General features: G+C 39.2%; 7 protein-coding genes and 1 long non-coding RNA gene across 12 annotated transcripts; 3 read left to right on the top strand and 5 right to left on the bottom strand.

Moving 5' to 3' along the window:
* Positions 1-17,878: 17,878 nt before the first annotated feature.
* On the bottom strand, positions 17,879-32,434 carry ubtd1b (ubiquitin domain containing 1b). 3 transcript variants are annotated; one of them, XM_039657653.2, is made up of 4 exons: positions 32,064-32,434; positions 31,848-31,953; positions 24,779-25,006; positions 17,879-22,691 (listed from the first exon to the last, which is right to left on the bottom strand). In XM_039657653.2, exons 2-4 carry the CDS (start codon positions 31,912-31,914, stop codon positions 22,309-22,311), a joined length of 678 nt encoding a protein of 225 aa, XP_039513587.1. In that variant the 5' UTR covers positions 31,915-31,953; positions 32,064-32,434; the 3' UTR covers positions 17,879-22,308. The 3 variants fall into 3 exon arrangements, with proteins under 3 accessions (XP_039513587.1, XP_039513588.1, XP_039513586.1); XM_039657654.2 differs by having other exon boundaries at positions 31,848-31,965; positions 32,064-32,433; XM_039657652.2 differs by having other exon boundaries at positions 31,848-32,433.
* An 898-nt stretch (positions 32,435-33,332) lies between these two features.
* Positions 33,333-70,695, top strand: mms19 (MMS19 homolog, cytosolic iron-sulfur assembly component). 2 transcript variants are annotated; one of them, XM_039657656.2, is made up of 31 exons: positions 33,333-33,473; positions 35,117-35,165; positions 35,345-35,445; positions 36,056-36,141; positions 36,242-36,316; positions 38,142-38,211; positions 38,315-38,443; positions 38,947-39,008; positions 40,463-40,549; positions 40,694-40,768; positions 41,443-41,520; positions 44,190-44,328; positions 46,328-46,482; positions 49,513-49,591; positions 49,771-49,896; positions 51,059-51,140; positions 51,249-51,346; positions 51,449-51,568; positions 55,127-55,294; positions 55,375-55,459; positions 57,188-57,290; positions 57,475-57,549; positions 58,965-59,091; positions 59,593-59,699; positions 63,998-64,054; positions 64,140-64,326; positions 64,867-64,949; positions 65,029-65,193; positions 65,288-65,347; positions 68,551-68,651; positions 70,228-70,695. In XM_039657656.2, the coding sequence occupies exons 1-31, from the start codon at positions 33,386-33,388 to the stop codon at positions 70,256-70,258; spliced, it is 3,048 nt and encodes a 1,015-aa protein (XP_039513590.2). In that variant the 5' UTR covers positions 33,333-33,385; the 3' UTR covers positions 70,259-70,695. The 2 variants fall into 2 exon arrangements, with proteins under 2 accessions (XP_039513590.2, XP_039513589.2); XM_039657655.2 differs by having other exon boundaries at positions 51,249-51,568.
* Positions 70,696-70,931: 236 nt separating this feature from the next.
* Positions 70,932-83,377, bottom strand: zdhhc16b (zDHHC palmitoyltransferase 16b). Of its 2 annotated transcripts, XM_039657733.2 has the most exons (11): positions 83,221-83,374; positions 80,160-80,282; positions 79,006-79,250; positions 77,252-77,446; positions 76,245-76,333; positions 75,875-75,903; positions 75,611-75,744; positions 73,696-73,781; positions 73,500-73,623; positions 73,316-73,386; positions 70,932-73,221 (listed from the first exon to the last, which is right to left on the bottom strand). In XM_039657733.2, the coding sequence occupies exons 3-11, from the start codon at positions 79,243-79,245 to the stop codon at positions 73,119-73,121; spliced, it is 1,071 nt and encodes a 356-aa protein (XP_039513667.2). In that variant the 5' UTR covers positions 79,246-79,250; positions 80,160-80,282; positions 83,221-83,374; the 3' UTR covers positions 70,932-73,118. The 2 variants fall into 2 exon arrangements, with proteins under 2 accessions (XP_039513667.2, XP_039513664.2); XM_039657730.2 differs by lacking the exon at positions 80,160-80,282 and having other exon boundaries at positions 83,221-83,377.
* A 382-nt stretch (positions 83,378-83,759) lies between these two features.
* On the top strand, positions 83,760-97,184 carry prkar1ab (protein kinase, cAMP-dependent, regulatory, type I, alpha (tissue specific extinguisher 1) b). The gene is made up of 11 exons (XM_039657714.2): positions 83,760-83,903; positions 84,771-84,970; positions 86,875-87,042; positions 87,123-87,214; positions 90,729-90,790; positions 90,882-90,928; positions 91,320-91,478; positions 91,563-91,623; positions 92,967-93,088; positions 93,163-93,244; positions 94,877-97,184. The coding sequence occupies exons 2-11, from the start codon at positions 84,797-84,799 to the stop codon at positions 95,047-95,049; spliced, it is 1,140 nt and encodes a 379-aa protein (XP_039513648.1). The 5' UTR covers positions 83,760-83,903; positions 84,771-84,796; the 3' UTR covers positions 95,050-97,184.
* A 3,418-nt stretch (positions 97,185-100,602) lies between these two features.
* On the bottom strand, positions 100,603-117,157 carry fam20a (FAM20A golgi associated secretory pathway pseudokinase). The gene is made up of 11 exons (XM_039657715.2): positions 116,544-117,157; positions 112,881-113,074; positions 112,728-112,778; positions 110,725-110,803; positions 110,543-110,635; positions 105,928-106,043; positions 104,758-104,938; positions 103,792-103,901; positions 103,538-103,619; positions 102,763-102,822; positions 100,603-100,990 (listed from the first exon to the last, which is right to left on the bottom strand). The coding sequence occupies exons 1-11, from the start codon at positions 116,891-116,893 to the stop codon at positions 100,723-100,725; spliced, it is 1,584 nt and encodes a 527-aa protein (XP_039513649.2). The 5' UTR covers positions 116,894-117,157; the 3' UTR covers positions 100,603-100,722.
* Positions 117,158-121,367: 4,210 nt separating this feature from the next.
* Positions 121,368-148,567, bottom strand: LOC120469011 (cilia- and flagella-associated protein 337). The gene is made up of 18 exons (XM_089121772.1): positions 148,358-148,567; positions 147,092-147,214; positions 146,835-147,009; positions 146,700-146,746; positions 146,441-146,578; positions 146,053-146,241; positions 143,039-143,230; positions 141,113-141,367; positions 140,861-141,025; positions 134,906-135,055; positions 134,468-134,652; positions 133,442-133,614; positions 132,311-132,459; positions 131,979-132,196; positions 127,898-127,992; positions 125,493-125,599; positions 124,582-124,701; positions 121,368-121,699 (listed from the first exon to the last, which is right to left on the bottom strand). Exons 1-18 carry the CDS (start codon positions 148,565-148,567, stop codon positions 121,574-121,576), a joined length of 2,817 nt encoding a protein of 938 aa, XP_088977898.1. The 3' UTR covers positions 121,368-121,573.
* Positions 148,568-152,790: 4,223 nt separating this feature from the next.
* On the top strand, positions 152,791-169,177 carry lrrc45 (leucine rich repeat containing 45). Its single transcript, XM_039657722.2, has 18 exons — positions 152,791-152,915; positions 153,759-154,013; positions 155,674-155,735; positions 155,847-155,917; positions 156,864-157,042; positions 158,205-158,333; positions 160,336-160,448; positions 160,527-160,585; positions 160,674-160,751; positions 160,843-160,978; positions 162,173-162,250; positions 162,327-162,438; positions 162,522-162,592; positions 162,670-162,762; positions 165,051-165,143; positions 165,226-165,399; positions 166,785-166,932; positions 168,488-169,177. Exons 2-18 carry the CDS (start codon positions 153,782-153,784, stop codon positions 168,682-168,684), a joined length of 2,025 nt encoding a protein of 674 aa, XP_039513656.2. The 5' UTR covers positions 152,791-152,915; positions 153,759-153,781; the 3' UTR covers positions 168,685-169,177.
* A 1,623-nt stretch (positions 169,178-170,800) lies between these two features.
* On the bottom strand, positions 170,801-172,222 carry LOC148971029 (uncharacterized). Its single transcript, XR_016147161.1, has 3 exons — positions 171,598-172,222; positions 171,376-171,467; positions 170,801-171,302 (listed from the first exon to the last, which is right to left on the bottom strand). It is a non-coding gene; the product is annotated as an uncharacterized LOC148971029 (long non-coding RNA).
* Between the last annotated feature and the right edge of the window lie 116,136 nt (positions 172,223-288,358).

A 288,358-nucleotide genomic window follows, 5' to 3' on the forward strand; every position in this document is an offset into this window, starting at 1 on the left:
TTGGTAGTTTTATATATTTTTATATATTTTAAATATGAGGAACAAAAAACGTGGTTACGGTATTTATCTGGGAAAATTATTTGGCATAAAGGCAAACTACAATTACAGGTTTTATTTTACAATGCAAAACAATAACACACGTAAAAAAAAAAAAAGCAGAAAAGCATACACTGACGACACCATAAGCTCTTATTAATATTTGGTTGATTCGCTCTTGTTTTTGCATGTGTTCATAATTTCCTTGTATGACAGCCAAAAATTGTCACGTTTCATTTCGTTACTACGCAATATACTACAAAATCTTTAACAAAAAGTTTTAATAGGCCTATTTGAATAAAGAGTGAAAATGTCAAGACATGACTTTTGGCCTCTAGTTTTCAATTACGGTTTAGCTACTTTTGGTTTATTTTGTTTAAGTTATTTTAGCCACTTAAACTAAATAAAATATATATCATATAAGAGTAGATGGTGGCATCAATCTGCTGCACATGAAGGACTGAGGGAAGTCAGCACACTGTAGGAAGAGGGTGAACAATGGGAGGTATTTTCATCTGTGGAATTCTGGGAACACTAGGAATGAGGTGGAGCACATCATATGTGCGGTGTAGGCAGACGGGGTCTCATACGGCACAGGTGGGAGAACAGCCGGATTTAAGGATGAAGAATGAGAGAACAATGACTGTACAGAAAACAGGCACTTACTGACTGAAGAGAGGAAAACAGTACTGCTATTATATATATATATATATATATATATAGAGAGAGAGAGAGAGAGAGAGAGAGATGACATGACTTCGATTTTACGGACTAAATAAATTTTGTGACCATAGAAAACGCTGATGTTGATAAAAAGCCCCATTATACAGGAACAGCTGTCCCCTTTTCACCTCTCATATGCTGAATAAGATAATATGTGTGAAAGTTTTCTGCATGTCTGATAAATTCACACACAATTTTTAAAATCCTATAATAGTGCGTCATAAGTCCAGTGATTTATGAGCTCTCTATGTTACATTGAAGCTTTGCCCTTGATGCAAAACTGGAAACAATTAAAGCCACACTATGCAAGATTTCTGTTTATGTCAAACTGCGACCCCTAGAGCTGCTGTGGAGTACTTGTACTGTTGTAAATAGCATTCACGCAGAGATGTCTCTGCACTAACAGCCTGATCCCCTCCCCCTGTATACCGGTACCTGTTCAGTAGGATGGAAGCTGTAACGAGTGGAAAATAAGGTGTGGCCCCTTTAAGAGGTGCGCCCTGTTGAACACCACATGTATACGGTGCCGGGTTCTTTTTGTTTGAAACATTCAACCCGGAAAAAGTCATATAACCACTGCAATAACTCCGAAGCTATACAGGATTATCATGCATCTGGGTTTCATGGGTGGGATTTGTCAACTTTGTGCATGTCCACTTCCGACGCGGTTCAACAATGGCCGAAACGAAGGCTAGATGTCACTGCTCTGTTCCACTTTGTAAATCTAACCAACAACGCCAACCCTACTTAAGTTTTCATGGATTCCCAACTGAATTGAGTATAAGGAAGAAGTGAATTAAAGCAGTTTCAAACTTTAAAATAAAACAAGGTGCGCGTTTGTTTCAGGTGAAATACTGCATTAGAATGGCTGTATTAGCTCCTTACATGTAATTTAATAGGTAAAAAGTACTGGGCGAGTGATGTTTATTTGCATGCATTCGTAAAGAGAATGGGCGATACATCTTTAATACGCTGTGCGCGCTCCCGCGACCGGCCATCAATTTTCAGCGGACTATCACTTTTCAGCACGACACTGGCACTTTAGTGAATCAGACTAAAACCAGCATATAAATAAACCTAGTGTAGTCCGTCATCAGTTCGCCAGAGTGATCGGTGATTCAACGGAAGTGGCAGTGGGCAAAGATCACTGAATTCGAAGTACATGCGGAAGTGTCAACGTGACAATTCCCTATTCAGTTAAGGTAAAAAAAAACAAAACTGCATAGTGCTGCTTTAAATACTCGTTATAAGGAAAACTGAAGGATAGCACAGCCATTGCAAACAGGAACAAACACAGAGAATCGGAGCTTGTTTCACCATAGACAGTAAAAGAAGCTAAACACACAATAGGAAGCAGTAATTTTTTCCATTTGCCGAATCAGAGGACTGTTGACTGTTACATAACACCGGTTTCAACTAAAAACGTTTTTTTTTTTTAAAAGCGTTTTGGCCATTAATTTACACGACAACAGCGTTTTTTGGGTGCCTGAAAACACACAGGTTTCAAAGTGCAAGTTTTTTTTTTTAAATATAGTATCAGAAAAAGTATGTAAACAACAAAACCGCGAATCTCAGAAGACGATGACGTCGCGCACATGCGCATTACGACGAGTTCGATCATCGCCATAATGGCCTGGCAGCAAATTTTACTTTAGTCGTTTTCACGGATATCCGTGTGAATGGGGATCATTTTTTGACGCGAAACTTCTCCATTGTAAGCATATCGCTACACTTAGATAGACGCGGGGACACACTCCTCTCTCCTCTCCTGTATCTGTGGTCACACACAACAGCCCGAACTGTAAATCCCCCCTGTCTTTGTTTATGCACAGCCTGACCGCGTCCACCGACACTGGGTGATATTTCTGCTCAAAAACCCCGGGCCAGTGGAATGTGCTGATTGTCAGGCTTTTTGGAGCCGTTCTCACATTGCAACCCCATCTGAACTTCCCTCACCGAAGCTTCTCCTGCGCTCCTTATTCCTACTATTTGGATGCCCTTGTCTCCAAGGTAACACACACACACACACACACACAGATGTTTCTCGGTTAGCCAAAGCAATTTGTGAGGACAGACTGAGCGCAGAAGACAAGTATAGGCCTTCGACATGAGTGTGTCTGACCAGACGTTCTGCACTGAACACACACTGTAATCAAGACGTGACATGAACCCTGCAGGAAGAAGCCAACACAGACACATTTGCATAATGTATGGCTGTTTTCTGATCTATAAGTGAAAATATTTAGATACAAGCGAGATACTTTTTCCTGTAAATAATTGCTCAATAAAAGCAACACTGGAAATCTTGGCCCAGAAGGTAAGGCCTTTAACTCATTTCATTTATTTACTGTGTTATTTATCGGCATTACTAATTCTCATGATGCTTTTTTAAAAACACAAAAAAGTGTCTGAGATAAAGAAAAGGACAAACTGGTTTAAGGATAAGTGTGCCAAATACTTAGTAAATCTATGTTTTTGAAAAACATTTGTTTTAAAAAACTGCAAAATGGCATGTGGTGTAACCATCAAATACATCTTAATATTTTCATTAAGGTTTATAAATATATAATTTTAATATAGTTATAACTTATGTTTATTTGTTTAAATGTTTCTTTTAAATATCATAATAATAAAAAATGGCATATTCTCAACTAATCTTGCCTTGCCTTAAGTATTCAATTTCCTGTTTAATTTATTTTTCTGCATGTTTCTCCACGTTGGTTTAATATTTTAAAACTTTTGAAGCCGTTTTTAATGAAAGTTTAAAAAAGTATTAATATTTCAAGTTTTAAATATACAAACATATATATATATATATATATATATATATATATATAATTGTTTATTATTATTATTTTTTTAGAAATATCATAAATCATTTGCAAAGTCTCAGTTGGCTTATCATAAATTGTATATATTAGGGCTGTCAAACGATTAATCGCGATTAATCACAACCAAACTAAAAGTTTGTGTTTGCATAATATATGTGGGTGCACTGTCAATAATTATTTTGTATATACTCACACATGCATGTATATTTAAGAAAAAAATTATTTATATATAATATATATATATATATATATATATATATATATATTTAGCTATATATAATATAAATTATATATAAATCTATATTCTATATATAAAATAATTACACAGTGCACCCACATATATTATGTAAACACAAACTTTTATTTTGGATGCAATTAATTGCGATTAATCATTTGACAGGTCTAGTGTGTGTGTGTGTGTGTATATATATATATATATATATTAGGGCTGTGCAAAAGTTAATTACGATTAATCGCATCCAAAATAAAAGTCTCTGTTTACATAATATATTTGTGTGTGCTGTATATAATTATTTTGTATATATAAATACACACACATGCATGTATATATTTAAGAAAATATGTTATTCATATATAAAATATTTATATTTATATAATATAGATTATGTATTTATAAATATATACAGAATTTAACCGCAAATAATTCTTAAATATATACATGCATGCATAGGTATTTATATATACAAAATAATTATATACAGCACACACAAATATATTATGTAAACACAGACTTTTATTTTGGATGCGATTAATCGCAATTAACTTTTGCACAGCCCTAATATATATATATACTTGCATTTATACTATATTACATGAAATTATTTGTTTTGCCCGTGTCTCCATGTTGGTTGGACCACATGACTTTGATGTAAATAAAAATGATATATAAATATATAACATTACATGTATGTTTCAATATAAATATTTGGACAAAGCTAAGAAATAGTAATTATTTTTAAAAAAATGATAAGAATTAATAATAAAATATTATGCTATACTACTCAATAATGTTTGCTTTTCAAGAATTTCATTCTTTTATGTGCAATTTTTCTTCATTATGATGTCAGAGCAGTTGTATCACCCATGCCTTTTATTTTTTACTTTATTTTTTTTTTATATAAAAATAAAAATATCTACATGAATTTGAATTTAGAAATTAAAATCAAACACATCACAGAAGAGCCATATTGAAGTCATTGATTGTATGTCTGATACAAAGACAAATAAACTGCCTCAGATGCTTGATGAATAATACGGTGAGTGTACTGCTGAAACTGCTAAGCCACGCTGAGTAAAAGGTTTTCATGGGCCGGTGTTAACTGCATGTGCCGGGCCGTCATGCAAACGTGGCAGCATCCTCTGCCCCCTCCTCTCCTCCTCCTCCTCCTCCTCCTCTTTACTGGCAGCGCCAGACCGCCTGGGCCCCGGGGGCGAGATCTGCGGCGGGCCCCGCTCTCGTGTCACTGGGCTTGGAGAGATTACGCTGACTCCTGCTGGTCAGAGGACGCTCCAGATGTCAGCCTCAACACCAGTCTGAGCGCGCTCACGAGGTTTGGGGGTTTGATGAGGAAGAATGTTCGAAACAGCAGAGAAATCTGATCCCAGATCTGCTGTGTGAATGTGCATCTGAAAACTGAGATTGAAGACTGAATGCACTGCAAGAACTGGACGATATTCATTACAGTCATCAGACCTGGACGTCTCTTTCTTTATTAAAACTAAATTAGAAGTTTTTATCTTGATTTTTATAATGAATATTTATTTGTCTATTTATTTATGTCTGGGATTAGAATTATTTTGTGCCTTGGTTGTTTTTTATATTCATATTTGTAAAAAGAATATTACTATAATTTATTATTAACTTTTTTTAAAGGGGTTATTAGGTTTCTATAAAATTGTTAGGCTTTGCAAAAAAAAGTATACTTTACAATTCAGATATTTTTTTATAGCATTTTTACATTTTGGGGCCAATATTGTGTTTTAAATATTTTTAATAATTGTATTTTTTAAATAAATTGCATAATTAATTAATTTATTATTGTTTATGTATTAGTGTTTGGACATTCATTTATCTGCAAGTAAACAATTTTCAAAACTGAAGAAAAAAAAATGAATAGCATGATCAAACTTATTAAGAAACTCAGTGATTGCTTATTATATATATATAATATAATAGAAATATAATATATAATTTATTTATTTATTTATTTATTTATTTATTTATTTTAAAAAAAATGTAAGAATGTAAATGTTGCCAGATGTTGGACTTTAAATCTTCAACTTAAAAATAATGACAACCATAAAACTGTGTGAGGAAATCTTAAATTGCAGCTCCAAAATCTCATTCACAAATTGAAAACGAGCAAGAAAGTTGTGTCTCAATCAGTCTGAAGAACTAATCATGCTTGACATCAGAACTGTAGCACGACGTGTGTTGAGTCGTAAAGCCATTCACGTTCATCATGTAATAGGGCAGCCTGGACATTCTGCTAAACATCTTCTTTTGCATCCCACACAAATCACATGATGTTAGAACAAACAACATGAGGCAAGAAGTAAAACAATGCTGCTAAACAGTATGTCTAAAGTGAAGATATACTGTTCATGTCACACAAGCATGCGTTTTAATGTCAGCAGATTTATTTGAGCGCATGAGAATAGCCATGATGATCTTTAATAAAACTATACCGGAAGAGTCAATCACATTCAGATGCAGAGTTGCTGCATTTCTGAAAAAAATGTTGTGGTTGTCAGTTTAGAGTTTATCTCTAATCATATTATTCCAGTGGAGTGACATGCCTGCACAGACAGGACAGAGAGGATTCTGGGATTACAGTGCTTTAAAACATACAATTACTGGCAGATTTGGCCTCCTGAAGCAGCATGGGGTGCTCACTTAAAATAATTAAAGCCAGGAAGTATTAAGGTAAACATCTCATTGCGTCTACACTGCACTAAGTGTGTCTCAGAGGTGTTCACTGCTCTACGTTATGTGTAAACTAGTTCTGAAGAAAATGAGAAATTGTTATGTAGTTGCTAAGGTGTTCTGGGGTCAGTTGCATAAACCTTGCCTATGTCTTAAAGAGATAGCTCACACAAAAATATTAAGATCACAAATAAAGATGTTTTGAATAATGGTGGTAATCAAATAATTGATGGTAGTACTTCCATAGTAGCAAAAAAATAAATAAAAATACTATAGCCATCAACTGTCGAGAAATTCAATCAGGTTTAGAACAATAAACCCGTAGATGATGACACACTTTTCATTTCTGAGTGAACTATTCCTTTAAGAACTAGTTATGAACAGTCTTAAAGGGATACTCCACCGTTTTTTTTTCATATTGTACTATGTTATTCCCTTAACTAAGACGAGTTGATGCACATCTCTGTCGTCTCAATCGTGCTGGCGCGAGACACTTTGATAGCACTTAAAGGGATACTCCTCTTTTTTTGGAAATATGCTCATTTAACAACTCCCCCAGAGTTAAACTGTTGAGTTTTACCTTTTTTGAATCCATTCAGCTGATCTCCGGTTCTGGCGGTACCACTTTTAGCATAGCTTAGCATACATCATTGAAGTGCACAAGACCATTAGCGTTTCTCCCAAAAAAATTACTAAAGTGTTTCGATATTTTTCCTATTTAAAACTTGACTCTTCTAGTTACTTCGTGCACTAAGACAGACAGAAAATGTAAAGTTGTGATTATCTAGGCTGATATGACTAGGAACTGTTCTCTCATTCCTGCGTAATAATCAGAAAACTTCACTGTCGTACGAGTGCAGGTGTAATATAATGACGCAGCACCTGAAACTAGTGCCCACCTTCCAACGTGACCGGGACTAAGTTTGTGTAGTCAACGCGCCTGCTGCACTCATGGTACGACAGTGAAGTTTCTTGATTATTACGCAGGAATGAGAGTATAGTTCCCTGCATATCAGCCTAGAAAATCACAACATTACATTTTCTGTCTGTCTTAGTCCACGATTTAACTACAGAAGAGTCAAGTTTTAAATAGGAAAAATATCGAAACTTTTTTTGGAGAAATGCTAATGGTCTTGTGCACTTCAATGATGTATGCTAAGGTACGCTAAAAGTGGTACCGCCAGAACCGGAGATCGGCTGAATGAATTCAAAAAAGGTCAAACTCCACAGTTTAACTCTGGGGGAGATGTAAAATGAGCCTATTTTTAAAAAAAGTGGAGTATCCCTTTAACTAGCCCAGTTCATTCAAGGCCAAGCAGAGAAGCAACCAAACACCTCCACGTTTTCCCTATTTAAATACAGTTACTCGAGTAGTGTAACTCGATCTAAGAAGGTGACACAAAATAAAACGTTGCGATTTTCTAAGCGTGTAAAGTCTATAACTATAATGTATGGCGGAATACCACAGCAAGTGCTTGGGAGCACTTCGACTCGGCGCATGTATAGCCTATCTATGGAGTCACGCTACCTGAAAAAACGGTGGAGTATCCCTTTAAAAAAATTGCATAATTTACTTGATTGGGCCCTGATTGGTGGCTATATCTTCTGTAACCCCGCCCCTTTCAGCGCCGCGCTCGTTTCCGGTTTATATTTCCACAGCCTGAAGGTAAGATAAATGAATGACTCGTTTTAAATCTTTCTGTTTTACTGACATTAGTTATGACATCAATTTGATAATTTTCGTTAACTCTGTAATAAATATCGTTACCAGCTAATTAGCTAGTACTCTTCGACATTGATGCCATAGAAATATAGCCTACAGCAAAAACAAAAGTTCAAACACAACTTTCTGTGCACTTGTTTCTCTAGCTTACGGTCTATACACTTTTGGTCGGTGTTTAGTGTCTATGAGGGTGTTCTATATAATTGTTTACTTCAGTAAGTTGATACAGCTGAAAGACAGAGAGATTAGTGTGTGTGTGTGTGTGTATTGGGCTGCAGGGGTTCATATGTTCAGCCTCTGTGCCTGACTGAGACTTCTGTCTGGTTTACAAACCTCACTAATAGCCAGATTAAATGCATCTGATGTACTGGCATGTGTCCCTCCTAAACCTGATCCGACTGGGACGAAACGTGTGTCACAGTCACATAAGACACATTTTGTAATTTTTAAAATGCAAAAATGCTTTCTCCTATAGCTTAAAATGCACAGACAAACTTATGTAAATTTGTTGGTTCATTTCCCATGAAAAGCGTGAGCACTTTCTCTCTCTTTGTTTGTTTAAGACACCGAGAGACAACACTTGCTGGACCAGTAGTGGCAGACAGGAGTGTGTTGAGGAAACCTGTGTGAAATCATTCATTATTTTTGGCAGTGATGGAACTGACATTTTAAAAACAAATTGAGCATGCATAGTATTTAATGTAAAACACTCAATAGCTGGACTGGAAATGATGCAGTAAAAATGTGGTTCACAAGGGATTCTTCTTGTTCTCAGTCATATTTTAATATTTACAACTCAGACATTATTATGGATTATATCACATATATTTATATATTTAAAGTCCCCGTGAAATCAAAATTGAACCTATTTACTTTGTTAGCGCATATTACTAGTCTTGTGGTGAACAATTAATCCGTGCAAGTGAATATATATTAAAAAAAATGTTTTACCTTAGTAATCTTTAATCAAAATCTGAAAAGTTACTTCCGGTCTGGAACGGTTTCTTTTTCTGATGACGTAGGCTTCACAGTTTGGGTGGGGAAACGCTTAACCACTCCCCTCAAAAAGTTAGTTTGCTATGAGCGAGAGATGGAGAGGAGGAGCGCTAGAGTAAAACCCTGCCCTCTGTTCAATATTCCGTTTCACTTGGAAATACGTCACAGCACTGGAGAAAAATCGTTTGCAACTTCCGGTTCACGGGGACTTTAACTTTTATGCTAGATGCGAGTAATCACGATTAATCGCATCTAAAATAAAAGTTTGAAATTATATATAGGCTTAATATACAGTGTGTGGTGTGTGTATATATACATATACATATACAAACTTTGTATGTTAGATGTGATTCGGATTGTATATTTATTGTATATTGTAATATTTCAATATTTATTATGTGTGTGTATATATATATTAGATGCATTTAATCTCTATTAATCGATTTGATATTGATATTTAATCAATATATATTCACATAATGAATATACATTTTTTTATTTTTTGCTTATTTCTTCTTGTTTTTTATGGATTTGCAGTTTAAGATTCAATGTCTGGGTTTGGTAAAACAAAATCTCCATGAACGCATTTTGAAACGGCAAAAATAAATTATAAATGCATGCTAAAAGGTTTTACTGTGACCTTTTATATAACAAAAATCAGTCCCTTGCTGTCTGATCTGAAGTCAGTTGAGTCAGGTGTTGTTCTTAGTAGCATGCAAACCAAGAGTTGCTCCCTTCCTCCTCCACTGACACACACACACACACACACACACCAAGTGCTTTCAAGCGGCTCTCTGAGCTCTGAGCCACTTTTCTCCAGCTATTCTGGATCTTTTTAGAGAGGACGTTGAGTTCGCGGGCGAGACATGCCACGGTTTCATCTCAAATCCCTTTTTCTGTGCTAAATTCAGGAGGCATTTCCCAGTCTCAGAAGAGAATAACACTATGTCATCGCCTGAGATCTGGTGTGCCATGACCTCATTACTGTGTCCAGATGGGAAAACAGGAAAAAACAGTCTGACACTGCAGTTGAACAAAAATATGATCGATTTCAGGGGACGTGCATGAAACCCTGGTCATGTCGGATCCCAGGCTGTAAAGAAATGTTCATTGCCGTTCTTCTAGAAGATTCTCTCTGGAAAAGAAAGCCGTGGAATCGAGGCTGCAAACTTTCACTGCCAGCCTCACAGATGTGCCCATTCCAGCTGTATTCGGCCTGTGTTTGGCTGGTGTTTCAGGCACATGTAGAGCGTTTAGAGAGCGTGGGTGGGAAGATGGTCATAATTTCCAAAGAGGAAACAGAATAGCTCAGTTACAGCAAACCCAGGGAGTTTCAGTCCGGCTGTCGTCCACTCCTCTTCACACCGTACACATTTCTGCATTTGCCAAAGACAAATTCCTGTACTTACTGTATTTATGGGATCAAAAAGAAGTACTGACAACGGAGAAACATTTTCTTTTTTATGGCAACTTAAATCTCAGCTTCCTTCTGGCTCTAAGTGATTTCTCTAAGTGCTCTATGTTAGTTTTCTTCAGGACCCGAGAATTTTATATTAGCATGACAGAAATGTTTAGGCTATGGAAGCTTGTTTCGGCCACAGAATAAAACATTTTTAAATATAATTGCAACTTTTTATCTCACAATTGTTACTTTATTTCTCAGAATTGCAAGATATAAAGTTAGAATTGCGTTATATAAAGCGTAATTGCATGGTGTAAATTCAGAATTGTGAGAAATAAAACTTGCAATTCTGACTTTTTTTCTTGCAATTTTGAGCAATTTTGCAATTTTGAACATATTTTCTCTGAACTGTGAGATATTAACTCACAATTATGAGTCCATAAAATAAAGTCCAATTATAAAGAGAAAAAGACTGAATTATTCCCTCAGAATTGCTATATCACGCACTTTATATCTCCCAATTGCGTGTTATAAAGTAAAAATTTAAAGAGAAAAGAAAGTCAGAATTATGAATTATCTCACTCAATTCTTACTTTATAACTCAATTTTGACTTTATAACTCACAATTCTGACTTTATAACTCACAATTGTGAATTTATATCACTCAATTCTTACTTTATAACTCACAATTGTGACTTTATATCACTCAATTCTGACTATAACTCACAATTGTGAATTTATATCACTCAATTCTGACTTTATAACTCACAATTGTGACTTTATATCACTTAATTCTTACTTTATAACTCACAATTGTGACTTTTTCACTCAATTCTTACTTTATAACTCACAATTGTGACTTTATATCACTCAATTCGTACTTTATAACTCACAATTGTGACTATATCACTTAATTCTTACTTTATAACTCACAATTGTGAATTTATATCACTCAATTCTTACTTTATAACTCACAATTGTGACTTTTTCACTCAATTCGTACTTTATAACTCACAATTGTGACTATATCACTTAATTCTTACTTTATAACTCACAATTGTGAATTTATATCACTCAATTCTTACTTTATGACTCACAGTTATGACTTTATATTACTCAATTCTGACTTTATAACTCACAATTGTGACTTTATATCACTCAATTCTTACTTTATAACTCACAATTGTGACTTTATATCACTCAATTCTGACTATAACTCACAATTGTGAATTTATATCACTCAATTCTGACTTTATAACTCACAATTGTGACTTTATATCACTTAATTCTTACTTTATAACTCACAATTGTGACTTTATATCACTCAATTATGACTTTATGACTCACAGTTGTGACTTTATATCACTCAATTCTGACTTTATAACTCACAATTGTGACTTTATATCACTCAATTCTTACTTTATAACTCACAATTGTGACTTTATATCACTCAATTCTGACTTTATAACTCACAATTGTGACTTTATATCACTCAATTATGACTTTATGACTCACAGTTGTGAATTTATATCACTCAATTCTTACTTTATGACTCACAGTTATGACTTTATATTACTCAATTCTGACTTTATATCTCACAATTGTGACTTTATATCACTCAATTCTTACTTTATAACTCACAATTGTGACTTTATATCACTCAATTCTGACTATAACTCACAATTGTGAATTTATATCACTCAATTCTGACTTTATAACTCACAATTGTGACTTTATATCACTTAATTCTTACTTTATAACTCACAATTGTGACTTTTTCACTCAATTCTTACTTTATAACTCACAATTGTGACTTTATATCACTCAATTCGTACTTTATAACTCACAATTGTGACTATATCACTTAATTCTTACTTTATAACTCACAATTGTGACTTTATATCACTCAATTATGACTTTATGACTCACAGTTGTGACTTTATATCACTCAATTCTGACTTTATAACTCACAATTGTGACTTTATATCACTCAATTCTGACTTTATAACTCACAATTGTGAATTTATATCACTCAATTCTGACTTTATAACTCACAATTGTGACTTTATATCACTTAATTCTTACTTTATAACTCACAATTGTGACTTTTTCACTCAATTCTTACTTTATAACTCACAATTGTGACTTTATATCACTCAATTCGTACTTTATAACTCACAATTGTGACTATATCACTTAATTCTTACTTTATAACTCACAATTGTGACTTTATATCACTCAATTCGTACTTTATAACTCACAATTGTGACTATATCACTTAATTCTTACTTTATAACTCACAATTGTGACTTTATATCACTCAATTATGACTTTATGACTCACAGTTGTGACTTTATATCACTCAATTCTGACTTTATAACTCACAATTGTGACTTTATATCACTCAATTCTTACTTTATAACTCACAATTGTGACTTTATATCACTCAATTCTTACTTTATAACTCACAATTGTGACTTTATATCACTCAATTCTGACTTTATAACTCACAATTGTGAATTTATATCACTCAATTCTGACTTTATAACTCACAATTGTGACTTTATATCACTTAATTCTTACTTTATAACTCACAATTGTGACTTTTTCACTCAATTCTGACTTTATAACTCACAATTGTGAATTTATATCACTCAATTCTGACTTTATAACTCACAATTGTGACTTTATATCACTTAATTCTTACTTTATAACTCACAATTGTGACTTTTTCACTCAATTCTTACTTTATAACTCACAATTGTGACTTTTTCACTCAATTCTTACTTTATAACTCACAATTGTGACTTTATATCACTCAATTCGTACTTTATAACTCACAATTGTGACTATATCACTTAATTCTTACTTTATAACTCACAATTGACTTTATATCACTCAATTCGTACTTTATAACTCACAATTGTGACTATATCACTTAATTCTTACTTTATAACTCACAATTGTGACTTTATATCACTCAATTATGACTTTATGACTCACAGTTGTGACTTTATATCACTCAATTCTGACTTTATAACTCACAATTGTGACTTTTTCACTCAATTCTGACTTTATAACTCACAATTGTGAATTTATATCACTCAATTCTTACTTTATAACTCACAATTGTGACTTTATATCACTCAATTCTGACTTTATAACTCACAATTGTGATTTTATATCACTCAATTTTTACGTTATAGACCATTTCACAAGATGTAAACAACACTGGTCCAGAAGCACTTCCTGTTTCAGTTTTTTAACACTACATAAAAGCTGGGATAAAATACAACCAACAGAACATTTAAAACTGAATCAAAAAGTTAAACAAACATCTTTAAGATGTTTTCTTTACATGTGAAATAAAGAAAACAGTTACAAACTGAAACAGGAAGTGCTTCTGGACCAGTGTTGTTTACATCTTGTGAAATGGTCTATAACTCACAATTGTGACTTTTTCACTCAATTCTGACTTTATTACTCACAATTGCGACTTTATATTACGCAATTCTGAGATAAAAAGATGTAAACTCGCAATTGTGAGATAAAATGTCACAATTAACTTTTCTATGTGTTATTCTGTGGCAGATAAAACGCTTCCATAGTTTACAGCACAATAGGCTACACAGAAAAAAATAACTCATTTCATTTAATACTCTTAGCAGCCAGTAAATCAAGGCACAAAACAAATCCTGTTCCTTGTTGTTTTCATTGCAAGTGAAGTGAACTGAATGCAGCTGGGTTGTAGTTTCTGTTACCTTGAATTACTTTGTTTTTGGTTTCCAAGTGTAGGCCTATGTCATGAAAACCTGTCCACGTACTTCCCTGACCACCTCTCGCAACTGTCTTGATAACGTTGAGTATGTAAAACTTTGAAGTGACTCCCATGAGCCCAGTGACGTAAAAGTCGCATGAATTCTGATTCGCCTGTTCAGACTGAGGTCGCATTGCAAAACATATGATTTGTTTCGAGGCACTTATCCATGTGGTTTGTGCTGTTCACACTGTCCTGACAAAAAAACAAAAAACAAAAAAAACAAACAGATTTGGGCCACATATACCTGCATGCAGTCTGAATCAAAAAGCTGGATTTCCCCATCTTGGCACATATACGACTTCATATAAAACACAAATCTGGTTATTTAGACCTTCTATAGAGGATATAAACGGGAAAGCGTCCCTCTATTGAGCGGGAATCAGAAGAACACACAGCTCCTTGTGAGTTCTCATCAATGGAGGCTTTTTCCCAGGCTTGCACTGCCATGAATGCGTATTTGCTCGTGTGGAGTCTATGAATGTGTCACTGTTACACCTCATCTCCTCTAGCTACTGGCTTTTTGCTTCTGGCGGGGACATTTATCTCATTAGTCATCATTCCCACAATCTAAGGGACTTTTCTTGTGCCGCAGCTTCTCCTGTTGTGTTTTGCTGTCTGCAGATTGTAATCCTCACCTGACCTGAATCATTACAAGGCCTGGTGTTATGTAAAGAACCATGTCATGGTGAAAGGCTTGTTTTCAGTGAGCCAGAGACATTCAGTTTTTATATTCATCGCATAAAGAAACACCCAAATATGTGCAGGGGTCAATGATGCTCAAAGAATATGCATTCACTCTATAAAAAAATACTGTTTCAACCCAATTTTAGGTCAAATATGGACAAACCCATTAAAAAAAATTACCTAATGGCTAGTTTGTCCACATTTGACCCAAAGTTGGGTTGAAACAACCCAACATTTTTTAGAGTGTTCAAAAGTACGTTGGCATAATCTTTATTTCTCAAGGAGAAAAAAGCAGTGAGGAAGTTTTATTCATTTGTAAATTATTATTTGACATCATGGAGAATACGTTTTTGTTTTGTTTTTTTAAATATCAGATAATTTGATAGGTTAGTTCAAACTGCCATACGGTGCAACTCCCTAAACGCAGTAATATTTGTGAATTAATAATAATAAAATAAAATAATTAAAAAACTAGCACTTTACCAAGGAAGCGTATTGCATTCACTTGAAGAAAAAAAAAAACTACTCTGTTTTTCTGAATTAACGAGTTAATTATCTCAGAATTACGAGATAATTTTTCATGGAAAAAAAAAAACGTTTTGCTCTGTTTTTCTGAATTAATGACTTGATTATCTCAAAAATTAGGAGTAACTCATTAATTCATAAAAACAGAGTGACATTTTTTTTTCAAGAAAAATATATCTCATAATTCTGAGATAATTAACTCGTTAATTCAGAAAAAAACAGAGCAAAAACTTTTTTCCATGAAAAATTACCTTGTAATTCTGAGATAATTACCTCATTAATTCAGAAAAACCGAGCAACAACTTTTTTCCATGAAAAATTATCTCGTAATTCTGAGATAATTAGCTCGTTAATTCAGAAAAACAGAGTCGATTTTGTTTCCGCAAGTGAATGCAATACACTTCCGTACTTTACAGTATGTTTCAGATGTTAACATGTAGTGAACTATCAAAGAAAAATTAAATCAAACGTTGTACCTGTGATCAATTAACATTAATTTGGACTAACAGGTCCTTATTGTGAAGTTTTACCAAAAAAAATGAACTTTTCAACGAATTAAATAATGTTTTTATTAGGTTAGGGTTTTACTTGAAAACTTGGCATTTTAAAAAAAAGTTTTATTTATTTATTTTTTTACGTCATGGACATTCATATTTGTCATAGACCCCTATAAATACAGAATCAAACTGATCATATCAAAAAAGATCCCTGAGCCTTTTCTGTTTAAGATACATTTAAGAACAAGAAAGCCTCCACATCTTTTTCTAACCAGATTTCCTAACACTAACAGTCAGTCAGCCAATGTCACATCCTCACATCATCATAATACAAACCATCTGGAAATATCAATAATCTACCTGTTACAAAAGTTCTGGTAAGATCAACAGGAGAGGGGAAGTGCTTTCGATGTCCAGTGGGACAGAAGAAACTGGCCTGCGTGTTTTCTCTGAGTATAGGGTGTGTGATGCCAAAACACGGATCAAATGTAACATTACTTCTAGCCTGCCTCTTTTTAAAATCATAATATATCATTCCACTTTATTAAAGCCGGAACAAAATCAAAACAACACGTGTATGAGGATTTATTGTTGAATACTGCCACCGTGTGGCTGAAACATTTACGGTTCAAAGCCAAAGCGCAGCGTGAACCGAGCGCGTGAACGTTTCCAAAATAGTCTCTGACGTTTCTTACGCAAGATGCAGAAACAAAACAAGAATAAAAGGCGAATAAACGGTTTTTTTCTGGCGGGTGAGAGACTAATATACAGCCAGGAGCCATTTACAACACCACAACTAAACTCACTGAGCGTCAACTATGATTGTTTATTCTAGCTTCAGTCTGAAGTAGGCCTATATGGAAATGTTGGACATTAATTTACTTGTATTAGTCCTTATGTCATACTATTTAATTTAATTAGAATTATTTAACATTTAACCTAAAATCCCCCTGTAGTCAATAATTTTATCCCTTAAAAATCACATTTGATCACCAAAATGACTTTTCCTTGAAAAATAATTCGTCATGCCTCAAAATAGCTTGAATGCGAGTAACTCTACCCTTGCGTTATACGAAGATAAAGTAATCATTCTAGTTTAATAAGATTAGGGACGCCCACATCACAGTTAATAAATAATATATATATATTTTTTTTAAAATTCATACTTAATTTAAGATTGGATATCTTGATATTTGTAAAATATTTTAAAGTTATTAAAGTGTTTTTGAAAGTAGTATAAAAGTTTTTCAAAACGTTTTTCTTACCGAAGTATAATTATTATATTATAGTTAATAAATTCGAGGAGGTCCAGAGATAAGCAACTATAAAGATAAAGTTTTAATAATCGTTCTAATTCTAAGAGAGTAGCAAAGATCACACAAAAATAACGATAATGGTCAGTGGACTCACATTCAGACTTTTTCTTCAGCCGAAGAACAACATTGACAGCCAATCAGATGCTGAACATGTATTGGCAGTGGCACATGAGATGGATTGACATTCTTGAAATTTTACAATGTAAAATATGGCGCTTAAAGACATCATTCCCACCCGCAGACACTTCACCTTTTCTGCCGACTTAAAAATAACAGCAACACTTGCTTTATTACAGTAAAGGTCAGACTAACTCTTCCCAAGCTCACTAAAACTCTTCTGAGAACATGATGAAATGATTAGCAGTTTATGGACAAACATCGGTTTGCTTTCACAGCTGTCGTTTTAATCGACAATTAAAACATCTGAAAAACAGATTACCATGTAAATTATACATAACTTTTGTGAAACAGGCCGTAAGCACATTTAAGTAGAAGCATTTCACACATTGTATCTCTTAATATACAGATATTAATCTATGAAGAAATTCACATGAATTCCTTTTTTAAAGGTTTATGAAAGTTCGTGTATTACATAAGTGGGACACGCACACATGCAAGCATGTTTCAGCCACATACGAGAATACAAATCATAATTATGAGATAGTCACATTAAAATCTCCTAATTATGAGATAATCCGTCAGTTATGAGATACTTCATAATTACGAAGAAAAGTCAAAACTGACAAAGAACATATATGAGATAACGGTTAAATCCATAAAAGTAGTAATTATGAGATAAAAAGCAAAATTATGAAAAAGTTTACATTTTGAGCTACTCACGACAATTTTCTTAATGACGTTGTATCTCCAAATTATGTTCGAATCTCAATTTCGACTGATTTCATATTCATAAAGTTGACTTATGTGGCAGAAACAGGCTCCCATACCCACAGCAAGCTGGAGTAAAGCGTAATGGCTTCTTGAAATCTGCGGTTTAAAAGACAAACGTCCAACACAGTGTGGCGAGAGCGATCCACATGTACAGTATGGCTCATAACGGCTTCCTCAGTCAAATCTGGAAACCTCACGTCATGAGACACGTTATACATCCACTAAAACAGAAAACAAACAATATGAAGAAAACAACTACTGAAACATTGCCTGTATGAATGCAGAATTGTGTCGCCTAGAAAAAAATAACAGCAATGTCCCTCTTAATAAAAATTACCCTTATCATAATCAGAACACAACATACAGACTTAAACCAGTACTGTCGACCATTTTAATTATATTCTTACTTTGCCTATTTCCATTAAATGTTGTGAATATTACTAGCTAAAGTAGAGCAGTTTCCCGAAATGAATGCCAATGAGAGAATAAATATCATTAGCAGCATCAGCACATGTTGTCACAGCATAAGGGTTTCAGATTGTGCTGACGAAGGCCAGGAGGAATGACCTCTTTCCTTCAGAGGTCACACAGCTCAGAGCCTGGGAAAACACTAGGGGTGGAGTACACAACATCACTTTCTTTCTTATCAGAGCGTGTAAATCAACGACGCACAAATTATGAGGTACCGAGTGACTCTTCGTCCTGAATGATGATCGGAGGGTTTTGATACCTCGTTGTTCCCACAGGGTGTGTGTGTGCGTTACGATGCGAAGGACTTCTGGGAATATTCGAGCTTGGTTTACCAAAAAATGAAGTGCGTCATATTTTACTCACCCTTGTGTTCCAAACCTGTGACTAGATATAAGCAACAGATAAAATATATAAACAATGTTTTTTGTTCATTTAATGACAGTCAATGGGGTCCAAAAAACACGGGAACCCACGGACTTTCATTTTATGGAATTTTTTTTTTTTATAAATATAATTTATGATCAAAAGTTAATTATGACAAAGGTTAAATTATGAAAAAAAAGTCAAAATTGAGATGTTACAAGTCAAATAATTGAGTTGTTGTTTCACATGTGATAATTGATATAATCTAATTTATCAGTCAAAATTGAGAATTCTGAAAAAAAGTCAACGTATGACTCAATTTGGACAATTATGAGATAGTAAAAATTATAGCATATTAAGTCAGATTGGAGAGGTCATAATTCAAATAATTTAGAGGTTATGTTTTTCACGTCATAGTTGAGATAAAAAGCGAAGTTATCAGTCAAAATTAAGAGATCTGGCAAAAACGTCAATTTATGACTTAATTTTGACAATTATGAGATAGTAAAAATTATGGAATACAAAGTCAAAATTTAGATGAGTCAAATAATTGAGATATGTTTCACATGTCATAACCGAGATAAAAAGCTAAATTATCAATCCAAATCGAGAATTTTAACAAAAAGTCACATTTGGACAATTATGAGATAGTAAAAAATTATGGCATACTAAGTCAAAATTTAGATGCCATAAATGAAATAATTGAGTTGTTTCATGTCATAATTGAGATAAAAAAGCTAGATTCTTAGTCAAAATTTAAAATTCAGACAAATGTTAACTTGTGACTCAATTTTTACAATTATGAGATAATAAAAATTATAGCATATTAAGTCAAAATTGAGATGCCATACCTCAAAAGCATACTAAGTCAAAATTTTTGTCATAAGTGAAATAATTGAGTTGTTTCATGTTATAATTGGGATAAAAAAGCTAGATTATCAGTCAAAATTTAAAATTTCTGACAGTGACTCAATTTTGACAATTATGAGATAGTAAAAATTAAAGTCAAAATTTAGATAATTCAAATAATTGAGAAATGTCATAACTGATATAAAAAGCTAAATTCTCAATCCAAATCGAGAATTCTGACAAAAATGTCAAATTTGGACAATTATGAGATAAAAAATTATGGCATACTAAGTCAAAATTTAGATGCCATAAGTGACATAATTGAGTTGTTTCATGTCATAATTGAGATAAAGCTAGATTCTCAGTCAAAATTTAGACAAATGTCAACTTGTGTCTCAATTTTTACAATTATGAGATAATAAAAATTATAGCATATTAAGTCAAAATTGAGATGCCATACCTCAAAGGCATACTAAGTCAAAATTTATGTCATAAGTGAAATAATTGAGTTGTTTCATGTTATAATTGAGATATAAAAGCTAGATTTAAAATTTCTGACAGTGACTCAATTTTGACAATTATGAGATAGTAAAAATTCAAGTCAAAATTTAGATAATTCAAATAATTGAGATATGTTTCACATGTCATAACTGATATAAAAAGCTAAATTATCAATCCAAATCGAGAAATCTGACAAAAATGTATGAGATACTAAGTCAAAATTTAGATGTCGTGAGTTGTTTCATGTCGTAATTGAGATAAAAAAGCTAGATTATCAGTCAAAATGTAAAATTCGGACAAATGTCAACTTGTGACTCAATTTGGACAATTATGAGATGAAAATTATAGCATATTAAGTCAAAATTGAGATGCCATACGTCAAACTTTTTGATTGAATTCTCTTCTTTTTGTCATTATGGCTTGTGTGACCAACATTTTCAAAAGATCTTCTTTGTGTCACAGAAGTCAGTCAGGCATACGGGTGTAGAACATAAGAGTGAGTAAATGACAGAATACACACATATACACACCCTTTAAGCTACTGCATATTGTCGATCACCAAAGAAAACGCCACATAGACTTGCATTGCAAGTGATAGTTTACTATACAGTAAAAGCTTAACTAGTAGTTAACCTGGAATATTCCTCGAACGCAAAATGCCGCAATTTGGAGAGGGGAAAAAAAAACGTAACTTAATGTGATTTAACTCAAGCATGAAGGTTATTGTACACCAAAAAACAACAACAACAGAAGACTCATGAGCAGAAGAGAGACATATACCGAACACACCAGTGTTAATGAGGAACAGTTGCCGCTGAGGTAATGAGCTGTTTCTAACCGGTGAGGGGCACGCAGTGTCACATGGGAAATAACCAGGAGCAGAAGACCTTTAGTAAACGTTTTGAAACCTAAATGAATGAGTGTGAGCATTAAGCAGGCTTGAAATCTTAAAGCAATGCTTGATAAAGCGTTAAGAATCAGTAAAAAGCAAGTAAAAAAAGCAAGGTAAAGATTGAAATAGTATATAATATAATCTCTCAAAATAGTAGCAATATTCTCTGATTGCAGCCTGAGCGCTTACAGCATAACATCTCTATAAAAGAGGAAGTCAGACAGCCATTAAAGTGATAGTGTGTCCGATTTTCCCGTTTGCGAGTTCCTCTCCTCTACAGGGCACGGAGACTGTGCAGTGCCAGGAGATGAAGATGTATAGCACGTGTCTTTTTGTGCTCTAGATTTACACAGTGAGCCTTTTGAGCGTCACTGGCCCCTAGCAAACGTGTCCGAAATGTGGATTAGCTATATAATGATATCAGTCTGAAACTGTTTTAAGATTGCATAGAAAGTACTGGGTTGTGCTCAAAGACGTCAGAAAATACAAAGCATGTGTGTGTGTGTGCACTGAAACACGCCTCGTAAGCAAAATAACTCTTCTTTCAAGGCACAACTAGTCTAAGATACTCAAAGTGTGCAAAATGAAGCTCAAGTTCGATTATCTTCTCACTTTCAGAGGATCATGTTGGTACTTTTCAGCATATGCATAGTCTCGCAATTAAATTCAGTTTGGCACTTCTGCTGAAGTTAGCAGAGATGCGATCCGTTCGGTTGGTTTATTTCCAAACAATAATTCATAATCCGTTTATAATAGTTTATTCGTTTCTCCAGACGACTCGACCCACAAAATCAAGTTGCTCGTAAAACGTATTTTACGGTTGGTCGTTAATCTCTTTGTTTCATTGGTTTGGTGTCAGTTGGTTCACGATGACCTGGATAACAAAGTCCTTCTGGATCTTGGTGTCCTGCAGGCGGGTCTTGTCTGTCAGGAGTTTTCCGGAGAAGAACCAGCGCTGGTGGGCCAGGTCAATGTCCTCCTGAGCTTGCAGTTGCTTCTTTAGCTGGCCGATGGAGTCCGTCATGCTGGCGTTCAGGCGCAGGTCTTTGCCGGTGGAGAGCCGAACCTTCAGCTGGAACTCTTTCTTCTGTGCCGTCTGGGGCTCAGGGTTATCCGACAGGTCTTCATCGCTTCTTTCTGATATCAGATTGACAGGCGGGGCCAGGCAATAAACCGGGAGCTGGTAACGGTTTCCGAGTTCATCGTAACACTCGGTCAGGGATCCTAGAGTGATTGAAAGAATATAAACAACCGTCAGTGATGAGGGGTAAAAACGTGCTTCAGATATTTACATTTACATTAGCGGACGCTTACAGCTGAGGACTAACCCAAGCGAGTCAAAAACAATGCAAGAAGTGCTCAAAATACAAAGTTCTGACATTGCTCGAAGTAGCATAAGCCGGATAAGCGAGGGTTTAAAGGAGTAGTTCACTTTTAAAAAAACGTTTGCTGATAATTTACTCACCCCCATGTCATCCAAGATGTCCATCTCTTTCTTTCTTCAGTCGAAAAGAAATTCAGGTTTTTGATGAAAACATTCCATGATTTTTCTCCATACAATAGACTTCAATGGGAACCAAACGGTTCAAGGTCCAAAAGACAGTTTCAGTGCAAACTGTTCTAAGGGGTTAAACGATTGCAGACGATGAATAAGGGTCTTATCAAGCGAAACGATCGCTCATTTAAAAAATAAATTAAAAAGTTTAGGTTTTATAAGCTCAAATTTCCTGAGTCAACTCGTTCATTTCGTTTGTTGAATGAACTAAATGACACGAAAAAAGATTCGTTCATTAAACGAGTTCGAACAGGAGGGTCACGAACACGCATCACAGAACAGAGCAAGGCGACCATTTCAGCTTATAAAACTTAAACTTTGTTTTTTGTTTTTTTAAATGAGTGATTGTTTCGCTTGATAAGACCCTTATTCATCGTCTGGTGTCGTTTAAAGCCCTTTGAACAGTTTGCAGTTTGCACTGAAAGTGTCTTTTGGATCTTGAACCGTTTGGTTCCCATTGAAGTCCATTATATGGAGAAAAATCCTGGAATGTTTTCATCAAAAACCTTAATTTCTTTTCGACTGAATAAATAAAGACATGGACATCTTGGATGACATGGGGGTGAGTAAATTATCGGCAAAAGTTTTTTTTTAAAGTGAACTACTCCTTTAAAGGAAAAGGAAAGATTTTTTTCTTCTACAATGAGAGAAAATGCACGTCATAATTTGCACTTAAACACTTTGTTACTAAATGCTGCTTCATTATGGTGAAAACTTCCCTTATGGGCCAGTAAAGAAAATAAAGGTCAGGGTGTGAAGATAATAAGCTATTTAAATAGATAAATACAGTTATTTAATAGAAACAAATCATTTATTTGATCAAAATATAAATATTAATGAATTTATTCTAAATAGGTGAAACTCGAAAAATTTCAGTATCGTGCAAAAGTTCATGTATTTCAGTTCAAATTAAACGGTGAAAGTAATATATTTCGTATATATAACTATTTATGCATGATTATACTTTTCAGAGGGCCGACAATACTGTGTTTTAACAGAATATTTTTATTGATTTCATGTAATATTCTAATTTTCTGAGATTTTGAAATTGGGGTGTAAGATGCAAGACATGACATCAAAATAAAAAAAATATTATGTAAAAAAAAATGATATAGCTCCACCCCCTGATCCTTAAACCCACCCCTAAACCTACCCAGCTCCACCCCTGATCCCTAAACCTTCCCAGCTCCACCCCCTGATCCCTAAACCCACCCCTAAACCTACCCAGCTCCACCCCCAATCCCTAAATCCACCCCTAAACCTACCCAGCTCCACCCCTGATCCCTAAACCTTCCCAGTTCCACCCCTGATCCCTAAACCTTCCCAGCTCCACCCCCTGATCCCTAAACCCATCAAGCTTCACCCCCTGATCCCTAAACCCACCCCTAAACCTTCCCAGCTCCACCCCCTGATCCTTAAACCCACCCCTAAACCTTCCCAGCTCCACCCCTGATCCCTAAACCTATCCAACTCCACCCCTCAGATCTGGATCCGACTCCACCCCCTGGATCTTGTGTACTGCAATGAGGTGCTACTCACTTTTTTGGCAACTTAAATTTTGGTTATCACACAGTACTACATTTATGATGCTTTATTGTACGGCAATTTTTTGCAGCACCACATCACTGCTTTTTGATTTATGGAAAAGAGCAGCATGAACATTCATCCAAACTTCTCCTATTTCTGTTCCAAAACAGCAAGTTGTCACACACAAAGCTGGTTTCATCACAGCCAATCAGTGTAAAGACTCTCTCACCATGTGGTAACGTGATGTTGGCTCCGTCCACTATAGCCTGAGCCAGCTCGTGATCGCTACACTCCAGGGCCACAGCGGCAGCTTTTAGGGCGTCCCAGATCTCCTTGCGGCCCTCAAACGCCGGAGCCGTGTCCCAGAACTCATCTCTCTTACTGCGCAGCTGCCCCTCCGTCATTGGGTAATCGCTCTTCCACTTCAGCTTGTCTTTCTTCAGGGGCTCGTTGCGACCTGTGAATTAACACTAATGTGAGAGAAGTGTTGGCTATACAACATTTCCTGGAACAATGGCTTAGCAGAATGACAGAGTAGCTTTGATGAGCGAAAAGACGACCACATTACTTTGACCATTGGGCAAGATTTGTACTATTCCAGTGAATTATGTTAAGGTTAGTTTCACATATGAAGGTCGACAAAGACTTTCCGTGTGTATTTTCGATGGCAAACAGAGAACTGAGTGGAATGTAAAAGTAATAGTCTAATAAACAAGAATTGACATGTAGTGTATTTTAATGATTGTAGAGTAATGGAAAATTTAGAAGGAACATTTAGATCAAGAAAGTAAAAAAGAGCATATTTCATCACAAATGACTTCAAAAAATACAAATAAAAAAATGCATACACTAACGTTCAAACATTTGAGGTAGAAATCTTACAGATCCCAAACATTTGAATGATAATATGTATAATTATTATGTATTTCTTTTTATTATAATATTTTTGTATCCATAGGTGATGAAATGTGCCATTTCTACTTTGATTATTAAAGTTAATATTGTGTGTGCATATATATATATATATATATATATATTTATATTTATATATTAGGGCTGTCAAACGATTAATCGCGATTCGGATACAATTAAAACGATTAATCGCATCCAAACTAAAAGTTTGTGTGTTACATAATATATGTGGGTGCACTGTGTATAATTATTTTATGTACATAAATGCACACACATGCATGTATATATTTAAGAAATATTTTCATGTATATACTGTATATAGATTTATATAATTTATATTATATATAAATATTATATATTTAAATAATATATTTTTATTAAATATACATGCATGCATTTTGGATGCGATTAATCACTATTGTTTTCAGCCCTATACATACATACATACATATATATATATATATATATATACACACACACAAGATTTAGATATACATAAATCAAGCATTAATTAATATCAATATAACACACACATGATTGTGGAGTACAGTGACTTTAGTCTCAAAATAAAAGCAGAAGTGAACTATACACACATGACTGAGCAAAGGTTGAGCATTTATGACTGTTTGTGTGCAAATGACGGTTCAATTCAGCCTTCATCTATCCAGTTCACATCTCACAACAACCCTGAGGGCAACAGCCAAACTCTAAACACCCCCGCCATGACCCTGAAGTTATCTGGTCAAACACAGCTCTTGTTTTGAATCAACAATGATATGTTGAGCCCAACACACTGCTGATTAGGACTGATAGTGATATTGCTGGATAGTGGATAAGGAGTGATGTTGTCCAGTGATTTATTTTGCCTTTGTTTTCTTTATTTGTAAGGAAATTTGATAAGGAAAGTTAGCCACATTAAAATTTGTATGTTTGATTTATGTTGGTGCTTTTGATTAAACACGTGTGCTTGGACGTGGCTTTTAATGGTGAGGCTTTTGTTATCCTTTAAGACTTTTGTAATTAAGTCTCTACAAACTATATGAAAATTTAGGTTAAAGGAACACTCCAACTTTTTTGGACTTGAGCTTATTCGCTGTATACCCCAGAGTTAGATAAGTCATACCTTTTTCATCTCCGTGCGTGCTGTATTGCTATCTGATGCACCCACCACTAGCCTAGCTTAGCATAAAGACTGGATTTAAATGGCTACAGCTAGCATAATCCCAATAGCATTTACATTTATTCATTTAGCTGACGCTTTTATCCAAAGCGACTTACAATTATATATGTCAGAGGTCGCACGCCTCTGGAACAACTAGAGGTTAAGTGTCTTGTTCAGGGACACATTGGTGTCTCACAGTGGACTCAAACCCGGGCCTCTCACACCAAAGGCATGTGTCTTATCCACTGCGCTATCACCACCCAATGAGATACAAAATAACCCAAACATTTTCCTATTTGCATGTTGTGATTTGTATAGTCACAGAGTGTACAAATAACAAGGTAATAATGGACAGATATCTTTTAACCGTATAAATATTGGGAACTATAATCTCAAAAAGCGAAGCACTTCTGAGAATATAGTTCCCAATATTTATATGGTTAAAAATATGGCTGTGTCTCATATGATCTTATGATTTGTACACTCTGTGACTATACAAATCAAAACATGCAAATAGGAAAATGTTTGCGCTATTTTGTCACTTTTTAGGATTAGTATGCTAGCTGCAGCCATTTACATCCAGTCTTTGTGCTAAGCTAGGCTAGCAGTGGCCGGTGGGTGCGTCAAACAGCACGCACGGAGATGAAAAAGGTATGTATGAACTTATCTAACTCTGGCGGATACAGTGAATAAGCTCAAGTCCAAAAAAGTCAGAGTGTTCCTTTAAGATTTTTTTGGCCAATATATTGGTTATCGGCTTTCAAATAAAGCATTAACGGTATTGCCAACATTTTAATATCAATGCATCCCGACAAATTTAGCTTTACTTTAAATATTTGATGAAGTCTGAATAGCAAATAGGAAAATGTTTGCGTTATTTTGTCACATTAGGATTAGTATGCTAGCTGTAGCCATTTACATCCAGTCTTTGTGCTAAGCTAGGCTAGTGGTGGGTGCGTCAAACACGCGAGTTACGCACGGAGATGAAAAAGGTATTTGTGGACTTATATTACAAGTAAGCAATGTTTAGAAGATTTAGCTGTAATTTGGACAGGAACAGACAGCCCAGCCGTAACTGCTCTTTTACAGGAAGTCACTGTTACTCAGTACAATTAAGCAATAATGATGCTTGCCTTAGCAAACATCTCTAATAATAAACCTGCTGTAGAAATAAGGAAGTTCAGGTTGATGGTGAGATAGTAGGTGGGTGGACCATGTGTGATTCAGTGCTTTCCCATCGATCCTGCTCTGACCGTGGCCAAGTATCCAAAGGACATCATCAAAACACATTATTTTATAGCATGGCCAGCTTAGGTGTAATTACAAATTAGCAGGACATAAATTGTGTAATTTACAGCAATCCTACACAGGATTCAAGTATTACAGGAAGTCTGGTCCTCTAAACTGATTAACACTGTAAAGCCTGACATATGAAATGAGTCAGAAAATCTAAATTTTGAAACGGTAGTTTATAAAACCTCCAGGCAAAAAGAAAATTGGCTAACACTTTACAATAAGGTTCATTAGTTAATGTATGAACTAACCATGAGCAAGACATTTATTACTGTATTTGTTCATCTTTGTCACAATGTGTGTTCGGGTTTTCATTTTTTCATTAACTAATGTTAACAAGATTTTAATAAAGTAATAGTAAATGTTGAAATTAACATTAACAAAGATTAATAAACGCTATAAAAGTACTGTTCATTATTAGTTCATGCTAACGAATGTAGTTAACTAATGAACCTTATTGTAAAGTGTTCGGAAAATTGTATAGTGATTATTATTATGATGATAAGTGAGAATATGAAGCTCAAACCCAAATTCAGAGACCCAAAGCTGAACAGAAATATGCAAATATTTGTGCAGATGCTGATATTATGGAATAAATGAAATTCTGATTGCTTGTAAAGTAAATCAATGAGAACTTTATAACAGTATAACACACCAATTACATAAAAATACATGTAAAAAAGATCAGTCATCACTCTCAATTATAATATAAAGTAGTAAGATGATATTTAAATGCTTAGTCTTATGATCAAAACTCTGCTATTTTGGAACAGAATGCAAAACAATGATGATTGAGAAATAAACCTTACTCAAAAGCCCCAAAAAAACAATGTATTGATAATCAAGACCAAGTGATTTTTAGAGACAAAATCGAAATTATTCTCGCATGTACTTTATAAAAATAAGCAAAGATTTTAGAGCAAAAAGACACATGAACAACGAGCTGAAGGTGGATGTTTTTTAACCATTATACTAAAAAGCAGTTAAAATAAATATGAAGGTTATTCAGCAATGTTTTGATCATGTTGATAATTTAAAGACCGTACAAATATGATACAGTAGGGTTAAACCAGCCTTTCAAAGTGACATGCAGAGACAAATGGCGGTTTACAATCCAACGATGGTCAAATAAAAGAAACCACTGACAATGTGAGAAACTCTAAATGCTCCCAGAAGGAGAGTGAACTAAAGACGGGCCATCTCTCATTTATTCAACATTTCTTTGGTCACTTGTCAGGATAGTGAAAAATAGTTTGCAAATTGTGAAAACAACTTAAAGGAGTAGATCACTTTAAAAAAAAACTTTTGCTGATATTTTACTCACCCCCATGTCATCCAAGATGTCCACGTCTTTCTTTCTTCAGTCGCAAAAGAAATTAATGTTTTTGATGAAAACCTTCCAGGATTTTTCTCCATATAATGGACTTCAATGGGAACCAAACGGTTCAAAGTCCAAAAGACAGTTTCAGTGCAAAATGCAAACTGTTCAAAGGGCTTTAAACGATTCCAGGCGATGAATAAGGGTCTTATCAAGCGAAACGATCGCTCATTAAAAAAAAAAAAGTTTAAGTTTTATAAGCACAAATGCTCGCCTTGCTCTGTTCTGTGATGCGCGTTCGTGACTCTCCTGTTCGAACTCGTTCATCAAAATGAACAAATCTTTTTTCGAGTCATTTGGTTCATTCAACAAAAACGATTCCCTTTGAACAGTTTGCAGTTTGCACTGAAACTGTCTTTTGGACCTTGAACCGTTTGGTCCCCATTGAAGTCCATTATATGGAGAAAAATCCTGGAATGTTTTCATCAAAAACCTTAAATTCTTTTCGACTGAAGAAAGACAGACGTGGACATCGTGGATGCCATGGGGGCGAGTAAATTATCAGCAAAAGTTTTTTAGTGAACTACTCCTTTAATAATAATTTGTCAGTATTCGCACGATTAGAAGGAAGTCGCTTGTCTCATAGGTTCACACACACTTGTGATCTAGTCAATGACTCACACATCAAAGGAGATAAGGTTGAGCCTTGAGTCAGCAGGACACTGTTTATATAAACCAGCTTATTTCACTTTATGATAATATGCCACAACAGGAGACAATGTGTGTGTGCAATGCAGAATGCGGCTGTCAAAGTTCAGCATCTAATACATGCTCTAGTCAAATGATATGTAAATGCACTTTAGGCCAACAGCTGTAAGGAGCCGCATGAAGTTGCATTCTTCTCCTGTAATTCTCTCGTTACACACACACACACACACCCCCAACGCAAGCTGCGACAGATTCTCTTCCCCTCCCGTCGTTACAGCAGGAACACGAGATGTTCCCGTTTCCACACGCGGCGGCATTATAAAATAATGTGTCTCTTCCTCAGAACTGATTACATTGTTTTATTAGTGCTGGGAAAATATGTTTATGACGTTTTGTTTTGCGGTGAGCATGAACTCCTGTGGGTCACATTAGACCAGACAGACAATAACATGCATCTTTGTTCTCGCAGGAAACGTACAACACACACACACACACCACGTAAAACTCTGATTCTCAAACAAATGACTCTTATGAACTGATTCTTTTCAGTCAAAAACACTCACACTTATACGCATTATGCACATTATAAAGATGTAATATTTGTATTAAGTATTTAAATCTTTAAAATAAGTAATAATAATTTTCAATTATTAGTCTTGAGGACGTCCGCTCTGTTAATAAATAACAATAAGATTCTCAAGTAACTCTTATGAACTGATTCTTTTGAGTGAAATAACACAAACAAATCAGTTTTATATTACGCAAAGTTTGAAAAGTTAAAAACTCTTACAAACAAAAAAACGTATTAAATTTCATATTAAGCAAAATTCAATAATTTTATTAAATCAGTAATAATAATAACAGCTGTTTAATCAGATTCACAAAACAAATAATCAAACTGATTCTTGTCTTTATCTATTATTTTTCCCCTGACTGTTTAGGACTGATGTTTAATTATGAAGCGACACATGCTTGAGAATGCATTGCTGTTATTTAATAAACTTCCCAAACTTTACTCTGGTGCAAAGATGTTCTTGACTGGAGAAAAGCACGTAATGTTTATGTATATATAACGCCCATGTGGAAAAGAAAATCTTATCTCCTGTTCAAAGCAAGAAACCCCCCCACACACACACACAGACACACACAACCTGCTGAAGTACAGATAACCCTACAATACACTGATACTGGTTGTAAGACGTCAGTGTCCTCAAGACTTTCACTGAGAGAAGTCAAACGCATGTCACTGCCGCTGTGACCGTCACTGTTCCTGCGAGGGAAAGAAATTCTTCCTATCCCAAATGATGTTTCACTTCAGCTCATGGCAAACGGAGCCAGCATGCACGGGCATGCCCTGAGACGAGACTCCGCAGCCTGAACGACTGCTGGCTCCAACATGCACACAGGTGGAAAAACACACACACACACACACACACACAACAGAGAGGAGACTGATAATGATCAAAGCTGTCACTCTTTCCAAGGGCCTGAATTGTCACATCTACAAAAAGGGAGTTTCAGAATCATCACAAAACAAACTGACATAAAGAAAAGCTGAAGTACTAGGCATAGTACCAGCAGACACCAGTCAAATGAATCTTATTTGAAAGTTAAACCAATTATAATTGTTGGAGAGACACATGGAAGTGATAGAAACTGTGGTACAGTAATGGCAAGCATATTAGTTTGATACACTGTCTGCAGGCATATCTTGTATGGTTGACATTTACATGTTGGGTATTTACATGATAATAACATGGTACTTTTTGCTGATGGCTCCCCACAATACACCTGATATTTGCATGTTTTCAAACAAGGAAACAAACAGGTTATGACAATCACAGAGTCTAAGCAACAGGTTTGTGTGTGTGTGTGTGTTTAGTCTACAGCAAGAGTGTGTCTCACCTCCACGTTTCCTCTGCGTCCTCGCTCCGCGTGACTCCGCGCGCTCGCGCCCCACGCATCCTCCCATGATCGTCAAACAAACGCAGGCCACATCTCAAGACAGCACCTATACACACTCCTGCTTTATCATCATTTGAATTGCCAAACGTAAACCACTACTAAAACTCAAGATAAACTAGTTATACTATGGGTGGTGTGTCAACAGTACGTACGTACATCAAAGGGAAGTCCATCCAAGCAACGAAAACAAAACAAAACTCCAGACTGAGGGTCTCGCGATGATCTAATAACGGTTATCTGGCACGAGACTTGCGTTTAGTTATTTCTGGCTTTATCCCACGAGCTAACTTACAGCAGCTAGCAGCCAAAACACGAGCTTTTGCCTGAACTCATAAAGTCCGGTCTAAATTGAAACAAAACAAAACAAAAATCAAGCTAGTATTTGAGCTTTATTGACTATTTCGTGCTCGCGGTATGGTATATTAAAACATTTATGCGTCGCAAACCTGCCTGAGTTCTTTATCTCTCGCACCTTTCCTCCTCTCACTGACTGAGTGATGTTTCCTACTAGTTCACGTTACTGGTGCTCATTGCGCAAGCGCTCTGACCACGTGACTCCACCAGAGCCCCTCCTCTAATGGAGCTTTCAATCAAACTCCGCTCAAAAATTACAGACAGTAAAAGAAAATGAAGTCAAAAATGGCATGATTTGAACGCGGTTTAAACGCGTAAAAGAGGCAATTATAATTGCCTCTAGCGAGCACAACTCTCTCAGTTTGACTGGGTGCTGTGCTTGTGTGAGTGCGTGCACTTTTCGGCGTGTTTGTAGCAGAAGGAAAAATAGTTCCATTCTTACGAAACTTTTTTTTTTTTGCTAACACAAATAAATTGAGTCCAAAAAGATATCCATACATAAAATATTAGTTTAAGAAAGTGTCGATGTTTAAAGATCGATAGCCTGCTACGAATGATACAAACAAACCCAGTGTTTGGCATCTCCACCACTTTAGGAAAGCTCTGACTGCACTACAAAAGTCTCACTTCTCCACATCTGTGTTTCAAAATACAGTATTCTCGTGATGTAAGAAAATGTTTCCAATTAATCAGATACTTAAAACTGCTAATCTTCTTTTATAGACACAGAATATCGAACATTTATTTTGCTTTCTCTCTTTGATTGACTTTAAAATAAACATGGCAGAATTTATTTATTTTTTAAATAAAAATAATACGTTATTTTACCTTATTTTCAAAACCTTTTTCTCCGGACAGAAATTATTAACTAAGTTAATCTTTAAAAAAAATATGCAAAAATTAACATAAGATTATATTTTTAATGTTAAAAATGATACTTTTTAACATTAAAAAAATTAAATAAAAGTCCAGAATAAACCTCATATTACCGATACTTTGAAACAATTTGAAACATATTCAAACTCGAAGCAAAAAAAAAAAAAAAGAGAGATTTCCCGGCGGTTGTGCGCATGCGCGGGTGACAGCGAGTTTGAAGCTGCTGGCTGGCTGCTCTTCTCTTCAGGATGGCCGCGGATAACAGTTTGCTCCTGGGTTTAGTGGAAGAATTCGTGTCTGGACAGGTTGATAGCAAGGCTACAGAAACCGCTTCAGGTAGTTCATTCATTGGCCTCTCTCATGTTTGCCACTTAAGCGCTGACCCTTCATTAAAGCTGTTACGTTACGCGAACGCCGCGTGTGTGAGATGCTGTATGAATGCCGTGAGCTAACCGCCACATCCTGTAGCTATCACACACACGCACTGTGGCTGCTGACAGCGACTGAACACAAAGATCAGACCTTTGTTAGATTTCCACAATGTTTTTGCTTAATTATATCCCAAAAACAGCAGTTGCCATGTCGTTGTTTCTCTTTATTCAGGGCTTGTGTGTGTTTGCCTTGCTAGTCTGCTAGCGGAGCCCTTCTGTGTGAACCTGACAGTGGACTCTGTTACTTTACTTCACTGTATTTATGTACATTATTAACTCTAAAACCTACACTTTCATATCTGATACGTGAAATTATAAGGCTTCTAAATTATCATCATGATCAAAACGTCATCTTATTGACAGTTTATACTTTTTTAGCCAGTAAAAGGCCTTTTAGAATAACACCTTTAGCTTGTGTCTTGTTGCTGTGGAAATCTTTAATGATTTTTTCGGTTACACTTTATTTTAAGGTGTCTCTGTTACAGTGTAATATATTTAAGTAACGTTACTGAGTAATATTAATTAACATCATGTAACGTTACTCACTATAGGGTTGGGTTTAGGGTTAGTTGCACGTAAATATGCATCATTTACTATTATAACTGTGGTAAGTATGTAAGAAGGACACTAAAGTAGTGTTTCTGGTTTTTATAACGTAAGAATAACTTTGATATTGTTAGTAATATTTCAAGATGAATATTGAACACTTGCTGGACTTAAGTGTTTATTTGATTATATCCAGACATCGTTTAAAGAAAACTCATGCAAGTATCAAATATGTTTGAGAAACCTTGTTTGTTCATCTCTCAAACATCTTTGCATTGCATTGCATTTTATGTTTTAAAACTTTAGCGCTTTGATCATATAACTAAGTTTTTAAATATCATCTTTGGATATATAGATTGATAACTGATTTTTTATGCATTTTATGCAAGTATTGTGTTCTAAATATCTCATTGATTTAAATTACAAGCTATCAGAAGTTCATCTTACTTGTTGACCATATTATATCAGCATCTGCACCAAATTGCATATTTTGGTGGGCTGTGAAACGATTAATCGCGATTAATCACATCCAAAATAAAAGTTTGCGTTATATATAATTACACAGACATGCATGTATATTTAAGAAAAATGTGTTATTAATATATCAAATAGTTATATTTATGTATAATATTAATTTTGCTTAAATATATTTGAAGTATAATCATGCAAATATTTCTTAAATACATACATGCATGTGTGTGTGTATTTATATATACAAAATAATTATACACACTACACACACATATATTATGTAAACACAAACTTTTATTTTGGATGCGATTAATTACGATTAATCGTTTCACAGCCCTAATATTTTGTGTTTTTAGGACCTCTGAAGAACATTGAGCTGTTTTCCCCTCCATGATCTCACTATATAAGCCATAAAAGCCTGATCTAGCAAATACTATATAAAACGTATTTTTGAAAAATGTTGTTTAAGGATACAATAAACCCTGTTGTTTCATATGTCAGGGTTAAACCTGAGTGCATGTCTCTTTTAAGGTGTCAAGACTGGGCAATTCACAATCCTCCAGCTGGTTGAAGCATTGGGGTAAAGTAAACTTTATACATTTAGAGAAGTGAGTTTTTGGTGTCTTTCTCTAGTATTCAAACTGTAATAAAAGTACAGCTAATATTAGTGCTGATTTAAGGGTTGCATGTCTGTAGATTTTAGACAACAGTGATGATTGTGAAATTGGGCACCTTATTAATTTCATATCCTCCATGCAGGTTGAGTCTGACCAGCTCTCAGCCTCATACGCGTGCCAGAGGAGTTCAGCTCCTGTCTCAAGTCCTGCAGGAATGCTACAGCTGCCTATCTGAGAGGGAGGGTAAGATTTCTGTCCTTCTTAATAGTTGTTTTTATATCTTAAAGTGACAGAAGCCTAATATTCCTGCTGCTCTCTGTGATTTTAATGTTAATCAAACAACAGACTTGCTGCGAATAAGAAAAGCACTGTTTATTTAATTTGCATCTTTGTTGTTCTGTTGTTTATTTGAGCTTTTTTTTTATTCAACTTTTACAAAAGCTTATAAAGACATTTTACAACAGAAATAAGACAAACACATTGGGGAATTACATTGTACAAAGTAAAACATTTAATTCTACAAACTATTTTTTCCAAAATTTGAGATGTTTTTATGCACTTCTTATTTCTAGTAGTTGAATTCAAAGAGTCATGGAATATTTTATCGTCTTTGCAAAAGAAATTAAAAGAGGGTTTTATGGACATTACTTTTGGCTTTATGAATATGCAATTTCCCATGATGAATTATTAACTTTAAAATGTTATCAATTATAAATTTTTCATTTGCATTGTAAAAAGTCTGGTGAATAAAATAATAAATCGCGAGCTTCATTGTGTCAGTAGAGAGGGTTGATCATGGTGGTCTAAATGACCTTTGACCTTTTGACATCTCACTCGCATGTTTTGTTTGCAGTGGAGGTCCTGATAGCTTTCTATGAAAACAGACTGAAGGATCACTATGTGATCACTCCGCATGTTCTCCAGGGACTCAAAGCTTTGGTAAGTCAGAGTTCTTTTGCAATCAAACGAGCATGTTATTAATGATCTGTTGTGGTCACCGTGATATTTCTCATTTTTGGTCGCATTTGGTTCCTTTCAGACGAAATGCTCAGTTCTGCCTCCTGGTTCAGCTGTGTCCATTTTGAGATCCATCTTTCAGGATGTTCATGTTCAGGTGAATATTTTAGTACGAACGAATACACTCCACTCAGAAGATGTCACGACTCGACAGTAAACATGTGCGTGGAGTTGGCCTAGTCAAGTTCCTGATCCTGCTACAAAAATGATATATTTACTAGGGATGGGCAACGATTAATCGCATCCAAAATAAAAGTTTGTGTTTACATAATATATGTTTGTGTAGTGTGTATAATTAATTTGTATATATTAATACCCACACATGCATGTATATATTTAAGAAATATGTGCATGTATATATTTTATATATATTTATTCACAATTAATATTATATATAAATATAAATATTTGATATATTAATAAAACATTTTTCTTAAATATATACATGCATGTGTGGGTATTTATATATACAAATTTATTATACACACCACACACACATAAATTATGTAAACACAAACTTTTATTTTGGATGAGATTAATTGCGATTAATCGTTTCCCATCCCTAATATTTACACTATTGTTCAAAATATTGGGATCAGTAAAAACATTTTTATTAATACTTTTATTCAGCAAGGATGTTTTAAATTGATCACAATGTCACAAAAGATTATTTTGAAAATTTTTCCTCTAACATTCAAATAAAAAAATTAATCATTTTCCACAAAAATATGAAGCAGAAACTGTTTTCAACGTTGTTAATAATCAGAAATGTTTCTTGAGCATCAAATCAGCATATTAGAATGATTTCTGAAGGATCATGTGACTCTAAAGACTGAAAATTCAGCTTTGATCACAGGAATAAATTATATTTAAAAGATATTATTACAGGTATTACTGTATTTTTGATCAAATGAATGCAGCCTTGCAGGTGAGCAAGAGACTATTAAAGTTTTAAATGTATATGTTCTTGGAAACAATGGTAAGCAATACAATAACTGATTGTAATTCTAGAAATTGTATTATCCGTTGTGATGGATTTTTTCCCTGAACCTGACTACTCTACAATAATACTCACTCTAGTTGGCCAAGTCTTATACTTTTACCCTAGCGCGTCTACAGTCGACGGCGGCCGGGTGCTAATAATTCTAACTTACTTGTTCTTGCTGCGCAGCTTAAATGACAGACAGACTTCAGCAAATGTCCTTCAGATGTTTTTTATTTCAGCTGGGAGGTCTCGAGCAATTCTCAGAGAATCACAAGTACACATGTTTTATATGATAATGCCAGACACATTAAAAAAAAGAATCATCATGACTAATTATTTCATTATGACTGTTAATGTCACACTCTATCAATATGATTGGTTACACTGTTTAAAGCAAGCCCCATCCCCTCATCATCCTTTGTTAGTGACATCAGCAAAATATCCTATATCCTCAAAAAAAAAAAAACAGTTCGTAAGGGGTTAACATTTCAGTTAATCACGTCCTAATATAGTAAAAGAACAGAACGTTCAGTTCATCGTCAAAGTTACATTAAGTCAAAAAGTTGATGGTTAGTTCATATTGAAAGTCTGTCTCATGGCTACATCCTAAATAGAAGGAACTAAGATTTATCTTTTTTTATTGTTAGATCTAGATTAGAAAGTTTAGTCACCTTGAGACAAAGAAGTTGAAGTATGATAGGTTTTATCACATGTTAGAAATATAAAATCAGAACTTTATGGTTAGTTAACATAATTAATCTTTGAATGTTAAAATTTCTATAACGTGATGTTACGTCATTTGCATTTCAATCATTGACATCAATGTTGTGAACACTGGCCGATTGACCTCCTTATTCCAGAAGTATCTAGAGTCAGAAATCCATTTTAAATGCAAAGCGACAAACCATGGTTTAGTTTTTCTAACTTGTTTCTACAGTCCTTGATGCTGGCGGAGCGATCATGTGTTTACAACATCCTCATCAGCCTTATGGAGTCCCGAGAGGAAGGTACAGTGTCTCTCTCACCCTTTATATTAATGCCTTTACATTGTTTGTATTTACAAGAGCTGGAAACCATCTGACCAGTCCTCAAATATCTCTTGTTCCACAGAGCTCAAAGGTTTGGGTGCAGACTTTACATTTGGATTTGTGCAGTCAGTAGATGGAGAGCGAGATCCTCGTAACCTCCTGCTAGCGTTCCAGGTGGCCAGGAACATCATTCACAGGGGATACGATCTCGGTTAGTGCAGAACGGAAAATAATAGTTTGTAATACAGTTTACAGTAATTTTATATAATTACTAGGGCTGTGCAAAAATTAATTGCGATTAATCGCATCCAAAATAAAAGTCTGTGTTTACATAATATATTTGTGTGTGCTGTATATAATTATTTTGTATATATAAAAACCTATGCATCCATGTATATATTTAAGAATTATTTGCGCTTAAATTCCATAAATATATATAAATACATAATCTATATTATATAAATATTTTATATATGAATAACACATTTTCTTAAATATATACATGCATGTGTTTGTATTTACTGTATATATACAAAATAATTATATACAGCACACACAAATATATTATGTAAACACAGACTTTTATTTTGGATGCGATTAATCGCAATTAATTTTTGCACAGCCCTAATAATTACATTAATATTAAGATAATATTTGATGTAAAAAATTCTGATATTTATTTGACAAATCACTTTTTTTGTTTTGTTTTTTCAGGTAAATTTGTAGAGGAACTCTTTGAAGTGACGTCCTGTTATTTTCCCATAGACTTTAGCCCTGTAAGTACTTCTATCTAACATGTTTCCTCGTTATAATTTTATTAACTTGTTGGTGAAATATTTTCTGTACTAAAATAGTTTGAAATAATGATACTGTGTGGTTGAAAAGACTGTTTTAAAAAAAAAAAAAAAACCTATACATAACAACGGTTCATTCTGGCTCGGCACCGCCAACGCAGATCTGAATGTTCGCTGTGGTCATTGGCTACTTGTCAAAGGTTTAATACACATATAGCCGAATTACTGTCATTTAGGAATAAGACGTGGGTGTTTGAATCGAGATTACGATCTTTTAACTATAACCGTGCAGTTCTAATACATGCTATCAATTGCACAATCACTGAGACTCGTCATGTCAAACTGAATTTCTATTACTGTTAGGGGGACCGCCATCAAAAAACCAAATGTGGGACGATTATAAGTTTGTGTGGGACATGTTACCAACACTAAAACAAGCCCTGAAACTGTTCTATAATGTCTAAAACGTTTGTATTCTGCCTTTCCGCTGATAAAAATTCTTTGTTCTTTAGTCTAGAAATAACTTTTTTCATATAACTATTTTTCATGTCATTTAAAGTCAACATCACTGACCCAAAGGCAGCATGGGTGTCACTATTTTAGTAACAGCTCTGACCAAGTCCAACTAAAATCCAACAAAATAAACAATGAACAAATCAAATATATACTTATATATTAAGAATATATTCAGAACCTTTCATATTTTTAGGAAGGATGTGAATTAAAACAACCACAGCAGGCAACAGGTTAAACAATTTTGTTTTCTGACAGTGAACACATGGTACGAATCACCGGTCCACATTTTGACTGACCGTATTTACTCCTTTCTTTTCAACCATTGAATAGGATATTAAAAACGGCTGTTGTATTTGTACTTATGATGGAGCGCTGTTAAATATAGGTGAAAAAACTACACTGCAAAAATAATAAATAAAATGCTTTCTTAAAGGGATAGTTCACTTTGAAATGAATGTTTGATACGTTTTAGCTTATCTCAAGGGCATCCAAGACGTAGGTGTCTTTGTTTCCGCAGTATTTTCAATTTTGATATTTTTAGGTCAAAGCGTTCTTGTCTGTCAGTCATATAATGGAGGTCTATGGTCACCACCTCAAAGAGCATGCACAGAGAAGTCCAAATTAAACATGATTTAATGACTCGTAAATGTAAGTACACATTGATGGCCTAAGACACGAAACGAGCGGTTTGTGTGAGAAAACAAACAGTGTTTATAAACATGTAAGCTAAAACGTATCAAAAATTAATTTCAAAGTGAACTATCCCTTTAAACAGGCAAAAGAACACATGCATGTTTTCTTAATGATAATTAAAACCAAATGCGGGACATTTCTTCAATGTGCGACGATCGGGACAAGGGGTGAAAACACAAAGCGGGACGGGTGGTCACCCTAATTACTGTTCCTCTGTCTGTTCTCAGCCACCCAATGATCCTCATGGGATCACACAGGAAGATCTTATACTTTCTCTACGAAATGTTCTTACTGGGACGTCTCGGTTTGCTGAGGTAGGAGCTAAACTCAATAAGCCTTTGTTTGGGATTATACTCAATGGTTGTGTGTATCAGTAGACTGGAAATTATGCAAATAGTTCAATGAATGGAACTTTTGTGTGCGTTTGTTTATTGTGTTTTGTATCCTTTCCTTGACAGTTTCTGTTACCATTGATCATTGAGAAGCTGGACTCGGATGTTCAGAGTGCCAAAGTGGACTCCCTGCAGACACTGGTACAGATTATAATCCTTCACTATTGATTCTGCTTCAGGGTTGAGATTTTACACACAACATAATACCAAAAATCTGCTCATTGTGCAAAATAATTGAATTTTATATTCTAATTTTCAAGAAAGAGGACATGTCTGCCTAGTTTGACTAACTTTCGATTCTCTTTTATTATTTAGATAAGGAATTTGAATCTAGTACATCATTATGCATTATTATATGGTTAGTTTTTGTATTATTTGCATTTTAGCATTATTTTTTTTTTCCTTGATGACATAGCCCAACATTTGAGAACCACTGTTATATAGCTTTCACTTACATTATGCTTTTGACAGATGCTTTCATCCAAAGCAACTTGCATTATATTCAAGCTATACGTTTAATCAGTTCATGCATTGCCTGGAAATCAAACCCATGACTTTGGCATTGCTAACCCAATGCTTTACTGTTGCTCTGGCTGAGAATATCTCCTGAAAACAATAAAAAAAACCGGTTACACTTTATTTTGATAGTCCCAATTAGACATTTTACTAATACTGTTAAGTTATGGGTAGGGCTAGTAGAATAGGTTGACACTTGTACTTGTAAAGTTACTATAGTCAGTAAAATGTCTAAAGTGTTACCTAGAAAATATGTCTTGGTTGCTATAAATAAACTGCACACTATTCTTCTGTTTTAGGCCGCCTGTGGTCTGACATACAGCCATAAAGAGCTGGCAGAGTTCCTCCCGGGCCTTTGGAGCTCGATACGGAGAGAGGTAAGAGCGAGCGGCATAAAATAATGGATGCAGGAACTCACAGGTGCTTTTCTCATATTAGTTTGCTCTGTATAACACACTTCCCACCACTTTATGCCAAGATTTGAAGCTTCAAGTTACTCGTGTTATGCCGAAGCTTCCAGAAAAGTCATTTCAGGTCGACGGCCGGTTTGGACAAAGGCTGCTTTTACATTACATGGTTCAAGTGACCCAGTTACGATTTCTTTATTTTTCCTCCCATGTTGCAGAGATCGAGTATGATCTGTGATATGTTTGATAAGCAGGAAAAAAATCACATGGATTTATTGCTTGAATGTGCAAGTGCCGAATACTGGTGCTTCCACTTAAAAAGTGAGTTATTACTTGCAATACAATACAATTGTTTCGCCACCAGGGGTCGCTAACCTCTTACAATAACAAAGGGGTATATATTTATGACTTATATTCCACATTAAGCTGAATTATGGATCTTGTCAGCAAGCTGATGGATCTTTTATGGATGAGTGAATATATGATGTTTTAAACATGACTAGTGTGAAGCAGTGCGCGATTTGTTAGACGTAAACCAGCGCCACACCCAACTCGAATCCTGCGGATATAAAGGAATAAGGACATTTAATTTTGCTGAATTACTCACACAGGTCAGTTTATAAGAGGAATTAAACTTGAGGTAACGCAGCGCTACTTCACTTGCTCTAACATTACACTATCACACTCTAAACGGCATTTGTGTGTGTTGAATGTTGTTTGTTGGCTGTATGAGACTAAGATAGATTAAAGGATTAGTTCACTTTTGAAAAAACTTTTGCTGATAATTTACTCACCCCCATGTCATCCAAGATGTCCATGTCTTTCTTTCCTCAGACGAAAAGAAATTAAGGTTTTTGATGAAAACATTCCAGGATTTTTCTCCATATAATGGACTTCAATGGGAACCGGATGGTTCAAGGTCCAAAAGACAGTTAATAACAGTTTCAGATGCAGCTTCAAATGTCTTTAAACGACACCAGACGATGAATAAGGGTCTTATCATGCGAAACGATCGGTTATTTCAAAGCTTATTCCAAAAATGTAACTTTTCTAAGGACAAATGCTAGCCTAGCTCTATTCTGTGAAGCGCTTTTGTAACGTCACGTAATACATAATTACGTTCAAAAGGTCCCGGGCGACGTAGCCAGAAGTACAGAATCAAAATCGTCCGACATCGTTGTTTTACCTTTTAATTCCTTTTTTGTAAACGGCGTTTGAGTTAGTTTTCACGTTCAACCTATGCGTTCAACTTGTAAACACTCTGACTCTGTACTTCTGGCTACGTCGCCCGTGACCTTTTGAACGTAATTACGTATTACGTGACGTTGCAAACGCGCCTCACAGAATAGAGCAAGGCTAGCATTTGTCCTTAGAAAAGTTACATTTTTGGAATAAGCTTTGAAATAACCGATCGTTTCGCATGATAAGACCCTTATTCATCGTCTGGTGTCGTTTAAAGACATTTGAAGCTGCATCTGAAACTGTTATTAAATGTCGTTTGGACCCTGAACCATCCGGTTCCCATTGAAGTCCATTATATGGAGAAAAATCCTGGAATGTTTTCATCAAAAACCTAAATTTCTTTTCGACTGAAGAAAGAAAGTCATGGACATCTTGGATGACATGGGGGTGAGTAAATTATCAGCAAAAGTTTTTTCAAAAGTGAACTAATCCTTTAACATTAGAGAATAACATGCAGATCATATTCTAACTTTTCATCATGTTGAACTATATACTGTAACATTGATTATTAGACAGGTGAGCAAATATACATTAAACTAAAGTTTGCAACTTTCGCGTCTCTGTAAAGTCGAAGTTAGTCGCGGACGTGGAGCTCTCGGCATCTGGAAAGATGTTGATCTTCGTTCTAGTCCTCTGTTTGTCTCAAAGTCTGCTTGCCATGGTCCATAATGTTTGAACAAAACAACAGCGTGAGCTTCCTGCTAGGCATAACGGACATAACCGACCCAGTTTTCAACGTCTGTCGTCATGGTTACTGTTGCAGTACGAGGTCAAACCTGGCGGAAACCGGCGGTAACGCGGATATGACGTCATTGACTCCTCACCCCTGCTCACACGCCCCGTTTCCTTGGTTAAAAATCGCAATTTTCTCACGATTTACAAATAGTTGAAAACATTTGGGATATTGTAAGTTATCAACTAAACAAAAAATATAACATTGTCCTGGTGATTTTGGGATATTTTACTGTAAACATCCTGCATATTGTATCTTTAAAGAGTTTAAAAATAGCTGTCACTTATACAAATGTTTTTTTTTTTTCCACTTCAATCAAATTGTGGAAACAAGCACTTAGAGACACTGCATTTCACAGGGATTTTCAAACTAGGGTTTTTGCATGTAAAAAATAATAATTAAATTTGACGTTATTAGTATTTCCTTCAGTAATAGTGTCGACGTGATAGATGGTATTTCCCAGATAATATTTAATATATTTTTCTAATGTATTCCAGATAGAAATAGATACGGTTTCACAGGATAAGTTGGTCTTTATGCATGAAAGCATATTGCTGACTTTCTTAATTTCAGGGAGGGGGTCATTATATCTGGGTGTCCGTGGCATAAACATGAGATCTTTTCCGTGTCGTATGTGATCTGTGAGTTGATGTCCTGTGTGCAGGTGTTCCAGACGGCCAGTGAGAGGGTGGAATCGGCCGGTCTGTCGGCTCTCGGGGCGCTGACGTCCTGTCTGTCCCGTTCTGTGCTCAGTTCAGACTCTGAGGATTCCCTGCAGGTGTTTCTAAACCTCGTCCTCAAAGGTATCTGCAAATGGTGGACTCAAACATGTCTGGATGTTCTCTTAGTAGGGGTGTAACGGTACATGTATTCGTATTGAACCGTTTCGGTTCGAGGCTTCCGGTTCGGTACGCATACAAACCGAACGATTGCTTGGACCATTTTTCCTGCCAGCAAAATTCGTGCTGACGCGGCCAACACAACGTTGCGCAACATCAAATGGCAAGCGTAATGAAAGCAGAACGAAACTGCGCTACTCGTTATGTGCTTCATGGATCGTTTATCAGTTCGGACCAGCAACATCTGTGCAGCGCGAGCCGATCTCGATCAAGCAACACTGTTACTACACAGCGCTAAGAGATCCGGTAAAGAAAACATTTGAATTCGCCACTGAGGTAATAACATCGCTGCGAGATCTAGTGAGATGCATTCACATTTCTCCGTTATTAACCGTAGATCTCTATTAGATCAAACAGCGCTGTCATGGAAACCAAGAGAAACATTGTGCCGTGAATGAACTAGTAATACTTTCGTCCACAGACCAGCAACATTCACCATGGATTTAATATAGTAACACTAACTGGAACCAGTTTGGCTGGAATGGTGAAATGCTTTCAAGTACTTCACACATCTTTTTCCAGCACTTCAAAATTCAAATATTATATAAATAAATATATATATATTTAATATATATAAATATATTAAATACATATATATATTTAAATGTTATTTTTAATGTGATGACCAAAACATTATTTGTTCATCCTTCAAAGTTGACCCCCATTTATAAACCTGAAAGTTTCAAGATCTAGGAAAACTCACTTATTTAAAAATATTTTTTCTTTAAACAAATAGGAAATTTCTCTGGCATTTCTTTCTTTTTGCTGTATCGAAAACGTACCGAACCGTGACTTTAAAACCGAGGTACGTACCGAACCGTGAGTTTTGTGTACCGTTACACCCCTATCTCTTAGTAGCATGTTGGTATAATTAGGGCTGGGTACCGAGTTCGATACTTTTTTCAGGTACCAACCAAATTGCCTTAATCCTATCGAATATCGAAAAATGACTTACCTAAGGGGTTAACTCGTTAAATCAGTACTCAAACAAATACACACACACACACACACAAAAATATATGTTCCTTTATGCACTGGCTAAGGAGCATGAGTCAAACTGAAAAAAATAAAACGAAAGGTTTTCTGAGGTAATGTGTTATGTAATCTTGTTAAAATGGATTTCATAAAATTGGTATCGAAAAAGATATCGCTCAGGAACCGGTATCGGTATTGGTATCGACATTTTTTCAACGATACCCAGCCCTAGGTATAATGCAAGAATAATACATAAAGAGTAAAAATTGCTGATCATGAAAAATTATGAATGAGCACATCTTTGGATGATTTTTAGTTAAAGAGGCCATATTATGCCCTTTTATAAAGTCTTGATTTAGTTTTTAAGCTCTACTAGAATAAGTTTTCATGCATGTGTTCAAAAAACACATTATTTTCCCTATATTTTCGATTGTTGCGGCTCCTCTCTTCCCAGTCTGTCAGTAACGCTCTGTTTAGTTCCTGTCTATCTTCTGAAAAGCACACTGTGCTCTGATTGGTCGGCTGGAGCAGTGTGTTGTGATTGGTCAAGTGCTTTGAGGCTGTTCGGAAATGCCTCGCCCCTTACCATAACCACCATTTTAACACACTACTAACTAACTCAACCAGGCCCCGCCCCTTTATTCTGCATATTAATTATTTAAATGAGGAATATTGTGACGTGTTCGTTCCCGGAACAAAACTCAAGACTACATTGGAGGCGTTTCAGGAGTTCAGAAACACTGACACTGATATAGAGAGTAATTCTCTTTGGGGGGCCTTGTACTTTGAAACATTTTTCATGGTCAAACACCAGCATTACACACTAAAAACAGATGTAAAAAAGCACAATAGGTCAACTTTAATTATCCAGACAAAGTATCCTCTCACTTTTTTACCATCTGACTTTGTGTGTGTCTCATCCTCTCAGACTGTCAGCACCATCTCTGCGAGCCAGACCTGAAGCTGGTGTGGCCCAGTACCAAACTCCTGCAGGCCGCCGCTGGAGCCTCGTACAGAGCGAGTCTGATAGTGTCGGCTGCGGTCATACCGGCCCTCCTGGAGCAGTATAATAACAGGACACAGGTAGTCTTTAAAGCAGTAGTCTCTACACATGGCTTTTTTTTTCTCAAAATGTGCTCCTAGGTTAAGTCCTGCTGCATATATGTTCAGAAATGAGCCAGGCTGTGTCCGAAATCACCCACTACTCACTATAGACCTTATTCAGAGCAGCGCCATGACAGGTATGAAAGTGAGGCTGTGAGGGATAGACTTACCGTGTTTCCAATGGCATCCGCTGTAAAAAGCTGAATAAAGCTCCTAGATTACTTACAATTTTCCACAGCTTATGTTGTCAGGAGTTTTTTTGTCAACTAAAATCTTCTTGGAAAGATTTTTCCAGTGTTTCATGAGCAGAACAATCCGAAAACACATTAAATTACTAGGGGTGGCACGGTTCACAAAACCCACGGTTCGGTTTGTATCACGGTTTTAGGGTCACGGTTTTCGGTTCTGTACGGTTCTTGTTATTTTTTCTTTTAATCTTTAACACTCCAGAAATGTACTTCAACATGTGATATATAGCTTAATTATCCACACTTTAGGATACAGTATTAAAAAAATATATATTATATTCATGCAATCATGCACAAACTGAATTTGACTCTTTGACTTTAAGCACATTTTGGGACTATCTCAGAGGAAAGCTAGGTGAGATTTGGATACAGCAAGAGAGAAGAAATTGACATGCTTTTTGTTTATTTGGCAAAAAAAGGAGAATGTGTATCACTATCTCTACAAGAACTTGTGCATTTTTATCACATAAATCTTATTTACACAAAGAAATTAACTTTCATGTATCAACTGCCAACTTTTGTAGCTCTTACCAAAATTCTATCTTTTAAAAGAAAAAGAGAGGAACTCTTAAAACACTGTCTTTTAAATGTCAATATACATGAAACCTCATTGCCTATAGATAATTAAGCTATAGCAATAGCAAAGGTCATAAACATAAAGTGAAATTGAGATTCAACCTCAACACAAAAACAGTATCAACAATGCTTCTGTTCCCAAAATGTGAGGGTACTTTTTTCCACTTAAAATTAAAGTGCAGGGTTTGGAAACGTATGACTGAAGCTCTTATCTATACATAAAGTGCCACTGTAGTTAAATTAAAATATCATAACATGAAATCCAAAATGTTCCCACACACTATACTTATACCATAGACTTATACGACGCTGGCGCATCCTCCAACTCCCTCATCTCTCCCACTTGCCATTTCTCCGCGTGCCGTGACCTGCAGCGCTCCATACTCCACTTTTACTGGCTTGTTTATTAACTTGAACCGGCGCTGCACAGAGCGATCGGTAATGACATCAAATACCGCGAAAGTGATGAATGCATACGGAGCCGACTCGCGCTAGATTGATGTTATTCACCGATCGCTCTGTGCAGCGCCGGTCCAAGTCGAACAAGTTTATGTCGCGCGAAAAGAAAACACACGTCACATACGGGCACGAGGTTACATTGCGCATGCGTCGAACCGTGAGACGCACACGCGCTCCGAACCGAGACAAGCGAACCGAACGGTTCGGGTGTTTTTTCATGTACCGTGCCACCCCTATAAATTACAGTACAGCCCATAGAAGAGATGCATGTCTATCCCTCACAGCCTCGCTTTCATTCTCATTAAAAATCAAAGATGGCACTACCGTGAATAAGGCGTATATAGTGGACTATATAGTGAGCTCGCCATTTTGTAGTGCTGTCCGAATGTATAGTGATGATTATTATACCCTATATAGTCCACTCAATGTATCCCAGAATGCATTTTGAAAAGAAGTGTACAACCGATGGTCCCTAACCCAAGCCCAACATACCATCATGCATTGTGCTAATCGTAAAAATAAGTTAAACATGTGTGGAGTAGCGCATTATAACAGAAACGGACAGAAATGACTTGTTAGTTTTTAAATTTTGGAGAAATAAGCTCAATATAATGTAATGTATTTTTATTTAAAAAAATCTATTTAGCCCAGAGCCGGCTCGGCACCAGCTGACAGATGATGGCACATTTAAATTAGAGCCAGACCGATATATCGGCCGATATTAAGCATTTTCCAAACTGTCGGAATCGGAAGTTATAATGGCTGATAAATGAATATTTCAAAAATAAAATAAAAATGGACGAAACATGCTTGAACCATGTCATGAGTGTTGGAGTTGTATAGTTTGTCCACCAGAGGGCACTCTACACCACACCTGTTGGCAACACTCGTTGAGTTGGTCACGAGACATACGTTGCTTGAATAACAATTAAAAGATCATCCCCATTAGTTCTCTTAACTCAAATAAGAATGACAAAATTTGTGACTATCATGTCCAGTTTAGGTGCTGTTAAATTAGCCAAGAGTTTAGCTAGCAATAGTTACGTTACGTTGTTACAGTGTAGTTGATTGACTGTCCTTAACTTTCGCCAATGTGACTGAAGTATTTCTTTAATAGCGCGTGACAGTTATAGCAATGAGATGTATCATCTCTCCTTGGCCTGTTAAATTGAAAATGTATTTTTTAAAATTTGCAGTATGACGTTATCCATTGCTAAATTATGGCTCATCATAGACTAGCTAACCACAAAGCTAGCTAATGTCACTATGTGTTGTGACAATAAAAGAAACAAGCTTCTTTTTAAAATGCATTATCATATTATTTTAGTTAAAACTCATAAATAACTACAAATAACCAATGTTAGGGAAATCTGTTAATGTTTTGTTGCACGTTTCTGAAGTAAAAAATAAAATAAAAAAATATCGGCCGATATATCGGATTTTAAAACCAACAAATATTTGTATCAATATCGGCCTTCAAAATCCTTTATCGGTCGGGCTCTAATTTAAATAGTTCGACAGCAATGACGCAATGGCGCCGAGATACGATCGAGTAGTGTCCGAAAGTGGTGTTTCTATTATGCTGGTGAGCTCACTATATAGTGCTCTACTCCCTACCCCCTACATAGGGGAAGTGGTTTGAGTGGAGATTTCGGACACAGCGAGTGTCTTTACACAAGCACACTGCGCTGTAATGCATAATTAATTTGAGCGTATCTTTATACAGTGTGCTCAGCGGCGCACCCTGCTGGAGGTTCTGCAGGGTTTCGTTCAGCCGACCCCGCTCAGCCGGCCTCCAGATGGAGGTGTGTGACCAGATAACATGCTCAACACATTCACCTCCAGACTTATAGTGACCGAGACCGTTAGATCTCATGCATAAGACATTTTACAATTTTATGTGCATGCTTGGTGGAAAGAGTCTCAGCTAAAATGTTTTAAATGTTTAAATGCATTTCTCTCTCTGTCTCCTGCATGTACGCAGTGGAGAGTGTGTTGGTTGCGTTTCAGCAGTCTTTGTGCAGCGTGGTGTTTTCAGCGCTGGTGGAGTCAAGTGCAGGTCTACAGGTTACAGCCACACGTGTGCTTACTGCACTGGGACAGCAGCCCGGTGAGTGGACGCACAACATTTCTGAAAGACATTACTACTTTAATTCAGCAAGGATGCATTGAATTGATCTAAAGTGACAGTAAAGACATTTATAATGTTCCTTTTGAGCTTTCTATTCATCAAAGAATCCTGTAAAAACATATATCATGGTTTCCATTAAAATATGAAGCAGTACAACTGTTTTTTTTAACATTAGTATAATAATCTAAATGTTTTTTGAACATTAAATCATCATATTAGAATAGTTTCTGAAGGATCATGTGACACTGAAGACTGGAGGAATATCCAGGAATAAATTACATTTTAACATATTTTACAATAGAAAATGATTTTCTTTAAAAATCTTGTAGCCCTCAATTTGGTCATGGGGTCTATACAACCCTAATCGACTTTTACTTAATAAAAAAAGGTTCCCTTAATCTCAGTGGAATAAGATTTTGTGACTTTTCATACATTATCTATCTATACACACACACACACACACACACACAAAACTGGGCTTGGTTCGGTTGTTCTGAAGGTATGTAAAAAAAAATGTTTACACTTCCGGTCTTCGGGGTCAATATGACCCCACATCGAAATGAATGGGAAATGTGAAAAAAATTAAATATATTTTCTTCATGTGTCAAAAAAAGAAGGCATAAATCTGAATTTTTTTTCACAAAAATGAAGGCCTAGTACTAGAGCATAAATGCAATGTTTCATAAAAAAATAATATTTCATATGCAAGCTAATGGTGTAGTTGAGGAATTGTGTGGTATATGGATACAAAAGTACTTTATATCTCCAAAAACACTGCAGTACTGAATTAGATGAGAAGTAAACAAGAAAAATGATATATTATTTGTATGATTAAAAATATATATTTTTTGTACAATTACTCAATCAATTGTTGGGGTTTTATAGGCCCGAAGCCCAGAAGTGTAAACAGGAAAAAAAGACCATTTGAAGGTTAAATTGTAGTATTTCACAATATTGTATTTTTTTTTTTATCAGCAGTTTATATTCATTGTATTTAATATGCATTTCATGAATAGAAAAATAACTTGTTTGTATAAGGTTTATTTATTTATTTCGTTTCTGAAGACCGATTAAATGTGGGCGGTCAAAGGATAACATGCTCATGGTGTGTGTTACGTCACTCTTGTGTTGCTCCTCACAGGCTTGTTGGCTCAGACAGATGTTGAGAAAGCTGTTGATCATTTGACCAGACTCATTCTGGAGGAAGAAGACACTCAAGTGAGGTAGTTATCGCTCATGGGAGATCATAGGAGAGGAGGGATGTCATTAATGTGTTTACATCTTTATCTGAATTATTCCTTGAGAGCTTTTCCCACATTTCTGTCTCTCAGTTTGGCTGTAGTGGAGTGTTCAGGCTCTCTGGCTCATCTGCATCCCAAAGCCTTCATCTCCAGGATGATTCCTCGACTCAAGGAAGAGATCTTATCAGGTGAGACCCAGTGTGCACACTCACACACACACACACACACACACACACACAAACACACACAGTGCAGTTTAACAGATAATCTGGGATTACTTTCCTCAACAGAGTCTAACGCAGCTGTCCGTCTGCGGTGTGTGACGGCGGTAGCGTCTGTGTCGTCTCAGCTCAGTGTTGTGGAGGAAAGCACCCCCGTCCTGCTACAGGTGCTGGCTTCAGCACACACAGGTACACATTCATTCTGATAATCTTTTTTGAAAAATTGTCAGGGTCCCGTCTGGTCCTTAAAACAGTTCTATCAAATTTAAGACCATAAAAAGTCTTAAATATCTTAAATTGTATAAGAAAAGTCTTATTTATCATTTCATGAGGTCCTAAATTTGGGAACAGAAAAACAGGAATCACGATGTGACTTAATGTGATTATTAAACTTCAAAAGGCTTAAAGGGGTATTATAATTCCCTTTTCACAAGATGTTAAATAAGTCACTAATGTCCTCCGAGTGTGTGTGTGTGAAGTTTTAGCACAAAATACCCCACAGATATTTTTATATAGCATGTTTAATTGTTCACTTTTTGAGAGTGAGCAAAAACGCACAATTTTTGTGTCTGTCCCTTTAAATGCAAATGAGCTGCAGCTCACAGAGGGCGGAGCTACAACAGCGTGCACTACACAGACAATCACTGGACATTTCAAAAACATTTAGCCTTTTATGTTCAAACCAGGAGTCAGACAAAGATAAAGAGATTTAAGAAGTGATGACATGTAGACAACATTTCTGATTGGTTAGTTGACGAATGTATGTAGCTGATGTGTAGTTATCTTCTAGTCATTGATTAGCATAATCTGTCTTAAAAATCTATAAATCGTGTTGAAATCATAATTGAGCGCTGATTCTACGGGCTCACGGTTTCAGAGCAGTTCGTTATCAAATTTGCTTATGATCTGCTTTTGATGAATTATGACAATATATTAGTGATGGAAGAAATGAAGCTTTTCAAAGCTTTGAATCAATTGCTTTGTAAAATGATTCACTGTTTCGAAACTCCACATGCTGATGACCCCTACTGGTCAGAACAGTGGAAATGAACACACTCATACCAAACATGTGTAAAACATCTTTTACAAACACATGGCAAATGTTTTCTTGAAAGTAAATTTGATCAAATGCAATTAACTGATCATCTCATAAGATTTATTATCAAGTGTCTGTATGATGTGTTATTTTATCCATTTTCAGCGCTCGATTTGTTTGTTCCATGGATCGCTCAGCTAAACAGGCCAATAAGAGACTAATAATAACTACTATTATTAATTTTGATTATACTAATGTCTCATAAAAATGTCATAAAACTGATCAGAGGTCAGGCTGAAAGTCTAAACATATAGACACTTGTTCACGCGAACAGAGCTTATGCTCCGAGAACGGACACTCACTGCAAAACACACACACAAACACAGGTCTGTTAACTTAAGCAATATTTTTAATAAGTTAGTCTAATATTTTTTTCACTAACAAATAACTGACAAAGTAGGGTAGATTTAAATAAAGAAGCGGCGCGCCTCACGCAAGCAGGGGTTATATGCTCCGAGAATGGACACTGCACTAATATAAAATACACACACAGGTCTTTTAACTTAAGCAATATATGAAGAGTTCAGATGCAAAAGCCTCTAAATGCCATTTGAAATTTTCTTCTTAAATGATGATTTTTATCAAACTTGTATATTTAAGTTCAGTAATTTCACTTAAATAACAATTAATAGGTAATTATCATTGCTATTTAAGTGAAATCACTGAACTTAAATATACAAGCTTGATAAAAATGATCATTCTAGAAGAAAATTTCAAATGGCACTTAGAGGCTTTTGCATCTGAACTCTTCATATTTTTAATAAGGTATAGTCTTCTCTCTGAAAAAAGTAGGTTGGATTTAAATAAATAAAAACAAAATTTAAATAAACAAAAAATGAAATTTAAATAAAATAAAACAAAAACGAAATTTAAAGGGAAAAGAAACAAAATTTAAATGAATAAAAACAAAATTTAAATGAATAAAAACGAAATTAAAATAAATAAAAACAAAAAATTAAAATAAAAAAAACGAAATTTTAATGAAACATAAAAACGAAATTGAAAAAAATAATAACGAAATTGTGACGTGACTTCCCAGTAAAATCTCAAAGTCTCGCTGTAGATTAATTTAGATTGATAATAACGGCTAAAAAGGATAATACATTTTGTTTCTATTATTCTATTTTCCACAATGTCAAAGCAACGCAGTTTAACCCAAAATACAAGCGCAGGCATGCACTTCTGTTCTGTCCATACACACTCCGCTGTTCTGCGCTCTAGCCGGAGAATACTCCCATTACAGGAACACTTTTAGTAGTCCAAGAAGAAGCAAATATATTTATTAAATAGCTATAACAAAGTTATATGTTAAGTATTATATTTCACCAGATTTTATTCTGTAAAACATATTCAAGCGCGAATGAGAACCGTTTCGAGTGGGATGCCAGGTGTGCAAAAAAACCAACAACGAATATTCGAATGTCACATTTTCAAATCAAATACCAACCCACCGAATGAATATTCGAATATTCGGGTCCAGCCCAAGATATCAAAGCATTTTGTAAATTTAAAGGGTTAGTTCACCCAAAAATGAAAATTCTGTCAGTATTAACTCACCCTCATGTTGTTCCAACCCCGTAAGACCTTCGTTCATCTTCAGAACACAAATTAAGATATTTAAGATCGCTCCTGCATACTAGTCCATAGGCTTCTTGAGGGAATGACTTGCTGTCCTCAAAGTCATTAAAGACATCGTTAAAATAGTCCAAGTGACTACAGGGGCTCAATCTTAAGTTTATCAAACGACGAGAACACTTTTGTGCGCAAAAAAACAACAAAAATAACGACTTTATTTCAATTATTCGTTTATTTCTCCCTCTGCGCGAGTCAGGTTACTAGTTTAATAGCGTAAGCTTCTGTTATTGTACGTCACACGCATCACACACACATGACCAGCGTCGGCCAATAGTGAGCCTACGTGTGACGTAGCTCTACGCAATCACACTACGTTAACTGACAAACAGGCTCATGGAGAAGGAAGTGAATAGTTGAAATAGTCATTATTTCTGTTTGTTTTTGCGCACAAAAAGTGTTCTCGTCGTTTGATAAACTTAAGATTGAGCCACTGTGGTCACTTGGACTATTTTAACGATGTATTTGATGACTTTTCGATTCCAGCAAGAGTCATTCCCTCAAGAAGCCTATGGACTAGTATGCAGGAGCGATCTTAATATCTTAAATATCTTAATTTGTGTTCTGAAGATGAACGAAGGTCTTACGGGGTTGAAACAACATGAGGGTGAGTAAATACTGACAGAATTTTCATTTTTGGGTGAACTAACCCTTTAAGTGCACTAAGACATATCGCACTTAGTTCGATTGACTGATACTTTGCTAAAGCAACAGTGCAAAACAAAATGTTAGGCATAATTTTTGGCAGAACAGATTAGTGGTAATTACTGGGGCGTACTGTAATAATAAATATTCTAAATCTGATTGTTCCTGTTCTGAATTCTGATTGGTCAATAATACATTTGGCAGTATCTCACAGTTTCTTGTACTTTATGGAATAATTATTTGATTCTGATACAAAGTCACTCCTTAGTTTATAAAGCACTTTATATAATACAGATCGTTTCAAAGCAGCTTTACAGTGAAAAACAGTACCAAATATAGTATACTAATGCAGAAACACGTTGTTCATCTTTCAGGTAGCTGCAGTTTCTCGGTGGAGGAAGTGAGCGCGGTATGCATCAGTTTGCAGCGGATAGCAGCGCACGCACGCGACACTGAGGAGATCGGACGATTCTTTCATAGCAACATCATTCCTCGACTTCTAGGACTGGCCTTACAGGCAGCGCTGCAGAGTAGAGACTCAGGTCAGTGTTTGTCATGATTTTCTGGTGTGTGTTAGTGTGTGTGTGCTATTTGTTGATGTATCTGTGGGTTTGTTCGACAGGTCACAGTAATCCACTCACAGATGAAGCCGTTCTTTCTGCTTTAGTTCCGGTCATCAGCACAGCCTGTGCTGCGTTACAATCAGAGTGAGTCACAATTACATATTATAATATGTGAATTTAACTGAAATTATAAGTTTGAGTTGAGAAATACAAATTAATGCACAGAATGGTCACTAATCTGTGTATGTGTTTTACTTTAGAGCCAAGCAAGTTGACACATGAAACCATTTGTTTATTATATCGCAATCGCAATATTGACCTCAATAATCGCTAGGGCTGGGTATTGAGACAAATTTGACAATTCGTTTTGATTTCGATTCACAGGCTTGCAATTCGATTCGATTTCGATTACGATTCGATTCAATATTAATTATTTTGGATATCAGTTACAATAAATGGCAATTTTTCTCAAGGAAATCAAATCTCTAAACTGATGCTGTAAACTATGGGAGTCTAGTTGTAGCCTATAGGCTTCATTAGCCTAATATGAAGGTAATAATGAACTCTTTTGTAGCTATACAAACACTTAAATTACACTTTTATTTATTTTTATAATAAGATGATTATATGAAATATAAACATTTAAATGGTGGCTGTCATAAAAACTTGCCAGATTTATTCAAATATGCATTAAAAATTGAAGAACATTAAGATTATAAAGCATATGTAATATGGTGTATATATTTAGCAAAACGCTCCTCTCTGGAGTTATTTTTTCTAGCTGACTAACGAGTTTATGTGGGTTTTCTGAGGTAAATATGACGATACATTGATTACAAGCTGTTTAACTGACGTCTTTCCACGGTTAGAAACGCTGATTGAGCGAATCAATGTGACATGATACAGAGTTCGATGAGTTGTACTCTATCTTTTAACACACTTTCAGATGCTCATTCATGTTTATTTGGCGCTGTGACTGGTACTATTAACCCGGAAGAGAGATCAGCGCTGCTGCTTCTCTTGAGCTGCGCCAGAGCGATCTCACGCCACAGCGCCAAAACGCTATTTATGTTTTTGAATTTCTAAAGAAAATGGACGTAATTTGAAAATTGAGACTTTGTTTCATATCAATAGTAACAAAGGACAAAGATTATTGCGATGTTTTGGATGCGCGCAGCCGCGAGACAATGTTTCCATTCATTCAAATGAAACAGGATGACTAATCGATTCTTGAGATTTAAGAATCGATATCAGTTCGTAAAAATGAGAATTGATTAATATCGAGAAATCGATATTTATTACCCAGCCCTAATAATCGCAATATGACATTTTCCCCAAATCGTGCAGTCCTAACATAAAGCCATTATAATAAATGTCACATTTATCTGCCCTTCAATATATAAGGCCTTAATTTTTGGTTCAGACCGGTTCAGATTTTTACTCGCCTTGTCAACTCAAAATGCACAAAAATTTATTGTTTTGGTTGTTTTTGACCCATGTAACCTCGTAAACATCTGATGCACATGATGCGGATCTGACACACATCCCATTTTCTCACAACTCTTCTACATTTGAGACTTCATTTAACTCTTTTAAGAATGTACTTGCGAGAATACTCTACAAAACTGGCATTTTGGCTTAATTTTCGAGCGCAAACCAAAACTAAAAGGGACTTTCCAACACTGATTGCATATTTCAAAGCTGAATAACTGGCTGTAGAAGTGTTTTCAGAGAAACAAGTATGTAACTTAGAATGTTTCCTAAATATCTGCAAACATATTATGGTATTTTTGTGCTTTAATACAGTCAAAAACTTACATACAGAACCTTGAATCAAAATGAAGATGTATTAAAATAGATGTTTTCTTCTAGATCAGCGTCCCGCATGGCGGCCCAGGCTGTTTCTCTGTTCCTGGATGGAGATGTGTCGTTTCTGCCAGAGAATGCCTTCCCTTCCCAAATCCAGTTGCTCCAGGTGTGTGACAGTCAGGGTTACATTTGCCAATCCAGATTAACTGAGCTCGACTTCTGTTCTGGGAGAGTTGTGAATGGTGGTCTAATGTCTCTTGGATCATCAGGATCTCCTCAATGTTCTCCCATAATTTAGCAAGTGTTTGTGGATGATTCTCGGGTTTGTTTGTGTGCTGCTTTTCCCACAGAGCCATGCAGAGTGTCGGGGTCCGTCTCAGTTGGTGTGTCTGCTGATGGCCTGTGTTTGCTCTCTTCCACGCAGCGTAAGTTAAACTCTTATCTCACTCTCTTCACAATATTCATTTAGGACAGGGATTTTCAACAAAGCTTTTTACCGTAGGGATGCGCTATTCTCTTTTCTGATAAAAAAAAAAATCATAATTACTTTTTAAAAGTTTGCTGTTTAGGGCTTCACAATTTGGTCATTTTTGTTTAATGATTGTATAGCAATGACTATTAGATAAATATATACATATAAAATAAAATATATTATTAAAAACAATAATAATAGTAATCATTATTTACATTGTTTTATATTTTGATGGTAACATTTCATTGTAAAATAAAAAATCTAGTGTTTAAAGGAGTAGTTCACTTTTAAAAAAACTTTTGCTTAAAATTTACTCAGCCCCATGTAATCCAAGATGTCCATGTCTTTCATTCTTCAGTCGAAAAGAAATTAAGGTTTTTGATGAAAACATTCCAGGATTTTTCTCCATATAATAGACTTCAATGGGGTCCAAATGGTTCAAGGTCCAAAAGACATTTTCAGTGCAAACTGCAAACTGTTGAAAGGGCTTTAAACGATTCCAGATCATGAATAAGGGTCTTATCTAGCGAAACGATTGTTTAAGATAACAAAGTTTTAGTTTATAAGCTCAAATGGTCGCCTTGCTCTGTTTTGTGTTGCTCGTTTGTGACTCCTGTTCAAACTCGTTCATCAAATGAACGAACCTTTTTTTCGAGTCATTTGATTAATTCAACTAATAAAATGAACAAATTGACTCAAAAAAAGATTTGTTCATTTTGTTGAACGAGTTCGAACAGGAGAGTCACGAACGCGCATCACAGAACAGAGCAAGGCGAGCATTTGTGCTTATAAAACTTAAACTTTATTTATTTATTTATTTTTTTAACGACCGGTCGTTTCACTAGATAAGACCCTTAATCATCATCTGGAATCGTTTAAAGCCCTTTGAACAGTTTGCAATTTGCACTGAACCTGTCTTTAGGACCTTGAACTGTTTGGTTCTCATTGAAGTCCATTATATGGAGGCAAAATCCTGGAATGTTTTCATCAAAAACCTTAATTTCTTTTCGACTGAAGAAAGAAAGACATGGACATCTTGGATGACATGGGGGTGAGTAAATTATCAGCAAAAGTTTTTTTTTTAAAGTGAACTGCTCCTTTAAGGAAAAAATATAATAACAATAAACATTATTTTATTTTACAGTTCAACAATAAAATAGCAACACTAATATTTATGGTTGTTTCTAAATATGACCATTATAATAATAGAAATAATAGTTTTTTATTATTATTATATTTGTATTAAAAAAGACAAACTGTAAAATTGCAATTTGAATATTTCTGGCTGTCTTACAGTGATCGTTTCCCCCAAAACTATAATTCTGTCATCATTTACTCAAAATGTTCATTTCATCAATTCCACAACAGGTGGATATCCCTGAGATCGACAGGCTTCTGGTCCAGTTGGAGGATCTGATCTGTTCGTGTTCACACCAGTTCTGCTACACGTTTGCAGCGAAATGCTTCGCTGGATTGGTCAACAAGAGGCCGGCAGGTACACACAGGATGGTTTTGTCATCTTCTTACATCACGTAGACTGAATTTTGTCCAACATGACCTAGGGCTGTTGCGATTAATTCATTTTCAAAATATGACGAGGCATGCCTCGCTCTCGGATTCACCAGTACAACGGAGGATAAAGAAGAAAGACCACAGTGTTTCATGTTTTAAAATATGAACTTCTGACAGTATGTAGCCAAACAGTTCAGAGACCTCTTACCCATCATCACAAACACAAAGAAAAGCCTGTTGAAGTTGAGAGTTTGTCGCACTGTACTAATTAAAATGTTTCAAATGAATCCCACAGGATTTTGCATGCAAGGTCATGTCTGAGAGAGTCTTTATGTGGGTGGGGGGCTTGAATATATGTATCTCTACCAAAGCTTTGGGAACCACTGCCTCTTTTCTATCAATGTAGATCAGTGGAATAATGAATGGGTTATTTGAGCTTGAGTTGATTTACCTGATCACGCATGTTGTGTGTGTGTGTGTTCAGGTGAAGCTCTTGACGCAGTGCTGGAGAGAGTGTTGAAGAGGATCAGTGTCGAGCTGGAGAACGGTTCCTCTTCCCAGCGAACACAAGCCTTCACACTGCTGCTCTGGGTAATGACCAAATCAAGAGTCTCGTCAGTTTTTTCATTTCTGAACCAACTCTTCCATTGTTCCACTGTTTTGAACATTTTATGCACATAAACGCTGATCAACACGCACAAATATAGTCAAATATAGGTTTCCGCGGAGTCATAAAATGTCTTAAATTTAATAAGAAGAATTTTAGGCCTTAAAAAGTCATAAAAACTAGGGCTGGGTAATAAATATCGATTTCTCAATACTAATCGATTCTCATTTTTACGAACCGATATCGATTCTTAAATCTCAAGAATCAATTAGTCATCCTGTTTCATTTGAATGAATGGGACATTGTATCGCGGCTGAGCGCATCCAAAAAAACGCAATAATCTTTGTCCTTTGTTACTATTGATATGAAACAAAGTCTCAATTTTCAAATTACGTCCATTTTCTTTATAAATTCAAAAGCATCAATAGCGTTTTGGCGCTGTGGCGTGAGATCGCTCTGGCGCAGCTGAAGCAGCGGCGCTGATCTCTCTTCCGGCTTAATAATACCAGTCACAGCGCCAAATAAACATGAATGAGCATCTGAAAGTGTGTTAAAAGATAGAGTACAACTTATCGAAATCTGTATCATGTCACATTGATTCGCTCAATCAGCGTTTCAACCGTGGAAAGACGTCAGTTAAACAGCTTGTAATCAATGTCATCATCATATTTACCTCAGAAAACCCACATAAACTCGTTAGTCAGCTAGAAAAAATAACTCTAGAGAGGAGCGTTTTGCTAAATATATACACCATATTACATATGCATTATAATCTTAATGTTCTTCAATATTTAATGCATATTTGAATAAATCTGGCACGTTTTTATGACAGTCACCATTTAAATGTTTATATTTCATATAATCTTCTTATTAAAAAAATAAATAAAAGTGTAATTTTAGTGTTTGTATAGCTACAAAACAGTTCATTATTACCTTCATATTAGGCTACAACTAGACTCCCATAGTTTACAGCATTAGTTAAGAAATTTGATTTCCTTGAGAAAATTTGCCATTTATTGTAACTGATATCCAAAATAATCAATACTGAATCGAATCGGAATCGAAATCGAATCGAATTGTGAAATTTGTGTCAATACCCAGCCCTAATGAAAACGTTCGGATTTTCCATACTAGGTCATAAATTACATTTAGCCACGTCTTAGATTGAAATGCTCATCCATTCATTATCGCGATATCTTTTTTCTCTATAAAACAATTTCAAGAGAATGTTCGATAATGTTTATGATCTCTATTTAAATCTACTTTGCTTTGCGTCGTAACTTTGCAGATGTTGTTTAGTTGGTGTGTAATGTTGCTGTTTGAGCATAAAGTTCAAAGCACAACCACCTCTTTAAAGGTGCAATACCTAAGATTTAGATGCCGCTAGAGGGCGCTACATTCAAAACAACAACAACGGCTTTGCTTGATGACGCCGTGGAGGAACGCGGAATGATGGGAACTGTTGTTTTCAACTCCACCGTGGATAAATCAATCAGACGGGAATCGAAAATTAGTTGTCATGGATGAGGTAAAGTTCGATTTCTATAAACATTGCGTTTAATGACATGCTTGTTTTTCATTAAACTGAAATAACCGTGCAAGAAAAGTCAGGTTTAAAAGTAAATTAGTTATCACAGATGTTACTGTACGAGTCACTGGACGAAGCTATGGTGGAGAGGGTTTGAAGAGGCAGGTCTCTTGCAAGGAGTTGACGTGGTTGGCCCTCCTTGGTAACTTTATAAAAATAAAAAATCAATTTAATGTCAGTTATCCCAACCTGCAAGAATTCATTTCCGGGAGGTATATTTCGATAACAAGATTGTGGGGGTGGGAGGGAAGGCTAACTTTCGCGTTCGCGAGGCACAAACGCAAAGTCTCTCCCTCTGTACAGTGCACGCGCAGCGCGCTGTATGTTATGCGCGCAGTATGTCTCGCTCTAACATTATATCCCGGGAGATTTGAACTAATTTGCGGGCATCAGGGAAACGCTATCAATATGCGGGAGATCCGGGAGACTTGGGATGTCTGCAATGTACATTTGACACATCTTTTCATGTCGTGTAAGTATTCAACCACAGCTACAGTTTCACAAAATTAACGTTAAGGGGGTCGCACACCGGACGAGAAGCTGCAGCGCCGCGTTGCACCACATAATTATTCGAACACATTATTATCTATAAGTGTACACTAGGGGTGGCACGGTTCACAAAACCGACGGTTCGGTTTGTATCACGGTTTTAGTGTCACGGTTTTCGGTTCTGTACGGTTCTTGTTATTTTTTTTCTTTTAATCTTTAACACTCCAGAAATGTACTTCAGCATGTGATATTTAGCTTAATTATCCACACTTTAGGATACAGTATAAAAAAAATTATATTCATGCAATCATGCACAAACTGAATTTGACTCTTTGACTTTAAGCACATTTTGGGACTATCTCAGAGGAAAGCTAGGTGAGATTTAGATACAGCAAGAGAGAAGACATTGACATGCTTTTCATTTATTTTGAAAAAAAAAGGAGAATGTGTAACACTATCTCTACAAGAACTTGAGCATTTTTATCACACAAATCTTATTTACACAAAGAAATTAACTTGCATTTATCAACTGACAACTTTTGTAGCTCTTACAAAAATTCTATCTTTTAAAAGAAAAAAAGAGGAACTACACTGTCTTTTATGAATAAGTTAATATACATGAATACCTCATTGCCTATAATTAGGCTATAGCAATATAGCAAAGGCCATAAACATAAAGTGAAACAAGTTCAACCTCAACACAAAAAACAGTATAAACAATGCTTCTATTCCCAAAAAGTGAGGGTACCTTTTTTCACTTGAAATTAAAGTGCAGGATTTCGAAACATATGACTGGAGCTCTTATCTAAACATAAAGTGCCACTGTAGCGTTATATTAAAATATCATTACATGAAATCCAAAATGTTCCCACACACCAGACTTATAGGACGCTCGCGCTTCCTCCAACTCCCTCATCTCTCCCACTTGCCATTTCTCCGCGTGCCGTGACCTGCAGCGCTCCATACTCCACTTTTACTGGATTGCTTACTAAGAACCGGCATACAGAGCGATCGGTAATGACATCAAATACCGCGAAAGTGAGTGACGGAGCCGTCGTTCCCGCTCTAGTTTGATGTTATTCACCGGTCGCTCTGTGCAGCGCCGGTCCAAGTTGAACAAGCTTATGTCGTGCGAAAAGAAAACAAACGTGACATACGGACACGAGGCTACATTGCGCATGCGTCGAACCGTGAGACGCACACACGCTCCGAACCGAGACAAGCGAACCGAACGGTTCGGGTGTTTTTTCATGTACCGTGCCACCCCTAGTGTACACATATCGGCGGCGCCATTCGGCGTCTGTCCGCGGCGCCCAGCAACGTTTCAGGACCGTGTTCAAAACCCTGCTGCGCCACAGAGCGCCATTTACATAGTTTTATATAAAATTGTAATTATTTTTGCCTCAAACCGTTGCTAATGGATCCTGACTTTGCCCTATGCTGCAATATCTATGCATTTAGTTTTGCAGTCATTTACAGAAATCAGCTGCTTGAATGACAATTACTGATTATTATTAGATTTTTCACGTGAGATTCTCAATTCATTCTGTGAACGGATGATCTGAGGTAAAGTTTTCAGAATGCAGACTCAGCAACGATTGTATTTAATTGTACAGTACAATAACATAGAACAGACATTATCTTCCTTTTCTGTCATTAAACATAACAATATTGCTGGCCATACACTGATGAGAAAGTGCGCGTCCGGTGTTCGATAACGTTACTGAAGTTGTCCTAAACGTGACGCGGCGCTTCTCGTCCGGTGTGCGACCCCCTTTACAGCCAACAGTTCACATTCCGAGAATAAATGAAAAGAATATATGTGCTCCATTCCATAACAAATGCGCGAAACAAGCTGCCGTTTGATAGGCGCTAACGCACAACTACAACTACCGCATTTGTCCAGGACTACACGTAGTAAGAGCGGAAACCGAGGTAAGCGGATATGACGCGATTGACTCGCGACTCCCAGCTCACCCCTGCTGACACGTGCCGTTTCCTTGGTTAAAATCTCAATTTTCTCGCGATTTAAACATTGTTTGAAACATTTGGAATATTGTGAGTTATCATCTTTACTAAATATATAACACTGGCCTTGTGATTTTGGGATATTTTAATGCAAAAATCTTAGGTATTGCACCTTTAAAGTGCACGTTTGATACACAAGAACCACTGAGTTTTTCAAACACTTCTTCTTTTGTATAGGTGGCCAAAGCTCTCCTGTTACGGTACCATCCGCTATCAACAGCCCTGACTGACAAGGTAGTTTTTTGTTTTTTGTTTTTTGCTTTTTGTTGTTTTCCGAGGTTCAGCGTTCGAGTGGTGTCTCTCTCTCCTCTGCTTTCAGCTCTTTGCTCTGTTGAGCGACCCGGAGTTAGGATCTCAGGCGGCCGATGGCTTCTGCGTCCTCATGAGCGACTCGCCAGACGTGCTCAACCGCGGCTGCCATGCCGACGTGCGCATCATGTACAGACAGCGCTTCTTTGCTGAAAACTCAAGCAAACTTGTTGAAGGCTTCAACTCAGCAGAGCAGGGTACCTCCATTACCACTTCCTGTCTTAACCACCGACGTGTCCAAATCACTCCGTTTGCTTTGTATCTTAAACTTCTGCTCATTTCATTAAACCATTTAATGCTTTTGAAAGAGTTTCTGATGCTCAGCATCAAAAATACAGTAAAAACTGTTATATTGTGCAATCTAAAATAACTGTTTTATGTTTGTAATATATTTTGAAATGTAATTTATTCCTGTTATCAAAGCTGAATTTTGTCTTCAGTGTCACATGATCCTTCAGGAATAATTCTAATATGATGATTTGCTGCTCAAGAAACAATGTTAAGAAGAGCCATTATTAATAATCGAATCAGCATTTTAGGGTGATTTCTGAAGGATCATGTGACGCTAAATACAAAATTCAGCTTTGATCAAAGGAATAAATTACATTTCAACATGCATTACAAATAGAAAACAGTTATTTTAGATTGTAATAATATTAATTGTAATCAAATAAATGCAGCCTTGGTGAGCAGAAGAGACTTCTTTCGTTGTGTAAATGATTTCTCTTTCTCCACAGAGAAGAAGTCTTGTTATCTGAAAGCCCTGTCACACATCGTGAACAACCTTCCCCGAGAGGTGCAGCTCACAGAGCTTCCTGCGGTGAGTTGAGTTGTGACTTTCTGCTGTTTTCCGATGTGTCGAGTGTTACACAGTGTGTGTCCTGTGCGGTTCTCTGCAGCTGCTGCCGCTCCTGCTGGAGGCGCTGTCCTGTCCTGATCGAGAGGTCCAGTTCTCCACCCTGTCCTGCATGCAGCCGGTGCTGCTGGAGCCCCCGGAGGCCCTCAAGAACCAGCTGGAGGCGCTGTTCTCACGCATGCTGGCCCTCACCACCAGCCCTCACATGGTACATCGCCTAACTCTGCACTGGGCAGCAGCATGTGATCCCAGTCCATCTGTTGACAGAGATTGCCTAATTTTGACTATCTTCATTCTGACAGAAAGTGAGAATTGCATCTATCCGCTGCGTTCATGCTCTCTCTCGCCTGCCTGAACATGTGGTAAGAGAAGCTGATTTTAGAGATAATTGATGCTGAGCATTTTATTCAACTTTATTTAAAGGAGCTGTATGTAAGAAATGTATTTCAAATAATCCTAAAATGTCACAAGACATTAAAGAGCCCCTATCACAGCATTTGAAATGTTCCTATTTTTGTTTTAGGAGTTCCCAAAAACAGTTTAACATGCATGCAAGGATAAAAAACACTTTATTTGTCTTATAATATGCATTTATTTTTAACAGATTTGCTCACCGACTCCCAAATGATTCGTACAACGACTCATTTTTCCAAACCACTCCTGTGCGTGACGCTAATCGGCGGTGATTGGTCTGATGATCTGATTTGTTCGCATAACACATAAACATATTGATAAAGCACTGCAGTACTACAAGACGCTCTATTGTTTATGACAACTCCAATAACAGCGACAAACATTTCACATATTTAAAAAAAATTGACATTGGAGACCTAGAAGCTGCGCTGAGCGTAACTTACACACACGCACACACATATTACCTCCTCGCGCCCTGACGCAACAAAACCGTTCAAAACCCATAAAAGCAATAATTATTAATAATACTCACAGGTTGTGATTCGGAGGAGGAAGCTGATCCATATACACTGGGTAAGTAAGTTACTGAGCCCTTCTTCAGGAACAACCGTTTGCAAATCCACATTTGAATTCATTTATGTTTTTGAACTGACGTTATTCGTCAATAAAATGATGAGAACACAAACCCGGTATTAAACGGGCCCCGGTGCTGAATTTTGAAAGACCGCTGTATCGATAAGCTCGGACGTTATCGGTTCTGCTGTCGGTACTGGAGAAATTATTTATCATTCCTATAAAGACGTTATCTTTAACATGTTTATATCGCCAGCCTTTTCTATATATAAACTATATTTTAATTAAACCTTTTGTCTGTGATGCAAATTTGAAATTAGCAGTTCAGCAGAGAGAGAGAGAGAGAGAGAAGAGAGAGAGAGCGATCTCTCACGCAAAGCCACAGCACGCGCAACACGACAGCCCTGCTTAATGAGTGACAATGAGGACAGAACTAAACATTCAACGTGGTTACACTTTAGATGTGGGATATTATTCTAATATATTTTGTATTTCGGCTTCCAAAGATTATAAAAAGAAGCTATTTGAGATAAAACCGTTAAAAAACAAGACGCATGATCTGTCCAGCTTAACTTCCTTTACTTCACAGCACTGCGGAGCGCTGTCAGTTATTCCTAAAACCCAAACGTACCGTCAGCACGATCGGCGATTGTTGCAAAATGCTGTCTTCTATTGTTGCAAGATCAAAAAATGGCTATTAAAAACACAAAAACCTGCGCAAGAGCCTGTTCACAAGGCGATGCGCGCTCCGAAACGGACTGCAACGAGACAAGAAAAGTAGCCTATACTTTGGGCTTCGTGTGTCCTCCTTAACTATCAAATATACATACAAATATCAAAATGACCAGCTCTGAGATTCGTTTAAACACAGTTTATTCACTTAAACACAATTATGTCTTAAATTGATGGTGCTTCAGTTACCGGTTACCGATTAGATTTGCTCTCGGTCTTAAAGGGGCAGCAGTCTAATAGCCGAAACCTGCTGACGATTCAGCCATTAATGCAAATCAAACAACAAAAGGCAGAGAAAATCACTCACAGCTTTTGAATAAGTAACTTTAGATTAAATAAGCATTAATCTATCTATGATAAACTAGTGCTATTTTATATTTGATTACTAAATTAGGTTTCTTTTCAGACAGAAACAATTACTACCTGAAAAGATATGTTAGTAGACCTTGCTGAAATTAAAGCACTTTTGTATATAATTTGTATCTTTGATTGATTTTATTCTTGTGTTTGTACTTGGTTTTTTTTTCTTATGTGTCCTTTTTTATATAAAACAAAAAAGCCTGCACATTGCTGCATAACAAAAATATATTTTTCTTCGTTTTGCTTTTTCTATTTTACATTTCAAAATATAGAGTTTAATTATGTTCTTAATTCTTAAAAAAAAAAAAAAAAAAAACACCAAAAAGAACCGATAAGAATACCGTTAAAGTACCGGATCGATAAGCGGTATCGGTAAGAGTAGTAATACCGATAAAACCTTAACGATACCCATCCCTAGTTATACTGTTGTGGTATCGTTGCAAATATGAAGTCTGACCACCGATTCTTCACATGCTCGTCCCTGGTAAATGAAAACAAAGTGGCTGAACTATATTTGCATTGTAGAACACAGCGTCTTCTCGACATTATGCTATGATGAAGTATTTGAACGTGTAGACTTCAAGTTTACACTTCCGTCTGTGCGCGCAGTAACTAGGTAACCAATATGCATCTACGTCATGACGACGAACCAGCTAATGACTCGTTTCAAAAACAATTCATTTCATAGACTCAGAGTCGACTCTCACTTTTGAAAGACAATAACTTTATATCGGTGCACTTTCAGATATAAATCTTTTCAGGATGTTTTCATTCCCTTAGAGCTATATTCCACACCACATGAACAGTCATTTTCAAAAATCCATGATAGGGGCTCTTTAATTTAAAATACTTAGATCACTGACACTGACAACAGCAGTCCGGCCAGGATATTGCCATTTAAAAAGTGAAGTTGCAGCCCTCGACTGTCATGTTGTGTTTTGGTCTGATGCTCCTCCCTCCACCGATCTACCAATCACGGAGTCAGTAGTGTTGCGGCATTCGGGTTGCCAGCTCTGCTCTAGTTACCACAGCTGCAGATACAAACGTGTGGGATAAACAAAATGTTGGATCCTGCAGCCTATCTGGCAACCTCGAATCAGGGCGGAGGGGGAAGGGATACACCGCTCTACAGTAAATTAAAACTGATTGCAGTACCAGTTTTGGCCACAATCTTACATACAGCTCCTTCAAAAAATATATATTAATCATTAAAATGTATTATTATATTTTGATGGCAAATTTGTTTTTTAATTTGTGATTTCAAGGGCTAAAAAATAAATAAAGTCTGTGTGTATAAATATATATGGATGCCACAATTCTCAATATAATATTGAACCGTTCGGTACGACATCCATGGTTCAATACGCTCTTGTGAATTGCGTTTTTTTTTTAAATAACATGCTCAGATGATTTATGCACAATAAAACACGTTGACTCTGAAGTCACAGATTTGACTGTGTCATTTATAGTTTTGTTGTGTGTTTAGATCCTGCCGTTCCGTGCCAGAGTGCTGAAAGCTCTCGGTGTGTGTCTGGATGACCGAAAGAGGCTGGTGAGGAACGAGGCTGTGGCGGCTCGAGGGCAATGGTGAGGCAGACGCACATTCAAGCCCTGCAGGTTTCACACGCCGCGTTTCCACTGTCGGGCCAAAAGCGAGTGTGCTAGTGCGTGCCAGTCGCGTTTCCACCGTCACCTTCGGGGCTTCCTCTGGGGTTTTTGACCCGCCGAATACCTTGGTTAGAAGCGGGCCAACTGGGGCTTGAGGAGTGGTTACGAATAGAATTTACCCGAGTCAGGAGACCTTCAACATCGCTGCTCATTTCCCATGTTTTAGACCTTATTCAGAGCAGCGCCATGACAGGTATGAAAGTGAGGCCGTGAGGGATAGACTTACCGTGTTTCCAATGGCATCCGCTGTAAAAAGCTGAATAAAGCTCCTAGATTACTTTGTCTTGAGTTTTTTGTCAACTGAAATTTCTTGGAAAGGTATTTTTCCAGTGTTTCATGAGCAGAACAAGCCGAAAACACATTAAATAACAGTACAGCCCATTGAAGAGATGCAAGTCTATCCCTCACAGCCTCGCTTTCATTCTAATTAAAAATCAAAGATGGCGCTGCCGTGAATAAGACGTATTATACCAGACTCCTCCACACACAATTGAACCTACAGGCTAATAGAGGCAACTAGGGCTGGGTATTGAGACAAATTTCACAATTTGATTCGATTTCAATTCACAAGCATTCGATTTCGATTACGATTCGATTCAATATCGGTTATTTTGGATATCAGTTACAATAAATGGCAATTTTTCTCAAGGGAATTAAATCTCTTAACTAATGCTGTAAACTATGGAAGTCTAGTTGTAGCATGAAGTTAATAATGAATTAATCACTTAAATTACACTTTTATTTATTTTTATAATAAGAAGATTATATGAAATATAAACATTTAAATGGTGGCTGTAATAAAAACTTGCCAGATTTATTCAAATATGCATTCAATATTGAAGAACATTAAGATTATAATGCATATGTAATATGGTGTGTATATATTTAGCAAAATGCTCCTCTCTAGAGTTATTTTTTTCTAGCTGACTAACGGACAAATGGACATCATTTGAAAATTGAGACTTTGTTTTATATCAATAGTAACAAAGGACAAAGATTATTGCAATGTTTTGGATGCGCGCAGCCGCGATACAATGTCCCATTCATTCAAATGAAACAGGATGACTAATCGATTCTTGAGACTTAAGAATCGATAACGGTTCGTAAAAATGAGAATCGATTAATATGGAGAAATCGATATTTATTATTTCCCAGCCCTATAGGCAACCGTGGTGGACAGTCAAGGTGGTTGCATTATGGTTGGCTCATAAATGTACAAACGAAGACTCGATCTTAAAGATTTTTTAAGTAAAATCCTACTCATAGCCCTTTTAAGTAAAGACCTAACGTTCGCTTCAGTCATGCTCGCGTCGTTCTATAGATTTACAGATCCAGTTGTTTATAGATTTCATGTTTTGAGCTAGTGCTGCCAGGCTACTGGCCCAACAGTGGAAACACTACTTGATTTTGGGCTGGGTGCTTTATGTCCGAGGCTATTGGGCCTGTTTATTTGCAGTGGCTCGACAGTGTCTAATATTGCTTTCCTCATCCTTAGGTTTTTGTTAGGAAGCCCCGGGGGAAGATAAGCAGATGAATGCGCCTCAGATCACCGCTCACAGCCTTTGATTTTACTTCCTTATCCCCTTTTTTATGATGTGGCATGAGGTTGTCCTACCTGGCCACAACAATGGCTGAACAAACTGTCGGCAGCCGAGAAGTGCTTGAACACGAACCCCAATGGACCTTCAACAGCGGACGCTGAATCAAGATGGCAAGAGTAAATCACACACACACACACACAAGCCTCATCGTGTGCTATTATCATTTCTTCAATCACGTCATGTCCATATTATAGGAATGTTAGACGCAGGATCTTTGAATGTGCAGTTGATACGACTGTCCTGATGTCAGTATTTTTAAACTGATGTTACATTAGCCTCAAGACTGACAAAACTGATGCCAAGAATATAAACAATATTTAAATGTCAAATAACCTGTCAATAAAACTTTTTGTAAATGTGTAGATTGTGAAGCTTTAGCAGTGAATTAGTTATTAATGGGCCGTTTCAAAGGAAGAAGTCAAACGTAATGTGTTTTAAAACTAAAGGTTTAGATTGTGGTAATGTGCTCTGTCGTAATTTCCCAGTTGGACCTGATGTTTTATATCACACCAGTTCATTTGTACAGTAAGTGCTGGACTGGCATTTACATGAACCTGACCTGCGCATTTCAGATATCACACAATCAACAACACCAAAATGTTTTCAGCTTGCTTACATTTATTTCGCATTTCATCCAGAATTCTGAGAACATACTGAAAATATTCAAATGAATATAAAACATGGTAAACTGAAAATACTTAAGATGTAATTTGCGTGCGTTAACTACATTAGTTAACGTCAACTAACAATGGACAAAACTTCTACGAAAAAAACTTCAAAAAAACATTTACGAAAACATTTTTCAAATCAAGTTGTTTCTGTTAACGTTCATGCACTTTAAACTAACATTTAAAAAAATTGTTCATGGTTTAACGTTAACAAAGATTAATAAATAAATACTATGAAAAAAAATATATGTCGACTTATGTATTAACTAATAAATGAGACCTTGTTGTAAAGTGTTACCGAAACCTTTTCGTTTTAGGATTTAGAAGATTTTCAAACAAATTTATGAAATGAAAAAGTATTTTTATAAATAAAAGAGGCAGTAACAATTCTAAGTAACCAATAAAAAAAGGTTTTTAAATTTGACCATGTTATTACTTGCAAACCGGGAACAATGCAAACACCAAAACATCCTGAAATACACACCTAAAGGATTATTAGGAACACCATACTAATACTGTGTTTGACCTTAATTCTACGTGGCATTGATTCAACAAGGTGCTGAAAGCATTCTTTAGAAATGTTGGCCCATATTGATAGGATAGCATCTTGCAGTTGATGGAGATTTGTGGGATGAAGCTCCCGTTCCACCACATCCCAAAGATGCTCTATTGGGTTGAGATCTGGTGACTGTGGCGGCCATTTTAGTACAGTCAACTCATTGTCATGTTCAAGAAATTAGAGCTTTGTGACCTGGTGCATTATCCTGCTGGAAGTAGCCATCAGAGGATGAGGACATGGTGGCCATAAAGGGATGGACATGGTCAGAAACAATGCTCAGGTAGGCCGTGGCATTTAAACGATGCCCAATTGGCACTAAGGGGTCTAAAGTGTGCCAAGAAAACATCCCCCACACCATTACACCACCACCACCAGCCTGACCAGTGGTAACAAGGCATGATGGATCCATGTTCTCATTCTGTTTACGCCAAATTCTGACTCTACCATCTGAAATCGAGACTCATCAGACCAGGCGATATTTTTCCAGTCTTCAACTGTCCAATTTTGGTGAGCTCTTGCAAATTGTCGCCTCTTTTTCCTATTTGTAGTGGAGATGAGTGGTACCCGGTGGGGTCTTCTGCTGTTGTAGCCCATCCGCCTCAAGGTTGTGTGTGTTGTGTCTTTGCTGCATACCTCGGTTGTAACGAGTGGTTATTTCAGTCAAAGTTGCTCTTCTATCAGCTTGAATCAGTCGGCCCATTCTCCTCTGACCTCTCGCATCAACAAGGCATTTTCGTCCACAGGACTGCCGCATACTGGATGTTTTCCCCTTTTCACAGCATTCTTTGTAAACCCTAGAAATGGTTGTGTGTGAAAATCCCAGTAACTGAGCAGATTGTGAAATACTCTTAAATCACCTTTCTTTCCCATTCTGACATTCAGTTTGGAGTTCAGGAGATTGTCTTGACCAGGACCACACCCCTAAATGCATTGAAGCAACTGCCATGTGATTGGTTGATTAGATAATTGCATTAATGAGAAATTGAACAGCTGTTCCTAACAATCCTTTAGGTGAGTGTACATGTCAATTGTATTACGGAAAATATTTTATAATGAGAAACGTAAAGAATAAAACATATTTATGTTACATTTTTTCGCCCAGTAGTCTCAGACTTCTGGAGCCCATCGCAAACTACACACGCATTTCATATGTAAAGGGGTGTTAATTCGAAAACATTTGGAAATTAAAGCAAATGTTTGACTAACTTCAATTCAACAAAATGCACGGACCACTTTGGAAATGTTTAGACATTCAAACACATGGTGAAAAACAGTTTCATAAAGGACACAGCTCAAAGATTCCCGTCATGATCGCCATTTGAATCTTTGAAGTTAAAAAAATATATATATTCCACAGATGTCACCAAAATCCACTTACATTAAGTCTTTGGCACCAAGAACTACTTTGAACTCGGCACAAGGATCTCACGCTGTAGCATAAACACATAAAAAAAATGAAAAGACGACCTAAAGGTCAGCAGTCCTTGATTTCTAAAGGTGAAGGTCAGAGGTGACGCAGAGCCCCTTCAGTCAGAGTCTGAGATATGGACTGATCTGTTCATATGACCACAGTGTTGTTCCTGTATGCAGGACAGTCCCATAACAGGCCATCCTCATGAGGAAGATGAGCGGAGGGCAACAGAACTCGCGTTAGCCAGTCACTGAAAGACAATAAAACACTGATTATTAAATATTCACTGTAAAATTGTTGTATAAATAATAATAATTTAAAAAAAAATATGGTAAACATCTTACCTCCGCTTCTCAATACCAAAAAACCTTCTCCAATTGTTCAGTATTCCATGGTGGTATGGATTACGGAAAATCTGTGAACAGAGTGTCGAGTTCATCTTCAAAAATTAGAATACTACATTTTTATAGATGTAAATTAGTATAGATATTTTTTATGGTGTAAATGCATGTGTGGTGTCGTCCTCACTTTGCCCCTCAGCTTGAGTCGTGTTCTCTCTCGGTTGTTGATGTGTCTCTCCACACTGGTTTCTGCTCTGGTGATTAGCACTGCGTGCCACAGTGTGAGGCTTCCCAGAGCCACCGACACTGAACTGGCGGACAGAGGAGAACACGCTAGAGACGGCAGGAGTTAAAGATGAATGTGTGGAAATAAGCGGTCTCACCTCGTCAACACCCACAGATAAACCAGGCTCTTGTGCAGCATTTTCTCCTCACGGGTGAAGGAAGGAGGCGGCGTCTGATAGGAGGTCTACAAACACAACCATCGTTATGTTCACTGTTATCATCATGCTGTCATTCATAACCTACCTACACTTACTACTGGTCGGTGTGAATACCCTCCCCTTTAGATTAACCCGCCCCCAGGACCGCATCCCCCTTTAACCCGCCTCCCCTTTAGATTTACCCGCACCCAGCTAGGGCTGCACAATTAATCGAATTTGTAATCGCGGTTACAATTATGAATGCCACAATTATGTAATCGTTCAAAAGCACAATTATAAAAAGTCCACTTACATTATTGTGTGTACTTAATGTTTTTTTACAGCTTATTTTAAGGGTTTTTTCCCCATTGTTTTAATTTTAGTTAGTGTAACATAATTATAATTAGCATTAAAACAACACTATCTAACATTGTTAACTTAAAATAATGTTTCCAAAATCGTATCAGTGGTTCATCAAGTAGTAACAGGGTGAAAGGCACTTCTGCCGTCGCCTGACGGGGTCTGTATCACTTTCACTGGCGCTATGTAACTTCGGGGTTCGGGTAGGAACCCGACCACAAAAAGAACTACAAAATTCGACTGCTTTACATCAAGCACTACAATAGTCATTATTTCGTTTTTCTTCGTTTCTGATGTCGCAATACATCATCCTTTCTTGAAATAATGTAACATACTCTACTTTGTCTGTGGACATATTTCATTCTAAAGCCGCTGCTGGATAAACAGCGAGCATGCGTGCGACGGTAGGCTAAATTATTTTATGACAGCGGCAATGTACAATTTCGTTTCCAACCAGTAGGGCGCCCGAAGACGAAAAGTTACTTGGTGTTACTTTAAACCATAGAAAAGCATTGAAAATTTTTCAGGAGTTTTCAGCTGTTTTATTTTGATATAACAATTTGCATGCTGTCACTTCGAACAATGGCATAAAGGTGTTAAACATCATTCAGTGTAAATTGTGATAATCGTAATTAATAATCGCAATTATAATTTCAAGGCAATAATCGACAATTATGATTTTTGTCATAATCGTGCAGCCCTACACCCAGCCCACCTCCCCTTCAGATTAACCCGCCCCCAGGACCGCCTCCCCTTCAGATTAACCCGCCCCCAGGACCACCGTTGCTTCAGATTATCCCGCCCCCAGGACCGCCTCCCCTTCAGATTAACCCGCCCCCAGGACCACCTCTGCTTCAGATTATCCCGCCCCCAGGACCGCCTCCCCTTTAGATTAACCCGCCCACAGGACCACCTTTCCTTCAGGTTAACCCGCCCCCAGGACCGCCTCCCCTTCAGATTAACCCGCCCGCCCCCAGAATCGCCTCCCCTTCAGATTACACCCCCCCCCCAGGACCGCCTCCCCTTCAGGTTAACCCGCCTTTAGAACCGCCTCCCCTTTAGATTAACCCGCTCCCAGGACCGCCTCCCCTTCAGATTAACCCACCCCCCCCAGGACCGCCTCCCCTTCAGATTAACCCGCCCCCCAGGACCGCCTCCCCTTCAGATTAACCCGCCCCCCAGGACCACCTCCCCTTTAGATTAACCGGCACCCAGGACCCCTCCCTTTAGATTAACCCACCCCCCAGGACCGCCTCCCCTTCAGATTAACCCACCACCCCAGGACCACCTCCCCTTTAGATTAACCGGCACCCAGGACCCCTCCCTTTAGATTAACCCGCCTCCAGGACCGCCTCCCCTTTAGATTAACCCGCCCCCCAGGACACCTCTCCTTTAGATTAGCCCCGGCCTAAGGACCGCCTCCCCTTTAGATTAGCCCCGCCCTCAGGACTCCACCCCTTTAGATTAGCCCCGCGCCCCAGGACACCGCCCCTTTAAATTAGAAAGGGTCACTGACCTCGATGGCGTTATAAGCGTCCAGGAACATGTCTTTGGCACTGATGCTGCAGTAGATGCAGCCCATGGTCATGAACATGCAGAAACTGAAGAAGTACCGGTGGTTGAAATGACCCACGCAGTTATTCAACCAGGCTGGAGGAGTGGCCAGTTAAGACGGAAACCACAGCAGGACGTGGTCACAAAATAATGAAAGAACATTTGCTTCTCTTCACATATCGTATGTTCGTATAAATATTATTTAACAGCTGCTTCACAAGGATACGACAGTGGTGGTCCATTTTCAAAATACATCTGTGACGGAGAAAACAAAATAACGCATTATTTTATTTAAAAATTAAACTGCAGCAATTGATCCTTTTGATAAACGATTAATTTTTAAATGAAATATTTAATTCAATTAATCAAAAAAATTCAGTAATTCTTGCAATTAAACATTTAAGTACGGAGTAATGTTAATTAACAACATGTGCTTTCTATAGGGTTAGAAGGAATATGGTTTGGTTTAGGGTTAGTTGGATGTAATTATGCATAATTTACTGGCATTGCTTCAGTTAACACTAGTAACATGTGTAAAAGGACACGCAGCACATCAGATTCACTTGTGTTGCCTTGAGTTTGCTCACTGGTCTTACCGGTTGCAGATACTGCAGTGATGAGTTCTAGCTGGTTTGGGAACTATACATTTTTTACAGATAGTAACAGTTGGTATATCACTCTTTTCCTAAAACAAAAGACACAAGCATGCAACAAACACTTCATGAAATGTTAAATATTGAAAATAAAAAGTACACAATGAATGAAAACTAGAGAAAAAATTCACGGGACTGAACCAGCACAAAAAAAAAAAAAGAAAAAGATATTTTGGCGTAATTTTGTTGTTTCTAATTTTCTGATTGGTGGAGTTTCTTGCAGAATCATGAGTAATGTAGTTGTTCACTGAGGACATGATTATTTTAAAACGAGTTGAAATAATGCAGACTGAAAGCAAATATCATCAGTTAATAACCTCATAGCTTCCTCTGTTGTTAACGGTTTAGAAGTTATTGTTAAAAATCAGAACTAGTTTTACTTCCAGAAGTTAATTCACCTTATTCCTGACGACCTTACTGCGTTTTGAATTATGGGCGGCACTTCCGGTCTAGGGAACTTCCATTCAAAAAGGCAGCTTAAAGTAGTTCACATTTTGATGAACGAGTTTGAACAGGAGAGTCACAAATGCGCATCACAGAACAGAGCAAGGAGAGCATATGAGCTTATAAAACTTAAACTTTGTTATACTGATCGTTTTGCTTGATAAGACCCTTATTCATCGTTTGAAATCATTTAAAGCCCTTTGAACAGTTTGCACTGAAACTGTCTTGGACCTTGAACCGTTTGGACCCCATTGAAGTCTATTATATGGAGAAAAATCCTGGAATGTTTTCATCAAAAACCTTAATTTCTTTTCGACTGAAGAAAGAAAGACATGGACATCTTGGATGACATGGGGGTGAGTAAATTATCAGCAAAAGTTTTTTTTTTAAAGTGAACTACTCCTTTAACGTAAGTTACACCCATAATTCGCGCAAAGCGTCATGGGGCGCAGGAGTAAGGTGGATTGCTTACATAAAATGTGAAATTGTAAAAAATCTGCAGGCACCTGTGGTGGGAAACCCGGACACGTGGTGATGGCTTTATAGTAGTGGAAGACCAGCATGAGGAGGTTCCAGTGGCCGTAACAGAGGTGCCAGAGGATCCAGTGAAGCGGGTACGTGCTGAAGATGATGGGCAGAACACACAGATACACGATAATCACGATGGAGCTGGTCAAGGTGATCACCAGAGACACAAACACCTTCACGGGGGAAACAGAGATGAGGGATTAGAAATGGTCAATTCTAAATGGACAGCTAAACAAAATAATGTGCAATTTACTAGAGGTTCTGACAAAATGTTAAAGTCCCCCTGGCCTGTAGTCAATCATAGCTTGAATGTAATTCGACACCCTTCCCTCATTTAGTATACGTGGTTCTATGAATATGCAAATGAGCCCCGCCTCCACTCACTCACTCAGAGATCCACTGGTTGACGATCACACGTTGATCTGAGCTGACTGTGTTTTTGAGACTGTCTTTGGTTCACTGCAGTTTTATAGGGACAATGTGGAGGAAGTTCTCCTATTTAGCGGTGAAATTGTATTTTGCATTCAAACGAATTGTGCTCTCCAGCGCCTCGTTTTTCCAAATGCGCGTTGCATCTACGGTAGCCGTTAAAGTAGTAGTTCACTTTAAAAAAAGCTTTTGCTGATAATTTACTCACCCCCATGTCATCCAAGATGTCCACGTCTTTCTTTCTTCAGTCGAAAAGAAATGAAGGTTTTTGATGAAAACATTCCAGGATTTTTCTCCATATAATGGACTTCAATGGGGTCCAAACGGTTCCATGTCCAAATGAGAGTTTCAGTGCAAACTGTTCAAAGGGCTTTAAACAATTCCAGACGATGAATGAACAAATCTTTTTTCGAGTCATTTGATTCATTCAATGAACAAAACAACTCGAAAAAAGATTTGTTCATTTTGATGAACGAGTTCGAACAAGAGAGTCACGAACGCGCATCACAGAACAGAGCAAGGCGAGCATTTGAGCTTATAAAACTTAAACTTTATTTATTTTTTAAATGAGTGATCGTTTCACTTGATAAGACCCTTATTCATTGTCTGGTGTCGTTTAAATTTCTTTGAAGCTGCACTGAAATTTGGACCTTGAACCGTTTGGACCCCATTGAAGTCCATTTTATGGAGAAAAATCCTGGAATGTTTTCATCAAAAACCTTAATTTCTTTTCGACTGAAAGAAAGACATGGACATCTTGGATGACATGGGGGTGAGTAAATTATCAGCAAAAGTTTTTTTCAAAGTGAACTACTCCTTTAAGTTTTCTGACGCAGTCAGTGACAAATCCTGAGTCACTTGTCGCCTACTGGTCTAACAAAGTAATTGATTCAATCTTTATTTGAAGTGTCAACTTGCCTACAAAAGCTGATTTGCTCCATTTTAATCGCTACCGTAGTCATCAGTGTTTATATCCGAACAACAAACTTTTATTCCAGTACTCATGTGATAACATGAAGCGGTTTCATACCCATCCATGACAGCTGCTGACAGCTGGACAATAAATGGATTTGGCTTACCCTAAATTTATTCAAGACAAAGGTCTGTTTTCATTAGAAACAGACTAATGAAACCATCTGCGTCTCTACAGTACTCATCAAAGGTTTAATAGACTTAGATCTTGTAACGATTAATCGTGTGGCTCTAGCGTGAACCGTGCACTCGCCTTTATGATGGACGCAATATATTCAGCCCTAAAACTGTGAAGCAAATGAATTGAGAAAATAGATTTAGCTCTGCCTACCACTCCAAACCAGCGGGTCATGTTGTCCACCAGCCAGTAGATGGGCTCAAAGACACAGTCGAGCACCGTGTCTGAATTGGTCAGGACGTTGTAGTACAGGGACTTCATTAGCACCGTCCCATAGTTCCACAGGTCTCGTACTCTGTTGGTCCGCTTCCTGCGTCCTCGTCGAAGGCAGAGCCGGAACCAGCGCAGGAAGAGACGCATGACTCTGGAGAGGTACCACCTCCAGCTACGCATTCCTCCTACAACACACACACACAGAGGGTCAGTGTTTCTCTTCGCACAAACACAGCAATGAAAACAGCAATACACTCTTCATTAAACTCACAAAATCAATAAATAATACAGCCTGTGAAATGAATAAAATTAAAAAAGAAATGATTATTAACAATTATAAATCTATTAATAGCAAAATTAGGCAATATCTTTTTATTTATTATTTATTTATCATATTATTATCCTTATTAAAAATGTGAGAATAAGGTCTCTATCCAAAAGAAAAAAAAATCAAATATTTCAGAGAAGTACATAAAAAACCAAATAAACACACACACTGTATTTAGAAGATATTTGAGAAAAAATGTACGGGTAACTAAAGTTAAAAAATTAACAAATGATTTCAAAATGTAATAAACATTGGATTGTCCAACATACATTCATAAATACCTTTAATTCATTTTTTTTCAATTCTAATAAAATAATATAATAATTTATATAATAATAATTTTATTATAAAATAATATATATATATATAATAATAAAATAATATATATATATGTGTGTGTGTGTGTGTGTGTGTATATATATGTGTGTGTGTGTGTGTGTGTGTATGTATATATATATATATATATATATATATATACATACACACACACACACACACACGTAGACATACATCATATATAAATAGAACGTTCCAAGATATTCTGGAAAAATAAATAAAAATTAATGTAAATAGTTAAATAAATACATTGTTTAAATCAACACACACAAAGAACATATTCAAATATCCGAGATATTAAATAAATAAGCAAATAACTAAAAAATAAATTGTGCAAAAAATAAATATACACATAACAATAATAAAAAAAATAAATAAAAAAAAAAAAGACAAAATCTGTTAGGCACACAGAGTGTATTAAAATCCTTACCCAACTCTTATCGTTTCTGATTTTCTAAGCAAATAAATGCATTCAAATAGGACTCAATAAAAATGGTCCAGCTTGTCTGTACCAAGAGAGAAACTGTGGCATTTCCAAGAGATCTATCCCGAACTGCAACCATAGACACACACACAGAGAAAAGCATTAGTTTGATTACACAAAACGTAGTGAGATCAGAATACCTGGTCAAGGGGTGTATAACTATTGCGCAGGATTATCAACTAATGTCCGAGGCAGAAAAAAACACTAAATATTTGATCAAGTCCTTGGCAGTTCACCTTATGTAACACAACAACAACCAACTTAAGAAAAGTTTCAAGTCTCAAGACCGATGTAACCCAGCACCGCATGCACTTCCTCAGGAGGACAATAATGTCCATCTGATCCGGCCAGCGGCTGATGAAAGTGAGTATTGGTTACGAGATTGAGGCAGTGTTTTTATCCCAGTCCCATGGGGTTTTCTCAAATGAGACGCCCGCTTTTTCCAAATGTCGCAGGTGGAAGGTGAGCTTGTGGTGAGGACAATTACATGCCGTGACGTCATATTGAGGTCACATGGTGTGGACAACCGTAAATAGATCAGAGTGCATCCAGACGAGAAACAGTGGATGGACAATGAAGTTGCTCAGGGGGCAAGGGCAATTTAAATTATTGTTAGCAAATGTATTGTCTGACCATTAGTACATGCTAACCCGATTCGCTTTTTTGCATTAGTCGCATGATCTGCATATTACATATTACGTTTACTGTGTACTTCTTTGTCTTGTAAATTACACGTGTAACTAATGTTTTTTGTACCTCGGCACTTTTTATCTTGGCCAGGTCGCCGTCGTAAACGAGTTCACAGCAGAAATCATTCATTAATGCGCAATATTTGCCACCTTAAATTGATTTCCAGGGGCATATTCACCTATATATGGACATTTTTTTCTAAACGAGTTATGCATCATGTTTTATGTCAAATACTAACATTCAGATTAGATTATACAGTAATTACACTTATTTATACAATAATACTTAATTACACAATAATTATACAGTACCACTGTTGCAGTCAAATTAAATCATTCAATCAAAATCCATCTTTGCAGTGCAGAGGTGACACGGAAGTGGCATTAATATATTTACAGTCCATTTACAATTGCATTTAATAAAGCTATGAGGGTTTTTTTAATCAATATTCAATATTTAAATATGAAATATTTCTAACTTTAACATTTTTTACTTTAAATATGAAACTAAAACCGCCAGTAAGCGGCGACAAGTCACTATCTTAAAGGAGAACTCCGGCACAAAATGAACCTTTGGTCTAATAACACATCGGTATCTAGTCAACCGTTCTCTGAGATTTGTTTTCATGATAATCGAATGTAAAGAGTTTTATCTCTAAAAACTGTTTAGCGTATAACACTAGTAATGGGGGCATTATACCATTAACAAAGCTCAAAATAGCCCCACACTAACACAGTAACATAATGAAGAAGCTTTGAGAACTTTGTAAGTGTACAGACCGTTTAATAAGAAGATACTTTATAAAGACAGTTCACTTCCGACAGTTCATTAATGTCCGAGGTTAATATATATCTAACTGATAATAATAATAATAATAATAATAAATAAATAAAACTAAAATAAACTATTTTGGGTAACACTTTATTTTACTGTCCCTGCTACACATCTAAATACACACTATAGTAATAACAGTAAATTATGCATAAGCAACAACTAACGCTATAAACCAAACAACTGAGTACTTATTTAATTACACTGTAAGAAAGACACCTTAAAAAAGGGTTAAACTTTATTTTACAGTGTCCCTGTTATACTCATGTTACATGTAGTTGGTATATAAATTATGCATAATTACATGCAACTAACCATAAACCTAATCCTACCCCTATAGTAAGTACATGTAGTCAATTACGATCACTCAGTACCTAGTTTATAATTACACCGTAACAAGGACACTATAAATACCCTTTATTTTAAGGTGCAGTGTAATTACTGTATACATTTAAGTACTGAGTGATTGTAATTAACTACATGTACTTATTATAGGGTTAGGAGTTGCATGTAATTATGCATAATTTATAGTTACTACACTATACAAACTACATGTAACATGAGTAATAAGGACACTGTAAAACGAACTGTTACCAAATTAATTAGTTTGATTAGAGTAACCCAAATTTGTTCTGCGGGGAAATAATTTATTTTTGCTTAAAAAAAATAGCATTTAAACATTACATATTTACAATTTGCTCTCTGGCATCCTTCAAATCCTCCCAAAGAGTCTCAGTCACCATTCGCTTTCATTTTAAAAAGATGCAATGAAAATGGATGGTGACTGACGAGGCTGTCAGTCCCTTACAAAACGCATCAGATATCCTTTTTAACCCTTTGAAGTCCGCACCAAGAAAAAAGTGATGGAAAAAGCGTTTGGTTGAGAAGTCAGTTAAAGGGTTAAGAGTTTAACAACACGAAAGCAAACTAAAAAAGACCTGTGGACAGAATGTGTTTGCATTGGAAGCCCCTTTTCCTCTAAAAGTAAGGAGCTTTGCACTGTAATTGGAAAGGCTTATCTCTGTCACCTCTTACAGCAGAGTACACTCACATATCCTGTTAGCACGTTTACTTAACGTTGCTCGTGCACTTTGTGGATTATTTCAGGACATTTTAAGAAATTCAGGACTAAAGTAACCAGCATAGAAACTAAAGAGACCATGCACGTTCGCCATCTGTCCCACACTTGACCTGGTTCCACTGCCATGGTTATGATTGGCACACTGTAACACTGAGACCGGATATATGACCTCAGGTGTTCACTTTCACTTCTGATCAGAGGATACACTTTCCATTACAACAGCAGAACAAAGACAACCCGGGTCAATATAATGGCCGAACAGACTAGTAAAGAAGTATATGAGGGCTGGTGTGTTTGTACTGTCACTGATGTGTATAACGTTACACTGTTCACATGTGAACATCACGTGAAGATGCTCATAATGCACCCCGGCAGGTAAACGAAAAAGATTAAAAAGATACGTACCACCAAATCTGGTTCCGTAAAGGTTTTCCACCGAATTGCTGATAAAATGATTCAGCTCATGTTTGCAACTGAATGAAACACGTTCACACATTCAAAATAATACACTTCTCATCTCAGCATGAACTGAGTACCAATGAAACTTCCGGTGTTAACAGACGTTTTCAGAATAAAAGTCGCGACAGCAGCGCTTTAACGCAGTGTTGTTGTTACGTTAAATCTTTGTCATTTTTCTCCACATAATTGATTTTAAACCGATATTGTATCAAATTCAAGACAGACCAACGAGATTGTTTAGTTATACACCTTATTCACGGCAGCACCATCTTTGATTTTTAATTAGAATGAAAGCGAGGCTGTGAGGGATAGACATGCATCTCTTCAATGGGCTGTACTGTAATTTAATGTGTTATCTTTATAGTTATCGCTCTTGGTATGAATGGGGCCTTTAAGTGTTTTAATTGAGAAGAATTACGACTATGGTACTCAGGTGCTACGTTCCCTTTAAGGTTACCACGGGTTACAGTTTCCTTGTGAGAACGAGGCGCATTGACGTCAATGGCAGGCTTTGATTGGTGTTTTACCATTTCCGGTTGGCAGACGTCCAAGCGCCTGTGAAGAAGAGTTGTTGCGCCGTCTCTGAATAACGGAATAACGCAGAAGCCGAGTCGCGTTATAAAGGCTCGGTAAGAAATAACGATACTCGAAATGTCATGTTTCTGTCGAGTAGATGTAGCGCTAAACGTCTATAACGATCGGCAAATGCTGTAAATGTCATTTGTTTATGATACAGATAAAGATGGCGACCACTCAGCGGCCTTCGGCTAGATCACTCAGGAGCCTGTTATATTTTATTTGTTTTAAGGTTAATTTGTTTTAACATTTAACCTTCTTGTTAAGGTTTCGAGGCCATTTTAGATTACGGAATGTCTGTTTTTGAATTGCGTTTTGTTGTGTATTAAAATGATATTTTCATATGCTGTTGTTCCTGTGAAATGGGTTTATACAGCGTTCATCCTAAATATACTAGCATTCTGATTGATGTTGTCGAAGAGTAAAATAATTTTATGTCTAATAATAATACTAATAAAGCAACATAAAGTTGTTTTTCTGTAAATAATGAATCATAGGAAACGCATGCAGTGAATCAAACTGCACAGGTGTGTTGAAAACAAAGATAATCTCCAGATTATTTCTGACATCAATCTCATAAATGATGCTGTAATCCTGTTCCTGTCCTCTGGGTCAGAATGTATTTTCATCATGTGCAGACTTGCTATTGTTATTAATTCTGGAACATTTACATATCAGAGTTTCTCAATATTGTAGGAAAGAACACATCATAACAAAGTACATCCTACATCATTTGAATAATCCAGAATATCTTTATTCAAACATGACGGATGTTTTTTTTTTGTCGTTTTACTGCAATTATTGGTTTTTAATATTTAATCCAATACAAAATAGATGTCAGACCTTCTGTATTTGTTTTCACGGATCCCTCATATGGTTATTTATTGATTGAATTGACTATATTTCATGTCTCACCGCAGGTCAGAGGTCAGATCCAGCGTTCATCATGGCATCCGGCAGTGCGGGCAGTGAGGAGGAGAAGAGTCTGAGGGAGTGTGAGATATACGTGCAGAAACACAACATCCAGCAGCTGCTGAAGGACTGTATCGTGCAGCTATGCACCTCACGGCCCGACAAACCCATGGCTTTCCTCAGGGAACACTTCGAGAAGCTGGAAAAGGTACACTAGGATCATTCTGACGGAGATCTGGAACCCTTGCTGAACATCACTTTACATTAAGAAAGTTGTGTTTAATAAAACAATTAGTGCGCATGAGCGAGAGTGAGTTCATTTTTATAAACCAGTGGCAAAAGCAATATAATAAATGACATCCATTTTCAATAATAATTGTAATTATTCATCCAGCATATTAGGCCTCATGTTATTTAATAGAGTGCCGAAGTTATGACGTCACTTTGTAGATCAAACCGCAGAAGTGAGTTTAGCATTTTAGCACTTCAGGTTCCCTCGCCCTAACGTCTATTTGAATGGGTTTTTGCTAAATCGCCTGAGATAAGGTCTGTGGTGAACAAAGCCTCTAAATATGTTCACATTTTTGATCTATGACATAAAACACACAGTTATAACCTGCTTGTGTTTTTTTTATTACTTTATATAGGCTTCAAAATGTATACATTTTGGATTAACTTGTAAAGATTATTTTGCTAGACAAAACGTGTAAGGGTCACAACTCTTTGTTAAACACAGATCTTATTTTTTGCGATTTTCCAAAAGTCTATGGGGAAAATGCATAGCTTTTCGATTGAGGGAACCCACGCGCCGCTAGCTTCCAAGTTGTCCTACAAAGTGATGTCATAACTTCGGCACTTTATGTGTACAAATATGCATATGTAAAAAATTAAAATGTTAAAAAAAAATTAAATAACTTTTAATGTAATTAACAATTTGTTAGTATCATTTATATTCTTTTCATAAAGTTTTTAATTAGCACTTGTTTTTATATTTTTGGTTTTCTGTTTATTATTTAGTATTTTTTGTGGGGGGGTTTTGTGTGTGTATACATCAAATTTAATTTTATTTCTGTTTTAATTAATTGTGAATGTTTATTTATTTTCAGTTAGCATTCTAATCTAAACGAAAATTAATAATGTTGCTTTGGAAACTAATTGAAACAAGTTTTACGTTTTTAACTATATTTGATTTTTATTTTATTTCTTTTCTCTCATATTTATTATTTCTATTAACAAAAATAGTTTATATTAATAATAATTATATATACATATATATATATATATATATATATAAATTAAATATTTATATTTATAAAGATTTTTCGTCTGCATCAAATAAAAATGTACCTTGTTTAATTTCTGAATTGCATGTTGTAGATAGGGCTGTCAAACGATTAATTGCGATTAATCGCATCCAAAATAAAAGTTTGTGTTTACATAATATATGTGGGTGCACTGTGTATAATTATTTGATATATATATATATATATATATACACACACACACACACACAAACACAAACAAATCCCGCGTGTCGTGGCGTTGGGGGAAGGAAATATTAGGAAATACATAAAGAAAATATTATAATAATACACAAAAATATTATTTATATGAATGTAAAAAAAATAATATTATTTATATATAAAATATTTCTTAAATATATACAAGCATGTGTGTGTATTTATATATATATATATATATATATATATATATATATATAATAATTATACACAGTGCACCCACATATATTATGTAAACACAAACTTTTATTTTGGATGCGATTAATCATTTGACAGCTTTCGTTATAGATGTTATTGTGAACGATTCATCCATGCGTGTTCTGTTTTTTTTTTTTTAATTTCTGGATTTTCCAGTGAATCTGGACTAGTATGCTGGACTTCTCTTATCATTTAGTTTGGAAAACCCTCTCCTTTCTCACACTAGCCTTAAGTGCAACTTCCATATCCCAAAATCCAACAAGCGATTGGATTGGATGTGTCACAATACAGAAGAACAGATCTAACGCTGCTTTTGTTTCACTGTGACATCAAATCCAACCATAATCCTCTCCTTTTTTCTTCTTTAATGTATCTGCTTGTGCTTCACACACAGGAGGAAGCGAAGCAGCTCCTGAACCAGCAGAAGGCCAGCTCTCGCTCGGACTCTCGTGAAGATGAGGCGTCTCCTCCCATGAACCCCGTGGTGAAGGGTCGCAGGCGGAGAGGAGCCATCAGCGCTGAGGTCTACACCGAGGAGGACGCCGCCTCCTACGTCAGGAAGGTGTGTATGTCTCACAGTCACGCAATGTGTGTGATGTCCGTCAGGTGAAGCAATCATGTGTTTTTTCTGCCTCTGTGAAGGTCATCCCTAAAGACTACAAAACCATGGCCGCTCTCGCCAAGGCCATCGAAAAGAACGTGCTCTTCTCACATCTGGATGACAACGAAAGAAGGTGACTTCATTTATTTATTACTATATTCATTAGGGGTGTAACGATATTCGAACTGAACCGAAATTGTGTACACAATTGTGTACCGAACACGAACAAGGCGTGTCCGCCCATACCGGATCAATGGACCTCATGTCTTATGTGTACAGTACACAACGAATTCAGCTTTGTAGCCTAACCACCATTAACTCCAAATAACAAGCTCCGTGTTTTGTTACTTTCGATAATAAGCAAGGTGTAATCTTTCAAATTCTGTCTAGTCGATCACGAAATTCAAACAATAAGCGGCTCTTTGATGTGGCGTGACAGATCGCTGTAGGCCTACTAGGCTCCTCATTTCAAGCGGCAGCGCAACGCGCGAGTAAACGCGATCATCTCTTCCTCAGTTACATCATAACTCGTGTAATGGCTCAATCAGTGTTTCAGCAGCAGAAAGACGTCAATAAAACAGCATAGCTTGTCACTAGCATTATATTTAGCTCAACAGGAAAGTGATTCGGTGTCCACAACTTTGGTTCCTAATAAATGAACTCTTGCACTAAATAAATGCACTATGTTAGCCTACATATTATATTATATTTTACTTAACCTGTTAATGCTATCTTGATTATTTAATGTATGTTTAAATTATATTTCATGAAAATGACAACTGTGTAAATTATTATATTTCAATAACAACACAAGTTAATGCAAAAACTGCCTTATGTTCAGTTTACATGTTTTCATACAATGTGGTGTGTGTTGATTATAATATCAAAAAAATAAGTAGCATCTGAATTTAGGTTGAAAGTCTAGGCTACAGCCTTTAATGTTATAGTAATGTGCGGCTCCCTCTATAGTTTACAGCAATAGCAGATTATTTTAAATCCTTGTGAAACGTTTAATTGTAATTGAATTAATTTAAAGACAGACAGTTTTTTTTCATTAAACCACTGTTTTAAAAAACAAACAAAAAAAGCAACTTTAGCTTTAGCCAAACCGAGACGTCAAAACCGTGGGAAAACCAAACCGTCAATTTTGTGTATCATTACGCTCCTGATATTCATGCACTGGCTAGTTTTGAGATTTTGGGCTGTTTGACTTTTCATGACTATTTTCAGACTAGTGGAAAAAAAACATGCAACATACACTTTTAAGGGTCTATTTGAATATAGATTATATCGATTTCAATTTATATCTTTAAAGTCTATTTTTCACTTCTTTCACTACACTTAAGCAGCTTTACACCCATATATTCTGAAGGTTCATATATCATTCGCCTGATTTATTACATTTTATTCCTAAAAAACAATTCGTTTTTTTTTTTTAATATTTATGGAGTGATAAAAAGAGATACCCAAAAATAATTTTAAACTTGGCTTAATCCAGAGTTCAGATTTTTGTTCTGGAGTAATTTGCAAATTAGTGCATTGTTAATAAGATAATGCCTCATTTGTATATTTAGATTTGACGTGATATAAAATGTAAAGCTGGGGAAATATGAAGATATCTATTAGTTAAGTGTTTACCCTTCAAACTAGGGATGTCCCGATACCACTTTTTCACTTCCGATACCGATACCGATGCCGCACCTTTGGCTTTTGCCGATACCGATATTAGTCCGATATTTTTTTTTCGTGGTCCGACGTGCCGTATACGGCCCACAGGGTGGTTTATAGGTTTAACTTTGTGAAAGACAAAACAAAACAAACACAAAAGTAAACATAATACATATCTTTGGAAAGCTGAGAAACTCGTGATTCGAACGACGTAAACCATTTTAAGATACAATCAACACAGCGGGCACAATCTGTCTCTTTGTCAGACCACCAACAGCCAAAACAAACCAACACAAACTGGAAGAAACTCACCAATTAGCCATCTGTTAGTCCACATTCCAACAAAAATGGTTTGGTTTCACTGTAAAGCGTCCATACAATCCAATTTGAAGAAGTTTTTAGTCCAAAACAATTGTATATATGAATAAACATCCATGGAATGTAAATAGTAGCATTTCGCGTTAGCCGACAGCGCACAACTTCGACGCACTAATGCTACGTTCACACCGGACGCGAATAGGGCGTCAGGCGCGAATGATTTCAATGTTAAGTCAATGCAAGAAAAATTCCTGCGGCGCGAATGAGGCGTGGAGCGCGGCGCGGAAGACGCGAATACGCCTCATTCGCGCGTCAAGTTGGCGCGAATGGCGCGAATTGAGCGTTGTGCATTCACGCGTTTGACGCGAATTCGCGTCTGCCGCCCGAGTTGAAAAATCTGAACTTTGGCGTGAATTCGCGCCGCGTTAACCAATCAGGAGCCTAGCTGCTTGCTCACGTGGTGAAGTGTCTGGATGCTTCAATAAATTATTTTGTTAATATGACTAAATGCATGGTGGGATTATGCACAACAAAGCAAATGTTTCATCACTTAAAACATTATTTCTATATGGAGACATGTTCATTTTGTATTGAATGTTATTCATTCCATATCTAGAAATAGTATTATGTTGTAAAGACAGACATCCCAAGTCTCCCGGAAGTTCCGGGAGTCTCCCGCATATTGATAGCGTCTCCCTGATGCCCGCAAATTAGTTCAAATCTCCCGGAATCTAGAGCGAGACATACTGCGCGCATAACATACATAGCGCGCTATATATATATATCAACATATGTGCAATAATTCGTGTCTGGACGTGAGAGAGAGAAAAAAAATCACAGGACAGGTTAATAACTTTTGAAGGCTGGCTCTATTTATTATCAAAACAAAAATAAATGACAGCTAGATTAGATGGATGAGGGGCCGGGCGAGGGTGATCCTCGCTCAGATGCGGGACAACAGGTCATCAAACTGGGCGCGTGACAGGCGGAAGTACCGCTGACAGCGGCCGTCATCCAGCGCAGCTCCTGGAGCGAGCAAATGGTGAAACTCGCCAAACGGTTCGGCTCCGAAGGGTCCGGTGGACACAAATATACGGCGACGATGATCCCCACGCCGCTGTTCTGCTATCCAGAGTAAATACAGAGCGGTAACTCTCTTGATGAATGCTCGGTCGACATAAAAACAATGACCGCCAACGGATTTTGATTCTGACGCGCGTCACGCGCGTAAATTTCGCTTCAAACTTTACGCGCGCCAGTTTCGCTCTCTCTTTGAGTGACAGTTTATCTATCCAGTTGCAATAGAGAATGAAATGACGCTATTTTCTGATAGCCAATGAATTTCTGAAAAGACTGAAATGCAGCTTTTGTGGAATCATCCGATTACATTAGAATCCGTGCGCAAAAGCGAGAGTGATTCTCTGCGCGCGTGTGCTTAAACACAACAATCATCACGTGACAGGCTGCGCCGCTAAACTGGATATCGCTCATATTTTTTTCTCCCCTCCGATCTCCGATCTAGCGTTCTGGGCCGGTATCGGCGCGATACCGATGCCGTGGATCGGATCGGGACATCCCTACTTCAAACCTGATGTGTGTCTTGCTTTAAATAAATGTAGATTAATTTATTGAGCGAGTTTCTCTTCTGCTCTCTCCTACAGTGACATATTTGACGCAATGTTTCCAGTCACCTACATTGCCGGAGAGATTGTCATCCAACAAGGTAGAACCTTAAAACACTTATGAAGAGTCATATTAACATTATTTGTACATTTGATTGACCTTCACTTTTTTGTTTCACACTTGTTTCCTAGGTGACGAGGGCGATAACTTCTATGTCATTGACCAGGGGGAAATGGATGTAAGTTACACTTCCACTGTTTAGGATGCATTCATATAATAAACCAGGTTACACTTTACAATAAGGTTTGTTTGTTTGTTGACATTAGTGAACTACAGTAGTTATGAACCAAAAACGAACTGCACATATACAGCAGTTATTCTTTGTTAATTTCAACATTTGCTAATACTTTATTAAAATCTTGTTAACATTATTTAATGCACTGTGAAATAACCGTGCACAACTAACATTAACAAAGATGAACTAATACAGTAACTGATTGCTCATCATGGTTAGTTAATACTTATTGTAACGTGTTAGCATAAACCATGAACGTTTTCAACAATTCCTGATGGAGAATCCAGTCCCACTCCAGCTGGACTCAGAAGGTGTGTGTGTGTGTTCTCCTCAGGTGTATGTGAACAGCGAGTGGGCCACCAACATCGGAGAGGGCGGCAGTTTTGGGGAACTGGCTCTGATCTACGGGACCCCGAGAGCCGCCACCGTCAGAGCCAGGACCAACGCCAAGCTCTGGGGCATCGACAGAGACAGCTACAGGAGAATACTGATGGTGCGTCTCTCCTCAACTCACACACACACTCACACACACTCAAGACGCATTTCATTCTACTAAACATCCTGTGTTTGATTATAGGGAAGCACCTTGAGGAAGAGGAAGATGTACGAGGAGTTCTTGAGCAAAGTATCTATTTTAGGTAATTACACCTATCGATCTATCGATCTATCTATCTACCTATCTATCTATCTATCGATCTATCTATCTATCTATCTATCTATCTATCAATCTATCTATCTATCTATCTATCTATCTATCTATCTATCTATCTATCGATCTATCGATCTATCGATCTATCTGTCTGTCTGTCTGTCTGTCGGTCGGTCGGTCGGTCGGTCGGTCGGTCGGTCGGTCGGTCGGTCGGTCGGTCTGTCTATCTATCTATCTATCTATCTATCTATCTATCATCTGTTGTTTTATCCATCTATCTCGTTTTATCTATCTTTGTCTATCTGTCTTTGTCTATTGTTTTATCTATCTATCTCTTGTTGTATCTATCTTTGTCTATCTATCTTTGTCTATTGTTTTATCTATCTATCTATCTATCTATCTCTTGTTTTATCTATCTTTATGTCTATCTATCTTTGTCTATTGTTTTATCTATCTATCTATCCTTCTATCTGTCTGTCTGTCTGTCTGTCTGTCTATCTATCTATCTATCTATCTATCTATCTATCTATCTATCTATCTATCTATCTATCTATCTATCTATCTATCTATCTATCTATCTTTCATTCATCTGTTTTATTTTACCTGTCAATCAGATCTGCCTGTCTATCCATCCGTCCATCTATCTATCCATCCGTCCATCCATCTATCTATCTATCATCTGTTGTTTTATCCATCTATCTCGTTTTATCTATCTTTGTCTATCTGTCTTTGTCTATTGTTTTATCTATATATATATATCTCTTGTTTTATCTATCTTTGTCTATTGTTTTATCTATCTATCTATCTATCTATCATCTGTTGTTTTATCTATCTATCTCATTTTATCTATCTGTCTTTGTCTATTGTTTTATCTATCTATCTCTTGTTTTATCTATCTTTATGTCTATCTATCTTTGTCTATTGTTTTATCTATATATCTATCTATCTATCTCTTGTTTTATCTATCTTTATGTCTATCTATCTTTGTCTTTTGTTTTTTCTATCTATCTATCTATCTATCTATCTATCTATCTATCTATCTATCTATCTATCTATCTATCTATCTATCTATCTATCTATCTATCTATCTATCTATCTATCTATCTATCTACTATCTATCTATCTATCTCCTGTCAATCAGTCTGTTATTTTACCTGTCTGTCTGTGATTGTATCTCTCTGTAAGTCAGCTAGTCTATTGTTGTATTTGTCTGTCTATCTATACATGTATCTTAATCTCTGTCTATAATTTTCCTACTGAAATTGTATTACTGTAAGTGACACACCGAGAGAGAGAGAGTTCGTGTAACATGAGTGTGTGTGATGATGGCAGAGTCTCTGGATAAGTGGGAGCGTCTGACTGTGGCTGACGCTCTGGAGCCGGTGCAGTTTGAGGACAGTCAGAAGATCGTGGTCCAGGGAGAACCAGGAGACGAGTTCTTCATCATCCTGGAGGTGGAGTGTGCCGTCTGCTCAGAGCGTGTGTGTGTGTGTCTGTGCAAAGTCTAAAGTCATGTCTCTTTCCTCAGGGATGTGCAGCCGTTCTGCAGCGCAGGTCAGAAAACGAGGAGTTCGTAGAGGTCGGCAGGTTAGGACCGTCAGACTACTTCGGTAAGTGTTGATAAACATGGATGTTCCACTACATGTTCTTAAAGGGATAGTTCTTCAATAGTCCACTTTTAGATAAGTAACTTTGCAACTACATGTCAGCTAACATCATTAGGGTGTTAGTGTCAGGTTCGGGTTAGTAGAATAATTTTGGAGCATCAAAATAAAGAGTTAGCAGATATTAAGCAGTCTATTAATACTCTAATGACTGCTAGTGGACATGTAGTTGCAAAGTTACTTATAGTTAATAGAATGTGGACTATTGAAATATAGTGTAGCTTCTGTTCTCCATACACAAAAGTGAATAGTAAGTTTGGCAGTGTACATCACCATCCACATTTCATGCATAGGAAATGGAAGCTTAGATATTTGCTAAAAGATCTCAGTTTGTTTCACGGAAGAAAGAAACTAATACGACATGAGAGTAAACAATGGCACAGCTTTCATTTTTGTATGAACTGTCCCTTTAACGTCAAATATATTAATACAGTTGGTCTCTGGGTCCCACTTTATATGTAATTTTTCTTATAAAATGACCAGGCCAGTTTTCCTAATTCTGTGTGAAGTCTCCGGGTCAGATTTTCTTGGAGCATTAGTTGAGTCCGGCTGTCTATTGTTGTACTGTTGCAGTGGGAGTTTACATGAGTTGTGTGATGCTTTCTCCGGTGTGTGTAAAGTCTCAATGTGGCCGTGTACCATGAGTGTTCGCTCTTGTAAAAACTGGTTGCAATCTGAAACATCACCGATAGAGGCCGCTAAAAAAACATTTATCACCTTTAAGTGGAACATTTAAATGAATTATTTGATACTAGAGATCGACCGATAAAGGATTTTGAAGGCCGATACCGATACAAATATTTTTGGGTTTTAAAATCTGAAATATCGGCCGATATTTTATTTATTTATTTATTTTAAACTGGAGGTGATTAGTCACAAATTTTGTCCTGCTTATTTGAGTTAAGAGAACTAATGGGGATGATCTTTTAATTATTATTCAAGCAACGTATGTCTCGTGACCAACTCAACGAGTGTTGCCAACTGGAACGGTGTAGAGTGCCCTCTGGTGGACAAACTATACAACTCCAACACTCATGACATGTTCAAGCATGTTTCATCCATTTTTATTTTTATTTTTTAAATATTCATTTATCAGCCATTATAACTGCCGATACCGATAGTTTGGAAAATGCCTAATATCGGACGATAATATTGGTTGCCGATATATCGGTCTGGCTCTATTTGATACAGTGCACTTATTGTGTACAGACATGTTTTTTTTCAGTGTTCTTCTGTTTATAAACACCTGCTTGCAATCACAGCTGTAATTAATTTGTGTAATTACATCTATAATTACACTGTTGACCAAACCTGTCCCATATCCACCTCAATAGTCAATAGCAGCAAAAGTGTTTTAGCAATGAACACAACAAACACACTCTGCCTAACAATTTCTTTTTAATGTACATACATATTACGTAAAGACACCTAATATAAAGTGTGAGCGGTCTCTGAATATGTCCTGTCAATAAAATTGGATAATACAATCCTTATTAGTTATCCACGAAGCTATAAAGTGCAATTAATTAAGTCTAGAAAATGTATGAAATAACATGTCTGTGTTTCTCTCACCACCAGGCGAGATCGCTCTGCTGATGAACCGACCCCGCGCGGCGACAGTGGTGGCTCGTGGGCCGCTCAAATGTGTGAAGCTGGACAGGCCTCGCTTCGAGCGCGTGCTGGGACCGTGTTCAGACATCCTCAAACGTAACATCCAACAGTACAACAGCTTCGTCTCGCTCTCCGTCTGAGAACCCCCCCCCCCCCCGTAATCACGCCGTACGCTTCTCATCCACACCTCGTACTCCCGAGCGAGAGCTTTAACGTCCCACATTTAGAGCCAAATCAAAGGACAGACAATCAACCAATCAGATCACAGTGTTTTTACCTTTAATTCCAAGCAGTAAAGAAAAACAGTTGAAATGTATTTATAGGCAAACCGTTTTGACTTCCTTCACCCTCACCGTCGCAGGTTAGTTTTTTAAGACTAGTTTTCTAAGATTAACTGCCTACATATATGGTTTATGAGTGACGTTCTGACTTTATTCTTCGAGCCTTACTGCCTCGTTCCCCTCCTCTCACAGTCACAGTCAGGAACGTGATCATATAGGAACTGTATGCTGTTTTATTACTTATTATCATTCCAGCACACACTCTTGCTATTTGTGTTCAGTTGCTTATCGTAGTATTAGTGAGGCCGTTGTTCCTGTGCGGTGTCTATCCATAAAGGTTTTATTGTGGCTGATCTGATTTGTGAAGGAAAACTCGAACCGACGGTAGTTTCTGTTCTGTTGCAATGCCAGTGCCAAACGTTGGACATTTCATTGGTACGTTCCTGCACGTGCGCCGTCACCGATTGAGAAAAGCTTTCGGTCAGGACGATTCAGTATTTACCTTTTCGTCAGTATATGCCGAGAAAAGACCAGTTTTATTTTTTAATAAGCTTATTTTTCCACAAAGGTGCACAGTGGCGTATTTAGTCGCATGTCATAATTTCGAGTGTTTCTGTGGCCATTTTTTTAAACCGGCTTGTTGCTGTTTTAACGTCGAACCAAAACGAGCGAAAGGAATACGAAATTCAACGGATAGTTCACTTTGAAATTATTTTTTGGTGTGTTTTAGCTTACCTCAAGGGCTTCCAAGATGTAGGTGTCTTTGTTTCCGCAGTATTTTCAATTTTGATATATTTAGGTCAAACCGTTCTTGTCTGTCAGTCATATAATGGAGGTCTATGGTCACCACCTCAAAGAGCATGCACAGAGAAGTCCAAATTAAACATGATTTAATGACTCGTAAATGTAAGTACACATTGATGGCCTAAGACACGAAACGTTTCACGAATCAAATAATTTATATCGTTTTTACCTCCACGAAGCACCACGCCCTCAGATCTCTTTGACGTGGCTGTGATTACAAGAGGTAAAACGATATAAATACTGTTCGTTTTCCTCACACAAACCGCTCGTTTCGTGTCTTAGGCCATCAATGTGTACTTACATGTACGAGTCATTAAATCATGTTTAATTTGGACTTCTCTGTGCATGCTCTTTGAGGTGGTGACCATAGACCTCCATTATATGACTGACAGACAAGAACGGTTTGACCTAAAAATATCAAAATTAAAACTACTGCGGAAACAAAGACACCTACATCTTGGATGCCCTTGAGGTAAGATAAAACATACCAAAAATTAATTTCAAAGTGAACTATCCCTCTAAGTTTTAACGTCAATGCCGTGGTCTCGCAAACACAGTCGGCCGCGTTCGTGAAGCAGAAAATGAAATCGGCTCTGCTCACGTTTCACGAACGGCGGCAACATCTTTGATACATTTTTATAAAAACGGATCCGTGGCGATTTGATGTTTACATGTCCGTGTTCTGTTTTGCTGTTCAACAATCCAGAGTGATCAATGTTTGATTCTCTTTATTTACAAGATGTTCCTCGTTTTAGTTTTTGAGAAATGCAGATTAAAAAGGTGTAACACATTGCTTTCCCCCAATTCTTTCAGCTGCATCTTCGTGACGTTTATTAGCTTGAGATAAGTGTCCCGTCTTCATGGCAGTGATGCTTGTTGTGTTTTCTATCTGTGTGAATGGACAGAATGGGGAATGACTGTTGAATTGGATTCCTGTAGAGTTCAGCTCACACACACACGATGATCACAGACAGGTGTGTCGGATAATCTGAACTCTACAGTGTTAGATATGCTCCTTCAAACCCAAACGCTTCTGCTGATTTATTACAGACCTCAAATGATGTTTTATTTGTCAATGTTACCCAAATGTGTCATTTCATTTCCAGTGAGTTCTGCGCAGAAATAATACTTTCTGGTATAGATCGTCCAAATGGCAGTTCAAGCAATAAAAAGGTTGGAATATTGAACAATCGGCTGCAGTGAAACACTTTATTTTCAGAGAAATGCTCAATATGTATTTCAAGTTGTCATATAGATGTTCCAGACACAAGAGGGCAGTGTTCGACTGAGAGAATTATTATTCTACATGTAGAATAACCTGTGGATAGTTTGAAATTAATTTTGGTATGTTTTATCTTACCTCAAGGGCATCCAAGATGTAGGTGTCTTTGTTTCCACAGTAGTTTCAATTTTGATATATTTAGGTCAAACCGTTCTTGTCTGTCAGTCATATAATGGAGGTCTATGGTCACCACCTCAAAGAGCATGCACAGAGAAGTCCAAATTAAACATGATTTAATGACTCGTAAATGTAAGTACACATTGATGGCTGGTAAAAACGATATAAATACACAAAGCGCTCGTTTCGTGTGTTGGGCCATCAACGTGTACTTACATTTACGAGAAATCATGTGACACTGAAGACTGGAGATACAAAGCTTTGATCACAGAAATGTTAAGAGGGAACACTTCTTTTAAATTGTAATAATATTTCATCATATTACAGTTTTTACTGTATTTCTGATCAAATAATTGTAGCATTGATGAGCAGAAGAGACTTTTCAAAAATCAAACTGACCACAAATTATTGAACAATAGTGTTTAAGGCACATTTTGGTAAAAAAAAAAAAGTGTATCATCTGTGCACTCGATGCATTCAGAAGAACATTTGATTGCCGTGATATTAATAATAATACACACTATTTACTGCAGGAATGTAATTCCAGACATCCTGCTTGTTATGTGGCATTTGCTGATTATTATTAATATTATTATAGCCTCAAATGATAAAAAAGTGCCAGCTACTGCTTCAAGTTATTATTTTCAGTTCCCATCCAACAGATGGGTCTGAATAATTGGCAAATTTTGAATTATTTTAGTAATTAATGTACTTTGGAGTGCTAAAATCAGATCATGTTTTAATTGTATTATTACACTGAGTTGTGTAGAAAGCTTATAATGATGTCATATAAAGCCTTCCGTCAGGAAATGCACTGAATCAGAAAGTATGCAAATGTTTTGGCATTTTAATGAAGCAATGTGACAATTATTCATGATGACTAGGATCTGATTTAGTTTTCCTGATTTATTCACCACTTCCAGTTCACCATATTTTGAGCATTTGATTTGCAATGTCATTGATTGTGCAATGTTTCGAGACACTAACGGTGATGTGTTTAAGCCAGCTTCAACTCACAATACAATATTGCAAAAGTGAGGCGAACCACAAGCTACATCACTGCTCAGGAAACGTACGAGTAAGCGCTCTCGCGGTGTTCCTCTGCTGCTGATGTGGCTGTTTGTGCTCAGACGCCACTAATGGCTGTTTGTGTAGAAAAGGACAGAAAGGGAACGGATAATCAGAGGAAATGTGCAGTTAAAGGACCACATGAATGACGTGTTTGCTGATGATGTCAGGAGACCTGGGGTGCTTCTCATTTCTTATTTATGCATCCTCGTTTCCTTCCCTTGCTTCCTTTCCTTGCGTCTCAGCTCCACCCCCTGTAGGACGCGAGGGAAGGAAGCGAGGAAAGGAAAGGAGGACAGAGGAATCGAATAAAAGCTTTTTTATATACATTGGAATACTTGATCACTCGAGCGTCACTCCACAGTGTCATCAGCAGCGCTAAAAAGACCTGCCCTTATGATGTTGAAGTTTGGTTATTTAATAAATTCATAATAAATAATAATAAAGATAGGCTATACTGTCGAAATATATGAGATGTGTGGTTTATATAAACTGCAAAGGTAAAGTATAAATTGAAATGATTGTGACCAATGTGAAGGGGGAGGAGAATTGACACGTGCGTCACGTTTAGTCAATATAACAGTTCCGCGTAGGATGCACCTGTGTATCCTCGCTTATGACTCCTCAGGAAGCCTCCTATCTCCTCGATCCTCGACTCCTCACGGTGCAATTAGAGAATTGAGATGTCCTTCAAGATGGCTGAGCTCGATCGGTTTCCGGGTCATAGGAGGGAGGACGGAGGAGCGAGGAGACGAGGAGGGATATTGAGAAGCACCCCTGAAGATCTTCTCTTCCTCGTCTGTCTGACTCCAGAGCTGACTAAACCATCTCACAGCAACCAATCAGAGGTACTGTTAGGTGCTGTAACCTTTTTAGCCAATCATGAGAAACAAGGTCATAAATATTAGATTAAAAAGCCAAAATTGTGAAATAATCATAATCAAGTTGTGACATAAAAGTCACAATTATGACAATAATTCTACTTTATAAAATTTATTTTTATCTTGAAATAAAATTAAAATGTAATTATTACAACTTTTTATCTCAATTTCAATGTTTTGTCATAGTTTTGACTATCATTTTGACTAATGTGATAATTTTGACTTTTTGTCCATTTACACTTTTATGGCTTTTTATGTCTTAATTCGACTTTTTATTTTACTTCAAGGAGTAGTTCACTTTAAAAAAAACCTTTTGCTGATAATTTACTCACCCCCATGTCATCCAAGATGTCCATGTCTTTCTTTCTTCAGTCGAAAAGAAATTAAGGTTTTTGATGAAAACATTCCAGGATTTTTCTCCTTATAATGGACTTCAATGGGGTCCAAACTGTTCAAGGTCCAAATTAGAGTTTCAGTGCAAACTGCAGACGATGAATAAAAGTCTTATCAAGGACCCTTCGAGTCATGACTCGAAAAAAGATTTGTTCATTTTGAATGATTTCGAACAGGAGAGTCACGAAAGCTCATCACAGAACAGAGCAAAGCGAGCATTTGAGCTTATAAAACTTAAACTTTTTTATTATTTTTTTTAATGAGAGATCGTTTCGCTTGATAAGACCCGTATTCATCGTCTGGTGTCGTTTAAAGCCCTTTGAACAGTTTGCACTGAAAGTGTCTTTTGGACCTTGAACCGTTTGGTTCCCATTGAAGTCCATTATATGGAGAAAAATCCTGGAATGTTTTCATCAAAAACCTTAATTTCTTTTCAACTGAATAAAGAAAGATGTGGACATCTTGGATGACATGGTAAATTGTCAACAAAAGTTTTTTTTAAAAGTGAACTACTACTTTAAAGCAGGCGTTGATATTGGGAGTGTTTTTCAAAGTAATAACAGACCGTTTTAGCCAATTAAAATTATGATATCAAAATGAATGAACGTGAGATTTAAAAAAAAGCACATTTCTGAGATAAAAAGTTGATATATGAGACACCAAATCACAATCATGACAAATATTCTACTTTTTAGAATTCAGACAACTCATATTTCGACTTGTTTAAATGATCGTATACAAGTTAACTGACCTTAATTACATTTTTGACTATCTCTATTATTTTATCTCAAAATAAACTTATCTCATTATTTTGACTTTTTAACTGACATAAATATGACTTTGTATCATAATTTTGACTTAAAGATGTTCTTTGGAACGTTTTTAAATGATACCACACAGACCTTCAGCCAATCAGAGAAGTGAATAATGTTCCTCCTGATGTCTTTAGAGTGCTGCAGTCCTCGAACCCGAGCTCTTCTCATTCTGTCACCTCTTATTTCCTCCTCGATGTCTTGTCGTTATTCCGGATGATTCCACAAAGTCTGTGATCACCACATGTGTTTCTCCCAGCTTCTTCACACACTTGCCCACTGTCCTGAGCACCTGTGCCAGCCGGCGGTCCAGGGCCAGCAGGTGTTCGTCACTCAAGACCGGAGTGAGAGGGTCCCGCGACAGGGATTCCCTCATGACGTCACTCAGCCGGTACTCGGACTTAGCCAAAAGCTTCAGTCTGAACAGCGTGGAGCGCTTGATCCTGTAAGAGGTCATGGGTTTTGTGAGTAAGACCATCGTTGTACATATGTTTATTAAAGGTGCAGTGTGTAATATTTAACAGCATCTAGTGGTGAGCTTGTGAATTGCACCCAACAGGAAATGATGTCGTCATCTGAGATTAAGCTATGAGGTTTCTTTACAAAGATAAATTAAGAAATTAGGTAAACTTGATTATTCAGTAAAACAATGTTATTGGGAATATTATTGTCACGTGTTCATCATTGTGACAGTGTTTTATTCGCTAACTTTAGCTAGCTTCCTTACATGAAGAACAACATATGCTCCTTTTCGACCATTTTGAGAGCTGGTTCGGAGCTGGTGCCTACTCGCGAACCTCCATATCATGATCATTTTGTCTGCTACATTTGCTTCTTATTTATTATATCCAGGGAATTGGTTAATGAAAAATTGGTTGATGATTAAAATTAAGATACAATTTATACAAAACGAAAGTCCCTTTAAAGAAAGGCTTTCTACAAAACAAAACTTAATTTAGTGGTCAAAATCATGTCTGACCCATCAAATCTTCCGATATTTTGCGCATCTTACTCATGCTGTTCAATTTTCATAATCAGCATAGATGAAGAAAAAAAATAACATAATTTTTTCACAAATAAATTGTGCTTATTTAATGGCTAATACACATATAGTGTTCTTATGCAGACTCTCTAAATATTGAAATTAACATTAACAATGCTGTATAAGTGCAGGTTATTAATAGTAGCTTAGTTTCGAGGTTCTCAACTCCAGTCCTCGCGACCCACTGCTCTGCATATTGTGTATGTCTCCCTTATTTAACACACCTGATTCAGATCAGGAGTCTATCCTAACGAGCTGAGGATCTGAATCAGGTGTGTTAAATAAGGGAGACATACACAATATGCAGAGCAGTGGGTCTCGAGGACTGGAGTTGAGAACCCCTGGCTTAGTTAACTAATCGAATTAAGTGTTACCGATTTTTTTATACACCGATTCAGAGGTCTCGTGAGTTCAGTGTTGGACAGGTCAGTTGTTTTAACTATTCATTAAAGTGAAAGGTTAAAATGAGTTGTTTGTGTATCGGACGTGTCTAGCCGTGGCACACTAGTGTGATTATCTCGGCAGTTTAGGACATCGCGCAAGATTTGCGTCAATACAGAAAACATTTAATCCCTGGATAGGTTTTTTCGTTTATTGAAATGTGGTTTATGTCAGCTGAATGGGCGGAAGATATGCAACATGTTTTTTTAGCACAATTCACACACCGCGGTAATTCAGGAGAAAAAAAAGTCTCCAAATGCTTCATGTGAAACTGCGGTCTTCCGACCTTTTACTATCGTTTCATTTGATTTTGATTAATATGCGCGAGGGAGAGAGAGCAAGAGATTTGCCGGGCGCTCTAGTCAGTGGAAAAACAAACAGCTTCTGAGAAGAGTCGCAAGTTGAACCAACTTTGAATCGGCACCAGTTCCGAACCCGTTCTTTTCTGATGGAAAAGGGGTAATAGTAACGAAACGAAACGTTTGTCCGTTTAGGGCCACCGTAGAAACATGTCACATTTCAATATAAAGTGACCCGCGGTGTGTGTAGATAGAAACAGCTCAAAACATAACGGTTCATTATGTTAGGTCTTTATGCACCACTGAAAACATGGTTATGTATATGATATTGCATTTCTGTCAACAGATCCTTCTAAATATTACACAATGCACCTTTAAATAAGCTTCAAAATAATTGAAATATTTTTTTTTAATTTTAGAGAACAATCCTTACATGCAACATTGGGTCAGTGGTGCAAGAATGGACATCTCATCATGGGAATGCCGTCCAAATCTACAGCACACAAGAAGAGGAAGAAGACCTTTCAGCCGCATCAGGAAAAAACATCATGCTTTAGTGAGTCTTAATTACGAGATACATATGATTAGTCCAAATTATGAGATACAAAGTCATGACAGTCAAAATTATGATACCTGAGGTAATAGGACATAATTATGACACACACAAAAAAAAAACTTTTTGTCAACGTAAACATTTAGACCTATGTCAATTTTGATTTTTTTTTTCTCATAACTATTAATTTTTATTTTATCATTTTAATTGTCAATTTCAAAGGTTTTATCTAAAAGTTCTACTTTTTTATTTCAAAATTGTAACTTTTTGTCTCATTTTTGTCATAACTTTAACTTGTGAAAATTTTGACTTTTATCTCATAATTTGTTCTTTGTCATAATCTTAAGTTTTTATGTGATGATTTATTTTTTACCACGCAATTTAGGCTTTTTAAGTCATAATTATGATTTGCCAAAACATTATAGTGTTTAACAAGAAACTGCACTGGTAATTGAGCAATGAAAAATGCATTTTTTTGCATTCAAAAAGACGCATCTTTAAAAAGTTGAACAACTTCTGAGTTGAGCACTGTATATTTTTTGTGATGTACAAGATGATGCGAAAGACACAAGTGCAACGGTCAAATGTTTGCATGGAGAAACAATGGAAAAGCAGCACAGTTGAATGCGTTTGTGAACGGCTCGTGAGCACAAACCCTCTGGCGTTGTCCAAGTGAAGAAGGAAACCATCATCTCCAAACTTGGTGAAAATTTCGTAGTGATGCCTGTCCATGTTTCCTACAACACGAAGGACAATCGATTATGCAACTCTGGCTTTAAAGATTTCCTTATTCTTACTTGGGTGCAAAATCATCATTCATTCTCATTGAAAATCAACATGAAATCATTTTAACAAGTTTTGACACAAAAAGAATTCCGTCGACAGTTGATATGGACAGTGTTTACATGCCTGTGAGAAAGTCAAAAACTGCCATGTCAATAATGTTGAGCAGTCTGTTCCCAGAGTTGTAGGGATAAAGCTTTTTGACCGTGTCGCAGTATGACGGATTGACCTCCCACCTGAGAAAGAAAGAGAAGACATTAATTGCTTCAAGCTGTTGGAATCATCTGAACATTTCTGAACTTCAGACCCTTTCGTGAGCATGACAAACATTTTTGTTTCTTAGCCATCAAGAGCTGTATTTCTCAAATCCAAATAAGGACGTTCTGTGTTACATAAAACGTTGATCAGACTGGAATCCTGTCTTATTATCTTTATAAATCAAGTTTAAAAACCCTTCCAAAAGCCTTTAACACATTCCTGCTCGATTCAACAGCAAAGACTGTAAAGAATATGGACAAAGCGTCTGTGACGTCACCCATAGACTCTCTGAAGAACGGGTTTGAGGTTGTTTATGGGCGGTGCCATACTGGAAAATCTTGGGAAAGACAAAAGTTTCAGAAAGAATACAGAGGTGCTATGATGTGTTGTGTAAGATCATGGCCGAGACGTCAAATTTACTCGGCGCAGACCGTCATCAGCTGTCAATCAAAGTTAACCGCCCTTATTTGTCATACGTTTTATATCTAAATATGAGCTAAACTAACGAGTTAGAAAAAAATTCACCCCCCTCACAGTTGTCAGGCACGCGGAACATATTGAAGATTACAGGGACCAAACTATAAACATATGAATTAATGCTGTGAAAATGGATATTTTAACATGGATATTTATAGATATTTGCTCCCTTTTGGGAGCGGCCTCTAGCGGATTTGAGATGTATTGCAGTTTTCCGCACTTCCGGGTAGCCTTCATCTTTCAGATTAGAATGTTCAACAGTTCAAGTTATTCCAAAGAGAAAAGAAATGTTCTTCATAATCAAAACTGAAGAGAAATGCAGTGTGTGTGTGTGTGTGTGTGTGTTTGTGAGCGTACTCCTCTCTCCCGGTGAAGCTGTATGAGCGGATCCAGGGGTTCGGGATGGAGATGCGCGGGGCGATGCTCAAACTGGGCAGATACGCAGACATGGATCCCTCCAGCAGATCCGGGTGACCACACACTGCGTACTCCGACTTACACACGTATAAACACTTAGCGAAGAAACATGTGTTGTTGGCTGTCGAGGAAAAAGAAACGCATTCAATCTGATAGAAAACAAGTCTCTTCTGCTCTCCAAGGCTCCATTCATTTAATCAAAAAAATATATTTTTTGAAAAATATAAAAATAAAAAAAATATATTGAGACATTGTGAAATTATTTAATGCAGTTTCAAAATAACTCTTTTCTGTGTTAATATATTGTAAAATGTAACAATTATAAAATCTGAATCTAACATGATCTGATTTTAGTACTCCAGCAGCTTTGACTTTGACCATAAACTTTGTCAATTATTCAGACCCTTCTGTTGGATGGAAACTGAAAATAATAACTTGAAGCAGTAGCTGGCACTTTTTTATCATTTCAGGCTATAATAATATTATTAATAATCAGCAAATGCCACATAACAAGCAGGATATCTGAAATTACATTCCTGCAGTGAATAGTGTGTATTATTATTAATATCACGGCAATCAAATGTTCTTCTGAATGCATCAAGTGCTCAGATGATACACTTTCTTTACCAAAATGTGCATTAAATGTGTGTGTGTTTAATGGCTCGGAAGAGTCAAGGACAAGAGTCTCACTCGGTCAAGGATAAGAATGAGCATCAAACAGAATTAACCCGGCGCGCGCAGCTCTTAAAGGGGCCACACCTTATTTCTACTCGTTATTCACGACAGTGCAAGTACTCCACGGCGACTCTAGGGGTCGCTGTTTGACTGACAAAAACGGAATTCCATAGTGTACCTTTAAGAAACATTTCCAATTATTTTCAGTTGGTTGAAAACAGTTTCACATTTTAGTGTTGGAACATTCTATTTTCAAGGATACTTTGATAAATAGAAAGCTCTAAAGAACAGCATTGATTTGAAATAGAAATCATTTGTAACATTATAAAACTCTTTACTGTCACTTTTGATTAATTGAATGCATTCTAGCTGAATAAAAGCATTATTTCTTGTTTGTATATAATATGCAGTTTTAGTTTGACGAGTAATGCACACCTGGAGAGATGAAGAAAACACTGCGCAGTTCCTCGTTGTGGGTTATGTACAAGATTTCCCCCGTCACATTGACGAATCGACCCGCCACGGGAGGAACCCTCCGGAAGTCCAGCACTCTGCACACAATCCACACACACCTCACTCAGCTCAGCTTTCATATCAACCTCATTCTTGACAAATGAAAGAATCACCAAAGCGTTTTTCCACGCGCCTGGCGTATGTTTTCAATTTCAATGGGAGCGCAGCGTTTTTTAAACGCCATGAGCGTAACGAGGCGCTGAGCGTTTTTTTTTTTTTTTTTTTCACACTGAAGCGCCGAGCACCCGGCATTTTTTACTGGCCGCCAAGAGTTGAAAAATGTTCAACTTTGGATAAAACGCAGCGCTCATCACTGTCACTTTTTACCCACCCGTCCAATCACAGTGGAGGAGGGGCGGGGCTAATACCACACCGACCAACTGTCACAATATTCTTTCTATAGAACGACATCAACCAACAGAGCTAACCGAACAAAACAATGGATGAAAAATAAAATTTTAGTATGAAACAAATTATCTACGAAATCAGTGCTGCGGATATTCTGTATCATGGCAACGAAACGTCTCAACGGAAAAAACGCAGCGCAGCTTTTTTCCGTTGAGGTGTTTCGTGTGTATGTGTGTACGTGAACTCACTCAGAGGCCCACTGTGTGTGTGTGTGTGTGTCATGACTCTCGTGAACTCACTCAGAGGCCCACACAGAAGAAAATTAATAGTTGAATAAAGTCTAATACGTTATTTTTGTTTTTACTCTCATCACTTGATAAACTTATGGTTGAGCCACTGTAGTCACTCTGAGTATTTTAACAATGTCTTTACTTTACTAACTTTTCTTGGCCGGAAAGTTTAAAGTACAATAGAAGCCTATGGAGGAGTGATCCAGCTCTCAGATTTCATTAAAAATATCTCAATATGTGTTACGAAGATGTCTTACAGGGTTGAACAACATGAGAGAGAGTAATTACTGACAGAATTATCATTTTTGAGTGAACTAACACTTTAATTTGGAGCTACATTAGATCAATAGAAATAATTTTTAAAAATGCTAATTATCCAATAGGAACATTTTGATTCTTAGAGGATTTTTTAATTCATCCTTTGATGATCGGCTCCAAACTGCCATCAGCTTTTCTTCAGGATAATTTTGACGAGTCATTTCTCTTCAACTGAAGAGGTTTTCTCCATGTTTGAGCTCTGTGTTTAATTAAGCTGAGCTCAGATGAGGAATAACCTGCAGGAAAACACCCTTTTCTCGAGTGTCTTTGCCTACAGTTCACCACTAATGACAGGGTGGGACTCGGAGGGAATTTTTCCTTGCCACTGTCGACTGGGGTGTTTGTTCTTTGTAAAGCTGCTCTGGAAATGATATGTATCGTGAAAAGCACTATACGAATAAACCCTTAAACATTCTGTCACGTGCAGAGAGAAAAAGGAAAATGTTTTACAGTATCTAACAATATTAAGGTGAAGGTGAACCAGCACTCCCTCGTCTTCCATTGATCGGTCAAGCAGATAAAAGTGTTTTGCTCATTCATTTCTCCCATAGGGATTTTTAAACAAATCTTAAAGCATTATTCGCCATGAACCAAACCAACAAGCTACAGCTACCTTTGAAAATCTTTAATGAGCTGGCTACAATCCCATGAAGCATTGCGAATGACAATCAAATTAAAACAGATATAGACACTGTAAAAAAATATTGATGGTTTAACTTAAAAAATTAAGTAACCTGGTTGCCTTAAAATTTTAAGTTAATTGAACTGGAAAAAGTGAGTTAATACAATGAAGGAGATTAATTTAACCATCAGAAACTCAAAATTATATGTTATCTGAACGAAATTGATTATTTAAGTTGATTTGACAAAAGAAAAAATGTTGTAATTACTAAAATATTGTTGGTTTAACTTAAAAAAAGTAAGTAACCTGGGTTGCCTTAAAATTTTAAGTTGATTGAACTGGAAAAAGTGAGTTAATACAATGAAGGAGATTAATTTAACCATCAGAAACACAAAATTATATGTTATCTGAACTAAATGAATTATTTAAGTTGATTTGACAAAAGAAAAAATGTTGTAATTACTAAAATATTGTTGGTTTAACTTAAAAAAAGTAAGTAACCTGGGTTGCCTTAAAATTTTAAGTTGATTGAACTGGAAAAAGTGAGTTAATACAATGAAGGAGATTAATTTAACCATCAGAAACACAAAATTATATGTTATCTGAACTAAATGAATTATTTAAGTTGATTTGACAAAAGAAAAAATGTTGTAATTACTAAAATATTGATGGTTTAACTTAAAAAATTAAGTAACCTGGTTGCCTTAAAATTTTAAGTTAATTGAACTGGAAAAAGTGAGTTAATACAATGAAGGAGATTAATTTAACCATCAGAAACTCAAAATTATATGTTATCTGAACTAAATGAATTATTTAAGTTGATTTGACAAAAGAAAAAATGTTGTAATTACTAAAATATTGTTGGTTTAACTTAAAAAAAGTAAGTAACCTGGGTTGCCTTAAAATTTTAAGTTGATTGAACTGGAAAAAGTGAGTTAATACAATGAAGTAGATTAATTTAACCATCAGAAACACAAAATAATAAGTTATCTCAACTAAATAAATTATTCTAAAGTTGATTTGACAAAAGAAAATATGTTGTGATAACAAATCTTGAAAATATTTTTTACAGTGTATAAAACTATCTTAAAGATGTTGACTGTGAAACAACACATTTTATGCTTATTGCAAAACATACGGTAGTTTGAGAGCATATGGAGACTCTATTACATCATTTGGTATTGCTCAATGGGAGTGGGCGGAGCTGAAGAGTTAGTTTGGCGCGATTTGCTTGTTTTGAATCTCTGATTGATGGAGATTTCAACAGTAACTCAGCAGTTAAATATGATTGAATTAATGCAAACGGAAGCCTATGCCATCGATTATCAACGCTGTAGCTCACGGTCTTCTTTAATGGTTAAGAAGTCATCGTTTAAAACCAATTTCCATATGGAGGAAATGAATGGAGAAGAACCCGTGCACTCATTAGGTGAAGTGGTCTGTATGGGATGTTCAAAACCTTCTTTTTTTTTTACTTTACCAGGGGAATTACCCTGCAAAAGGCTTACCGATCGTTGCCTATGAATATTAAGCCGAATGGAGTATTTCAAGAGAAAATAATTCTCACTTATTAATTATCACTAATGCTGCGAATATATATTTCTAGGCATGCACCCATATGAAAATTTTGGCCGATACCGATGTATGAGCCTGATTACAAAAACAAAAGTCTCACCATTAAAATCCATGTCCCAAGCACACAATTAAAAGGATGTTCTTATTATAATTGTATGTAGCCAATATGACACACTTGCGCTGCACGTTTTGCACTTTCTAATATTTTCTTTTTTTGATTCCAATCATATTTCAAGCAATTCAAAACTAGGGTTGGGTATCGTTCGAATTTAAACGATTCTGATTCCGATTCCTTGTTCCGATTCCGGTTCCTAACGATTTTCGATTCCGATTCTTTTAAGAGGCAGGGTCAAAAAATTTAGCTAATCTTGCTAACCAACGGCCTTTCTGAAGGAAATAATCCTTCTGTAAAAATACTCCTTTTGTCACAAATTTTGCATTTTGCCGAGATTTCGTTATTTTTAGAAAAGTGAAGCCACACTTTGGATCGCCGACGTAAGGTACTCATGTTCGACTCGCGTGGTTATACCAACATTTCTGGTAGACGCTTCTTCGTTGGTGTTGTTCAGCGGTTTCTTCTTCCGCTCGGCGGACTGTGAATATCAAAACTAGGAATCGAAATTTTAACTTTTGAACGATTCCGGGAAAAACGAAAAGTTAGTCTCGGTTCCAATCGATACTCGATTCTCGATACCCAACCCTATTCAAAACCATCATGGCGAACAGTGCTCATCAGTTGAACATTATTTATCAGCTTTATTGTTATTGGGCCGATAACGATAACATTAAAAAAATGAACATATATCGGCTAATATCGAGATTGTGGCTTATATTTCGCGCATCCCTAAATATTTCTATAAAATTTATCAGTAACACTTTATATAACAGTCCTGCTCCCCATGTACATACTGTGCATTTATTATAGTTATTATAATAACTGGGTTATAATTAGGTACTAAACATGAACCTAACCTTAACCCATGCAGTTACTTACATCACCCACTACTTTCTTAGTAAGTGCACATAAAATAAAGTTCATTTATTGAAAGCCCAAAGATGCACGAATGAGTCTTTGTGTCTATAATAAGATCTTTTCTGGTAAATGACATGTGAGTTTTTTTTTTACTGTGTTTTAGTGAATGCCTCTGCTGTGGGTTTCATCATCACATAATCGTCTACCATAGACCTCACCAAATATGCTGAGGTGAGACTAATCGTGCTGAACCTCATTGTCTCAACAGGCCTAAACAATGATTTATAGTATCCCAGTGCGGTGGAGCCTGAGGTATTTCATCTGTGTTTACTCATATCAGATCCTTCTCAGTATGACAGTCTCTCTGTCTATGGTGTGGTGACTCTGATCATCAGTGTTGCAACGCCTCACCTGTCGAGGTGGAAAGCTGCAATCTCAGCATTGTGTCTCTGAAAGTCCACAAAATAGAAGAAGTTCTCCGGCGTCTCTTCGTGCCGCTCCTGTCTGAAATCGACAAGGATCTTTTCTATCAGTTACACTACTTCTTAAACCAAAGGTGTACTAATCAGGAAATCTGAATAACAGAGCGTTACCTCATTGGTTTAAACATAGCTTTGCCAAAGTCTTGGAGTTTCAGGGCCAATTTCAGATGAAGACCGCTTGGTTTAACCACTGATTGGACAGTCAGAAAGAAAGAAAACGTTCATGTTTCCCTCTTAATATTAACGGAAACATATCTGTAATATGAAAATATAAGTGCTGTCAAAATTTATTTACTTTTTTGTAGTTAACATTAATATTCAGTTATATTTTAACTAAAATAATATTATAGTATTTGTAAGTTTTGTTAGGATATGTGTGTGTGCTGGTCTGGATGGGATGACCAATACACACCTTTATTTAAAAGGTGAATTATTGTACTAATATAGCCATTATTAATGATAATTCTTCTTGACATACAGTATAGTTTAATGTTTTATTGTGCTGCGTTGGGTTGTGTGCTACATAAGATGACAAATTTTAGGAAACTGTTGCAACACCTGACTCTTTTTGGACAGTGAGAACTTTTTTTGTTCCCCATAGTCGGCCCTTCAACTGTAGTAGTTTAATTATAGAGGGATCTTTACATAAGCGGGGCTTGCGGTGTTCACTATCCGCTCCAGTGTTCTTTTGCTTTGTCTGAGGTTGTGAGAAGCTGTGGCAGGCTGCCGGCAACCCTAAACCGCACCGCTCAAACTACTTTTAGCTCCTTTCCAGCTCAATCAAATCAATAGTTTACAAACTCAACCGTGCTCCAAAATAACACACACGTAATGAGCAAAACAGGAAAACAAGCCAAAACAATAAAAACATTGTAGTTGTACTGTATTGGACATTTATTTAGGCCAAAAAGTGCCAAAAGTGGAAAACTTCAAGAGAGAATAGCATTTGGGTTGATGTGTGTGAGCTCAGACAGTCACCATGAAATCAAAATGGACAATTCTCTTAATCTTGAATCAGAGTAACTTCCCCTCCCTCTTGCAGCATCTCTTCTCTGATGACGAGGGCGGGGCAACCTGTCACTCACATGAGATCCACCAATAGCAAACCACAACCATCCAATCAATTCCCCACGAAACAAAATTAAGCCCCGCCCACATTTGTTCTTGTTCCAGAAGTTTCAAGTTTCAATTGACTAAAAAAAGAATAAATACAACTTCTGTTTAATGGCCTTCTACTCTATACCACCAACGAACTTACAGTAATATATATTGGTTTTACTCATTAGCGTCAAAGCTAACTGGATGATAAAGATATTTAACTGTAAGCTACCTAATGTAATGGGTGAAAATTACAGTATATTTAAAAAAAAAAATACATGCTAAATGTCATTTTAAAATACTGTAAAAATGTTTTCACAATATTTCAAACAGTGATAGGTTATATTTTATTTAACAAGACTATATAAATATGATTTATATATTAAACTATATTGTTTTCTATTAGAATTTAAAATGTAAATATTTATTTATTAAATTAAAATATTTAAAGTTACACTATTGTTTAAAAGTTTGGGATTAGTAAGAAGTCCGAGTCTCTTCTGCTTTCCAAGACTGCATATTTGATAAAAAAAACACAGCTCAAAAAAAGTAATATTGTGAAATATTATTACAATTTAAAATATCTGTTTTTTTATGAACATACTGTAATGTATTCCTGTGATCATTACTCCAGTCTTCAGTGTCACATGATCCATCAGAAATCGTTCAAATAGGATGATTTGCTGCTAAAAAAACAGCTCATTATTATCAGTGTTGAAGACAGTCGTGCTGCTTTATATCTTTGGGGAAATTGATACTTTCCCCCAGGATTCTTTGGTGAATAAAAAATTCAAAGAACAGCATTTAAATGTCTTTACTGTCACTCAATTAAATCAAATTAAATGTATACTTCCTGAAAAAAAAGGATTAATTTGTTAAAAATAAAATTATTGACGCCATACTTTTGCATAGTAGTGTTTATCAGTAGTAATTGTTGTATCACCTTATAATTCACATTCCTCACTTGTGTTTAATTTTGTAAAAATGTGTTAGAACAATTTAAAACACACATGTACCTTGGGAGCAGTCGCACGCACCCTTCAAAGCTTTCTCATCCTGAGTGAAATCTGTCAGACACAATGAAATACTGGGTCAGATCATGCAAGCACATTTGAAATGAATATATGTTTTCAGATTCATATGCTGGAGCTCTTGGGGGAAGGGAAAACCTGCACTGATGACGGTGGCCGTCTGCATGTCCCTCAGGAGTCTGTCCACGCTGCTGTCGTCTCTCGCATACAGACCATATCGATTGATCCCGAGGTGGAATTGCAGCCAGCTGGCCTCCGGGTCAAAGGTCACGGGATGATCAGGTATAGTGATGTTTGAAGCTGCTGCCGCCTCAATGTAGAACTTTTTCAGTCTGTAGAAGAGAACGAGAGATGGCATTGAAGATTGACAAATAACTTTCATAACGCTATTTAAAGGAGTAGTTGAGTAGGAGAAGTGAATCGATCGCTCATTTAAAAAATAAATAACTAAGTCTAAGTTTTATAAGCACAAATGCTCGCCTTGCTCTGTTCTGTGATGCACGTTCGGGACTCTCCTGTTTGAACTCATTCATCAAAATGAACAAATCTTTTTTCGTGTCATTTGGTTCATTCAACAAACAAAATGAACGAATTGACTCGGGAAAAGATTCGTTTATTTTGATGAACGAGTTTGAACAGGAGAGTCCCGAACGTGCATCACAGAAAAGAGCAAGGCGAGCATTTGTGCTTATAAAACTTAGACTTTGTTATTTTTTTTAATGAGCGATCGTTTCGCTTGATAAGACCCTTATTCGTCGTCTGGAATCGTTTAAAGCCCTTTGAACAAGTTTGCAGTTTGTACTTAAAGTTTCTTTTGGACCTTGAACCGTTTGGTTCCCATTGAAGTCCATTATATGGAGAAAAATCCTGGAATGTTTTCATCAAAAACCTTAATTTCTTTTCAACTGAATAAAGAAAGATGTGGACATCTTGGATGACGTGGGGGTGAGTAAATTATCAGCAAAAGTTTTTTCAAAAGTGAACGACTCCTTTAATATTCAGATTCTGAAGTCACTTTCCTGTACAAAAACCTGGAATGAAAAGAGTAGAAATGGCACATGTGATTTTCTTTTAAATCATCAGTAGGTATTGTTAGCTCTTGAAATTATGATTCCCTTGGCATACACAAGTCTGCACATGTAAGAACCTTTAAGATGTATAAACAGCACAGCCTCAGCAATCTGCCAACACCACCTCAAAATATGAGGAAAATATTTTATATTTTTATAATACGAGGGAAGAGCAAAACAATAACTTATGGTATCATAGGAACTTATGGTTATGGTATTTATCTGACAAAATTCGAAAGGAAAATATCAGTCTAATATAGTTTTTTGGATGGAATTTTACGTCATTTATGACACAATACTTCTCTATGGAGGCTTGTTTCCACCACTGAATAAAAAGAAAAGGTATAAAGATATAAAATCAGAATTGCAAAATATAACTCTACAAATCTGAGAATAAAAAGTCTGAATTTTAAGATAAAAAGTTGCGAGTATATTTTGGGAGGCTTTCGTTAAAATAATCAGAAATGCTGGTGCTGGCTGGCAACTTTTTTAATGTTGGCGGGGAAAGAGTTAAAATTATTATTATTATTTTTTTTTTATCCACTTTGCATTTAAAGTACCTTTGATCAAATTCATGCGTCATGGAATCGAGTTCCTGGCAGACACAACATCACCACGTTACAGATTATTGATCCTATTTGAAGCAAATATTTGCCGCTGGTCCTCATAAATATTGTCACCATGACCTCTAGAAGCATCAGCTTGAATCAACATCATGAAGAAAAGAGAAATGAGTTGAAAGACAAATATAAACGACAGAAATGTTTACCGTGGCAGGGATCCAGCACTGCTTTCATACAAAGTGCTCCCATTATGCCTCATCAATGCGTTCGCGCTTATAAATAGGCCTATAGCAGGTGAACGCAAGAACTTTTCAGGTGTTTTTCCCTCTCAAAGGTTCAACAATCAGAGATTTTAACCACAACCTCTGAAACAACAAATCTTGACTAGAGCGACCTGATTTATGTGGGTGGTTTCTGGCAAACCTCTGATTATGTGGGAGACACTTGTGTCGAGCATTGGTCTGCTGAACAGCATCACGGCCAGTGCCGTTTAAAGAGTGATATGTCTACATCCCTGCCTTTAATACGCAGAATAAGACCTGAAAACAAGCCTTTACTGAAAACGGCATAATATATTGATATATATAATATATTGATTCATATAATACTAATAATTAATATTAACATACTGAAATATTAATTATTAGTATTATATGAATCAATATATTATATATATCAATATATTATGCCGTTAATTAATATAATTAATATAATCGCATTATTATACATTAGTTTTTAATTAAACTAATGTATAATAATGCGATTATATTAATTAACACAACAATAATTAGTATTTATTCAAATAAGTAAATATTATTAATTTGCTTTATTTTTTTTAGTTAATTAGAAACAAAATCGTAACAATGATGGCTAAACTGGCACATTTACGTAAGCTTTTATTAATGTGCACGGTCCCTGTAACTTTAAACTGATCAAAAAAAAAAATGCTATTATACGAATTAACACAACATAATTCATATTTATTCAAATAAATAAATATTATACATTTGCTTTATTTTTATTTTTTAAATTAAAAACTAAATCATAATAATGCTATTATATTAATTAACACAAAAATAATTAATATTTATTCAAATAAGTACATTTTCTTAATTTGCTTTTTTTAATTAGAAACAAAATCATAATAATGCTATTATACTAATAAACACAACAATAATTAATATTTATTCAAATAAATAAATATTATAAATTTGCTTTATTTTTACTTTTTACATTAAAAACAATATCATAAAAATGCTATTACATTAATTAACACAACAATAATTAATATTTATTCAAACAAATAAATATTATAAATTTGCTTTATTTTTATTCTTTTAATTAGAAACAAAATCATAATAATGCTATTACATTAATTAACACAACAATAATTCATATTTAATCAAATAAATAAATATTATAAATTTGCTTTATTTTTACTTTTTACATTAAAAACAATATCATAATAATGCTATTACATTAATTAACACAACAATAATTAATATTTATTCAAATACATAAATATTATACATTTGCTTTATTTTTTTAAATTAAAAACAAAATCATAATAATACTATTACATCAATTAATATAAAAATAATTAGTATTTATTTGAATATTACAATTTTGCTTTACTTTTTGGTTTTATTTTTATTTTAGTACAACAAGTACAGCAACCGCCTAAAATAAAAAAGGTACTTGTTTTGAAATATTTCAGTTAATGTTAATTTTATTTCATTGCTGACACTGCCAGTGCTTTTCTATGCTTCATATCCTTCAAAATCCCGTTTTAAATTTTTTTTTTTCTAGAATATCCAATATACTTTAGCTATTGAGTGAAAAACTAAACAAAATAAAACACACTAGCATAAATCCAGGCAAGAATGTTTTATTAATGTCAGTAAGTTGGTTTGATTTTAAGTATTGTGCATTTTTTGTATGTTACTTTGCTGTCTCGTTTAAATATCCTTCTTCTAAAATTCATCAATAAACAACAGGTTGCAACTTTCACAACTTATCCCATTTAATCAATGTGTGTTAAATACTGGCGGAAGTGTTCAACACCTTTTTTTGTAGCCAAGACTTTAAAGTATGTGTCTGACTCAACGACCTAAAGTGTTCCCCTGATCTGCTAATAAACATGCCACAATATTTAACTTAAAGAGTACCTCTCCCAGCGGCTCACTTTCCTCTTGTAGTAGTTCCTGAGCTCCTCACGCTGCAGAAGCAGTTCGTCGGGCCCCAGTTCTGGAAGACGGATGTTGTAGAGCGGATGACCGAACAGCCTCTCCAGCTTGGAGCTTCTCTCGGTGGAAACCGGTGTGAAATTCTGGCTCGTCGTCATCCATGTTGAGGTTGTAGCACCTCCGTTGTCCAGGCTGCCATTGGTGACCCTGCACTCGCAGCTTTCTCTGGGCAGAAGGTACCAGCTCTTGAGTCTGGGGAGCAGGACGAAATGGATGTCAGCTGCCAAGAGGGTGACCAAAGTGACGGCCACCAGCAGGCGGTCCCTCCTCATGTCCCTTCCAGACCCAATCCGACTGAGATGTTCTCCTAGCTGGCTAAGTTGGGGAAAATAATCTCCAGGTCTTCATGGACAGATCTGACTCCCGCTTATTCCTCTCAGGAGAGCCTTGTGTTGCTCCTCGCACATCTGACCCAGACAGCGCAGTGCCCCAGTGAGTCAAGTTGCTTTACTTTCTCTCTCTCTCTCTCTCTCTCTGGAAGCGTGGAAGCTGTGTGCTTTCCTTGCCTTTGGGCAACATTCCAGCTGCACCTTCCCACTTCCCATGTAGACACTGCCTCCGATCAAAAAACACACACGCAGATAAACACGCGCACACACACTGGAGAGACAGAGAGGGAGAGGCAGGGAGTCGGAAAGCAGGTCTGAGTGCCAGCGCACATAAACCGAAACGTTTTTTAGTCGAGAAATAAAAAGGCCTGGGTTTTTCCTCCGCCTCAAGCGTTAGCTGGTGAAATTTGCACGTTTCATTGAAACAGCTCAACAAACTCTGCTGTGTGAGCCGGTGGATGAGAAGCACGGGAGGTGTTTCCCAGACTGCCAACATCTGCCGTTTTGTTTGGGTTTGTGCATCAGCTGTAAAATGGAATTACGAGGTTCTGTGTGTAGCTTAAAAAAACATTTTCTTCTTCGGAAACACACAACATCTGAAAACAACTGAAGGGATAAAGAATGAACAACCTCAAGCAAGTCTAGAAATAGATTTTGACTGGTTGGGGCTTTTCACTCTGTATCCGTTGAGGTTTTTCATCGAGGATTTATGTATTTGAATTGCATATACAATTTCCACCCATTTTGATTGCAGTTTTTTAACATGAACAAACTAATAAACTTAATGTGATGCTTATTTATCAGTCATACGTGAATAAAACTGGCTGTTTATTATGAACTATTTACATTTATTTGATTCAATTTAAATAAAAAGTGCATATATTCACTGAAAAAAACGATTTTTTGGTAAGGTAAATACTACTGAAAAAAACCCAATGTAATTTGCAAGAAAAAGTTAGTTCAGGCATGAATAAAAAAAAAAAAATTCCATATCAGTACTTAGTTCAAGCGAGTAGAAATGAAAGCATAAATATGAACTCAATAAAATAAAGTAAAAATTACTCAACTTTTCTGATACTGGGGTTCCCATCATGCACTGGACCTTGAATAATTAATGAGGTTCATTTTTCACTGGTTTCCAGCTGTATTTACACAGTTTTATCATTGCTTTTGTTGTCAGGATTAGTAACTTGCCATTTTGAGGAAATTTTTTCTGCTCAAAACGACACATTCAAACACAAAAACGATCCATCAAATGTTGCCGCCATTGTGTATTGTCTACCAAGTATTGAGGTCTTTGCATTCACATGACATGATGAAGTATAAATTACTTAGATAGGCTAAGTAAAACACATACTAGAAATGACTGGTATAATTCAATAAAATTGTTTGAGTGAAATGTAATGCAAAGGAAATTACAACTAAATTGATATTAATCAACCTTTTACTAGCCAAGTTACTTATATTATGTGTCACTTTCACTTAACTAAATTAAAGTTTACTTAATTCCATATTCCAAGTAAATTTTAACTTAAGATTTCTAATTAAAGCTACTGATAAATATGTTTAGGTTTTTACTTGGCAAATCTTTGTAAATTTACTAGCATTTTCTGAGTGGAAAAAGTTGCCTAGCTTTTTTTCAAGTAAATCCTACTCCACATTTTTTTCAGTCAAAATGCTTAGACCCAGCATGAATTTGTTATTAAATTAAATGTATTCAGTTAAAAAGTAAGCAATAATCACATAGTTAAAATGTATGAGATTGAAACATTGGATTTATAGATGATAAATACATAAAGCTGGTCATTGTGTATTTAAAACACATTCAGTTTATTAGGACTATTTCAGAAATCTTACCCGTTTCATGTATGACTGACAAATATGCTTCACATAAGATTTATGTTAAAACTTTGTAAACCAAATGGATGAAAACCTTATATGAAAATGAATACTTAGGCCTAAATATTTGATTTGTTATGGTTACACTATATTTGAAGGTGTCTTTAATTATACATTTCAGTACTAAATACTATAGGGTTAGGTTGCATGTAATTATGCACAATTTATAGTTATTAATATAGTAACATAAGTAACAATGACACTGTAAAATAAAGTGTTACCCTTTATTTTAAGTTGTTCTTTGTTACAGTGTAATTGACCATTTAAGTATGGAGTAATATTAACAACATGTACTTACTATAGGGTTAGGATTAGCGTAGGGTTAATTGCATGTAATTATTTACTGTCATTACTATGGCAAGTATATGTAACAAGGACACTGTAAAATAAAGCATTAAGATGCAAAAACACAGGTCTTACCCAACACTGAAGGACTGGATGAGTCCAAAATCCATTGCTATTTTGAAATGCAGTCCATGTATTTTTGCAGCTGTTGTTGATTTCTCGAAACGCTTAAGAGGGAAATATGTATTTGGGTAACACCCCGTGCATTACTACGACGAGATGACCTCGATGTTGACCCATGTTTCTGGGTATTGCTCGAGTAATTTCATTAGCCGACTCTGTATTGTGACGTTCGGAGTGTGGAGTTTTTAAACACTCATATCACACCTGGTTTGAAGTTCCACTGATGCTTGAAGATTTATAAGGTTGTTTTTTCATCCTCCAAAGCTTTACACTTTGTTTACTTGTACTCTTCGTTATCTGTCTTGGATTATTCATGCAGAGCAGCTCCAAAGCTTCCAGGAATTCATTCAACGACATTATATAACAGCATGTCAAAAGCTGGCTTTTGGGAAATCTTGGTGAGAAGTTGTGAGGAAAGTTTCCTAGTCAGAAAAAAAAAAAAAAGAGAGACAGAAATATTCATGCACACAGTATCCATGACCAGAGGAACTTCACACACTGCATCATTTGTACTCACTTCTCGCTTGTCTTCCTATCAGACCGATGCATTCCTCATTGAGAGGGAGTTTCTGCATTCCCAGACGAGAGCCTTAGCAGGCCGTCATGTTTCAGAGTCATGCATCTTATTGAGAGAAATTTGTTCAGGTCATCTTGAATGGATAGATGGAGCAACTAATAAATCACGGCGCAGGGTTGTGCTCATGTTGAGGTGATGAACGATCCGCTGGCGGAGGATTGTGCTATTTCATGAATTGAACGACTCATTATGTGTGACTTTATACGATCTAGGGGGAACGGTGTTTCAAAACCTCCTCTTATGGACCATAACAACAGTTTAAATTGGATTAAAACACCACAAATTCTGAATTTTATAGTTGACTGGAAAAGAAGAATGTTTTTTAAAATTATTTGAGGAACCTGGCCGCCTGTGTTTGGGGTCATTTTTTGGATTTGAAAGGGTTTCGTGGCCTAGAGTTTGTGTCCTATATTTTGGTCACACGTCTCTTTCACCCGGTTTCTGACTGTGGACACATTCTTCTATGAGGTCGGGAGGGCAGCGACGGTCTAAATGTGCTTTCAGCGAGTACAATCGCAGGCTGCTAATTGGCACGTATGGACATCCATAAGGCCACAGCGCTGGAGAAGCCCTGATCACAGTTTGCTTGCTAGGGTGTTTTCTAGGGCATTGCTACACGGTTGTAAACAAAACAGGAGGTCTATATGGTTTCTAAGACATTTTTAGGGTGTTGTTTGTTGTTTTTAAGTCATTCCTACAGCTTGGTTGATTTTGGGCTCAACAGATTTTATTTTATAAGAGAGACAAAATGTCTGAGGACCAGAAATCACACTGGTCAAGCTCAAGTATAAGTTAATGATTCAGGTCAAATATTCCATAGGAATATGTAGGATATTTGTCTGGCCAGCAGGACGAGGCCGAGGGCCGTGATAAATGATTAGCGAAACCTGCGCGACGCACCGGTCTCGTATCTCCTACTCGGCTCGCCACAATATAGTTCTGTTTATTCTAAGCGCGTGCTTGTCTGTCACTTTAAATGCTCGAGCTCGTTACAGCAGGATTGATTCTGATTGGCTGTCAGTGTTTTTATTTGTTTATCAGCTGGATAAAATCGTTCTAAAAGTGATTCCAATAATATCGTTTCTCTTTTTTGTTATCTGTGTGTGAACTCTGCAATTATTGAGAATGATTTTCGGAATGACTATCTTTTCTTTAAGGAGGAATTTTAAAAAATGTATCAAATCTATTTAAAAAAAATAAAGCAGCATTTTCATCTCCAGCATAAACTGACACTACATGTTTTATGCTTTTAGATGGAGAGTAGGAGAAAAAACATGGAAAAATTGTCATTTTTTTCCTGTTGTTTATTATATTCATTTGCTTCAACAGCCCCATAGTACATGAGAAGATTGCAGACCTCTCCTCATTCGTGTTTTTAGCTTAAACAGAACAGGATGAGTTACTGTTTGTGTCAAATTTGAATACTTAGGTAAGGGTTTTGTTCAACTGTCTAACCCTAAGTATGAGCAACAGTTATAGCAATACATTTTTATTGATTTTCATTTTTATTATTATTAAAATTACAGTTTCATGTACTGCACATGAAAGCTTCAAATAACAGAATAAAGACAGCACAAAAGCCACTGTTAAGACAGAGGAGGTGCATTTCTGGGCCAAACACTGTAAATCACTGACCTGTGGCAAAAAATACAACCAGTAACCTCCATCATACCCACTGTCTAGTCCTCCAGTGTTTCAACATCTTCAGAGGAGAATATCTGAGAGCTCACTTCTGTTCCTCTGGAGGAAGTCTGCCGCATCTTCAATTCCCAGGTCTTCAGAGATTCTTCTAGCTCATGGATCTCCTAGAATGAGTTAAAAGAGTTAAAGAGATACTACAGGATTTAGCATTAAGCTTTGTATTAGTAGAAAACCTGTAGTATTTTAAAATTACCGTGCTTTCCACCCTCATATCCCCTGAAACGAGAGATTTATGTAATTTTTTTGTCTGGAAAAAATCCTCCGATGACACAAAAATCATAATTTTGCGTCATAGGAGGATTTTTTTGTCCAGAGGCTAAAGACTACAGTCAGTAGGGTCCGTCCCGCATGTTCTCAACCCGCCCAATGAGGCCGTCCGGCCGTCGATGTCCGGGATTCAGCTTTTGCTTTTTGCAGTCGCCATTCATTGTTTACATGCACAGCTTTTGTTTCAATCTAACTGAATTCATTGCTATTGGTGAATCTGAATGTAGTGTTTACATGAACGCTAAACAAGTGATCGGTTGATGTGCGTTTTAACATTGCTAAGAAAATCCCCACTCCTCCGTGAGCGATACGAGACCGGTGCGTCTCACAGGTGTCGCTCATCGGTAATCACGCCACCGGCCTCGCGCCGTTCTCCCGTGGCCCTCACTCGTCCCGCTCGCCACATTTACATGACTCGCGCCTACTGCGCTCTGTTACCGGTGGGCGTGGCCTCCTAGGGCAGCGAAGCAAGTGCATTCTGGGAGTTGTTGTCTTTCATCAACATAAGCCAAAAATACATTTTCTGGCTTTTCTCAGTCTAGAAAGCTCCAAATTCAAAAATAAATGCACATTTTTTTCTACATAAATGACCCATTTTAAATACACATTGATCTTTCCATAGGTGGAGTATCCCTTTAATATGTAATGACAGTCAAAGTTCTTGCATGCATGTGGACGAATATGCAAATAAAACACTGTCAACTACTTCTCGTTTAAATTACGTGAAGACTTTTAAGTGCTTAACTTTTTTCCCCACTGTGGTGGAGACACTGAAATGTGTCTGACTTTAGTGTTGTGGTTGCCATAACAATTCCTCTCTCCCCTAAACGCGCCGTTACAGTCAGTAGCCCATCTTGGCACACGCTAGCGCTTCTGCACTCTCCCCAGCAACTCCTCCGTGATTCACTCTTCTTTTCACTTTCAGCCAGGCGCTCACTTGAAAATTTTACAGAAAAAAAAAACATTCGAGCCTTCTCATTCCACCTCACCAAAAGCTTTCTCTAGCCAAGCAAAACTTCATTGTGTTGAGGCGTTCATGGCAACAAACACACAACAAACGCTCAAAGCAATGAAAAACTGGGTGTTGTCTTTGTTTTTCTTGTCCGCTGGATTTGTAGACCTTTCAATCAGCATTGTGGATCTACAGGTGTGTTTGTGACTGTCACGGGCGACATTTCTGGCTCCTCCGATTTTGTCCCCACTTATAAAATAACTTGAAGCGTCTCAGTTTTTTTTTTTTTTAATAATTTTGTTTGTGTTTGTGTTTTATAATGACGATTTGTAATATCGATTTTAAATTATTTAGCATTTTTAATATTGTTTTAATCTTGAATTTATTCAATTTAAATTTCTTTATTTTGAATTATTTTATACAGCTAATCTTCGGAAATATTACCGTTTCTCTGTTCACGCTCCCCTTCATCTGCTAAAGAACTTAGCGCTTGTATTAGCTTTGCCGCAGCATTTTTTTCAACACCTCAAAACACGTAACATAGACATAGCATGTTATGTTTACCTGTTGTTGCCGAGCCCCGCCTTGATGCAGTGATTGACAGGCCAGGAGGGGGCGGGATCAGCTTGGAATGCATTTTCAATGTGACATTGAATTTTGCTACATCCGATGCGGGGCATTTTATGAAAATGCAATCGCGAGTGTCTTGACTGTGAGTGTAAATGCAATTAAGAAAAAATAACATTTGAATGATCATTCTGCCACAGTTTTTGCTTGAACATGTTACACATATCTAATAATTTCTGTAATGCATTTTCATTTTCATTTTGCCACTTATAAAGCGTTTCAATATGCAAATTAAAATTAGTGTATGAAATGGCAAATGTAAATTATGTAATTTCATTTTCATTTTGCACCAAACGTTGCTAGAACGGTAATGTAAAATGTAAATTTAAATACAAAATGCAATGCCATTTCACATATTGCATTGTCATTTTGCATATTACATTTCAAATTGAATAATGCTACACATAAGCTTCCATGGGAAACAAGCATCCAGCAGTGGCGTGTAACGCAGTCACTCCTATTTTGGCGGGTTTAATTAGATAGCCTATATAATACATTTTTCAAATGTATTCTTTTAAAAAGGCATCTGAAATAATAAACTAAGTGCAATGTAGTGTTGTCAAAAATATTGATTTTTTTCGACACATATCGATACTGAAATATCTGAAACGCTTTTAATACTCATTTTCCACAGTATAGATACAGGATTCCAGCTGCGCTTTCTCACTCTCTCATCTGTCTGACTGCGACTTACACAAAACCCGCCTCCCCTCACTCACTCATTTCGGATGAATATTGTTGGTCTTACAGGGTTTAAATTTTAGCGTGGGATTGCAAATGTTGCACAATTTGACTCATTCCTGCAGATTTTGTGCTCACACCCAAAGTGTGTGCACTTAAAACCGCCTCTCAGTACTAAAGTGAGTTCTAATTCGCTGCTTAAACAGTCAAATGCACAAAATAAATGTCGAAATGCCGGTCTTGGCATTTGAGAAAGTTGAGAAAGGCCCAATATACCTGCTGCCACATTATGAGATCACATTAATATCTAAATGGCAGCTTTTCCCCATGGTATTGATGTCTGCATTCACCTTTTTCGTGACATCACAACCAAGCCAACTGCCCCATCGCCATTATTTATAAAACAAAGTCATTCCAATGATTTTAACATGCTAAACATCTCAGAAAAGACTGACTAACTGGTATCTCCTGATCTCCTGTGAACTCTGCCCCAAAGCTGCCGTCAATAATTTGCCGCCTGCGTCGTTGCGCCGCCATCTTTTTCTTCAGATCTTCGAGAAGATCCTCTCCAGAGAGATTCTGAGAAACACATTGAAAGTAATGCCTGGTTCAGATTACACGACTTCTTTTGTCTGTTACGATAGTCACTGCGTCAGATTACGCAATTTTGACTCCTAAAATCTTGTCGTGTCGTGGACAAGACATGTCAGACTACACGTTGCTTCCTGACCGGTCATCGCATGCCATCTTTAAAGGCACGCGTGATGTCACAGAGAAGGCGAAACTAGTAGCGAATGACTTCCGGAAACGAATGTTAACAAATAATGGATGAAGCGGTGAGTGTTGTATTGGCTGTCCTGTGTTCAGAAAAAAGTAAAAAAAGAAAGAAAACCCGACTATGGACACGTTCCTGGATTGCTCGATATATTTTATTTTATTATATATTTTTACTTTTAGTTTTAAAGTTAGCACCATCTTCTCTCTTTCGTATTGCCAATTTTGAAAGTTGTGTACGGAAAAGCTTCTGTGCTCCTATTGGTCAACCTCATACATGTGACGGAACCGTCGCGGACGACCGTTAAAAAAATTAAACATGCTAGCCTTTTTTTCGTGATGTCGTGAAGCATCGCAGACGCGACGTAGGTTGTCGCCCACTATGACACACTATACGAGATGATACGATCCAATCTTGCGTCCCGAAGCCCGTTGTCGTTTACGAATCCCCACGACACCCTACGTCAAATGGATCGTGCCAAAATCGGGATAAAATCGTGTAATCTGAACCAGGCATAAGACAGCACTGTGTAAAGAAATCCTTTATGTAGTTTTAACAACTTAAATTGAAATGAAATTTAATTTTCTTGACTGACCTTGTTGTATTTAGACAGTGGGTACCAAGAGCTTCGCTGGACAGGTGTGCGCTCAAAGTCTGGGGTTTGTAGAGCCGTACAACCGGTTTGGAGGTTTGGAGCTAATTCTGCAATGACAAGGGGTTATAAATCATGCTTATATGTATTAGGATTAAAAGTTTAAAGACAAGACGGATGGAATGAAATTGAACACATTAACAAAGCAATATGTCTTTACTAGGAAACTAGTCAGAGGGAAATAATGTAAGGCAGGATTTAATTTTATTAGTCATGACTTGTTTAGTCTCAGGTGACATGCTGCTACAAACTCTAACCAGATCGCATAATAAACAAAACCAACTGTGGGACTGTAGATCGCTAAATGTCTGGAATAAAATCTGTGAAGACAATGTAACAATTTAATGCACTTAACTTCTTTAAAGTCTGAACAATCATTTGCAGTTACATTTAATTTATATTTTTATATTTAAAATTATATTTTTAAATATTGTGAATTTGTTATTTGTAATTGAGCATTGTTATATTTATTTGTTTTAAATCTTCAATTTAATATTCTCAATTTAGAATAATTTTATGCATTATTTTTAGGGCTGTCAAACGATTAATTGCATCCAAAATAAAAAAATTGTGTTTACATAATATATGTGGGTGCACTGTGTATAATTATTTTGTATATATATATAAATACATACACATGCTTGTATATTTAAGACAAAATTATTATTTATATATAAAGTATTTATATTTATATATAATATAAATTATATATAAATCTATATACAGTATATACATGAAAATATTTCTTAAATATGTACAAGTACGTGTGTGTATTTATAGATATAAAATAATTATACACAGTGCACCCACATATATTATGTAAACACAAACTTTTATTTTGGATGCGATTATTCGCGATTAATCGGTTGACAGTCCTAATTATTTTAGCTTTAAACATACAATATGTTGGAATTTTATTTATATTCAATAAAACAAAATCCAAACAATTGTGTTTTTGCTGCTTATATACGCATGCCGAAAAATTTTGCTTTATTCAAAAATGTTTACTAAACTTGAACATTGTCTTCAATCCATAAACAGTATTCATGGTATTTAAAAGATATTTCCTCTAATATTTTTTCATTTTATTATTAATAGAAACTGGAAAACAAACAGAAACAAAGAATCCAAAAGAGATTTCTGTTTTGTTATTGTTTATTTAAATTAATTGTATTAATAATATGATATCGGAGGCCCCTGACTATGTTTCGTCCCCTGGAACCGCTGTCATAAACTATTCATATTTCATAAGCTATTCATGTTTCTATCAGTCTATTTGTGTCATTTTTTTGACAGAATAAGCTTTAGAGTCAATCACACTTCATGCAAAATGCCTTGCTCTGCGAGACTAAAAGTGTATTCAATTGGAAGATAATTTTGAAACATTCTAGACTATGAAATATTTGGCTATTTTTACTTGGCCACGTGGCCATCAGAAAATTGGTTTTGATGAACATAACTTTATTTTTTCGTCCAGGGACATATATCACAAATATATACGTAAATGGCTAATTCTGAATTCATGTCTTCTCTACATTTTGTCCCAAAATCCCCTGAGCAGCTGCTCTGAAAGATCAGCCAGCGCTCAAGAGGACACTGGAGAAAGTCTGAGCATCAGCAGACGTCTAATTCTCCAACGAGTGTCTAGACAGCTGCAGGAACCGAGTAACACACCCGGCTCAGTCGGGAGGCTCAGTTAATCGCTTGTTTTGGCATGACGAGGACTGGGAGCCGGAGCTGAGGGAAGTGAGCTCAGCAAACTGCCAGATCCTGGCTGTATTGGTGCTATGTTGAAGGATTTCAGGTTTTTTATAAGGTGGGAGGTGTAGTTTACTTCGCAAAAGTATGCACACAACTTATCAAAAGTTTGTAGTTGGTAAGATTTAATGTCAGATGTAATTTATTCCTGTGATCAAAAGCTGAATTTTCAGCATCATTACTCCAGTCTTCGGTGTCACATGATCCTTTAGAAATCACTCTAATATGATGATTTGCTGCTCAAGAAGCATTTATGATTATTATCAGTGTTGAAAAGCAGCTGTGCTGCTTCATATGTTTGTGGAAATCGTGATAAAACATTTTATAGGTTCAGAAGTACAGCATTTATTTGATATATAAATTATTTTTTTTATATTATAAATGGCTTTACTGTCACTTTTGATCAATTTAAATCATCCTTGGTGAATAAAAGTATTCACTTCTTTACAAAAAAAATAATTTTATTTTTGTTAGTGTAGTCTGAGAGTACTTATGTTTACTAATTGTGCAGTGTAAATATCAGGGGCCATATTGTTCGCTAAAGGAGCCCAAAGTTTGAATGTGTGTTTGTCAAAAGTGTTTCAGTTCACCTTTTTGTGGATGATCACTCTCCCCTGAACTTTCACCCGAGCTGGCACGTGATTGGCTGTCCTCCTTTTCTTTTTTGATTGGACTGGTACGTTCTCTGTGGGGGATGTTAATGAATCACCGTTAGACATCAATCAATGATTGACGAACGAAAGCACACAAATTCCTGATGTTTGCCAAGCTGATGAGGTCACTGAGGATGTGCCATATCCATGTCTTGACATGTTGTCGCATCATTTCGTAACATGATGGTATTAAACATTAACCAGCAGTAAGAGGTTCAGTGAATAGATCGACGGGTCTTAGTGGCGCACAAACACACATCTAGAAATATTTAAAGGGATAGTTCACCTTAAATTTACAATTTTGCTCCAGTTGAATTAATTTACTCTCAATCATATCATTACAAACGCGAATGAAGACTGGAACCAGAAACAGGATCCCTGTATCCTTAAAGTCTTAAATTCAGTTTGATCAAATTTAAGGTCTTACATATCTTATGGTATATCAAAAGTCTTAAATATAATTTTAAGAAGTCTTAAATTTGGTTTTTTTTTAATGCGATTGTTAAACTGCAAAATTCAACTATTTAATTAAATGTGAACAATGAATATTTGAAGGTAGAAACCAATTTTAATACATAAGTATATTGAATAAAACATGCTTCAAGTATTTAAAGTGGTTTTGCTGATAAACAGTATGAAGTCTTGTTGAAGTATGAGTTCCCAAACCAGTTTATTTAAGTAAAATAATATGAGATACATGATTTACTTTTAGTTTTTATGGATTCGTTCTTTAGGGACAAAGTATTAATTTGACTTTAAAAAATCTGAAAAAATGAAAAAAATTACATTTACATTTTTTTTTTATTTACATGCAGAACCTAGTGAAATAAGTCATTATTAGCTGAGTCATGCTCTTTAGCATGCAAACCCACAATGTCCATTTGAATGGTGGAAGACACTTTTTCACTGAAACTTTCATCTTAAAATTTGATCTGTGATGGTAAACTGTTAATGACAACATTTCATTTTTCTGTCTAAACTGTCCCTTTAAGAGAAAAGCTGTTTAATTATAAACTCTTCTGTGTATGTGATGGATTTAGCCCAAAACAAGTCGAAACAGAATCAGAGGAGGAAGTCTGTGGAGGGACTAGACACTTTGACAGACCTCCTATTTCCCCTGCCTGTCTGTAACCATTATTCATTTACTGACAACTCCAGAAATAATAATCAAATGAATGGCCGTCTCTCTGGACTTTTCTACACTTCAACACATCATTCCACCACATGCTTGAGCATAAATGGCAGATATACTGTATATATTCGACCAACGGCAACTTTCACTGTAGAGGTTTATTTGTTAAAGCCTTTCATTCAGAACCAAACCTGCCCTTCCAAATATTGAGATTGATCAAACTAGCGCTGCACAATATTGAAGAAAAATGCGATATTCAATATGTGATACGATAATGCCTAAAATGTGTAAAATAAACTTAAATTATCTTTAAAATATATTTCATATTATATAACCTACATACGTGTTTCAAATTCTTTTTATGACAAGAAAACATCCCTACAACTTGTGAAAGTGAACATCAGTGTTTTACTGTAGCATAAGAAGTGTTCTTCTAACATCAGTGGGGTTTTGGGGTTCAGGAAGGCCTGAACATACATTAGGGTTATTTATCAACCGAAACTGAATAATCAAATGTAAAAAAAACACTGCCTAGTTTTCACTGTATAAATTAACACTGTCCAGATTCTTATCACAGTAAAGCTACAAGAGTTTTTTAGCCAAGAGCAGTGAGTGATTTTCTGTCTTTTGTTCATGACCCGTTTTTGCAAGCCATTGCGATATGCATATTGCGATGTATACATTTACGATATTTCGATAATTTCAATATATATTGTGCAGCCCTACTCACAACTGGTCCGAGACATGAGCTTGTAGTTTGGGTTGACTACCTACCTACAATATCTTCTTGCTTTTGTCGAGAATTAGTTGAAGAGCTAATGGCAAAACTTTTCCAATAAGATAAACTTCCCAAAACCAATTTCGACTTAAATTTAATTAAAAAATAATTTATTATTTTAATTATATACGTAAACTAAACAAGTAAAATACAGAACTGTTATTATTTACAAAAAAAAATAAAACACTTAGGATAATGATTTAGTACAGAAAAAAGAAGGGCAATAAAGAAGCAAAACCTCACATTTAATACAATTAAAATTTTATATTATTTTATATATATTTTATTTTACAGAACAACAGTAAATTTAAAATACTAATAGTTATTACTTAAAATTAAAATACTACTAGTTATTACTGTCTTAATTTACTTGCAATAACTTAGTATTATTTAATTTATCTTACAGAGATTTTGTAGAAAATTAGATTTTTATTTTGGCAGAAAACCACAGAGAAACCGGCTTAAAGCTTCTCTTCTTATGTTGAAATTTATCAACGATCCTCATTACAAATCTAAGAAGATGGTTGTGCATACTGCCTTTTCAAAAGCACGTTATAAGTGACCAAAACTCACAGCGCTTGCAGAGCTGGGCTAATTATAATTCATGTGGGTCACACTTCTCGGAAAACACGGAAACCTGCATTAATACCGAAAAAAATCACACTCCTCTGTAATTAGGCCTGGATGCAGGTTGCGATTTGTGAAAAAAACAGAGGGGGGGCTGTTTTGAAAAATTTTGCATAAAAATAACATGAACATGAACCTCATCACTGCATTTGCAGGAAAAATTTCTTGTTAACTCATGCAATATTTTTACTCTAATTGCTTCCCACACATACTTTGTATATGAACTTTGATCATGCACAACGAAAAAACATGCAATAATTTAATCAATAGATTAATAGGGTAGAGGCTAATTTATATCAGTCTCTCCTGAACCACGGATTGATTGCAAAGTTAAACCATCAGAGAAACAGTTTTACTGCTGCTGTTAAGTTAAAGTTATAATGTTAACGTTACATCGCGATGCTGAGCTACAGTGAAATGATAGAAAAGACAGATGCATTATCTATGTTAGTCAATTCGCCTCATTCGCGCCGCAGAGATTTACATTGAATTAACATTGAAATCACTCGCGCCAGACGTTCAAGAGTGAGTGACTAATCAAAAAACCTTTGCTTTAGTCTCAGTTGAGTGAAACACCGTGTGTATAACTTCGGCCATTCTCCGTGACTGGGACACTAGCTCTGCTTGTCATCATAGAAACAGAAAATCAGATTGTGATGTTTATTCTGAGTAGCTAATTATGCTGCCTTCCTTTCAACAAACAACTCCACAGCCCAGCACGGACCTGCATCAGTCTAGCAAGTGTTGATAGGCTATTATCCGTGAGGTGTAACCAATCAGATAGCGCCGTGGGCGGGACATTGAGCAAGTCTGCAGACTCGTGCAGAGCGGCAGCTATATGAGAGTCAGCTAAAGTAGCGCATTTAAAAATAAGATTGACTTTAATCAAACCACGGATCCGTGATACGTTTTCTGATCCGTCTTACCACTAGTGTCGTAGCAATGATCACTTTGAGGGGGGGATAAATTTAAAAATAATTAAGCAGAGGCAGGGATACATTGACCAGAAAGGGGGGAATCCCACGCATCCCCCCCGGCAAATCGCACCCTGCCTGGATGTGTTGATGATAATTGAGATTTCAGTTTTTGGCATTGTGAAATCAAGTCACCTGACCCTGGTAAATCACTGCAACTTTTAAGAATACATTTTTCAATAATCATTAGAAGTTTTTCTTTCAGAACTTGCACAGCCAGATAGCAGCAACGGTAAAGGTCAGTCTTTCTTGGCCTTTTCAAGAGGCCAAGTGTCTCCTTCACAAAATGATGTTTTATTAATAAATTTCGGGACAAGCACAGATAATCAGATAATTAACCTAATCGTTATGGGCGGAGCTTATCCAGTCATCTCAATTAACATCAAGAGTTATGCATACAGCAGTTTTTACAGCTGATCTATGTCAGAGAATGTGCAACTGGTCTGAACTGCACATGCTGAGTGAGTTGGCCATGGTTTAAGGCTAATAACTGATGTGCAGTTATACCTGTTGGATTGATAAGTGTCTGGGTTGCTCAAATCCCACTGCTGTTTCTGTCCAAAACAGCCCACACATCCTCCTTCACGGGTCCAGAGACAGGCCCGACGGTCCACCGATGCGCTCAGCACGAAGAGTTGAGACTCGTACACCAGGACCTCACAGCTCACTATCGCCCTCTCATGGCCCCTCCAATAGTGTAGCAGTGGAGGCAATTCTTTTGCAGACTGAGAGAGACACATACTTTAAATATATGTATATAGAATGAAACAATGAGCTAAATAAGGTGAATTCAGGTAAACTGGATTGCCTTTAGCAACAAAAAAAGTACATTTCCATACCTCCATATCTCCAGCAGATAAGGCATAATGTGAGATGTCCCAGACCTTGATGGATCCTGTGGTGTCTCCAGTGACAAGTAGACTGTTTTCCTGGTCTGTGCTTAAACCCATCACACTCTCATCACATTCATCAGGCACATAAAACTGTCCTGCATCAGACATGATGGACAAAGCAAGTCATTAATCTATTAGTCTGTGCTTTTCTGATAACGAAAGTGTAAACGCAGTAGTTTGGAAGTTTTTATACTGTTTTTACCAAATTTTCAGCATCATTACTCCAGTCTTCAGTGTCACATGATCCTTCAGAAATCATTCTAATATGATGATTTACTGCTCAATTATTATCAGTTATTCTGCAGGGCTGTTGAATGCTTGAATCTGATTGCTTGACGAACGTTCTGATGTGTGCTGCTATTATTTTCAGTCAAACGCGCGGCTAAAGTAGTTCCAGGCAGGTCTTTCCCAGATTACAGCTCCATATCACTTTGCCAAATGATTTCATTTATTTCAAAGTTTTTTACAGCCTAGAGAACCAAAACCCACAACGACACTGACCGAGCAAATAAATATATAAACAATAGGACAACCAAAAACGTCAAATTGTTTACAAGTTTGTTATTATTGAAAAGCACATATCTCTTTCTTTTGCTCTCTCTCCCACTCAAACGCACACACATACAGTATGGACACACACTTGCGTCTTGTCAGCGCTGCTCTGACGATTTTATCAGTAAAATAGTTTAGCAACTTAAAAGCTACATGACGTTTCTCACGGGGTGCAGATAAACATATTTTCTCTATTAGTAAACAATGGTGCCGAGCATTAGTCTGTTAATAGAGGCTCAAGTTCCCATTACTAGCTCTAAAATGACGTTTTGGATTAGACACGGAAGTTTGGGATTACACAGCAAAATCGCCAGTGTTAAATTATATAAATGTGTTAAATAAACACTGAAGCAGTGTTAAAGTTAATTAGATAAGATTGAGTGATGATTTAGCATCAGACATCTGATGTTAACAAGCAGAATCACTGAAGGAGAAAAAACGATTTTTAAGTGTTTGCGTTAATTGGGCTCTTGACCCTTAATTCAATAACTTTAGATTTTGTTTAGTGGTGTTTGTGATGTTAACCTGTCATCAGTTGGTCTCGGTTATCATGTTTGCTGTGGTTGTGTCTGGACCCATAGATGCTCCACCAGCAGACGGATCCGGCCTGTGAGCTGAGCAGCACAGCACTGTTTCTCAAATGACTTTGCTCAGCTCGTTTTTGCAAGAACAGCAGTCTATGAATGGGTAGATGGACTCTACGCACACAGAAGCACATTAAATGTATACATTACTTCACTGTCAACTAATATACCATAAATAGGACAAAAAATAGGTGCAGTGGTTCTCAACTGGTGGTTCTAAATGCAAAATGTGTTGTAGGTCTGTTAAATGCAAGTGATCATATAAGTATGCCTGGTTGGGATAGTAAAATTTTTAGTCTTGTTGTGTGAATTATTAGCTGCCGAGAGTTTGGGCTCCTTGAAATTCTATTCAGACAATTTCATTTGAATAATTTTGCAAATAGTTAGGCACTCCATGGTGATATTAATACATTACAATAATCGATTTTAAGGCCAATTTTCTTTGCTTGTGCATGGTAAACAAATATGGAAAAGTGATTGGTTACCACATCAACGTAAAATCCTGCTAAAACCAGTTGTGTTTATGAACATATAAATATTACATTTCCCCCCCACTGTGCATGATTTATTAAAGAAATGATGCTCAGGAAACATCAAAAATTTAACTGTAATTTAACCACATATAAACAATGGCTATGCACATTTCAGGGATATTACAGAGGGTGTAACCTACATTTTATCATATAATTATACCCTCTGAATTCCACGTATATTGTTAGTCGTAGTTATGCTATCTCATCCAGAAAAATGTTGTTTTCTGCTCATTTTCCACCCTCTCCCTGACCCTTCCAACAAAACAGGCTGTTTTTGCTCATTTGTAAATGACGTGTGTTATAATTAGCTAGCCAGCTGCTGAATACTTATTCTCTATAAATAGTCTAGGTGGATTTGGAGGGAGGTTAGCTTTAAGTAGGTGTACTTGCTACATATACATTACTATTTTTCACCGGTCTACATTGGTACTAACTTCCCTTCCTGGGATCTCCGCAGTCGTGTGTTGGGCTTCTGAACAGCCAGCGTCCATATAATGATCTCTCCATCAGAACTACCAGTAGCCAGAAGCCCCAGACCTAGACATTGATCCATCGCCAAGATATCCTCTCTGTGTTGTTGATCAGACGTCCATGGCAGATGTGATGGTACATAGATGCCCTGCACTCAGATGCACTTCAGTAAATGACTTTTAGATCTCCAGTATTGCTGTGTCAGCTTCAGTGCAGTGTCAGACCACCATTAAAACCCACTTTGTTTTCACAGACGTCTCACAAAGGCACACAGCCAATTTAAGATAATGAAAGCCATAACCAGAAACAATGCACATTATAGGTTTATTCTGGCTGAAAGCAGTTTTTGCTTTTAAGTAGCCATTAAAGAGTGTATGATTGAGACACAAACAGGCCCTTACCTTTGAAAACGCAATGCTATACTGAGTGATCTGTCGACTCCAGCCTGTGGCTAAAAGCATGTCGTCACGGTGACAGATGATCCCGGTGACCACTGTGTTGGAGACGGTTTCTAGCTTATGAAGATTGTGGCCATTCAGTAAGTTCCACACCTATAGCATGGAAATATACCTGTTACTAACAAATGACAACACAAAAATCATCAAATCAAAGTTTAATTCAAACAAACACTGCTGCTATTGAAATGACCCTGAAAAAATAGCAGTCTATCCTTTTGGACAATATAAAAGTTCACCCAAAAATATAAATTCCGTCATTAATTACTCACCCTTGTGTTGTTCCAAACCCACAAGACTTTCGTTCATCTTCGGAAAACAAATGAAGATCTTTTTGGCTGCATTTACACTGCCATTTTCTGACTATATCCGATTTTTTTTGACACCCCGCTTAAATCATCTTTTAAAAGTGACCCGTATGCGATTTTTGCATTTGAGCCATTCCACCGAAAGGGTGACATTTCTGTCCCTAGGACATGATATGTATAAAATTGCATGAAAATTAACTCTAAAATACACTTTATTATTGAGTAAAATGTCATGCTCATTAAGCTAACTACAAATTTAAAACGTATAATTAAAAACATTATTAAAAACGACACAGAACACAAAAAAATAACATTTTCTGCATGTCCCAACTCTCTATCTCTAAACTTTACGATTAAATATTATGATTAAAATCCTTCAGAAATCTGATTTTTCTTGCATTGTTGTGTGACTTTATATCCAAACTGCTTTAAAATGAAAAAAAGAAAAGAAAAAAAAACATTTGATCTAATATTTTAGATAAAATACGCATTTTAGTCATGTCCCTGGGTTTTCACTCAGTCCTGTTACACTATTACATCCCCCCGCTGAAAAACGTAGAATATTCCACAAGACACATTTTCAACAGTAAGTTGCATCATCTGGATCTTCTGAAGGCAATGGGGCAACTATAAGTCACTCCTCTCTTTTTCATTTCTGTATATTTGATGAAATTGTAACTATAAATGAGAAGGTCAATCTCAACATACACCTGTTACCTAAACCTTTTCAATCTAAACCTAAACTAAGGCACTAGAAATGGCTCAGTGTCCTCACGCTATTAGCATCAATGCTATGTGGCCATATGCCATATATTTGATAACTTTTTGCTTAAAAACTCAATCCTGTTACTTTCAGTCCTATTACTATTTTTTTTAATTTTTCTAAACAAATCAAATCAGTTTTGTTTGGCCCATGATTTATACAATTATTTAATTAATTAATTCAAAAAAAAAATTATAAGCTTGAGGCTTATAAGCTTGAGTGCTTTTTATCAAAATACACCTTGCTTTAATAGTGATTTTATTGGCACAAATATAATTTTTTTGAACATATAACCAACATTTTCTTTAAAATAAGCACTTTCTTGTGGGGAAAACAAAGGAATTAATTGACATGCTTCTAAACATGCTTTTTAAAAGACATGTTTTTTGGTAACAGGATTGAGAAAACATGCGTCCATATTCTGCTTAAACCTTGTAAAAAAATAAATAAAGTTGCCTGAGATTGACCAATACACATTTTGAATAGTAAAATATGTGTAGTATTAGATTCAATGTTGAAAAATATCAAAAATAAAGTTTATTTTTGAAGAATTACAACAAGCAAATGTCACCCATTCAGTGGAATGGCCCATTTACACTATACACTGCTGCAACTAGCAAATGTAGACGTTCTAACCCGGAAAAGGGAGTAAAACAGCACGGAATGCAATGGATGCAGATGCAAATAAAATTATGCAGTGTTTTGCTTTCAACAAGCCATCAAAAAAGTCAGCAAAACATTGGTCTCGTGCGGCGGAGAAAAAGAGGAGAGTCCTTGTTGGCACTTAAAACCGTGCCTCGTGAAATGTCTTCAAACACAGATTTATTTTTTGCCTGCACTCTTTGCCCCAAACACTCAAAAGACATGAAACCTCCACTTTGCTCCATTATGTGTATCCTTCGTCCTCCATCGCGCCTATATTAAGTCATGTGATCTCAGTTGGTGGTTTCCATCTGAGTTGACGTCACTTTTTTAACGACGTATGATTCGCATTTACTGGGGAAAATCCGATTTGTCCAAATATTTTTATCGGAATATCCGATTCATATCCGATTTATTACCACATGAGTAAGGCCTGAATCCAATCTGAGAAAATCGGAATCCATGCTTTTTTTTTCCCTGCTCACACACTCATCGGTCATATCCGATCTGTGCCACATGAGAGGAAAAAATCGGATTTGGGTCACTTGAACCATGCAGTGTAAATGAGGCCTTTAATGAAATTTCTGCCCCTACATTGACAGCTACGCTACAACCACTTTGATGCTTCAAAACTTCCATAAAGAGATTGTAAAACTAACCCATATAAATTGAGTGGTTCAGTCAAAATTTTCTAAAGAAGCACGATATAATTTAGCGATTTAGCGCCCTCCTTTCATTTTCCCTTCAGTACTACGTCTGGGACTGCTGTATATTCTTAGGTTTCCAGAAATTAATTTTTTGTAGGACCAATCAGCGAATAGAGGGAGTGGCTGAGAACGATGATGTTGATGTAGCACGTCGTCAGTTTAAGTTCAGTAATGGCAGCGGAGAAAGACGTGATATTTTTCTTTTCATCAAACCTAATTGATATTGCTTTATTCAGGACTCAAAAAGAAAGGTCCATAGTACAAAAAAATAACAACAGTTACAGCAAAGCAATAAATAAATATAAAATACAAAGTTCATTAACTTTCATTTGCAATATACAAACAGGAGCGCCAATGTCTTCACAGTCTAGATGTATACCTAACAGAGCAAAAATCACTGTGGGCTAAAGCTTGTATAATCCTGTTTTCATGGACAGAAATTCTACACATGTATCAAAAAATAAGATTTCTTATTAAGCCAGTACAGGTAGGCACACCAACATTAACAAACATCTGACTGGCACTACTCCATCTTGGTTGTTTTAAAAGCAGTCTCATACCACGTGAGAAAGGCTATTCGGTCCATTGTTGGAAATATACCGAATTTAAAGCCGGAGTAAGAACGTTTGTTAAGATTTGTTGGTGGCCATCCTCCCCTCTGGATTCATTTATTAGAGTTCGTGCTGGGCAGCTCGGCGTGCACAATGACCGTGACATTTTGGACGGATGCTTTAGCCTGGAAGTGGCTGCTAAACTGTTGTTGAAGATGCACTCAGGACTCATGTCAGTAGCTCAAATTCCCAACAGTAAATTTAGTGATTCTTGTGACGAATAGCTCACTTTTTGAGCCACTTGTACTCAATGTGTAACGTGTACTCGTGCAGGAGGTTGGTGTGTCAGTTTTACATGTTGTGAATCATTCAAATTTGTTGTAATTTTTTGAGTTTATAATTTGAGTTTCAGTTTTAGATGTCAGTAGTTAATTTGTTTAAATAAAAAAAAAACTAAATGTCATAAATAAAAAATGTACAAACACATATTTTGAAGACCATAATTAATTAAGGTAATTAAGAAACAATAAATTGTTGTTTATTACAGATCTGCAGATAGAGACAGATCGTTCACTGTACAGCATTTGCGGCAAATCAGAAATGACGGCAGCGGCGTCCGCTTATTTGTAATGATTAGACGCAGCTTCGACAGGTGAATGAATACATCACTTTCCTTAGTGTCAAATGCACATTTCGAATGAATAATTGTTCCTAGATGAACAAAACCTGCAGCTCTCGTTGACAGACATCTTATTGTAAACATAATCCTCGGACTTGTTCCAGCCGTTTCGGAGCATGACATACGTCACTCACGACCACACGTTAGCGATTGGCTTTGGCAGATTCTGAGTGACTCTGGGCACATCCAATAGTTTTGAACTTTAACAGAGAACCCGCCTACGAGAAAGTAAACGTTTCTCAATGGAGAGAGGTCAGACCATAGACATAATATATACATAGACGCCCTATTGGCCACTTTGGAACGTTGCTGCGATACGTCAACGGGTCCGCCATTTTGCGGAGGTCAAGACTGCACTGTAATTAAATCTAAGTAAACGGGTGAGCTGGATAAAAATATTCTTGTATAAGAATGGTGAAGACCCTCACACTGAGATATTTAAGTTTGCTCATTGTGGAAAAAGCATTTTATGTGATTGACCAGATTTTAGCAATAACATTGATAACTGATGGATCCTTTATGATAATATATATGTTATGGTACAACTGGGCATACAGTGCAATGCAAATAGTAATTATAACATAAAGTGAGAAGTAATAGTAAATTGTTTAGTCAATAAAATAAACAAAATAGTATACAGCAAATAAAATGGTAATGACTACTAGTATAATTATATAAAAATATTGATAATAGAATAAGACATTTCAACTACAGAATATACACACACACAAAAAATAAGTTAAATAGTGACATATATTTAATATTTAGCTATTTTTGTTAAATTTCAGTTTTATTGATCAATAATAGGCTAGCCATTATAACAGAAGTAGCTTCAGTCGAGCACACAGCAGGATACAACCTTAAAATAGCCTAAATATAAAGTTATGAAACTTCACATTGCCCTCAGCCAAAACTATTTACCAGGCAACCATTTATAGATTAATGAGACCAAAGATAAACACAAATTATACGAATTATATCTCTTGTTTAACCTCTAGACTAGAGACATCTGAGCCAGCGGCAACCGTCAGAAGCACTGGCCGTGGTACGGCTGTTCCAGGCGGGGTAGACGAGCGCTGGGCGCAGCTTACAACTCCGAAAACTTCAGATCAAATTTTTAAATAGGCGCTATCTTTATAAACAAACCACATATGTGAGCTTTAAACAACTACATTGTCGACTGAAAAACTATTAAAACTACATTTCGTGACACAATAACAGTACCTCTAAACGTTACTATTATTACTAATTAAATCATGACCAAATACAACCAAAAACAAACGTTCAGTCTTGCTTGTAAAAGGTACTTCCTCGAAAGCTGTTTTCAGTTGTGTGGCGATTTGTACAGCCCCAAGCAGCGGACAAAACAGTCATTTTTCTCAATTCCCGGAATGAGAGGTATGGGAAAGTTGCTCTCCCCAATATGGCGGCGCCGTTGACGTGTGCTCCAGCGGCCAATAGGGCGTCTATGTATTTATTATGTCTATGGGTCAGACTCTATGTACAAATGAAATGTACGAGAGTCTTGTTGAACCAGGCTACGATCGATTTATACACTGAACAGATTTAATTTTCAGTTGCGGGAAACTGAAGCTCAAGCACGTTCGCTTGATTTGCTTGCAAGAACCAATGAAGTTCATTCTCGTGTTGCGCAGCACGTTTGAGTTTCTGCGAAAGGTTTGTTCTCGTGCGTCAGGTTCGGTTGAGTTTGCTGATCAATGTTTATTATGTGAATAAAAGCCTAAATTGTTGTATCTGTTCATCGTATAAAGTGATATTGTAGAAAATTTGTACTAAACCACTCAATTCATAAGCCCCGTTCACAAGCGACAAAGCGACACGATACCATTCATTTCAATGGGGAGCGGGCGATTTTCTTCGACACGCGCGACAGTGACCGTTGACGACCGGTGGGGCGTGTCTTGTGACGCGACAAAGCTGAGATCTGTTTAACTTTATGCAACTGAAGAGCGGCTTTCGGGAGCGACAACCAATAGGAGTGAAGTCAGTGGAGCACTCTCCACTGGAGTAAAAAGTGCACGGTCAGCTCATTTTAGCAGTCAGAAACTGCTTGTAGTGTGAACGGGGCTTTACAATCTCTTTATGAACTTTTTAAAGCTTCAAAGTGGTAGTTGCGTAGCTGTCAATGGAGGGACAGAAATTGCTCATTTGTGTTCTGAAGAAGATGAATGAAAGTCTTCACGGGTGAACTATCCTATTAAATGGATCTTGTGGTACATCTCACACTTACCTTGATCGTGCCATTGGTGGCTGCAGAGATCAGTCTGCGCTGGTGTACGTCTAGAGCCATACAGGAAACCTCCTCCTTACCATGAGCGTTTCTTACCTCCATCCTCTTAGTTCCTGTCTTCACATCCCAGACAGTGATTGTGGAGTCAGCACAGGCTGTGATTACCTTGACCATGCACAAAATACATATTAAAAATAAGAACCTATAATGTTCAGTCCACAAACCATCTATCAAACAAACCCAAACACCGACCTGTTCAAGATGAGGATTATAGAGGGCACAGGTGTACGGGCCAGACCTGTTGTTGGTTTTTGTTTTGTTGGACTCTTTCAGTCGAAACTCGGCCAGATAATCCCTGCAAGTCACCAGGAGCACAGGATCCGCAGTCAGGTTGAGGAGCAAAGGAAAGCTGCCCTGCTCTGGGGTAACGCCTGCTTGGATATTGGGGAATTTCACTTGAAATGTCTTTTCGCATTGTTGAGAAGGAATATCCCATATTTCCAGCACCTGAAAGGTGACAGATATAGACCAGAGCTATTGACTTGCATTTCAACTAATAATCTTTGACTTTTATTGCATACAGGCAAAGCATGATTTCCATGTCTAATGCCAAAAAACACTTTTACGCTAATGAAAACCTCACATCAGTGGCCGGATTCACCAAAATTGTGTGCAATTCTTCTTAACTGTTAAATTCTGCTTATTTTCTTAAGAAAATTATGTATTCCTTTTCTCTTAGGATTGTTCTAAAGGCTTAAGAATTTGTTTTAATGAATCTTCTTAAAAACCATCGTAAGATAACCTCTAACTTGTCTTTGATCATCAAAGGTAAGAAGTTGATGGATTTATTGGTTTGTTTCAAATTAATTGTTGTAATTAAGCATTACGTCATAACAATAGTTTATACATTTCTACTACTAGGGATGTTTTCTACGGAGGCGTATTGCATTCACTTGAAGAAAAAAATCTACTCGTTAATTTTTCTGAATTAACGAGTTAATTTTTCATGAGAAAAAAAAATTGCTCTGTTTTTCTGAATTAATGAGTTAATTTTTCACGAGAAAAAAAATGTTGCTCTGTTTTTCTGAATTAATGAGTTAATTTTTCATGAGAAAAAAATTTTTTGCTCTGTTTTTCTGAATTAATGAGTAAATTTTTCATGAGAAAAAAAGTTTTTGCTCTGTTTTTCTGAATTAATGAGTTAATTTTTCATGAGAAAAAAAAGTTTTTGCTCTGTTTTTCTGAATTAATGAGTTAATTTTTCATGAGAAAATTTTTTTGCTCTGTTTTTCTGAATTAATGTGTTAATTTTTCGTGAGAAAAAAAAGTTTTTGCTCTGTTTTTCTGAATTAACAAGTTAATTCATAAAAACAGAGCAAAAAAAAAAAAATTCCATGAAAAATTAACTCATTAATTCAGAAAAACAGGGCAAAATTTTTTTTTCTCATGTAAAATTAACTCATTAATTCAGAAAAAAAGAGCAAAAACTTTTTTCTCATGAAAAATTAACTCATTAATTTAGAAAAACAGAGCAAAAAAAAAAAATTCTCATGAAAAATTAACTCATTAATTCAGAAAAACAGAGCAAATTTTTTTTCTCATGAAAAATTAACTCGTTAATTCAGAAACAGTAGATATCAGTAATTCAGTAGATTTTTTTTTCTTCAAGTGAATGCAATACGCCTCCGTAGTTTTCTGAATTGACACCAATGATTGATAATGTAAACAATGATGCGTAGGGTGCGCGCAATAGGTATGGCGTAGCATACGCACAGACGCGTACCATACCACGTGCCCTTCGCCGTAGCCTGACGCGCACCTCCTCAAAAACTCTAGAACAGAGTAAAGAACCCTATGCTTCATATATAGAACCCCAATGAACCCTTTTTTCTAAGAGTGTAGATAGAGCACCAAAAATATTTTGCATGCTTATCAAGTGTGCACGCTTATGAGTATTACAGTCATATGCAGACGCAAAAACATGGCCTTCACTGAATGATCAGCGAATCTTGAGCAAGAATTACCAAACTGCACTCGTAAAGTTCTTGAGAAAATATTTGAGAACTCCTAAAGAAGTTACAAACTTCTTGGAATTTGACTTTCTTAAGAAGATTGTCATGAATCCAGCCCCTGGATATTTTGTTTTCCATTTAGACATTTAGTAGGTGGAAAACTAACAGCGTCCTTAGAGTAGCTGAAGATCTTGCCCAATGCTTCGTGAATAACCACATCCACCACAGAGGTCTGGTGACTGTGCAGAACCGCAGTTGGGGAGGAGGTCACATAGCGGTTCCACACTCTGACAACAGGACCCACTCCAGCTGTTACCAGCAGACTGAGAGAGAAACTGAAGTCACAACTCTTGACTCCCTACAGCAGAGAAAGGAGATGAAGACATACAGTGGTGAATGGGTTTCAATGTTGTGTCATTATTTTCTGGTAGTCGTGTTGCAATTTAGTCTGACTTATAAGTGAGTCACAGCAGTACTCTTGTTTTACACAATATCCAGGCTGATTTTCTTCTCCAGCTATTAAATTTGTAACTACTGTGGGGGTGGCTTATTACTTCTCTTAATATTGCAGAATGGACAATACAGTCTGTTAATACAGTAAATCAGTCAAAACAACTAAATGAAGATGTTTTATTGGTGTCTGAACACTCCCTTTAAAAACCACAACAACAACCTCTCTGAATCATGAGTGTATATTTAGTTTAACTGTAAATGGTCTTTGACTGCCTTTTCCCATGAAAAACATTTTATGCGTTTATCTATCTAACTGTCTATCAATCCATGTACTGTATCTAGCATAGAGGACAAGTGAAGTATAGCATTATTTACAAACCAGTAATTTAAGAGTTGTCAGTCATTCATAAGATCACTTAGAAAGTGTAAGTAAATGTAGTAAATACAGGTAGTTATATAGCATTTAGTAGTGGTCAGTTAACTATGTTTGTGAGCTCATCTAAAGTGAGGACTATTCATGCCTTGTAAAGCATTTAGAAAGGAGATTTAAATGCACATCAGTCTTCTAAACCGTCAAACGTAACAAACACAACACAGTGATACAGAACATAGAAATATTTAACAGCCTTTAACCCTTGTGCATCCTTATGGACATTTTTGTCCTTTTCAGTTTTGTTTTTTTGATCACTTTGCCTGTGTTAAAGCTAACTGCAAAAAACTTGTGTATTTTTATTGGAATTTTACTATTTCACCGTCATTTTCTTAAAAAAAATATTTTTTGCATTAGGTACAAAAAAATACTCCCTCTCAGCGCCTTTTGGACAAAAATGTCCCCATTGAAACCCATTAAAACTGCCATTTTTAATCCCCGGATCAGTTAACTATAAAATTATGCAATCTTTGTTAAGAGGCTTTCATTCTGATGGCAAGGCTTAAAATTTTTATTTTTTACTATTTTTTATCAGATGTTGCCATTTTTTTTTTTTAAGTTTGGCCAATAAAACAAATATCGCTTTATTCCTGTTTTCTGGTTCGGCATATTATAGAGCCAACTGGATAAATTATGCAACAATATTTGTGTGGGTGTGTTGGTATGGATGTCAGAGTGTGGTTAGTATGTGTGTGTGTGTGTGTGTGCGCATGTGTGTGTTTGTAATACTGAGAGCGAAAAACTGCAAATTCCAATCCAATCACTGTGAGCTCCAGTGGGGTTTTGCTGGCACCCAATGGGGAAAATTTGTTACTACGCCCAAACAAACTGTTGCCGAAAGCTCATTTTTTGAGATATCATCCTCAAATTTAGAACACAACCTATTTAGATTTATGGCTTTGATTTTATTGCAGTTTTGAGTTCAACCTGATTTAAAAAAAGTATATATTTTATATAAAATATTTTTTATAAATAATTTTCATAAACTTATACCTATATAACTTTTTTTGGATTTACTTATTATTATTTTTTTACTTCAGCAATAATCTGCAAAGGGCCTTCTTTAAAATGATACCAAACTTAAGTCTGTGCTCCAAAGCGTCACATTTTTATGAGTTTTTTGACATGGACATTTTTTTCCTCTTTTTACCTATGTGTAACTTTTTTAAATTGATGCACAAGGGTTAAATATCCTTTATAAATGCTTTACAAGGCTTGAATAGTCCTCGCTTTAGATGAGCTCACAAACATACTTAACTGACCACTACTAAATGCCTTATAACTACCCAAAATTATATGTAATTTTAATAATAACAATAATACCCAATAATAACATGTATGAATGTACATTTAAATAGTTTATTAATCATTTACCTACACATTCTAAGTAATCTTATGAACCACTGAAAAATCTTACATAACTGGCTTATAAAAAATGGAATTCTTCATTTAGAAATGATAAATTGATCATTAATAAGGGATAAAAATACAATTATTAAACAAATTATAGATATGCTTTTAAATCAAGAAGAAAGCATTTATAGCTGTATTTAAAAACTGCTTATTAATGTCTATTAATGCTTTATGAATGATGAATAAACCGTTTACTCATGCTTAACTAATGATTATTAGCGTGTAGTTATTAAGTGTTACCATATTGGGTACATGCTGTACAATACAATCAGTGTTGGGTAAGTTACTCTAAAAAAGTAATTAATTACTAGTTACTAATTACCTCTTCAACAGTGTAATTAGATTACTGTACTAATTACTCTCTTTAAAAAGTATTTAATTACTAATTACTTTCAAAATCCCATATCAATCTCAACCAGCTGGATAATACAAGGATAGACATGAATCTGTTTTAATTCTTTCAAATAAATACTATAAAATTGCATGAATTATCCTTAAACTGACCAAGGTGGAGAAGGTTACATTATAAAAACATACTTTTTAACATCAGACAATACATTTTGATGTTAAACCCACTATTGTTTTATGTCTGATCTCATGACATTTCACACTTTTTTCATACATATTTTACAATAATTCATACGAATTTGTACGAGTGCGGTCGTACAATTTAGACACCTCACAAAATCATACGAATCGCTGAGATCGGATTGATCTTTACACAGTATTTACCTCAATTACATCAGAACTGTAATTAAATTACAGATAAATGAAGAGTAATCCCTTACTTTACATTTTCAAGGGAAAAGTAATTAAATTACAGTAATTAATTACTTAGTAATTAGTTGCACCCAACACTGAATACAATACAAACATATCTTCACCTTTTCTATTCTCCAAATGTATTCCTCTCTCCTCTGATTGACATCACAGATGACCACAGAGCTGGCTGGACTTTCTGATGATGTAATAATGAGCTCATCGTGGGGCTCATACAGGATTCTGTTGATCGGCTCGCTGTGGATTTTCGGGATGTGCTGATAGGAGACCAGTGCACTGTGCGCACATATATCCTGTTCATGAAATATTTTTTACAACATCAGTGCCATGCCATTTTAGACCATGTAGAAGAAATGGAGTCATTTTCCGTTGTTGTAGGCCTATCAAATGTTTTCATAGAAACAACATCACACAACTCCACGGCTTGGCACAAAATAATTCTGCAATCATCCCTACATTAAGATGCACACACACACACACACACACACTCACTGGCATAAAGATTTGCAATGGGCCATTTTTTTTGGTGAAAGGCCTTTCAAAGAGCCCCTTGAAAGGCTGAAGAAACCACAGCAAATTCACAGAGCCTTTCTCATCTCCCCACATCAGCACACACTTCTCTTTGGGAGCCTAGATGCAGATCAAACATGACTCACAGTGAACTAAAACAAAAACAAACCAGCTTGGAGAATTAACAAGCTTAAAATAAATTCCAGTTCAACACCAGGGCATTAGAATGTCAGCGGCCTACCTCTGTGTCATACCAATAACAAAGAGCAGTAGCAGTATGACTCAGTCCTGAAAATAACAGACAGAAGAAGACAACAAGGTCAAAATGTAAGCAGAAAAGCAAACTACTTCATCTAGCAGATTTGTTGGCTCATACCAAACAAATGAACCTGCTCAGAACCAAATGTAGTGGTAACGTCAAAGAAGTGGATGCCCCTGCTCAGGGTTGACACAGCCATCTTGTGAACATTTCCCATGTAGACAGCATCGGTGGTCCATTCCTGAAACTTTGGGATGGATTTTTGCCTTTTATTAAAGCGGCCTACATTCATCTATAGGGATGAAGGAGAGGTTTTGGACTCATGAAGCTTTTGAAACTCATTTAATCATGTGCATTAAATGTTAATATGTCACCTCCAGTGGTTTCATGTTGTTCAGATCACTGTTCCACACAACGAGAGTTCCTCTCTTGCCGACGCTGATGTAATGCATAGGTGGAGACTGACTCAAAGCCAAGACACGTGTGATAGGCTCTCGCTGATGTAACGAGTGAGTAATTAGAATAGTAGAAAGACAGTGAAATAATATTTTTTTACGCATATTCTAAGAGACTAAAAAAAAAAAAGATATATATTTGGGCTGTCAAACGATTAATCGCATCCAAAATAAAAGTTTGTGTTTACATAATATACGTGGGTGCAATGTGTATAATTATTTTGTGTGTGTATATATATATATATATAAATACACCCACATGCTTGTATATATTTAAGAAAAAATATATTATTTATATATAAAATATTTATATATAATATAAATTATTTATAAATCTATATATACAGTATATGTCACAGTGTCTGGTTGTGTTTCCCTTGTTTAGCACTAGAGGTCCTCGTTCTCACTGTGTGCTTCACATTTAACTGCATTTCCCAGCATTCTGTCTGTCACTCACTATCACTCATCAGCTCATTGCACTCAGCTGTTCCCCGTTATCATTGTTCCCAGCTGTCCTGTGTGTTGTATATCACTTTCCTTGAGGTCTGTTTTGAAGTTGCTGTTTTTGCTGTTTTATTTTTCTTGTTTTGGAATGCTTTATTGGATTCTGACCCTTGCCTGGCTGACTATGAGATTTGGATTACCCTACCAATAAACTGCTGCTCTTGGATATCTGTTCCCTGTGTATGTGCCTGTGACAGACAGAATGCTGGGAAATGCAGTTAAACGTGAAGGACACAGTGAGATTGAGGACCTCTAGTGCTAAACAAGGGAAACACAACCGGACACTGTGACAGTATATACTTGAAAATGTTTCTTAAATATATACAAGCATGTGTGTGTGTGTTTATATATATAAAATAATTATACACAGTGCACCCACATATATTATGTAAACACAAAATTTTATTTTGAATGCGATTAATCGTTTGACAGCCCTAATATAGATAGATAGACAGACACAGGTAGATGGAAAAAGCTGATAGATAGATAGATAGATAGATAGATAGATAGATAGATAGATAGATAGATAGATAGATAGATAGATAGATAGATAGATAGATAGATAGATAGATAGATAGACAGACAGACTGAATAATAACAGTAATAACATGTGGTTTTGACAAGGCAACATAATTAATGGCCACAAAGTTAAAAATGCTGCATAAAGTTGTCAGCTGTCACCTTGTTATAGGTACAGTGGCGTATTAAAGGCTGTGAGATGGGTACATTTTCAAAGGCCTGCATCGCGTCTATGATATGATTGTAATGCTGAAACATTAAGGTGAGGAACGTTTGCCATCCTACACGACCATCGCAAGAGATGTCCATCTGTACAAAAGAAGACATTCTGAAATTAAAGCTGGTCATATAATAGAGCCCAAACAGGCACATGTAACTCTCCTCATGAAAAGACAGGCATAGCAAGTTGTGTTTTAAAGAGTCGATGAGAAATCAAATTCTCCTTGAGCTTTTGACATCTAAGAGGTCATAAGAATATCCTGTAAGTTTCAGAACTGAAAACGTCCTTGTTAGTCCAATAAAAGCTTTTATTGACACCAGCCTCAGCAAACAGAGGGGAACTATGATGTCAAAGAGGATAAAACACCACCCCCGCAGGAGAAGATCAACGCCTACTTCAACACGGCCGTTAGCCCCGCCCACCGATTCGTGCATTATACGCATAGGTAAATAACATAGATGCCTACCTCGTGATGACAAACCGGATCGAGCTACCGAGCGATACAGAATATTGTGCAGTGCCTGGTTGTGGAAGAAGACAGTCGCTGCGTAAGCTTCCTCTGGATTCCAATAGGACTGCATGGATAGACTTTATTTTTAATGACGTTCCAGCTGATGAGGTAAAACATTATCCGTCTGTTTGCTTCATTTCACTGAGGATTGTTTTGTAAACAAGACTGGATTTGCAGTGCCGTCTATATTGGATCTGACAGGAATGGTGCAACACACAGACTCTGGGTCGAACATGTATGGGCGAATCATTCCAGTTGCCATTTTACAACATTGGACGTTTTCAAAACAATTTCCCCCACGTGCACCGACGGGTGAGTTGAAACTCATTATAATATGCAAAACTGTTCTTCACTCACAGCAGTGGGCGTTTACTTCCAAGTCTTCAGTCCGAGACGCCCATAAAAACCCAGCGTTTTTCAGCTAGGCTCAAAACTAGAGTACAAAATAGCCTATTACTTATTAATTTTGATGTTTTTGAATGTAAAAACCAAGTGAACGTAATAAGTTGACCTCAGACAACAATATAATAAAATTGAAAAAGCCAGTTCATGACCCCTTTAAACACCGATGTCCACAACTGACCTAAGCTTGTTTTTTCCTGACAAGTTAAAGTAAATAACCACAAATTAAAGATAACTGGCCTCATTGAATAACTCCTCCACGTCACTTCTCTGGTAGTCTTTGCCTGTCGCTTCTTTCAGAGAGGAGAAGAACTCATCAAAACTCATAGAGATCGCTGAGACTCGGTCACATGCTCGTCTGTTGGGTTTGGATATCACAGAACGCTGCTTGAAGAACGATTTCATTGAACTCAGATGACTCGACTTCAATGACTCCAAGACACGGACGCTCCGCCGGTCTGCAAAACTAAGGATTTAATGGAGAAGAGAGGGAAAATATGTATGTAAAGAGTCATACAGCAGCTGTGATTCAACATTGATTATCAAAATGACCGTTACCAGGAAATGCATGGAGAAAAAGAAAGACAGAGGGAATACAGAGGAGCAAAAGTAGGTTTTGAGACAGTGACAGAGACGCCCTGTGGAGCAAACAGCAATTGCAAGTACTTTCTAAATGTGTCTTGAACCCATATGAATGTCACCACAAAGTGGTAAATACAAGTGGGGAAGCTCTGAATTTTCTTTAAGCCCAGAGTTTACGAGTGCGTGTCGGTGAGAAACGTGGCACAATACAACACTACTGTATGGTGACGTTTAGCAGCACATTTTTACAACAAAATAAGCTAATTGTCTGCACAGAATGTAATAGTATTGCAACATAACAAGATAATAAATGGCGAAGTGGCCTCATAAATTAATTAAACACATAAAAAAGCTAAACACACCTGATGCACATTGTTTGTTCTAAATTTTCTAGAAAAACTTGTAGCATTTTTTTGTGTAGTTAATAAAGAGACTCTCTTAACCTAAAAAAGGTAACATATTTGTTCTGATAGAGTTGTGTGGGCAAGGGAGGAAAACGCAATTTGATAAATTATTAAAATGAAACTATCAAATAATCACTGCATTTGTATTGGAAAAATAATTAAAACTTCTATGTTTAGAAACTTCTAAAATGGAAAAGCGTTTCCCATTTATTTTCATGCTGATGTTAAAAGCTAAAAAAAAGAAGCTTTTTTTCACTTTTATTTTAATAACGTGCAATAAGGGTAACACTGAAACACTGATATTTAACAACAGAGTGTCATCCATTCCACTGTGTAATAGTAATTTATATAATTTATCATGAAAGCATGTTGCCATGAGTATCCGACCACTAACCTAAATGAGCTGGAAAAGTTACTGATTAAAACACCACCCCTAATCACAGCTAAGTGATTTATAATCACACATAGCAGTTCTTTAACAAAGCATAAATCCTGTAATATGCTAATTTTTATATATGGCTTGGCGTAGGTCAAAATATTACGCTAATTACAATGAAAACACAATTATATGCTAGCTTTATTTGCCTGCATTATAGAAATTCAATATATGATCGTCCAACCAAAACTGTATTTTTAGATGTTTAGACACCTAAAGTGAGTAAACTTTATATATATATATATATATATATATATATATATAACTGCAGGCATGAAAATCTGTGTAAGCAGTGAATAAAATAAGATTTACTGTTGAGTGCTGCTGGGTAGTTCCTCCCTATAGACCTTCCATAGATCCTTAGGTTGTTTCAAGTTATCCATACCTAATAAAAGCAAGGGAGTTTAAAAAGTTTAAAACAGTTTAAAGCAGATCAGGTAAAACAGAGCTTCTAGAAATTACAGTTTGTTCAGCGTGCCGAGCTTTGTTTTTACGGCCTCTCCTTCTTTCAGCCTCCAAGAGTTTAAAACAGGAGACAGATGTTCAGGTTTCTAGATTAATCATCCAGATTATCAATATCCTACAACAACTAGGGAGGGCAAATTTGTTTGCTGCTTTATTGAACACATTCATTATCATTTGCCTTGTATAATATATATATATATATAGGCTATATTTCTGTATTTATTGATAAAATTTACTTTGTTTACTCTTTGTGGTTACTTAGTTCTACGGTAAACAATATAGATTAAAAACAGCGTGATTCACATACAGTATACCACAAAATCTTAACGTAAGGCGTTAAAAAACTGAAATCATAAAGGAATAAAGAAACATCTTCCAGTCAGTGTATGTACGTTAACGTTAACCGCCAACGAGGATCTAACGTACTTTTAAAAACAACCGTTAAAATTTAGTTGAACACTCGGTAACGTTATACAATTTGTACTAATTTGTGTTTATGTAGGCTACTAAATACACAATACGAAAACCTTGTTTCTTGTCAGAGAAATTTAACGTATAATTTTGATAATCTAAATTTAATGTTACTTACCAGTCATTTCCTAAATTTGATTGGCTGAGCTCTGGCGAGTAGTTAAACTGATGCTACTTGTTCGCGGGCTCTTCTTCTACTTATCCACGAAGAACATGTACTTATGCTTTCAATGTTGTCAGTATGTTTGTATGTACGGCCTAAACATGGTGCGGAATTGTTTTGCGCACAATTTTAAACGGTCTTCTGAAAAAACACACGTCTTGCATACCACGTGACTAAATTATATTATAATTATATTATTATAAATTATATAAATATATTAGCCTAATATATACAGTAAAGTATATTTTCAGTTTGTGAAAATATTAAGTACAATTAGAAAATTGTTTTGATCTGTGCTATTTTCAGTAGTTTACTATTTTTATTAGTGTGTTTTTTTTAAAGTAGGCCTATTAAACCAAGATCAGTTTGGCTCACAAACTAATTATAAGAAATCATAAAGCTGTCAGAATTCAGAAAACTGGTGACATCGATTAGCCATATTTTGACACAGGACCACTAATTTTCGCCACTAATAGCTTGGGGTGTCTTTATCACAATCATTCACAACTGTACATGTAAGATAAATTATGAATAATTTGTTATATCATTTCGGTATCACAATCTGTTTTGTACAGTAGATAAATGCTTCGATTTACTCTTAGTGGTGAGGACGGTAAGCTATATTGGTTAAAAAAAGTTATCTTTATTCATGTACTAAGCTACATGCTAATTATTGAAAATATTTAAAAAAGTAAAATAAAATATGATGAATGAGGGTTCATCTTCAGTCAGCCTAACAGTCAACATAGAACTACATCTAAAAAAAGTTTCACTTTGTCAAACAACGTTTAATAGCTATAGACACTTGTTATTATTATATAGATTATATTTTCTCCCTTTTGTGATACACGAAAATATTGCTAAGTTGCCTAGCCTCTTGAAATTTACCGCAATATTTGACTCATCTAAAACTACATTTCCCTCAATTCTGCAGTTTCAAACCGGAAGTCGTTTCTCTTCCTGGATACTTTAAACTGTCAAACGAAACAATAGTGAAGATAGGCTGAACAAACATCTGCTGCCACAACCCTGAATAAAGTTATGCATTTTGACGGCAGAAAGAAAGGTTAGTTGTCATTTTATGACTCCTCATCTCTTGTAAACCGAATGTTGCGCGCAAATGATTTTTGCACATGCAAGACTCGATTGCAAGTAACGTTAACGTTAAATGCAAACAACGCACCGGTATATATGCTTGAAGATGTTTATTTATTTCTTTAGCCCTCTTATCACAAATGGGAAATAAATTATAATATATTCATTACCATTTATTTATATTTTTTGTCTAATAAGCATTGATTTTGGGAGAAGAGATTAGTAAATATTCCAGTACTTTGTCGTTAGTTCTGACTGTTACTCTGCTCTTTTTTTAACCGTCTTGAATTTGTTGTGATGAATTCTAATAATAATAATAATAATAATAATAAAAAAATCGGTCACACTTTACATTAAGTGTCTTTAACTGCTATATACTAAGATTTAAATTAATCATTTGATACTATGCACTTACTGTGTATATACAGGTTTGTACATTGTGTAAGGATTATATCTGTGTAATTAAATCTATATTAACAATGTTGACCTTCCCTTACCCCTTAACCCACCCTTAAACCTACCAATACCTACACACCTGCCCCTAACCTTACCTGCAAAAGTGTTTTGCAATACAACATGAACACAAGAGGTACGTTGTACCTAACATTTTTGATGTAGATACATTTAAAGTGTAACCAAAAACTCAATGCCATATAAAGGACAGTAATATAGAGTTAGTAATATATAGTTATTGGTTAATGAACCAGGCAGAAACAGTTTAAAATACAAAATTGTAATTCATTTTGAAGACACTTGATGGACCATTTCAATAACATTCTCTCCTGGTGTGTTTTACATTTTCTTTTCTCCACAGCCCAGTGAGAGGTGACGGAGGTCATGGAGGACTTCAGGAGGTCATACCAGAGGCTGTGTAAGGAGGGAGGAATTGACACTCAGGAGTCAGTGCTGGCTCAGCTGCACGACACGAGGACGGTGACGGGCGTCTGTCGACTGGACCTGAGCGGGCAAAGCATCAGCGTGGACACCTGCGGCGTGCTGGGAAGAGCACTGCAGAACGACACGCTCTTCACTGAGATCATCCTCAGCGACTGCATGCTCAGCGAGGAAGGTAACTCGCAGAAAAGTCCTGAAAATGTCAAGAGACGGAAAATAAGAAATTGTGTATTGCATAAAGCAAAAAAAATGTTTTTATTTAGATACATTTTTTGGCTATTGTAAAAATGACTGTTTAGTAAGATCTGCATGAATTACAATTTATCAGTAAAATGTGGCATGAAAATAGTCACAATACAAAATAAATAGGGCTATCAAACGAATAATCGCAATTAATCGCATCCAAAATAAAAGTTTGTGTTTACATAATTTATGTGGGTGCATTGTGTATAATTATTTTATATATATAAATACACACACATGCTTGTATATATTTAAGAAATATTTTCATGAATATACTACAGATAGATTTATATATAATTTATATTATATATAAATATTTTTATATAAATAATATTTTTTTCTTAAATATAAATGCATGTGTGTGTATTTATATATATAAAATAATTATACACAGTGCACCCTCATAATATGTAAACAAAAACTTTTATTTCGGATGCAATTAATCGCAATTAATCGTTTGACAGCCCTAAAAATAAATGAATACAAATTATTATAAATTAAACTATATATAAATGCGCTTTATAAGATACGTTTTTTTCTTTTGGTTTTGGGTGAAATATGACCTGGACTTGTTTTTGGACCGTTTTGTGATATTTGCTCAAAATCTAAAAACGAAGCATGGATCTTTTATTCCCGGTACACATTGTATGATTTTTGGCTGTCCCAGACTGAGGATGACGAATCGTGGCGGTTTCTGTGGTTGCGGCTCTTAATTTTATGTCACGGTCTTATGACCAAAGATAGCCTGTGATAATATTCAGACAGTCAGAACTTTATCATGATCATCTCGCAGTGTGTTTGCTGCTACGACCTACATCTGCTGACTAGCCAATAAAAATACAACAAGAAACGGCGAATTGATCAACGCTAAACTTTAAAACTATTTCCCTCAAGCTCCAGTTGCAAAATTAAAGCAGTAGTTCACTTTAAAAAAAAAACTTTTGCTGATAATTTACTCACCCCCATGTCATCCAAGATGTCCATGTCTTTCTTTCTTCAGTCGAAAAGAAATTAAGGTTTTTGATGATTTTTCTCCATATAATGGACTTCAATGGGAACCAAATAGTTCAAGGTTCAAAAGACAGTTTCAGTGCAGCTTCAAGTGGCTTTAAAGGACACCAGACGATGAATAAGGGACTTATCTAGGACCCTTCGAGTCATGACTCGAAAAAAGATTCGTTCATTTTGATGAATGAGTTCGAACAGGAGAGTCACGAACGCGCATCACAGAACAGAGCAAGGCGAGCATTTGTGCTTATAAAACTCAAAACTTTTTTATTTATTTTTGAAATGAGCGATCGATTCGCTTGATAGGACCCTTATTCATCGTCTGGTGTCGTTTAAAGCCACTAGAAGCTGCACTGAAACTCTCATTTGGACCATGAACTGTTTGGTTCCCATTAAAGTCCGTTATATGGAGAAAAATCCTTGAATGTTTTCATCAAAAACCTGAATTTCTTTTCGACTGAAGAAAGAAAGACATGGACATCTTGGATGACATGGGGGTGAGCAAATTATCAGCAAAAAATTTTTTAAAAGTGAACTACTCCTTTAACACTCAAAACCCCTCACACTGTTCCTGCCATCCACAGGTGCCAAGCTGCTTCTCAATGGGCTTTGCTCCAACACCACAGTGAAAGTTTTGGACCTGAAGGTGAATTTAAACTGTGCATTAATATATGTACATATTTTACTGGTTTGCCTCCTGCTTTTAAATGTATACTTAGTTTATAATGCATTTCCTAAAAACATACTTTCTCTTCAGGGCAACAACATGAGAGGAACAGGAGCTGAGGTTTTGGGCCAGTTATTAGTCAGGAACAAGACGCTGTGCAGGTGAGGGACTTTTAATATTCGTTTATAACGGTTTGGTTTGTTCGAACGATTGATTTTCCTGAAAGTGTCTAAACCGTTTATGTGTCTTAATTTGAACGCACATTTCTATATTATCTAACATTTAAATCTAAAGTAAGAGGATTTCATGACATCAAGTGGAGAGTTTTACTTTTTAATTAAAATAATACACTGGCAATATTTTTATTTACAGGCAACTATGAATCTGGCACACAAAAAAAATGAATTTGTGCAAATAGGGACAATTTTGATTCAGTACCAAAAATGACCATGTCATAGCACAGCAGTTAAAATGTATTATTTTAACGGTAACGCTTCCTTTTACGGTCCAGTTACCCATGTACATACTCAGTACTTATTTTAGTAATTACAATTACTGGGTAATAGCTAGGTACTTACCCTGAACCTACCCCTAAAACTCAAACTATTTTATTTATTTTTGAAATGAGCGATCGTTTCGCTTGATAAGATCCTTATTCATCGTCTGGTGTCGTTTAAAGCCCTTTGAAGCTGCACTGAAACTCTCATTTGGACCATGAACCGTTTGGTTCCCATTGAAGTCCATTATGGAGAAAAATCCTGGAATGTTTTCATCAAAAACCTTAATTTCTTTCCATGTACTTACCTTATATTAGCCAGTACCTTCTAGGTATGTACACTGTAAGTACTGTACTGTAAAAGGAAGCGTTACCATTTTAACATAGTGCCTATGTTTATTATTTTAGTTTGATCCCTAATACTCTTATTATTTAGAATTTTGTACTAATTTTGAGCATATGTATTTGTTTTCTAAAAATGTAATTTTTGCAAGTGCAATTAGTCTAAAAGGGTTTTGCCACCATCATTTAATCTCCGAAAAATCTTTTAGGATTTAGTTCTGTTGTAAATATTGTAAAATATCGTATGATTGTTTCTGTTTTGCCTGGAGACTTGTGCTGGAGTGGAATGCTCTGGGAATGTGGGAGGAAGGATTTTCCATGTTTTGTGAAGGTCTGGCGTCCAGCACCTCTCTCACCCAGCTCGACCTGCGCAACAATCAGATGAACCACCAGGGGGCCGCGGCGCTGTGTGTGGCGCTCAAGAGGAACAGCACTCTGCAAGAGCTGGGTGAGTGAAACAACACAATACACACTCATTGTTGTCTGTCAACCAGCACTGTGTGTTGTTCTGATGTTGTTGTCCCACTTCTTTGAGGCTGATAAATAGTGTAATTGTTTAGCAAGATGCCAGTCGCTCATTTTTTAAACCAACTGTGTGGTGGGTGCAATATTTCTCAGTATATGGGTTATTGTCTGTATCCACATCTTTATTAATAAATCTGGCTAATCATTTAAATATATTTAATATGCTTTCTATGAATGTTAACAGGTCTAACTTTTTAAAAAAAATTAGTAACTGAAATGTCCCATTGAAGAAAATCTAAAATAAATATTTTCTATTTGAATATATAGTAAAATGTAATTTATTCCTGTGATCAAAGCTGAATTTTCAGCAGCATTACTCCAGTCTTCAGTGTTACATGATCCTTCAGAAATCACTCTAATATGATGATCTGATGCTCAAGAAACATTTCTGATGATTATCAGTGTTGAAAACAGTCGTGCTGCTTCATATTTTTATGGATACTCTGATTATTATTTTTATTCTGGATTCTTTAATTAATAGAAAGATCAAAATAGCAGCATTTATTTGAAATAGAAATCTTTATAACATCACACATGTATGTTATTAATTCATTACAGCCTTTGTGGTAAAACTTAATTATCATAGATCTAAACATCTAAAGTCCATGACGTCATTTGTGCAGACATGAAAAATAATTTTAAAAAAAATTATTTCTGACCTGGAAACAATAATGTGAAATGATTACATTTTAAAAAGTCTTGAAAAGCATGTTCATTTTTCTATTGATGCTCATCTCTACAATTATTACTGTTGAACAGTGGCTCTCAATCGGCCTCAATATAACTTATAAGTATTTCAAATAACCATGAAAATTAGCTAAAACAACTAAAAATCAAGATATTTATTAATATTTGGCATATACGTATATTATTCGTTATTTTTTTATAACAAATAATATGTATATTTCTAGTTATGCCAAGCTCTAAAATGTATTTATTATGTAGAAATTGTGAATGAGGAGGGCCTTTAAATAAACAATGAAATCTAAATGTTGAGATCCACTGTTCTAGAAATGGTTCATTTTGAGTGCAGTGTCTATAAAAGTATAGTTCAAAATCATAAGTCGAGTGTGATGTGTTTGCAGACGTCAGATGGAACAACTTGGGGCTGCTGGGAGGCCGATCTCTGCTGGAGGCAATGCAGCAGAACCGCACACTGCTCAAACTGGAGATGGCTGGAAACAACATTCCCAGTGACACGCTCAGAGCCATCGGTGAGGCTGATTCTCAACCGCAGATGTTACACACATTTAAGGCAAGACACTACAGGTGAATAGGGTAGATCTCACCATACTCTCCCTGGATGATTAATCACATTAAGACAATTGTTTTGTATTATAAGGTTTTTGAAATGTTAAGGCAATAATATTTTTGCATACATTTTCAGTACAGAGATCTGAACACTGGATAAAGCTGGGTTCAAAATTTTTGTTTCATTTTGTTTACACATTCAAGGTTTTTACAGAGAGGATTGCATAAATCAGAAAATACTGTTTTATAATAATTTTAGGAATAAAGTACTATATAAATGATCAAACTCCTCTGCAAAAACATTCAGAATATAGATTGGCATAAAACTGTAAAATGCTTTTTACCGAAATGTGTTGTAATTGAAATTTACAGACACACAACACTTAAATGTTTACTTTGGATGTGTTCTTTCTACTAGTCTGAAAGAAGATATTAAAATAGCAAAATAGCCCAAAATCTCAAAACTTGACACATGGCTGAAAAACAATGGTTTTACCTGTAGTGTCTTGCTGTAAAGGTGCAGTACTGAATAGTAAAAATGATGAACTTACATACAGTACACAAGAGTATACAAGCAAGAAATAGTCACCAGCAGCTCCAGACAAACAATGACACTCAAAACTGTCTTGTTACTGTAGCTTACATTACAACAACAGCAGATCTTGATTCTGTGAAACACAGTAAAACCAATGTAGTCACACATGGAGCAGAAACAACACAATCTCTGCGTCTGTTTTCATGCCTTCCTGCTTAAAGGAGTAGTTCACTTTTACAAAAACTTTTGCTGATATTTTACTCACCCTCACGTCATCCAAGATGTCCATGTCATTCTTTCTTCAGTCGAAAAGAAATTCAGGTTTTTGATGAAAACATTCCGGGATTTTCTCCATATAATGGACTTCAATGGGAACCAAACATGTTCAAGGTCCAAAAAGACAGTTTCAGTGCAAACTGTTCAAAGGGCTTTAAACGACACCAGACGATGAATAAGGGTCTTATCAAGCGAAACGATCGCTCATTTAAAAACAAAAATAAAGTTTAAGTTTTATAAGCTCAAATGGTCGCCTTGCGCTGTTCTGTGATGAGCGTTCGTGACTCTCCTGTTTGAACTCGTTCATCAAAATGAACAAATCTTTTTTCGAGTCATTTGGTTCATTCAACGAACGAAATGAACGAGTTGACTCAGGAAAAGATTTCTTCGTTTTGATGAATGACTTCGAAGAGGAGAGTCACGAACGCGCATCACAGAACAGAGCAAGGCGACCATTTGTGCTTATGAAACTTAAACTTTTTTATTTATTTATGAAATGAGTGATTGTTTCGCTAGATAAGACCCTTATTCATCGTCTGGAATCGTTTAACGCCCTTTGAACAGTTTGCACTGAAACTGTCTTTTGGACCTTGAACCATTTGGTTCCCACTGAAGTCCATTATATGGAGAAAAATCCTGGAATGTTTTCATCAAAAACCTTAATTTCTTTTCGACTGAAGAAAGAATGACATGAACATCTTGGATGACATGGGAGTGAGTAAATTATCAGCAAATGTTTTTTTTAAAAGTGAACTACTTATTCAAGTCTCTCCAGCACTGGAAAGCTTTTCTAATAATAACACATGTCCTGAAGCTCTTGCCTGATCATAACCCTTTTTTTTCCAGTGATATGATATTCTTATGAGCTTTTCTCTTTTATAATGTCTCTCAGCCATTTATCTTTCTACAGTCTTTTTTTTTTCAAATCTTCCTCACTTTCTCTCTCTCTCTCTCCTCCCCCATAATGAGTGGACACGCCTCCTACTGCTGATTGGCTACAAGTGTGTGTCCAATCTGCTTTCTTCTTATCTCTTACTGCAGCTTTAATACAAAGAATTTTTACAAAAAACAAATAGAGCAGACAGAGAGCGGCTTTAGAGCAACATTAACACGGCTGTGTTAAATTCGTGTACACTTCTTATTCTTATTCCCAGAACAGTCCATGAATCACAACGCAGACAGGCAGTCCACACTTCGAGACAGCCGGAGCAGGACTCAAGTGCTCACCAAAGAGATCCAGCTCCTAAAGGAGGAGAAGGGCCGACAGGTGAGGGTGGCTGGGATTATTCGCTTAAACTGTGGGTGGATTGACAACTAACAGCCCTTCTCTCCATGTGGCCTGAAGTTTCTTAGTCTCATGGATACCATTGACAGACAGAAAGACGAGATGGGAAGAAGCAGCAGGTTGGTGTTACTAAGTTGAACCAAACCTGCTTTTTGGGTGACTGATTGATCGAATGATGACAGCATGTGGTTTTTGGATATCTTGCAGAAATTCATCGATGCGTCTAGAGCAGTTAAAAGAAGCACTGAGCGAGCAGAAATCATCTGTGAATTCTCTCACAGCCAAGTAGGCATCCATTCATGTTCTAGTTAAGTTGTTATTTTTTGTACTTTGGGATGTTTCACGAAGGTAAAGTGTGTTTGTGGTGTTGTTCAAGACTGCAGATGACGGAGGCTGCTCTTGCTCTGTCGGAGCAGAAGACTCATGACCTGGGTGAGCTGCTGACTCGAGTTCAAATGGAGAAAACCGAGCTCAGAGACAGACAGTCCAGAGAGATCAAGAAAGAGCAGGAGGTATTCTGAAACATCCAGTGCACTGTTTTTACACCATGTTGCAGGTTCATCTTTTGATTATTTCATTTAGTCCTTATGCTACGTTCACACCGGACGTGAATCGCGAGTCAAATTCGCGCCTGACGCGTCTACTTTGATGCTTGACCACTTTGTGTTAATTTGCGTGTCAAGAGTGAAACTGACACGCGTAAAAACAAAAGTTTGAAGCGAAATTTATGCGAAATCCGTTGGCGGCCATTGTTTTTATGTCGACCGATTATTCATCGATAGAGTCACCGCTCTGTATTTACTCTGGAGAGCTAGAACAGCGGCGTGGGGATCATCGTCGCCGTATATTTGTGTCGTCCGGACCCTTCGGAGGCGAACCGTTTGCCAAGTTTCACCATTTGCTCGCTCCATGAGCTGCGCTGGATGACGGCCGCTGTCAGCGGTACTTCCGCCTGTCCCGCGCCCAGTTTGATGACCTGTTGTCCCGCACCGGAGCGAGGATCACCTCGCCCTCATCCACCTATTCTAGCTGTCATTTATGTTTGTTTTGATGATAAATAGAGCCAGCTTCCAAAAGTTATTAGCTTGTCCTGCGATTTTTTTTTTTTTTTCTTTTTTTTTTTCTCTCTCACATCCAGACATGAACTTATGCACATATCTTGATTGTCTTTACATCATTTCATATAATCTAGATATGGAATGAATAACATTCAATTCAAAATGAACATGTCTCGTATATAGAAATAATGTTTTAAGTGATAAAATATTTGCTTTGTTGTGCATAATCCCACCATGCATTTAGTCATATTACAAAATAATTTATTGAAGCATCCAAACACTTCACCACGTGAGCAAGCAGCTTAGGCTCCTGATTGGTTAACGCGGCGCGAATTCACGCCAAAGTTCAGATTTTTCAACTCAGGCGGCAGACGAGAATTTGCGTCAAACGCTTGAATGCACAAATGGCACTAACTAAATCATTCGCGCTTAAAGCGCCAGACGCTCAATTCGTGACCTTCGTGCGAATTTGACGCGCGAATGAGGCGTATACGCGTCTTCCGCGCCGCGCTCCACGCCTCATTCGCGCCGCAGGAATTTTTTACGCGTGTAACGCGTCTTTGCATTGACTTAAAATTGAAATCATTCGCGCCTGACATTTAACTATGTATTCATTTATGGTAATTTCTAATGATTTTTGGCTTGTAGGATAGCGCTCTGAGGGAAGCCAAGCTTTTGAAGGAGGTGAACAGTGTGTCAGAGAAGAACCTCCAGCTTCGGACCAAGGTACAGAGACGAAGCACTGCATATGATGGAGAGTGTTGAGTGTGTGTGATTTAACCTGAACCTTAAAAACGCACAGCTGGAGGAGAGCGAACGCAGATGTAAAACGCAACAGGATCAGATCTTCGAGCTGAAGCAGGAACTCACAAACACCACGGCTGAACTCAAGCTGCGACTCGCCCAAACTGAAGGTGTCACATGACTTCCAGCTCGGGTACAATAGATTGTGTTTCAGATTGGTTTTAAATTGGGAATGTTTCCTTTGTCCCATTAGAACGGCTGGACATGGAGAAGAGAAGATCCAAGCAGGCACTTGAAGACGTGGACAGTTTGCGACAGAAAGAGGTGAAGATGTGAAACCCAGAGATTTTTACTGTAGGTTTACTTGTATTTTAAACATAAATTATCCTTTTTTTCTCCAGGTGGATCACCTGACAAGGCACAAGGAAGAAAGTGAAAGAGCTCTTCAAGAACGCATCCTCAAACTGGAGGGACAGCGGATCCAATTAGAAGAAGTAGACAAGATTTTTCCCAAAACTAACCTCAAGATTAATGAAATATAGAGCGCTACAGTGATGATGTATTTTTGTAGGCCAAACCATAAGTTGGCATGACCATGTTTCCTTCAACAAAACTCCAATAGGATCCGTCCATTGGCTTTTAGATTATTGCTTTTAGAAAATAAGCTCTAAAGTTTATGATTCTTACATGCTTACATGGATAATCTTCACAAATTAAGTCTGAATACGTTCTCCAGAAGTAAAAAACGAACTAACTACACCACGGTCAAGATTTCAACATCACCATTCAGCTTCCCATAACTCTTTCAGTCTTTCTTTAAAAAATTGGCTGTGTCCCAAATCTCCCACTACTCACTATATAGTGGACTATACAGGGAGCTTGCCATTTTGTAGTGCTGTCTGAATGTATAGTGATGATTATTATTCCCTATATAGTCCACTCAATGTATCCCAGAATGCATTTTGAATAACCCAAGCCCTACATACCATCATGCATTGTGCTGATTGGTGGATTGGCGACAGCAATGACGTAATCAACGGCGCCGAGAGACGATCGAGTAGTGTCCGAAAGTGGTGTTTCTATTATGCTGGTGAGCTCACTATATAGTGCTCTACTCCTTACCCCCTACAAATAGGGGGTAGGGAGTAGTGGTTTGAGTGGAGATTTCAGACACAGCCATAACACAATGAGGCTGTGAAAGAGACTAGTGAGTAGATGATCCCGCAACCTCTGTAGTCCCATTTAGCCAACAGCCTTTTTGAAGACAAGTAAACAAAAATCAGTATTTTAATTTTTTATTTTATTTGTTTATTTAACAGGGACTATACACTAAGCATTGTTACACTTGACAACCGATGCTGTGTACATAGGGGCATATAGCGTAAAGCTAGTTTGCGTCCCGCATCCCTGGTAGGGAGGTATTACTGATGTATTTTATGTTGTAGAGTAAAAGGTGTAAATATCTTGAGCTTGTGTTCACCACAGATCTTATTTCAGACATTTAACCAAAACCCATTAAAAAAATATTTGTCTTCGGGTAGATGAAACCATTAGTGCTAATATGCTTTTCATACAAAAATACATAATCACTGCAGCACATCAGCAATGTGTCATTATGTAATCGTCTCGTTCCAAACTCATATATGGTTATGGTAATATGACACAGCAGTCACAATCAACACTTTTATAGTTTATTTAATGCTTTTTATGTCCACTTTTGTGTTCCTTGCAAAAACTAAACAGCATTAAGTTTTGGAAAGAGAGTAAATAATAAAAATACTTTACTTGTAGGGGTGTGCATAAGACTAACATGACACCTTCATAATCATGACATATGTTATGAATATGAAGGAAGTTTTATGCATGTTTGTGACAACTGTCATTAAGTGTCATTCACTCAGTTATGGCTTTTTTAATGCAAATATGGCATTGTTTGAGACACCTTTATGACACCTTGACATAAACCAATACATCATAACCTGTCAGTGTCTTTGTCATGACAACTTGACATTACTAAGACAACACAACCTGTCATAAACATGACATAGCAGATTAGTGATCAAACTTAAGAAAGCACCTAGCTTTATGGGTTAACATTACATTAAACTGTCAGCTGGTTGGTTTTGACATTGGCTGTCATGAAGCCATTATAACTTTTTAATGACAAATTCAATGTGTACCACTGTAGTTGAGGTCACGAAAAATATTCATGACACAGTTCTAATGCCTCATGACAGCCAATGTGAAAGCCAACCACTCGACAGTTTAACTTCATTAATGTCAAGTTGTCATGACAAAGACACTGACAGGTTATGATGTATTGGTTTATGTCAAGATGTCATAACAAAGACATCTTAAACAATGTCATATTTGCATTCAAAATGTCATTATTGAGCGAAAGACACTTAATGACAGTTGTCGTAAACCCTACTTCATATTCAAAACATGTCATGTCATGGTTATGAAGGTGTCATGTCAGTCTCGTCTTGTTACCTTCTTGTTTATTCAACTATTCATTCCAATTGAAAACTAAGGTTGAGTGTCCACAATTGCATGTTTTATTTTAATGCGGCCAGCGTACTTGTTTTCACGGGGAACTCTGAGTATTAAAAACTGCAGCAGCCTACTGAGATGCTGAGTGTGTCGATTTCACAGTGCTTTCCGTTTTTTAGTCGAAAATCAAAATGTCGACATTTTTATTGGTTTTGATATATCATCGTTTTTAATGGTGCATTAATAAGTCACATTTGCACTTGAGTCATAGTTTGTCTTTTGCATGTAGGATCTCAGCAGAGCGAAAGCGTCTCTAGTGACCGAGAGAGCTCAAGCCGAGGAGGAGCTTGGGAAAGTGCGAGCCCAAGTGCGACTGGAGGAGGTATGCAAACACTTCTTGAAATGTTAAACCACATCAGCAGGATTGTTCCTCAAAACCAAAAGCTCTTCTGATGGCTCTGCAGCAGCAGCACCTGATCAGCCTGGAGGAGAAGCTGCGAGCGGTTCGTCAGTCTCGGGACGAGTCGCAGAACCACTGCACCCAGCAGAAGCAAACGGTCTCTGAGCTGCACGCCAGGGTGGGCCAGCAGAACATCGAGATGGACTCGCTCCGCCGCAGGATAGAGGAGCTACAGCAGGTACTGACCACTGAGCTTCTCAAACTGTGCGACTCCCCCACTGAGCACATTCTGAGTAATGAAAAAATTGGTAACACTTTACAATAAGGTTCATTAGTTAACATGTACTAAGAATGAAGCATTTATTAATCTTAGTTAATATTAATTCCAACATTTACTAATACGTTATTAAAAATCAAAGGTTGTATTAGTTAACATTAGTTAATGCACTGTGAACTAACATGAACACACAATGAACAGCTGTATTTAAATTAACTAACATTAACAAAGACTAACAAACACTGTAACTAATGCATTGCTCATCGTTAGTTCATGTTTGTTAATGCATTTACTAATGTTAACCTTATTGTACCTGTGAACCTTATTTGGAGTTGCCAAGTGTTACCAAAAAATTAAACATTCTGAGAAATTATGAGTAATGATAGATTCAATTTTATAATCATTCTAATTAATTCTAGATTAAAATCGATATGAAAGTTTTAGAATCATTATTCCAATTTTAATAATTAAGTTGTTGAGTTCCAGATAGTTTTTAGTTGTGTTAGCTTTAATGCATTTGTTTAAAACCCCCTTGTATGTTCACTCAGCATGTTCACAGCTACAGCTAGGTTTATGTGTATACATTATGTGTGTGTACGTATGTATGTATATATATATATATATATATATATATATATATATATATACATACATATACATATACACATACACACACATTCGTGCTCAAATGTTTACATACACCTTGAAGAATCTGCTAAATGTTTTAACAAAATAAGAGGGATCATATGAAATGCATGTTTTTTTATTATTGCGCTGAATAAGATATTTTACATAAAAGATGTTTATGTATAGTCCATACAGACACCCCCCCCCCCCTCCTGAATTTATTAAAATGATCAAATTCAAAAGTTTACATACCCTTGATTCTTAATACTGTGTCATTTCCTGGATGATCCACTGCTGTATATGTAGTCACACACACATACATGTGTATATATACACACACACTACACACTAACCTAGCTGTAGCTGTAATGCAGTAGTTCTTAACTAAGTGGTTTCAGAGAACATACAAGGGGGGTTTAAACAAATACATTTCTTTTTTCTTTCTTTTTTTTTTTGTGATGGTTGTTCTCGAGTCCCTTGTTTGTCCTGAGCAGTTAAACTGCAAACTGCTAAAAAAAGTGGATTTAGCATGATATGCCCCCTTTAATATAACAGCTTTAAATGGGTATCAGGTCGTGAGTGGTATTTACGACAGTAACGTTTAATACAAGTACTCCACAGCGACTCTAGGGGGCGCTGTTTGACAAAAATGGAATTCCTGCATAGTGTGCCTTTAAATCAATAAATGTAAATGGCCTCTTGTTGTGTCTTAACCACAGGACCTTGCAGGTAAAGAGCAGGAGAAAGTGTCGGAAGTGACGCGAGTGCGCGTGGAGCTTCAGGAGCAGATCGGTCACCTGCAGGCTGAGAGAACCACACAGAGCGGCCTGAAGGAGAAGATCGCTGCTCTGGAGAGAGAGATGAAGGGTAAACGCAGATTATTGTGCTGGGCAACGATTAATCCCATCCAAAATAAAAGTGTGTGCACTGTGTATAATTATTTTGTAATACACATAAGTATTTATATATTTAAGAAATACTTGCATGTGTGTATATGTACATTTAGAGATAATTTATGTATTTTATATATAATATAAATGCATATGTGTGTTTATAAATACAAAATAATTATACACAATTGTGGTAGATTTTTCCCTTCTTTCACACCTCCAATCGGCACTTAATAATCTTTATACTCCAGCACTGCGTGTGCAGTCGACAACTGGCTTTGAGTCGGACGACGTCTCGTCTCTTTTCCTATAACACCATCAAAGTGTCTAGTAAGCTTCACCAACTACAGGGGTTGGACAATGAAACTGAAACACTGGCCAATGTTGGAGGTTTCACATCTATATGCCTGGCGGCCAATCTTCAGAGTGAAGCACGGGTGGATCAGTGATGGTTTGAGCTCCAATATCATGACAATCCTGATTGTATTTGATGGACACGACACTGCCGAGGACTACCAAACCCTTCTGGAGGATCATGAGCACCTGATGCTCAAACCGTGTATCAGCATGATCATGCACCAACACACACAGCAAGACTTGTGTCAGAAGGGTTTGATGAAGATGAAAGTGACGTTGAACATCTCCCATGGTCTGACAGTCACCAGATCTGAATATTGTTGAGGTGTTTTGGAGGAGCGAGTCCACCAGCATCATATAGTGACCTGGACACTGTTCTGGAAGAGGAACGGCTCATAATCCCTCTGGTCACTGTGAAGGACTTCTATCTGTCAATTGGTGCTGTATGAGGTCCTCACCATTCTAACAAATTATTGTGTTGTAAGACCAGGTGTTTCAGTTTCATTGTCCAACCCCTGTAGCTTTCTGCGCTACATTAACTAGACAGACTCCAGACAATGCCTTTGAATATGCTTTAATCACGACCGGAGAATCTCAGACAAATCCCAACGGCAAAAGAATACAACCGTTTTTATAGAATAGTCCAACATGGCAAAAAGTGGCATGATGCATTACATAATTCCCCTGAAATTTGATTGGTTCTTCATATGCAAAGCCCTCTGTTACAAGGGCGAAGCTAATACTGTTTTCTTGATTGCTTCACTTTGTTACTAAAATTCACGTGTTTATGAAAATAAACATCCGTCTATTTTAATTTCCCCTTTTGTTATATTCTGACATGATTCACTAACACACACACACACTGATAGAGGGTTTTATGAGGGTTTGGAGGCATATGGATATTATTCCTGCAAGAAAAATAAATGTCAGTTAGGATTAATTAAAAAATTGATCACACAGTACACAAACACACTTTTATTTTTGATGTGATTAATCGTTGCCCAGCCAGCAACAAATAGTTTATAAAAGTGCCTTGCAATACCTGGATTGTTTATGTAACTAACTGCACATAGTGAAGGCTAACTGCAAGACTTGTTTTTGTTCTGTGTGTGTGTGTGTGTGTAACCTGATGCGTGTTGCAGGCTCATTGACACTGTGTTTGTGTTTTGGATCAGTTCTCAGCACCGCCCACAGAGAGGCCCTTCTGGACAAAGAGAGCGAGATCTCCTCTCTGCTGGAGCGGCTGCGCATTCGAGAAGGAGAGATCCAGCGCATTCGTGAGGACGAGGCACAGAGAGCCAGCTTCCTCCAGAACGCCATTCTCACTTACGTCCAGGGCTCGCCTCTCGCACACTACAGCCCCAAAAAGTGAACTCGCATGACAAGACCTCTGTGATTTTCCCACAGTTCTGTGTGCAGTCTTTCCGTCAGTTCCACCTGAGTGCTTTTCAACTGTGCAGGATAAATCGACTGCATACTGCAAGTGTTCACGATGCTTTTACATACTTGAGTGGCACGTTTTCATGATTTGGAACAAAAATAGTATGAAAATGTCTTACAAAACTAAATATCAGTATGCGTTCTTGTCCCCTTAAATGGGGGGAGGGGGGGTATTCAATTAGTAAATTATCAGGGAACTCGTTTTCTCAATTTTTCTATTCAGAAAATTTCAACAGTTTTTATAAATATTTACTTTTAGAACTCTTTCAAATATTTTAAAAATCCCCAATGTGCCATATTGTCCATCAAAGCTCTTATGCTATGGCACTTACAAATTGTATATTTTAAAATGTTTTCTACTTTTGAAGTTCTTTCGCTTTTGTAATGTCTGCTGGTTATTAAATAAAATGTGTGCTTTTGATGAAGCTGTTTGAACAATCGTGGAATAATGTTCATTCGTAGCTCTAAAACCATATTCACTTTATAGCCCTTAATCCTGTAATTTTGTAATTTTGGACACATGTGGGCACAGAGGACTCGGGTGTGATCCTAATTTTTATTTATTATAAATATTATCACTGTCTTCGATAAAGTTTTGTCTATCCATTTATGGTGGTGTTTTTTGTTTTGTTTTGTTTTGTTTTTTTTTGGGGGGGGGGGGTATTTTTGAATTTATTTATTTCAAAAAGGACCATATTTTCTATGTAAATTATGCTTATTTTTATGCTTTAAAATATCATTCCAATAAGTTCTTAGAGCTAAAACCTAAAGATGAAGTGACTTTGCTGTCACCTGCGGTGTCTTATTTTGGCTTATTTTATAATGTTCTAAATTATAGTTTTTCCCATTCATTTCTACGGGTGCCCATTTTTGACCCAAATACAAGATTAGAGATTTTTTTTTCACCCACTTAAGGGTATCAGAATCCTCTATCAGAATCCAGAGTTTCAAGAAGATCAGAGAAACTCAAAATTTCGACCCCCCCCCCAAAAAAAAAAAAAAAACGACAGTGGTACGTACCCCTGTGGGTTTTTTTTTTTGGGGTTTTTTTTTTGTGCGAAAAAATAAGTATCTCCAATCTTCTTGAAACTCTGGATTCTGATAGAAGACCTGAGTGCAAAAATGGAGGCTCTAGACCCTTCCAGAGCTGAGATATTGAGACCCCACGTAGCATTTATGCCATTATAAATATCTCAATATCTCAGTTCTGGAAGGGTCTAGAGCCTCCATTTTTGCACTCAGGTCTAAGTCTCATGGCCCTCTATCAGAATCCAGAGTTTCAAGAAGATCAGAGAAACTCAAAATTTCGACCAAAAAAAAAAAAAAAAAAACCTGACAGTGGTACGTACCTCTGTCGTTTTTCTGTTTTTTTTTTTTTTGGTGCGAAAAAATAAGTTTCACAAACCAAAAATAAGATTCACAAACCAATGATCTTTATATTTTCTGTTTTGTCATTATGATTGTTACATACAACTATGGTATCTTTCCATGATCTTGCATTATATGAGCGACAGGTGTACTTGGTGTACAGGTGTACATCAACACTTCATAACATCAGTGACTCGACAGCACAACCTAGAACAGTTTTCCTCTGCGTTTGTAATGTCTGCACAAAGGAGATGTTCAGCTGCTCGAAGATCTCTTTTGGAGAAAAATGTTGATTTTATACTCGAAAAATGTAAGTATCACTCCTTAAAAATTAATATTACCTCAGAATGAATTGCATTAGCAAATTAGCCCACCCCAAAACTTAAACAAAATAATAATATTAAATGCTGCCCAATACTTAATTATATAACTTTTTTATATACTAAAAATATAATTTAATAAAACAAGCAAAATGTAATTTGTTTTGTCATATGACAGTTATGCATGAATACATTTATATTGCTAAATGCAGTAAAACATCTCAATTGTCAGTCAATCGATGAATTAATACATACATTAATTACATTTTATATAATGACAACAATAAGAAACATGAATAAATGAGTAAAAGAACAAATAAAAGTAACCATCACAATAAACAAATGCAAATACAAGTCAACAACACATGAAACAAAGCTTCATTCAAACTACAAGCATGTTTTTACAGCCGCTGAACACCACATCCTACTGCCGACTCAACACAGCGGTTCCCATTCTGCAGCTTTATTCTGATGAATTCACCAGAGGGGACTGTGCCTTCTTCCCAGAGCTTGTTGCTGTGCTGCGCTTTACAATCTGAGGCAATAAGGGCAGATGGAGCGATAGAGTGTCTCGTAAGGGCAGATGGAGCGATAGAGGGTCTCGTAAGGGCAGATGGAGCGATAGAGGGTCTCGTAAGGGCAGATGGAGCGATAGAGTGTCTCGTAAGGGCAGATGGAGCGATAGAGGGTCTCGTAAGGGCAGGTGGAGCGATAAAGGGTCTCGTAAGGGCAGGTGGAGTGATGGAGGGTCTCGTAAGGGCAGGTGGAGTGATGGAGGGACTCATCCATGGCACCACTTCCAGGATTCAGCTCTGGGCTCCTCATCCTCAGTGCTCACACCAGTCTGCAGACATTTCAGATCCTACAAACATTACACAAAAGCAGTCATTTTAACACACAATATCATTTGATTTATGTATTAAAAATAATCTTACTTTATATTTGAGTAAAATCCCTAAAACCTTTTTTTTTTTCAACAAATGCTGCCATCATCTTTCCTTGCAGGTCCTGCTCCACCACAACAGCTCTGCAGCAAATGCACAGAAATCAAGACTCAGAAAAATGTTGTAATTTCTCAGTTTGAAATTACAATCATTCAAATAAACTACAACTTAAGATTTAATAGATTTTGTTATCCATTTCTGTAGTATACTCACTCAAAGTCTTGATGACAGCATTCAGCATCTTGAGCCTCTCTCCACCGGATAAACACACATGTTCTTCTGTCCCTGTAACATACAGACAAGATTCACATTACGAGCTCAACACTGCATTTACATGCTGAGGTTGATGTGTTGACTCACTTTTAATCCAACTTACATGTTCCTCAATATATCAACACTAATAAGGGACAAATTAAATATATATATATATATATATATATATATATATATATATATCATGTTTAGTTACTTTATAGATTTGTTTATTTACAGCACATATTTGTCTAATGTAAGCAGTGTTGACACCAGTGAATTATCCTACATAATGGCACACACAACGTTACACTCAGATGTATTTTTCATGTTGGGAAGAAGTGCTCATCTGCAATACTCATACAATATTTTCCTTCCTGATGTAAATAGACATTTTAAATAAGCGTATTTAAGATGGATGGTTATGTAAATCCACTTTACAAACGTAACTTACGTGTACTTACTGGAGCTCCCCTGTTTCCTCCAATCTTCTTGAAACTCTGGATTCGGATAGAGGGCCATGGGACTTAGACCTGAGTGCAAAAATGGAGGCTTTAGACCCTTCCAGATCTGAGATATTGACATCCCACATAGCATTTATGCCATTATAAATATCTAAATATCTCACCTCTGGAAGGGTCTAGGCCCTCTATTTTGACCCTCTATCAGAATCCAGAATTTTGAGAAGATTGGAGAACCTTAATTTCTCGCCCGAAAAAAAACCCGAAAGGGGTACCACTGTCATTTTTTTTTTCGGGTCGAAATTTTGAGTTTCGATATCTCAGCTCTGGAAGGGTCTAGAGCCTCCATTTTTGCACTCAGATCTAAGTCTCATGGCCCTCTATCAGAATCCAGAGTTTTGAGAAGATTGGAGAACCTTAATTTCTCGCCCGAAAAAAAAACAAAAAAAAAAAACGAAAGGGGTACCACTGTCATTTTTTTTTTCGGGTCGAAATATTGAGTTTCGATATCTCAGCTCTGGAAGGGTCTAGAGCCTCCATTTTTGCACTCAGGTCTAAGTCTCATTGCCCTCTATCAGATTCCAGAGTTTTGAGAAGATTGGAGAAACTTAATTTCTCGCCCGAAAAAAAAAAAAAACACGAAAGGGGTACCACTGTCGTTTATTTTTCGGGTCGAAATTTTGAGATTCGATATCTCAGCTCTGGAAGGGTCTAGAGCCTCCATTTTTGCACTCAGGTTTAAGTCTCATGGCCCTCTATCAGAATCCAGAGTTTTGAAAAGATTGGAGAAACTTAATTTCTCACCCGAAAAAAAAAACAAAAACGAAAGGGGTACCACTGTGGGGTTTTTTTTCGGGTCGAAATTTTGAGTTTAGATATCTCAGCTCTGGAAGGGTCTAGAGCCTCCATTTTTGCACTCAGGTCTAAGTCTCATGGCCCTCTATCAGAATCCAGAGTTTTGAGAAGATTGCAGAAACTTAATTTCTCACCCGAAAAAAAAAAAAACGAAAGGGGTACCACTGTCGTTTATTTTTCGGGTTGAAATTTTGAGATTCGATATCTCAGCTCTGGAAGGGTCTAGAGCCTCCATTTTTGCACTCAGATCTAAGTCTCATGGCCCTCTATCAGAATCCAGAGTTTTGAGAAGATTGGAGAACCTTAAATTTTCGCCCGAAAAAAAAAAACCGAAAGGGATAGCACTGTCGTTTTTTTTTTCGGGTCGAAATTTTGAGTTTCGATATCTCAGCTCTGGAAGGGGCTAGAGCCTCCATTTTTGCACTCAGGTCTAAGTCTCATGGCCCTCTATCAGAATCCAGAGTTTTGAGAAGATTGAAGAAACTTAATTTCTCGCCCGAAAAAAAAAAACGAAAGGGGTACCACTGTCGGTTTTTTTTTTCGGGTCGAAATTTTGAGTTTCGATATCTCAGCTCTGGAAGTGTCTAGAGCCTCCATTTTTGCACTCAGATCTAAGTCTCATGAAGGGTCTAGAGCCTCCATTTTTGCACTCAGGTTTAAGTCTCTTGGCCCTCTATCAGAATCCAGAGTTTTGAGAAGATTGGAGAAACTTAATTTTTCGCCCGAAAAAAAAAAACGTAAGGGGTACCACTGTCGTTTTTTTTTCGGGCCACATTTTTGAGTTTCGAAATCTCAGCTCTGGAAGGGGCTAGAGCCTCCATTTTTGCACTCAGGTCTAAGTCTCATGGCCCTCTATCAGAATCCAGAGTTTTGAGAAGATTGGAGAACCTTAAATTTTCGCCCGAAAAAAAAAACCGAAAGGGGTAGCACCGTCGTTTTTTTTTTTCGAGTCGAAATTTTGAGTTTCGATATCTCGCTCTGGAAGGGGCTAGAGCCTCCATTTTTGCACTCAGGTCCAAGTCTCATGGCCCTCTATCAGAATCCAGAGTTTTGAGAAAATTGGAGAAAATTAATTTTTCGCCCGAAAAAAAAAACCGTAAGGGGTACCACTGTCGTTTTTTTTTTTCGGGCCGAATTTTTGAGTTTCGATATCTCAGCTCTGGAAGGGGCTAGAGCCTCCATATTTGCATTTAGGTCTAAATCTCATGGCCCTCTATCAGAATCCAGAGTTTTGAGAAGATTGGAGAAAATTAATTTTTCGCCCGAAAAAAAAAACCGTAAGGGGTACCACTGTCGTTTTTTTTTTCGGGCCGAATTTTTGAGTTTCGATATCTCAGCTCTGGAAGGGGCTAGAGCCTCCATTTTTGCACTCAGGTCTAAGTCTCATGGCCCTCTATCAGAATCCAGAGTTTTGAGAAGATTGGAGAAACTTAATTTTTCGCCCGAAAAAAAAAAACGTAAGGGGTACCACTGTCGTTTTTTTTTTTCGGGCCGAATTTTTGAGTTTCGATATCTCAGCTCTGGAAGGGGCTAGAGCCTCCATTTTTGCACTCAGGTCTAAGTCTCATGGCCCTCTATCAGAATCCAGAGTTTTGAGAAGATTGGAGAAAATAAATTTTTCGCCCGAAAAAAAAAAACGTAAGGGGTACCACTGTCGTTTTTTTTTTCGGGCCGAATTTTTGAGTTTCGATATCTCAGCTCTGGAAGGGGCTAGAGCCTCCATTTTTGCACTCAGGTCTAAGTCTCATGGTCCTCTATCAGAATCCAGAGTTTTGAGAAGATTGGAGAAAATTAATTTTTCGCCCGAAAAAAAAAAAAACGTAAGGGGTACCACTGTCGTTTTTTTTTTCGGGCCGAATTTTTGAGTTTCGATATCTCAGCTCTGGAAGGGGCTAGAGCCTCCATTTTTGCACTCAGGTCTAAGTCTCATGGCCCTCTATCAGAATCCAGAGTTTTGAGAAGATTGGAGAAAATTAATTTTTCGCCCGAAAAAAAAAACCGTAAGGGGTACCACTGTCGTTTTTTTTTTCGGGCCGAATTTTTGAGTTTCGATATCTCAGCTCTGGAAGGGGCTAGAGCCTCCATTTTTGCACTCAGGTCTAAGTCTCATGGCCCTCTATCAGAATCCAGAGTTTTGAGAAGATTGGAGAAAATTAATTTTTCGCCCGAAAAAAAAAAACGTGAGGGGTACCACTGTCGTTTTTTTTTCGGGCCGAATTTTTGAGTTTCGATATCTCAGCTCTGGAAGGGGCTAGAGCCTCCATTTTTGCACTCAGGTCCAAGTCTCATGGCCCTCTATCAGAATCCAGAGTTTTGGGAAGATTGGAGAAAGTTAATTTTTCGCCCAAAAAAAAAAAAAACGTAAGGGGTACCACTGTCGTTTTTTTTTCGGGCCCAATTTTTGAGTTTCGATATCTCAGCTCTGGAAGGGGCTAGAGCCTCCGTTTTTTCACTCAGGTCTAAGTCTCATGGCCCTCTATCAGAATCCAGAGTTTTGGGAAGATTGGAGAAACTTAATTTTTCGCCCCCCCCAAAAAAACGTAAGGGGTACCACTGTCGTTTTTTTTTTTCGGGCCCAATTTTTGAGTTTCGATATCTCAGCTCTGGAAGGGGCTAGAGCCTCCATTTTTGCACTCAGGTCTAAGTCTCATGGCCCTCTATCAGAATCCAGAGTTTTGGGAAGATTGGAGAAACTTAATTTTTCGCCCAAAAAAAAAAAAACGTAAGGGGTACCACTGTCGGTTTTTTTTTCGGGCCCAATTTTTGAGTTTCGATATCTCAGCTCTGGAAGGGGCTAGAGCCTACATTTTTGCACTCAGGTCTAAGTCTCATGGCCCTCTATCAGAATCCAGAGTTTTGGGAAGATTGGAGAAACTTAATTTTTCGCCCCAAAAAAAAAACGTAAGGGGTACCACTGTCGTTTTTTTTTCGGGCCCAATTTTTGAGTTTCGATATCTCAGCTCTGGAAGGGGCTAGAGCCTCCATTTTTGCACTCAGGTCTAAGTCTCATGGCCCTCTATCAGAATCCAGAGTTTTGGGAAGATTGGAGAAACTTAATTTTTCGCCCAAAAAAAAAAACGTAAGGGGTACCACTGTCATTTTTTTTTTCGGGCCAAATTTTTGAGTTTCGATATCTCAGCTCTGGAAGGGGCTAGAGCCTCCATTTTTGCACTCAGGTCTAAGTCTCATGGCCCTCTATCAGAATCCAGAGTTTTGGGAAGATTGGAGAAACTTAATTTTTCGCCCAAAAAAAAAAAAACGTAAGGGGTACCACTGTCGTTTTTTTTCGGGCCCAATTTTTGAGTTTCGATATCTCAGCTCTGGAAGGGGCTAGAGCCTCCATTTTTGCACTCAGGTCTAAGTCTCATGGCCCTCTATCAGTATCCAGAGTTATGGGAAGATTGGAGAAACTTAATTTTTCGCCCCCCAAAAAAAAACGCAAGGGGTACCACTGTCGTTTTTTTTTCAGGCCCAATTTTTGAGTTTCGATATCTCAGCTCTGGAAGGGGCTAGAGCCTCCATTTTTGCACTCTGGTCTAAGTCTCATGGCCCTCTATCAGAATCCAGAGTTTTGAGAAGATTGGAGAAAATTAATTTTTCGCCCGAAAAAAAAACCCGTAAGGGGTACCACTGTCGTTTTTTTTTTCGGGCCGAATTTTTGAGTTTCGATATCTCAGCTCTGGAAGGGGCTAGAGCCTCCATTTTTGCACTCAGGTCTAAGTCTCATGGGCCTCTATCAGAATCAAGAGTTTTGAGAAGATTGGAGAAAATTAATTTTTCGCCCGAAAAAAAAAAAACGTAAGGGGTACCACTGTCGTTTTTTTTTCGGGCCGAATTTTTGAGTTTCGATATCTCAGCTCTGGAAGGGGCTAGAGCCTCCATTTTTGCACTCAGGTCCAAGTCTCATGGCCCTCTATCAGAATCGTCTCGGTTACGTATGTAACCCTCGTTCCCTGAGTAGGGAACGGAGACGTTACGTCAGAAGTGACGGAGATTGGGGGTTTCGCATAGAAAGCCAATCCTCTTCGAGTATTTAAACACGAGCCAATGGCATGCAATGCCTTGGGGCTGCGGAAATTTGCATAGCGTACTCCGCCCTACTCGGTGAGTATAAAAGGAGGAAGTGAACGCAACCGCAGTATGTCTTCGCTGAGGAGCCAAGACTGAACTCGGCATCTACCCAGCGATACAGCAGAAGTGGCAGGGAGACGTAACGTCTCCGTTCCCTACTCAGGGAACGAGGGTTACATACGTAACCGAGACGTTCCCTTTCGTAGTCACTTCGAGTTACGTCAGAAGTGACGGAGATTGGGGGTCTGTGCCATCACGCCAACTTCAGGCTGTCTTCCAGTGCCCTGCGAAAGTCTAAACCCCCGAGCCTTACCTGTTTTCCTTAGGGGATCCGACTTAGACACAGGATTACCAAGGTACACTGGGAAACATATCCCGAAGGGGACATGCTACCAGCTGCCTACCGAAGGGAGGACTTACGAATACACATATGGCCACATAGGAACACATATGGAATCACTGGAGCACCAACCGCAGGTGGCTACTAATTTCAGCTCCAGGGGTGGCAGATGGCTTGCCAAGGGAAGACACATGCTCAGAGAGGCTTACAGTGGATAATACACATGAGACGGTTACCAAGGGGGAACCGTACGCATGGAGGCACCTAGCCAGCATCCAGAGCCACAGCAGTGGTGCCCGCATCGTCGGTGCTGGAGGACTCAAGGCTTCAATGGAAGAACTGAGGAAATATCGCACTTATCCAGTCCGGGGAGTGGAGTGGCGAGCAAGCGAAGACACCTGAGCGGATCCAGAACTGGCCGAAACGAGTACGTGAGAGGATACCGGCTCAATTCGCAGATTATAGAATCTGGCGAAGGTGTTGGGTGTCGCCCAGCCTGCAGCTCTGCAGATGTCTGTTAGCGAGGCGCCGTGCGCTAAAGCCCAAGAGGAGGCCACACTCCGAGTGGAATGGGCCGTCACACCAAGGGGGCACGGAAGGCCTTGCTGCTGGTAAGACAAAGCAATGGCATCCACAATCCAGTGGGACAGCCGTTGCTTTGAGAGAGCCCTTCCCTTCTGGCTCCCTCCATGACAGACAAAGAGCTGGTCTGAGGTCCTGAAACACTGCGTTCTGTCGACATAGGTGCGGAGAGCACGTACCGGACAGAGCAGTGCCAAGGCTGGGTCTGCCTCCTCCGGGGGCAGCGCTTGCAGGTTCACCACCTGGTCCCGGAAGGGAGTGGTGGGAACCTTGGGCACATATCCAGGCCGGGGTCTCAGGATCACGTGAGAGTAAGCCGGCCCGAACTCCAGGCACGCTTCGTCAACGGAGAATGCGTGCAGGTCCCCCACCCTCTTGATGGAGGCCAATGCAACCAGGAGTGCTGTCTTCAAGGACAGAAACTTTAACTCTACCGATTGCAAAGGCTCAACGGGATGCCTCTGCAGAGCACTTAAAACTACCGAGAGGTCCCAAGAGGGTACGAGGGGAGGACGAGGCGGATGCAGCCTCCTCGCTCCCCTCAGGAACCTGATGACCAGGTCGTGCTTCCCTAAGGACTTACCTTCCACTGCTTCATGAGAAGCGGCAATGGCCGCGACGTAAACCTTAAGGGTGGAGGGCGACAGCCTGCGCTCCAACCCTTCTTGCAGGAAGGAAAGCACGACACTGATCGAACATCTCCGGGGGTCTTCTCCGCGAGAAGAGCACCAATTGACGAAGAGGTTCCACTTCAACGCATAAAGGTGTCTCGTGGACGACGCTCTTGCGGAAGTGATGGTTGCCGCCACCGCAGGTGGCAGCGAACTCAAACCTGCCTCGTGCCGTCCAGGAGCCACACGTGCAGCCTCCAAGATCGGGACGAGGGAGCCACAGAGTGCCCCGTCTCTGAGAGAGTATCTTGTCTCAGAGGAATAGGCCAAGGAGGTGCTGTCGCGAGGAGCAAGAGATCGGAGAACCATGTCTTGGTGGGCCAGTAGGGGCTACCAGCAAGACCTGCTCCTCGTCCTCCTTGATCTTGCACAACACCCGTGCAAGGAGGCTCACTGGGGGAAACGCATACTTGCGTGGGCCCCGTGGCCAGCTGTGCGCCAGCGCATCCGAGCCGAGAGTGCCGCGGGTCAGAGAATAAAACTGGGCGCAGTGGGACGAGTCCCGAGAGGCGACAGGTCTATCTGTGCCTCCCCGAACTCGTCCCAATCAGCTGGACCGACTGGGGATGGAGTCGCCATTCGCCGGAGAGGGGACGGACCCGGGACAGCTCGTCGGCTGCCCAGTTCCGGTCTCCAGGAATGTAAACTGCACGAAGGGACCTCAGGTGCTTCTGACTCCATATCAAGAGGTGGCGGGCGAGCTGCGACAACTGGCGTGAGCGTAGACCCCCCTGGTGGTTGATGTACGCTACTGCCGTAGTGTTGTCTGAGCGGACAAGCACATGCTGGCCCTTGAGCAACGCTCGGAAGCGGTGCAGGGCGAGCCGTACTACCAACAGCTCGAGGCAATTGATGTGCATGAGGCGCTGGGCTCCTGTCCAGGAACCGGCGGCTGCATGCCCATTGCACATGGCACCCCAACCCGTGGTAGATGCATCCGTGGAGACGACGAGATGTCTGGAAACTCGCTGAATAGGGACACCTGTCCGTAAAAAGCTGAGGTTCGACCACGGGAAGAAGGTTCGCCGGCATGCCGGAGTCACTGGGACTCGGAGCGAGCCGCGATGCCATGCCCACCTCGGGACTCGATCGCGAAGCCACAGCTGAAGCGGTCTCATATGAAGCAAACCGAGCGGCGTTGCCGCGGCCGCGGATGCCATATGCCCCAGGAGCCTCTGAAAAAGTTTCAGTGGAACCGCACTCTTGCCCTCGAACTGACGAAGGCAAGCCAGCAGTGAGTGCGCGCGCTCGTTCGTGAGCTGCGCGGACATGGCGACCGAGTCTATCTCCATGCCGAGAAAAGAGATCCTCTGCACGGGACAAAGTTGCTCTTTTCCCGGTTGACCCGAAGGCCCAAACGGGCTAGGTGCCGGAGCACCAAGTCTCTGTGTTCGCAAAGCTGAGCTCGAGAGTGTGCTAGTATCAGCCAGTCGTCGAGGTAATTCAGGATGCGAACCCCGTGTTCGCGAAGGGGAACAAGGGCTGCCTCGACGATCTTCGTGAAGACGCGAGGGGACAGAGCTAACCCGAATGGGAGAACGGCGTACTGATATGCCTGGCCCTCGAAGGCAAACCGAAGAAACGGTCTGTGTCGAGGTAAGAAGGACACATGGAAGTACGCGTCCTTCAGGTCGATCGCTGCAAACCAATCCTGATACCGAACACATTCGAAAATGCGTTTGGCCGTGAGCATCTTGAACGGTAGTCGATGGAGAGAACGGTTCAAAATGCGCAGGTCCAGGATCGGTCGTAACCCACCGGTCTTCTTGGGGACAATGAAGTAGGGGCTGTAAAACCCGGACTCCACCTCGGCTGGAGGGACCGTCTCGATTGCACCCTTCGCCAGCAGGGTCGCAATCTCCGCTCTCAGGATTGGGGCATACCACCAACTATCGTGGAGCGAACTCCCCTGAAGCGGGGAGGAGACCGTGCGAACTGAATCGCGTAGCCGAATCTGATCATTCTGATGACCCAGCGGGATATCCCGGGAAGCACTAGCCAGGCTTCCAGGAAGTGAGCCAACGGGGTCATGTGAACCACAGACGTCCCCCCGGAGGGGCAGCGTGGCGGGTCGACTGGCACGCGTGCAGGGATGACCCAGCTCGGATGCGTCGAAGCCCGCTCCCCGACGGAAGGGACCAGGGAAAGCGGAGCGTTCCACGGGGGTCCGTTCCGCCGGGGGTCTGGCGACAGAGGGGGAAGGGATTGGCGTAGCCCGGGGACGACACTCGCACCCTTCCGCACCCTCAGAGACAGAGAGGAATGTGTGGGCTGACGCACTGGAACGTCGAGCGCACTCATTCCAGACTGTGGGCTCAGTGATGATGTCAAGTCTTTCTTAACCAACTCAGGGCGCTGCCCACCCGTGGGCGAGCAGCGGGAACTGAAAACGAAAGATTTTCCCCCCGGCCCTCCACCGGGGGCAGGAGGGGGCCTGCTCCCGCCTCCTGGGGAAAAACTCAACTCCATCACTGAGCAGCCCGTATCAGGATCATCGCTTACCTGGCGTTTAGCGGGGTGTGCGGCCTGAGGGGGCTGTGACGCCTGCCGGCGGCCTCCTCCACGCCGTGGCCCGGATGAAGGCTGCTGCTGGGGCGGGGCGGGAGGCAGGGGAGCCGCGGGGGGGCGTCCTCGGCGGCGAGCAGCGGGAGGCATCTGTGCCGACGACTGGGTGGAGGCAGCAGCTGGTCGTCGGGGCAGAACATGTTTGATTGCCTCCGTCTGCTCCTGGGCAGTGGAGACTGCTGGGCAAGAGTTCTCGACTGCACCGCCAAAAAGGGCCAACCTGGGAGAGAAGGGCGTCGAGCAGACGAATCCGCTCAGCGCTCCGAGTGTCTGCTAGGTTGACGCTCCTGGACCACACTAGTGGCCATCACCTGACCAACGGCGCGAGCGGCCACTTTCGTTGCCCTTTTGGAGAGCAAGGTCAGTGGCGGACCGCAAATCTTCGAATGCCGTTGGATCAGTCCCGCCCTCGAGCATATCTCTGAGCATCTGCGCTTGCACAGTGCTCATCGCATGCAAAGCGGAGGCCGCCCGTCCCGCCGCTCTATAGGAACGCGCCGCCATGGCAGACGAGAACCTACAGGCTTTGGATGGGTGCCTAGGAGGACCACGGAGGAGGCGCCCTGTGGACACAGCTGTATCGCAACAGAACGCTCCAGCGGGGGCATCCCAGTGCACCCACGGGCGGCCCCCCCATCGAGGGGGGAAAGGCGGGGGAGAGATCGCGCTCTCGAGTGGACAGAGGAGTCCCCCAAGAGCGCGATAACTCCGCATGCAGCTCGGGGAAAAAAAGGCAATGGAGTTGGCCGTGGCCTCGCGGCGGCAGCTTTGTCCAAAAACCAATTATCCCTCCGTGAGAGATCGGGGGAGAATGGAGGATGCCACTCTAACCCAATACTCCCAGCGGCTTGAGACAGCATGCCGTCAGCTCGGGATCCGACACGGGCAGCGCTGGCTCTCCCGAAGGGGGCAGTGCCGCCGCATCCTCATCTCCCGAGGACTGTAGCCCGCCTAGTGATGCTGCGATCGACATCACATCATCATCTGGAGCGCTGCTCGAAGCAGCCGGTACCACTGAAGAGGCAGCCGACTGAATCGAACTAACGCTCGCTGGCTCACGCACTGAGGCGGGAGGTGTGGCCCGAGAAATCGTCGGGGCTTTATGCCACACCGTCACCGTTAATTCGCCGGGTCCCCGGTCGACGGGCCCCCTTTCGTGAAGGAAGCCGATCGAGTAAGGGGGACCGGGGCTCTCACTCTAGTGAGATTTTTTTTTTTTTTTTTTTTATATATAAAAATATATATTTTATATATAAAATATATATATATATACATATCTTTTTATATATATATATATATATATTTTTTAACCTCAGTGTGGAGATGGTCATGTCCCCATAGCAGGAACATGAGTCATCCACGAACGCTGCTGCTGCATGCTGAATGCCCAGGCATACAGAGCAGCGATCGCGACCATCAGATGACGACAGAAATCGACCGCATCCAGAAGAACACGGGCGAACCGTCTTTAAAAAGACGTGCCGCGTGTAGCTCTTTTACAGAGAGGAGGAAATTCACTCTTCCAGCGCTGAGGCGACCAGGGAGAAGCGCAAAGTCTGGCAGACCACTGCACAGATCGCAGGCAATGCAGAAACTCGCTGGGTACCGCCGTCACACCAACACTGAAGAGGACGCTCGTCTCGAAGAGTCTTGTAATAGCTTTCAGGAGTGAAGAGGTTCTCTTGGCTCCGAAGCGAAAAACATACTGCGGTTGCGTTCACTTCCTCCTTTTATACTCACCGAGTAGGGCGGAGTACGCTATGCAAATTTCCGCAGCCCCAAGGCATTGCATGCCATTGGCTCGTGTTTAAATACTCGAAGAGGATTGGCTTTCTATGCGAAACCCCCAATCTCCGTCACTTCTGACGTAACTCGAAGTGACTACGAAAGGGAACCAGAGTTTTGAGAAGATTGGAGAAAATTAATTTTTCGCCCGAAAAAAAAAACCGTAAGGGGTACCACTGTCGTTTTTTTTTTCGGGCCGAATTTTTGAGTTTCGATATCTCAGCTCTGGAAGGGGCTAGAGCCTCCATATTTGCACTCAGGTCTAAGTCTCATGGCCCTCTATCAGAATCCAGAGTTTTGAGAAGATTGGAGAAAATTAATTTTTCGCCCGAAAAAAAAAAACCGTAAGGGGTACCACTGTCGTTTTTCTTTTCGGGCCGAATTTTTGAGTTTCGATATCTCAGCTCTGGAAGGGGCTAGAGCCTCCATTTTTGCACTCAGGTCTAAGTCTCATGGCCCTCTATCAGAATCCAGAGTTTTGAGAAGATTGGAGAAACTTAATTTTTCGCCCGAAAAAAAAAAACGTAAGGGGTACCACTGTCGTTTTTTTTTTCGGGCCGAATTTTTGAGTTTCGATATCTCAGCTCTGGAAGGGGCTAGAGCCTCAATTTTTGCACTCAGGTCTAAGTCTCATGGTCCTCTATCAGAATCCAGAGTTTTGAGAAGATTGGAGAAAATTAATTTTTCGCCCGAAAAAAAAAACGTAAGGGGTACCACTGTCGTTTTTTTTTTCGGGCCGAATTTTTGAGTTTCGATATCTCAGCTCTGGAAGGGGCTAGAGCCTCCATTTTTGCACTCAGGTCTAAGTCTCATGGCCCTCTATCAGAATCCAGAGTTTTGAGAAGATTGGAGAAAATTAATTTTTCGCCCGAAAAAAAAAACGTAAGGGGTACCACTGTCGTTTTTTTTCGGGCCGAATTTTTGAGTTTCGATATCTCGCTCTGGAAGGGGCTAGAGCCTCCATTTTTGCACTCAGGTCTAAGTCTCATGGCCCTCTATCAGAATCCAGAGTTTTGGGAAGATTGGAGAAACTTAATTTTTCGCCCAAAAAAAAAAAAACGTAAGGGGTACCACTGTCGTTTTTTTTCGGGCCCAATTTTTGAGTTTCGATATCTCAGCTCTGGAAGGGGCTAGAGCCTCAATTTTTGCACTCAGGTCTAAGTCTCATGGCCCTCTATCAGAATCCAGAGTTTTGGGAAGATTGGAGAAACTTAATTTTTCGCCCCAAAAAAAAAACGTAAGGGGTACCACTGTCGTTTTTTTTTCGGGCCCAATTTTTGAGTTTCGATATCTCAGCTCTGGAAGGGGCTAGAGCCTCCATTTTTGCACTCAGGTCTAAGTCTCATGGCCCTCTATCAGAATCCAGAGTTTTGGGAAGATTGGAGAAACTTAATTTTTCGCCCAAAAAAAAAACGTAAGGGGTACCACTGTCGTTTTTTTTTTCGGGCCCAATTTTTGAGTTTCGATATCTCAGCTCTGGAAGGGGCTAGAGCCTCCATTTTTGCACTCAGGTCCAAGTCTCATGGCCCTCTATCAGAATCCAGAGTTTTGGTAAGATTGGAGAAACTTAATTTTTCGCCCCCCCAAAAAAAACGTAAGGGGTACCACTGTCGTTTTTTTTTTCGGGCCCAATTTTTGAGTTTCGATATCTCAGCTCTGGAAGGGGCTAGAGCCTCCATTTTTGCACTCAGGTCTAAGTCTCATGACCCTCTATCAGAATCCAGAGTTTTGAGAAGATTGGAGAAAATTATTTTTTCGCCCGAAAAAAAAAAACCGTAAGGGGTACCACTGTCGTTTTTTTTTTCGGGCCGAATTTTTGAGTTTCGATATCTCAGCTCTGGAAGGGGCTAGAGCCTCCATTTTTGCACTCAGGTCTAAGTCTCATGGCCCTCTATCAGAATCCAGAGTTTTGAGAAGATTGGAGAAAATTAATTTTTCGCCCGAAAAAAAAAAACGTAAGGGGTACAACTGTCGTTTTTTTTTCTGGCCGAATTTTTGAGTTTCGATATCTCAGCTCTGGAAGGGGCTAGAGCCTCCATTTTTGCACTCAGGTCTAAGTCTCATGGCCCTCTATCAGAATCCAGAGTTTTGAGAAGATTGGAGAAAATTAATTTTTCGCCCGAAAAAAAAAAACCGTAAGGGGTACCACTGTCGTTTTTTTTTTTCGGGCCGAATTTTTGAGTTTCGATATCTCAGCTCTGGAAGGGGCTAGAGCCTCCATTTTTGCACTCAGGTCTAAGTCTCACGGCCCTCTATCAGAATCCAGAGTTTTGAGAAGATTGGAGAAAATTAATTTTTCGCCCGAAAAAAAAAAACGTAAGGGGTACCACTGTCGTTTTTTTTTCGGGCCGAATTTTTGAGTTTCGATATCTCAGCTCTGGAAGGGGCTAGAGCCTCCATTTTTGCACTCAGGTCTAAGTCTCATGGCCCTCTATCAGAATCCAGAGTTTTGAGAAGATTGGAGAAAATTAATTTTTCGCCCGAAAAAAAAAACGTAAGGGGTACCACTGTCGTTTTTTTTTCGGGCCGAATTTTTGAGTTTCGATATCTCAGCTCTGGAAGGGGCTAGAGCCTCCATTTTTGCACTCAGGTCCAAGTCTCATGGCCCTCTATCAGAATCCAGAGTTTTGAGAAGATTGGAGAAACTTAATTTTTCGCCCAAAAAAAAAACGTAAGGGGTACCACTGTCGTTTTTTTTTTTCGGGCCCAATTTTTGAGTTTCGATATCTCAGCTCTGGAAGGGGCTAGAGCCTCCATTTTTGCACTCAGGTCCAAGTCTCATGGCCCTCTATCAGAATCCAGAGTTTTGGTAAGATTGGAGAAACTTAATTTTTCGCCCCCCCAAAAAAAACGTAAGGGGTACCACTGTCGTTTTTTTTTTCGGGCCCAATTTTTGAGTTTCGATATCTCAGCTCTGGAAGGGGCTAGAGCCTCCATTTTTGCACTCAGGTCTAAGTCTCATGACCCTCTATCAGAATCCAGAGTTTTGAGAAGATTGGAGAAAATTATTTTTTCGCCCGAAAAAAAAAAACCGTAAGGGGTACCACTGTCGTTTTTTTTTTCGGGCCGAATTTTTGAGTTTCGATATCTCAGCTCTGGAAGGGGCTAGAGCCTCCATTTTTGCACTCAGGTCTAAGTCTCATGGCCCTCTATCAGAATCCAGAGTTTTGAGAAGATTGGAGAAAATTAATTTTTCGCCCGAAAAAAAAAAACGTAAGGGGTACAACTGTCGTTTTTTTTTCTGGCCGAATTTTTGAGTTTCGATATCTCAGCTCTGGAAGGGGCTAGAGCCTCCATTTTTGCACTCAGGTCTAAGTCTCATGGCCCTCTATCAGAATCCAGAGTTTTGAGAAGATTGGAGAAAATTAATTTTTCGCCCGAAAAAAAAAAAACCGTAAGGGGTACCACTGTCGTTTTTTTTTTCGGGCCGAATTTTTGAGTTTCGATATCTCAGCTCTGGAAGGGGCTAGAGCCTCCATTTTTGCACTCAGGTCTAAGTCTCACGGCCCTCTATCAGAATCCAGAGTTTTGAGAAGATTGGAGAAAATTAATTTTTCGCCCGAAAAAAAAAAACGTAAGGGGTACCACTGTCGTTTTTTTTTCGGGCCGAATTTTTGAGTTTCGATATCTCAGCTCTGGAAGGGGCTAGAGCCTCCATTTTTGCACTCAGGTCTAAGTCTCATGGCCCTCTATCAGAATCCAGAGTTTTGAGAAGATTGGAGAAAATTAATTTTTCGCCCGAAAAAAAAAACGTAAGGGGTACCACTGTCGTTTTTTTTTCGGGCCGAATTTTTGAGTTTCGATATCTCAGCTCTGGAAGGGGCTAGAGCCTCCATTTTTGCACTCAGGTCCAAGTCTCATGGCCCTCTATCAGAATCCAGAGTTTTGAGAAGATTGGAGAAAGTTAATTTTTCGCCCAAAAAAAAAAAACGTAAGGGGTACCACTGTCGTTTTTTTTTCGGGCCCAATTTTTGAGTTTCGATATCTCAGCTCTGGAAGGGGCTAGAGCCTCCGTTTTTTCACTCAGGTCTAAGTCTCATGGCCCTCTATCAGAATCCAGAGTTTTGGGAAGATTGGAGAAACTTAATTTTTCGCCCCCCCCCAAAAAAACGTAAGGGGTACCACTGTCGTTTTTTTTTTCGGGCCCAATTTTTGAGTTTCGATATCTCAGCTCTGGAAGGGGCTAGAGCCTCCATTTTTGCACTCAGGTCTAAGTCTCATGACCCTCTATCAGAATCCAGAGTTTTGAGAAGATTGGAGAAAATTATTTTTTCGCCCGAAAAAAAAAAACCGTAAGGGGTACCACTGTCGTTTTTTTTTTCGGGCCGAATTTTTGAGTTTCGATATCTCAGCTCTGGAAGGGGCTAGAGCCTCCATTTTTGCACTCAGGTCTAAGTCTCATGGCCCTCTATCAGAATCCAGAGTTTTGAGAAGATTGGAGAAAATTAATTTTTCGCCCGAAAAAAAAAAACGTAAGGGGTACAACTGTCGTTTTTTTTTCTGGCCGAATTTTTGAGTTTCGATATCTCAGCTCTGGAAGGGGCTAGAGCCTCCATTTTTGCACTCAGGTCTAAGTCTCATGGCCCTCTATCAGAATCCAGAGTTTTGAGAAGATTGGAGAAAATTAATTTTTCGCCCGAAAAAAAAAAAACCGTAAGGGGTACCACTGTCGTTTTTTTTTTTCGGGCCGAATTTTTGAGTTTCGATATCTCAGCTCTGGAAGGGGCTAGAGCCTCCATTTTTGCACTCAGGTCTAAGTCTCACGGCCCTCTATCAGAATCCAGAGTTTTGAGAAGATTGGAGAAAATTAATTTTTCGCCCGAAAAAAAAAAACGTAAGGGGTACCACTGTCGTTTTTTTTTCGGGCCGAATTTTTGAGTTTCGATATCTCAGCTCTGGAAGGGGCTAGAGCCTCCATTTTTGCACTCAGGTCTAAGTCTCATGGCCCTCTATCAGAATCCAGAGTTTTGAGAAGATTGGAGAAAATTAATTTTTCGCCCGAAAAAAAAAACGTAAGGGGTACCACTGTCGTTTTTTTTTCGGGCCGAATTTTTGAGTTTCGATATCTCAGCTCTGGAAGGGGCTAGAGCCTCCATTTTTGCACTCAGGTCCAAGTCTCATGGCCCTCTATCAGAATCCAGAGTTTTGAGAAGATTGGAGAAAGTTAATTTTTCGCCCAAAAAAAAAAAACGTAAGGGGTACCACTGTCGTTTTTTTTTTCGGGCCCAATTTTTGAGTTTCGATATCTCAGCTCTGGAAGGGGCTAGAGCCTCCATTTTTGCACTCAGGTCTAAGTCTCATGGCCCTCTATCAGTATCCAGAGTTATGGGAAGATTGGAGAAACTTAATTTTTCGCCCCCCCAAAAAAAACGCAAGGGGTACCACTGTCGTTTTTTTTTCAGGCCCAATTTTTGAGTTTCGATATCTCAGCTCTGGAAGGGGCTAGAGCCTCCATTTTTGCACTCAGGTCTAAGTCTCATGGCCCTCTATCAGTATCCAGAGTTATGGGAAGATTGGAGAAACTTAATTTTTCGCCCCAAAAAAAAAACGTAAGGGGTACCACTGTCGTTTTTTTTTCGGGCCCAATTTTTGAGTTTCGATATCTCAGCTCTGGAAGGGGCTAGAGCCTCCATTTTTGCACTCAGGTCTAAGTCTCATGGCCCTCTATCAGAATCCAGAGTTTTGGGAAAATTGGAGAAACTTAATTTTTCGCCCAAAAAAAAAACGTAAGGGGTACCACTGTCATTTTTTTTTTTGGGCCCAATTTTTGAGTTTCGATATCTCAGCTCTGGAAGGGGCTAGAGCCTCCATTTTTGCACTCAGGTCTAAGTGTCATGGCCCTCTATCAGAATCCAGAGTTTTGGGAAGATTGGAGAAACTTAATTTTTCGCCCAAAAAAAAAAAAACGTAAGGGGTACCACTGTCGTTTTTTTTCGGGCCCAATTTTTGAGTTTCGATATCTCAGCTCTGGAAGGGGCTAGAGCCTCCATTTTTGCACTCAGGTCTAAGTCTCATGGCCCTCTATCAGTATCCAGAGTTATGGGAAGATTGGAGAAACTTAATTTTTCGCCCCGCAAAAAAAAACGCAAGGGGTACCACTGTCGTTTTTTTTTCAGGCCCAATTTTTGAGTTTCGATATCTCAGCTCTGGAAGGGGCTAGAGCCTCCATTTTTGCACTCAGGTCTAAGTCTCATGGCCCTCTATCAGAATCCAGAGTTTTGGGAAGATTGGAGAAACTTAATTTTTCGCCCCAAAAAAAAAACGTAAGGGGTACCACTGTCGTTTTTTTTTCAGGCCCAATTTTTGAGTTTCGATATCTCAGCTCTGGAAGGGGCTAGAGCCTCCATTTTTGCACTCAGGTCTAAGTCTCATGGCCCTCTATCAGAATCCAGAGTTATGGGAAGATTGGAGAAACTTAATTTTTCGCCCCGCAAAAAAAAACGCAAGGGGTACCACTGTCGTTTTTTTTTTCAGGCCCAATTTTTGAGTTTCGATATCTCAGCTCTGGAAGGGGCTAGAGCCTCCATTTTTGCACTCAGGTCTAAGTCTCATGGCCCTCTATCAGTATCCAGAGTTATGGGAAGATTGGAGAAACTTAATTTTTCGCCCCGCAAAAAAAAACGCAAGGGGTACCACTGTCGTTTTTTTTTCAGGCCCAATTTTTGAGTTTCGATATCTCAGCTCTGGAAGGGGCTAGAGCCTCCATTTTTGCACTCAGGTCTAAGTCTCATGGCCCTCTATCAGAATCCAGAGTTTTGGGAAGATTGGAGAAACTTAATTTTTCGCCCAAAAAAAAAAACAAAACGTAAGGGGTACCACTGTCGTTTTTTTTTCGGGCCGAATTTTTGAGTTTCGATATCTCAGCTCTGGAAGGGGCTAGAGCCTCCATTTTTGCACTCAGGTCTAAGTCTCATGGCCCTCTATCAGAATCCAGAGTTTTGAGAAGATTGGAGAAAATTAATTTTTCGCCCGAAAAAAAAAAACGTAAGGGGTACCACTGTCGTTTTTTTTCGGGCCGAATTTTTGAGTTTCGATATCTCGCTCTGGAAGGGGCTAGAGCCTCCATTTTTGCACTCAGGTCTAAGTCTCATGGCCGTCCATCAGAATCCAGAGTTTTGGGAAGATTGGAGAAACTTAATTTTTCGCCCGAAAAAAAAACCGTAAGGGGTACCACTGTCGTTTTTTTTTTCGGGCCCAATTTTTGAGTTTCGATATCTCAGCTCTGGAAGGGGCTAGAGCCTCCATTTTTGCACTCAGGTCTAAGTCTCATGGCCCTCTATCAGAATCCAGAGTTTTGGGAAGATTGGAGAAAATTAATTTTTCGCCCGAAAAAAAAAAAACGTAAGGGGTACCACTGTCGTTTTTTTTTCGGGCCGAATTTTTGAGTTTCGATATCTCAGCTCTGGAAGGGGCTAGAGCCTCCATTTTTGCACTCAGGTCTAAGTCTCATGGCCCTCTATCAGAATCCAGAGTTTTGAGAAGATTGGAGAAACTTAATTTTTCGCCCCCCCAAAAAAAACGTTAGGGGTACCACTGTCGTTTTTTTTTCGGGCCCAATTTTTGAGTTTCGATATCTCAGCTCTGGAAGGGGCTAGAGCCTCCATTTTTGCACTCAGGTCTAAGTCTCATGGCCCTCTATCAGAATCCAGAGTTTTGGGAAGATTGGAGAAACTTAATTTTTCGCCCCAAAAAAAAAACGTAAGGGGTACCACTGTCGTTTTTTTTTCGGGCCCAATTTTTGAGTTTCGATATCTCAGCTCTGGAAGGGGCTAGAGCCTCCATTTTTGCACTCAGGTCTAAGTCTCATGGCCCTCTATCAGAATCCAGAGTTTTGGGAAGATTGGAGAAACTTAATTTTTCGCCCCAAAAAAAAAAAAAAACGTAAGGGGTACCACTGTCGTTTTTTTTTTCGGGCCCAATTTTTGAGTTTCGATATCTCAGCTCTGGAAGGGGCTAGAGCCTCCATTTTTGCACTCAGGTCTAAGTCTCATGGCCCTCTATCAGAATCCAGAGTTTTGGGAAGATTGGAGAAACTTAATTTTTCGCCCAAAAAAAAAAAACGTAAGGGGTACCACTGTCGTTTTTTTTCGGGCCCAATTCTTGAGTTTCGATATCTCAGCTCTGGAAGGGGCTAGAGCCTCCATTTTTGTACTCAGGTCTAAGTCTCATGGCCCTCTATCAGAATCCAGAGTTTTGGGAAGATTGGAGAAACTTAATTTTTCGCCCCCAAAAAAAAACGTAAGGGGTACCACTGTCGTTTTTTTTTCGGGCCCAATTTTTGAGTTTCGATATCTCAGCTCTGGAAGGGGCTAGAGCCTCCATTTTTGCACTCAGGTCTAAGTCTCGTGGCCCTCTATCAGAATCCAGAGTTTTGGGAAGATTGGAGAAACTTAATTTTTCGCCCAAAAAAAAAAACGTAAGGGGTACCACTGTCGTTTTTTTTTCGGGCCCAATTTTTGAGTTTCGATATCTCAGCTCTGGAAGGGGCTAGAGCCTCCATTTTTGCACTCAGGTCTAAGTCTCATGGCCCTCTATCAGAATCCAGAGTTTTGGGAAGATTGGAGAAACTTAATTTTTCGCCCGAAAAAAAAAAAAAACGTAAGGGGTACCACTGTCGTTTTTTTTTCGGGCCGAATTTTTGAGTTTCGATATCTCAGCTCTGGAAGGGGCTAGAGCCTCCATTTTTGCACTCAGGTCCAAGTCTCATGGCCCTCTATCAGAATCCAGAGTTTTGAGAAGATTGGAGAAAATTAATTTTTCGCCCGAAAAAAAAAAACCGTAAGGGGTACCACTGTCGTTTTTTTTTTCGGGCCGAATTTTTGAGTTTCGATATCTCAGCTCTGGAAGGGGCTAGAGCCTCCATTTTTGCACTCAGGTCTAAGTCTCATGGCCCTCTATCAGAATCCAGAGTTTTGAGAAGATTGGAGAAAATTAATTTTTCGCCCGAAAAAAAAAACGTAAGGGGTACCACTGTCGTTTTTTTTTCGGGCCGAATTTTTGAGTTTCGATATCTCAGCTCTGGAAGGGGCTAGAGCCTCCATTTTTGCACTCAGGTCCAAGTCTCATGGCCCTCTATCAGAATCCAGAGTTTTGAGAAGATTGGAGAAAGTTAATTTTTCGCCCAAAAAAAAAAAACGTAAGGGGTACCACTGTCGTTTTTTTTTCGGGCCCAATTTTTGAGTTTCGATATCTCAGCTCTGGAAGGGGCTAGAGCCTCCGTTTTTTCACTCAGGTCTAAGTCTCATGGCCCTCTATCAGAATCCAGAGTTTTGGGAAGATTGGAGAAACTTAATTTTTCGCCCCCCCCCAAAAAAACGTAAGGGGTACCACTGTCGTTTTTTTTTTTCGGGCCCAATTTTTGAGTTTCGATATCTCAGCTCTGGAAGGGGCTAGAGCCTCCATTTTTGCACTCAGGTCTAAGTCTCATGGCCCTCTATCAGTATCCAGAGTTATGGGAAGATTGGAGAAACTTAATTTTTCGCCCCCCCAAAAAAAACGCAAGGGGTACCACTGTCGTTTTTTTTTCAGGCCCAATTTTTGAGTTTCGATATCTCAGCTCTGGAAGGGGCTAGAGCCTCCATTTTTGCACTCAGGTCTAAGTCTCATGGCCCTCTATCAGTATCCAGAGTTATGGGAAGATTGGAGAAACTTAATTTTTCGCCCCAAAAAAAAAACGTAAGGGGTACCACTGTCGTTTTTTTTTCGGGCCCAATTTTTGAGTTTCGATATCTCAGCTCTGGAAGGGGCTAGAGCCTCCATTTTTGCACTCAGGTCTAAGTCTCATGGCCCTCTATCAGAATCCAGAGTTTTGGGAAGATTGGAGAAACTTAATTTTTCGCCCAAAAAAAAAAACGTAAGGGGTACCACTGTCATTTTTTTTTTTGGGCCCAATTTTTGAGTTTCGATATCTCAGCTCTGGAAGGGGCTAGAGCCTCCATTTTTGCACTCAGGTCTAAGTGTCATGGCCCTCTATCAGAATCCAGAGTTTTGGGAAGATTGGAGAAACTTAATTTTTCGCCCAAAAAAAAAAAAAACGTAAGGGGTACCACTGTCGTTTTTTTTCGGGCCCAATTTTTGAGTTTCGATATCTCAGCTCTGGAAGGGGCTAGAGCCTCCATTTTTGCACTCAGGTCTAAGTCTCATGGCCCTCTATCAGAATCCAGAGTTTTGGGAAGATTGGAGAAGCTTAATTTTTCACCCCAAAAAAAAAAACGTAAGGGGTACCACTGTCGTTTTTTTTTCAGGCCCAATTTTTGAGTTTCGATATCTCAGCTCTGGAAGGGGCTAGAGCCTCCATTTTTGCACTCAGGTCTAAGTCTCATGGCCCTCTATCAGAATCCAGAGTTTTGGGAAGATTGGAGAAACTTAATTTTTCGCCCCAAAAAAAAAACGTAAGGGGTACCACTGTCGTTTTTTTTTCGGGCCCAATTTTTGAGTTTCGATATCTCAGCTCTGGAAGGGGCTAGAGCCTCCATTTTTGCACTCAGGTCTAAGTCTCATGGCCCTCTATCAGAATCCAGAGTTTTGGGAAGATTGGAGAAACTTAATTTTTCGCCCAAAAAAAAAAACAAAACGTAAGGGGTACCACTGTCGTTTTTTTTTCGGGCCGAATTTTTGAGTTTCGATATCTCAGCTCTGGAAGGGGCTAGAGCCTCCATTTTTGCACTCAGGTCTAAGTCTCATGGCCCTCTATCAGAATCCAGAGTTTTGAGAAGATTGGAGAAAATTAATTTTTCGCCCGAAAAAAAAAAACGTAAGGGGTACCACTGTCGTTTTTTTTCGGGCCGAATTTTTGAGTTTCGATATCTCGCTCTGGAAGGGGCTAGAGCCTCCATTTTTGCACTCAGGTCTAAGTCTCATGGCCGTCTATCAGAATCCAGAGTTTTGGGAAGATTGGAGAAACTTAATTTTTCGCCCGAAAAAAAAACCGTAAGGGGTACCACTGTCGTTTTTTTTTTCGGGCCCAATTTTTGAGTTTCGATATCTCAGCTCTGGAAGGGGCTAGAGCCTCCATTTTTGCACTCAGGTCTAAGTCTCATGGCCCTCTATCAGAATCCAGAGTTTTGGGAAGATTGGAGAAAATTAATTTTTCGCCCGAAAAAAAAAAAAACGTAAGGGGTACCACTGTCGTTTTTTTTTCGGGCCGAATTTTTGAGTTTCGATATCTCAGCTCTGGAAGGGGCTAGAGCCTCCATTTTTGCACTCAGGTCTAAGTCTCATGGCCCTCTATCAGAATCCAGAGTTTTGAGAAGATTGGAGAAACTTAATTTTTCGCCCCCCCAAAAAAAACGTTAGGGGTACCACTGTCGTTTTTTTTTCGGGCCCAATTTTTGAGTTTCGATATCTCAGCTCTGGAAGGGGCTAGAGCCTCCATTTTTGCACTCAGGTCTAAGTCTCATGGCCCTCTATCAGAATCCAGAGTTTTGGGAAGATTGGAGAAACTTAATTTTTCGCCCCAAAAAAAAAACGTAAGGGGTACCACTGTCGTTTTTTTTTCGGGCCCAATTTTTGAGTTTCGATATCTCAGCTCTGGAAGGGGCTAGAGCCTCCATTTTTGCACTCAGGTCTAAGTCTCATGGCCCTCTATCAGAATCCAGAGTTTTGGGAAGATTGGAGAAACTTAATTTTTCGCCCCAAAAAAAAAAAAACGTAAGGGGTACCACTGTCGTTTTTTTTTTCGGGCCCAATTTTTGAGTTTCGATATCTCAGCTCTGGAAGGGGCTAGAGCCTCCATTTTTGCACTCAGGTCTAAGTCTCATGGCCCTCTATCAGAATCCAGAGTTTTGGGAAGATTGGAGAAACTTAATTTTTCGCCCAAAAAAAAAAAACGTAAGGGGTACCACTGTCGTTTTTTTTCGGGCCCAATTCTTGAGTTTCGATATCTCAGCTCTGGAAGGGGCTAGAGCCTCCATTTTTGTACTCAGGTCTAAGTCTCATGGCCCTCTATCAGAATCCAGAGTTTTGGGAAGATTGGAGAAACTTAATTTTTCGCCCCAAAAAAAAAACGTAAGGGGTACCACTGTCGTTTTTTTTTCGGGCCCAATTTTTGAGTTTCGATATCTCAGCTCTGGAAGGGGCTAGAGCCTCCATTTTTGCACTCAGGTCTAAGTCTCATGGCCCTCTATCAGAATCCAGAGTTTTGGGAAGATTGGAGAAACTTAATTTTTCGCCCAAAAAAAAAAAACGTAAGGGGTACCACTGTCGTTTTTTTTTCGGGCCCAATTTTTGAGTTTCGATATCTCAGCTCTGGAAGGGGCTAGAGCCTCCATTTTTGTACTCAGGTCTAAGTCTCATGGCCCTCTATCAGAATCCAGAGTTTTGGGAAGATTGGAGAAACTTAATTTTTCGCCCCAAAAAAAAAACGTAAGGGGTACCACTGTCGTTTTTTTTTCGGGCCCAATTTTTGAGTTTCGATATCTCAGCTCTGGAAGGGGCTAGAGCCTCCATTTTTGCACTCAGGTCTAAGTCTCATGGCCCTCTATCAGAATCCAGAGTTTTGGGAAGATTGGAGAAACTTAATTTTTCGCCCAAAAAAAAAAACGTAAGGGGTACCACTGTCGTTTTTTTTTCGGGCCCAATTTTTGAGTTTCGATATCTCAGCTCTGGAAGGGGCTAGAGCCTCCATTTTTGCACTCAGGTCTAAGTCTCATGGCCCTCTATCAGAATCCAGAGTTTTGGGAAGATTGGAGAAACTTAATTTTTCGCCCAAAAAAAAAAAAAACGTAAGGGGTACCACTGTCGTTTTTTTTTTCGGGCCCAATTTTTGAGTTTCGATATCTCAGCTCTGGGAGGGGCTAGAGCCTCCATTTTTGCACTCAGGTCCAAGTCTCATGGCCCTCTATCAGAATCCAGAGTTTTGGGAAGATTGGAGAAAGTTAATTTTTCGCCCAAAAAAAAAAAACGTAAGGGGTACCACTGTCGTTTTTTTTTTCGGGCCCAATTTTTGAGTTTCGATATCTCAGCTCTGGAAGGGGCTAGAGCCTCCGTTTTTTCACTCAGGTCTAAGTCTCATGGCCCTCTATCAGAATCCAGAGTTTTGGGAAGATTGGAGAAACTTAATTTTTCGCCCCCCCCCAAAAAAAACGTAAGGGGTACCACTGTCGTTTTTTTTTTCGGGCCCAATTTTTGAGTTTCGATATCTCAGCTCTGGAAGGGGCTAGAGCCTCCATTTTTGCACTCAGGTCTAAGTCTCATGGCCCTCTATCAGAATCCAGAGTTATGGGAAGATTGGAGAAACTTAATTTTTCGCCCCAAAAAAAAAACGTAAGGGGTACCACTGTCGTTTTTTTTTCGGGCCCAATTTTTGAGTTTCGATATCTCAGCTCTGGAAGGGGCTAGAGCCTCCATTTTTGCACTCAGGTCTAAGTCTCATGGCCCTCTATCGGAATCCAGAGTTTTGGGAAGATTGGAGAAACTTAATTTTTCACCCCCAAAAAAAAACGTAAGGGGTACCACTGTCGTTTTTTTTTCGGGCCCAATTTTTGAGTTTCGATATCTCAGCTCTGGAAGGGGCTAGAGCCTCCATTTTGCACTCAGGTCTAAGTCTCATGGCCCTCTATCAGAATCCAGAGTTTTGGGAAGATTGGAGAAACTTAATTTTTCGCCCCCCAAAAAAAACGACAGTGGTACCCCTTACGTTTTTTTTTTGGGGCGAAAAATTAAGTTTCTTCAATCTTCCCAAAACTCTGGATTCTGATAGAGGGCCATGAGACTTAGACCTGAGTGAAAAAACGGAGGCTCTAGCCCCTTCCAGAGCTGAGATATCGAAACTCAAAAATTGGGCCCGAAATAAAAAACGACAGTGGTACCCCTTACGTTTTTTTTTTTTTTGGGCGAAAAATTAAGTTTCTCCAATCTTCCCAAAACTCTGGATTCTGATAGAGGGCCAAGAGACTTAGACCTGAGTGCAAAAATGGAGGCTCTAGCCCCTTCCAGAGCTGAGATATCGAAACTCAAAAATTGGGGCCGAAAAAAAAACGACAGTGGTACCCCTTACGTTTTTTTTTTTGGGCGAAAAATTAAGTTTCTCCAATCTTCCCAAAACTCTGGATTCGGATAGAGGGCCATGAGACTTAGACCTGAGTGCAAAAATGGAGGCTCTAGCCCCTTCCAGAGCTGAGATATCGAAACTCAAATATTGGGCCCGAAAAAAAAAACGACAGTGGTACCCCTTACGTTTTTTTTTTGGGGTGAAAAATTAAGTTTCTCCAATCTTCCCAAAACTCTGGATTCTGATAGAGGGCCATGAGACTTAGACCTGAGTGCAAAAATGGAGGCTCTAGCCTCTTCCAGAGCTCGTTTTTTCGTTTTTGTCGTTTTGTCGTTTTTTTTTCGGGCCCAATTTTTGAGTTTCGATATCTCAGCTCTGGAAGGGGCTAGAGCCTCCATTTTTGCACTCAGGTCTAAGTCTCATGGCCCTCTATCAGAATCCAGAGTTTTGGGAAGATTGGAGAAACTTAATTTTTCGCCCAAAAAAAAAAACGTAAGGGGTACCACTGTCGTTTTTTTTTCGGGCCCAATTTTTGAGTTTCGATATCTCAGCTCTGGAAGGGGCTAGAGCCTCCATTTTTGTACTCAGGTCTAAGTCTCATGGCCCTCTATCAGAATCCAGAGTTTTGGGAAGATTGGAGAAACTTAATTTTTCGCCCCAAAAAAAAAACGTAAGGGGTACCACTGTCGTTTTTTTTTCGGGCCCAATTTTTGAGTTTCGATATCTCAGCTCTGGAAGGGGCTAGAGCCTCCATTTTTGCACTCAGGTCTAAGTCTCATGGCCCTCTATCAGAATCCAGAGTTTTGGGAAGATTGGAGAAACTTAATTTTTCGCCCAAAAAAAAAAACGTAAGGGGTACCACTGTCGTTTTTTTTTCGGGCCCAATTTTTGAGTTTCGATATCTCAGCTCTGGAAGGGGCTAGAGCCTCCATTTTTGCACTCAGGTCTAAGTCTCATGGCCCTCTATCAGAATCCAGAGTTTTGGGAAGATTGGAGAAACTTAATTTTTCGCCCAAAAAAAAAAAACGTAAGGGGTACCACTGTCGTTTTTTTTTTCGGGCCCAATTTTTGAGTTTCGATATCTCAGCTCTGGGAGGGGCTAGAGCCTCCATTTTTGCACTCAGGTCCAAGTCTCATGGCCCTCTATCAGAATCCAGAGTTTTGGGAAGATTGGAGAAAGTTAATTTTTCGCCCAAAAAAAAAAAAACGTAAGGGGTACCACTGTCGTTTTTTTTTTCGGGCCCAATTTTTGAGTTTCGATATCTCAGCTCTGGAAGGGGCTAGAGCCTCCGTTTTTTCACTCAGGTCTAAGTCTCATGGCCCTCTATCAGAATCCAGAGTTTTGGGAAGATTGGAGAAACTTAATTTTTCGCCCCCCCAAAAAAAAAACGTAAGGGGTACCACTGTCGTTTTTTTTTTCGGGCCCAATTTTTGAGTTTCGATATCTCAGCTCTGGAAGGGGCTAGAGCCTCCATTTTTGCACTCAGGTCTAAGTCTCATGGCCCTCTATCAGAATCCAGAGTTATGGGAAGATTGGAGAAACTTAATTTTTCGCCCCAAAAAAAAAACGTAAGGGGTACCACTGTCGTTTTTTTTTCGGGCCCAATTTTTGAGTTTCGATATCTCAGCTCTGGAAGGGGCTAGAGCCTCCATTTTTGCACTCAGGTCTAAGTCTCATGGCCCTCTATCGGAATCCAGAGTTTTGGGAAGATTGGAGAAACTTAATTTTTCACCCCCAAAAAAAAACGTAAGGGGTACCACTGTCGTTTTTTTTTCGGGCCCAATTTTTGAGTTTCGATATCTCAGCTCTGGAAGGGGCTAGAGCCTCCATTTTGCACTCAGGTCTAAGTCTCATGGCCCTCTATCAGAATCCAGAGTTTTGGGAAGATTGGAGAAACTTAGCCCCTTCCAGAGCTGAGATATCGAAACTCAAAAATTGGGGCCGAAAAAAAAACGACAGTGGTACCCCTTACGTTTTTTTTTTTGGGCGAAAAATTAAGTTTCTCCAATCTTCCCAAAACTCTGGATTCGGATAGAGGGCCATGAGACTTAGACCTGAGTGCAAAAATGGAGGCTCTAGCCCCTTCCAGAGCTGAGATATCGAAACTCAAATATTGGGCCCGAAAAAAAAAAACGACAGTGGTACCCCTTACGTTTTTTTTTTGGGGTGAAAAATTAAGTTTCTCCAATCTTCCCAAAACTCTGGATTCTGATAGAGGGCCATGAGACTTAGACCTGAGTGCAAAAATGGAGGCTCTAGCCTCTTCCAGAGCTGAGATATCGAAACTCAAAAATTGGGCCCGAAAAAAAACGACAGTGGTACCCCTTACGTTTTTTTTTTTGGCGAAAAATTAAGTTTCTCCAATCTTCCCAAAACTCTGGATTCTGATAGAGGGCCATGAGACTTAGACCTGAGTGCAAAAATGGAGGCTCTAGCCCCTTCCAGAGCTGAGATATCGAAACTCAAAAATTGGGCCCGAAAAAAAAAACGACAGTGGTACCCCTTACGTTTTTTTTTTTTGGCGAAAAATTAAGTTTCTCCAATCTTCCCAAAACTCTGGATTCTGATAGAGGGCTATGAGACTTAGACCTGAGTGCAAAAATGGAGGCTCTAGCCCCTTCAAGAGCTGAGATATCGAAACTCAAAAATTGGGCCCGAAAAAAAAAAACGACAGTGGTACCCCTTACGTTTTTTTTTTTGGGGCGAAAAATTAAGTTTCTCCAATCTTCCCAAAACTCTGGATTCTGATAGAGGGCCATGAGACTTAGACCTGAGTGCAAAAATGGAGGCTCTAGCCCCTTCCAGAGCTGAGATATCGAAACTCAAAAATTGGGCCCGAAAAAAAAACGACAGTGGTACCCCTTACGTTTTTTTTTTTGGGGCGAAAAATTAAGTTTCTCCAATCTTCCCAAAACTCTGGATTCTGATAGAGGGCCATGAGACTTAGACCTGAGTGCAAAAATGGAGGCTCTAGCCCCTTCCAGAGCGAGATATCGAAACTCAAAAATTCGGCTAAAAAAAAAACGACAGTGGTACCCCTTACGTTTTTTTTTTTGGGCGAAAAATTAAGTTTCTCCAATCTTCCCAAAACTCTGGATTCTGATAGAGGGCCATGAGACTTAGACCTGAGTGCAAAAATGGAGGCTCTAGCCCCTTCCAGAGCTGAGATATCGAAACTCAAAAATTGGGCCCGAAAAAAAAACGACAGTGGTACCCCTTACGTTTTTTTTGGGGGGGTGAAAAATTAAGTTTCTCCAATCTTCCCAAAACTCTGGATTCTGATAGAGGGCCATGAGACTTAGACCTGAGTGCAAAAATGGAGGCTCTAGCCCCTTCCAGAGCTGAGATATCGAAACTCAAAAATTGGGCCCGAAAAAAAAAACGACAGTGGTACCCCTTACGTTTTTTTTTTTTGGGCGAAAAATTAAGTTTCTCCAATCTTCCCAAAACTCTGGATTCTGATAGAGGGCTATGAGACTTAGACCTGAGTGCAAAAATGGAGGCTCTAGCCCCTTCAAGAGCTGAGATATCGAAACTCAAAAATTGGGCCGAAAAAAAACCCGACAGTGGTACCCCTTACGTTTTTTTTTGGGGCGAAAAATTAAGTTTCTCCAATCTTCCCAAAACTCTGGATTCTGATAGAGGGCCATGAGACTTAGACCTGAGTGCAAAAATGGAGGCTCTAGCCCCTTCCAGAGCTGAGATATCGAAACTCAAAAATTGGGCCCGAAAAAAAAACGACAGTGGTACCCCTTACGTTTTTTTTTTTGGGGCGAAAAATTAAGTTTCTCCAATCTTCCCAAAACTCTGGATTCTGATAGAGGGCCATGAGACTTAGACCTGAGTGCAAAAATGGAGGCTCTAGCCCCTTCCAGAGCGAGATATCGAAACTCAAAAATTCGGCTAAAAAAAAACGACAGTGGTACCCCTTACGTTTTTTTTTTTGGGCGAAAAATTAAGTTTCTCCAATCCTCCCAAAACTCTGGATTCTGATAGAGGGCCATGAGACTTAGACCTGAGTGCAAAAATGGAGGCTCTAGCCCCTTCCAGAGCTGAGATATCGAAACTCAAAAATTGGGCCCGAAAAAAAAAACGACAGTGGTACCCCTTACGTTTTTTTTTGGGGGCGAAAAATTAAGTTTCTCCAATCTTCCCAAAACTCTGGATTCTGATAGAGGGCCATGAGACTTAGACCTGAGTGCAAAAATGGAGGCTCTAGCCCCTTCCAGAGCTGAGATATCGAAACTCAAAAATTGGGCCCGAAAAAAAAAACGACAGTGGTACCCCTTACGTTTTTTTTTTTTGGGCGAAAAAATAAGTTTCTCCAATCTTCCCAAAACTCTGGATTCTGATAGAGGGCCATGAGACTTAGACCTGAGTGCAAAAATGGAGGCTCTAGCCCCTTCCAGAGCTGAGATATCGAAACTCAAAAATTGGGCCCGAAAAAAAAACGACAGTGGTACCCCTTACGTTTTTTTTTTTGGGGCGAAAAATTAAGTTTCTCAAATCTTCCCAAAACTCTGGATTCTGATAGAGGGCCATGAGACTTAGACCTGAGTGCAAAAATGGAGGCTCTAGCCCCTTCCAGAGCGAGATATCGAAACTCAAAAATTCGGCTAAAAAAAAAACGACAGTGGTACCCCTTACGTTTTTTTTTTTGGGCGAAAAATTAAGTTTCTCCAATCTTCCCAAAACTCTGGATTCTGATAGAGGGCCATGAGACTTAGACCTGAGTGCAAAAATGGAGGCTCTAGCCCCTTCCAGAGCTGAGATATCGAAACTCAAAAATTGGGCCCGAAAAAAAAACGACAGTGGTACCCCTTACGTTTTTTTGGGGGGGTGAAAAATTAAGTTTCTCCAATCTTCCCAAAACTCTGGATTCTGATAGAGGGCCATGAGACTTAGACCTGAGTGCAAAAATGGAGGCTCTAGCCCCTTCCAGAGCTGAGATATCGAAACTCAAAAATTGGGCCCGAAAAAAAAAACGACAGTGGTACCCCTTACGTTTTTTTTTTTTGGGCGAAAAATTAAGTTTCTCCAATCTTTCCAAAACTCTGGATTCTGATAGAGGGCCATGAGACTTAGACCTGAGTGCAAAAATGGAGGCTCTAGCCCCTTCCAGAGCTGAGATATCGAAACTCAAAAATTGGGCCCGAAAAAAAAACGACAGTGGTACCCCTTACGTTTTTTTTTTGGGGCGAAAAATTAAGTTTCTCCAATCTTCCCAAAACTCTGGATTCTGATAGAGGGCCATGAGACTTAGACCTGAGTGCAAAAATGGAGGCTCTAGCCCCTTCCAGAGCTGAGATATCGAAACTCAAAAATTGGGCCCGAAAAAAAAACGACAGTGGTACCCCTTACGTTTTTTTTTGGGGGCGAAAAATTAAGTTTCTCCAATCTTCCCAAAACTCTGGATTCTGATAGAGGGCCATGAGACTTAGACCTGAGTGCAAAAATGGAGGCTCTAGCCCCTTCCAGAGCGAGATATCGAAACTCAAAAATTCGGCTAAAAAAAAACGACAGTGGTACCCCTTACGTTTTTTTTTTTGGGCGAAAAATTAAGTTTCTCCAATCTTCCCAAAACTCTGGATTCTGATAGAGGGCCATGAGACTTAGACCTGAGTGCAAAAATGGAGGCTCTAGCCCCTTCTAGAGCTGAGATATCGAAACTCAAAAATTGGGCCCGAAAAAAAAACGACAGTGGTACCCCTTACGTTTTTTTTGGGGGGGTGAAAAATTAAGTTTCTCCAATCTTCCCAAAACTCTGGATTCTGATAGAGGGCCATGAGACTTAGACCTGAGTGCAAAAATGGAGGCTCTAGCCCCTTCCAGAGCTGAGATATCGAAACTCAAAAATTAGGCCCGAAAAAAAAAACGACAGTGGTACCCCTTACGTTTTTTTTTTTTGGGCGAAAAATTAAGTTTCTCCAATCTTTCCAAAACTCTGGATTCTGATAGAGGGCCATGAGACTTAGACCTGAGTGCAAAAATGGAGGCTCTAGCCCCTTCCAGAGCTGAGATATCGAAACTCAAAAATTGGGCCCGAAAAAAAAACGACAGTGGTACCCCTTACGTTTTTTTTTTGGGGCGAAAAATTAAGTTTCTCCAATCTTCCCAAAACTCTGGATTCTGATAGAGGGCCATGAGACTTAGACCTGAGTGCAAAAATGGAGGCTCTAGCCCCTTCCAGAGCTGAGATATCGAAACTCAAAAATTGGGCCCGAAAAAAAAACGACAGTGGTAACCCTTACGTTTTTTTTTTGGGGCGAAAAATTAAGTTTCTCCAATCTTCCCAAAACTCTGGATTCTGATAGTGGGCCATGAGACTTAGACCTGAGTGCAAAAATGGAGGCTCTAGCCCCTTCCAGAGCTGAGATATCGAAACTCAAAAATTGGGCCCGAAAAAAAAACGACAGTGGTACCCCTTACGTTTTTTTTTTGGGCGAAAAATTAAGTTTCTCCAATCTTCCCAAAACTCTGGATTCTGATAGAGGGCCATGAGACTTAGACATGAGTGCAAAAATGGAGGCTCTAGCCCCTTCCAGAGCTGAGATATCGAAACTCAAAAATTGGGCACGAAAAAAAAACGACAGTGGTACCCCTTACGTTTTTTTTTTTTGGGCGAAAGATTAAGTTTCTCCAATCTTCCCAAAACTCTGGATTCTGATAGAGGGCCATGAGACTTGGACCTGAGTGCAAAAATGGAGGCTCTAGCCCCTTCCAGAGCTGAGATATCGAAACTCAAAAATTGGGCCCGAAAAAAAAAACTACAGTGGTACCTCTTACGTTTTTTTTTTTTGGGCAAAAAATTAAGTTTCTCCAATCTTCCCAAAACTCTGGATTCTGATAGAGGGCCATGAGACTTAGACCTGAGTGCAAAAATGGAGGCTCTAGCCCCTTCCAGAGCTGAGATATCGAAACTCAAAAATTGGGCCCGAAAAAAAAAAACGACAGTGGTACCCCTTACGTTTTTTTTTTGGGGCGAAAAATTAAGTTTCTCCAATCTTCCCAAAACTCTGGATTCTGATAGAGGGCCATGAGACTTAGACCTGAGTGCAAAAATGGAGGCTCTAGCCCCTTCCAGAGCTGAGATATCGAAACTCAAAAATTGGGCCCGAAAAAAAAAACGACAGTGGTACCCCTTACGTTTTTTTTTTTGGGGTGAAAAATTAAGTTTCTCCAATCTTCCCAAAACTCTGGATTCTGATAGAGGGCCATGAGACTTAGACCTGAGTGCAAAAATGGAGGCTCTAGCCCCTTCCAGAGCTGAGATATCGAAACTCAAAAATTTGGCCCGAAAAAAAAAACGACAGTGGTACCCCTTACGTTTTTTTTTTTGGGCGAAAAAATAAGTTTCTCCAATCTTCCCAAAACTCTGGATTCTGATAGAGGGCCATGAGACTTAGACCTGAGTGCAAAAATGGAGGCTCTAGCCCCTTCCAGAGCTGAGATATCGAAACTCAAAAATTGGGCCCGAAAAAAAAACGACAGTGGTACCCCTTACGTTTTTTTTTTTGGGGCGAAAAATTAAGTTTCTCCAATCTTCCCAAAACTCTGGATTCTGATAGAGGGCCATGAGACTTAGACCTGAGTGCAAAAATGGAGGCTCTAGCCCCTTCCAGAGCGAGATATCGAAACTCAAAAATTCGGCTAAAAAAAAAACGACAGTGGTACCCCTTACGTTTTTTTTTTTGGGCGAAAAATTAAGTTTCTCCAATCTTCCCAAAACTCTGGATTCTGATAGAGGGCCATGAGACTTAGACCTGAGTGCAAAAATGGAGGCTCTAGCCCCTTCCAGAGCTGAGATATCGAAACTCAAAAATTGGGCCCGAAAAAAAAACGACAGTGGTACCCCTTACGTTTTTTTTGGGGGGGTGAAAAATTAAGTTTCTCCAATCTTCCCAAAACTCTGGATTCAGATAGAGGGCCATGAGACTTAGACCTGAGTGCAAAAATGGAGGCTCTAGCCCCTTCCAGAGCTGAGATATCGAAACTCAAAAATTGGGCCCGAAAAAAAAAACGACAGTGGTACCCCTTACGTTTTTTTTTTTTGGGCGAAAAATTAAGTTTCTCCAATCTTTCCAAAACTCTGGATTCTGGTAGAGGGCCATGAGACTTAGACCTGAGTGCAAAAATGGAGGCTCTAGCCCCTTCCAGAGCTGAGATATCGAAACTCAAAAATTGGGCCCGAAAAAAAAACGACAGTGGTACCCCTTACGGTTTTTTTTTGGGGCGAAAAATTAAGTTTCTCCAATCTTCCCAAAACTCTGGATTCTGATAGAGGGCCATGAGACTTAGACCTGAGTGCAAAAATGGAGGCTCTAGCCCCTTCCAGAGCTGAGATATCGAAACTCAAAAATTGGGCCCGAAAAAAAAACGACAGTGGTACCCCTTACGTTTTTTTTTTTGGGGCGAAAAATTAAGTTTCTCCAATCTTCCCAAAACTCTGGATTCTGATAGAGGGCCATGAGACTTAGACCTGAGTGCAAAAATGGAGGCTCTAGCCCCTTCCAGAGCGAGATATCGAAACTCAAAAATTCGGCTAAAAAAAAAACGACAGTGGTACCCCTTATGTTTTTTTTTTTGGGCGAAAAATTAAGTTTCTCCAATCTTCCCAAAACTCTGGATTCTGATAGAGGGCCATGAGACTTAGACCTGAGTGCAAAAATGGAGGCTCTAGCCCCTTCCAGAGCTGAGATATCGAAACTCAAAAATTGGGCCCGAAAAAAAAAACGACAGTGGTACCCCTTACGTTTTTTGGGGGGGGGGTGAAAAATTAAGTTTCTCCAATCTTCCCAAAACTCTGGATTCTGATAGAGGGCCATGAGACTTAGACCTGAGTGCAAAAATGGAGGCTCTAGCCCCTTCCAGAGCTGAGATATCGAAACTCAAAAATTGGGCCCGAAAAAAAAAACGACAGTGGTACCCCTTACGTTTTTTTTTTTTGGGCGAAAAAATTAAGTTTCTCCAATCTTTCCAAAACTCTGGATTCTGATAGAGGGCCATGAGACTTAGACCTGAGTGCAAAAATGGAGGCTCTAGCCCCTTCCAGAGCTGAGATATCGAAACTCAAAAATTGGGCCCGAAAAAAAAACGACAGTGGTACCCCTTACGTTTTTTTTTTGGGGCGAAAAATTAAGTTTTTCCAATCTTCCCAAAACTCTGGATTCTGATAGAGGGCCATGAGACTTAGACCTGAGTGCAAAAATGGAGGCTCTAGCCCCTTCCAGAGCTGAGATATCGAAACTCAAAAATTGGGCCCGAAAAAAAAAACGACAGTGGTACCCCTTACGTTTTTTTTTTTTTGGGTGAAAAATTAAGTTTCTCCAATCTTTCCAAAACTCTGGATTCTGATAGAGGGCCATGAGACTTAGACCTGAGTGCAAAAATGGAGGCTCTAGCCCCTTCCAGAGCTGAGATATCGAAACTCAAAAATTGGGCCCGAAAAAAAAACAACAGTGGTACCCCTTACGTTTTTTTTTTTGGGCGAAAAATGAAGTGTCTCCAATCTTCTCAAAACTCTGGATTCTGATAGAGGGCCATGAGACTTAAACCTGAGTGCAACAATGGAGGCTCTAGACCCTTCCAGAGCTGAGATATCGAAAATCTAAATTTTGACCAGAAAAAAAAACGACAGTGGTACCCCTTACGTTTTTTTTTTTTTGGGTGAAAAATTAAGTTTCTCCAATCTTCTCAAAACTCTGGATTCTGATAGAGGGCCATGAGACTTAAACCTGAGTGCAACAATGGAGGCTCTAGACCCTTCCAGAGCTGAGATACCGAAAATCTAAATTTTGACCAGAAAAAAAACGACAGTTGTACCCCTTATGTTTTTTTGGGGGGGGGGCGAAAAATGAAGTTTCTCAAATCTTCTCAAAACTCTGGATTCTGATAGAGGGCCATGAGACTTAAACCTGAGTGCAACAATGGAGGCTCTAGACCCCTCCAGAGCTGAGATATCGAAAATCTAAATTTTGACCAGAAAAAAAAACGACAGTGGTACCCCTTATGTTTTTTTTTGGGGGGGGCGAAAAATGAAGTGTCTCCAATCTTCTCAAAACTCTGGATTCTGATAGAGGGCCATGAGTCTTAAACCTGAGTGCAACAATGGAGGCTCTAGACCCTTCCAGAGCTGAGATATCGAAAATCTAAATTTTGACCAGAAAAAAAACGACAGTGGTACCCCTTATGTTTTTTTTTGGGGGGGCGAAAAATTAAGTTTCTCCAATCTTCCCAAAACTCTGGATTCTGATAGAGGGCCATGAGACTTAGACCTGAGTGCAAAAATGGAGGCTCTAGCCCCTTCCAGAGCTGAGATATCGAAACTCAAAAATTGGGCCCGAAAAAAAAAACGACAGTGGTACCCCTTACGTTTTTTTTTTTTGGGGCGAAAAATTAAGTTTCTCCAATCTTTCCAAAACTCTGGATTCTGATAGAGGGCCATGAGACTTAGACCTGAGTGCAAAAATGGAGGCTCTAGCCCCTTCCAGAGCTGAGATATCGAAACTCAAAAATTGGGCCCAAAAAAAAAAAAGACAGTGGTACCCCTAACGTTTTTTTTTTTTTTGGGTGAAAAAATAAGTTTCTCCAATCTTCCCAAAACTCTGGATTCTGATAGAGGGCCATGAGACTTAGACCTGAGTGCAAAAATGGAGGCTCTAGCCCCTTCCAGAGCTGAGATATCGAAACTCAAAAATTGGGCCCGAAAAAAAAAAACGACAGTGGTACCCCTTACGTTTTTTTTTTTGGGGGGCGAAAAATTAAGTTTCTCCAATCTTCCCAAAACTCTGGATTCTGATAGAGGGCCATGAGACTTAGACCTGAGTGCAAAAATGGAGGCTCTAGCCCCTTCCAGAGCTGAGATATCGAAACTCAAAAATTGGGCCCAAAAAAAAAACGACAGTGGTACCCCTTACGTTTTTTTTTTGGGGTGAAAAATTAAGTTTCTCCAATCTTCCCAAAACTCTGGATTCTGATAGAGGGCCATGAGACTTAGACCTGAGTGCAAAAATGGAGGCTCTAGCCCCTTCCAGAGCTGAGATATCGAAACTCAAAAATTGGGCCCGAAAAAAAAAACGACAGTGGTACCCCTCACGTTTTTTTTTTTGGGCGAAAAATTAAGTTTCTCCAATCTTTCCAAAACTCTGGATTCTGATAGAGGGCCATGAGACTTAGACCTGAGTGCAAAAATGGAGGCTGTAGCCCCTTCCAGAGCTGAGATATCGAAACTCAAAAATTGGGCCCGAAAAAAAAACGACAGTGGTACCCCTTACGTTTTTTTTTTTTTTGGGCGAAAAATTAAGTTTCTCCAATCTTCCCAAAACTCTGGATTCTGATAGAGGGCCATGAGACTTAGACCTGAGTGCAAAAATGGAGGCTCTAGCCCCTTCCAGAGCTGAGATATCGAAACTCAAAAATTGGGCCCGAAAAAAAAACGACAGTGGTACCCCTTACGTTTTTTTTTTTTGGGGCGAAAAATTAAGTTTCTCCAATCTTCCCAAAACTCTGGATTCTGATAGAGGGCCATGAGACTTAGACCTGAGTGCAAAAATGGAGGCTCTAGCCCCTTCCAGAGCTGAGATATCGAAACTCAAAAATTGGGCCCGAAAAAAAAACGACAGTGGTACCCCTTACGTTTTTTTTAGGGGCGAAAAATTAAGTTTCTCCAATCTTCCCAAAACTCTGGATTCTGATAGAGGGCCATGAGACTTAGACCTGAGTGCAAAAATGGAGGCTCTAGCCCCTTCCAGAGCTGAGATATCGAAACTCAAAAATTGGGCCCGAAAAAAAAAACGACAGTGGTACCCCTTACGTTTTTTTTTGTTTGGGGTGAAAAATTAAGTTTCTCCAATCTTCCCAAAACTCTGGATTCTGATAGAGGGCCATGAGACTTAGACCTGAGTGCAAAAATGGAGGCTCTAGCCCCTTCCAGAGCTGAGATATCGAAACTCAAAAATTGGGCCCAAAAAAAAAACGACAGTGGTACCCCTTACGTTTTTTTTTTGGGGTGAAAAATTAAGTTTCTCCAATCTTCCCAAAACTCTGGATTCTGATAGAGGGCCATGAGACTTAGACCTGAGTGCAAAAATGGAGGCTCTAGCCCCTTCCAGAGCTGAGATATCGAAACTCAAAAATTGGGCCCGAAAAAAAAAACGACAGTGGTACCCCTTACGTTTTTTTTTTTTTTGGGCGAAAAATTAAGTTTCTCCAATCTTCCCAAAACTCTGGATTCTGATAGAGGGCCATGAGACTTAGACCTGAGTGCAAAAATGGAGGCTCTAGCCCCTTCCAGAGCTGAGATATCGAAACTCAAAAATTGGGCCCGAAAAAAAAAACGACAGTGGTACCCCTTACGTTTTTTTTTTTGGGCGAAAAATTAAGTTTCTCCAATCTTTCCAAAACTCTGGATTCTGATAGAGGGCCATGAGACTTAGACCTGAGTGCAAAAATGGAGGCTCTAGCCCCTTCCAGAGCTGAGATATCGAAACTCAAAAATTGGGCCCGAAAAAAAAACGACAGTGGTACCCCTTACGTTTTTTTTTTGGGGCGAAAAATTAAGTTTCTCCAATCTTCCCAAAACTCTGGATTCTGATAGAGGGCCATGAGACTTAGACCTGAGTGCAAAAATGGAGGCTCTAGCCCCTTCCAGAGCTGAGATATCGAAACTCAAAATTGGGCCCGAAAAAAAAAACGACAGTGGTACCCCTTACGTTTTTTTTTGGGGTGAAAAATTAAGTTTCTCCAATCTTCCCAAAACTCTGGATTCTGATAGAGGGCCATGAGACTTAGACCTGAGTGCAAAAATGGAGGCTCTAGCCCCTTCCAGAGCTGAGATATCGAAACTCAAAAATTGGGCCCGAAAAAAAAAACGACAGTGGTACCCCTTACGTTTTTTTTTTTGGGCGAAAAATTAAGTTTCTCCAATCTTTCCAAAACTCTGGATTCTGATAGAGGGCCATGAGACTTAGACCTGAGTGCAAAAATGGAGGCTCTAGCCCCTTCCAGAGCTGAGATATCGAAACTCAAAAATTGGGCCCGAAAAAAAAACGACAGTGGTACCCCTTACGTTTTTTTTTTTTGGGCGAAAAATTAAGTTTCTCCAATCTTCCCAAAACTCTGGATTCTGATAGAGGGCCATGAGACTTAGACCTGAGTGCAAAAATGGAGGCTCTAGCCCCTTCAAGAGCTGAGATATCGAAACTCAAAAATTGGGCCCGAAAAAAAAAACGACAGTGGTACCCCTTACGTTTTTTTTTTTTGGGCGAAAAATTAAGTTTCTCCAATCTTTCCAAAACTCTGGATTCTGATAGAGGGCCATGAGACTTAGACCTGAGTGCAAAAATGGAGGCTCTAGCCCCTTCCAGAGCTGAGATATCGAAACTCAAAAATTGGGCCCGAAAAAAAAACGACAGTGGTAACCCTTACGTTTTTTTTTTTTGGGCGAAAAATTAAGTTTCTCCAATCTTCCCAAAACTCTGGATTCTGATAGAGGGCCATGAGACTTAGACCTGAGTGCAAAAATGGAGGCTCTAGCCCCTTCCAGAGCTGAGATATCGAAACTCAAAAATTGGGCCCAAAAAAAAAACGACAGTGGTACCCCTTACGTTTTTTTTTTTGGGGTGAAAAATTAAGCTTCTCCAATCTTCCCAAAACTCTGGATTCTGATAGAGGGCCATGAGACTTAGACCTGAGTGCAAAAATGGAGGCTCTAGCCCCTTCCAGAGCTGAGATATCGAAACTCAAAAATTGGGCCCGAAAAAAAAAAACGACAGTGGTACCCCTTACGTTTTTTTTTTTGGGCGAAAAATTAAGTTTCTCCAATCTTTCCAAAACTCTGGATTCTGATAGAGGGCCATGAGACTTAGACCTGAGTGCAAAAATGGAGGCTCTAGCCCCTTCCAGAGCTGAGATATCGAAACTCAAAAATTGGGCCCGAAAAAAAAAACGACAGTGGTACCCCTTACGTTTTTTTTTTTGGGCGAAAAATTAAGTTTCTCCAATCTTCCCAAAACTCTGGATTCTGATAGAGGGCCATGAGACTTAGACCTGAGTGCAAAAATGGAGGCTCTAGCCCCTTCCAGAGCTGAGATATCGAAACTCAAAAATTGGGCCCGAAAAAAAAAACGACAGTTGTACCCCTTACGTTTTTTTTTTTTGGGCGAAAAATTAAGTTTCTCCAATCTTTCCAAAACTCTGGATTCTGATAGAGGGCCATGAGACTTAGACCTGAGTGCAAAAATGGAGGCTCTAGCCCCTTCCAGAGCTGAGATATCGAAACTCAAAAATTGGGCCCGAAAAAAAAACGACAGTGGTACCCCTTACGTTTTTTTTTTTTGGGCGAAAAATTAAGTTTCTCCAATCTTCCCAAAACTCTGGATTCTGATAGAGGGCCATGAGACTTAGACCTGAGTGCAAAAATGGAGGCTCTAGCCCCTTCCAGAGCTGAGATATCGAAACTCAAAAATTGGGCCCAAAAAAAAACGACAGTGGCACCCCTTACGTTTTTTTTTTGGGGTGAAAAATTAAGCTTCTCCAATTTTCCCAAAACTCTGGATTCTGATAGAGGGCCATAAGACTTAGACCTGAGTGCAAAAATGGAGGCTCTAGCCCCTTCCAGAGCTGAGATATCGAAACTCAAAAATTGGGCCCGAAAAAAAAAACGACAGTGGTACCCCTTACGTTTTTTTTTTTTGGGCGAAAAATTAAGTTTCTCCAATCTTCCCAAAACTCTGGATTCTGATAGAGGGCCATGAGACTTAGACCTGAGTGCAAAAATGGAGGCTCTAGCCCCTTCCAGAGCTGAGATATCGAAACTCAAAAATTGGGCCCGAAAAAAAAAACGACAGTGGTACCCCTTACGTTTTTTTTTTTGGGCGAAAAATTAAGTTTCTCCAATCTTTCCAAAACTCTGGATTCTGATAGAGGGCCATGAGACTTAGACCTGAGTGCAAAAATGGAGGCTCTAGCCCCTTCCAGAGCTGAGATATCGAAACTCAAAAATTGGGCCCGAAAAAAAAACGACAGTGGTACCCCTTACGTTTTTTTTTTGGGGCGAAAAATTAAGTTTCTCCAATCTTCCCAAAACTCTGGATTCTGATAGAGGGCCATGAGACTTAGACCTGAGAGCAAAAATGGAGGCTCTAGCCCCTTCCAGAGCTGAGATATCGAAACTCAAAAATTGGGCCCGAAAAAAAAAAACGACAGTGGTACCCCTTACGTTTTTTTTTTTTGGGGCGAAAAATTAAGTTTCTCCAATCTTTCCAAAACTCTGGATTCTGATAGAGGGCCATGAGACTTAGACCTGAGTGCAAAAATGGAGGCTCTAGCCCCTTCCAGAGCTGAGATATCGAAACTCAAAAATTGGGCCCGAAAAAAAAACGACAGTGGTACCCCTTACGTTTTTTTTTTTTGGGCGAAAAATTAAGTTTCTCCAATCTTCCCAAAACTCTGGATTCTGATAGAGGGCCATGAGACTTAGACCTGAGTGCAAAAATGGAGGCTCTAGCCCCTTCCAGAGCTGAGATATCGAAACTCAAAAATTGGGCCCGAAAAAAAAAACGACAGTGGTACCCCTTACATTTTTTTTTTTTGGGCGAAAAATTAAGTTTCTCCAATCTTTCCAAAACTCTGGATTCTGATAGAGGGCCATGAGACTTAGACCTGAGTGCAAAAATGGAGGCTCTAGCCCCTTCCAGAGCTGAGATATCGAAACTCAAAAATTGGGCCCGAAAAAAAAAACGACAGTGGTACCCCTTACGTTTTTTTTTTTTGGGCGAAAAATTAAGTTTCTCCAATCTTCCCAAAACTCTGGATTCTGATAGAGGGCCATGAGACTTAGACCTGAGTGCAAAAATGGAGGCTCTAGCCCCTTCCAGAGCTGAGATATCGAAACTCAAAAATTGGGCCCAAAAAAAAAACGACAGTGGTACCCCTTACGTTTTTTTTTTTGGGGTGAAAAATTAAGCTTCTCCAATCTTCCCAAAACTCTGGATTCTGATAGAGGGCCATGAGACTTAGACCTGAGTGCAAAAATGGAGGCTCTAGCCCCTTCCAGAGCTGAGATATCGAAACTCAAAAATTGGGCCCGAAAAAAAAAACGACAGTGGTACCCCTTACGTTTTTTTTTTTTTTGGGCGAAAAATTAAGTTTCTCCAATCTTCCCAAAACTCTGGATTCTGATAGAGGGCCATGAGACTTAGACCTGAGTGCAAAAATGGAGGCTCTAGCCCCTTCCAGAGCTGAGATATCGAAACTCAAAAATTGGGCCCGAAAAAAAAAACGACAGTGGTACCCCTTACGTTTTTTTTTTTGGGCGAAAAATTAAGTTTCTCCAATCTTTCCAAAACTCTGGATTCTGATAGAGGGCCATGAGACTTAGACCTGAGTGCAAAAATGGAGGCTCTAGCCCCTTCCAGAGCTGAGATATCGAAACTCAAAAATTGGGCCCGAAAAAAAAACGACAGTGGTACCCCTTACGTTTTTTTTTTGGGGCGAAAAATTAAGTTTCTCCAATCTTCCCAAAACTCTGGATTCTGATAGAGGGCCATGAGACTTAGACCTGAGTGCAAAAATGGAGGCTCTAGCCCCTTCCAGAGCTGAGATATCGAAACTCAAAATTGGGCCCGAAAAAAAAAACGACAGTGGTACCCCTTACGTTTTTTTTTGGGGTGAAAAATTAAGTTTCTCCAATCTTCCCAAAACTCTGGATTCTGATAGAGGGCCATGAGACTTAGACCTGAGTGCAAAAATGGAGGCTCTAGCCCCTTCCAGAGCTGAGATATCGAAACTCAAAAATTGGGCCCGAAAAAAAAAACGACAGTGGTACCCCTTACGTTTTTTTTTTTGGGCGAAAAATTAAGTTTCTCCAATCTTTCCAAAACTCTGGATTCTGATAGAGGGCCATGAGACTTAGACCTGAGTGCAAAAATGGAGGCTCTAGCCCCTTCCAGAGCTGAGATATCGAAACTCAAAAATTGGGCCCGAAAAAAAAACGACAGTGGTACCCCTTACGTTTTTTTTTTTTGGGCGAAAAATTAAGTTTCTCCAATCTTCCCAAAACTCTGGATTCTGATAGAGGGCCATGAGACTTAGACCTGAGTGCAAAAATGGAGGCTCTAGCCCCTTCAAGAGCTGAGATATCGAAACTCAAAAATTGGGCCCGAAAAAAAAAACGACAGTGGTACCCCTTACGTTTTTTTTTTTTGGGCGAAAAATTAAGTTTCTCCAATCTTTCCAAAACTCTGGATTCTGATAGAGGGCCATGAGACTTAGACCTGAGTGCAAAAATGGAGGCTCTAGCCCCTTCCAGAGCTGAGATATCGAAACTCAAAAATTGGGCCCGAAAAAAAAACGACAGTGGTAACCCTTACGTTTTTTTTTTTTGGGCGAAAAATTAAGTTTCTCCAATCTTCCCAAAACTCTGGATTCTGATAGAGGGCCATGAGACTTAGACCTGAGTGCAAAAATGGAGGCTCTAGCCCCTTCCAGAGCTGAGATATCGAAACTCAAAAATTGGGCCCAAAAAAAAAACGACAGTGGTACCCCTTACGTTTTTTTTTTTGGGGTGAAAAATTAAGCTTCTCCAATCTTCCCAAAACTCTGGATTCTGATAGAGGGCCATGAGACTTAGACCTGAGTGCAAAAATGGAGGCTCTAGCCCCTTCCAGAGCTGAGATATCGAAACTCAAAAATTGGGCCCGAAAAAAAAAAACGACAGTGGTACCCCTTACGTTTTTTTTTTTGGGCGAAAAATTAAGTTTCTCCAATCTTTCCAAAACTCTGGATTCTGATAGAGGGCCATGAGACTTAGACCTGAGTGCAAAAATGGAGGCTCTAGCCCCTTCCAGAGCTGAGATATCGAAACTCAAAAATTGGGCCCGAAAAAAAAAACGACAGTGGTACCCCTTACGTTTTTTTTTTTGGGCGAAAAATTAAGTTTCTCCAATCTTCCCAAAACTCTGGATTCTGATAGAGGGCCATGAGACTTAGACCTGAGTGCAAAAATGGAGGCTCTAGCCCCTTCCAGAGCTGAGATATCGAAACTCAAAAATTGGGCCCGAAAAAAAAAACGACAGTTGTACCCCTTACGTTTTTTTTTTTTGGGCGAAAAATTAAGTTTCTCCAATCTTTCCAAAACTCTGGATTCTGATAGAGGGCCATGAGACTTAGACCTGAGTGCAAAAATGGAGGCTCTAGCCCCTTCCAGAGCTGAGATATCGAAACTCAAAAATTGGGCCCGAAAAAAAAACGACAGTGGTACCCCTTACGTTTTTTTTTTTTGGGCGAAAAATTAAGTTTCTCCAATCTTCCCAAAACTCTGGATTCTGATAGAGGGCCATGAGACTTAGACCTGAGTGCAAAAATGGAGGCTCTAGCCCCTTCCAGAGCTGAGATATCGAAACTCAAAAATTGGGCCCAAAAAAAAACGACAGTGGCACCCCTTACGTTTTTTTTTTGGGGTGAAAAATTAAGCTTCTCCAATTTTCCCAAAACTCTGGATTCTGATAGAGGGCCATAAGACTTAGACCTGAGTGCAAAAATGGAGGCTCTAGCCCCTTCCAGAGCTGAGATATCGAAACTCAAAAATTGGGCCCGAAAAAAAAAACGACAGTGGTACCCCTTACGTTTTTTTTTTTTGGGCGAAAAATTAAGTTTCTCCAATCTTCCCAAAACTCTGGATTCTGATAGAGGGCCATGAGACTTAGACCTGAGTGCAAAAATGGAGGCTCTAGCCCCTTCCAGAGCTGAGATATCGAAACTCAAAAATTGGGCCCGAAAAAAAAAACGACAGTGGTACCCCTTACGTTTTTTTTTTTGGGCGAAAAATTAAGTTTCTCCAATCTTTCCAAAACTCTGGATTCTGATAGAGGGCCATGAGACTTAGACCTGAGTGCAAAAATGGAGGCTCTAGCCCCTTCCAGAGCTGAGATATCGAAACTCAAAAATTGGGCCCGAAAAAAAAACGACAGTGGTACCCCTTACGTTTTTTTTTTGGGGCGAAAAATTAAGTTTCTCCAATCTTCCCAAAACTCTGGATTCTGATAGAGGGCCATGAGACTTAGACCTGAGAGCAAAAATGGAGGCTCTAGCCCCTTCCAGAGCTGAGATATCGAAACTCAAAAATTGGGCCCGAAAAAAAAAAACGACAGTGGTACCCCTTACGTTTTTTTTTTTTGGGGCGAAAAATTAAGTTTCTCCAATCTTTCCAAAACTCTGGATTCTGATAGAGGGCCATGAGACTTAGACCTGAGTGCAAAAATGGAGGCTCTAGCCCCTTCCAGAGCTGAGATATCGAAACTCAAAAATTGGGCCCGAAAAAAAAACGACAGTGGTACCCCTTACGTTTTTTTTTTTTGGGCGAAAAATTAAGTTTCTCCAATCTTCCCAAAACTCTGGATTCTGATAGAGGGCCATGAGACTTAGACCTGAGTGCAAAAATGGAGGCTCTAGCCCCTTCCAGAGCTGAGATATCGAAACTCAAAAATTGGGCCCGAAAAAAAAAACGACAGTGGTACCCCTTACATTTTTTTTTTTTGGGCGAAAAATTAAGTTTCTCCAATCTTTCCAAAACTCTGGATTCTGATAGAGGGCCATGAGACTTAGACCTGAGTGCAAAAATGGAGGCTCTAGCCCCTTCCAGAGCTGAGATATCGAAACTCAAAAATTGGGCCCGAAAAAAAAAACGACAGTGGTACCCCTTACGTTTTTTTTTTTTGGGCGAAAAATTAAGTTTCTCCAATCTTCCCAAAACTCTGGATTCTGATAGAGGGCCATGAGACTTAGACCTGAGTGCAAAAATGGAGGCTCTAGCCCCTTCCAGAGCTGAGATATCGAAACTCAAAAATTGGGCCCAAAAAAAAAACGACAGTGGTACCCCTTACGTTTTTTTTTTTGGGGTGAAAAATTAAGCTTCTCCAATCTTCCCAAAACTCTGGATTCTGATAGAGGGCCATGAGACTTAGACCTGAGTGCAAAAATGGAGGCTCTAGCCCCTTCCAGAGCTGAGATATCGAAACTCAAAAATTGGGCCCGAAAAAAAAAAACGACAGTGGTACCCCTTACGTTTTTTTTTTTGGGCGAAAAATTAAGTTTCTCCAATCTTTCCAAAACTCTGGATTCTGATAGAGGGCCATGAGACTTAGACCTGAGTGCAAAAATGGAGGCTCTAGCCCCTTCCAGAGCTGAGATATCGAAACTCAAAAATTGGGCCCGAAAAAAAAAACGACAGTGGTACCCCTTACGTTTTTTTTTTTGGGCGAAAAATTAAGTTTCTCCAATCTTCCCAAAACTCTGGATTCTGATAGAGGGCCATGAGACTTAGACCTGAGTGCAAAAATGGAGGCTCTAGCCCCTTCCAGAGCTGAGATATCGAAACTCAAAAATTGGGCCCGAAAAAAAAAACGACAGTTGTACCCCTTACGTTTTTTTTTTTTGGGCGAAAAATTAAGTTTCTCCAATCTTTCCAAAACTCTGGATTCTGATAGAGGGCCATGAGACTTAGACCTGAGTGCAAAAATGGAGGCTCTAGCCCCTTCCAGAGCTGAGATATCGAAACTCAAAAATTGGGCCCGAAAAAAAAACGACAGTGGTACCCCTTACGTTTTTTTTTTTTGGGCGAAAAATTAAGTTTCTCCAATCTTCCCAAAACTCTGGATTCTGATAGAGGGCCATGAGACTTAGACCTGAGTGCAAAAATGGAGGCTCTAGCCCCTTCCAGAGCTGAGATATCGAAACTCAAAAATTGGGCCCAAAAAAAAAACGACAGTGGCACCCCTTACGTTTTTTTTTTGGGGTGAAAAATTAAGCTTCTCCAATTTTCCCAAAACTCTGGATTCTGATAGAGGGCCATAAGACTTAGACCTGAGTGCAAAAATGGAGGCTCTAGCCCCTTCCAGAGCTGAGATATCGAAACTCAAAAATTGGGCCCGAAAAAAAAAACGACAGTGGTACCCCTTACGTTTTTTTTTTTTGGGCGAAAAATTAAGTTTCTCCAATCTTCCCAAAACTCTGGATTCTGATAGAGGGCCATGAGACTTAGACCTGAGTGCAAAAATGGAGGCTCTAGCCCCTTCCAGAGCTGAGATATCGAAACTCAAAAATTGGGCCCGAAAAAAAAAACGACAGTGGTACCCCTTACGTTTTTTTTTTTGGGCGAAAAATTAAGTTTCTCCAATCTTTCCAAAACTCTGGATTCTGATAGAGGGCCATGAGACTTAGACCTGAGTGCAAAAATGGAGGCTCTAGCCCCTTCCAGAGCTGAGATATCGAAACTCAAAAATTGGGCCCGAAAAAAAAACGACAGTGGTACCCCTTACGTTTTTTTTTTGGGGCGAAAAATTAAGTTTCTCCAATCTTCCCAAAACTCTGGATTCTGATAGAGGGCCATGAGACTTAGACCTGAGAGCAAAAATGGAGGCTCTAGCCCCTTCCAGAGCTGAGATATCGAAACTCAAAAATTGGGCCCGAAAAAAAAAAACGACAGTGGTACCCCTTACGTTTTTTTTTTTGGGGCGAAAAATTAAGTTTCTCCAATCTTTCCAAAACTCTGGATTCTGATAGAGGGCCATGAGACTTAGACCTGAGTGCAAAAATGGAGGCTCTAGCCCCTTCCAGAGCTGAGATATCGAAACTCAAAAATTGGGCCCGAAAAAAAAACGACAGTGGTACCCCTTACGTTTTTTTTTTTTGGGCGAAAAATTAAGTTTCTCCAATCTTCCCAAAACTCTGGATTCTGATAGAGGGCCATGAGACTTAGACCTGAGTGCAAAAATGGAGGCTCTAGCCCCTTCCAGAGCTGAGATATCGAAACTCAAAAATTGGGCCCGAAAAAAAAAACGACAGTGGTACCCCTTACATTTTTTTTTTTTGGGCGAAAAATTAAGTTTCTCCAATCTTTCCAAAACTCTGGATTCTGATAGAGGGCCATGAGACTTAGACCTGAGTGCAAAAATGGAGGCTCTAGCCCCTTCCAGAGCTGAGATATCGAAACTCAAAAATTGGGCCCGAAAAAAAAAACGACAGTGGTACCCCTTACGTTTTTTTTTTTTGGGCGAAAAATTAAGTTTCTCCAATCTTCCCAAAACTCTGGATTCTGATAGAGGGCCATGAGACTTAGACCTGAGTGCAAAAATGGAGGCTCTAGCCCCTTCCAGAGCTGAGATATCGAAACTCAAAAATTGGGGCCAAAAAAAAAACGACAGTGGTACCCCTTACGTTTTTTTTTTTGGGGTGAAAAATTAAGCTTCTCCAATCTTCCCAAAACTCTGGATTCTGATAGAGGGCCATGAGACTTAGACCTGAGTGCAAAAATGGAGGCTCTAGCCCCTTCCAGAGCTGAGATATCGAAACTCAAAAATTGGGCCCGAAAAAAAAAACGACAGTGGTACCCCTTACGTTTTTTTTTTTGGGCGAAAAATTAAGTTTCTCCAATCTTTCCAAAACTCTGGATTCTGATAGAGGGCCATGAGACTTAGACCTGAGTGCAAAAATGGAGGCTCTAGCCCCTTCCAGAGCTGAGATATCGAAACTCAAAAATTGGGCCCGAAAAAAAAACGACAGTGGTACCCCTTACGTTTTTTTTTGGGGGTGAAAAATTAAGTTTCTCCAATCTTCCCAAAACTCTGGATTCTGATAGAGGGCCATGAGACTTAGACCTGAGTGCAAAAATGGAGGCTCTAGCCCCTTCCAGAGCTGAGATATCGAAACTCAAAAATTGGGCCCGAAAAAAAAACGACAGTGTTACCCCTTACGTTTTTTTTTTTGGGCGAAAAATTAAGTTTCTCCAATCTTCCCAAAACTCTGGATTCTGATAGAGGGCCATGAGACTTAGACCTGAGTGCAAAAATGGAGGCTCTAGCCCCTGCCAGAGCTGAGATATCGAAACTCAAAAATTGGGCCCGAAAAAAAAAACGACAGTGGTACCCCTTACGTTTTTTTTTTGGGGCGAAAAATTAAGTTTCTCCAATCTTCCCAAAACTCTGGATTCTGATAGAGGGCCATGAGACTTAGACCTGAGTGCAAAAATGGAGGCTCTAGCCCCTTCCAGAGCTGAGATATCGAAACTCAAAAATTGGGCCCGAAAAAAAAAACGACAGTGGTACCCCTTACGTTTTTTTTTGGGGGGTGAAAAATTAAGTTTCTCCAATCTTCCCAAAACTCTGGATTCTGATAGAGGGCCATGAGACTTAGACCTGAGTGCAAAAATGGAGGCTCTAGCCCCTTCCAGAGCTGAGATATCGAAACTCAAAAATTGGGCCCGAAAAAAAAAACGACAGTGGTACCCCTTACGTTTTTTTTTTGGGGGGGCGAAAAATTAAGTTTCTCCAATCTTCCCAAAACTCTGGATTCTGATAGAGGGCCATGAGACTTAGACCTGAGTGCAAAAATGGAGGCTCTAGCCCCTTCCAGAGCTGAGATATCGAAACTCAAAAATTGGGCCCGAAAAAAAAAACGACAGTGGTACCCCTTACGTTTTTTTTTTTGGGCGAAAAATTAAGTTTCTCCAATCTTCCCAAAACTTTGGATTCTGATAAAGGGCCATGAGACTTAGACCTGAGTGCAAAAATGGAGGCTCTAGCCCCTTCCAGAGCTGAGATATCGAAACTCAAAAATTGGGCCCGAAAAAAAAAACGACAGTGGTACCCCTTACGTTTTTTTTTTTTTGGGGTGAAAAATTAAGTTTCTCCAATCTTCCCAAAACTCTGGATTCTGATAGAGGGCCATGAGACTTAGACCTGAGTGCAAAAATGGAGGCTCTAGCCCCTTCCAGAGCTGAGATATCGAAACTCAAAAATTGGGCCCAAAAAAAAAAACGACAGTGGTACCCCTTACGTTTTTTTTTTGGGGTGAAAAATTTAGTTTCTCCAATCTTCCCAAAACTCTGGATTCTGATAGAGGTCCATGAGACTTAGACCTGAGTGCAAAAATGGAGGCTCTAGCCCCTTCCAGAGCTGAGATATCGAAACTCAAAAATTGGGCCCGAAAAAAAAAACGACAGTGGTACCCCTTACGTTTTTTTTTGGGGGTGAAAAATTAAGTTTCTCCAATCTTCCCAAAACTCTGGATTCTGATAGAGGGCCATGAGACTTAGACCTGAGTGCAAAAATGGAGGCTCTAGCCCCTTCCAGAGCTGAGATATCGAAACTCAAAAATTGGGCCCGAAAAAAAAACGACAGTGGTACCCCTTACGTTTTTTTTTTTTGGGGCGAAAAATTAAGTTTCTCCAATCTTCCCAAAACTCTGGATTCTGATAGAGGGCCATGAGACTTAGACCTGAGTGCAAAAATGGAGGCTCTAGCCCCTTCCAGAGCTGAGATATCGAAACTCAAAAATTGGGCCCGAAAAAAAAAACGACAGTGGTACCCCTTACGTTTTTTTTTTTTGGGGCGAAAAATTAAGTTTCTCCAATCTTCCCAAAACTCTGGATTCTGATAGAGGGCCATGAGACTTAGACCTGAGTGCAAAAATGGAGGCTCTAGCCCCTTCCAGAGCTGAGATATCGAAACTCAAAAATTGGGCCCGAAAAAAAAAACGACAGTGGTACCCCTTACGTTTTTTTTTTTGGGCGAAAAATTAAGTTTTTTCCAATCTTCCCAAAACTCTGGATTCTGATAGAGGGCCATGAGACTTAGACCTGAGTGCAAAAATGGAGGCTCTAGCCCCTTCCAGAGCTGAGATATCGAAACTCAAAAATTGGGCCCGAAAAAAAAAACGACAGTGGTACCCCTAACGTTTTTTTTTTGGGCGAAAAATTAAGTTTCTCCAATCTTCCCAAAACTCTGGATTCTGATAGAGGGCCATGAGACTTAGACATGAGTGCAAAAATGGAGGCTCTAGCCCCTTCCAGAGCTGAGATATCGAAACTCAAAAATTGGGCACGAAAAAAAAACGACAGTGGTACCCCTTACGTTTTTTTTTTTTTTGGGCGAAAGATTAAGTTTCTCCAATCTTCCCAAAACTCTGGATTCTGATAGAGGGCCATGAGACTTGGACCTGAGTGCAAAAATGGAGGCTCTAGCCCCTTCCAGAGCTGAGATATCGAAACTCAAAAATTGGGCCCGAAAAAAAAACGACAGTGGTACCCCTTACGTTTTTTTTTTTGGGCGAAAAATTAAGTTTCTCCAATCTTCCCAAAACTCTGGATTCTGATAGAGGGCCATGAGACTTAGACCTGAGTGCAAAAATGGAGGCTCTAGCCCCTTCCAGAGCTGAGATATCGAAACTCAAAAATTGGGCCCAAAAAAAAAAAACGACAGTGGTACCCCTTACGTTTTTTTTGGGGGGTGAAAAATTAAGTTTCTCCAATCTTCCCAAAACTCTGGATTCTGATAGAGGGCCATGAGACTTAGACCTGAGTGCAAAAATTGAGGCTCTAGCCCCTTCCAGAGCTGAGATATCGAAACTCAAAATTTGGGCCCGAAAAAAAAAACGACAGTGGTACCCCTTACGTTTTTTTTTTTTTTGGGCGAAAAATTAAGTTTCTCCAATCTTTCCAAAACTCTGGAATCTGATAGAGGGCCATGAGACTTAGACCTGAGTGCAAAAATGGAGGCTCTAGCCCCTTCCAGAGCTGAGATATCGAAACTCAAAAATTGGGCCCGAAAAAAAAAAAACGACAGTGGTACCCCTTACGTTTTTTTTTTTTGGGCGAAAAATTAAGTTTCTCCAATCTTTCCAAAACTCTGGATTCTGATAGAGGGCCATGAGACTTAGACCTGAGTGCAAAAATGGAGGCTCTAGCCCCTTCCAGAGCTGAGATATCGAAACTCAAAAATTGGGCCCAAAAAAAAAAACGACAGTGGTACCCCTTACGTTTTTTTGGGGGGGTGAAAAATTAAGTTTCTCCAATCTTCCCAAAACTCTGGATTCTGATAGAGGGCCATGAGACTTAGACCTGAGTGCAAAAATGGAGGCTCTAGCCCCTTCCAGAGCTGAGATATCGAAACTCAAAAATTGGGCCCGAAAAAAAAAAACGACAGTGGTACCCCTTACGTTTTTTTTTTTTGGGGTGAAAAATTAAGTTTCTCCAATCTTCCCAAAACTCTGGATTCTGATAGAGGGCCATGAGACTTAGACCTGAGTGCAAAAATGGAGGCTCTAGCCCCTTCCAGAGCTGAGATATCGAAACTCAAAAATTGGGCCCGAAAAAAAAAACGACAGTGGTACCCCTTACGTTTTTTTTTTGGGGCGAAAAATTAAGTTTCTCCAATCTTCCCAAAACTCTGGATTCTGATAGAGGGCCATGAGACTTGGACCTGAGTGCAAAAATGGAGGCTCTAGCCCCTTCCAGAGCTGAGATATCGAAACTCAAAAATTGGGCCCGAAAAAAAAAACGACAGTGGTACCCCTTACGTTTTTTTTTTTGGGGTGAAAAATTAAGTTTCTCCAATCTTCCCAAAACTCTGGATTCTGATAGAGGGCCATGAGACTTAGACCTGAGTGCAAAAATGGAGGCTCTAGCCCCTTCCAGAGCTGAGATATCGAAACTCAAAAATTGGGCCCGAAAAAAAAAACGACAGTGGTACCCCTTACGTTTTTTTTTTTTTGGGCGAAAAATTAAGTTTCTCCAATCTTTCCAAAACTCTGGATTCTGATAGAGGGCCATGAGACTTAGACCTGAGTGCAAAAATGGAGGCTCTAGCCCCTTCCAGAGCTGAGATATCGAAACTCAAAAATTGGGCCCGAAAAAAAAACGACAGTGGTACCCCTTACGTTTTTTTTTTTGGGCGAAAAATTAAGTTTCTCCAATCTTCCCAAAACTCTGGATTCTGATAGAGGGCCATGAGACTTAGACCTGAGTGCAAAAATGGAGGCTCTAGCCCCTTCCAGAGCTGAGATATCGAAACTCAAAAATTGGGCCCGAAAAAAAAAACGACAGTGGTACCCCTTACGTTTTTTTTTTTTGGGCGAAAAATTAAGTTTCTCCAATCTTTCCAAAACTCTGGATTCTGATAGAGGGCCATGAGACTTAGACCTGAGTGCAAAAATGGAGGCTCTAGCCCCTTCCAGAGCTGAGATATCGAAACTCAAAAATTGGGCCCGAAAAAAAAACGACAGTGGTACCCCTTACGTTTTTTTTTTTTGGGCGAAAAATTAAGTTTCTCCAATCTTCCCAAAACTCTGGATTCTGATAGAGGGCCATGAGACTTAGACCTGAGTGCAAAAATGGAGGCTCTAGCCCCTTCCAGAGCTGAGATATCGAAACTCAAAAATTGGGCCCAAAAAAAAAACGACAGTGGTACCCCTTACGTTTTTTTTTTGGGGTGAAAAAAATTAAGCTTCTCCAATTTTCCCAAAACTCTGGATTCTGATAGAGGGCCATGAGACTTAGACCTGAGTGCAAAAATGGAGGCTCTAGCCCCTTCCAGAGCTGAGATATCGAAACTCAAAAATTGGGCCCGAAAAAAAAAACGACAGTGGTACCCCTTACGTTTTTTTTTTTGGGCAAAAAATTAAGTTTCTCCAATCTTTCCAAAACTCTGGATTCTGATAGAGGGCCATGAGACTTAGACCTGAGTGCAAAAATGGAGGCTCTAGCCCCTTCCAGAGCTGAGATATCGAAACTCAAAAATTGGGCCCGAAAAAAAAAACGACAGTGGTACCCCTTACGTTTTTTTTTTTGGGCGAAAAATTAAGTTTCTCCAATCTTCCCAAAACTCTGGATTCTGATAGAGGGCCATGAGACTTAGACCTGAGTGCAAAAATGGAGGCTCTAGCCCCTTCCAGAGCTGAGATATCGAAACTCAAAAATTGGGCCCGAAAAAAAAAACGACAGTTGTACCCCTTACGTTTTTTTTTTTTGGGTGAAAAATTAAGTTTCTCCAATCTTTCCAAAACTCTGGATTCTGATAGAGGGCCATGAGACTTAGACCTGAGTGCAAAAATGGAGGCTCTAGCCCCTTCCAGAGCTGAGATATCGAAACTCAAAAATTGGGCCCGAAAAAAAAACGACAGTGGTACCCCTTACGTTTTTTTTTTTTGGGCGAAAAATTAAGTTTCTCCAATCTTCCCAAAACTCTGGATTCTGATAGAGGGCCATGAGACTTAGACCTGAGTGCAAAAATGGAGGCTCTAGCCCCTTCCAGAGCTGAGATATCGAAACTCAAAAATTGGGCCCGAAAAAAAAAACGACAGTGGTACCCCTTACGTTTTTTTTTTTGGGCAAAAAATTAAGTTTCTCCAATCTTTCCAAAACTCTGGATTCTGATAGAGGGCCATGAGACTTAGACCTGAGTGCAAAAATGGAGGCTCTAGCCCCTTCCAGAGCTGAGATATCGAAACTCAAAAATTGGGCCCGAAAAAAAAAACGACAGTGGTACCCCTTACGTTTTTTTTTTTGGGCGAAAAATTAAGTTTCTCCAATCTTCCCAAAACTCTGGATTCTGATAGAGGGCCATGAGACTTAGACCTGAGTGCAAAAATGGAGGCTCTAGCCCCTTCCAGAGCTGAGATATCGAAACTCAAAAATTGGGCCCGAAAAAAAAAACGACAGTTGTACCCCTTACGTTTTTTTTTTTTGGGTGAAAAATTAAGTTTCTCCAATCTTTCCAAAACTCTGGATTCTGATAGAGGGCCATGAGACTTAGACCTGAGTGCAAAAATGGAGGCTCTAGCCCCTTCCAGAGCTGAGATATCGAAACTCAAAAATTGGGCCCGAAAAAAAAACGACAGTGGTACCCCTTACGTTTTTTTTTTTTGGGCGAAAAATTAAGTTTCTCCAATCTTCCCAAAACTCTGGATTCTGATAGAGGGCCATGAGACTTAGACCTGAGTGCAAAAATGGAGGCTCTAGCCCCTTCCAGAGCTGAGATATCGAAACTCAAAAATTGGGCCCAAAAAAAAAACGACAGTGGTACCCCTTACGTTTTTTTTTTGGGGTGAAAAATTAAGCTTCTCCAATTTTCCCAAAACTCTGGATTCTGATAGAGGGCCATGAGACTTAGACCTGAGTGCAAAAATGGAGGCTCTAGCCCCTTCCAGAGCTGAGATATCGAAACTCAAAAATTGGGCCCGAAAAAAAAAACGACAGTGGTACCCCTTACGTTTTTTTTTTTTGGGCGAAAAATTAAGTTTCTCCAATCTTCCCAAAACTCTGGATTCTGATAGAGGGCCATGAGACTTAGACCTGAGTGCAAAAATGGAGGCTCTAGCCCCTTCCAGAGCTGAGATATCGAAACTCAAAAATTGGGCCCGAAAAAAAAAAACGACAGTGGTACCCCTTACGTTTTTTTTTTTGGGCGAAAAATTAAGTTTCTCCAATCTTTCCAAAACTCTGGATTCTGATAGAGGGCCATGAGACTTAGACCTGAGTGCAAAAATGGAGGCTCTAGCCCCTTCCAGAGCTGAGATATCGAAACTCAAAAATTGGGCCCGAAAAAAAAACGACAGTGGTACCCCTTACGTTTTTTTTTTTGGGGCGAAAAATTAAGTTTCTCCAATCTTCCCAAAACTCTGGATTCTGATAGAGGGCCATGAGACTTAGACCTGAGTGCAAAAATGGAGGCTCTAGCCCCTTCCAGAGCTGAGATATCGAAACTCAAAAATTGGGCCCGAAAAAAAAAACGACAGTGGTACCCCTTACGTTTTTTTTTTGGGGTGAAAAATTAAGTTTCTCCAATCTTCCCAAAACTCTGGATTCTGATAGAGGGCCATGAGACTTAGACCTGAGAGCAAAAATGGAGGCTCTAGCCCCTTCCAGAGCTGAGATATCGAAACTCAAAAATTGGGCCCGAAAAAAAAAACGACAGTGGTACCCCTTACGTTTTTTTTTTTTTGGGCGAAAAATTAAGTTTCTCCAATCTTTCCAAAACTCTGGATTCTGATAGAGGGCCATGAGACTTAGACCTGAGTGCAAAAATGGAGGCTCTAGCCCCTTCCAGAGCTGAGATATCGAAACTCAAAAATTGGGCCCGAAAAAAAAACGACAGTGGTACCCCTTACGTTTTTTTTTTTGGGCGAAAAATTAAGTTTCTCCAATCTTCCCAAAACTCTGGATTCTGATAGAGGGCCATGAGACTTAGACCTGAGTGCAAAAATGGAGGCTCTAGCCCCTTCCAGAGCTGAGATATCGAAACTCAAAAATTGGGCCCGAAAAAAAAAACGACAGTGGTACCCCTTACGTTTTTTTTTTTTGGGCGAAAAATTAAGTTTCTCCAATCTTCCCAAAACTCTGGATTCTGATAGAGGGCCATGAGACTTAGACCTGAGTGCAAAAATGGAGGCTCTAGCCCCTTCCAGAGCTGAGATATCGAAACTCAAAAATTGGGCCCGAAAAAAAAAAACGACAGTGGTACCCCTTACGTTTTTTTTTTTGGGCGAAAAATTAAGTTTCTCCAATCTTTCCAAAACTCTGGATTCTGATAGAGGGCCATGAGACTTAGACCTGAGTGCAAAAATGGAGGCTCTAGCCCCTTCCAGAGCTGAGATATCGAAACTCAAAAATTGGGCCCGAAAAAAAAACGACAGTGGTACCCCTTACGTTTTTTTTTTGGGGCGAAAAATTAAGTTTCTCCAATCTTTCCAAAACTCTGGATTCTGATAGAGGGCCATGAGACTTAGACCTGAGTGCAAAAATGGAGGCTCTAGCCCCTTCCAGAGCTGAGATATCGAAACTCAAAAATTGGGCCCGAAAAAAAAAACGACAGTGGTACCCCTTACGTTTTTTTTTTTTGGGCAAAAAATTAAGTTTCTCCAATCTTTCCAAAACTCTGGATTCTGATAGAGGGCCATGAGACTTAGACCTGAGTGCAAAAATGGAGGCTCTAGCCCCTTCCAGAGCTGAGATATCGAAACTCAAAAATTGGGCCCGAAAAAAAAAACGACAGTGGTACCCCTTACGTTTTTTTTTTTGGGCGAAAAATTAAGTTTCTCCAATCTTCCCAAAACTCTGGATTCTGATAGAGGGCCATGAGACTTAGACCTGAGTGCAAAAATGGAGGCTCTAGCCCCTTCCAGAGCTGAGATATCGAAACTCAAAAATTGGGCCCGAAAAAAAAAACGACAGTTGTACCCCTTACGTTTTTTTTTTTTGGGTGAAAAATTAAGTTTCTCCAATCTTTCCAAAACTCTGGATTCTGATAGAGGGCCATGAGACTTAGACCTGAGTGCAAAAATGGAGGCTCTAGCCCCTTCCAGAGCTGAGATATCGAAACTCAAAAATTGGGCCCGAAAAAAAAACGACAGTGGTACCCCTTACGTTTTTTTTTTTTTGGGCGAAAAATTAAGTTTCTCCAATCTTCCCAAAACTCTGGATTCTGATAGAGGGCCATGAGACTTAGACCTGAGTGCAAAAATGGAGGCTCTAGCCCCTTCCAGAGCTGAGATATCGAAACTCAAAAATTGGGCCCAAAAAAAAAAACGACAGTGGTACCCCTTACGTTTTTTTTTTGGGGTGAAAAATTAAGCTTCTCCAATTTTCCCAAAACTCTGGATTCTGATAGAGGGCCATGAGACTTAGACCTGAGTGCAAAAATGGAGGCTCTAGCCCCTTCCAGAGCTGAGATATCGAAACTCAAAAATTGGGCCCGAAAAAAAAAACGACAGTGGTACCCCTTACGTTTTTTTTTTTTGGGCGAAAAATTAAGTTTCTCCAATCTTCCCAAAACTCTGGATTCTGATAGAGGGCCATGAGACTTAGACCTGAGTGCAAAAATGGAGGCTCTAGCCCCTTCCAGAGCTGAGATATCGAAACTCAAAAATTGGGCCCGAAAAAAAAAAACGACAGTGGTACCCCTTACGTTTTTTTTTTTGGGCGAAAAATTAAGTTTCTCCAATCTTTCCAAAACTCTGGATTCTGATAGAGGGCCATGAGACTTAGACCTGAGTGCAAAAATGGAGGCTCTAGCCCCTTCCAGAGCTGAGATATCGAAACTCAAAAATTGGGCCCGAAAAAAAAAACGACAGTGGTACCCCTTACGTTTTTTTTTTGGGGCGAAAAATTAAGTTTCTCCAATCTTCCCAAAACTCTGGATTCTGATAGAGGGCCATGAGACTTAGACCTGAGTGCAAAAATGGAGGCTCTAGCCCCTTCCAGAGCTGAGATATCGAAACTCAAAAATTGGGCCCGAAAAAAAAAACGACAGTGGTACCCCTTACGTTTTTTTTTTGGGGTGAAAAATTAAGTTTCTCCAATCTTCCCAAAACTCTGGATTCTGATAGAGGGCCATGAGACTTAGACCTGAGAGCAAAAATGGAGGCTCTAGCCCCTTCCAGAGCTGAGATATCGAAACTCAAAAATTGGGCCCGAAAAAAAAAAACGACAGTGGTACCCCTTACGTTTTTTTTTTTTTGGGCGAAAAATTAAGTTTCTCCAATCTTTCCAAAACTCTGGATTCTGATAGAGGGCCATGAGACTTAGACCTGAGTGCAAAAATGGAGGCTCTAGCCCCTTCCAGAGCTGAGATATCGAAACTCAAAAATTGGGCCCGAAAAAAAAACGACAGTGGTACCCCTTACGTTTTTTTTTTTGGGCGAAAAATTAAGTTTCTCCAATCTTCCCAAAACTCTGGATTCTGATAGAGGGCCATGAGACTTAGACCTGAGTGCAAAAATGGAGGCTCTAGCCCCTTCCAGAGCTGAGATATCGAAACTCAAAAATTGGGCCCGAAAAAAAAAACGACAGTGGTACCCCTTACGTTTTTTTTTTTTGGGCGAAAAATTAAGTTTCTCCAATCTTTCCAAAACTCTGGATTCTGATAGAGGGCCATGAGACTTAGACCTGAGTGCAAAAATGGAGGCTCTAGCCCCTTCCAGAGCTGAGATATCGAAACTCAAAAATTGGGCCCGAAAAAAAAACGACAGTGGTACCCCTTACGTTTTTTTTTTGGGCGAAAAATTAAGTTTCTCCAATCTTCCCAAAACTCTGGATTCTGATAGAGGGCCATGAGACTTAGACCTGAGTGCAAAAATGGAGGCTCTAGCCCCTTCCAGAGCTGAGATATCGAAACTCAAAAATTGGGCCCGAAAAAAAAAACGACAGTGGTACCCCTTACGTTTTTTTTTTGGGGCGAAAAATTAAGTTTCTCCAATCTTCCCAATCTTCTGGAAGGCTCTAGCCCCTTCCAGAGCTGAGATATCGAAACTCAAAAATTGGGCCCGAAAAAAAACGACAGTGGTACCCCTTACGTTTTTTTTTTGGGGGGGCGAAAAATTAAGTTTCTCCAATCTTCACAAAACTCTGGATTCTGATAGAGGGCCATGAGACTTAGACCTGAGTGCAAAAATGGAGGCTCTAGCCCCTTCCAGAGCTGAGATATCGAAACTCAAAAATTGGGCCCGAAAAAAAAAACGACAGTGGTACCCCTTACGTTTTTTTTTTTGGGCGAAAAATTAAGTTTCTCCAATCTTCCCAAAACTCTGGATTCTGATAAAGGGCCATGAGACTTAGACCTGAGTGCAAAAATGGAGGCTCTAGCCCCTTCCAGAGCTGAGATATCGAAACTCAAAAATTGGGCCCGAAAAAAAAAACGACAGTGGTACCCCTTACGTTTTTTTTTTTTGGGGTGAAAAATTAAGTTTCTCCAATCTTCCCAAAACTCTGGATTCTGATAGAGGGCCATGAGACTTAGACCTGAGTGCAAAAATGGAGGCTCTAGCCCCTTCCAGAGCTGAGATATCGAAACTCAAAAATTGGGCCCAAAAAAAAAAAAAACGACAGTGGTACCCCTTACGTTTTTTTTTGGGGTGAAAAATTTAGTTTCTCCAATCTTCCCAAAACTCTGGATTCTGATAGAGGGCCATGAGACTTAGACCTGAGTGCAAAAATGGAGGCTCTAGCCCCTTCCAGAGCTGAGATATCGAAACTCAAAAATTGGGCCCGAAAAAAAAAACGACAGTGGTACCCCTTACGTTTTTTTTTGGGGGTGAAAAATTAAGTTTCTCCAATCTTCCCAAAACTCTGGATTCTGATAGAGGGCCATGAGACTTAGACCTGAGTGCAAAAATGGAGGCTCTAGCCCCTTCCAGAGCTGAGATATCGAAACTCAAAAATTGGGCCCGAAAAAAAAAACGACAGTGGTACCCCTTACGTTTTTTTTTGGGGGGCGAAAAATTAAGTTTCTCCAATCTTCCCAAAACTCTGGATTCTGATAGAGGGCCATGAGACTTAGACCTGAGTGCAAAAATGGAGGCTCTAGCCCCTTCCAGAGCTGAGATATCGAAACTCAAAAATTGGGCCCAAAAAAAAAACGACAGTGGTACCCCTTACGTTTTTTTTTTGGGGTGAAAAATTAAGCTTCTCCAATCTTCCCAAAACTCTGGATTCTGATAGAGGGCCATGAGACTTAGACCTGAGTGCAAAAATGGAGGCTCTAGCCCCTTCCAGAGCTGAGATATCGAAACTCAAAAATTGGGCCCGAAAAAAAAAACGACAGTGGTACCCCTTACGTTTTTTTTTTTGGGCGAAAAATTAAGTTTCTCCAATCTTTCCAAAACTCTGGATTCTGATAGAGGGCCATGAGACTTAGACCTGAGTGCAAAAATGGAGGCTCTAGCCCCTTCCAGAGCTGAGATATCGAAACTCAAAAATTGGGCCCGAAAAAAAAAACGACAGTGGTACCCCTTACGTTTTTTTTTTTGGGCGAAAAATTAAGTTTCTCCAATCTTCCCAAAACTCTGGATTCTGATAGAGGGCCATGAGACTTAGACCTGAGTGCAAAAATGGAGGCTCTAGCCCCTTCCAGAGCTGAGATATCGAAACTCAAAAATTGGGCCCGAAAAAAAAAAACGACAGTTGTACCCCTTACGTTTTTTTTTTTGGGTGAAAAATTAAGTTTCTCCAATCTTTCCAAAACTCTGGATTCTGATAGAGGGCCATGAGACTTAGACCTGAGTGCAAAAATGGAGGCTCTAGCCCCTTCCAGAGCTGAGATATCGAAACTCAAAAATTGGGCCCGAAAAAAAAAACGACAGTGGTACCCCTTACGTTTTTTTTTTTTGGGCGAAAAATTAAGTTTCTCCAATCTTCCCAAAACTCTGGATTCTGATAGAGGGCCATGAGACTTAGACCTGAGTGCAAAAATGGAGGCTCTAGCCCCTTCCAGAGCTGAGATATCGAAACTCAAAAATTGGGCCCAAAAAAAAAACGACAGTGGTACCCCTTACGTTTTTTTTTTGGGGTGAAAAAAATTAAGCTTCTCCAATTTTCCCAAAACTCTGGATTCTGATAGAGGGCCATGAGACTTAGACCTGAGTGCAAAAATGGAGGCTCTAGCCCCTTCCAGAGCTGAGATATCGAAACTCAAAAATTGGGCCCAAAAAAAAAAACGACAGTGGTACCCCTTACGTTTTTTTTTTTTGGGCGAAAAATTAAGTTTCTCCAATCTTCCCAAAACTCTGGATTCTGATAGAGGGCCATGAGACTTAGACCTGAGTGCAAAAATGGAGGCTCTAGCCCCTTCCAGAGCTGAGATATCGAAACTCAAAAATTGGGCCCGAAAAAAAAAAACGACAGTGGTACCCCTTACGTTTTTTTTTTTGGGCGAAAAATTAAGTTTCTCCAATCTTTCCAAAACTCTGGATTCTGATAGAGGGCCATGAGACTTAGACCTGAGTGCAAAAATGGAGGCTCTAGCCCCTTCCAGAGCTGAGATATCGAAACTCAAAAATTGGGCCCGAAAAAAAAAAACGACAGTGGTACCCCTTACGTTTTTTTTTTGGGGCGAAAAATTAAGTTTCTCCAATCTTCCCAAAACTCTGGATTCTGATAGAGGGCCATGAGACTTAGACCTGAGTGCAAAAATGGAGGCTCTAGCCCCTTCCAGAGCTGAGATATCGAAACTCAAAAATTGGGCCCGAAAAAAAAAACGACAGTTGTACCCCTTACGTTTTTTTTTTTTGGGTGAAAAATTAAGTTTCTCCAATCTTTCCAAAACTCTGGATTCTGATAGAGGGCCATGAGACTTAGACCTGAGTGCAAAAATGGAGGCTCTAGCCCCTTCCAGAGCTGAGATATCGAAACTCAAAAATTGGGCCCGAAAAAAAAACGACAGTGGTACCCCTTACGTTTTTTTTTTGGGGTGAAAAATTAAGCTTCTCCAATTTTCCCAAAACTCTGGATTCTGATAGAGGGCCATGAGACTTAGACCTGAGTGCAAAAATGGAGGCTCTAGCCCCTTCCAGAGCTGAGATATCGAAACTCAAAAATTGGGCCCGAAAAAAAAAACGACAGTGGTACCCCTTACGTTTTTTTTTTTGGGCGAAAAATTAAGTTTCTCCAATCTTCCCAAAACTCTGGATTCTGATAGAGGGCCATGAGACTTAGACCTGAGTGCAAAAATGGAGGCTCTAGCCCCTTCCAGAGCTGAGATATCGAAACTCAAAAATTGGGCCCGAAAAAAAAAAACGACAGTGGTACCCCTTACGTTTTTTTTTTTGGGCGAAAAATTAAGTTTCTCCAATCTTTCCAAAACTCTGGATTCTGATAGAGGGCCATGAGACTTAGACCTGAGTGCAAAAATGGAGGCTCTAACCCCTTCCAGAGCTGAGATATCGAAACTCAAAAATTGGGCCCGAAAAAAAAACGACAGTGGTACCCCTTACGTTTTTTTTTTGGGGCGAAAAATTAAGTTTCTCCAATCTTCCCAAAACTCTGGATTCTGATAGAGGGCCATGAGACTTAGACCTGAGTGCAAAAATGGAGGCTCTAGCCCCTTCCAGAGCTGAGATATCGAAACTCAAAAATTGGGCCCGAAAAAAAAAACGACAGTGGTACCCCTTACGTTTTTTTTTTTGGGCGAAAAATTAAGTTTCTCCAATCTTCCCAAAACTCTGGATTCTGATAGAGGGCCATGAGACTTAGACCTGAGTGCAAAAATGGAGGCTCTAGCCCCTTCCAGAGCTGAGATATCGAAACTCAAAAATTGGGCCCGAAAAAAAAAACGACAGTTGTACCCCTTACGTTTTTTTTTTTTGGGTGAAAAATTAAGTTTCTCCAATCTTTCCAAAACTCTGGATTCTGATAGAGGGCCATGAGACTTAGACCTGAGTGCAAAAATGGAGGCTCTAGCCCCTTCCAGAGCTGAGATATCGAAACTCAAAAATTGGGCCCGAAAAAAAAACGACAGTGGTACCCCTTACGTTTTTTTTTTTTGGGCGAAAAATTAAGTTTCTCCAATCTTCCCAAAACTCTGGATTCTGATAGAGGGCCATGAGACTTAGACCTGAGTGCAAAAATGGAGGCTCTAGCCCCTTCCAGAGCTGAGATATCGAAACTCAAAAATTGGGCCCAAAAAAAAAACGACAGTGGTACCCCTTACGTTTTTTTTTTGGGGTGAAAAATTAAGCTTCTCCAATTTTCCCAAAACTCTGGATTCTGATAGAGGGCCATGAGACTTAGACCTGAGTGCAAAAATGGAGGCTCTAGCCCCTTCCAGAGCTGAGATATCGAAACTCAAAAATTGGGCCCGAAAAAAAAAACGACAGTGGTACCCCTTACGTTTTTTTTTTTTGGGCGAAAAATTAAGTTTCTCCAATCTTCCCAAAACTCTGGATTCTGATAGAGGGCCATGAGACTTAGACCTGAGTGCAAAAATGGAGGCTCTAGCCCCTTCCAGAGCTGAGATATCGAAACTCAAAAATTGGGCCCGAAAAAAAAAAAACGACAGTGGTACCCCTTACGTTTTTTTTTTTGGGCGAAAAATTAAGTTTCTCCAATCTTTCCAAAACTCTGGATTCTGATAGAGGGCCATGAGACTTAGACCTGAGTGCAAAAATGGAGGCTCTAACCCCTTCCAGAGCTGAGATATCGAAACTCAAAAATTGGGCCCGAAAAAAAAACGACAGTGGTACCCCTTACGTTTTTTTTTTTGGGGCGAAAAATTAAGTTTCTCCAATCTTCCCAAAACTCTGGATTCTGATAGAGGGCCATGAGACTTAGACCTGAGTGCAAAAATGGAGGCTCTAGCCCCTTCCAGAGCTGAGATATCGAAACTCAAAAATTGGGCCCGAAAAAAAAAACGACAGTGGTACCCCTTACGTTTTTTTTTTTGGGCGAAAAATTAAGTTTCTCCAATCTTCCCAAAACTCTGGATTCTGATAGAGGGCCATGAGACTTAGACCTGAGTGCAAAAATGGAGGCTCTAGCCCCTTCCAGAGCTGAGATATCGAAACTCAAAAATTGGGCCCGAAAAAAAAAACGACAGTTGTACCCCTTACGTTTTTTTTTTTGGGTGAAAAATTAAGTTTCTCCAATCTTTCCAAAACTCTGGATTCTGATAGAGGGCCATGAGACTTAGACCTGAGTGCAAAAATGGAGGCTCTAGCCCCTTCCAGAGCTGAGATATCGAAACTCAAAAATTGGGCCCGAAAAAAAAACGACAGTGGTACCCCTTACGTTTTTTTTTTTTGGGCGAAAAATTAAGTTTCTCCAATCTTCCCAAAACTCTGGATTCTGATAGAGGGCCATGAGACTTAGACCTGAGTGCAAAAATGGAGGCTCTAGCCCCTTCCAGAGCTGAGATATCGAAACTCAAAAATTGGGCCCAAAAAAAAAACGACAGTGGTACCCCTTACGTTTTTTTTTTGGGGTGAAAAATTAAGTTTCTCCAATCTTCCCAAAACTCTGGATTCTGATAGAGGGCCATGAGACTTAGACCTGAGTGCAAAAATTGAGGCTCTAGCCCCTTCCAGAGCTGAGATATCGAAACTCAAAATTTGGGCCCGAAAAAAAAAACGACAGTGGTACCCCTTACGGTTTTTTTTTTTTGGGCGAAAAATTAAGTTTCTCCAATCTTTCCAAAACTCTGGATTCTGATAGAGGGCCATGAGACTTAGACCTGAGTGCAAAAATGGAGGCTCTAGCCCCTTCCAGAGCTGAGATATCGAAACTCAAAAATTGGGCCCGAAAAAAAAAACGACAGTGGTACCCCTTACGTTTTTTTTTTGGGCGAAAAATTAAGTTTCTCCAATCTTTCCAAAACTCTGGATTCTGATAGAGGGCCATGAGACTTAGACCTGAGTGCAAAAATGGAGGCTCTAGCCCCTTCCAGAGCTGAGATATCGAAACTCAAAAATTGGGCCCAAAAAAAAAACGACAGTGGTACCCCTTACGTTTTTTTTTTGGGGTGAAAAATTAAGTTTCTCCAATCTTCCTAAAACTCTGGATTCTGATAGAGGGCCATGAGACTTAGACCTGAGTGCAAAAATGGAGGCTCTAGCCCCTTCCAGAGCAGAGATATCGAAACTCAAAAATTGGGCCCGAAAAAAAAAAACGACAGTGGTACCCCTTACATTTTTTTTTTTGGGGTGAAAAATTAAGTTTCTCCAATCTTCCCAAAACTCTGGATTCTGATAGAGGGCCATGAGACTTAGACCTGAGTGCAAAAATGGAGGCTCTAGCCCCTTCCAGAGCTGAGATATCGAAACTCAGAAATTGGGCCCGAAAAAAAAAACGACAGTGGTACCCCTTACGTTTTTTTTTTTTGGGCGAAAAATTAAGTTTCTCCAATCTTCCCAAAACTCTGGATTCTGATAGAGGGCCATGAGACTTAGACCTGAGTGCAAAAATGGAGGCTCTAGCCCCTTCCAGAGCTGAGATATCGAAACTCAAAAATTGGGCCCAAAAAAAAAACGACAGTGGTACCCCTTACGTTTTTTTGGGGGGTGAAAAATTAAGTTTCTCCAATCTTCCCAAAACTCTGGATTCTGATAGAGGGCCATGAGACTTAGACCTGAGTGCAAAAATGGAGGCTCTAGCCCCTTCCAGAGCTGAGATATCGAAACTCAAAAATTGGGCCCGAAAAAAAAAAAACGACAGTGGTACCCCTTACGTTTTTTTTTTTGGGGTGAAAAATTAAGTTTCTCCAATCTTCCCAAAACTCTGGATTCTGATAGAGGGCCATGAGACTTAGACCTGAGTGCAAAAATGGAGGCTCTAGCCCCTTCCAGAGCTGAGATATCGAAACTCAAAAATTGGGCCCGAAAAAAAAACGAAAGTGGTACCCCTTACGTTTTTTTTTTTTTGGGGCGAAAAATTAAGTTTCTCCAATCTTCCCAAAACTCTGGATTCTGATAGAGGGCCATGAGACTTAGACCTGAGTGCAAAAATGGAGGCTCTAGCCCCTTCCAGAGCTGAGATATCGAAACTCAAAAATTGGGCCCGAAAAAAAAAACGACAGTGGTACCCCTTACGTTTTTTTTTTGGGGTGAAAAATTAAGTTTCTCCAATCTTCCCAAAACTCTGGATTCTGATAGAGGGCCATGAGACTTAAACCTGAGTGCAAAAATGGAGGCTCTAGCCCCTTCCAGAGCTGAGATATCGAAACTCAAAAATTGGGCCCGAAAAAAAAACCGACAGTGGTACCCCTTACGTTTTTTTTTTTTGGGCGAAAAATTAAGTTTCTCCAATCTTTCCAAAACTCTGGATTCTGATAGAGGGCCATGAGACTTAGACCTGAGTGCAAAAATGGAGGCTCTAGCCCCTTCCAGAGCTGAGATATCGAAACTCAAAAATTGGGCCCGAAAAAAAAAACGACAGTGGTACCCCTTACGTTTTTTTTTTTGGGGTGAAAAATTAAGTTTCTCCAATCTTCCCAAAACTCTGGATTCTAATAGAGGGCCATGAGACTTAGACCTGAGTGCAAAAATGGAGGCTCTAGCCCCTTCCAGAGCTGAGATATCGAAACTCAAAAATTGGGCCCGAAAAAAAAAACGACAGTGGTACCCCTTACGTTTTTTTTTTTGGGGGCGAAAAATTAAGTTTCTCCAATCTTTCCAAAACTCTGGATTCTGATAGAGGGCCATGAGACTTAGACCTGAGTGCAAAAATGGAGGCTCTAGCCCCTTCCAGAGCTGAGATATCGAAACTCAAAAATTGGGCCCAAAAAAAAAACGACAGTGGTACCCCTTACGTTTTTTTTTTGGGGTGAAAAATTAAGCTTCTCCAATCTTCCCAAAACTCTGGATTCTGATAGAGGGCCATGAGACTTAGACCTGAGTGCAAAAATGGAGGCTCTAGCCCCTTCCAGAGCTGAGATATCGAAACTCAAAAATTGGGCCCGAAAAAAAAAAAACGACAGTGGTACCCCTTACGTTTTTTTTTTTTGGGCGAAAAATTAAGTTTCTCCAATCTTCCCAAAACTCTGGATTCTGATAGAGGGCCATGAGACTTAGACCTGAGTGCAAAAATGGAGGCTCTAGCCCCTTCCAGAGCTGAGATATCGAAACTCAAAAATTGGGCCCGAAAAAAAAAACGACAGTGGTACCCCTTACGGTTTTTTTTTGGGGCGAAAAATTAAGTTTCTCCAATCTTCCCAAAACTCTGGATTCTGATAGAGGGCCATGAGACTTAGACCTGAGTGCAAAAATGGAGGCTCTAGCCCCTTCCAGAGCTGAGATATCGAAACTCAAAAATTGGGCCCGAAAAAAAAAACGACAGTGGTACCCCTTACGTTTTTTTTTTTGGGGTGAAAAATTAAGTTTCTCCAATCTTCCCAAAACTCTGGATTCTGATAGAGGGCCATGAGACTTAGACCTGAGTGCAAAAATGGAGGCTCTAGCCCCTTCCAGAGCTGAGATATCGAAACTCAAAAATTGGGCCCAAAAAAAAAACGACAGTGGTACCCCTTACGTTTTTTTTTTGGGGTGAAAAATTAAGTTTCTCCAATCTTCCCAAAACTCTGGATTCTGATAGAGGGCCATGAGACTTAGACCTGAGTGCAAAAATGGAGGCTCTAGCCCCTTCCAGAGCTGAGATATCGAAACTCAAAAATTGGGCCCGAAAAAAAAAACGACAGTGGTACCCCTTACGTTTTTTTTTTTTGGGCGAAAAATTAAGTTTCTCCAATCTTCCCAAAACTCTGGATTCTGATAGAGGGCCATGAGACTTAGACCTGAGTGCAAAAATGGAGGCTCTAGCCCCTTCCAGAGCTGAGATATCGAAACTCAAAAATTGGGCCCGAAAAAAAAACGACAGTGGTACCCCTTACGTTTTTTTTTTTTTTGGGCGAAAAATTAAGTTTCTCCAATGTTCCCAAAACTCTGGATTCTGATAGAGGGCCATGAGACTTAGACCTGAGTGCAAAAATGGAGGCTCTAGCCCCTTCCAGAGCTGAGATATCGAAACTCAAAAATTGGGCCCGAAAAAAAAAACGACAGTGGTACCCCTTACGTTTTTTTTTTTTGGGCGAAAAATTAAGTTTCTCCAATCTTCCCAAAACTCTGGATTCTGATAGAGGGCCATGAGACTTAGACCTGAGTGCAAAAATGGAGGCTCTAGCCCCTTCCAGAGCTGAGATATCGAAACTCAAAAATTGGGCCCGAAAAAAAAACGACAGTGGTACCCCTTACGTTTTTTTTTTTGGGCGAAAAATTAAGTTTCTCCAATCTTCACAAAACTCTGGATTCTGATAGAGGGCCATGAGACTTAGACCTGAGTGTAAAAATGGAGGCTCTAGCCCCTTCCAGAGCTGAGAAATCGAAACTCAAAAATTGGGCCCAAAAAAAAAACGACAGTGGTACCCCTTACGTTTTTTTTGGGGGGTGAAAAATTAAGCTTCTCCAATCTTCCCAAAACTCTGGATTCTGATAGAGGGCCATGAGACTTAGACCTGAGTGCAAAAATGGAGGCTCTAGCCCCTTCCAGAGCTGAGATATCGAAACTCAAAAATTGGGCCCGAAAAAAAAAACGACAGTGGTACCCCTTACGTTTTTTTTTTTTGGGCGAAAAATTAAGTTTCTCCAATCTTTCCAAAACTCTGGATTCTGATAGAGGGCCATGAGACTTAGACCTGAGTGCAAAAATGGAGGCTCTAGCCCCTTCCAGAGCTGAGATATCGAAACTCAAAAATTGGGCCCGAAAAAAAAACGACAGTGGTACCCCTTACGTTTTTTTTTTTGGGGTGAAAAATTAAGTTTCTCCAATCTTCCCAAAACTCTGGATTCTGATAGAGGGCCATGAGACTTAGACCTGAGTGCAAAAATGGAGGCTCTAGCCCCTTCCAGAGCTGAGATATCGAAACTCAAAAATTGGGCCCGAAAAAAAAAACGACAGTGGTACTCTTACGTTTTTTTTTTGGGGCGAAAAATTAAGTTTCTCCAATCTTCCCAAAACTCTGGATTCTGATAGAGGGCCATGAGACTTAGACCTGAGTGCAAAAATGGAGGCTCTAGCCCCTTCCAGAGCTGAGATATCGAAACTCAAAAATTGGGCCCGAAAAAAAAAACGACAGTGGTACCCCTTACGTTTTTTTTTTGGGGGTGAAAAATTAAGTTTCTCCAATCTTCCCAAAACTCTGGATTCTGATAGAGGGCCATGAGACTTAGACCTGAGTGCAAAAATGGAGGCTCTAGCCCCTTCCAGAGCTGAGATATCGAAACTCAAAAATTGGGCCCGAAAAAAAAAACGACAGTGGTACCCCTTACGTTTTTTTTTTTTGGGGCGAAAAATTAAGTTTCTCCAATCTTCCCAAAACTCTGGATTCTGATAGAGGGCCATGAGACTTAGACCTGAGTGCAAAAATGGAGGCTCTAGCCCCTTCCAGAGCTGAGATATCGAAACTCAAAAATTGGGCCCAAAAAAAAAAAACGACAGTGGTACCCCTTACGTTTTTTTTTTTGGGGTGAAAAATTAAGTTTCTCCAATCTTCCCAAAACTCTGGATTCTAATAGAGGGCCATGAGACTTAGACCTGAGTGCAAAAATGGAGGCTCTAGCCCCTTCCAGAGCTGAGATATCGAAACTCAAAATTTGGGCCCGAAAAAAAAAAATGACAGTGGTACCCCTTACGTTTTTTTTTTTGGGGTGAAAAATTAAGTTTCTCCAATCTTCCCAAAACTCTGGATTCTGATAGAGGGCCATGAGACTTAGACCTGAGTGCAAAAATGGAGGCTCTAGCCCCTTCCAGAGCTGAGATATCGAAACTCAAAAATTGGGCCCAAAAAAAAAAAAAACGACAGTGGTACCCCTTACGTTTTTTTTTTTTTGGGTGAAAAATTAAGTTTCTTCAATCTTCCCAAAACTCTGGATTCTGATAGAGGGCCATGAGACTTAGACCTGAGTGCAAAAATGGAGGCTCTAGCCCCTTCCAGAGCTGAGATATCGAAACTCAAAAATTGGGCCCGAAAAAAAAAACGACAGTGGTACCCCTTACGTTTTTTTTTTGGGGGGGCGAAAAATTAAGTTTCTCCAATCTTCCCAAAACTCTGGATTCTGATAGAGGGCCATGAGACTTAGACCTGAGTGCAAAAATGGAGGCTCTAGCCCCTTCCAGAGCTGAGATATCGAAACTCAAAAATTGGGCCCAAAAAAAAAACGACAGTGGTACCCCTTACGTTTTTTTTTGGGGGCGAAAAATTAAGTTTCTCCAATCTTCCCAAAACTCTGGATTCTGATAGAGGGCCATGAGACTTAGACCTGAGTGCAAAAATGGAGGCTCTAGCCCCTTCCAGAGCTGAGATATCGAAACTCAAAAAATGGGCCCGAAAAAAAAAACGACAGTGGTACCCCTTACGTTTTTTTTTTGGGGTGAAAAATTAAGTTTCTCCAATCTTCCCAAAACTCTGGATTCTGATAGAGGGCCATGAGACTTAGACCTGAGTGCAAAAATGGAGGCTCTAGCCCCTTCCAGAGCTGAGATATCGAAACTCAAAAATTGGGCCCGAAAAAAAAAACGACAGTGGTACCCCTTACGTTTTTTTTTTTTTGGGCGAAAAATTAAGTTTCTCCAATCTTTCCAAAACTCTGGATTCTGATAGAGGGCCATGAGACTTAGACCTGAGTGCAAAAATGGAGGCTCTAGCCCCTTCCAGAGCTGAGATATCGAAACTCAAAAATTGGGCCCGAAAAAAAAACGACAGTGGTACCCCTTACGTTTTTTTTTTTGGGCGAAAAATTAAGTTTCTCCAATCTTCCCAAAACTCTGGATTCTGATAGAGGGCCATGAGACTTAGACCTGAGTGCAAAAATGGAGGCTCTAGCCCCTTCCAGAGCTGAGATATCGAAACTCAAAAATTGGGCCCGAAAAAAAAAACGACAGTGGTACCCCTTACGTTTTTTTTTTTTGGGCGAAAAATTAAGTTTCTCCAATCTTTCCAAAACTCTGGATTCTGATAGAGGGCCATGAGACTTAGACCTGAGTGCAAAAATGGAGGCTCTAGCCCCTTCCAGAGCTGAGATATCGAAACTCAAAAATTGGGCCCGAAAAAAAAACGACAGTGGTACCCCTTACGTTTTTTTTTTTTGGGCGAAAAATTAAGTTTCTCCAATCTTCCCAAAACTCTGGATTCTGATAGAGGGCCATGAGACTTAGACCTGAGTGCAAAAATGGAGGCTCTAGCCCCTTCCAGAGCTGAGATATCGAAACTCAAAAATTGGGCCCAAAAAAAAAACGACAGTGGTACCCCTTACGTTTTTTTTTGGGGTGAAAAATTAAGCTTCTCCAATCTTCCCAAAACTCTGGATTCTGATAGAGGGCCATGAGACTTAGACCTGAGTGCAAAAATGGAGGCTCTAGCCCCTTCCAGAGCTGAGATATCGAAACTCAAAAATTGGGCCCGAAAAAAAAAACGACAGTGGTACCCCTTACGTTTTTTTTTTTTGGGCGAAAAATTAAGTTTCTCCAATCTTCCCAAAACTCTGGATTCTGATAGAGGGCCATGAGACTTAGACCTGAGTGCAAAAATGGAGGCTCTAGCCCCTTCCAGAGCTGAGATATCGAAACTCAAAAATTGGGCCCGAAAAAAAAAACGACAGTGGTACCCCTTACGTTTTTTTTTTTGGGCGAAAAATTAAGTTTCTCCAATCTTTCCAAAACTCTGGATTCTGATAGAGGGCCATGAGACTTAGACCTGAGTGCAAAAATGGAGGCTCTAGCCCCTTCCAGAGCTGAGATATCGAAACTCAAAAATTGGGCCCGAAAAAAAAACGACAGTGGTACCCCTTACGTTTTTTTTTTGGGGCGAAAAATTAAGTTTCTCCAATCTTCCCAAAACTCTGGATTCTGATAGAGGGCCATGAGACTTAGACCTGAGTGCAAAAATGGAGGCTCTAGCCCCTTCCAGAGCTGAGATATCGAAACTCAAAAATTGGGCCCGAAAAAAAAAACGACAGTGGTACCCCTTACGTTTTTTTTTTTTTGGGGTGAAAAATTAAGTTTCTCCAATCTTCCCAAAACTCTGGATTCTGATAGAGGGCCATGAGACTTAGACCTGAGTGCAAAAATGGAGGCTCTAGCCCCTTCCAGAGCTGAGATATCGAAACTCAAAAATTGGGCCCAAAAAAAAACGACAGTGGTACCCCTTACGTTTTTTTTTTGGGGTGAAAAATTAAGTTTCTCCAATCTTCCCAAAACTCTGGATTCTGATAGAGGGCCATGAGACTTAGACCTGAGTGCAAAAATGGAGGCTCTAGCCCCTTCCAGAGCTGAGATATCGAAACTCAAAAATTGGGCCCGAAAAAAAAACCGACAGTGGTACCCCTTACGTTTTTTTTTTTTGGGCGAAAAATTAAGTTTCTCCAATCTTTCCAAAACTCTGGATTCTGATAGAGGGCCATGAGACTTAGACCTGAGTGCAAAAATGGAGGCTCTAGCCCCTTCCAGAGCTGAGATATCGAAACTCAAAAATTGGGCCCGAAAAAAAAAACGACAGTGGTACCCCTTACGTTTTTTTTTTTTTGGGCGAAAAATTAAGTTTCTCCAATCTTCCCAAAACTCTGGATTCTGATAGAGGGCCATGAGACTTAGACCTGAGTGCAAAAATGGAGGCTCTAGCCCCTTCCAGAGCTGAGATATCGAAACTCAAAAATTGGGCCCGAAAAAAAAAACGACAGTGGTACCCCTTACGTTTTTTTTTTTGGGCGAAAAATTAAGTTTCTCCAATCTTTCCAAAACTCTGGATTCTGATAGAGGGCCATGAGACTTAGACCTGAGTGCAAAAATGGAGGCTCTAGCCCCTTCCAGAGCTGAGATATCGAAACTCAAAAATTGGGCCCGAAAAAAAAACGACAGTGGTACCCCTTACGTTTTTTTTGGGGGGTGAAAAATTAAGTTTCTCCAATCTTCCCAAAACTCTGGATTCTGATAGAGGGCCATGAGACTTAGACCTGAGTGCAAAAATGGAGGCTCTAGCCCCTTCCAGAGCTGAGATATCGAAACTCAAAAATTGGGCCCGAAAAAAAAAACGACAGTGGTACTCTTACGTTTTTTTTTTGGGGCGAAAAATTAAGTTTCTCCAATCTTCCCAAAACTCTGGATTCTGATAGAGGGCCATGAGACTTAGACCTGAGTGCAAAAATGGAGGCTCTAGCCCCTTCCAGAGCTGAGATATCGAAACTCAAAAATTGGGCCCGAAAAAAAAAACGACAGTGGTACCCCTTACGTTTTTTTTTGGGGGGTGAAAAATTAAGTTTCTCCAATCTTCCCAAAACTCTGGATTCTGATAGAGGGCCATGAGACTTAGACCTGAGTGCAAAAATGGAGGCTCTAGCCCCTTCCAGAGCTGAGATATCGAAACTCAAAAATTGGGCCCGAAAAAAAAAACGACAGTGGTACCCCTTACGTTTTTTTTTTGGGCGAAAAATTAAGTTTTTTCCAATCTTCCCAAAACTCTGGATTCTGATAGAGGGCCATGAGACTTAGACCTGAGTGCAAAAATGGAGGCTCTAGCCCCTTCCAGAGCTGAGATATCGAAACTCAAAAATTGGGCCCGAAAAAAAAAACGACAGTGGTACCCCTTACGTTTTTTTTTTTGGGCGAAAAATTAAGTTTCTCCAATCTTCCCAAAAACTCTGGATTCTGATAGAGGGCCATGAGACTTAGACATGAGTGCAAAAATGGAGGCTCTAGCCCCTTCCAGAGCTGAGATATCGAAACTCAAAAATTGGGCACGAAAAAAAAACGACAGTGGTACCCCTTACGTTTTTTTTTTTTGGGGCGAAAGATTAAGTTTCTCCAATCTTCCCAAAACTCTGGATTCTGATAGAGGGCCATGAGACTTGGACCTGAGTGCAAAAATGGAGGCTCTAGCCCCTTCCAGAGCTGAGATATCGAAACTCAAAAATTGGGCCCGAAAAAAAAACGACAGTGGTACCCCTTACGTTTTTTTTTTTTGGGCGAAAAATTAAGTTTCTCCAATCTTCCCAAAACTCTGGATTCTGATAGAGGGCCATGAGACTTAGACCTGAGTGCAAAAATGGAGGCTCTAGCCCCTTCCAGAGCTGAGATATCGAAACTCAAAAATTGGGCCCAAAAAAAAAAAACGACAGTGGTACCCCTTACGTTTTTTTTGGGGGGTGAAAAATTAAGTTTCTCCAATCTTCCCAAAACTCTGGATTCTGATAGAGGGCCATGAGACTTAGACCTGAGTGCAAAAATTGAGGCTCTAGCCCCTTCCAGAGCTGAGATATCGAAACTCAAAATTTGGGCCCGAAAAAAAAAACGACAGTGGTACCCCTTACGTTTTTTTTTTTTTTGGGCGAAAAATTAAGTTTCTCCAATCTTTCCAAAACTCTGGATTCTGATAGAGGGCCATGAGACTTAGACCTGAGTGCAAAAATGGAGGCTCTAGCCCCTTCCAGAGCTGAGATATCGAAACTCAAAAATTGGGCCAGAAAAAAAAAACGACAGTGGTACCCCTTACGTTTTTTTTTTTGGGCGAAAAATTAAGTTTCTCCAATCTTTCCAAAACGCTGGATTCTGATAGAGGGCCATGAGACTTAGACCTGAGTGCAAAAATGGAGGCTCTAGCCCCTTCCAGAGCTGAGATATCGAAACTCAAAAATTGGGCCCGAAAAAAAAACGACAGTGGTACCCCTTACGTTTTTTTTTGGGGTGAAAAATTAAGCTTCTCCAATCTTCCCAAAACTCTGGATTCTGATAGAGGGCCATGAGACTTAGACCTGAGTGCAAAAATGGAGGCTCTAGCCCCTTCCAGAGCTGAGATATCGAAACTCAAAAATTGGGCCCGAAAAAAAAAACGACAGTGGTACCCCTTACGTTTTTTTTTTTTGGGCGAAAAATTAAGTTTCTCCAATCTTCCCAAAACTCTGGATTCTGATAGAGGGCCATGAGACTTAGACCTGAGTGCAAAAATGGAGGCTCTAGCCCCTTCCAGAGCTGAGATATCGAAACTCAAAAATTGGGCCCGAAAAAAAAAACGACAGTGGTACCCCTTACGTTTTTTTTTTTGGGCGAAAAATTAAGTTTCTCCAATCTTTCCAAAACTCTGGATTCTGATAGAGGGCCATGAGACTTAGACCTGAGTGCAAAAATGGAGGCTCTAGCCCCTTCCAGAGCTGAGATATCGAAACTCAAAAATTGGGCCCGAAAAAAAAACGACAGTGGTACCCCTTACGTTTTTTTTTTGGGGCGAAAAATTAAGTTTCTCCAATCTTCCCAAAACTCTGGATTCTGATAGAGGGCCATGAGACTTAGACCTGAGTGCAAAAATGGAGGCTCTAGCCCCTTCCAGAGCTGAGATATCGAAACTCAAAAATTGGGCCCGAAAAAAAAAACGACAGTGGTACCCCTTACGTTTTTTTTTTTTGGGGTGAAAAATTAAGTTTCTCCAATCTTCCCAAAACTCTGGATTCTGATAGAGGGCCATGAGACTTAGACCTGAGTGCAAAAATGGAGGCTCTAGCCCCTTCCAGAGCTGAGATATCGAAACTCAAAAATTGGGCCCAAAAAAAAACGACAGTGGTACCCCTTACGTTTTTTTTTTGGGGTGAAAAATTAAGTTTCTCCAATCTTCCCAAAACTCTGGATTCTGATAGAGGGCCATGAGACTTAGACCTGAGTGCAAAAATGGAGGCTCTAGCCCCTTCCAGAGCTGAGATATCGAAACTCAAAAATTGGGCCCGAAAAAAAAAACGACAGTGGTACCCCTTACGTTTTTTTTTTTTGGGCGAAAAATTAAGTTTCTCCAATCTTTCCAAAACTCTGGATTCTGATAGAGGGCCATGAGACTTAGACCTGAGTGCAAAAATGGAGGCTCTAGCCCCTTCCAGAGCTGAGATATCGAAACTCAAAAATTGGGCCCGAAAAAAAAAACGACAGTGGTACCCCTTACGTTTTTTTTTTTTTGGGCGAAAAATTAAGTTTCTCCAATCTTCCCAAAACTCTGGATTCTGATAGAGGGCCATGAGACTTAGACCTGAGTGCAAAAATGGAGGCTCTAGCCCCTTCCAGAGCTGAGATATCGAAACTCAAAAATTGGGCCCGAAAAAAAAAACGACAGTGGTACCCCTTACGTTTTTTTTTTTGGGCGAAAAATTAAGTTTCTCCAATCTTTCCAAAACTCTGGATTCTGATAGAGGGCCATGAGACTTAGACCTGAGTGCAAAAATGGAGGCTCTAGCCCCTTCCAGAGCTGAGATATCGAAACTCAAAAATTGGGCCCGAAAAAAAAACGACAGTGGTACCCCTTACGTTTTTTTTGGGGGGTGAAAAATTAAGTTTCTCCAATCTTCCCAAAACTCTGGATTCTGATAGAGGGCCATGAGACTTAGACCTGAGTGCAAAAATGGAGGCTCTAGCCCCTTCCAGAGCTGAGATATCGAAACTCAAAAATTGGGCCCGAAAAAAAAAACGACAGTGGTACTCTTACGTTTTTTTTTTGGGGCGAAAAATTAAGTTTCTCCAATCTTCCCAAAACTCTGGATTCTGATAGAGGGCCATGAGACTTAGACCTGAGTGCAAAAATGGAGGCTCTAGCCCCTTCCAGAGCTGAGATATCGAAACTCAAAAATTGGGCCCGAAAAAAAAAACGACAGTGGTACCCCTTACGTTTTTTTTTGGGGGGTGAAAAATTAAGTTTCTCCAATCTTCCCAAAACTCTGGATTCTGATAGAGGGCCATGAGACTTAGACCTGAGTGCAAAAATGGAGGCTCTAGCCCCTTCCAGAGCTGAGATATCGAAACTCAAAAATTGGGCCCGAAAAAAAAAACGACAGTGGTACCCCTTACGTTTTTTTTTTGGGCGAAAAATTAAGTTTTTTCCAATCTTCCCAAAACTCTGGATTCTGATGGAGGGCCATGAGACTTAGACCTGAGTGCAAAAATGGAGGCTCTAGCCCCTTCCAGAGCTGAGATATCGAAACTCAAAAATTGGGCCCGAAAAAAAAAACGACAGTGGTACCCCTTACGTTTTTTTTTTTGGGCGAAAAATTAAGTTTCTCCAATCTTCCCAAAAACTCTGGATTCTGATAGAGGGCCATGAGACTTAGACATGAGTGCAAAAATGGAGGCTCTAGCCCCTTCCAGAGCTGAGATATCGAAACTCAAAAATTGGGCACGAAAAAAAAACGACAGTGGTACCCCTTACGTTTTTTTTTTTTGGGGCGAAAGATTAAGTTTCTCCAATCTTCCCAAAACTCTGGATTCTGATAGAGGGCCATGAGACTTGGACCTGAGTGCAAAAATGGAGGCTCTAGCCCCTTCCAGAGCTGAGATATCGAAACTCAAAAATTGGGCCCGAAAAAAAAACGACAGTGGTACCCCTTACGTTTTTTTTTTTTGGGCGAAAAATTAAGTTTCTCCAATCTTCCCAAAACTCTGGATTCTGATAGAGGGCCATGAGACTTAGACCTGAGTGCAAAAATGGAGGCTCTAGCCCCTTCCAGAGCTGAGATATCGAAACTCAAAAATTGGGCCCAAAAAAAAAAAACGACAGTGGTACCCCTTACGTTTTTTTTGGGGGGTGAAAAATTAAGTTTCTCCAATCTTCCCAAAACTCTGGATTCTGATAGAGGGCCATGAGACTTAGACCTGAGTGCAAAAATTGAGGCTCTAGCCCCTTCCAGAGCTGAGATATCGAAACTCAAAATTTGGGCCCGAAAAAAAAAACGACAGTGGTACCCCTTACGTTTTTTTTTTTTTTGGGCGAAAAATTAAGTTTCTCCAATCTTTCCAAAACTCTGGATTCTGATAGAGGGCCATGAGACTTAGACCTGAGTGCAAAAATGGAGGCTCTAGCCCCTTCCAGAGCTGAGATATCGAAACTCAAAAATTGGGCCAGAAAAAAAAAACGACAGTGGTACCCCTTACGTTTTTTTTTTTGGGCGAAAAATTAAGTTTCTCCAATCTTTCCAAAACGCTGGATTCTGATAGAGGGCCATGAGACTTAGACCTGAGTGCAAAAATGGAGGCTCTAGCCCCTTCCAGAGCTGAGATATCGAAACTCAAAAATTGGGCCCGAAAAAAAAAACGACAGTGGTACCCCTTACGTTTTTTTTTGGGGGGTGAAAAATTAAGTTTCTCCAATCTTCCCAAAACTCTGGATTCTGATAGAGGGCCATGAGACTTAGACCTGAGTGCAAAAATGGAGGCTCTAGCCCCTTCCAGAGCTGAGATATCGAAACTCAAAAATTGGGCCCGAAAAAAAAAACGACAGTGGTACCCCTTACGTTTTTTTTTTGGGCGAAAAATTAAGTTTTTTCCAATCTTCCCAAAACTCTGGATTCTGATAGAGGGCCATGAGACTTAGACCTGAGTACAAAAATGGAGGCTCTAGCCCCTTCCAGAGCTGAGATATCGAAACTCAAAAATTGGGCCCGAAAAAAAAAACGACAGTGGTACCCCTTACGTTTTTTTTTTTGGGCGAAAAATTAAGTTTCTCCAATCTTCCCAAAAACTCTGGATTCTGATAGAGGGCCATGAGACTTAGACATGAGTGCAAAAATGGAGGCTCTAGCCCCTTCCAGAGCTGAGATATCGAAACTCAAAAATTGGGCACGAAAAAAAAACGACAGTGGTACCCCTTACGTTTTTTTTTTTTTTTTGGGCGAACGATTAAGTTTCTCCAATCTTCCCAAAACTCTGGATTCTGATAGAGGGCCATGAGACTTGGACCTGAGTGCAAAAATGGAGGCTCTAGCCCCTTCCAGAGCTGAGATATCGAAACTCAAAAATTGGGCCCGAAAAAAAACGACAGTGGTACCCCTTACGTTTTTTTTTTTTGGGCGAAAAATTAAGTTTCTCCAATCTTCCCAAAACTCTGGATTCTGATAGAGGGCCATGAGACTTAGACCTGAGTGCAAAAATGGAGGCTCTAGCCCCTTCCAGAGCTGAGATATCGAAACTCAAAAATTGGGCCCAAAAAAAAAAAACGACAGTGGTACCCCTTACTTGTTTTTTGGGGGGTGAAAAATTAAGTTTCTCCAATCTTCCCAAAACTCTGGATTCTGATAGAGGGCCATGAGACTTAGACCTGAGTGCAAAAATTGAGGCTCTAGCCCCTTCCAGAGCTGAGATATCGAAACTCAAAATTTGGGCCCGAAAAAAAAAACGACAGTGGTACCCCTTACGGTTTTTTTTTTTTGGGCGAAAAATTAAGTTTCTCCAATCTTTCCAAAACTCTGGATTCTGATAGAGGGCCATGAGACTTAGACCTGAGTGCAAAAATGGAGGCTCTAGCCCCTTCCAGAGCTGAGATATCGAAACTCAAAAATTGGGCCCGAAAAAAAAAACAACAGTGGTACCCCTTACGTTTTTTTTTTTGGGCGAAAAATTAAGTTTCTCCAATCTTTCCAAAACTCTGGATTCTGATAGAGGGCCATGAGACTTAGACCTGAGTGCAAAAATGGAGGCTCTAGCCCCTTCCAGAGCTGAGATATCGAAACTCAAAAATTGGGCCCAAAAAAAAAACGACAGTGGTACCCCTTACGTTTTTTTTTTGGGGGTGAAAAATTAAGTTTCTCCAATCTTCCTAAAACTCTGGATTCTGATAGAGGGCCATGAGACTTAGACCTGAGTGCAAAAATGGAGGCTCTAGCCCCTTCCAGAGCAGAGATATCGAAACTCAAAAATTGGGCCCGAAAAAAAAAAACGACAGTGGTACCCCTTACATTTTTTTTTTTGGGGTGAAAAATTAAGTTTCTCCAATCTTCCCAAAACTCTGGATTCTGATAGAGGGCCATGAGACTTAGACCTGAGTGCAAAAATGGAGGCTCTAGCCCCTTCCAGAGCTGAGATATCGAAACTCAGAAATTGGGCCCGAAAAAAAAAACGACATTGGTACCCCTTACGTTTTTTTTTTTTGGGCGAAAAATTAAGTTTCTCCAATCTTCCCAAAACTCTGGATTCTGATAGAGGGCCATGAGACTTAGACCTGAGTGCAAAAATGGAGGCTCTAGCCCCTTCCAGAGCTGAGATATCGAAACTCAAAAATTGGGCCCAAAAAAAAAACGACAGTGGTACCCCTTACGTTTTTTTGGGGGGTGAAAAATTAAGTTTCTCCAATCTTCCCAAAACTCTGGATTCTGATAGAGGGCCATGAGACTTAGACCTGAGTGCAAAAATGGAGGCTCTAGCCCCTTCCAGAGCTGAGATATCGAAACTCAAAAATTGGGCCCGAAAAAAAAAAAACGACAGTGGTACCCCTTACGTTTTTTTTTTTGGGGTGAAAAATTAAGTTTCTCCAATCTTCCCAAAACTCTGGATTCTGATAGAGGGCCATGAGACTTAGACCTGAGTGCAAAAATGGAGGCTCTAGCCCCTTCCAGAGCTGAGATATCGAAACTCAAAAATTGGGCCCGAAAAAAAAACGAAAGTGGTACCCCTTACGTTTTTTTTTTTTTGGGGCGAAAAATTAAGTTTCTCCAATCTTCCCAAAACTCTGGATTCTGATAGAGGGCCATGAGACTTAGACCTGAGTGCAAAAATGGAGGCTCTAGCCCCTTCCAGAGCTGAGATATCGAAACTCAAAAATTGGGCCCGAAAAAAAAAACGACAGTGGTACCCCTTACGTTTTTTTTTTTGGGGTGAAAAATTAAGTTTCTCCAATCTTCCCAAAACTCTGGATTCTGATAGAGGGCCATGAGACTTAGACCTGAGTGCAAAAATGGAGGCTCTAGCCCCTTCCAGAGCTGAGATATCGAAACTCAAACATTGGGCCCAAAAAAAAAACGACAGTGGTACCCCTTACGTTTTTTTTTTGGGGTGAAAAATTAAGTTTCTCCAATCTTCCCAAAACTCTGGATTCTGATAGAGGGCCATGAGACTTAAACCTGAGTGCAAAAATGGAGGCTCTAGCCCCTTCCAGAGCTGAGATATCGAAACTCAAAAATTGGGCCCGAAAAAAAAACCGACAGTGGTACCCCTTACGTTTTTTTTTTTTGGGCGAAAAATTAAGTTTCTCCAATCTTTCCAAAACTCTGGATTCTGATAGAGGGCCATGAGACTTAGACCTGAGTGCAAAAATGGAGGCTCTAGCCCCTTCCAGAGCTGAGATATCGAAACTCAAAAATTGGGCCCGAAAAAAAAAACGACAGTGGTACCCCTTACGTTTTTTTTTTTTTGGGCGAAAATTTAAGTTTCTCCAATCTTTCCAAAACTCTGGATTCTGATAGAGGGCCATGAGACTTAGACCTGAGTGCAAAAATGGAGGCTCTAGCCCCTTCCAGAGCTGAGATATCGAAACTCAAAAATTGGGCCCGAAAAAAAAACGACAGTGGTACCCCTTACGTTTTTTTTTTTTGGGCGAAAAATTAAGTTTCTCCAATCTTCCCAAAACTCTGGATTCTGATAGAGGGCCATGAGACTTAGACCTGAGTGCAAAAATGGAGGCTCTAGCCCCTTCCAGAGCTGAGATATCGAAACTCAAAAATTGGGCCCAAAAAAAAACGACAGTGGTACCCCTTACGTTTTTTTTTTGGGGTGAAAAATTAAGCTTCTCCAATCTTCCCAAAACTCTGGATTCTGATAGAGGGCCATGAGACTTAGACCTGAGTGCAAAAATGGAGGCTCTAGCCCCTTCCAGAGCTGAGATATCGAAACTCAAAAATTGGGCCCGAAAAAAAAAACGACAGTGGTACCCCTTACGTTTTTTTTTTTGGGCGAAAAATTAAGTTTCTCCGATCTTTCCAAAACTCTGGATTCTGATAGAGGGCCATGAGACTTAGACCTGAGTGCAAAAATGGAGGCTCTAGCCCCTTCCAGAGCTGAGATATCGAAACTCAAAAATTGGGCCCGAAAAAAAAACGACAGTGGTACCCCTTACGTTTTTTTTTGGGGGGTGAAAAATTAAGTTTCTCCAATCTTCCCAAAACTCTGGATTCTGATAGAGGGCCATGAGACTTAGACCTGAGTGCAAAAATGGAGGCTCTAGCCCCTTCCAGAGCTGAGATATCGAAACTCAAAAATTGGGCCCGAAAAAAAAAACGACAGTGGTACCCCTTACGTTTTTTTTTTTGGGCGAAAAATTAAGTTTTTTCCAATCTTCCCAAAACTCTGGATTCTGATAGAGGGCCATGAGACTTAGACCTGAGTGCAAAAATGGAGGCTCTAGCCCCTTCCAGAGCTGAGATATCGAAACTCAAAAATTGGGCCCGAAAAAAAAAACGACAGTGGTACCCCTTACGTTTTTTTTTTTGGGCGAAAAATTAAGTTTCTCCAATCTTCCCAAAAACTCTGGATTCTGATAGAGGGCCATGAGACTTAGACATGAGTGCAAAAATGGAGGCTCTAGCCCCTTCCAGAGCTGAGATATCGAAACTCAAAAATTGGGCACGAAAAAAAAACGACAGTGGTACCCCTTACGTTTTTTTTTTTTGGGGCGAAAGATTAAGTTTCTCCAATCTTCCCAAAACTCTGGATTCTGATAGAGGGCCATGAGACTTAGACCTGAGTGCAAAAATGGAGGCTCTAGCCCCTTCCAGAGCTGAGATATCGAAACTCAAAAATTGGGCCCGAAAAAAAAAAACGACAGTGGTACCCCTTACGTTTTTTTTTTTGGGGTGAAAAATTAAGTTTCTCCAATCTTCCCAAAACTCTGGATTCTGATAGAGGGCCATGAGACTTAGACCTGAGTGCAAAAATGGAGGCTCTAGCCCCTTCCAGAGCTGAGATATCGAAACTCAAAAATTGGGCCCGAAAAAAAAACGAAAGTGGTACCCCTTACGTTTTTTTTTTTTGGGGCGAAAAATTAAGTTTCTCCAATCTTCCCAAAACTCTGGATTCTGATAGAGGGCCATGAGACTTAGACCTGAGTGCAAAAATGGAGGCTCTAGCCCCTTCCAGAGCTGAGATATCGAAACTCAAAAATTGGGCCCGAAAAAAAAAACGACAGTGGTACCCCTTACGTTTTTTTTTTGGGGGGGCGAAAAATTAAGTTTCTCCAATCTTCCCAAAACTCTGGATTCTGATAGAGGGCCATGAGACTTAGACCTGAGTGCAAAAATGGAGGCTCTAGCCCCTTCCAGAGCTGAGATATTGAAACTCAAAAATTGGGCCCAAAAAAAAACCGACAGTGGTACCCCTTACGTTTTTTTTTTTGGGGTGAAAAATTAAGTTTCTCCAATCTTCCCAAAACTCTGGATTCTGATAGAGGGCCATGAGACTTAGACCTGAGTGCAAAAATGGAGGCTCTAGCCCCTTCCAGAGCTGAGATATCGAAACTCAAAAATTGGGCCCGAAAAAAAAAAAACGACAGTGGTACCCCTTACGTTTTTTTTTTGGGGCGAAAAATTAAGTTTCTCCAATCTTCCCAAAACTCTGGATTCTGATAGAGGGCCATGAGACTTAGACCTGAGTGCAAAAATGGAGGCTCTAGCCCCTTCCAGAGCTGAGATATCGAAACTCAAAAATTGGGCCCGAAAAAAAAAACGACAGTGGTACCCCTTACTTTTTTTTTTTTTTGGGGTGAAAAATTAAGTTTCTCCAATCTTCCCAAAACTCTGGATTCTGATAGAGGGCCATGAGACTTAGACCTGAGTGCAAAAATGGAGGCTCTAGCCCCTTCCAGAGCTGAGATATCGAAACTCAAAAATTGGGCCCGAAAAAAAAAACGACAGTGGTACCCCTTACGTTTTTTTTTGGGGGGGGCGAAAAATTAAGTTTCTCCAATCTTCCCAAAACTCTGGATTCTGATAGAGGGCCATGAGACTTAGACCTGAGTGCAAAAATGGAGGCTCTAGCCCCTTCCAGAGCTGAGATATTGAAACTCAAAAATTGGGCCCGAAAAAAAAACGACAGTGGTACCCCTTACGTTTTTTTTTTTGGGCGAAAAATTAAGTTTCTCCAATCTTCCCAAAACTCTGGATTCTGATAGAGGGCCATGAGACTTAGACCTGAGTGCAAAAATGGAGGCTCTAGCCCCTTCCAGAGCTGAGATATCGAAACTCAAAAATTGGGCCCGAAAAAAAAAAACGACAGTGGTACCCCTTACGTTTTTTTTTTGGGCGAAAAATTAAGTTTCTCCAATCTTTCCAAAACTCTGGATTCTGATAGAGGGCCATGAGACTTAGACCTGAGTGCAAAAATGGAGGCTCTAGCCCCTTCCAGAGCTGAGATATCGAAACTCAAAAATTGGGCCCGAAAAAAAAACGACAGTGGTACCCCTTACGTTTTTTTTGGGGGGGCGAAAAATTAAGTTTCTCCAATCTTCCCAAAACTCTGGATTCTGATAGAGGGCCATGAGACTTAGACCTGAGTGCAAAAATGGAGGCTCTAGCCCCTTCCAGAGCTGAGATATCGAAACTCAAAAATTGGGCCCGAAAAAAAAACGACAGTGGTACCCCTTACGTTTTTTTTTTTTGGGCGAAAAATTAAGTTTCTCCAATCTTCCCAAAACTCTGGATTCTGATAGAGGGCCATGAGACTTAGACCTGAGTGCAAAAATGGAGGCTCTAGCCCCTTCCAGAGCTGAGATATCGAAACTCAAAAATTGGGCCCGAAAAAAAAAACGACAGTGGTACCCCTTACGTTTTTTTTTTTTTGGGCGAAAAATTACGTTTCTCCAATCTTTCCAAAACTCTGGATTCTGATAGAGGGCCATGAGACTTAGACCTGAGTGCAAAAATGGAGGCTCTAGCCCCTTCCAGAGCTGAGATTTCGAAACTCAAAAATTGGGCCCGAAAAAAAAACGACAGTGGTACCCCTTACGTTTTTTTTTTTGGGGCGAAAAATTAAGTTTCTCCAATCTTCCCAAAACTCTGGATTCTGATAGAGGGCCATGAGACTTAGACCTGAGTGCAAAAATGGAGGCTCTAGCCCCTTCCAGAGCTGTGATATCGAAACTCAAAAATTGGGCCCGAAAAAAAAAACGACAGTGGTACCCCTTACGTTTTTTTTTTGGGCGAAAAATTAAGTTTCTCCAATCTTCCCAAAACTCTGGATTCTGATAGAGGGCCATGAGACTTAGACCTGAGTGCAAAAATGGAGGTTCTAGCCCCTTCCAGAGCTGAGATATCGAAACTCAAAAATTGGGCCCGAAAAAAAAAACGACAGTGGTACCCCTTACGTTTTTTTTTTGGGCGAAAAATTAAGTTTCTCCAATCTTCCCAAAACTCTGGATTCTGATAGAGGGCCATGAGACTTAGACATGAGTGCAAAAATGGAGGCTCAAGCCCCTTCCAGAGCTGAGATATCGAAACTAAAAAATTGGGCACGAAAAAAAAACGACAGTGGTACCCCTTACGTTTTTTTTTTTTGGGCGAAAGATTAAGTTTCTCCAATCTTCCCAAAACTCTGGATTCTGATAGAGGGCCATGAGACTTGGACCTGAGTGCAAAAATGGAGGCTCTAGCCCCTTCCAGAGCTGAGATATCGAAACTCAAAAATTGGGCCCGAAAAAAAAACGACAGTGGTACCCCTTACGTTTTTTTTTTTGGGGCGAAAAATTAAGTTTCTCCAATCTTCCCAAAACTCTGGATTCTGATAGAGGGCCATGAGACTTAGACCTGAGTGCAAAAATGGAGGCTCTAGCCCCTTCCAGAGCTGAGATTTCGAAACTCAAAAATTGGGCCCAAAAAAAAAAAAACGACAGTGGTACCCCTTACGTTTTTTTGGGGGGTGAAAAATTAAGTTTCTCCAATCTTCCCAAAACTCTGGATTCTGATAGAGGGCCATGAGACTTGGACCTGAGTGCAAAAATGGAGGCTCTAGCCCCTTCCAGAGCTGAGATATCGAAACTCAAAAATTGGGCCCGAAAAAAAAACGACAGTGGTACCCCTTACGTTTTTTTTTTTGGGGCGAAAAATTAAGTTTCTCCAATCTTTCCAAAACTCTGGATTCTGATAGAGGGCCATGAGACTTAGACCTGAGTGCAAAAATGGAGGCTCTAGCCCCTTCCAGAGCTGAGATATCGAAACTCAAAAATTGGGCCCAAAAAAAAAAAAACGACAGTGGTACCCCTTACGTTTTTTTTTGGGGGTGAAAAATTAAGTTTCTCCAATCTTCCCAAAACTCTGGATTCTGATAGAGGGCCATGAGACTTAGACCTGAGTGCAAAAATGGAGGCTCTAGCCCCTTCCAGAGCTGAGATATCGAAACTCAAAATTTGGGCCCGAAAAAAAAAACGACAGTGGTACCCCTTACGTTTTTTTTTTGGGGCGAAAAATTAAGTTTCTCCAATCTTTCCAAAACTCTGGATTCTGATAGAGGGCCATGAGACTTAGACCTGAGTGCAAAAATAGAGGCTCTAGCCCCTTCCAGAGCTGAGATATCGAAACTCAAAAATTGGGCCCGAAAAAAAAAAACGACAGTGGTACCCCTTACGTTTTTTTTTTTGGGGGGGCGAAAAATTAAGTTTCTCCAATCTTCCCAAAACTCTGGATTCTGATAGAGGGCCATGAGACTTAGACCTGAGTGCAAAAATGGAGGCTCTAGCCCCTTCCAGAGCTGAGATATCGAAACTCAAAAATTGGGCCCGAAAAAAAAAACGACAGTGGTACCCCTTACGTTTTTTTTTTTGGGCGAAAAATTAAGTTTCTCCGATCTTTCCAAAACTCTGGATTCTGATAGAGGGCCATGAGACTTAGACCTGAGTGCAAAAATGGAGGCTCTAGCCCCTTCCAGAGCTGAGATATCGAAACTCAAAAATTGGGCCCGAAAAAAAAACGACAGTGGTACCCCTTACGTTTTTTTTTGGGGGGTGAAAAATTAAGTTTCTCCAATCTTCCCAAAACTCTGGATTCTGATAGAGGGCCATGAGACTTAGACCTGAGTGCAAAAATGGAGGCTCTAGCCCCTTCCAGAGCTGAGATATCGAAACTCAAAAATTGGGCCCGAAAAAAAAAACGACAGTGGTACCCCTTACGTTTTTTTTTTTGGGCGAAAAATTAAGTTTTTTCCAATCTTCCCAAAACTCTGGATTCTGATAGAGGGCCATGAGACTTAGACCTGAGTGCAAAAATGGAGGCTCTAGCCCCTTCCAGAGCTGAGATATCGAAACTCAAAAATTGGGCCCGAAAAAAAAAACGACAGTGGTACCCCTTACGTTTTTTTTTTTGGGCGAAAAATTAAGTTTCTCCAATCTTCCCAAAAACTCTGGATTCTGATAGAGGGCCATGAGACTTAGACATGAGTGCAAAAATGGAGGCTCTAGCCCCTTCCAGAGCTGAGATATCGAAACTCAAAAATTGGGCACGAAAAAAAAACGACAGTGGTACCCCTTACGTTTTTTTTTTTTGGGGCGAAAGATTAAGTTTCTCCAATCTTCCCAAAACTCTGGATTCTGATAGAGGGCCATGAGACTTAGACCTGAGTGCAAAAATGGAGGCTCTAGCCCCTTCCAGAGCTGAGATATCGAAACTCAAAAATTGGGCCCGAAAAAAAAAAACGACAGTGGTACCCCTTACGTTTTTTTTTTTGGGGTGAAAAATTAAGTTTCTCCAATCTTCCCAAAACTCTGGATTCTGATAGAGGGCCATGAGACTTAGACCTGAGTGCAAAAATGGAGGCTCTAGCCCCTTCCAGAGCTGAGATATCGAAACTCAAAAATTGGGCCCGAAAAAAAAACGAAAGTGGTACCCCTTACGTTTTTTTTTTTTGGGGCGAAAAATTAAGTTTCTCCAATCTTCCCAAAACTCTGGATTCTGATAGAGGGCCATGAGACTTAGACCTGAGTGCAAAAATGGAGGCTCTAGCCCCTTCCAGAGCTGAGATATCGAAACTCAAAAATTGGGCCCGAAAAAAAAAACGACAGTGGTACCCCTTACGTTTTTTTTTTGGGGGGGCGAAAAATTAAGTTTCTCCAATCTTCCCAAAACTCTGGATTCTGATAGAGGGCCATGAGACTTAGACCTGAGTGCAAAAATGGAGGCTCTAGCCCCTTCCAGAGCTGAGATATTGAAACTCAAAAATTGGGCCCAAAAAAAAACCGACAGTGGTACCCCTTACGTTTTTTTTTTTGGGGTGAAAAATTAAGTTTCTCCAATCTTCCCAAAACTCTGGATTCTGATAGAGGGCCATGAGACTTAGACCTGAGTGCAAAAATGGAGGCTCTAGCCCCTTCCAGAGCTGAGATATCGAAACTCAAAAATTGGGCCCGAAAAAAAAAAAACGACAGTGGTACCCCTTACGTTTTTTTTTTGGGGCGAAAAATTAAGTTTCTCCAATCTTCCCAAAACTCTGGATTCTGATAGAGGGCCATGAGACTTAGACCTGAGTGCAAAAATGGAGGCTCTAGCCCCTTCCAGAGCTGAGATATCGAAACTCAAAAATTGGGCCCGAAAAAAAAAACGACAGTGGTACCCCTTACTTTTTTTTTTTTTTGGGGTGAAAAATTAAGTTTCTCCAATCTTCCCAAAACTCTGGATTCTGATAGAGGGCCATGAGACTTAGACCTGAGTGCAAAAATGGAGGCTCTAGCCCCTTCCAGAGCTGAGATATCGAAACTCAAAAATTGGGCCCGAAAAAAAAAACGACAGTGGTACCCCTTACGTTTTTTTTTGGGGGGGGCGAAAAATTAAGTTTCTCCAATCTTCCCAAAACTCTGGATTCTGATAGAGGGCCATGAGACTTAGACCTGAGTGCAAAAATGGAGGCTCTAGCCCCTTCCAGAGCTGAGATATTGAAACTCAAAAATTGGGCCCGAAAAAAAAACGACAGTGGTACCCCTTACGTTTTTTTTTTTGGGCGAAAAATTAAGTTTCTCCAATCTTCCCAAAACTCTGGATTCTGATAGAGGGCCATGAGACTTAGACCTGAGTGCAAAAATGGAGGCTCTAGCCCCTTCCAGAGCTGAGATATCGAAACTCAAAAATTGGGCCCGAAAAAAAAAAACGACAGTGGTACCCCTTACGTTTTTTTTTTGGGCGAAAAATTAAGTTTCTCCAATCTTTCCAAAACTCTGGATTCTGATAGAGGGCCATGAGACTTAGACCTGAGTGCAAAAATGGAGGCTCTAGCCCCTTCCAGAGCTGAGATATCGAAACTCAAAAATTGGGCCCGAAAAAAAAACGACAGTGGTACCCCTTACGTTTTTTTTGGGGGGGCGAAAAATTAAGTTTCTCCAATCTTCCCAAAACTCTGGATTCTGATAGAGGGCCATGAGACTTAGACCTGAGTGCAAAAATGGAGGCTCTAGCCCCTTCCAGAGCTGAGATATCGAAACTCAAAAATTGGGCCCGAAAAAAAAACGACAGTGGTACCCCTTACGTTTTTTTTTTTTGGGCGAAAAATTAAGTTTCTCCAATCTTCCCAAAACTCTGGATTCTGATAGAGGGCCATGAGACTTAGACCTGAGTGCAAAAATGGAGGCTCTAGCCCCTTCCAGAGCTGAGATATCGAAACTCAAAAATTGGGCCCGAAAAAAAAAACGACAGTGGTACCCCTTACGTTTTTTTTTTTTTGGGCGAAAAATTACGTTTCTCCAATCTTTCCAAAACTCTGGATTCTGATAGAGGGCCATGAGACTTAGACCTGAGTGCAAAAATGGAGGCTCTAGCCCCTTCCAGAGCTGAGATTTCGAAACTCAAAAATTGGGCCCGAAAAAAAAACGACAGTGGTACCCCTTACGTTTTTTTTTTTGGGGCGAAAAATTAAGTTTCTCCAATCTTCCCAAAACTCTGGATTCTGATAGAGGGCCATGAGACTTAGACCTGAGTGCAAAAATGGAGGCTCTAGCCCCTTCCAGAGCTGTGATATCGAAACTCAAAAATTGGGCCCGAAAAAAAAAACGACAGTGGTACCCCTTACGTTTTTTTTTTGGGCGAAAAATTAAGTTTCTCCAATCTTCCCAAAACTCTGGATTCTGATAGAGGGCCATGAGACTTAGACCTGAGTGCAAAAATGGAGGTTCTAGCCCCTTCCAGAGCTGAGATATCGAAACTCAAAAATTGGGCCCGAAAAAAAAAACGACAGTGGTACCCCTTACGTTTTTTTTTTGGGCGAAAAATTAAGTTTCTCCAATCTTCCCAAAACTCTGGATTCTGATAGAGGGCCATGAGACTTAGACATGAGTGCAAAAATGGAGGCTCAAGCCCCTTCCAGAGCTGAGATATCGAAACTAAAAAATTGGGCACGAAAAAAAAACGACAGTGGTACCCCTTACGTTTTTTTTTTTTGGGCGAAAGATTAAGTTTCTCCAATCTTCCCAAAACTCTGGATTCTGATAGAGGGCCATGAGACTTGGACCTGAGTGCAAAAATGGAGGCTCTAGCCCCTTCCAGAGCTGAGATATCGAAACTCAAAAATTGGGCCCGAAAAAAAAACGACAGTGGTACCCCTTACGTTTTTTTTTTTGGGGCGAAAAATTAAGTTTCTCCAATCTTCCCAAAACTCTGGATTCTGATAGAGGGCCATGAGACTTAGACCTGAGTGCAAAAATGGAGGCTCTAGCCCCTTCCAGAGCTGAGATTTCGAAACTCAAAAATTGGGCCCAAAAAAAAAAAAACGACAGTGGTACCCCTTACGTTTTTTTGGGGGGTGAAAAATTAAGTTTCTCCAATCTTCCCAAAACTCTGGATTCTGATAGAGGGCCATGAGACTTGGACCTGAGTGCAAAAATGGAGGCTCTAGCCCCTTCCAGAGCTGAGATATCGAAACTCAAAAATTGGGCCCGAAAAAAAAACGACAGTGGTACCCCTTACGTTTTTTTTTTTGGGGCGAAAAATTAAGTTTCTCCAATCTTTCCAAAACTCTGGATTCTGATAGAGGGCCATGAGACTTAGACCTGAGTGCAAAAATGGAGGCTCTAGCCCCTTCCAGAGCTGAGATATCGAAACTCAAAAATTGGGCCCAAAAAAAAAAAAAAACGACAGTGGTACCCCTTACGTTTTTTTTTGGGGGTGAAAAATTAAGTTTCTCCAATCTTCCCAAAACTCTGGATTCTGATAGAGGGCCATGAGACTTAGACCTGAGTGCAAAAATGGAGGCTCTAGCCCCTTCCAGAGCTGAGATATCGAAACTCAAAATTTGGGCCCGAAAAAAAAAACGACAGTGGTACCCCTTACGTTTTTTTTTTGGGGCGAAAAATTAAGTTTCTCCAATCTTTCCAAAACTCTGGATTCTGATAGAGGGCCATGAGACTTAGACCTGAGTGCAAAAATAGAGGCTCTAGCCCCTTCCAGAGCTGAGATATCGAAACTCAAAAATTGGGCCCGAAAAAAAAAAACGACAGTGGTACCCCTTACGTTTTTTTTTTTGGGGGGGCGAAAAATTAAGTTTCTCCAATCTTCCCAAAACTCTGGATTCTGATAGAGGGCCATGAGACTTAGACCTGAGTGCAAAAATGGAGGCTCTAGCCCCTTCCAGAGCTGAGATATCGAAACTCAAAAATTGGGCCCGAAAAAAAAAACGACAGTGGTACCCCTTACGTTTTTTTTTTTTGGGCGAAAAATTAAGTTTCTCCAATCTTCCCAAAACTCTGGATTCTGATAGAGGGCCATGAGACTTAGACCTGAGTGCAAAAATGGAGGCTCTAGCCCCTTCCAGAGCTGAGATATCGAAACTCAAAAATTGGGCCCGAAAAAAAAAACGACAGTGGTACCCCTTACGGTTTTTTTTTGGGGGGCGAAAAATTAAGTTTCTCCAATCTTCCCAAAACTCTGGATTCTGATAGAGGGCCATGAGACTTAGACCTGAGTGCAAAAATGGAGGCTCTAGCCCCTTCCAGAGCTGAGATATCGAAACTCAAAAATTGGGCCCAAAAAAAAAACGACAGTGGTACCCCTTACGTTTTTTTTTTTGGGGTGAAAAATTAAGTTTCTCCAATCTTCCCAAAACTCTGGATTCTGATAGAGGGCCACGAGACTTAGACCTGAGTGCAAAAATGGAGGCTCTAGCCCCTTCCAGAGCTGAGATATCGAAACTCAAAAATTGGGCCCGAAAAAAAAAACGACAGTGGTACCCCTTACGTTTTTTTTTTTTGGGCGAAAAATTAAGTTTCTCCAATCTTTCCAAAACTCTGGATTCTGATAGAGGGCCATGAGACTTAGACCTGAGTGCAAAAATGGAGGCTCTAGCCCCTTCCAGAGCTGAGATATCGAAACTCAAAAATTGGGCCCGAAAAAAAAAACGACAGTGGTACCCCTTACGGTTTTTTTTTTTTGGGGCGAAAAATTAAGTTTCTCCAATCTTCCCAAAACTCTGGATTCTGATAGAGGGCCATGAGACTTAGACCTGAGTGCAAAAATGGAGGCTCTAGCCCCTTCCAGAGCTGAGATATCGAAACTCAAAAATTGGGCCCAAAAAAAAAAACGACAGTGGTACCCCTTACGTTTTTTTTTTTGGGGTGAAAAATTAAGTTTCTCCAATCTTCCCAAAACTCTGGATTCTGATAGAGGGCCATGAGACTTAGACCTGAGTGCAAAAATGGAGGCTCTAGCCCCTTCCAGAGCTGAGATATCGAAACTTAAAATTTGGGCCCGAAAAAAAAAACGACAGTGGTACCCCTTACGTTTTTTTTTTTGGGCGAAAAATTAAGTTTCTCCAATCTTTCCAAAACTCTGGATTCTGATAGAGGGCCATGAGACTTAGACCTGAGTGCAAAAATGGAGGCTCTAGCCCCTTCCAGAGCTGAGATATCGAAACTCAAAAATTGGGCCCGAAAAAAAAACGACAGTGGTACCCCTTACATTTTGTTTTTTTTGGGGCGAAAAATTAAGTTTCTCCAATCTTCCCAAAACTCTGGATTCTGATAGAGGGCCATGAGACTTAGACCTGAGTGCAAAAATGGAGGCTCTAGCCCCTTCCAGAGCTGAGATATTGAAACTCAAAAATTGGGCCCAAAAAAAAACCGACAGTGGTACCCCTTACGTTTTTTTTTTTGGGGTGAAAAATTAAGTTTCTCCAATCTTCCCAAAACTCTGGATTCTGATAGAGGGCCATGAGACTTAGACCTGAGTGCAAAAATGGAGGCTCTAGCCCCTTCCAGAGGTGAGATATCGAAACTCAAAAATTGGGCCCGAAAAAAAAAAACGACAGTGGTACCCCTTACATTTTTTTTTTTTTGGGCGAAAAATTAAGTTTCTCCAATCTTTCCAAAACTCTGGATTCTGATAGAGGGCCATGAGACTTAGACCTGAGTGCAAAAATGGAGGCTCTAGCCCCTTCCAGAGCTGAGATATCGAAACTCAAAAATTGGGCCCGAAAAAAAAACGACAGTGGTACCCCTTACGTTTTTTTTTTGGGGCGAAAAATTAAGTTTCTCCAATCTTCCCAAAACTCTGGATTCTGATAGAGGGCCATGAGACTTAGACCTGAGTGCAAAAATGGAGGCTCTAGCCCCTTCCAGAGCTGAGATATCGAAACTCAAAAATTGGGCCCGAAAAAAAAAACGACAGTGGTACCCCTTACGTTTTTTTTTGGGGGCGAAAAATTAAGTTTCTCCAATCTTCCCAAAACTCTGGATTCTGATAGAGGGCCATGAGACTTAGACATGAGTGCAAAAATTGAGGCTCTAGCCCCTTCCAGAGCTGAGATATCGAAACTCAAAAATTGGGCACGAAAAAAAAACGACAGTGGTACCCCTTACGTTTTTTTTTTTTTGGGCGAAAGATTAAGTTTCTCCAATCTTCCCAAAACTCTGGATTCTGATAGAGGGCCATGAGACTTGGACCTGAGTGCAAAAATGGAGGCTAAAGCCCCTTCCAGAGCTGAGATATCGAAACTCAAATATTGGGCCCGAAAAAAAAAACGACAGTGGTACCCCTTACGTTTTTTTTTTTGGGCGAAAAATTAAGTTTCTCCAATCTTCCCAAAACTCTGGATTCTGATAGAGGGCCATGAGACTTAGACCTGAGTGCAAAAATGGAGGCTCTAGCCCCTTCCAGAGCTGAGATATCGAAACTCAAAAATTGGGCCCGAAAAAAAAAACGACAGTGGTACTCTTACGTTTTTTTTTTTGGGGCGAAAAATTAAGTTTCTCCAATCTTCCCAAAACTCTGGATTCTGATAGAGGGCCATGAGACTTAGACCTGAGTGCAAAAATGGAGGCTCTAGCCCCTTCCAGAGCTGAGATATCGAAACTCAAAAATTGGGCCCGAAAAAAAAAACGACAGTGGTACCCCTTACGTTTTTTTTTTGGGGGTGAAAAATTAAGTTTCTCCAATCTTCCCAAAACTCTGGATTCTGATAGAGGGCCATGAGACTTAGACCTGAGTGCAAAAATGGAGGCTCTAGCCCCTTCCAGAGCTGAGATATCGAAACTCAAAAATTGGGCCCGAAAAAAAAAACGACAGTGGTACCCCTTACGTTTTTTTTTTGGGCGAAAAATTAAGTTTTTTCCAATCTTCCCAAAACTCTGGATTCTGATAGAGGGCCATGAGACTTAGACCTGAGTGCAAAAATGGAGGCTCTAGCCCCTTCCAGAGCTGAGATATCGAAACTCAAAAATTGGGCCCGAAAAAAAAAACGACAGTGGTACCCCTTACGTTTTTTTTTTTGGGCGAAAAATTAAGTTTCTCCAATCTTCCCAAAAACTCTGGATTCTGATAGAGGGCCATGAGACTTAGACATGAGTGCAAAAATGGAGGCTCTAGCCCCTTCCAGAGCTGAGATATCGAAACTCAAAAATTGGGCACGAAAAAAAAACGACAGTGGTACCCCTTACGTTTTTTTTTTTTGGGGCGAAAGATTAAGTTTCTCCAATCTTCCCAAAACTCTGGATTCTGATAGAGGGCCATGAGACTTAGACCTGAGTGCAAAAATGGAGGCTCTAGCCCCTTCCAGAGCTGAGATATCGAAACTCAAAAATTGGGCCCGAAAAAAAAAAACGACAGTGGTACCCCTTACGTTTTTTTTTTTTGGGTGAAAAATTAAGTTTCTCCAATCTTCCCAAAACTCTGGATTCTGATAGAGGGCCATGAGACTTAGACCTGAGTGCAAAAATGGAGGCTCGAGCCCCTTCCAGAGCTGAGATATCGAAACTCAAAAATTGGGCCCGAAAAAAAAACGAAAGTGGTACCCCTTACGTTTTTTTTTTTTGGGGCGAAAAATTAAGTTTCTCCAATCTTCCCAAAACTCTGGATTCTGATAAAGGGCCATGAGACTTAGACCTGAGTGCAAAAATGGAGGCTCTAGCCCCTTCCAGAGCTGAGATATCGAAACTCAAAAATTGGGCCCGAAAAAAAAAACGACAGTGGTACCCCTTACGTTTTTTTTTGGGGGGGCGAAAAATTAAGTTTCTCCAATCTTCCCAAAACTCTGGATTCTGATAGAGGGCCATGAGACTTAGACCTGAGTGCAAAAATGGAGGCTCTAGCCCCTTCCAGAGCTGAGATATTGAAACTCAAAAATTGGGCCCAAAAAAAAAACGACAGTGGTACCCCTTACGTTTTTTTTTTTGGGGTGAAAAATTAAGTTTCTCCAATCTTCCCAAAACTCTGGATTCTGATAGAGGGCCATGAGACTTAGACCTGAGTGCAAAAATGGAGGCTCTAGCCCCTTCCAGAGCTGAGATATCGAAACTCAAAAATTGGGCCCGAAAAAAAAAACGACAGTGGTACCCCTTACGTTTTTTTTTTTTGGGCGAAAAATTAAGTTTCTCCAATCTTCCCAAAACTCTGGATTCTGATAGAGGGCCATGAGACTTAGACCTGAGTGCAAAAATGGAGGCTCTAGCCCCTTCCAGAGCTGAGATATCGAAACTCAAAAATTGGGCCCGAAAAAAAAAAAACGACAGTGGTACCCCTTACGTTTTTTTTTTGGGGCGAAAAATTAAGTTTCTCCAATCTTCCCAAAACTCTGGATTCTGATAGAGGGCCATGAGACTTAGACCTGAGTGCAAAAATGGAGGCTCTAGCCCCTTCCAGAGCTGAGATATCGAAACTCAAAAATTGGGCCCGAAAAAAAAAACGACAGTGGTACCCCTTACGTTTTTTTTTTTTGGGGTGAAAAATTAAGTTTCTCCAATCTTCCCAAAACTCTGGATTCTGATAGAGGGCCATGAGACTTAGACCTGAGTGCAAAAATGGAGGCTCTAGCCCCTTCCAGAGCTGAGATATCGAAACTCAAAAATTGGGCCCGAAAAAAAAAACGACAGTGGTACCCCTTACGTTTTTTTTTGGGGGGGGCGAAAAATTAAGTTTCTCCAATCTTCCCAAAACTCTGGATTCTGATAGAGGGCCATGAGACTTAGACCTGAGTGCAAAAATGGAGGCTCTAGCCCCTTCCAGAGCTGAGATATTGAAACTCAAAAATTGGGCCCGAAAAAAAAACGACAGTGGTACCCCTTACGTTTTTTTTTTTGGGCGAAAAATTAAGTTTCTCCAATCTTCCCAAAACTCTGGATTCTGATAGAGGGCCATGAGACTTAGACCTGAGTGCAAAAATGGAGGCTCTAGCCCCTTCCAGAGCTGAGATATCGAAACTCAAAAATTGGGCCCGAAAAAAAAAAACGACAGTGGTACCCCTTACGTTTTTTTTTTTTTGGGCGAAAAATTAAGTTTCTCCAATCTTTCCAAAACTCTGGATTCTGATAGAGGGCCATGAGACTTAGACCTGAGTGCAAAAATGGAGGCTCTAGCCCCTTCCAGAGCTGAGATATCGAAACTCAAAAATTGGGCCCGAAAAAAAAACGACAGTGGTACCCCTTACGTTTTTTTTGGGGGGGCGAAAAATTAAGTTTCTCCAATCTTCCCAAAACTCTGGATTCTGATAGAGGGCCATGAGACTTAGACCTGAGTGCAAAAATGGAGGCTCTAGCCCCTTCCAGAGCTGAGATATCGAAACTCAAAAATTGGGCCCGAAAAAAAAACGACAGTGGTACCCCTTACGTTTTTTTTTTTTGGGCGAAAAATTAAGTTTCTCCAATCTTCCCAAAACTCTGAATTCTGATAGAGGGCCATGAGACTTAGACCTGAGTGCAAAAATGGAGGCTCTAGCCCCTTCCAGAGCTGAGATATCGAAACTCAAAAATTGGGCCCGAAAAAAAAAACGACAGTGGTACCCCTTACGTTTTTTTTTTTTTTGGGCGAAAAATTACGTTTCTCCAATCTTTCCAAAACTCTGGATTCTGATAGAGGGCCATGAGACTTAGACCTGAGTGCAAAAATGGAGGCTCTAGCCCCTTCCAGAGCTGAGATTTCGAAACTCAAAAATTGGGCCCGAAAAAAAAACGACAGTGGTACCCCTTACGTTTTTTTTTTTGGGGCGAAAAATTAAGTTTCTCCAATCTTCCCAAAACTCTGGATTCTGATAGAGGGCCATGAGACTTAGACCTGAGTGCAAAAATGGAGGCTCTAGCCCCTTCCAGAGCTGTGATATCGAAACTCAAAAATTGGGCCCGAAAAAAAAAACGACAGTGGTACCCCTTACGTTTTTTTTTTTGGGCGAAAAATTAAGTTTCTCCAATCTTCCCAAAACTCTGGATTCTGATAGAGGGCCATGAGACTTAGACCTGAGTGCAAAAATGGAGGCTCTAGCCCCTTCCAGAGCTGAGATATCGAAACTCAAAAATTGGGCCCGAAAAAAAAAACGACAGTGGTACCCCTTACGTTTTTTTTTTGGGCGAAAAATTAAGTTTCTCCAATCTTCCCAAAACTCTGGATTCTGATAGAGGGCCATGAGACTTAGACATGAGTGCAAAAATGGAGGCTCAAGCCCCTTCCAGAGCTGAGATATCGAAACTAAAAAATTGGGCACGAAAAAAAAACGACAGTGGTACCCCTTACGTTTTTTTTTTTTGGGCGAAAGATTAAGTTTCTCCAATCTTCCCAAAACTCTGGATTCTGATAGAGGGCCATGAGACTTGGACCTGAGTGCAAAAATGGAGGCTCTAGCCCCTTCCAGAGCTGAGATATCGAAACTCAAAAATTGGGCCCGAAAAAAAAACGACAGTGGTACCCCTTACGTTTTTTTTTTTGGGGCGAAAAATTAAGTTTCTCCAATCTTCCCAAAACTCTGGATTCTGATAGAGGGCCATGAGACTTAGACCTGAGTGCAAAAATGGAGGCTCTAGCCCCTTCCAGAGCTGAGATATCGAAACTCAAAAATTGGGCCCAAAAAAAAAAAAAACGACAGTGGTACCCCTTACGTTTTTTTGGGGGGTGAAAAATTAAGTTTCTCCAATCTTCCCAAAACTCTGGATTCTGATAGAGGGCCATGAGACTTGGACCTGAGTGCAAAAATGGAGGCTCTAGCCCCTTCCAGAGCTGAGATATCGAAACTCAAAAATTGGGCCCGAAAAAAAAACGACAGTGGTACCCCTTACGTTTTTTTTTTTGGGGCGAAAAATTAAGTTTCTCCAATCTTTCCAAAACTCTGGATTCTGATAGAGGGCCATGAGACTTAGACCTGAGTGCAAAAATGGAGGCTCTAGCCCCTTCCAGAGCTGAGATATCGAACTCAAAAATTGGGCCCAAAAAAAAAAAACGACAGTGGTACCCCTTACGTTTTTTTTTTTGGGGCGAAAAATTAAGTTTCTCCAATCTTCCCAAAACTCTGGATTCTGATAGAGGGCCATGAGACTTAGACCTGAGTGCAAAAATGGAGGCTCTAGCCCCTTCCAGAGCTGAGATATCGAAACTCAAAAATTGGGCCCAAAAAAAAAAAAAACGACAGTGGTACCCCTTACGTTTTTTTGGGGGGTGAAAAATTAAGTTTCTCCAATCTTCCCAAAACTCTGGATTCTGATAGAGGGCCATGAGACTTGGACCTGAGTGCAAAAATGGAGGCTCTAGCCCCTTCCAGAGCTGAGATATCGAAACTCAAAAATTGGGCCCGAAAAAAAAACGACAGTGGTACCCCTTACGTTTTTTTTTTTGGGGCGAAAAATTAAGTTTCTCCAATCTTTCCAAAACTCTGGATTCTGATAGAGGGCCATGAGACTTAGACCTGAGTGCAAAAATGGAGGCTCTAGCCCCTTCCAGAGCTGAGATATCGAAACTCAAAAATTGGGCCCAAAAAAAAAAAACGACAGTGGTACCCCTTACGTTTTTTTTTGGGGGTGAAAAATTAAGTTTCTCCAATCTTTCCAAAACTCTGGATTCTGATAGAGGGCCATGAGACTTAGACCTGAGTGCAAAAATAGAGGCTCTAGCCCCTTCCAGAGCTGAGATATCGAAACTCAAAAATTGGGCCCGAAAAAAAAAACGACAGTGGTACCCCTTACGTTTTTTTTTTTGGGGGGGCGAAAAATTAAGTTTCTCCAATCTTCCCAAAACTCTGGATTCTGATAGAGGGCCATGAGACTTAGACCTGAGTGCAAAAATGGAGGCTCTAGCCCCTTCCAGAGCTGAGATATCGAAACTCAAAAATTGGGCCCGAAAAAAAAAACGACAGTGGTACCCCTTACGTTTTTTTTTTTTGGGCGAAAAATTAAGTTTCTCCAATCTTCCCAAAACTCTGGATTCTGATAGAGGGCCATGAGACTTAGACCTGAGTGCAAAAATGGAGGCTCTAGCCCCTTCCAGAGCTGAGATATCGAAACTCAAAAATTGGGCCCGAAAAAAAAAACGACAGTGGTACCCCTTACGGTTTTTTTTTTGGGGGCGAAAAATTAAGTTTCTCCAATCTTCCCAAAACTCTGGATTCTGAAAGAGGGCCATGAGACTTAGACCTGAGTGCAAAAATGGAGGCTCTAGCCCCTTCCAGAGCTGAGATATCGAAACTCAAAAATTGGGCCCAAAAAAAAAACGACAGTGGTACCCCTTACGTTTTTTTTTTTGGGGTGAAAAATTAAGTTTCTCCAATCTTCCCAAAACTCTGGATTCTGATAGAGGGCCATGAGACTTAGACCTGAGTGCAAAAATGGAGGCTCTAGCCCCTTCCAGAGCTGAGATATCGAAACTCAAAAATTGGGCCCGAAAAAAAAAACGACAGTGGTACCCCTTACGTTTTTTTTTTTGGGCGAAAAATTAAGTTTCTCCAATCTTTCCAAAACTCTGGATTCTGATAGAGGGCCATGAGACTTAGACCTGAGTGCAAAAATGGAGGCTCTAGCCCCTTCCAGAGCTGAGATATCGAAACTCAAAAATTGGGCCCGAAAAAAAAAACGACAGTGGTACCCCTTACGGTTTTTTTTTTTTGGGGCGAAAAATTAAGTTTCTCCAATCTTCCCAAAACTCTGGATTCTGATAGAGGGCCATGAGACTTAGACCTGAGTGCAAAAATGGAGGCTCTAGCCCCTTCCAGAGCTGAGATATCGAAACTCAAAAATTGGGCCCAAAAAAAAAAACGACAGTGGTACCCCTTACGTTTTTTTTTTTGGGGTGAAAAATTAAGTTTCTCCAATCTTCCCAAAACTCTGGATTCTGATAGAGGGCCATGAGACTTAGACCTGAGTGCAAAAATGGAGGCTCTAGCCCCTTCCAGAGCTGAGATATCGAAACTCAAAATTTGGGCCCGAAAAAAAAAACGACAGTGGTACCCCTTACGTTTTTTTTTTTGGGCGAAAAATTAAGTTTCTCCAATCTTTCCAAAACTCTGGATTCTGATAGAGGGCCATGAGACTTAGACCTGAGTGCAAAAATGGAGGCTCTAGCCCCTTCCAGAGCTGAGATATCGAAACTCAAAAATTGGGCCCGAAAAAAAAACGACAGTGGTACCCCTTACGTTTTGTTTTTTTTGGGGCGAAAAATTAAGTTTCTCCAATCTTCCCAAAACTCTGGATTCTGATAGAGGGCCATGAGACTTAGACCTGAGTGCAAAAATGGAGGCTCTAGCCCCTTCCAGAGCTGAGATATTGAAACTCAAAAATTGGGCCCAAAAAAAAAACGACAGTGGTACCCCTTACGTTTTTTTTTTTGGGGTGAAAAATTAAGTTTCTCCAATCTTCCCAAAACTCTGGATTCTGATAGAGGGCCATGAGACTTAGACCTGAGTGCAAAAATGGAGGCTCTAGCCCCTTCCAGAGGTGAGATATCGAAACTCAAAAATTGGGCCCGAAAAAAAAAAACGACAGTGGTACCCCTTACGTTTTTTTTTTTTGGGCGAAAAATTAAGTTTCTCCAATCTTTCCAAAACTCTGGATTCTGATAGAGGGCCATGAGACTTAGACCTGAGTGCAAAAATGGAGGCTCTAGCCCCTTCCAGAGCTGAGATATCGAAACTCAAAAATTGGGCCCGAAAAAAAAAAACGACAGTGGTACCCCTTACGTTTTTTTTTTTTGGGGTGAAAAATTAAGTTTCTCCAATCTTCCCAAAACTCTGGATTCTGATAGAGGGCCATGAGACTTAGACCTGAGTGCAAAAATGGAGGCTCTAGCCCCTTCCAGAGCTGAGATATCGAAACTCAAAAATTGGGCCCGAAAAAAAAAACGACAGTGGTACCCCTTACGTTTTTTTTTTGGGCGAAAAATTAAGTTTCTCCAATCTTTCCAAAACTCTGGATTCTGATAGAGGGCCATGAGACTTAGACCTGAGTGCAAAAATGGAGGCTCTAGCCCCTTCCAGAGCTGAGATATCGAAACTCAAAAATTGGGCCCGAAAAAAAAAACGACAGTGGTACCCCTTACGTTTTTTTTTTTGGGGCGAAAAATTAAGTTTCTCCAATCTTCCCAAAACTCTGGATTCTGATAGAGGGCCATGAGACTTAGACCTGAGTGCAAAAATGGAGGCTCTAGCCCCTTCCAGAGCTGAGATATCGAAACTCAAAAATTGGGCCCGAAAAAAAAAAACGACAGTGGTACCCCTTACGTTTTTTTTTTTTGGGCGAAAAATTAAGTTTCTCCAATCTTCCCAAAACTCTGGATTCTGATAGAGGGCCATGAGACTTAGACCTGAGTGCAAAAATGGAGGCTCTAGCCCCTTCCAGAGCTGAGATATCGAAACTCAAAAATTGGGCCCGAAAAAAAAACGACAGTGGTACCCCTTACGTTTTTTTTTTGGGGCGAAAAATTAAGTTTCTCCAATCTTCCCAAAACTCTGGATTCTGATAGAGGGCCATGAGACTTAGACATGAGTGCAAAAATTGAGGCTCTAGCCCCTTCCAGAGCTGAGATATCGAAACTCAAAAATTGGGCACGAAAAAAAAACGACAGTGGTACCCCTTACGTTTTTTTTTTTTGGGCGAAAGATTAAGTTTCTCCAATCTTCCCAAAACTCTGGATTCTGATAGAGGGCCATGAGACTTGGACCTGAGTGCAAAAATGGAGGCTAAAGCCCCTTCCAGAGCTGAGATATCGAAACTCAAAAATTGGGCCCGAAAAAAAAAACGACAGTGGTACCCCTTACGTTTTTTTTTTTGGGCGAAAAATTAAGTTTCTCCAATCTTCCCAAAACTCTGGATTCTGATAGAGGGCCATGAGACTTAGACCTGAGTGCAAAAATGGAGGCTCTAGCCCCTTCCAGAGCTGAGATATCGAAACTCAAAAATTGGGCCCGAAAAAAAAACGACAGTGGTACCCCTTACGTTTTTTTTTTTTGGGGCGAAAAATTAAGTTTCTCCAATCTTTCCAAAACTCTGGATTCTGATAGAGGGCCATGAGACTTAGACCTGAGTGCAAAAATGGAGGCTCTAGCCCCTTCCAGAGCTGAGATATCGAAACTCAAAAATTGGGCCCAAAAAAAAAAACCGACAGTGGTACCCCTTACGTTTTTTTTTTTTGGGTGAAAAATTAAGTTTCTCCAATCTTCCCAAAACTCTGGATTCTGATAGAGGGCCATGAGACTTAGACCTGAGTGCAAAAATGGAGGCTCTAGCCCCTTCCAGAGCTGAGATATCGAAACTCAAACATTGGGCCCGAAAAAAAAAACGACAGTGGTACCCCTAACTTTTTTTTTTGGGGGGGGCGAAAAATTAAGTTTCTCCAATCTTCCCAAAACTCTGGATTCTGATAGAGGGCCATGAGACTTAGACCTGAGTGCAAAAATGGAGGCTCTAGCCCCTTCCAGAGCTGAGATATCGAAACTCAAAAATTGGGCCCAAAAAAAAAACGACAGTGGTACCCCTTACGTTTTTTTTTTTGGGGTGAAAAATTAAGTTTCTCCAATCTTCCCAAAACTCTGGATTCTGATAGAGGGCCATGAGACTTAGACCTGAGTGCAAAAATGGAGGCTCTAGCCCCTTCCAGAGCTGAGATATCGAAACTCAAAAATTGGGCCCGAAAAAAAAAACGACAGTGGTACCCCTTACGTTTTTTTTTTTTTGGGCGAAAAATTAAGTTTCTCCAATCTTTCCAAAACTCTGGATTCTGATAGAGGGCCATGAGACTTAGACCTGAGTGCAAAAATGGAGGCTCTAGCCCCTTCCAGAGCTGAGATATCGAAACTCAAAAATTGGGCCCGAAAAAAAAACGACAGTGGTACCCTTACGTTTTTTTTTTGGGGCGAAAAATTAAGTTTCTCCAATCTTCCCAAAACTCTGGATTCTGATAGAGGGCCATGAGACTTAGACCTGAGTGCAAAAATGGAGGCTCTAGCCCCTTCCAGAGCTGAGATATCGAAACTCAAAAATTGGGCCCGAAAAGAAAACGACAGTGGTACCCCTTACGTTTTTTTTTTTTGGGGGTGAAAAATTAAGTTTCTCCAATCTTCCCAAAACTCTGGATTCTGATAGAGGGCCATGAGACTTAGACCTGAGTGCAAAAATGGAGGCTCTAGCCCCTTCCAGAGCTGAGATATCGAAACTCAAAAATTGGGCCCAAAAAAAAAACGACAGTGGTACCCCTTACGTTTTTTTTTTGGGGTGAAAAATTAAGTTTCTCCAATCTTCCCAAAACTCTGGATTCTGATAGAGGGCCATGAGACTTAGACCTGAGTGCAAAAATGGAGGCTCTAGCCCCTTCCAGAGCTGAGATATCGAAACTCAAAAATTGGGCCCGAAAAAAAAACGACAGTGGTACCCCTTACGTTTTTTTTTTTTGGGCGAAAAATTAAGTTTCTCCAATCTTCCCAAAACTCTGGATTCTGATAGAGGGCCATGAGACTTAGACCTGAGTGCAAAAATGGAGGCTCTAGCCCCTTCCAGAGCTGAGATATCGAAACTCAAAAATTGGGCCCGAAAAAAAAAACGACAGTGGTACCCCTTACGTTTTTTTTTTTTGGGCGAAAAATTAAGTTTCTCCAATCTTTCCAAAACTCTGGATTCTGATAGAGGGCCATGAGACTTAGACCTGAGTGCAAAAATGGAGGCTCTAGCCCCTTCCAGAGCTGAGATATCGAAACTCAAAAATTGGGCCCGAAAAAAAAACGACAGTGGTACCCCTTACGTTTTTTTTTTTGGGGTGAAAAATTAAGTTTCTCCAATCTTCCCAAAACTCTGGATTCTGATAGAGGGCCATGAGACTTAGACCTGAGTGCAAAAATGGAGGCTCTAGCCCCTTCCAGAGCTGAGATATCGAAACTCAAAAATTGGGCCCGAAAAAAAAAACGACAGTGGTACCCCTTACGTTTTTTTTTTTTGGGCGAAAAATTAAGTTTCTCCAATCTTTCCAAAACTCTGGATTCTGATAGAGGGCCATAAAACTTAGACCTGAGTGCAAAAATGGAGGCTCTAGCCCCTTCCAGAGCTGAGATATCGAAACTCAAAAATTGGGCCCGAAAAAAAAACGACAGTGGTACCCCTTACGTTTTTTTTTTTTGGGGTGAAAAATTAAGTTTCTCCAATCTTCCCAAAACTCTGGATTCTGATAGAGGGCCATGAGACTTAGACCTGAGTGCAAAAATGGAGGCTCTAGCCCCTTCCAGAGCTGAGATATCGAAACTCAAAAATTGGGCCCAAAAAAAAAACGACAGTGGTACCCCTTACGTTTTTTTTTTGGGGTGAAAAATTAAGTTTCTCCAATCTTCCCAAAACTCTGGATTCTGATAGAGGGCCATGAGACTTAGACCTGAGTGCAAAAATGGAGGCTCTAGCCCCTTCCAGAGCTGAGATATCGAAACTCAAAAATTGGGCCCGAAAAAAAAAACGACAGTGGTACCCCTTACGTTTTTTTTTTTTGGGCGAAAAATTAAGTTTCTCCAATCTTCCCAAAACTCTGGATTCTGATAGAGGGCCATGAGACTTAGAACTGAGTGCAAAAATGGAGGCTCTAGCCCCTTCCAGAGCTGAGATATCGAAACTCAAAAATTGGGCCCAAAAAAAAAACGACAGTGGTACCCCTTACGTTTTTTTTTTGGGGTGAAAAATTAAGCTTCTCCAATCTTCCCAAAACTCTGGATTCTGATAGAGGGCCATGAGACTTAGACCTGAGTGCAAAAATGGAGGCTCTAGCCCCTTCCAGAGCTGAGATATCGAAACTCAAAAATTGGGCCCGAAAAAAAAAACGACAGTGGTACCCCTTACGTTTTTTTTTTTTGGGCGAAAAATTAAGTTTCTCCAATCTTCCCAAAACTCTGGATTCTGATAGAGGGCCATGGGACTTAGACCTGAGTGCAAAAAAAAAACGACAGTGGTACCCCTTACGTTTTTTTTTTTGGGCGAAAAATTAAGTTTCTCCAATCTTTCCAAAACTCTGGATTCTGATAGAGGGCCATGAGACTTAGACCTGAGTGCAAAAATGGAGGCTCTAGCCCCTTCCAGAGCTGAGATATCGAAACTCAAAAATTGGGCCCGAAAAAAAAACGACAGTGGTACCCCTTACGTTTTTTTTTTTGGGGTGAAAAATTAAGTTTCTCCAATCTTCCCAAAACTCTGGATTCTGATAGAGGGCCATGAGACTTAGACCTGAGTGCAAAAATGGAGGCTCTAGCCCCTTCCAGAGCTGAGATATCGAAACTCAAAAATTGGGCCCGAAAAAAAAAACGACAGTGGTACCCCTTACGTTTTTTTTTTTGGGCGAAAAATTAAGTTTCTCCAATCTTCCCAAAACTCTGGATTCTGATAGAGGGCCATGAGACTTAGACCTGAGTGCAAAAATGGAGGCTCTAGCCCCTTCCAGAGCTGAGATATTGAAACTCAAAAATTGGGCCCGAAAAAAAAAACGACAGTGGTACCCCTTACGTTTTTTTTTGGGGGCGAAAAATTAAGTTTCTCCAATCTTCCCAAAACTCTGGATTCTGATAGAGGGCCATGAGACTTAGACCTGAGTGCAAAAATGGAGGCTCTAGCCCCTTCCAGAGCTGAGATATCGAAACTCAAAAATTGGGCCCGAAAAAAAAAACGACAGTGGTACCCCTTACGTTTTTTTTTGGGGGGTGAAAAATTAAGTTTCTCCAATCTTCCCAAAACTCTGGATTCTGATAGAGGGCCATGAGACTTAGACCTGAGTGCAAAAATGGAGGCTCTAGCCCCTTCCAGAGCTGAGATATCGAAACTCAAAAATTGGGCCCGAAAAAAAAAACGACAGTGGTACCCCTTACGTTTTTTTTTTTGGGCGAAAAATTAAGTTTTTTCCAATCTTCCCAAAACTCTGGATTCTGATAGAGGGCCATGAGACTTAGACCTGAGTGCAAAAATGGAGGCTCTAGCCCCTTCCAGAGCTGAGATATCGAAACTCAAAAATTGGGCCCGAAAAAAAAACGACAGTGGTACCCCTTACGTTTTTTTTTTTGGGCGAAAAATTAAGTTTCTCCAATCTTCCCAAAACTCTGGATTCTGATAGAGGGCCATGAGACTTAGACATGAGTGCAAAAATGGAGGCTCTAGCCCCTTCCAAAGCTGAGATATCGAAACTCAAAAATTGGGCACGAAAAAAAAACGACAGTGGTACCCCTTACGTTTTTTTTTTTTTTGGGCGAAAGATTAAGTTTCTCCAATCTTCCCCAAACTCTGGATTCTGATAGAGGGCCATGAGACTTGGACCTGAGTGCAAAAATGGAGGCTCTAGCCCCTTCCAGAGCTGAGATATCGAAACTCAAAAATTGGGCCCGAAAAAAAAACGACAGTGGTACCCCTTACGTTTTTTTTTTTTGGGCGAAAAATTACGTTTCTCCAATCTTCCCAAAACTCTGGATTCTGATAGAGGGCCATGAGACTTAGACCTGAGTGCAAAAATGGAGGCTCTAGCCCCTTCCAGAGCTGAGATATCGAAACTCAAAAATTGGGCCCAAAAAAAAAAACGACAGTGGTACCCCTTACGTTTTTTTGGGGGGGTGAAAAATTAAGTTTCTCCAATCTTCCCAAAACTCTGGATTCTGATAGAGGGCCATGAGACTTAGACCTGAGTGCAAAAATTGAGGCTCTAGCCCCTTCCAGAGCTGAGATATCGAAACTCAAAATTTGGGCCCGAAAAAAAAAACGACAGTGGTACCCCTTACGTTTTTTTTTTTTTGGGCGAAAAATTAAGTTTCTCCAATCTTTCCAAAACTCTGGATTCTGATAGAGGGCCATGAGACTTAGACCTGAGTGCAAAAATGGAGGCTCTAGCCCCTTCCAGAGCTGAGATATCGAAACTCAAAAATTGGGCCCGAAAAAAAAAACGACAGTGGTACCCCTTACGTTTTTTTTTTTGGGCGAAAAATTAAGTTTCTCCAATCTTTCCAAAACTCTGGATTCTGATAGAGGGCCATGAGACTTAGACCTGAGTGCAAAAATGGAGGCTCTAGCCCCTTCCAGAGCTGAGATATCGAAACTCAAAAATTGGGCCCAAAAAAAAAAACGACAGTGGTACCCCTTACGTTTTTTTTTGGGGGTGAAAAATTAAGTTTCTCCAATCTTTCCAAAACTCTGGATTCTGATAGAGGGCCATGAGACTTAGACCTGAGTGCAAAAATGGAGGCTCTAGCCCCTTCCAGAGCTGAGATATCGAAACTCAAAAATTGGGCCCGAAAAAAAAACGACAGTGGTACCCCTTACGTTTTTTTTTTGGGGCGAAAAATTAAGTTTCTCCAATCTTCCCAAAACTCTGGATTCTGATAGAGGGCCATGAGACTTAGACCTGAGTGCAAAAATGGAGGCTCTAGCCCCTTCCAGAGCTGAGATATCGAAACTCAAAAATTGGGCCCGAAAAAAAAAACGACAGTGGTACCCCTTACGTTTTTTTTTTTTGGGGTGAAAAATTAAGTTTCTCCAATCTTCCCAAAACTCTGGATTCTGATAGAGGGCCATGAGACTTAGACCTGAGTGCAAAAATGGAGGCTCTAGCCCCTTCCAGAGCTGAGATATCGAAACTCAAAAATTGGGCCCGAAAAAAAAAACGACAGTGGTACCCCTTACGTTTTTTTTTGGGGGGGGCGAAAAATTAAGTTTCTCCAATCTTCCCAAAACTCTGGATTCTGATAGAGGGCCATGAGACTTAGACCTGAGTGCAAAAATGGAGGCTCTAGCCCCTTCCAGAGCTGAGATATCGAAACTCAAAAATTGGGCCCGAAAAAAAAAACGACAGTGGTACCCCTTACGTTTTTTTTTTTTGGGCGAAAAATTAAGTTTCTCCAATCTTTCCAAAACTCTGGATTCTGATAGAGGGCCATGAGACTTAGACCTGAGTGCAAAAATGGAGGCTCTATCCCCTTCCAGAGCTGAGATATCGAAACTCAAAAATTGGGCCCGAAAAAAAAAACGACAGTGGTACCCCTTACGTTTTTTTTTTTTTGGGCGAAAAATTAAGTTTCTCCAATCTTCCCAAAACTCTGGATTCTGATAGAGGGCCATGAGACTTAGACCTGAGTGCAAAAATGGAGGCTCTAGCCCCTTCCAGAGCTGAGATATCGAAACTCAAAAATTGGGCCCGAAAAAAAAACGACAGTGGTACCCCTTACGTTTTTTTTGGGGGGGCGAAAAATTAAGTATCTCCAATCTTCCCAAAACTCTGGATTCTGATAGAGGGCCATGAGACTTAGACCTGAGTGCAAAAATGGAGGCTCTAGCCCCTTCCAGAGCTGAGATATCGAAACTCAAAAATTGGGCCCGAAAAAAAAACGACAGTGGTACCCCTTACGTTTTTTTTTTTGGGGCCAAAAATTAAGTTTCTCCAATCTTCCCAAAACTCTGGATTCTGATAGAGGGCCATGAGACTTAGACCTGAGTGCAAAAATGGAGGCTCTAGCCCCTTCCAGAGCTGAGATATCGAAACTCAAAAATTGGGCCCGAAAAAAAAAACGACAGTGGTACCCCTTACGTTTTTTTTTTTTTGGGCGAAAAATTACGTTTCTCCAATCTTTCCAAAACTCTGGATTCTGATAGAGGGCCATGAGACTTAGACCTGAGTGCAAAAATGGAGGCTCTAGCCCCTTCCAGAGCTGAGATATCGAAACTCAAAAATTGGGCCCAAAAAAAAAACGACAGTGGTACCCCTTACGTTTTTTTTTTTGGGGTGAAAAATTAAGCTTCTCCAATCTTCCCAAAACTCTGGATTCTGATAGAGGGCCATGAGACTTAGACCTGAGTGCAAAAATGGAGGCTCTAGCCCCTTCCAGAGCTGAGATATCGAAACTCAAAAATTGGGCCCGAAAAAAAAAACGACAGTGGTACCCCTTACGTTTTTTTTTTTTTTGGGCGAAAAATTACGTTTCTCCAATCTTTCCAAAACTCTGGATTCTGATAGAGGGCCATGAGACTTAGACCTGAGTGCAAAAATGGAGGCTCTAGCCCCTTCCAGAGCTGAGATTTCGAAACTCAAAAATTGGGCCCGAAAAAAAAACGACAGTGGTACCCCTTACGTTTTTTTTTTTGGGGCGAAAAATTAAGTTTCTCCAATCTTCCCAAAACTCTGGATTCTGATAGAGGGCCATGAGACTTAGACCTGAGTGCAAAAATGGAGGCTCTAGCCCCTTCCAGAGCTGAGATATCGAAACTCAAAAATTGGGCCCGAAAAAAAAAACGACAGTGGTACCCCTTACGTTTTTTTTTTTTGGGCGAAAAATTAAGTTTCTCCAATCTTCCCAAAACTCTGGATTCTGATAGAGGGCCATGAGACTTAGACCTGAGTGCAAAAATGGAGGCTCTAGCCCCTTCCAGAGCTGAGATATCGAAACTCAAAAATTGGGCCCAAAAAAAAAACGACAGTGGTACCCCTTACGTTTTTTTTTTGGGGTGAAAAATTAAGCTTCTCCAATCTTCCCAAAACTCTGGATTCTGATAGAGGGCCATGAGACTTAGACCTGAGTGCAAAAATGGAGGCTCTAGCCCCTTCCAGAGCTGAGATATCGAAACTCAAAAATTGGGCCCGAAAAAAAAAACGACAGTGGTACCCCTTACGTTTTTTTTTTTGGGCGAAAAATTAAGTTTCTCCAATCTTTCCAAAACTCTGGATTCTGATAGAGGGCCATGAGACTTAGACCTGAGTGCAAAAATGGAGGCTCTAGCCCCTTCCAGAGCTGAGATATCGAAACTCAAAAATTGGGCCCGAAAAAAAAACGACAGTGGTACCCCTTACGTTTTTTTTTTTGGGGTGAAAAATTAAGTTTCTCCAATCTTCCCAAAACTCTGGATTCTGATAGAGGGCCATGAGACTTAGACCTGAGTGCAAAAATGGAGGCTCTAGCCCCTTCCAGAGCTGAGATATCGAAACTCAAAAATTGGGCCCGAAAAAAAAAACGACAGTGGTACCCCTTACGTTTTTTTTTTTGGGCGAAAAATTAAGTTTCTCCAATCTTCCCAAAACTCTGGATTCTGATAGAGGGCCATGAGACTTAGACCTGAGTGCAAAAATGGAGGCTCTAGCCCCTTCCAGAGCTGAGATATTGAAACTCAAAAATTGGGCCCGAAAAAAAAAACGACAGTGGTACCCCTTACGTTTTTTTTTGGGGGCGAAAAATTAAGTTTCTCCAATCTTCCCAAAACTCTGGATTCTGATAGAGGGCCATGAGACTTAGACCTGAGTGCAAAAATGGAGGCTCTAGCCCCTTCCAGAGCTGAGATATCGAAACTCAAAAATTGGGCCCGAAAAAAAAAACGACAGTGGTACCCCTTACGTTTTTTTTTGGGGGGTGAAAAATTAAGTTTCTCCAATCTTCCCAAAACTCTGGATTCTGATAGAGGGCCATGAGACTTAGACCTGAGTGCAAAAATGGAGGCTCTAGCCCCTTCCAGAGCTGAGATATCGAAACTCAAAAATTGGGCCCGAAAAAAAAAACGACAGTGGTACCCCTTACGTTTTTTTTTTTGGGCGAAAAATTAAGTTTTTTCCAATCTTCCCAAAACTCTGGATTCTGATAGAGGGCCATGAGACTTAGACCTGAGTGCAAAAATGGAGGCTCTAGCCCCTTCCAGAGCTGAGATATCGAAACTCAAAAATTGGGCCCGAAAAAAAAACGACAGTGGTACCCCTTACGTTTTTTTTTTTGGGCGAAAAATTAAGTTTCTCCAATCTTCCCAAAACTCTGGATTCTGATAGAGGGCCATGAGACTTAGACATGAGTGCAAAAATGGAGGCTCTAGCCCCTTCCAAAGCTGAGATATCGAAACTCAAAAATTGGGCACGAAAAAAAAACGACAGTGGTACCCCTTACGTTTTTTTTTTTTTTTGGGCGAAAGATTAAGTTTCTCCAATCTTCCCCAAACTCTGGATTCTGATAGAGGGCCATGAGACTTGGACCTGAGTGCAAAAATGGAGGCTCTAGCCCCTTCCAGAGCTGAGATATCGAAACTCAAAAATTGGGCCCGAAAAAAACGACAGTGGTACCCCTTACGTTTTTTTTTTTTGGGCGAAAAATTACGTTTCTCCAATCTTCCCAAAACTCTGGATTCTGATAGAGGGCCATGAGACTTAGACCTGAGTGCAAAAATGGAGGCTCTAGCCCCTTCCAGAGCTGAGATATCGAAACTCAAAAATTGGGCCCAAAAAAAAAAACGACAGTGGTACCCCTTACGTTTTTTTGGGGGGGTGAAAAATTAAGTTTCTCCAATCTTCCCAAAACTCTGGATTCTGATAGAGGGCCATGAGACTTAGACCTGAGTGCAAAAATTGAGGCTCTAGCCCCTTCCAGAGCTGAGATATCGAAACTCAAAATTTGGGCCCGAAAAAAAAAACGACAGTGGTACCCCTTACGTTTTTTTTTTTTTGGGCGAAAAATTAAGTTTCTCCAATCTTTCCAAAACTCTGGATTCTGATAGAGGGCCATGAGACTTAGACCTGAGTGCAAAAATGGAGGCTCTAGCCCCTTCCAGAGCTGAGATATCGAAACTCAAAAATTGGGCCCGAAAAAAAAAACGACAGTGGTACCCCTTACGTTTTTTTTTTTGGGCGAAAAATTAAGTTTCTCCAATCTTTCCAAAACTCTGGATTCTGATAGAGGGCCATGAGACTTAGACCTGAGTGCAAAAATGGAGGCTCTAGCCCCTTCCAGAGCTGAGATATCGAAACTCAAAAATTGGGCCCAAAAAAAAAAACGACAGTGGTACCCCTTACGTTTTTTTTTGGGGGTGAAAAATTAAGTTTCTCCAATCTTTCCAAAACTCTGGATTCTGATAGAGGGCCATGAGACTTAGACCTGAGTGCAAAAATGGAGGCTCTAGCCCCTTCCAGAGCTGAGATATCGAAACTCAAAAATTGGGCCCGAAAAAAAAACGACAGTGGTACCCCTTACGTTTTTTTTTTGGGGCGAAAAATTAAGTTTCTCCAATCTTCCCAAAACTCTGGATTCTGATAGAGGGCCATGAGACTTAGACCTGAGTGCAAAAATGGAGGCTCTAGCCCCTTCCAGAGCTGAGATATCGAAACTCAAAAATTGGGCCCGAAAAAAAAAACGACAGTGGTACCCCTTACGTTTTTTTTTTTTGGGGTGAAAAATTAAGTTTCTCCAATCTTCCCAAAACTCTGGATTCTGATAGAGGGCCATGAGACTTAGACCTGAGTGCAAAAATGGAGGCTCTAGCCCCTTCCAGAGCTGAGATATCGAAACTCAAAAATTGGGCCCGAAAAAAAAAACGACAGTGGTACCCCTTACGTTTTTTTTGGGGGGGGGCGAAAAATTAAGTTTCTCCAATCTTCCCAAAACTCTGGATTCTGATAGAGGGCCATGAGACTTAGACCTGAGTGCAAAAATGGAGGCTCTAGCCCCTTCCAGAGCTGAGATATCGAAACTCAAAAATTGGGCCCGAAAAAAAAAACGACAGTGGTACCCCTTACGTTTTTTTTTTTTGGGCGAAAAATTAAGTTTCTCCAATCTTTCCAAAACTCTGGATTCTGATAGAGGGCCATGAGACTTAGACCTGAGTGCAAAAATGGAGGCTCTATCCCCTTCCAGAGCTGAGATATCGAAACTCAAAAATTGGGCCCGAAAAAAAAAAACGACAGTGGTACCCCTTACGTTTTTTTTTTTTTGGGCGAAAAATTAAGTTTCTCCAATCTTCCCAAAACTCTGGATTCTGATAGAGGGCCATGAGACTTAGACCTGAGTGCAAAAATGGAGGCTCTAGCCCCTTCCAGAGCTGAGATATCGAAACTCAAAAATTGGGCCCGAAAAAAAAACGACAGTGGTACCCCTTACGTTTTTTTTGGGGGGGCGAAAAATTAAGTATCTCCAATCTTCCCAAAACTCTGGATTCTGATAGAGGGCCATGAGACTTAGACCTGAGTGCAAAAATGGAGGCTCTAGCCCCTTCCAGAGCTGAGATATCGAAACTCAAAAATTGGGCCCGAAAAAAAAACGACAGTGGTACCCCTTACGTTTTTTTTTTTGGGGCGAAAAATTAAGTTTCTCCAATCTTCCCAAAACTCTGGATTCTGATAGAGGGCCATGAGACTTAGACCTGAGTGCAAAAATGGAGGCTCTAGCCCCTTCCAGAGCTGAGATATCGAAACTCAAAAATTGGGCCCGAAAAAAAAAACGACAGTGGTACCCCTTACGATTTTTTTTTTTTTGGGCGAAAAATTACGTTTCTCCAATCTTTCCAAAACTCTGGATTCTGATAGAGGGCCATGAGACTTAGACCTGAGTGCAAAAATGGAGGCTCTAGCCCCTTCCAGAGCTGAGATTTCGAAACTCAAAAATTGGGCCCGAAAAAAAAACGACAGTGGTACCCCTTACGTTTTTTTTTTGGGGGGCGAAAAATTAAGTTTCTCCAATCTTCCCAAAACTCTGGATTCTGATAGAGGGCCATGAGACTTAGACCTGAGTGCAAAAATGGAGGCTCTAGCCCCTTCCAGAGCTGTGATATCGAAACTCAAAAATTGGGCCCGAAAAAAAAACGACAGTGGTACCCCTTACGTTTTTTTTTTTTGGGCGAAAAATTAAGTTTCTCCAATCTTCCCAAAACTCTGGATTCTGATAGAGGGCCATGAGACTTAGACCTGAGTGCAAAAATGGAGGCTCTAGCCCCTTCCAGAGCTGAGATATCGAAACTCAAAAATTGGGCCCGAAAAAAAAAACGACAGTGGTACCCCTTACGTTTTTTTTTTGGGCGAAAAATTAAGTTTCTCCAATCTTCCCAAAACTCTGGATTCTGATAGAGGGCCATGAGACTTAGACATGAGTGCAAAAATGGAGGCTCAAGCCCCTTCCAGAGCTGAGATATCGAAACTCAAAAATTGGGCACGAAAAAAAAACGACAGTGGTACCCCTTACGTTTTTTTTTTTTTGGGCGAAAGATTAAGTTTCTCCAATCTTCCCAAAACTCTGGATTCTGATAGAGGGCCATGAGACTTGGACCTGAGTGCAAAAATGGAGGCTCTAGCCCCTTCCAGAGCTGAGATATCGAAACTCAAAAATTGGGCCCAAAAAAAAAAAACGACAGTGGTACCCCTTACGTTTTTTTTGGGGGGTGAAAAATTAAGTTTCTCCAATCTTCCCAAAACTCTGGATTCTGATAGAGGGCCATGAGACTTGGACCTGAGTGCAAAAATGGAGGCTCTAGCCCCTTCCAGAGCTGAGATATCGAAACTCAAAAATTGGGCCCGAAAAAAAAACGACAGTGGTACCCCTTACGTTTTTTTTTTTGGGGCGAAAAATTAAGTTTCTCCAATCTTTCCAAAACTCTGGATTCTGATAGAGGGCCATGAGACTTAGACCTGAGTGCAAAAATGGAGGCTCTAGCCCCTTCCAGAGCTGAGATATCGAAACTCAAAAATTGGGCCCAAAAAAAAAAACGACAGTGGTACCCCTTACGTTTTTTTTTGGGGGGTGAAAAATTAAGTTTCTCCAATCTTCCCAAAACTCTGGATTCTGATAGAGGGCCATGAGACTTAGACCTGAGTGCAAAAATGGAGGCTCTAGCCCCTTCCAGAGCTGAGATATCGAAACTCAAAATTTGGGCCCGAAAAAAAAAACGACAGTGGTACCCCTTACGTTTTTTTTTTGGGGCGAAAAATTAAGTTTCTCCAATCTTTCCAAAACTCTGGATTCTGATAGAGGGCCATGAGACTTAGACCTGAGTGCAAAAATGGAGGCTCTAGCCCCTTCCAGAGCTGAGATATCGAAACTCAAAAATTGGGCCCGAAAAAAAAAACGACAGTGGTACCCCTTACGTTTTTTTTTTTGGGGCGAAAAATTAAGTTTCTCCAATCTTCCCAAAACTCTGGATTCTGATAGAGGGCCATGAGATTTAGACCTGAGTGCAAAAATGGAGGCTCTAGCCCCTTCCAGAGCTGAGATATCGAAACTCAAAAATTGGGCCCAAAAAAAAAACGACAGTGGTACCCCTTACGTTTTTTTTTGGGGTGAAAAATTAAGTTTCTCCAATCTTCCCAAAACTCTGGATTCTGATAGAGGGCCATGAGACTTAGACCTGAGTGCAAAAATGGAGGCTCTAGCCCCTTCCAGAGCTGAGATATCGAAACTCAAAAATTGGGCCCGAAAAAAAAAACGACAGTGGTACCCCTTACGTTTTTTTTTTTTGGGCGAAAAATTAAGTTTCTCCAATCTTCCCAAAACTCTGGATTCTGATAGAGGGCCATGAGACTTAGACCTGAGTGCAAAAATGGAGGCTCTAGCCCCTTCCAGAGCTGAGATATCGAAACTCAAAAATTGGGCCCGAAAAAAAAATCGACAGTGGTACCCCTTACGTTTTTTTTTTTTGGGCGAAAAATTAAGTTTCTCCAATCTTCCCAAAACTCTGGATTCTGATAGAGGGCCATGAGACTTAGACCTGAGTGCAAAAATGGAGGCTCTAGCCCCTTCCAGAGCTGAGATATCGAAACTCAAAAATTGGGCCCGAAAAAAAAACGACAGTGGTACCCCTTACGTTTTTTTTGGGGGGGCGAAAAATTAAGTTTCTCCAATCTTCCCAAAACTCTGGATTCTGATAGAGGGCCATGAGACTTAGACCTGAGTGCAAAAATGGAGGCTCTAGCCCCTTCCAGAGCTGAGATATCGAAACTCAAAAATTGGGCCCGAAAAAAAAACGACAGTGGTACCCCTTACGTTTTTTTTTTTTGGGCGAAAAATTAAGTTTCTCCAATCTTCCCAAAACTCTGGATTCTGATAGAGGGCCATGAGACTTAGACCTGAGTGCAAAAATGGAGGCTCTAGCCCCTTCCAGAGCTGAGATATCGAAACTCAAAAATTGGGCCCGAAAAAAAAAACGACAGTGGTACCCCTTACGTTTTTTTTTTTTGGGCGAAAAATTACGTTTCTCCAATCTTTCCAAAACTCTGGATTCTGATAGAGGGCCATGAGACTTAGACCTGAGTGCAAAAATGGAGGCTCTAGCCCCTTCCAGAGCTGAGATTTCGAAACTCAAAAATTGGGCCCGAAAAAAAAACGACAGTGGTACCCCTTACGTTTTTTTTTTTGGGGCGAAAAATTAAGTTTCTCCAATCTTCCCCAAACTCTGGATTCTGATAGAGGGCCATGAGACTTAGACCTGAGTGCAAAAATGGAGGCTCTAGCCCCTTCCAGAGCTGTGATATCGAAACTCAAAAATTGGGCCCGAAAAAAAAAACGACAGTGGTACCCCTTACGTTTTTTTTTTTGGGCGAAAAATTAAGTTTCTCCAATCTTCCCAAAACTCTGGATTCTGATAGAGGGCCATGAGACTTAGACCTGAGTGCAAAAATGGAGGCTCTAGCCCCTTCCAGAGCTGAGATATCGAAACTCAAAAATTGGGCCCGAAAAAAAAACGACAGTGGTACCCCTTACGTTTTTTTTGGGGGGTGAAAAATTAAGTTTCTCCAATCTTCCCAAAACTCTGGATTCTGATAGAGGGCCATGAGACTTGGACCTGAGTGCAAAAATGGAGGCTCTAGCCCCTTCCAGAGCTGAGATATCGAAACTCAAAAATTGGGCCCGAAAAAAAAACGACAGTGGTACCCCTTACGTTTTTTTTTTTGGGGCGAAAAATTAAGTTTCTCCAATCTTTCCAAAACTCTGGATTCTGATAGAGGGCCATGAGACTTAGACCTGAGTGCAAAAATGGAGGCTCTAGCCCCTTCCAGAGCTGAGATATCGAAACTCAAAAATTGGGCCCAAAAAAAAAACGACAGTGGTACCCCTTACGTTTTTTTTTGGGGGTGAAAAATTAAGTTTCTCCAATCTTCCCAAAACTCTGGATTCTGATAGAGGGCCATGAGACTTAGACCTGAGTGCAAAAATGGAGGCTCTAGCCCCTTCCAGAG

The sequence above is a fragment of the Pimephales promelas genome, chromosome 17 (assembly GCF_988280905.1).
Source record: "Pimephales promelas chromosome 17, fPimPro1.hap1.1, whole genome shotgun sequence".
Lineage (NCBI taxonomy): Eukaryota > Metazoa > Chordata > Actinopteri > Cypriniformes > Leuciscidae > Pimephales > Pimephales promelas.

What these genes read in the sequence shown, in the direction of transcription:
- lrrc45 (XM_039657722.2), top strand. Translation starts at nt 153,782, where the DNA reads ATGGAGGACTTCAGGAGGTCATACCAGAGGCTGTGTAAGGAGGGAGGA. An exon ending in AGATCAAGAAAGAGCAGGAG is followed by an intron (nt 160,979 to 162,172) that starts GTATTCTGAAAC and finishes TTTGGCTTGTAG; the next exon opens with GATAGCGCTCTGAGGGAAGC. An exon ending in GGATAGAGGAGCTACAGCAG is followed by an intron (nt 165,400 to 166,784) that starts GTACTGACCACT and finishes TCTTAACCACAG; the next exon opens with GACCTTGCAGGTAAAGAGCA.
- zdhhc16b (XM_039657730.2), bottom strand. Translation starts at nt 83,311, where the DNA reads ATGTGTGAACGTGTTTCATTCAGTTGCAAACATGAGCTGAATCATTTT. An exon ending in TTACGGAACCAGATTTGGTG is followed by an intron (nt 79,251 to 83,220) that starts GTACGTATCTTT and finishes TGTGTGTTGTAG; the next exon opens with GAGGAATGCGTAGCTGGAGG. An exon ending in TATCTGTGGGTGTTGACGAG is followed by an intron (nt 73,624 to 73,695) that starts GTGAGACCGCTT and finishes TCTGTCCGCCAG; the next exon opens with TTCAGTGTCGGTGGCTCTGG.
- prkar1ab (XM_039657714.2), top strand. Translation starts at nt 84,797, where the DNA reads ATGGCATCCGGCAGTGCGGGCAGTGAGGAGGAGAAGAGTCTGAGGGAG. An exon ending in ACTTCGAGAAGCTGGAAAAG is followed by an intron (nt 84,971 to 86,874) that starts GTACACTAGGAT and finishes CTTCACACACAG; the next exon opens with GAGGAAGCGAAGCAGCTCCT. An exon ending in CCGCCTCCTACGTCAGGAAG is followed by an intron (nt 87,043 to 87,122) that starts GTGTGTATGTCT and finishes GCCTCTGTGAAG; the next exon opens with GTCATCCCTAAAGACTACAA.
- mms19 (XM_039657655.2), top strand. Translation starts at nt 33,386, where the DNA reads ATGGCCGCGGATAACAGTTTGCTCCTGGGTTTAGTGGAAGAATTCGTG. An exon ending in GGCTACAGAAACCGCTTCAG is followed by an intron (nt 33,474 to 35,116) that starts GTAGTTCATTCA and finishes GTCTCTTTTAAG; the next exon opens with GTGTCAAGACTGGGCAATTC. An exon ending in CTCGCCTGCCTGAACATGTG is followed by an intron (nt 65,348 to 68,550) that starts GTAAGAGAAGCT and finishes TTGTGTGTTTAG; the next exon opens with ATCCTGCCGTTCCGTGCCAG.
- fam20a (XM_039657715.2), bottom strand. Translation starts at nt 116,893, where the DNA reads ATGAGGAGGGACCGCCTGCTGGTGGCCGTCACTTTGGTCACCCTCTTG. An exon ending in AAAGTGAGCCGCTGGGAGAG is followed by an intron (nt 113,075 to 116,543) that starts GTACTCTTTAAG and finishes TCTCTTCTACAG; the next exon opens with ACTGAAAAAGTTCTACATTG. An exon ending in AGTTTTTGACTTTCTCACAG is followed by an intron (nt 103,620 to 103,791) that starts GCATGTAAACAC and finishes TTCGTGTTGTAG; the next exon opens with GAAACATGGACAGGCATCAC.
- LOC120469011 (XM_089121772.1), bottom strand. Translation starts at nt 148,567, where the DNA reads ATGTGCCTGTTTGGGCTCTATTATATGACCAGCTTTAATTTCAGAATG. An exon ending in ATAATCCTCATCTTGAACAG is followed by an intron (nt 141,026 to 141,112) that starts GTCGGTGTTTGG and finishes TGCATGGTCAAG; the next exon opens with GTAATCACAGCCTGTGCTGA. An exon ending in CACTGTCTAAATACAACAAG is followed by an intron (nt 124,702 to 125,492) that starts GTCAGTCAAGAA and finishes TGTGTTTCTCAG; the next exon opens with AATCTCTCTGGAGAGGATCT.
- ubtd1b (XM_039657653.2), bottom strand. Translation starts at nt 31,914, where the DNA reads ATGGGAGGATGCGTGGGGCGCGAGCGCGCGGAGTCACGCGGAGCGAGG. An exon ending in GACGCAGAGGAAACGTGGAG is followed by an intron (nt 25,007 to 31,847) that starts GTGAGACACACT and finishes GTTAATTCACAG; the next exon opens with GTCGCAACGAGCCCCTGAAG. An exon ending in CAACATCACGTTACCACATG is followed by an intron (nt 22,692 to 24,778) that starts GTGAGAGAGTCT and finishes CAATCACTCTAG; the next exon opens with GATCCCTGACCGAGTGTTAC.